Genomic DNA, 242,334 nt, shown 5'->3' with positions numbered 1-242,334 from the left:
AAACAGGAATCTTCTTGCTCGTTTGCTTTTTCGGGGGGAGAGGAAGGGGAAAAGACCAAAATATTAAAAGGACCGGAAGATTTGCTAGAGGAAACGGAGCCACTTTGGGCACAGATTCTTTGCAAAAAAAATAATAATATATAAAATAGTCACTGTGGTTTTTAATTTAAAAAGCAAAAAATCCAGCAAGGTTGACCAGGCGGAGACATGAGGGCGCACGGACGCCGAGGGAAGGGACGGCTCTTTGCAGCCGGCGTCCCTTTTCGGAGTCTCCAAAATGTTCCCCAGGCGGCGCGGTGCGGGGTCCCCTCCCTGTGTCCCTGCCCAGGCACCAGCTCCTCCTCTCCCCCCCCCCCAAACCTCCGCCCTACACCGTGGTCGGCTCCCGGCAGGCGGCCCTCGACTCGTGTAGGTCTGCCGCTTCCGAGCCGAGAGGGAGAGTCCAGGGCGCCCGGCGTACCGCACTGCCAGCGCCGAGCTGCACCACGCCGCACCGGCGTCCGCGCCACCTCGCGCGCCCCCCACCCCCAAATATATATAAAAATAAAAGAGGCGGAGGTGGAAGGAGCAAAGGGATTGGAGATCGGAGCCCGAGGGCTGGGCGGGAAGAGGGCGATCTTCTGGCAAGCGCCCCGCAACTCTCCGGCATTGCTTTATATCAATGGTCTGGGAGGGGGGGGGTCCCTTTTTTGCCGCCGCCGCCGCCTCCAGCGCTGCCTTGTCACCTCGCCCCGGGTTTCTCTGCGGCACTGGGGAGGGAGGAGGGAGGGAAGGAGAGAGGGGGAAGGAGGGATCAACAGCCGACGAGGCTTCTGCGCAGATCCCCCGTTGTAACCTTAAGGAATCCACCTTGTACTTTATTTATAAGGCGAAAGGGAATCGCCATGATTAAGCAAAAGCACGCCCTCTGCCTCCCAGCAGCTGGGTTCAGGGGCGAGGATTGTATGGGAGCATGCATAGAAATAGATACAGAGATCTAGTCTCTCTCTCTCTCTCACACACACACACACACACACACACACATTACATATAATTATGTACTCAAACGTACTTGAATTGCTTTAAGCTGCAAAGGAGAGGAAAGGGTTGCTCTCCTCATTTTAGTCTTGACTGCAAAACAGCCCAGACCTTACACGTGTCTGTGCCAAAGCGGATCCCACTGAGCTCAGTGGGACTTACTGCCTGATAAACAGGGAGGAGGAGTTCAGCCTTTAAAGATCGCATTTCCACGTTGGTCTCACCAAGTCAGAAGTTTACATCATTATCATTATTATTATTATTATGACACATTCATAGTCTGCCTTTCTCCCAAGGCGCTCAATGTGGCAAACATGGCTCTCCCCCCCCCACGCTGTTTTTATCCTCACAACAACCCTGTGAGGTAGGGCAGGCTGAGAGTCTGCGGCTGGCCCAAGTTCACCCAGCGAGCTTGGGTGAGGATTTGAGCTCTGGTGTCCCCAGGCCTAGCTAAAAATCATAGAACTGTATAAAGGGACCCTGAGGGTCATCCAGTCCAACCCTCCTGCGATGCAGGGATCTTTTGCCCAACACGCAGCTTGAACCCACGGCCCTGAGATTAGGAATCTCATGCTTTACCGACAGAGCTATCCAGCTATGCCTCAGATGGGGTGACTTGTTTTGCTTACCTGCAGCGTTCACCAGCTCGGTGGCTTCCAGGTGTTGCTGGACTACAACTCGAAGTGACTTAACAGAAACAATCCTGTCTTCTTAGCGAAATCAAAAAATAAATAAATATAAAGCATTTCTATCTCACCTTTACCTCCAGGAAGTGTGGATAGCTCCTCTTATTTCAGTGACAGTCTTACAAATGGCTCCCATTTTGCTGCCTGAGGGGAAGGAAAAGATGGCGGCTCTCCCCCTTGGGCTGGCAGCTGGAGTTTTTGCCTCAGGGACCAAAAAGTCATCCGATTCACAGAATTGTCCTGGTTGCAATGTACATCCTGTCCATTGAAAGCCCATTCTTCCCACCCCGTTGTCAGAATCCCGGGAACTGTAGTTTGCGAAGGGTGCTGGGAACTTTGGCTCTGTGAGGGATAAACTACAGTTCCCGAGTTATTGGGAGTGGGTGCTTTAATTGTATGGTTGTGTACATAACCACTTTTTTATAAACCCTTCTTGGTATTAAGGACACGGCTTGGGGTTAAGGCCTGTTATGTCCTGCTCTCCAGTGGCAAAGTATGGGCCAAGCCCATTGTTTTGATAATATGATAACACTTGCAACCTACGAGCAGACTGCTTACAAACATAGACTCTGCTCGGATAAATACGACAATATTAGGAACGAATCTATACAAAACGTAGTAGACTATTAATATTCCTATTAGTATTAGCATTCCTATTAGTATTAGGATAATGATATCAAATTTATAAAAGAATGTATGGGTTAGGGTATTTTTTGTATATAGTCATATAATGTTTCCTTCCCCCCTCCCCGGCTTTACACAGTTCTGTGTTTTGTTCTTTCCCCCTTTCTCTTCCTTTTGTGTCACTTTACTGCTTTACATTTGATTTTCCCCCCAATAAAATATCAATTAATAAATGGGAGAGAAAAGTATGGGTCTAGCCATGCATAGACCTGGCTTAGTTATATCTATTGATCTCCTCCTGTAGGGCCTGTAAGAGAGCTACAGTATTCCGCCTGGCCTTCAATCTGAACTAGCCTGATCCTCTATTCCCTTTTCCCCTTTCCTCTTCTATGAAGAAACCCTTCCCCCCCAATGCCCCCTGAATTTTTGAATTTTATTGATATTGATGCTGCATTTTATATTGTATTTTATGCTGCTTATGCTGTTTTTAAGTCGCATTCGAATCAATGTTTTATATTTGCTGTTAGCCGCCCTGAGACCAGGGTTTTTAAACCAGGAAGGGCAGGGTATAAATAATTTTTTATTATTATTATTACTAACTTGGAGATTATATATGTATATATATATATATATTTCTGTATGTGGTTTACATATTTCAACAAAAAAAGATGTAAAAATACAGATTCCATTCCGAGTGCAGCTACTGCTGAGAGCCAGAGTGTCAGATTAGGTAGGACTTGGGAAACCAGGATTCAAATCCTCGCTTGGTCATCATCTTGGCCTAGCCTCCCTGGAGGAAAAAGTGGTATATAAATGCAACAAATAAATAACACAATCATAATTTTAAAAAACCTCATTTTATGTAACATAATTAAACAATCCACCTCTCAAAACAATGTACATAAAATAAAGGAAAAAACTAAAGCAAATCATATTTTAAAAATGCACGAAGATACAACATCAGAATACAACACCATGAAAATTTGTACAGTGGTACCTCCGGTTACATACACTTCAGGTTACATACACTTCAGGTTACACACTCCGCTAACCCAGAAATAGTGCTTCAGGTTAAGAACTTTGCTTCAGGATGAGTACAGAAATCGTGCTCCGGCGGCACAGCAGCAGCGAGAGGCCCCATTAGCTAAAGTGGTGCTTCAGGTTAAGAACAGTTTCAGGTTAAGTACGGACCTCCGGAACGAATTAAGTACTTAACCTGTATCTTTAAAAAGAAGAAAAAGAAGCGCCTCACATGTAATAATGCAAATCAGGAATTCAGGAACCGTGGTGCTCTTATAACCACCTCACTCTCCTTATAGCCTCCTGATCACTCCATCCAGTCCAACCTCACTTCCATAAAACAGTCAAATGGTCCCCAACCAACAGACAGGCCAACAACAGGTGAAAAGCCAAATGAAAGCAGCCATTTCCATCCTATGGATGAGACTTAATGACTACTATTGAATTACTCCTCAGAGTAATTGGTTAGAAAGTTTATAGTCAATGCTTGGATTAAGCAAGCAGATGATTCCCCTCTCCTATTATTATTATTATTATTATTATTATTATTATTATTATTTTATATACTGCTCAGCACCAAAATAGATTCCTGCTTTGCATTTTTAACACAAGTGTTTATGCAAACAGGAGATTGCAAGTGCCATTTTATGGCTGCATTCAGACCTGGAGTTTATTGCGTTAGTTTTCCTGGTTATAATCCTCGCGCTTCTGTCCCAATTTCAAACATTCCCTTTTGCACTGCAGCAGCAGCAGCAACACCTGTTGCATTATGGAACAGTGGCTTTTTAAACAGTGGGAAAGAACTGCGTGCCAGGATACCACCCCAAATTTCTCCCATGAAAACACAGTGCAACATTCCTGCGATTTTCTAAATTAACAAGATTGCAAATAGGTGTTTTTTTTATTTTTAAAAAAGAATCAGATTAAATGACACCTCTTAAAGTTGTGTGAAAGATCCCATTAAAAGGCAGAAATTATCAGGTCAGGAAATATCCAAAGTCCGTTTTGGGGGTGCAATCCGGCCCGCCAGTCAGTTTAATCCGGCCCCTGTGGCAGTTTATTTACAACTTTGGGCTAAAATCATTAAAAAAACAACTTCAACCCACAGCTGTCAACTTTTCCCTGTTCATGCAAGGAATCCTATTCGGAATTTCACTTAACAAAAGGGAAAAGTTGACAGCTATGCTTCAATCCTTTTTTTAAAAAAGTCAACAACTTTGGTCGGCCCCCACAGCCCTTCACTTCATCAAATCTGGCCCTCCTTGAAAAAAGTTTGGACACCACTGGTCTAAAAGAAGTGTTTACCCTTACCATGTGCCCTACTCTATGCATACACACCTGGCAAATTTTGTACAAATCTCTGCTGCGTTTGCCCTCTCTTTTGGGGATGTGTTTTCTCTTTTTCCAGGGTCCCTTCAGCTTCCACCCTGCCTCTCATACACAGGGCAAACGCTTCTTTCAAGTTAGTGCCTGCCTCAAGACCTGTGTGCACCTTCTAGAAACAAAGGAAATGTCGCTTCCCAATTCAGAAGCATTACATTTACACAGCTGAGATAAAGTCAGGTGATTAAATCGTTTGACATTTCTTGACTTAAGTTGCAGCCATGGAAGTAGGGTGGAGTTTCGCGGACACTGAGACTTTGCTAGGCGCTGCTAGAGCTGCCTGGGTTTCCATCTTCCAGGGTATATTTGAGGCAGGGCCAGAAGAAGTTCAAAGTCAACATCACAGCCTTTGAGTTACACATTAAACCCATCTCCTATTGATTCAGCCCCTCCTTGGCCTTCTGGAAGCCAAGAACCCAGTCGGAGTTTACGCAACCGAACTGGTGCAGCTGTCCAATTGACTTCCATGCAACCCTGTTAAAGATTAACGTTTACTCACTTTCTCTAGAAGCAAGAGGTGCTTTCCATGCTCTGCTTCCTTCCAGGGATGAGATATACATTTCCGATTCCTCCGTCTCATGCACAAGCGCTAGCTCACACATCGGCGTTACTGATGAATAACCGCAGGAATAAATACCGTATTTTTCGCCCTATAGGACGCACCGGCCCATAGGACACACCTAATTTTTTTTTTGGGGGGGGGGGAATAAAGAAAAAAATATTATTCCCCCCCCCCCCGCAGCCGCAGGGGAAGCCCGAGCTTTTAAAAACGCACCTACCATAGTTTTTAGAGGAGAAAAGGATATCTGCCCAAAGCGCAGGGCGCTCAGTTTCAGCGCGCTCCGGGCAGCAGGCTGCTATCCGCAGCCTAGGGAGCCCTGAGGGAACTCCTGCAGGGCTCCCTAGGCTGCAGATATCTGCCCGAAGCGCGGGGCGTTCTGCTTCAGAGCGCCCAGTGCTCCGGGCGGCAGGCTGCGGATATCTGCCCGAAGCTTCCTGAAGCCTGGAGAGTGAGAGGGGTCGGTGCGCACCGACCCCTCTCGCTCTTCAAGCTTCAGCGAAAGCCTGCATTCGCCCCATAGGACGCACACAGATTTCCCCTTCATCTTTGGAGGGGGAAAAGTGCGTCCTATAGGGCGAAAAATACGGTATGTTGCGAAATGAAAATTGGTACAGATCAGAAATTGTTCTTATATGCAACAACATTGGCGAGGTTATTATTAGCCCAGGTTTGGAAACAACAGCAATTGCCAACAGTAGAAGAATGGAGACAGAAGGTAATGGAATACGCTGAAATAGCTAAATTAACGGGGGAAATTCGACAAGAGGGCAATGAAACATTTCAAAAAGAATGGGAAAAATTTATGTCGTACATAGGAAAGATAAGGTGAAATAGTGAAACCAGTAGAACTGAAACAAACCTCATAATGTGAAATATAAAGAAATTTATTGGATAATAAAAACAATAAGAAGTAGAAAGGATAATGTGACTAATGTAACTGATAGTAGCTGTAAATGAATATAGACAGACAACAAGAATTGTGTATATATATATATATATATATATATATATATGGATTTATTTGTTTATAGATATTCCATGGACAAATATGGAAGAAGAACAATATACAAAATGGATGGAGACAATGCGGAAAATTTAGATGCAATATAGAAAAGCCAGAAGAAGGAAGAAGGGAAGCCAGCTCTTAGGAGCAAGTATAAATGTAAAATGCAATACAATATGTGTATGTGGAGTATGTAACTGAAAAACCAATAAAGAGTATAAAAAAAAGAAAATTGGTACATGTGTTTTATTGTTAGTAAAGCTATATTACCTGGAGGTTGTTGTTTTTTAAAAAATGGCTGATTAATAAAATCCAATGAGTTTTAATCAGTTTAAATCTGACTAAATGATTTCTTCGCTGAATATAGTGGGTCTTGGGTTGGTATCCAACTAGCATAGTCCATCACAACAAAGATTTCCACTTTCATGGGGGAATTCTCGCTTGTACACACCTTGCACTCTCCCCTATTCTCTGGAGGCTTGGGGAAAATCTTTAGGGGGCACACAGGGGGAGAAGAGAGGGGAGTTCCACTGCACAAGCCGAAATCCTTACAATGATGGAATGAGTTACTTGGATGTCACCCTGTGTTCCAATTAAACATGTATAGGATTGGGCTGTAAATCTGCATAATATATGACGAAGTGTTTTGGAAGGGGGGGGGCTGCTTAAAGAAAAAATGTTCCAAATACATGTTGGAGCAGAAGGCACCATCTTAGAATATTACCTCCTGCGTGGGGGACATGGGAAGCTGCCTTACCCTGCCTGAGTCAAAACACTGGTCCATCTAGCTTCGCAATGTCTAAACCAGGGGTCAGCAAAGGAGTAATTTTACCGCAATAGCCACATTAGAAATTATTACTGTTAGGTTGTGGGTGAACATAGCAGACGACACAGCGATTTCTCCAGAGCAGCTCTTTACTTGCAAGCTGGACAGAACTGAACAGCAAACAGCTCAGCCGGCCTGCTTTTATAGGCAGCCGGCTGTCAACATTGTAGCAACAACAACCCAGAGTTTCCCGCCTAAAATAACTGACGTGGACCTGAGTGAAAACTATCTACAGACCTGAGTGAAAACTATATACAGTATCCCCCTGCTGGCCCAGGGTGAAACTTCACTACATAACAATTACATTTACTCAAGTACTCAAAGTGTTCAGAGTGAGGGCAAGGCAAGGAGGAAGGGCAAAAAATATAATTGCACACTTTTGCACCACAGTGTGAGAAGGATGGGAAGCTTCTCCTGCATTTCATTGTGTGTCTCCATCCCTATCGTTCAGCTTGGACACTAAGATCCAGCTCCGAAGGCCTTCTGGTGGTTCCCTCACTGCGGGACGTGAAGCTTCGGGGAACCAGGCAGAAGGCCTTCTCGGGAGTGGCACTCGCCCTGTGGAATGCCCTCCCATCAGATGTCAAGGAGATAAACAAGTATTTGACTTTCAGAAGACATCTGAAGGCCAGTTTTTAATGTTTGAGGTTTTATTGTGTTTTTATATTTTGCTGGAAGACACCCAGAGCAGTTGGGCGTATTATTATTGTTATTGTTATTACACTTAGTTGCCAGCATAGCATTCTTGGTCTCCTATGGCAACCAGCCCAGCACTGAAAACCTTAAAATACAAGCCTGACCTAACAGATTAATCAGTGCAGATTTGCAACCCTGATCTTTAATGGTATGCTGTTGTCATCTGGTATTTTGCTCTGCTTTTCCATCGAGGCAACACACACATCCCCCACCCCACCTCTGGATTCCCCAAAAGTCCATGCATTTTTCAATATGTGGTATTCGCCTGGATTTCAGATCACGAAATGTCAAATGTGAATGCACAGGCAAAGTCTTTAGGTCCAGAGCAAAGATTGCATAGGGCGATATAAATAGCTTGACGGTAATGTATACGTTTGGCATCTGTCAATCTCGGGTGTCGGGGTGGGGTAAGATCTCTGCACAACATGACCCTGCAGAGCAGCTGAGAAAAGCTGGATTCTGCAGTTGGCATCAATTATGCAACGCAAGCCAGGCAGCCTCTCATACATTTGCTTGATTGAACATCCTTTCTCCTGCTGCATCTGCTAAGTCCATGGACAGCAAGAAAGTCTGAATCAGTGATAATCCTGCTCTCTGCTTCCCACTCCCTTCCTGATCTCCTGAGATTTTTCTATTTATTGTGGGAATGTTCAGGGAGGCAGGAGAGAATATATTGTTTATTAATATCCTTCCTAACTTGCGCTAACAAGTTCCTTTACTTAGCAGAGTTTCACATTCCCCTTTTAAACACACAGCAGGTAGCTTGTGTAAGCCTCTCACTAGTAGGTTCCTAGTAGGTTCCCTTATATCCCTCTTAAAAGAATCAACATGCCACAATCTTGTGTAATGTATATAAAAAGCAGTTTACTCACATTCAGTTCACAGTTGGATCCCTGAAGGCAGACTTAGTTACAAAGTATATACAGTGGTACCTCAGGTTAAGTACTTAATTTGTTCTGGAGGTCCGTTCTTAACCTGAAACTGTTCTTAACCTGAGATACCACTTTAGCTAATGGGGCCTCCTGCTGCCACTACACCGCCGGAGCACGACTTCTGTTCTCATCCTGAAGCAAAGTTCTTAACCCGAGGTAATATTTCTGGGTTAGCGGAGTCTGTAACCTGAAGCGTATGTAACCTGAAGCGTATGTAACCCGAGGTACCACTGTACATGTGGAGCTATCCCATATGCGGATAATCCCAGTGTCTAAAAGCTGCTCCAGCAATGGAGGAAGTCCCTGACCGTAGTCACATGCAAAAGGAATGATGCTCCAGCCCAGGAGGAAAGAGGAAGTGTTCGACTGGCTGGACCAAATATCCCCTTGCATGTCCACTCTAGGAAAACAAAGAATGTTGTATTTGACTGCTCCCAGTGGATTACATCCCACATTTATCACACACGTTTCAGCCTGTTTCTCCACAGGCTTGAGGACTAGAGACTTGTTGGGGAGTGTTTAATGAAAACCGGTTTGCGAGGGGGGGTGGTTTCTAAGGAGCAGCTGCACCAAAATAGTTAAAAGAACTGCGCTGGGAGCATCTCTGGTTAAAAGTACAGTGCTTTACGCATGTTCATTTGGAAGTAATTCCCACTAAGTTCAATGGAAAGTGCACATGAGATGGCATTGTACATCTCACCTCAGAACCGAACTTAGTGTGTGTCCTTAGCTACCTCCTTTCTCAGTCCTCACTGCCCAACTTCAATATACTATAAAGGTGAAGGGACCCCTGACCATTAGGTCCAGTCGTGGCTGACTCTGGGGTTGCAGCGCTCATCTCGCTTTATTGGCCGAGGGAGCCGGCGTACAGCTTCAGGGTCATGCGGCCAGCATGACTAAGCCGCTTCTGGTGAACCAGAGCAGCACATGGAAACGCCGGAATGGTACCTATTTACCGTATCTACTTGCACTCTGACGTGCTTTCGGAGTGCTAGGTTGGCAGGAGCTGGGACTGAGCAACGGGAGCTCACCCTGTTGTGGGGATTTGAACTGCCGACCTTCTGATCGGCAAGTCCTAGGCTCTGTGGTTTAACCTACGTGGAAGTGACTTCGAGCCTTTAAGCACTGCATGAATACATACAGAACGGTAATCCTGGGGAGGCCAAAGAGCATCTCGGGCCAGGCGGACATAAGCCCCGGCACCTCTCTTTTACTGTAGAAATTAAGCACCGCAGCTATGTACCCTCCCCACCCACGCCGCCGTCTCGCTGAGCTCCCAGTGGGTTTTTTAAACAACAGTCCTTTTCTCTTTCTAAACAAAGCATGTTAATAGAAGGAGCAAGGAATTCAGCTGCGGGTCTGACAATCCCAAAGGCATTTAACTGGATTAACTGCAATAACACAACCGGGGAGTGATAACTAGCCTTTGGGCGAGACAATTGACTGTAAAATGCACAACCCAGAGCTTTCATCTACAGCAGCTTTACACCAGTATGTTAGGAAAAGGGGGGGTGGGGGAGTTCTCAAATGGGGCTCGCCAGTTTGAAAGCTTGCAATGCTTAGACATGTTCTCCTTTGCTCTCCCTCCCTCCCCCCTTTAAAAAAAAAGTGTGCTTTTAATGGGCCACTTTGCAAATTCCCACCAAAACACAAGTGGTCTTTTCAAGTGCCCCATGATGTCATCCAGCCTTACAGGGTGGTCTTGGGGAAGAAGCAAGGAGGATGCTGAAGCCTCGGCTCTTAAAAGGACAAGTCGCCAGCCTCCAAGTGTTTCCAAGCGGGGTTTTACGTTTGGGGTGGGAGAAGGCCTTGCAGAGAGCTGTTACCTCTTGCAATTTTGACAGCGAAATCCTTGAGGTTCCGGGCCACGACCTGAAGCTTGATGAAGCTCAGCAGGGCCGCATTCATACAACGCATTCCATACCCTCCGACATTTCTCCGCTGGAAATAGGGGCATCCCATCCCATAACCATAACTTTACTATTTACACCCCCCACACGTCTTACTGGGTCGCCCCAGCCACTCTGGGCAGCTTCCAACATATATAAAAACATAATGAAACATTAAACTTAAAAAAAAAATCCTTCCTTATGCAGTGGTACATATGCTTCAGGTTACATACGCTTCAGGTTACAGACTCTGCTAACACAGAAATATTACCTTGGGTTAAGAACTTTGCTTCAGGATGAGAACAGAAATCACACGCCAGCGGCGCGGCAGGAACGGGAGGCCCCATTAGCTAAAGTGGTGCTTCAGGTTAAGAACAGTTACAGGTTAAGAACGGACCTCCGAAACAAATTAAGTACTTAACCCAAGGTACCACTTTAGTAGAATTGTAAATATATGGTGTGAATGTGGCCAAGGTCCAGGCTGGTCAGTGCCTCAGTGTGTGGCCCTCTGAATATACCACAGCCGCTGGCCTTGAGCTACCTGGCAAAACTGTTATATCATCATCATCATCATCATCATCATCATCATCATCATCATCATCAATTTATTTATTTATTTATCACTTTATTAATTAAATTTCTATGCCCCCCTATACCTGTAGATCACAGAACATAAAATCACAATATAAAAAGTAGTAAATGAGCAGAAAGCATATGGGGAGGGCTGTACCTTGCTGAAAAATAGAATAAGAATGCAGCTTAGCTCAGTTGGTTAGAGCATGGTGTTGATGACCCCAAGGTCACAGGTTCAATCCCCATACGGGACAGCTGCACATTCCTGCATTGCAGGGGGCTGGACTAGATGACCCTCAGGGTCTCTTCCAACTCTACAATTCTGTGACTCTAAGAGCAAAAATATGCGCCCTGCATAAATTGAGGAAATGGGCTTTTTAACTAGTTACGGGGGAGAGAGAGGGGTGGAAAGAGGAGCATCAGGGCACTGAAGCTTTGGCCTCTGGCACTTAATGAGAAGCATTTTTAGTAAATATGGTATTGTGTGTGGGGAAGGGTCCTGGGTCAGTGGCGGAGTATCTGGTTTGTATGCAGAGGGTCCCAATTTCAATCCGTGGCTGGCATCTGACCACTGAAACTGATGAACATGACTAAGTTCAGCCAATTGATTTCAGCAGGTCTACTCTGAGTATAACTTAATTTGACCCAGTACCAAGGCTGCTCCCTGCATTCCCATATGAAGTTTTGCCGTCCGTATCAATTAAGTTTGATAACTCTTGCTGGCGGAAGAGGAACGCTTTGATGGAACATTGCCAGACAGACGGGCAGTTATCACCTTTCTCTCCCACCAAAAGGAAACAGATGACATCACCCAGCCAGCAAAAAATGATTAATGTTTAAGATGTCTGACCAACTGCAATAGTTCTCCAGGGTTAAACGGCCCCGTCCCCCCCCAAAAAAAAATTATGATTAGGGTTGTCATAGCAATAACAACAACAGGCACTCCTTCAAACAAGACCTTGACCATTTTCATAATAGGAATCTCATGGAACAATGATTCTTCCCCCACACTAGTTCATTGGCAGGGGCTTATCTATAAATGAAGTTTGCTGGAAACCAAACAAGAAGGTGGTAGTTGCAGGGGGAAAGTGGTGGTTTCTATTAAAATAACATGTAAAAGAACGAGTGGACGCAGCTGAAACCAACTTTGCTTTTTTAATCCCAGTCTTCAATTTAAAGAAGTATTGGGGGTCGGGGAGGTTTCTAACCCTCATGATTGCGGAGAGAACCTCAAATGTCTGATGAAATAATAATAATAATAATAATAATAATAATAATAATAATATATTATTTATACCCCGCCCATCTGGCTGGGCTTCCCCAGCCACTCTGGGCGGCTTCCAAAAAAAATATAATTAAAATACTGTAATACATCACACATTAAAAGCTTCCCTAAACAGGGCTGCCTTCAGGTGTCTTCTAAAAGTCTGGTAGTTGTTCTTCTCTTTGACATCTGGTGGGAGGGCGTTCCACAAGGCGGGTGCCACTACCAAGAAGGCCCTCTGCCTGGTTCCCTGTAACTTGGCTTCTCGCAGTGAGGGAACTGCCAGAAGGCCCTCGGTGCTGGACCTCAGTGTCCAGGTAGAACGAGGAGCCAGAGTGATGCTCAGTAAAGAATTCCTAATTTCCAGGATGCAAGGTTTTTCATGCACCTTGTCCCTCCCTGTAGCTAGCAGAATAAATTATGAAAAGTTGGCAAGGGTTCGTATTTGTATACCTTAATTCAGAGTGTAGATTTTGGGTTTCCATGGTACAGAATGGATGGGGGCGGCAGTCACAAAGCACACGCAGTTCTGTTGAAGTGTCACCCAGATAACATTTCGCTTTGTGGTGTCATGTTTTATAATGCTTTTCTCTTTCACAACAAAAAAGAAAAAGGGGGAAAGAACTGGCTGTAAAGCACATTTACTTCAAAATTACGGTCTGCAGAGAGTTTTGTTCCTTGAGATGCTAATGCAAAATAATAACAGTAATAGGCTTATTTATTTGTTGCATTTATATTGTTGCATGCCACCCCTAAACTCTGAGAGGTGCGAGATTCCAGGAGTTCCAGGTATTCAGCTAGGGTTCGGTTTTCCTTTTAGGAATGAGGCACAGTGGAGAATGTTGTGTCTTTAGGATATATGGTTTATTTTCACATACAGTGGTACCTCGGTTTATGAACTTAATCTGTTCCGGAAGTCCATTCTTAAACCAAAACCGTTCTTAAACCAAGGTGCGCTTTCCCTAATGAGGCCTCCCGCCGCCGGTGCCCTTCCACTGTTTGGATTCTGATCCTAGACCAAGGTAAAGTTCTCAAACCAAGACACTATTTCCGGTTTTGCAGTTTGTAAAGCAAATCTTTCTTCAACCGGACTGTTCTTAAACTGAGGTACCACTGTATATACCACCTGAGCCTACAATGGAGGAGCTCCCAGCATTAACATCCCAGAAAAGGCTGGGAGGTTATTTCTCCAGGACACTCCTGCTCTCAAACTCTGGCTTTGCCCTTTCCTTTGTTATCTTAATGGCCCATCACCCAGGAAGCTTGCCTTGCTTATTTAGCTTTTAACACTTAAAAGGATTATAGGGGTCTGGTACCCACAAACTCATAACAATATACACTTTCCTCCAAGGACCTCTAGGTGGTTCTTCTCTCCTCCTTTTTATCCTCTCAACAACCTTGTGAGGTAGACCAGTCTGTGAGAGGCAGTGACTGGACCAAGCTCAACCAAGTGAGGTTCATAGTGTTATTGATTATGGTTGTCTCTAGCTCCCATTATACTCAGAGTAGACCCATTGAAATTACTGGACCTAACATGCCGATGGCCATTAATTTCAATAAGCTTACTTTGAGCAGGGATAACATTGACTACAATACAATACAGTAATACTTTCCCTAAGGGGCCACTTTATAATGGCATAAATTCCGGCGTTTGGGGCACCCTGGATTCGGCAGCGCAGGATCTTCCTCTGGTCTCTGCTTCAGACTCTTTTGGTTCCTTTTCTCTTTTGGAGAAAACCCAGCTGCCACCACACTTGCTTTGGCAGCGAAAACGAAGGGTAGAGAAGAAACAGGTGCGGCAGAAATGTCTACAAGGAGCAGCAGGTGGTCTTCCCAGATTGATGCTGTGGATGAGGAAGTTTAGCAGGGCCTGCGGTTGAGCACACCCCAAAGGTGAGAGAATTTGCTCTGCTGTGTAGCTGCCACCACCCTGGCCAGCTTCCACGGGGAATATTTTGTCTGTGCATAATTCGGCCTTTCAGCTGGGTAGAGAAGAACCGGCCCTTCACTCACCTCTAGCCCTGTATTGTCTGTTTGGACTGGGAACAGCTGTCCCAGACACCAGCTGTTTCTAAGCACATGGCTTCCGCGCAAGAATCCTAACAACTGTAGTTTACCGCCCACAGAACTACAATTCCCAACACCCTTAACAAACTACAGTTCCCATTATTCTTTTTTTTGGGGGGGGGGGGAAACCACATGAATTAACTGCGCTTTAAATGGATGATGTGTACTCAGTTCTCAGTTTTCCTTCCAATGCATGTGTTTTCTCTCGGTGGACCTTGGGGTCGTGTTGTGGACATGTTTCAAAAAGCCGCAGTCAGATCAAAGAGAGACTGCGACCATTCCTCATCCTGTCCCTTTAGGGAACCCTCTGGGCAAAGCCACCACAAACATTCGTAAAGTACTGGATGTGCTCTTCTGTTATTTCTTTTCACTTTCTGAAGAAGAAAAAAGAGGAGAAAAGATTTTTCATTCTTTCCAAGTATTGTGAGAACAGGAATTTCCCCGTTTTAGCCAATTCCACATACTTTTTGTCATCAGAGAGGACGCGGACTGAAGGGTTTAGCAGAGGCTAAAGCAGGGGAACCGCAGGGTATATTCTGGTAGCAGATCAAGCAAACACAAAGTAATTGAAAAGGTCAGAAAGAAGGGATAAAAAGTAGTTTAACGCCAGCTCCAGGCAGCGTTGGAGTAAAGGCCATGAAGGGATCTATTATGAGGAATAGCAAGCTGGTAGAGCAGGCGATCCCAAGCTATGCCATGAGAAATAAATTCATTTAAGGGCTCCAGTGAGCCAGAAACACCATCCATGGTGGAGGAGGGTACCCGTTGCTCCTCTGCATGAGCTACTGTTCTAGATTTTGCCTCCCTTCTCATCAGCCTCGGCTGTGGGGTAGGCAATGACCACTCCCCACTTAAAACGGGGGGCGCCCTTTGCGTGGACGCGTGCAGCCCTGGATCTGGAGTGGCCCCATCAGCGTAGGCTTTGCCTTCCCTCAGGTGGGATACCTGGAGGTCCCCGCCTACCCCAGTGAGTTGCCCAATCCCACCTGGGGGAAGCGTTGCCAGGGAAACCAGGCCTGGTAGGGGGAGGGATTACCTGCCCACACAATAGAGGGTGGATCTTAATTGGTAATCCTCACTTGGCTCCAGAGCTTCTCCCACCCTACCCACCCTCAGTTAGTCTTCTTTTGCAGGTTAACTTTTCTTCATAGGTTTTGCAGGTTAACCTGTCTCCACAGGTATGCGGGCGCTGCTACGATAAGGTCGCTGTTAAAGGGCCGGAAAGGAATTTCCCTGCATTGGCAGGTTTCGCCTTTCCTGTAGCAAAACGTCACAACTTTGGCGGTATCAGGCCTTGGGCGGAATCCTTTAGTCCATCTTCCTCTTTGCGGCGGCGATACCAGGGTTCCCCATTAAAGGGGTTTTTGAAGGGAGGCTTTGGCCGTACGCCGAAAGGTCGTCATTGCTCTCCCCTGCAGCGGCGGCGTAACGGGGGCGGCTATCTCTGCTTGAACATATGTTCTCCAGAGCCGGCCCATCCCCCACACACACACTGGATAACCCTGATGCTCCCTAGGTCCCCGGCTGGGGACTGGGGAGGGAGAACGCCCAATGCCTGAGCCAAGGTCTACCCACATTTGAAATTTAATAAAGTTGTGGCCAATTTAATCCCATAGCACGTTGTCTAGAGTCGTTATTCCACATGACGGGGGGGACCGCTCGGGATCTGGGGACTCCGCCTGTCCGCGCAATTCCTCTGCATCAGATCATTCACCATTCTCCTGATGAATAGCAGATTGACTCTCTCTCAGAGGATGCTGCCTGTTGCTTCTCTGCTGATGCTCTGCGTTGTTGCAATTGTGCAAAGTTTCCTAGCAAGCGCTGGCAGCCTGTCTCCTGGCCTCTTCCTTACTATTGGTTGGTTCAACAGCAATCTGCCACCCGTGCAAAAGCCCTAAACGGCCTCGGTCCAGTATACCTGAAGGAGCATCTCCACCCCCATTATTCTGCACGGACACTGAGGTCCAGCGCCGAGGGCCTTCTGGCCATTCCCTCACTGTGAGAAGCCAAGTTACAGGGAACCAGGCAGAGGGCCTTCTCGGTAGTGGCACCCGCCCTGTGGAACACCCTCCCACCAGATGTCAAAGAGAAGAACAACTACCAGACTTTTAGAAGACATCTGAAGGCAGCCCTCTTTAGGAAAGCTTTTAATGTTTAATAGATTATTGTATTTTAATATTCTGTTGGAAGCCGCCCAGAGTGGCTGGAGAAACCCAGCCAGATGAGTGGGGTATAAATAATAAATTATTATTATTATTATTATTATTATTATTATTATTATTATTATTATTATGACCAGCCTGGGCCCACCCATTGGCCAATAGAAGAGCAGCTTCAGGAAGTTCCTCCTCCCTCTGCCCCTGTGTGTCAGAAAGAGCACTCAGCTGCAAATTGCAGAAGCAGGCATGGGGAAAGGACACTCTCTCTGGACCCATCCACCAACCCCCCAAAATAGGAGCAACCCACCACAATTCAAGCAAGGGAAAAGCAACCCAGCGTGCCCTGGGTAGAATTGCCTCCTTACAACTCACCACTTTGAGCTGGGCTTCAAGAACCGATCTGCCTTTTCCCTCCTCTCCCCCAAACACCGTGTGCTTTGTTTTTATAGTTTTTAAGCAGCACCTGCCACACATTTTTAAAATAAAATGTATTGATGTGGGAACGTTCCCTAGGAAGATGGATGGATTGTTAAACCACGCTGGGAATTGTAGCTTTCTGAGGGGAACAGTGGAGGGGTGTGTGTCTCCTAACAACTCTCAGCGCCCTTACCAAACTACAGTTCCCAAGATGCTTTAGGGCAAAACTGCGACTATTTAAAGTGGTATGTTGCTGTTTTAAATGTGTGGTGCAAATGGACCATAATGAGCGTGTATAGACCTATTGCCCAGGAATTTGTTCTAATCCCCTCTTTCAGACTATAAATCCCATCTTGTGGCAGTGGGTTCCGGAAGTTGCATGCTGGGGAGCTGCTTAAATATTTGCAGAACACTAACCACTACACCAAGGGACGTGGGTGGCCCTGTGGGTTAAACCACAGAGCCTAGGACTTGCCGATCAGAAGGTCGGCGGTTTGAATCCCCGCGACGGGGTGAGCTCCCGTTGCTCGGTCCCTGCTCCTGCCAACCTAGCAGTTCGAAAGAACGTCAAAGTGCAAGTAGATAAATAGGTACCGCTCCGGTGGGAAGGTAAACGGTGTTTCCATGTGCTGCTCTGGTTCGCCAAAAGCAGCTTAGTCATGCTGGCCACATGACCCGGAAGCTGTATGCTGGCTCCCTCGGCCAGTAAAGCGAGATGAGCGCCGCAACCCCAGAGTCGGCCACAACTGGACCTAATGGTCAGGGGTCCCTTTTCCTTTTTGAACCAGTACACCACCCTGGTTGAGCTGACGGGTTGTTAAGCAGAGAGGGGGTACGTTTGGGTAAGAGGCTACAGAGGGTAACAGCTCCAGGCTGCCAGCTGCCAACTCTCCTGTCTTAGGTGAACAGATGAATAATTCTCTCTCTCTCCCTCTGAGTCTTTGGGCCTTGAACGATGCCTGGCCTTGCCAGAGAAAAGATCGCTGTAAAGAGTCATCAGGGACAGCGTGAGGAATTTAACGCCACAGGCCCTAAAGATTTATCACCCTCAGTCCCTTTTTACAGCCAACCTGAATCCTCCAATTATCTCTTTATGTCTGCCCATTCCCCCTAATGGGGAGGAAGGTTGCCGGCACTTCTGGGTCAGCGGAAAGCAGAAAGAGCCTCATTGCTCAGCTGCGACAGGCCAGATGGAAGACAAGCAGCTGGGGGAAGGTTGCAACACACATCGTGCGGCTGAAGGCATGGCTGCAAAGGTTGCTTATCAGCTTCACATTTTGCCACCTTTGCCCACCCCCAAAAAAATTGAGGCAATGGCTTTACCCACCGTTTTTATTATTATTATTATTTGGCTCAGTGTACATCATACATTTAAAAGCACATTTCACACCCTCCGAGGAATCCTGGGAACTGTAAAGGAGCTGGGAATTCTTTTTATTTTTCCTTTCTCCTCCTGTGATGAGGCTGCATTTTAATATTTTAATGTTTCAGTATTTTAATTGTTGTATTTTAATCTTGTTTTTAAGTTGTATTCATTCAACTTGTTTTTATTATTGCTTGTTAGCTGCCCTGAGCCTGGCCTTGGCTGGGGAGGGCGGGGTATAAATAAATATTTTTATTTTTATTTTTGAAGATGGCAAGCCTGCAGACAGAGACTGCCTTGTTTTAACTGACTGTATGTAAGCCGCTCTTGTGAGCCTTTCTGGATGAAGATCTGGGTACAATTTCTTGAAATAAATACATAAATATCCTCCCTCCCTTCTTGTTGGAGTGGGGTGGAGGAATGCTCCTTCACCAGCAGTGGAGAAAGATGTTCTCTCAGGTGCACATTGGTGTCCTTGTAGCCCGAGTCCTCTTGGCAGTTGACACCTCCAGAGCTTTCGCTAGAATGGACTTGCTGCTGTTCTTCCTCGTGAGCAGAGTGCTTGGATCAAACAAGGCTTGTGGCGATGTGCCTAAGTCATACCGAAAGTATTCGTTTGATCCCAGCAACTCGGTGTCCGGTGGGAGAGCCAGCAGCAGTCTCTGTAGCAGCAAGCGTGTGGCGACATGTTGCAGGAACACCAAAACCAGGGGATTCTGGGCCATTAGGGCAAATGGGACGCTTGCCCCATCAACCTTGATTTGCCTTCTTCCTTACATACAGTCCAGGGGGATCACTCCTCCTCCAGCTTCCTCAAGCCCCGTCTGCACTATACATTTAAAGCAGTATCGTACCACTTTATAAACAGCCATGTCTTCCCCCTAAGAATCCTGGGAAGCAGAGCTTGTTACAGGCGCTGAAGATTATTTAGCTCTGTTCCCCTCACAGAGCCACGATTCCCAGAGAAGAGGCAGTTATCAGCTCAGTTTGTTAAAGCATGGTGATTATAACAGCAAGGTTGCGGGTTCAATCCCTGTATGGGTCAGTTGCATATTCCTGCATTGCAAGGGGTTGGACTAGATGATCCTCTGGGTCCCTTCCAACGCTACAATTCTATGATTCTGTGATTATGCCACCCTGAGAACTGTAGCTGTGTGAGGCACACCAGCCACCACTGAACAACATCTTTCTTTAACACTTTCATTGAAAGCCAGTGTAGTTTCAATGGTAGTGGTTAAGAGCGGTAGTCTCGTAATCTGGTGAACCGGGTTCGCGTCTCCGCTCCTCCACATGCAGCTGCTGGGTGACCTTGGGCTAGTCACACTTCTTTCAAGTCTCTCAGCCCCACTCACCTCACAGAGTGTTTGTTGTGGGGGAGGAAGGGAAAGGGGAATGTTAGCCGCTTTGAGACTCCTTCGGGTAGTGATAAAGCGGGATATCAAATCCAAACTCTTCTTCATTGCCCCTCTGTCGGGAAAATTCCATTTTAGTTGGTTTAGTATTATGCTCCCAATCTCCCCCGTTTCATCCATGTTCACCTTCATTACGCTGCCTAACATGATGCATTCAGGGACAGCGAATTAACTGTTCACTGTTTCCTTAAGCGTGCCTAGCTACTGGACTTCACCCTTCCCTTGAACTATGAAACCTTCTGCAGGCCTGTATTCAGAGTATAGTTCCCTTGAGCTATGAAAACCTGCTGCAGACCTGCATTAAGAGCTAGAACAGGGTGTTGTAAATAACCCAGTTAATATATCTGTTAAATTACCAACCACCGTGTGAAGCCTGAATTCTGTAGTCAACAGGCTGCATGTTTACTGTGTAATCTTACACAACCCTACTCGGAAGTAAGCTCCTTTGTGTTCGATGGGACTTGCTCCCATTTAAGTGAGTGCAGGTTTGATACGTGGCCATTGATTTCCCTCATGTGATGACACAAAGGAGAATGGAGGTACGCTGGCAAGGCCCACCCTCTCTGGCACATCACATTTTACAGCACACCATGAACTGAGGGGTGCACTTCTGAAGCGGGGGGCCTTTGGGCTCTGAATTGGGGGGGGGGTCCCTGCTTCAGAAGAATGTCCTGCAACTTACTGAGGGCTGTAAAGGTTAAAAGGACCATGCAAGGTTAAAAGCAGTGCTGAAATCACATTTCATCCAACTGTAGAGATGTTGGTGATGGAAAATGCAGTTCCCAGGAATTGCTTTTGACACAAAAGGTTCTGCAACATTCCATTGTGACTCTGGAAATCCTGAACTGAAAATGGTGTTGAAATATTTTGAATGAATAAAATAAACAAAATAAAAAGGATAAGCATTTTCTGCCCTTCTTCTCACTTTTAGTTTCTTGCCCAGGCTTGAGAGTTGTATCAGCTGAGGCATCAATTAGCCAACATTGTCCCCAAACGCCTCCTAACAATTGCTTATTTTCGTGCCGCCCTAGAAATGATGCAGATGGCGTTCCATAAGAAATGCAACCCATCTGTCAGCCGTGGCCTGGCATCTACCGTTTCCACACACATTATGTAAATAATGTGGAAATAAAACATACAAATGAGTCGTACCCCTCCAGCTCACACCCTGGTTTGATCGGGGCCCTTTGCAACCAAGCAAGGAAGCTACAGACTCTGCCACTGAGGAGAATATTTGGGTACATCCCATCATGGCTGACTCAAGACGTTGTGCTGCCTGAGGCAAAGAAGAAGATGGCGCCCTCTCCACTCCACACACAGAAGCCAACCAGACTTGTAGTTGAATCTTACTTGAACACGGGATAGTATCTTCCACTACATCTGAGGGCAGAAGACTAGTTAATGAGGCGCAAGGCAAATTAACCAAGGGGAATGTCTGAGGGAACTGCCATGCTGCCTCCCCAACCAGTGAGCCTTGCATGTGGCGGCCATCTCACTCCTTGTCTATTGATAGAGCCGTAGAAGCTCCTGTTTCTATGGTAGAGATTCACACCATTGCTGGCTAAATTCCTGTCGTTCTGCTGTGGAGCTTCTCTAAGTAAGGTTGCTCCTGTCCTCTTTTGTTGGACTTTTCTTTGCCAACCAAGTTTGAGCAATGGCTGGGACGATGGAATAAAAACTTGCCCGTAATATCTTTGCTTAGCTTTATTTTAAGTAATAATCAAACAGCTGCAAAATACCCCTTCTCATCACTACACACTCCCCCAGTCATTAACTGAATTCTTTAACACTACACCAGTCAATTAGTAAGTCAAACAGAGAGTACAAAATAAGACAGTAAAATAGCAAGATATGATACAGAGCATTTGGTCAACATAAATACAGTATTCAAAATAATCAATTATCCTATCCTAGTTAGGCAAACTGCTAACATACCACAGGTGTGCTGAACTGTCGATAGCTCAAAGGTGTGCGTCCATGCAGGCTAAGATTACAAACACACAAACCTCTCTGAGTTGACCATTGACCACATTAATATTAGGAAAACCTAACATTTTTGTCAACCAAGGAGAAGATACTGAGGACTGGGCTTCTGCTTCCACTGCTGGTCTTCCAAGCTCAGGTTCTGCTTTGCTTTTGAAAAGAATAGGTGACTGGGCAGAAATCCCAGCAGGAAACTGTGGGAAGAGATGCTTACTGCTACCTCTTATCTTTGGAAATGACAAGTTGCAAATGGCCTCACTACAACCCTGCAAGGTCTGTCCCCCTCATTCCCATTTCACAGACCAGAAGCAAGTGGAGGCTGAGGCAGGAGTGCCAACTTGGGCCCGCAACTGTGGGTGCCCGTGGCCGTGGGTGCCGTGCAGCGTGCACGGCCCTGGCATCGAAATTTGTGGGTGCCCGGACCCTTCGTGGGGAATTGTGTGTGTGCTCAGGCACCCAGGGCCCAAGGGAGTTGGCACCTATGGACTGAGAGATAGTGACTTGTCTAACGGCAAAGAGTTTCAGATGGCTGCCTGTAAACAACTGTGGTGTAGTGTCCCTGATCGCATGAGACAGCATCTTCTGATGCTCTTTTGTTTTTAAATTGGTGTCTTGCTTCTGGCAATTTGACGGCTAGCCTCAGTTATTTCTTGCCTGTGAAATAGGAATCGTGGGGGGGACGGGACATACCAAACAGGACTGTAGCTTGTAATAATAATAATAATAATAATAATAATAATAATAATAATAATTTATTATTTGTACCCCGCCCATCTGGCTGGGTTTCCCCAGCCACTCTGGGCGGCTTCCAACGAAGATGAAAAATACACTAAAATGTCACATATTAAAAACTTCCCTGAACAGGGCTGCCTTCAGATGTCTTCTGAATGTGAAGTGCTTTTATAAAGAACTTTTCATTTGCAATGATAAGAAGTAGCATAAGTTGGTTCCTCATTGTCTGAGAAACGGATAAAACCAGGAGAGTCTTCTTTGTGGTGGCTCCCTGCCTTGGTAATGCCTTCCTGGCAGGTGTATAACTGACATTGCTTTTAAAGTCATTTCCATGCCGGATTTATTTGCTGGGCATTTAAAACTGTTTAGGTAAGTTTTTAATGTTTGATGTTTTATCCCTTTATTATTAATAATACTAATATTCTGTTGGGAGCTGCCCAGAGTGGCTGGGGAAACCCAGACAAATGGGCAGGGTATAAATAATAAATTAATATTATTATTATTAGAAACTTGGTTGAACTGCTCTGCTTACATTTCTTATCTGCCTCTAATTCATGTTCTGATGATGATTATTTTATTGCATTGCATTATGCATTATGAGTTTTATTTGCATTTGTTGTAAACTACCTGGTATCATGAGATTGAAGGGGAATCTTAAAACTATTTCTAACAATAGATAGGTAAACAAACAAACTTTTCATATGGTAAAAAACAGTAAATTTGCGGATTGTGCAGGCATCCATAAGCTTTTTTGCACACTTAATATGTAACCCTCTATACATCTACTCAGATGTGATTTCCATTTAAGTTCAATTGGACTTACTCCTAGATAAGTGAGCACAGGATTTGAAGCTTTAAGGAACAATTTGTTCTTTGTATGGATAATGCCTTCCGCAATATAAAATGCCTTCAGGAATCCTTCTGTTCCTAAATCCTGGAGATAAAAACCGTTGGTTTAGATATCAACTTCAATTAATCTCCGTATAATCTATGACAAATATTAATATACACAGAAAGAGCGGCAGGGTTTGTTTACATTTGGAAATAAGTGCCAAAGAGGTTTCCGATGCAGATTATCCGGCTAATCTAAATGTAATCTGTTTGGCAAGCAGAGGGGATGTGAATGACTCTTTACTGAATCATGGCGTCATTTACCTGTGCAAGGTATTGAATGGGCGAGTTCAAAAAGGGAAAGTGTGTGTGTATATTTGACCTGGTGGAACAAAAGAACAACTAAAACTAGATCCAGAAAATTCCAATGATAAACTTACTTCCGCAGCCCAAAGGAATGTTTTCAAATTCCTCCTGAGAGTTAATAATGATGGAGACAGATGCACCTCACTAGAGAGGGCATTCCACAAACAGGGAGCTACCACTGAAAAAGCCCTGTCATGGGTCAGAATGAACTGGGCAGCCCCCAATTGCAGCGCCACCAACAAGGCACCACCTGCAAATTGTGGGCTCCGAGATGGGTGATAATGGGGGAGCACTCTGTCCACTCACTCTGTCCACTCACGGGGGCTCACTTTTTCACCCAAGCGATGCTTCATCTCCCAACCAAGCCAAATGAGATTGCTATGGGAACATAGGAAGGTGCCTTATAGCCCATCTTGCTCAGAACTGTCTCCAGAAGGGGTGGAGAACCTTCGGCCCTCTTGTTTTGTTTTTTTTAAATAGATTTTTATTAAAATTTTAAAGGTTACATGAGTAATAAAAAAATAACAACAGAAAAACACCCAATTAAACCACAAAAGAAAGCAAAACAATACATAAAAACAAGTCCCATCAAAGAAAAAAGATTAAAAAAGGAAAACAGATAAAAAAGAAAAAAAATGCATACAATCAAAAAAAAAAAAGAACAAATCAAACCTTTACATAGCTTTCTTTCTTTAGCTTATTTCCTTGACCTCCTCACACCTCCCCTCTTTGTATTGTGGTTCAGTTAGATATTCCAGCAAATCCTTCATCTTTGTTTTTATCCTAATAATTTATCTTAATATACTGTAATTTAACATTATCTTCTTTCACAATTAATCATCCATTTTTACTTTGTTTAATCTTATTTCTCATTAAAACTAATATATTTGAACTTAATCTCTTAAGACATTTCCCCTAGAGTCATAAAAATTTCATTCCACGATTTTTCCATCTCTCATTAATTTTTTTTTTTAATCTCCATATATACACTTTAAATTCCCAATTTTCTTCCACCGTCTCCCCTCCCCGGTCTCGGCCCCTGACATCAGTTCCATCAACCTCCCAGCGTCCATCAACCTGGAGATCTTATATCCGAGGCTCTTAACTCTTCTTCACTTCCCTTCTGTCGATCTTCTTGATAATCTTTGGTGCTAAAAAGCAGATCTCGGGGGAGCTCCAACCCATCAATGCTTATATTCCTTCTTGACAGGTCTGCCAGATTTCCATAGTTAAAGCTAGGGCCCATAAAGTATTACGAATCACAATTCTTCCAAGTCCAAAGGCCCCAAAAGCTCCAATCTCCTCCTGGCTCAAATTCATATTCCAAAAGTCATTTGATCCCTGCATAAGGGGATCTCTCCACCTTTCCTTTTCCAGGACCTTCGGCCCTCTTGATATTGCTGGACTACAACTGCAAATTATAGCATAGACACTTTGCAGGGTCTGCCGCCCTCTGCTCCCCTCTCCCAATTAACCTCTGTCTCCAGGGCCCACCCCAATGACATCACCTGGGGCTGCCCTTAAGTCTGAGACTTGGGCCCTGAAATGTCATGGTCTGGGGTGCTCCTGACCTGGCCACCCAGCTTTCTGGCCACTGGCATTCTCCCCGGGCCATGCACACCACAGACCCTGCTTGGCACCCACACTATGAACTGGCCACCAAGGGACAACCTCCTCCCAAACCTGTCTGCCCACACCTGAAGATCTGCTGGGAGTCTCTTCTTCGTGGTCCAAAGGTGATCAAGAAACTGCTGGTTGGTATGCAAGAGAGGTTCTTTGGTGGTTACATCTAGGTTGTGGGACTCCCTGCCTCATATCTTCCTTTGGTCCCCTCTTCAGCCATGTGGCCAAAGACATTTATGTTCCAACAAATATTTGACCTACCAGGTTGGAAGGTTTTGCCTGGCTGGACTGTGTCCTTGAACTCTGGTCATGTCTCTCGTGTCAGGAGCTGGAGTCAAGCGTACGTCAGCAATAACAAACACCAGTGAAGTTAACTCTTTATTCAAAGCAAACAAATAATAATAATAATAAGAAGAAGAATTTATTATTTATACCCCACCCATCCGGGTTTCCCCAGCCACTCTGGGTGGCTCCCCACAGATTAAAACAGAATAAAACATCAAACATTAAAAACTTCTCTAAGCAGGGTTTCCTTCAGATGTCTTCTAAAAGTCAGAGAGTCGCTTATTTCCTTGACATCTGACGGGAGGACGTTCCACAGAGCGGGCGCCACTACCAAGAAGGCCCTCTGCCTGGTTCCCTGGAACCTCACTTCTCACAGGGAGGGAACCGCCAGAAGGACCTCAGTGTCCTGGCTGAACGATGGGGGCTGGAGATGCTCCTTCCAGTATACTGGGCTGAGGCCGTTTAGGGCTTTAAAGGTCAGCACCAACACTTTGAACCAAAACAGTATAGGCCAGTAATCCCAGCAACTCTTCCCAGTAGGTCATGCCCCAATGAGCCAGTTGCAAGGTCTGAAGGTCCCCACCTTCCCACAGCTGCCTAAGTCCCCTCCTCAGCCAGGCTTTCCCCAAACAGTTGTAGACTGTGTCTGCACACCACCAATCTCTGCTCTGCTCTTTTTATTTCTCTGCATGTTTTTGGAGACCAGGAGGGAGGGGAGCTGGTTACAGCAGGAGGGGGAGACTCCCTGGATTCTTCAGCTCTGCCTCTTGGCCTCCCTCCTCTCCAGCCTCTGATTCTGGGCTGTTCTCTGCCACAGCCTCTTCCTGCTCACTAAACGCTGTTGCCTCTTCAGCTTCCAACACCTCTTCCCCCCATTCTGCTCCCTCTTCTCCCTCTGACCACTCATCGTCATCCCATCACCACACCCCATCTCTGAGCCTTCTTCCCTTGGGGCTTCCCATGGGGTTCCCCAGCTGGTGCCCCCCACTCCTCTGCATCCAATAGGTCATGGGTAGGCAACCTAAGGCCTGGAGACTGGATCTGGCCCAATTACCTTCTAAATCCGGCCCACAAACAGTCCAGGAATTAGCGTGTTTTTACATGCGTAGAATGTGTCCTTTTATTTAAAATGCATCTCTGGGTTATTTGTGGGGCCTGCCTGGTGTTTTTACATGAGTAGAATGTGTGCTTTTATTTAAAATCCATCTCTGGGTTATCTGCGGGGCATAGGGGAAAAAAAAAAGTATAGTCCGGCCCCCCCACAAGGTCTGAGGGACAGTGGACCAGCCCCCTGCTGAAAAAGTTTGCTGACCCCTGCAATAGTTCCATGACTTCTGCTTGCCTGGATAGAGAGGTACTCAAGTGTGGGGGTAGAAATTAGCCAACAGCACAGAGGTTAAAATTTACATCTGCTGCCCCACCCACTTTTTCCTGGGGTCCTCACCCACTATTGGCATGTGGCCCTCCAAAGGTTGCTCAGAAGGGAACCCTCACCCAGGACATATATAGTTATTTCACACCTTAGAGGCTCGGCAGGTGCTTCCCTTGTGCTTGGTTCATAACGCAGAATGTATCTCCCTTCATCCTATTCCCAAACTGACTTTTTCTCGCCAAAGACATTGGCTCAGCGCCATGAGCTACAGCTGCCACCCTCCCAGTGCCGTCCTTTGAGCCTTGACCAAGAAAGAGAGCCCAGTTGAATGTCCTCTTGGAACACAAACCTCTCCCCTCCCCCTGCAACAAAACCAAAGGGAGCATATTCATGGCTCTTTGGACAGGCCAACTTTCATCCCTTGCCAGATTCCGCTACAATTTGCTCCACACGCACTCCAGTCCCCTCAACAAATTGGCCAGACAGTTCTTATGCTCCTTGCGAACAGGTGAAAACATCAGAGGTCTTTTTTAAAAAAAAACACAAATAATAATAAAGCCTGTCATTTCAAGCCTGTTTGTGGGTCTCGGCAGGTAAAGGTCTGTTCACACCTGAGAACAGGGCGATTGCTGCTTCCGGCCCATCCATTGGTGTGTCTTGGGTATCTCTGCAGAGCACAAACTTATATAAAACTCTAAGGGCATAAGAAAGAATCTTCCGTTGAGTCCAGAATCATCAACGGCCAAGAAGATTCCTATGGGAAACCCACAAACAATATTTGTGCATTTCTCCAGGAACTGGTAGAGTATAATGCTCTGATGGCTACATGACTGACCCATCTCAAAGTGATCTCTGTACCCAGAAATGGTCAGGTGGAGTTGCACAGAGGCTATTTATTTATTTTAAAAATCCTTTACATGATCTCTCTTCTAACATGGAACCCAAGGCACCATACACATGAATCCCAGGCAGTCACCCATCCAAGGCCTGCTTAGCTTCAGCAGATTTGGTGGCCTCATGTGCCTTCAGAATGCAGTCTGGGGCCATTTACACAATTGCATATTGGCCTTTAAGGGAAACAGGAGAAGAACCCTGAAGCTGAGGCTAGGGGAGAATTGAATTCTTCTACCGACTTGGATTTGAAATCCAGTCTGGGGAAGAATGGTAACATCATATTGCCTTGAGACAGGTGCCTATCAGAACTGTAGATTTGGAAGAGACTTTGAGGGTCATCAAGCCCAACCTCCTGCAATGAAAGAATCACAGCTAAAGCAATCATGACAGGTGACCATCCAACCTTTGTTTAAAAACTTCCAGTGAAGATGAATCCACAACCTCCCTAGGGAGCCTGTTCCACTCGTGTGATGATGTTAAGGCACCTACTGAAGGCGTTTCTGCTTAGGAAGATCAATCTGATATCTGATGTTATGTTGTTTTTAGAGTTTGTATGGATGATTTTATTGTTTTAGATTCTGGGGAACAGATTTTCCTGTCATCAGAGCTTGTGTTTCAGTGTTTCATTCTGATTTTACTGTGTACTCTGCTTTGATGGTTTATGACTGGAAGCAGTCTACAGTGGTACCTCTGGTTACGAACGTAATTCATTCTGGAGGTCTGTTCTTAACCTGAGGTACCACTTTAGCTAATGGGGCCTCTTGCTGCCACCGTGCGACCAGCACACGATTTCTGTTCTCATCCTGAGGTAAAATTCTTAACCCGAGGTACTACTTTCGGGTTAACAGAGTCTGTAACCTGAAGTGTTTGTAACCTGAAGTGTTTGTAACTCGAGGTACCACTGTATAAATTTATTTAATAATAGAGACAACAACAACAGTACCCCTGTTTGACCACTGCTTGACACAGGCCAAGTATTGTAGTCTGTTGGATGGGCTGCAGCTGGCTCTGACCCCTGAAAACAAACAATATTTTTGAGCTAGTGCTTAAAAATCGACTCCATGGTGGTGGGGGAGAGCACTGTCTCAAAAGGGCTTCAGTAACAGCCGAGCCTCACATTCCAGATCCAAGAGTAGAATTAGAAGGCAGACATGCATAATATCGGAAAGACTTAATGAAATAATCCATATTGTTCAGCCCGAGCCAAATCCTGAGCCCCAAGCACAGCTGGGCCATGAAGGCAGACCTCCAAACACCGCATCTTATTTGCTTCTCAGCATAGCTGCATTTCTCCGTGTTGGAACAAAACGCTTTAGCCCACTGGGGACGGTGCCGAGGTCGATTTGCCCGAGGCCATGGTTTTGCATGATTTTGAGGTATGTGCTTTCTTGCCTTTGCTCTGCAACTGTGACTTAAAGGAAGGGGGGGTGTAAGAGAAAGGAACCCCACTGTAAATGCAGCTAATCAACAGATTATCTTAAACACATGGTAACGTAATGAAGCCATTCTGCGGCCCATGTAAATTCCACACTTACAAAAGAATGTGAAGCAGCTATTGTGAGCAAACCCTTGTCAGATTCCTTTCTCTGTTTTTTTTTTTTTTAATCACTGTGGGAAATATATATGTCTAGTTGTATGTGCTCTGTTACCAGGATTGTAGGCTTTCAAGTCAACATTGTGGTTTTGTGGGTCCTCTGGGGTTCTGGCCAGAAGATGCTATAGATGAAGGATGTCTCAGAAAGTGTCTCCCTCTTTCTCCTGTGCTCACACAGAGTTCTGAGCAATCATGGGCAGTGGTGGGTGAATGTGATCCTGCAGCGGGGACCCCATAAGGAGTCTCGCCTCGGCATTCTGCACCCTCTCCATAATGAGGCTCTGTGCTCTGGAGGTGGGGCCGAGGAGAAAGCTGGGAGCTTCGCTTCTCCCTCTCTGACATAAAGAATCACAAGGGGATTACCCGCTTCCTCCATCCCTGGGTGCCAGCCTTCCACCCCCTCATCTGCTCCTTCTTCTCCCTCCTCTGCCTGGTCTTTCTGGGACTTCCAGTCCATGCTAGGTCCTGACAGAGCCAAGCGGTCCATGGCACTCAGAGACATTTGGGGGGAGGAGAATGGATGGGCAGGTGACCACAGCCTTGCAAAAGGTAAAAACAATTCTCTACCATTCAGATCACTGGTAGTGATGGAGGAAACTGTCAAATATGGCTCCAACAAACGAGTTATAAAGAATTTAAATTTAAAGTAATTGGAAGATGAAAAGATAAATTGTGGATAAGTAATACTTTATGATCAAGCTTCAATGTGTGTAAGTTAAATCCCAAAATTTGAGATATTAAATATTGAAATTATATTATATGAACTAAATTAAGTTAATAATTTGCTGGTAAAATTTATGAGTTTAGAAAGCAGGAACAAGGGTCGTGAGGAAGTCCAAAGATGAATATGAAATGTGGATATTGGAAAAGACTGTGTTATTATCTATGTATTTTATTGTTAAACTAAAAATTTAATAAATATTATTAAAAAAAAAAGAAACTGTCAATTTTTGTTTCTTTCAAATTTTGTAGTTTTCCACTCCACATTTCCACATCAGCTTATGATTTTTAAAAAGAAGTTCTCATGAAAACTCACTAGCATTTTAGTGTAGGTGCTTCCTAATATTCTACATTTTTGCAAAACAATTTCCCTTATTATAATGCATTTTTATGAGTTTCCCTATATGACTTCTGCTACACATTACTTTGATCAGAAAATTGGATTGCAAAATTCAGGGAAGAGTGACGTTGAAAGGGTGGCTGTGTTTCATTTCCTTTATTGTTGCAGAAAACGTGAATTTGGTAAATTTGCCTTTAAATGGGAAGGGAATTGAATTTCACTCCCAGTCCTAGTCACTTAACAGAATCTTTGGGCCTCAATTTCATTTCAGCTGAACATGCTCCCAGCAAGACAGCAAACTCATCCCTGTGGCTGAGCATTGCAAGGCAAACTGGAATAGTGGTGTGTGAGCTGGTTTTCCAAGAAAGTTTGCTTGCCACACCTGATCTTCTCAGGAAAGAATAATGGAATCATAGAATTGTAGGGCTGGAAGGAATGCCGAACAGCCCTTGATAAAGTTGGAGGAGTCCCCAGGGTTCTCCAGAACACATTATGAAGCACACTGCTGTAAACCTTGCAGAGGCCTTCATAAATTTCAGCCCAGAGAGCCAGCCAAATGGAAACTGGAATTAATGCGGCAAGAGCGCAATGGTGTCGCCACTCCAGATTATGTTAGCAGCTGCGCCGCCTGCCAAGTCATTCAGCATTGCTGGCGGACGCACCAAAATGGCATGTTTGGATGTGTTTGAGCCTGGCACGACTGCCTTCCTCTCTGCTAAGCCGACTTTTTGAGCCTTCCCCAGTCTCAATGCAAGCTTTTGAAAAGAGAGGAGAGAGAGCGAAAGAGACAGAGAGCACTGCAGGTTCCTGTTGCATCCTGAGCGTATTGAAGAGCCCAGAATCTGTGGGGATTTTCCACGCACGTGCAATTTGAGAGAGGCCCCTCCCAATTTCATTTCAAAACATAGATATGGGTGTGCAGAGTGTAGCCCACCACTGCCAAGTAGCTTATCTGTTATCTTGTAGGATGTGTCTACAAAGGACCTTCACATCCCTAGTCTACATTTCCCGTAACAAGATGCTGGGCCTATCACTCAATCTGGATAGCTCAGTTGGCAGAGCATGAGACTCTTAATCTCAGGGGCACGGGTTTGAGCCCCACATTGGGCAAAAGATTCCTGCAGGGGGTTGGACTAGATGAGCCTTATGGTCTCTTCCAACAAATAAGTCTTCGATTCTTCCTGTAGCAGAGCTTTGGGGTACTGTTAAAAGGACAGTTGCCTGCTCTTGAAATAAACAAAATTCTAGTCTTGGTGAAGGGAAAATGGAGCAGTGCCTAGCAATTTGGGGGCAATCCTGGGGGGCTGGTGCCTAACTGGATTTGATGGGTTAGGACAGAGCCTAGCTTTTTGTTTTTGGCAGTGGTGGTCATCGTTTGGGGTAGAGCCTAGCAATATTTATTACAGTGGTACCTCAGGTTACAGAATCTTCTGGTTACAGACGCTTCAGGATACAGACTCCACTAACCCAGAAATAGTACTTCGGGTTAAGAACTTTACCTCAGGATGAGAACAGAAATCGCACAATGACGGTGCAGCGGCAGCGGGAGGCCCCATTAGCTAAAGTGGTACCTCAGGTTAAGAACAGTTTCAGGTTAAGAACGGACCTCCAGAACGAATTAAGTTCTTAACCCGAGGTACCACTGTATAGCCTCAGCCTGAAACGGTCATAGGCACACAAATGGATCATAAGCACTCAAAACAGGCATTTTGCTGGGAGACAATCTAGGAATCACTATCTACACTGGGACCCTGGGCCCCTCCAGTGTGGTGTAGTGGTTAAGAATGGTAGACTTGTAATCTAGTGAACCAGGTTCGCGTCTCCGCTCCTCCACATGCAGCTGCTGGGTGACCTTGGGATAGTCACACTTCTCTGAAGTCTCTCAGCCTCACTCACCGCACAGGGTGTTTGTTGTGGGGGAGGAAGGGAAAGGAGAATGTTAGCTGCTTTGAGACTCTTTCGGGTAGTGATAAAGCGGGATATCAAATCCAAACTCCTCTTCTTCTCCCTTCAGATGTTGTTGGACTCCAATTCCCATCAGCCCCAGCCAGCATGGCCAACGGTCAAGGATGATGGAAGCTGGAGTCCAATTTTTTTTTTTTTGAATGGCTTATTTCCTATCCCTGATTTGCACACTGAACTCTATTCAAGACAGGCAGGATCGAAATGTTAATAACAACAAAAACAACATAAATAGGCCAGGATTTCCAATTTAAAAACACATTGGGGGGGGGGGGAGCAGGGGGTTGCCTTTGCCCATTGCGTTTCTGGCAACCAGCCCCAAAGCCAAAAAAATGTTCCAGGTGGATGTGTTTATGGTCTGCTGGCAACCTAAATTAAAGGGCAGCAGATTCTCAATGACTGCTTTTTATTTTTTTTAATTAATATTATTGCTACTGGGGGAACGAGGGGCACCATTTGGAGGAGGCCATCTCAGGTACTAAAATCTCTCAGGCCATCTGTGCAAAACAGGAGTATGGGCAGCAGTCCCAGTGGAAGGGCAACAGCACCCCACGTGTGTGGAGGTTACTCTGACAGGGCTTTATCTATGTTAAACACGACTGTTCTGTGTCAGATTTTGTGAAGAGAAAACCCAGATTCTGTCTCTGATGCATGGGCTTGCTGATTGCCATAGGTTTCCAGATTTTGCCCAATTCCTGTTGCCCTTCTGCTCACAGAGAGGGCCTGTGTTTCCACAGCAATCTGCTGGCTATATATATATATATATATATATATATATATATATATATAATTCTCATAAAATTCATCAGCATTTTAATGCGGATTTCTTCCAATAGACACATTTTTAATACCAATTTGATGAATGTGCACATTTTTGCAAGTGATTTCCCTGTATCTAATCTGTTGCTGTTTTTTAGATATATTTCTTACATTAATGTATGCGTCTTAATGTACACTTTCCCTAATAAATGCAGTTTATTACATTTTGTATACATTGGAGAACTGCATTAGTCTGTGAACCTCCCTGAGTTATTGTGATGAAGGGTGGTATACTGTATAAATTTAATGAATAAATAAATAAATAAGCCACCCAGAGTGGCTGGTGCAACCTAGCCAGATCGGTAGGGTAGAAATAATAAAATTATTATCATGATCATACAATTGCAGAATTCAGAGAAGTGCAAATTTTGAAGGATAACTGTGATTTGATTCCCGTATTGGTTCAAAAGCGCAGATAGGTAGTTTCTCATTAAAATGCAAACATAATTGAATGTCTTGCACACACCTAACCTCAAGGACTGCTTCCTTCCACATAAACATGCCTAGGTATTATTTTTTGAATTATGTCCATGTAACCCATATATCAGGGATGCAGGTAGCGCTGTGGGTTAAACCACAGAGCCTAGGGCTTGCTGATCAGAAGGTCGGCGGTTCGAATCCCTGTGACGGGGTGAGCTCTGGTTGCTCGGTCCCAGCTCCTGCCTGCCAACCTAGCAGTTCAAAAGCACGTCAAAGTGCAAGTAGATAAATAGGTACCGCTCCGGCAGGAAGGTAAACGGCGTTTCCGTGCGCTGCTCTGGTTCGCCAGAAGCAGCTTAGTCATGCTGGCCACATGACCCGGAAGCTGTACGCTGGCTCCCTTGGCCAATAAAGCGAGATGAGCGCTGCTACCCCAGAGTCGGCCATGACTGGTCCTAATGGTCAGGGGTCCCTTTACCCCATATATAGCAGAACAAAACTTCATGAGGCAAATGTAGGTCCCATTGAGATCCTCAGCAGACGTCCTTCTGGAGGCCCTTTCACCATCTACAATGGTCCATTAGGGACCCACCAACTCACCGCCAGCCCCAGCCAGCATTCTTTCTTACAAGCACTCCAGGAGTATTTCCCTCCCTGTTCCTGATTTCTATTGCATGGGGGCTTTGTTGACATTTTCTTTTTAATATCGCTGTAAGCCGCTTTGAGAGGTGCCTGTCTCTAAAAAGTCCTGCAGAAGTGTTCAAAATGAATGCATCAATTCTGCAAACTTCTCAGGATCCTGCAAATTTCTCAGGACCCTTGCCCAACCAGAAACCTTCCCAACACGCTTTGAAATTTCCTCTTTGGCAAAATCCTTGGCCGCTGCAAGTCTTCCCCTGTGCCTCCCCTCTGCTTCAGAGGTTTTCTTTAAGCCTATGTGCATGCTTTGTGAAGCTAGCTTGCTGAATCCTGTGCCTAATACCAGCGCCGGACAATTGTGTCATTCACACACCCTCTGCAGACTATGATCCTCCATATTACGGTGAGACCAGCCTGATGGAGCGCAAAACGTCCCCCACATTCCAGCCAGCGGACAGATGGTAGCAGATGTTGCCTTTGTGGCTGGCCAGCTCTTTTACCCTGCAAAGGATGTTAGTCAAATAAATCTTTAATTCCCCAACTAGGAGCTGTGGGGGATTTAAAAAAAAAATTGGGTATGGGACACACCATGCCAATAGTTTTGAATTGATTCGTACAGCTGCACTCCCAGGCACAATTGCACACGAGCCTGTCTCACTGGAGCCACATGGCCACCCTATTTCCTACCTCGTGGTAGGTAACAATGGCAATCCCCATTGACCCCCAACTATTGACCACGCTGGCCGGGACTCATTGAACTCCTATAACATACAGCGGGCATCATGTTGAGCAAGGCTGCTTCAGATCAACAGAGAAGGCTAGAGAGGTGAGCAGAGAACAGGCATTGGGGGAAGCAAAGGGCAAGGATTCCACCTTTGAATGGAACCTGCCCATTCATCTATTGGGAAAGGTGAGGAAAGGTGGTAGATGATGTGAAGGAGCCAAGAGCTGTGTGGTGTAGCCGTTTGCAGAAGGCTGGAAGTCAAGGCTGAGGTCAGTGGGAAGGTATAGTGGTGTGAGGCAGCACAGAAAACCCTCTGGACCCAATTCACAGAAGACTCTAAATACTCCTAGTGCAAATTAGGCTGCAAATTACCTACCCACCCCTGCAAAGGAAGCCCAGTGGCTCATACTGAACCCGTTTCTACTTCTTTGGATTTGTGCAGTGGCAGTGACTCCCCTTCTGGGTGTGTGTGTGGGAAGAACAGGAACCTACACTGATATCTAAACATTGTGTACAGGCAACTGAGAGCCAGTGTGGTGTAGTGGTTAAGAGTGGTAGGCTCGTAATCTGGGGAACCAGGTTCGCGTCTCCACTCCTCCACATGCAGCTGCTGGGTGACCTTGGGCCAGTCACACTTCTCTGAAGTCTCTCAGCCTCACTCACCTCACAGAGTGTTTATTGTGGGGGAGGAAGGGAAAGGAGAATGTTAGCCGCTTTGAGACTCCTTAAAGGGAGTGAAAGGCGGGATATCAAATCCAAACTCTTCTTCTCTTCTTCTTAACTGTTCTCGATTTAACTCTTCCTGAACCTCTGGTTGCCTTTGTTCATGTGAGTGAGCATATGTCTTGCTTGGTGCCGTAGGATACCTCCAATTGACGAATGGGCACATGATGTTACAACTGAAGCAAGACCCGTCACAACATGCCGTGTTGTGGAGTCCTCCTGTTCTGGCCACCACCGGCCATGCTTTCTTGAAGAAACACCCCCCCCCCCCGTTCCACTTCTCATTCTCCTCCCCCATTTTCCTGCCCCATCCCTGCCACAGTCAGGCACCATCCCATGGCCATGGAGCATGCTCAGTCTTCATATTCCTTATTTGGGTCCCCTCCTCTAAATATCTGTTGTAGTTCTGCAGAACCAGTGTTCCCACTAAGCCTGCAAATAACCTTGTGGGTTGACATCATCGCTTTGGCTATATAGTCATATCTTGGATCCCGAGTGCCTTGCAAGTCAAACATTTTTGGCTCCCGAACGCCGCAAACCCAGAAGTGAGTGTTCTGGTTTGCAAACGTTCTTTGGAACCCGAACATCCGACGTGACTTCTGTGGCTTCCAATGGCTGCAGGAGCTTCCTGCAGCTAATTGGAAGCTGCGCTTTGGTTTCTGAACATTTTGGAAGTCGAACGGGCTTCTGGAATGGATTCTGTTTGACTTCCAAGGTACCACTGTATAAGCACTGGGATGAGTTCACTTCTGCTGTAGACTATGCAATGATACATTCTATTAGTATAAGCCACATAGGGTCTTTCCCTACTGAAAGAAGCTCACAGACCACTTCTAAGTTCCAAGAATTTTATTCATGACATCATTCCGTCCCGTCTTCCCAATCGGTAATCCTGAAAATGCAACATTGCTCGTTTTGCTTCCACTGAAATGCACTCCAGTGGTCCACGTTTCTGCTTTTCATTGGAACAGTTACAACAATAATTGCAATGCGGTTTTGGCCGAATGACAGGTTTCTTGCAAAGATTGGGTGCAATCCAGAAGAATTAGGGGTGCCCAGGTCCCATTTGAAATTAATAATACTTCATTAACTGCGCGCAAAAGATGCTAGCCCCCACTTTACACTAAAGCAATGGTGAGATCCTTTGTCAATTCTCACGGACAGAAAAACCCTACTCACATCTCTTAATTTTAGACAGCAGCACTGGTCAAAAGCACTTCAAAATGGGTTGACTATTCTCATCGATTTTAGACCATCTCCCACACAGAAGGAAATGCTTCTGCTGACTCATAAACATGGAGGGTAACACTGCTAATAGCTTCTAGCCACCATGTCACTACTGTTGCAGGCAGTATACCGTACTTTCCCGTGTATAAAACTAGGGTTTTTTACTGTAAAATAATGATAAAAAGCAGGGGTTGTCTTATACACGGAAAGTGCATAGGGGGGATGTGTGATTGGTTGCAGCCCCCAAAATAGGGGTCGTCCTATAGATGGGAGCATGTTATACATGGAAAAATATGGTACCTCTGCATATCAGTTTCTGGGAATTACAGGCAAGGAGGATACTGTGTGCTCATGTCTTGCTTGAGGGATGCCTTGGTGGACACTGGGAGAACAAGAATGCTGGGCGAGATGGGCCATTGGCCGGATCCAGCTTCTTAGGTTCCTAATTACATACCTACTAGGAGAAAAAATCCTGCTTCTTGCTTCATAATAGACTGCCTTTACTTACAGGTAAAATCAGTGCATGCACGGATTATGTCTGCATCTCTTGGAGGAGGAATTCCCTCCATACGGGAGAAAAGCATGGGGCTTACCATCAAGAAGTCCTTGCATTAAAAACCATAGTTTTTTTTAAAAGGAAGAATTTTAAAGAATATTCTTTTTGATAAATATTGCTTTTTATTAGCTTTTTGTAAATGCATTTGGATTTCAGTACTCAGTAGGTTAAAATCCTTCAATACAATTGTTTTTTTATTTTAAAAAATAATAGTTTTTAGAAAAAGTTAATCAGCAGGAGCTTTTTTTGTCCATTAAACGTGTGTTTTTTAAAACTCCTTTTAACTACTTTATCAATTATTCACTGCAGCACTACTTATGCAACCTCTAGCTGGGTCCTAGGTTCTATGCGTCTATTTCAATGGGACTTGTGCATCTATTTTTTGTTGAATTGCACCCAGTCTTTTTCTATCTATAAACCTTTCCACTGTGAGTCTGATACTCTCCGCAATGTGACAGCGATCAAATGTTTCCTGCATTACTACACCAGGCACATTTATTTATTTTTACCAATGCAGTCAATGAAATGCAATAAGCAAAACAGAAAGAACGATCAAATATTCACTCTTTTCTCTCTCTCTTTTTTAGAAAAGCGCTTTTTTTCTTTTAAAAAAAAATCCACACAGGACAGAATACCAAAACATTTCACAAGGAGTCTTAGATAAGTATTACATATATTGTATTTTAAAAATCTTTTTTTAGATGGTGCCATTACATTATCTAACATGGCATCTGATTTTCCACATTTCTCAATGCATGCAAAAACAGTAACCAAGGTCATAAATAAGAATAATAAACACAGTTTACAAAGATCAAACAAAGTGTGGAGGGGGAGGGAACCCGTGAGACTGAAACTCTTCTTGCAGAGATAGGATCCCATCCTAACATTCATGGCACAGGACACAGTCCAGCTGGAATCTGCCTCAAACAAGCCTCACAATGAAAGGGCGCCATAGGTCTCATAGGCAGCCCCCATTCATTCCACACAGCCTTGCAGAATCCTGCAGAACTGTGCCTGCAGCCTATGAACAGAGTGAAATATTGTATGGCAACGTGATTAGAGTGTTAAATCTAGTGAGTTCATAAGGGTGGACAACCTAACAAACTACAGTCTAAAATCAGTTCACATTTTACGAATATCACTGAAATGAATTATTGTCAGAACGCAGTGGATTCCCTGCTTCCGTAAATGTCCATCTAGACATTTATGCAAATGGTGACTAAACTCAGATTCAAGGTGCAAGTAAGCAATCCCCACAGCAAAGAGATCTGACCTTTGCCAAGGTCTGCGAATTTAAGAAGAAGAAGAAGAAGAAGAAGAAGAAGAAGAAGAAGAAGAGGAGTTTGGATTTGATATCCCGCTTTATCACTACCCGAAGGAGTCTCAAAGCAGCTAACATTCTCCTTTCCCTTCCTCCCCCACAACAAACACTCTGTGAGGTGAGTGGGGCTGAGAGACTTCAGAGAAGTGTGACTGGCCCAAGGTCACCCAGCAGCTGCATGTGGAGGAGTGGGGAATCGAACCCGGTTCACCAGATTACGAGTCTACCGCTCTTAACCACTACACCACACTGGCTCCCAGTGTGGGAAATATAAACCGATTGCTTCAAAACTTCACGTTCTGAAAAGCTATGGATTTGGATTCTTTTTTTCTTTGGCGTTTTCTTCACCTCTCGAGTCCATGCAGATGGACCACCTGCCAAGTAGTAACTTGTCGCCGTGTGTGGATGTCTTAAGAACTGCTTTGTAAGCCAGTCCTCTGCTTTGCCTTGCCAAGCGGGTGAGATGAATCTTGCCACTCTTTTGGCACCTGATCAGAAGTCCAGGGGAAACAGCAGGGGGAGCGGCAAAATTCTCTTCCACGCTGAGCAGGGCAGACACCTTGCATTATTAATTATTACCATTAGTCCCAGCAAGGCTAATAAATGCTTGGGCAGGGCGGGGGCCAGCGAGAGCTAAATTGAGAAAACATTGCAAGGGAATACAGCTAAACACCACCGCCACAACCACCCGTGTTTCACTTCTCCAATCAAAACCGAAGCTTTACAGTTTGTTTGCTTTTAAGGTGGAAAATCTGATCAGGGATCACAGCTGCTAATCAGGGGTCACACAAACCCAGTATATTTTTGCCCCCTCAAAATCGCTCCATATTCGACTCTATGGGCTGTGTTGGCCATCTCTGCCTTAAAGACTGTCCAAATTCATTCTCCGCCTATTCCACTATCAGTTGCCACTCGCCATGTTCCTTCATGTAAAGAACTTGCCATTGCTTGATGCTTCCTCCACGGTGAAGGAGCAGCAATGACTCAATGCTGGAGAGCATGCATCAAATGCATTAGGCCCTGGGTTCAGTCCCCAGCATCTTCAATTAAGAGGGTCTCGAGCAGCAGGGTTGAGGGAAAGAGATCTGTTGGAGACCTACTGTATTTTTCGCTCTATAAGATGCACCAGACCATAAGACGCACCTAGTTTTTGGAGGAGGAAAACAAGGGAAAAAAAATATTCTGAATCTCAGAAGCCAGAACAGCAAGAGGGATCACTGCGCAGTGAAAGCAACGATCCCTCTTGCTGTTCTGGCTTCTGGGATAGCTGCGCAGCCTGCATTCGCTCCATAAGACGCACGCACATTTCCCCTTACTTTGTAGGAGGGAAAAAGTGAGTCGTATAGAGCAAAAAATACGGTACCTTTCAGTCAGAGGAGGCTTTAAGGTATGTAGCTGGGTAGAACTACAGTCTAACTCAGTGTAAGGCAGCTCCCTCCTCAATAACATGCTAGATTCAGAAGAGGAAGCAGCGTAACAGATATAATTGCCCCCCAAAGGTATTTCAGTTCTGGCAGTGTCAGTGTCCCATTGCCATGCCCAAGTCACCTGCTACGTGACTGTGCCAAAAGCAGCCTCCCTCACCACTGGTGCCAAATTCCTGAGCCGTGTGGAGCTACGGTATCCTTAACGCAGGAAGGAGCTTAGATGTGGAGCAGCAAAGCTGAGGTCCCACCCATTTCTTACACCATGTTGCTATTTTGAGCCACCGATCTCAGGGCAGAGTTTTCCCTTCCAAAAAGGAAGGGAAAACAAACCTTATCGCACTGATGAGCACACTCAGGGTAGGATATTCATAAAAGGGAGATCTGTTTTGGTGTTAGTCTGTTTTGAATATCCTTCAACTCTCTCTGTAGCTTAAGCCTGGTGATTTCAATGAGCTTATGTGCCTGTTGCTCCTTGTTGGACTATGGCTCCATTCGCTAATGAACTCTCACAAATGTTAAAAGGGGATTTTGTAATTTTTTTTTGGGGGGGGGGAAGGTCTTAGGAAACATCTAATCTGCCTTAGAAGACTTCTGAAGATGAATATTCAAGTTAAGTAGTTGTGGGTTTAGGTGTTTTGTTTTACAGTTTGACGAAACATAGATCAGCACACTTAGGTAAAATAAATGCTGAAATGTGTGGTTTTCAGTGTTTAAAATTGCATTCTGAGAGGCGTCATGACCAGGGCAACCAGGAATGTAATTCAGGATGTGAAAAAACAAATTTAAAAAATCCTACAAATAGTCCACGAAAGCGACTTTCCTCAAGCTCTCTACTGCCTTTTTTCTAACATAATAACAAAGATGATGATTGGATATCTAGTGCCCCTGACATGATCGTTTAAAAAATATACATAAAATACACACGTCTCTTGTTTTCTTCAAAAAGCTATGGAACGGCATGGGTCGAAATTTAAGTGCACAAGTTTTTAACATAAAAGGCAGCCAGCAGGAATGACTTAAACAGTGAGGGAAATGAAACTGTTGTATCTCTGGATGTTCCTCTTGAGGATTTCTGAGCAAGGGCCAAGGACTCGTTCGAAGCGAGGGCGATCCAGCTTGACACACTTCAGGGGCCCACGAGCCACCACAGTGGCAGCCCGGGGCCTGTTGAGCAAGAGGGCTATCTCTCCTGGAAGAGAGAGAGGGGGGAAATACCATCATCACATTTCTGAAGATTTTGCATGTTACCTGTTGCTTTGATCACAGCCTCTGTTCTCTTCTCTGTGGGATTGTCTCACATTGTGTGTGTGTGTGTGTGTGTGTTTAAGTCTGCAAATGATACCCAGTTAATTATTTTTCAATCATGTTTCCTTTACATTGTAATGAATGCAATGCAAAGTTAATGTAAGTTATGTACAGCAAACAGCTGGATGAGTTAATGTATTTGGCAGAAACTGGTCTGCAGCAGAATGGAAACAGCGCTGCTTGTGGCTAATACAGGTTGGAATGGAAGCCATATCCCTCTTTACCTCCACTCTCGGAGGCAGTATGCCTGTGAAGACACATCTCTGAGAATGACAAGTGGGCAGAGGGCTGTTGCACACAGTCCCTGCTTGTGGGCCTATGAAAAGCCTCTGGTTGGCCGCTGTGAGAACAGGATGCTGGACTAGATGGGCCACTGGCCTGATCCAGCAGCGATCTTCGTATATATTATTACATTCCAAGCCATTTGGATCGTACTGTAGGCCATCTTGAGTAATTTTCAGATGGCTACTTTAGCCAATTGGCCACTAGAGTCTGTCACGCCGCCTCAGCGACGGCCTCATGTGGAAGCACAAAGGGAGACTCACATCCTGCACAACGGAACAGGGCCACTCCCAGATAGCCACCCCAAGGACATACTAAACCTACACTTGCTTGTCTTCCTGACTGTTTCCCAAACTGAAATAAAATTGGGAATTTACCAAAATAATCTGATGGTCCAAGCCGTCCAACTTCCACATACTCCTCGTTGTCAGACCTGCGCTGGAGAACGGAAGCTGTGCCCTGAAAAACAAAGGCAGAAAGGTTTGCTTTGCTTAAGTGCACAAGTTTGGGAGAGGGACCTCAGCCCATCATGATTTGCGTGTAGAAAGTCCCAGGATTAATCACTTGGCCCCTCCAGTTGAAAGCAGTCCAAACTCCTTTCACCTCGGTCACATGATCTAGCAACCTGGTAGAACTCAGTCGTTCCAAAGGCTGTTATGAGTCAAGTACCCCCGAATTCTTCCTGAGCAGAGTTTGGAACAGGGGTAGCTTAGGCTGCCTTTCTATAGACAGGCTTGCTCCGATAATTACCCCTTCACATTTTACACTTCTCTGAATTTCTCAGTTCAGTTCTTGGTAAAAAAAAAAAAGTATCAAAGTGCATTCTAAGATGAGCATTTAAGGATAAAACACACTTAGAAATGTGTATGTTTCAGTACACCTTGTTCAGCATCGCAAAGAAGTCTGATCACTTGGGCAAAGTTTGGTTTGCAGTCTTGAAATATGTCTGTGAAGAGAGAGGCAGTCATCTCTTTCCCCCGGCACCCCAGTCATCCCCTTAGCTCAAGCTATTACAGCCCAAAGTTATCTGTTTTAGCACGGCGCTTTGTGCTTGCTTTGGGATCAGTCATGCTCTGAGTACCTATGCTGTTCCTTATTACTGCAGTCATACCTTGGGTTACAGATGCTTCATGTTGTATTTTTTTGGGTTACAGACCACCGAAACCTGGAATTACCGGAACAGGATACTTCCGGGTTTCAGCGGTTGCGCATGCACAGAAGCACTAAATCGCACTTTGCACATGCACAGAGGCACTGGATCGCAACCCGCACGTGCGCAGACGCGCCGCTGTGGGTTGCGAACGTGCATCCCACACGGATCACGTTCGCAACCTGAGTGTCCACTGTATTGTGGTTGTTTACTGCTACCAGTGGCGTAGCGTGGGTTGTCAGCACCCGGGCCAAGGCAAGTAATTTGCGCCCCCTAACCCATGGATTTGCGCCCCCTAACCCGTGGATTTGCACCCCCTAACCCTAACCCCCAGATGTTGCGCCCGGTGCGGCCGGCCCCCCTGCACCCCCCACGCTACGCCACTGACTGCTACTGTTTTCCATTTCATGCTCTTTCCTGCATAATAAAAAATTAGTGGGAGGGGGGCAGAGTATTGCATACTTGAGTGTTGTAAAACACACACTTAAATGATTGTGTGTCGCTAAATGCAGATTTGATACAAAAATGGAGACAGAATGGAGGTTTTTCTTTTCTTTTTAAAAAGGTTTGATTGTAAATTTTCACTCTAGCAATTCAACAACCAGTAATTAATACGGTAAATGGAAGAAATACAGTGGTACCTCAGGTTAAGTACTTAATTCGTTCCGGAGGTCCATACTTAGCCTGAAACTGTTCTTAACCTGAAGCACCACTTTAGCTAATGGGACCTCCTGCTGCTGCCGCGCTGCCGGAGCCCGATTTCTGTTCTTATCCTGAAGCAAAGTTCTTAACCTGAAGCACTATTTCTGGGTTAGTGGAGTATGTAACCTGAAGCATATGTAACCTGAGGTACCACTGTATAATAAAAAGGGGGGTGTACCAAGAAAAAACCCACTTATAAAATAAAATATTAAATCGATGTAAGTTATAAGATGGAATGTCATCATTTATCATTCCAGAACTGAATAGATAGTGCCCATCTTTCTGTAAATGTATTGCCTTATACACTGACTGCATTCCTCTTGTATGTCAACTTCAACATTAGCAAAACTTGCCAGGTTTTCCTCAGTGACAGAAAGAAACCGACATGTGGAATCGACACAAAACACATCTATCCCTACACACTAGTCACAAGAAACCTATGGCTGTTTTTTGTTTGCTTAAATTTTCACTTGGCTTAAAAAAAAAAAAAAAAGATAGAGCAGCGAAGGAACCTCTGAAGTCTTTCCTTCGCCCAGAGGAGTCTCGTTGTCTGATGAGTCTCGTGTTTGGAAGATTGTGGCGGCCAAGTGAAAGGGCTAGAGGGCATCATGCAGGTCTGCACATTTTGGAAGACGTGCCAAACTACTGCCCAATTAATACCTGCTGCTCTCAGTGGCCGAGTAGGAATAATCTCCCAGAGATTCTGGCCATTATGCAGGAGAGCCTTAATCACTCAGGTGCTGCCTTGCATTCTGCCAAATATTTTCCTATGTCTGCGTACACACCATACAGGTGAAGCACATTCTCCTCTCCCCACTTCACGAATCCTGGGAATCCTCCTTAACGGAATGACAATTCACAGCACCCTTTAAAAAACACACACTACAGTTCCCAGGATTCCTTGGGTGGGAGGTGCAGCTACAGTGTCCTACACTCACTCATTCAGCCACCACAGTCACTGCTTTGAATGAGCAAGGTCTCGACTGGAAACCCAGAAGGGTTGTTGCCAGTCAGAGTGGACAATACTGGGTTTAGATGGACCGAGTGGCCCGAATTGGCACAAGGCTTCACATGTTGCTATGAAAAAATAAAATTCCCTTATTGTGGCCAAACGCTCATTACTCAGCCAAATAATTTTGTCTGTGCTATCTGGGAATGAAAACTCCTTCATGTCTCAGTTTCTAAGATTTATTGCAGAGGAAAGGAGGGAGGCAGGCAGGCAGGGAGAGATTTGCACTCCTGCATTCTGTAAGGAAAAAGAGAATAAACCACCCTGTCTGGTCTCAAACTTGATGCTTGCAGTGTGTCCCCACAGCCCCTCGCTCTCCCTCCACATATCAGAGCCCAATAGCGGAGAGTTATCTGGAGCAATCTCTTCTGCCACCCAGTTGCTGTCTGCCTTCTGAATCCAAGGAATACTGTGACTCTTAATCTGCTGCAGGGCAGAGATGGCCAGCCTCCACAATATTAAAAAAAGAAGATGTAGAAGGAGCAAAATATCTCAGTTTGGCAGCAGAGAGCAATGCCTATTCCAGACACATTCCACCCCCCCCCCATTCTTGTTTTTTCAACAGTCACATTTTCTGCCTCTGCCCAGCAAGAATGGGCCTATTGCAGACCAAAGAAAGCCTCTGATATACCCAGACAACAGGAAGCAGATGTGAGATCAGATTATATCATTTCACCTCTTGCTGCAAAGCCCTGCGCTCCACAAATGCTTCCTGGAGCACTGCTAGGGGCAACCCTCCTGGAAATTTTCCAGGGCGCAAAGGACAGGATGCTCATAATTAATCACCAACAGCCATGCCATTTTACACTTGGGATAAACCCTGTAGGATCTTCCATCTCAATGAATCCACTTTATTCCGTCCTCTAAGGATGTGAAGACCAGTTGTAGAAACACTGATAACATAACCCACTAACGGTAAGCCGTTGTCACTCGGTGATGCACAAATATTGATGTTTCCAGACCCATGCTGCTTCCCCCAAACTTCTTCTGACTACCCTAAATGGTTCACAACCCTTTGATAAGGACGAATATGGACATAGAAAGGAAAACAGGGTCCTATGAGTTCTACCAGGGTTGTCAGTCCTTCAATGGTTGTTTCTAAATCAATGGGGGCCATTTAGTTCATGAAAGATTCACTCAATGTACATCAGTGCACCTTAACACTGTTCAATCAACTCTAATATATTACATAGATTTCTAATGAAACCATGGAAACAACAGGCTATTCGTTTATAGCGAACAATGGCTCCTGGGGAGATACAAATAAACACTGATTTATTCTTAATGGGTACTACTCAGGCATTTTTCTGCCTATCTAACAAGACCACAGCGGTTATTTCCTTTCTTCCTTTCCTATTTTTATACACTTGAAATTTTACAACCTCACAGATAAATGTGTGCCCATAACTTGCAGCCCCACAGACTTTGAATTTGCCTTCACAGATTGGCCAACTACACTTATCCTAACAAATAAAGCTTCCAGACCAGGGATTCAGTCTGAGACTACTGTTGTTGCTTAATCTGCCTCGGCTGCAACAAAACATGTCTCCCATTTTGGTCTCTACAACCACAGCAGGTGCTATGACTCTCTAATGGTTTGATTTCATCCCCCAAGGTGCACTCCTCTATTTTCTTCCGAGACAGACGGATGTCAACAACACCAATGTTGCTTTCAGTCTACAAACCATACGTACTTGATTTTGCCCCTCCAGCCCAGTGCATTTGTCTTCTGCTTCCCATTGGGGTGGAATAGGATGACAGTGCAATTATGTGATTTACACAATTAATTCATAAATACATATTTTCCCCAGAACAGAGACCAAGATGAATAGCTTAGTTATGGGCAGAAGATGAACTGCAGCAGAATGGAAACAACGCTGCGTGTGATGGATACAGGGCAGAACGGAATTGATAACACTGGTCACGTGCACAAGGGCTCATGGCCTCCCTGCGTGGCTCACTTGAGACTTACTGTGTCAGTCATAAAGTTTTGCAGCTTTATCTTTAGGTCCTATGAGCTCCCAGCACGTCAGGCCTCACCTTCAGGTTTGAGAAGAACGTTTGACCTCGTGAGCAGAGAGGCTGGCCCTCCAGGCTAATAAATGTTTGGGGACTGGAATGATAAATCTTTGGTGATCTCAGGAATTTTGAAAAAGCACTGGAGGGTCTCTCTCTTCCCAGTAACTGATATCATTGAGCCTTTTCTCCTCCCCTCCAAGTAAATATGAGCATCACATTGCAAAAACAACAGGAGTCACTGACCTAAAAACAGGCTGCCTTTGCCACCCATCCAGTATCCTTGCTTCCCCTCCCTCTCTGCCCCATGCACCTGTCTGCCTCCCCCTGCCCCCTGCCAACCACCCCAAACACTCCTTTATGGCAAACCATCTCAGTTTGCAGCAAAGCGCAGTTATTTCCTAATGGCTTTCAGATGCCCCAGTGACTTGCTGCGCAAAAATTTACAGCTTATTTATGGCGTCATAATTTAGGACATTAAAAATGAATTAAAATTAACAGCCCATGAACTTGCATCCCTTCTGAAGTTATGAGGGTTTTTCTCTCTCTCTCCTAAGAAACAAAACCCACCAAATCACTGAATGATGCTTCATTTTGAAATGATGGAACATGCACCAAATGCTGGGAAGACCTGGCTGCAAAGCCTGATTCATAGGAGTTAGAAGCTGAGACTTGACTGCAGATGGAAAGGTGCTGAGAAACCCATTTCTTTTGCTTTTCCTGGTTGCACATTTTGGCCCAAGTCCTGATAAAAAAGGCTTGCCATCTTGTTTCTAGGTGGGGTTTGCAATCCAGTTAAGACACTTCTGGTTTGCAGCTCAGGACACAATTCAGGCTTACAAGGTCCTGCACAGTCACGAAGTCCTGCTTGCCACAAAACCGCCTGATCATGATGATAGTCTTCTGAGGTGCTTCTCTGCTTTCCAGTATGAGGGGGAATGACCCCAGGACTGTCATTGATCCTCCCTCTGTCCCAGACGTGGTTGCCTAACCTCAAAAAGGATATTGCAGAGTTGGAAACGTTTCAGCAAAGGGCAACAAAAGTTAACAAGGGGGCGGAGAGACTCCCTATGAGGAAAGGTTGTAGCAATGGGACTTTTTAGTTTGAGGAAAGAGGTGGCATGATGGAAGTTTGTAAAAGTACGCAAAAGTTTTTCCTCTCTCTCTCCTAACATTATAACAGGCATAGGCAAACTCGGCCCGCCAGATGTTTTGGGACTACAATTCCCATCATCCCTGACCACTGGTCCTGTTAGCTAGGGATGATGGGAGTTGTAGTCCCAAAACATCTGGGGGGCCGAGTTTGCCTATGCCTGCATTAGAATTTATGGACATTCAAAGGAGCTGAACACTGGAAGATTCAGGACAGACAAAACCAGGTACTTTCCCACACAGCACATAGTTAAAACCATGGCGCTCAATCTCACAGGAGGCAGTGATGCCCATCAACTTAGATGGCTTTAGAAGAGGACTGGATTCATGGAGGAGAAGGCTGTCCACTATCTCCACTTTCTGGGGCACCATACTTCTGAATACCAGTTACTGGGGAGAGTGCTGTTGAACTGTGATCCTGCTTGTGGGTTCCCCCCACAGGTGTCTGGCTGGCCACTGTGAAAACAGGATGCTGTTCTCAGTGACCCATGGGCCTGATCCATTAGGCTCAGCTTATGTCCTTCAGAGGTTTTGCTGTATCTGATTGGGTAAAGAGGAACACAAAAAAGGGAGGCGTGAGGAAGTCAAGAAAGTAAGTTTTGTAAGCATAAATTTAAAAGTTGGAATTTTTATTTTTAATTTTTTTCCCTTTTCTTTTTGATGGACGGAATTTCTTTTTTCTTTTGCATTTCTGTATTTTATTTTTCTTATCTGTTTTATGTGACTGTTTTTGTTTTTCTTACTGATGTGGTTGTTATGTTTCCCCTTTTCTGTAAAAGAAAATAAATTTTTTTTAAAAAAAAAACAGAGGTGTGTTCTAGGTCCACCAATGGAACACCTGCTTTCTGGCCTTATTGCCCTTAGAACCCTGCGGGGTGTGTGTGTCAGAAATGGCGGTGCTTTCTTGATGTTGCATTGGGGAGGTCGTTGGCCTTGGGCCTCTCCCTCTGTCCATCCTCTGTCTCCTGTCCTACAGAAGGAGGTCTACAGCATCAAACAACCTCCAGCTGCCCTTCCGGGGTGCACCCATAATTTGCAATTTATTTTCATACCTGTGGTATTTCATTTACATACTTGATTTAGTACCTGTGTGGTTGGGTTTTTTAAAGTTTTAAAAAGTTTAATGGGGGGGGGGAACCCAGTTATTATATAAAGTAAGAGAGAGAAACTGAGACAGCATATGATAGCCAATGATGTGTCCAATTCTGGGCACCACAATTTAAAAAGGATGCTGGCAAGCTGAAACATGTGCAGAGGAAGGAGACCAAGATGAACACTGGAGGATTCAGGACAGAATCTTCCAGGGTCTGGAAACCAAGCCTGATGAGGAAGGGTTGAAGGAGTAGGGGATGTTTAGCCTGGAAAAGAGGAGACCAAGGGGAGATATGCGAATCCATCTTCAAATATCTAAAGGGCTATCACATGGAAGGTGGAGCAAGCTAGTTTTCTCCTGCTCCGGAGGGTAGAACCCAAACCAATGGATTCAGGTTACAAGAAATGAGATTCGGACTAAGCATTAGGAAGAACTTTCTGACAGCAAGAGCTGTTTGACAGTGAGACGGACTCCCTTGGAAGGTGGTGGACTCTCCTTCCTTGAAGGTTTTTAAGCAGAGGTTGGATGGCCATCTGCCATGCATGATCTAGTTGAGGTCCCTGCATTGAGGGGTTGGACTAGATGGCACTCAGGGTCCCTTCCAACTCTACAATGCCAGGATTCTATAAGTTTTAAATTACGGTTTCAATAATAAATCAGAAGCATGAATTATATTGATTGATGAGCGTGCACTGTTTTTCCAATAAATGTTATCTGGTTTTGAGCAAAGCCATTGCATGCTTCTTCTCTTAGGCGGAGACAACTGTTGCACATTCCTACTACTTATTTTCCCATTGAGGCAAACTGGAGTTTTTTCTTTTAAGGAACTGCTCTTTTAATGAAATGCTATAAACTACTGCCACTCTTTTGAGTGCTGCTGGGAAGCTCCCTACAGCTGCCGCTAACATGGCCCACCTGCCCAGTCTGAACGAACCAGGTTATAACAGCTACAGCTACTTTCTCCATTACAGCACCGCTGCTGAATTTTGGCTTAGCAAAGAAACTACTGAACATTTTACTAGTGTAAAATGTGGAATAGTATACCAAAAAGAAAAAGGGAAAACTCACACAAAACAAACTCAGCTACTACTTAGCATGAGCCAAACGAAAACACAATCCAAGTCACGGCGAAGTCAATGGAAACTCTTCTTGGCTCCTGCTGCTGTAGTTGGACAAAACCCCGCGAGTGCAAAATACATTTACGGCACAGAAGTAATTTTTTTTTCATCCTCTTTGGTCATGTGTTTGATAATTTACCAGAAATTGACTGACTGACACTATGGCTCATGGTCATTATTAGTTTGAATTAAGGTGGTTATTGAAGCCGCAACTGCTGGAATTACAAGTTTGGAAACGCAGACAGACTAATAACTCCAGCAGATGGACTGAGATTCAACCCAACCTCAAGGTGATGTTTTTAAAACCCAAAAAAACAGTTTTAAGACAGAGCAGCTGTTTTTAATTTAAACCCTACACCGGCGTAATTTCAAGCAATTTCGGTTCAATTTCACCAGCCTTTCCTTGCATGCCTACTCCGGCTTCTTGCCTGTTATAATGATTACCCCCTTCTGAATCAGGGTTGCCTGGACAGGCCTCACATTTGCATTTCAAAAGCAAACACTCTCTTGGAGTGATGTCCACCAACTGACTCGCTCTTTTCTTGGTCCGTGAAGATTAATTCGACATTAATGTGATGAAACAGGCATTTCTCAATCTGTGGAGACACCAGCTTCCAAGCAACAGGAAGGGCTGGTGACTACTTAACAAAATTGTAAATCATTTCGTGCCAAGCAGCCACATGCTGCTTTGTGAATGATGGGCTACTGGAAGAGGAGTGCCAAGGATCTCCTAAGCCTGTCGGTGCCCCGGGGGAAACTTACAGAAAGGACAGAGAAACATATCTAACAGGACTGAACCCGAAAGACTGAACCCATGTCATAAGCAGCATTGCGGTGGCAAGCGTTAGAATTTTTAGAACACAATTATTTTATAACACCGGTCCTAAAAGATCTACACTAGCTACATTTCCAAGCATAATTCAAAGTGTTGGTGCTGACATTTAAAGCCCTAAACAGCCTTGGCCCTGTATACTTGAAGGAGCGTCTCCACCTCCGTTGCCCAGCCTGGACACTGAGGTCCAGCTCCGAGGGCCTTCTGGAGGTTCCCTCCCTGCGAGAAGTAAGGTTACAGGGAACCAGGCAGAGGGCCTTCTCGGTAGGGGCGCCTGCCCTGTGGAACACCCTCCCTTCAGATGTCAAACAGATAAACAACTATTTGACTTGTTGAAGATACCTGAAAGCAGCCCTGTTCAGGGAAGTTTAAAATGTTTGATCTTTTATTGTGTTTTTAATATTTTGTTGGGAGCCGCCCAGAGTGGTTGGGGCGACCCAGTTGGATGGGCGGCATATAAATTATTATTATTATTATTATTATTATTATTATTATTATTATTAACATTAAAACTTCTATCTAGGGGTCTTCTATCTTGGGGTCATTGCTTGGTCCTTAAAAGATTTGCACATGTCAATGCATATATATGGATGCAAATGTAGGTCTTTGGACAAATTGAGATGGTTGGGTGCATGGAGTTTCCTTGCCGCTCTGCTTTGCGGTATCTGCAGCAACCATGTTTTTTTTTGGGGGGGTTAAGGTGCTTAAAATGGGCTCAGTAGTAAAAACACCTGCTTTGCATGCAGAAGGTCCCAGATTCCACCACCGGCATTTCCAGGGTAAGGGAGGAAGTAGGCAAACACTTCTCCTCCCTTCCCTCTACCTGCAGGAACCTCTTCACATAATGCATGCTAATCACTGAATCCAGCTTTTCTTGGCACAAATGTTTGATTGTAATTAAAACACACACAGATGCTGTGTCCATCACTGGTCAAGGTATACACCCTCTTTTGCAATGACTCAGGCATTCTAAAAAAAGCGCTCCCCAAGTCTAATTTGGAAAGAATAGAGAAAAGATCAAGGAAGAGGAATTTCCTGGTGATTAATGGGCAGGCGGGTGGAGCCATGTCTGGGCTTTAACCCTGCCCTTTCATGGGTCCCTCGGAAATGCCTCCTGGGCTGAGTTGTTTTTACTGCACGCTACTCGTGAGGGATTGTCCTTCTGAGAAGGATTCCTCTGTTTCCCCCTTTCTCCCCTGCCTTGTGGCTATTTCTGTGTGTGCCCAAAAAGATCCTTCTCCTCCTGCTTCTGCTTCTTTCTAGGTGTATATCAGGGCAGGGAGCCCATTTTCACTTGAGGGCCACACTGCTGTGTGGGCAATCTTCCAGGGGCCACGTGCCAGTGATGGGAAGGGCCAGGGAAGAAAGTGGGCATGGCCAGAGGCAAAAGTGGGTGGATTAGCAAATGCAGATTTCACCTTTGTACAGTGGGCTGGCTTGTACCACATTCAGCCCCCCCCCCCCGCCCCCCCACTGGGCACTGTAATACCCAGGAAAGCAAGAGGCATTACAGTGGTACCTTGGGTTAAGAACTTAATTTATTCCGGAGGTCCGTTCTTAACCTGAAACTGTTCTTAACCTGGGGTACCACTTTAGCTAATGGGGCCTTCTGGTGCCGCCGTGCAATTTCTGTTCTCATCCTGAAACAAAGTTCTTAACCCAAGGTACTATTTCTGGGTTAGCAGAGTCTGTAACCTGAAGCATCTGTAACCCGAGGTACCACTGTATCTGAGTTCAAGGACACATTCCAGCCAGGCAAAAGAACTTGGATTGTGAAGCAGGGCAAGTGAGGGGTGTGGTTTTGAGGGCCAGAGAGAGAGAGGCTTGGTGCTTAGACCCAAGGTTCCTCACCCCTACTCTAAACCATAGTGGTTATCATCATCAACAACATCATATTGCTCAGAAATGTACCGGGAGCCAATGTAGATCCTTTGGGACTGGTGTTATATGGTCCCAGTGGCTGCTCCCAGTCACCAATTTGGCAGCCGCTTTCTAGATTAGTTGTAGTTTCTGAGTCACCTTCAAAGGTAGCCCCACATAGAGAGCATTGCAGTAGTCCAAGCAGGAGATAACCAGGGCATGTACTACCCTGGTGAGACAGTGCACAGGTAGGCAGGGTCTCAGCCGGCGTACCAGGTGGAGCTGGTAGACAGCTGCCCTGGACACAGAGCTGACCTGCGCTTCCATGGACCAAATGAGTCCAAATTGACTCCCAGGCTGCGCACCTGGTCCTTCAAGGGCACAGTTACCCTATTCAGGATTATTATTATTTTAAAACCAACACATTATTATCATTGCTCTTGTAAACTACTCACCATCGACATACAGAGCATGTCACCAGTTGCCATAGGGTTGTAGCCAACTAAGTTCTACTCAGAGTAAACCTATTAGAATTAATGGATCTAAGTTAGTTATGCCCATCTATTTCAGGAAACATCTCAGTCCTGAGGGTGAAAAAGTGATCCCAATGAACTTTGTGCTTAATAAAAAATAACAAACACTTGCTATTCGGAGGAAAAATCCAACTTTTAATATTTTCTTTCTCGCTACCACTCACACACACACCCCAGAAAGAAACAAGTGTGTCTTTAATTCTCTCAACCACACTGATTAATCTACAGATCAAATCAATTTACTCTTGCAGCCCTACTTGCAATGCTGCCATGGTGAGAGAATGAGAGAACCCCAAGCGAGAGGGAGATCCACAACTACGAAAGAGGGGATCTGTCACCCTAAGAGACAAACTGGCCTATTTAAGTGCATCAGCTCTGAAAGCAGCATTCAGGTGTCAGCCCAGAAAGAATCACCTGAAGGACACTTTGCCCGTGAAAAAAAAATAACCACCAGCGTCTGTGGGAAAACAGCAGAATTAACATGAACCCTGACACCAGATCTTTCTGTGCCAAGCAGTGTGGCACAGGGCCAAGCAGGCTCTGTTTTCCTCCTTCAGACATGCCAGCGGACAAAGCCATAAAAGTTGCAAAAGGGGGAGAAGAGACTGGGGGGGGGGGGAGAGAAATGTTGCATTTTAAAGATTCCTCCACTCGACAAAGCTCGCCATTCTCTTTTGCTTTCTCTCCAAAGCCAGAAAATGTCCACTGAGTCAACATATAAAGCAGCTCGATAATGGCTTATTCATCAGCTCTTCATATTTGGAATTGACCTTAGCAGCTACCATGTTCAGAGCAGAGACGTTGCAGAATTGCCGCCTCTTACCAAGTCAGCAGGATTGAATGCAAATAAAGGAAAGAAGGAAGAGGAGATAAGATTTTTAAAAGAGAGCGAAAGAGAGACGGGGAGTTGGGTGGGTAGGATTTGAAAGGTGGAGGCAGCGCAGAACAGCCCTAGCTCGAGTAACCCATCCCCATATGCCTTTCTGGAAAAAATTGTTTTAAGCCAATAATATTGTATTATGGTCGGGTTACTCCCACCACCACCTGCTACCCTGTGAAAATATTCGGCAGACAGCAATGCACGCAGACTGAGTGGAGGGGGTGTAGCGGGAACCATAGACAGGCACCATAACTGAAGCCTCTCAAAGGATGTTAAGGTTGGTGGCTGGGGCAGCAGCTACAGTAGGCGAAGGAAGGCCTGAGCAGGAACAAAAAGGAGACATTTCTGAATATCTTGTCCTTCGGGGAAGGGTCATAGCTCAGTGGAAGAGCATCCACCTTGCATGCAGAGGAGAAAACTGATTCCGATCACATTTCAAGGCAAAGTTGGCCCTTTCCGAAACAATACGTAAGCCAAAAGGCAGCCCACCTTTTAAAATACATGCATCTCTGGATTTTCCCGTGCAGTTCTACAGCCAAGGGATGTGTACAAGAATGCATATACAGTGGTACCTCCGGTTGCACACAGAATCTGTTCCAGAGCTCTGGTTGGATCCCAAGGTGTGTGTATCTGGACGTGCCGCTTCTGCACATGCGCGCGGTGTGTAGAGCACTTCTGCACATGTGCGCGTGACGAAACCCGGAAAAATACTTCCGGGTTTGCTGCGCACGTATTCCAAAGGATACGTAACCGGAGGTGAACGTAAGTAGAGGTACCACTGTAACAGGGTAAAGTGTGAACATGGATATAACAGAGATAATAACATACAAAGATGCGAACTATTAGGGTTTTTGTGCTTGTGTGTGTATCTTGGGCCAAATCACACACAAAGCAAGTATATCAGGAGAAATTTACACTAAAATGCTGGTGAAGTCATAGAACAGTAGAGTTGGAAGGGACCCTTAGGAAAATTAATTCCAACTCCCTGCAGTGCAGGAATATGCAGCCGTCCCTCAGGTTTCGAACCTGCAACCTGGGCATTATCAGCACCACCCTCTTACCAACTGAACTATCCGTGCAGGGTTAAACAAGTATGTACCCATCCCTATGGACCAGTGGTCTGACTCAGTAATAAGGTAGATCCCTGTGTTTCTGGTGGGGGTGGAATTAATCATTTGGACACAATCCTTAGAATTCAGCCACATCTGGCTGAATGGGTGTTGCACAGCTGCTAGGGTGGAAAAGAGACTCTGCGTCATTTAAAAGTGGACAGAGATGATTCTGTCCAGCAACAGCAACTACTGTATTTTTCCCTCTATAACACACAGATTTTTTCTCCTAAAAAGGAAGGGGAAATGTCTGTGCGTGTTATAGAGTGAATGTGTGGTCCCTGGAGCCGAAAAATCAGGCAAAAATCAAATCGCGGCACTTCACGGAGAAGGGAAAACTGAAAAGAGGAAGCGGCTGCTTTCCTGCATTCTGCCCCAGGGTCTTACTGCTCACCCTCCTCTGTTTCGTTGCTGTGTTTGCTGAAACGGAACAAAGAGCAGGGAAAGCCCCTCCCCTCCAGGCAAGCAGAGGGGAATTCCTCTCTGTGCTCGGGTGCTGCTGGGGGAGAGGGAGAGAGAGGGGGGAAGTGAGAGAGAGGGGGGAGGGGGAGGGAGAGAGAGGGGGGAAGGAGGGAGGGAGGGAGGGAGGGAGGGAGGGAGGGAGGAGAGAGAGAGAGAGAGAGAGAGAGAGAGAGAGAGAGAGAGAGAGATGGCTGGCTTGGGTGGGGGAAAACTTTTGCCTTTCTTTCCTCCCTCCCGTTAAATCCCTCTCCTGCATTCTTAGCCAGCTGCTTCTCTGCACACCCCTCTCATGTCCCTTATTTGTTTTTCCTTCGCTCCCCACTTAAAATGTGGTTACAAAGCATAGATCCACATGGATCCTCAGGATCTTTGCATTGGGTCACCCCAAATTCACCATCAGATCACATAGCATGACCGTGGCTACAGCCTGCACCAAAAAAATCACGCACCCACTGTTGCCTGGGGCTGCAATGGTGCAAAAATGTGGTTACAAAGCATGGATCCGCAGGGATTCTCAGGATCTTTGCACTGGGTCACCCCAAATTCACCATCAGATCACATAGCATGTCCATGGCTACAGCCTGCACCAAAAAAATCACGCACCCACTGTTGCCTGGGGCTGCAATGGTGCAAAAATGTGGTTACAAAGCATGGATCCACAGGGATTCTCAGGATCTTTGCATTGGGTCACCCCAAATTCACCATCAAATCACATAGCATGTCCATGGCTACAGCCTGCACCAAAAAAATCACGCACCCACTGTTGCCTGGGGCTGCAATGGTGCAAAAACGTGGTTACAAAGCATGGATCCACAGGAATTCTCAGGATTTTTGCATTGGGTCACCCCAAATTCACCATCAGATCACATGTCTGTGGCCACAGCATGAAGCCCAAAAATGATACATCCACTGTTTCATTCAGAATGTTTTTTCCCTTGTTTTCCTCCTCTAAAAACGATGTGCGTGTTATGGTCAGGTGCGTGTTATAGAGCGAAAAATACGGTATGTAGCTCTCAATACTTGCCTTTGGCTTAACAAGTGGGCATTCGGGGGATGAAAATGAACCCAATAAAATAGTTCCACAAAGAGCACAGCTGGACACAATGATATACAGTGGTACCTCGGGTTACATACACTTCAGGTTACATACGCTTCAGGTTACAGACTCCGCTAACCCAGAAATAGTACCTCGGGTTAAAAACTTTGCTTCAGGATGAGAACAGAAATCATGCGCCGGCTGCGTGGCAGCAGCAGGAGGCCCCATTAGCTAAAGTGGTGCTTCAGGTTAAGAACAGTTTCAGGTTAAGAACGGACCTCCGGAACGAATTAAGTACGTAACCAGAGGTACCACTGTATGTAGGTCTGCCATCATAAACTGCCTTGCTGGCAAGTTAAAGCCCTCCATGACATTTATTTTTTTACAGAAGCATTGTTATCCCATCTTTCAGTCCAGATACCCTTGATATGGCCTGCACCAACACCCTTCAGTATTAAAACTAATCAAACAAAGAAAAACACACCGCCAACTTTGCAAACAACAATAGCAGAGCAGAACTAAAACCTGAGAATACAAAATTTGCAGGGCCATAAAGCAGGAAAGGTAGTGGACTTCATTTGCCCCAGGCCAAGTGGTTGGTGAGCAAAGCCACATCTTTGCTGTTCAGTGAGAGGCAAGCCGCTGAGAGGCTGGGCGGGTCTCTCTGGGGAGGGCATTCCATAACCTAGACAGAGTAACTGAGAAAACCCTTTATCTGGTCTCCACCCAGCACCCTTCAGGCAGCAGCAGGGGCATACAGCAAAATTTCCCTTGATGAGCCAAGTGCACCGGCAGATTCACAAGGAAAGAATGAATGAGCAACTGACCACAAGATGGGAAGTGGTCTTAAAACTGAGTCAGGTCATTGGTCCATCTGTTGTCTACACTGACTGGCTTCTCCAGGGTTTCAGGCAGGGAATCTTTCTCAGCTCCTATCTGGAGATGCCAGAGATTGTGCCCAGGACCCCAAAGCATGTGCTCTCAGCTACTAGTTGGTCCTGGGAAAACTGACCTCTGTCCTGCTGCCATTTCTCTGCCCTGCTCCATTCCATTGGCTGCCACTGGCAAGGTCAGGGTTACTGTCCATGGGTAAGGATTACTATACGGAGAGTAGGGAGAATTCAACTAAGGTTTGCTATTGCCTGCAGAAACACCATGTTAATTAATGTCCAGATCTCCATGAAGCTCCTTTTTACTGGAAACATGGCTGAAAAGTCCTCCACAAAGGAAAGCTTGGTTTAATCCATCCCAATAGCCAGGGCGTTACTCCACTTAACATCATTTTCAAGAAGCCGTTTCCGTGATACCTTGCATAGGGATGTTGCAGGATTCCGACAAAAACAGAAATGGGAGCGGAAATGTTCGCTTGTCCATCGCATGCCCTGAACAGAAATCAATCTGGTGAATGCAGTTTGCATTTGCCCTTGTTGTAGCTTTCAGTCCACAAACTGACTACATTTCTTCCCCTCCTGCACCCATTTGCATTGTATTTCCTTTGCAGTGAAATAAATGGGGTGGGGAAATGTAATGAAAATGTGATTTACATACTCCATATCAGTGCTTTTTTTCTGGGGGGTACGCATACCCCTAAACATTTTGTGAATCTTTGTACTTTTGTCCATTGACTGTATTTATTTTCCCTTATTTCAATCATAAAATTGTTATTTTCTTGAGTCAAAATGTGAGTACCCCTAAACATTTTTTTTTTTTTTAGAAAAAAGCACTGTTCTATATAATAACTATGTAAATCATGCAAGTTACATTATTTTGCTGCAGCAGACAATGAGACAGATAAAAGATGTGGGTGGATGATGAAACTGCAGCGGAATGAAAACAGTGAAGTACGCAGGACGGAATGAAAAACAGTGCCTTCTTACATCCTTAACCTTGAAGCATGGATTGGAAGGAGGGGCTCTGCTTCTGACCATTGCCTTTGGGCAGTCTCTAAAAGACAGGATGGATCAATACCATTGGTAACAGCAGGTTTCCCTCCCTCTCCCCCTCTCTCTCTCTCTCTCTCTCTCTGTGTGTGTGTGTGTTTGTCTGTCTGTCTGAAGCTTTGACTACATAGGGATATCTCAAATGCATTTTTGAATATTTAATCGACATGTATACTGGCAATATTCAAGAGAGCATCCCAGCCTCCATTAGCATTCTCAAATCTCAAGAGAGTTGTTTCCCATAGTAAGGAAGTTGCGCTAAGAAGAAAAATGCATTGATCTCACACACACCAAATTAAGGGGCTGTGATTGACAGCAATGGTCAGCTTGATTGACAGCAATGGTCAGCTTTTGTGGGTGCTCCTGCCTGAATGCTTGCAACATCTGTAGATGTTCCTGCTTCATGTGTGAACAGGGAACAGAAGCCCACGTCTGCCACAGCCACGTTTAATTTGCCTTTCAGTGACAACAGCTAACTGGCTTTAGTCCAGAAAGAGGAGCAAGCAGGATGTCCCAGCTGCACCATCCATAAAAGGGGAAGTGCCAAGAAAACTTGACGTTTTCAAAGCTTTCTGAAGTCCAAGTGATCTGTAAGATGTGACACTTGTCGAAAGTGAATGCACACTAGATTTACACACCCGAATACATCACCTTTCCCCTTCTAGCTATCAAAGGAGCCTGTGGTGGGAACTGTTAGCTCCCAGCATAGTTAAGAACATATCGGCATTTCCAGCGTAAACCTCAATTTTAAGGGGTTTATGAATCACATGTTTTAGATTACATCTGGATGAGGCTGAACTGCTTGGAGGAAGCTGTCATCCCAGATGTGAATTTAAAAGCCAGCCTTACTGATTTGTTGTGCTACATGTTGAGCATGCAAAAGAGAAGCTTTGAGTACTTAAAAAGAAGCCTGAGGTTGACATTCTTCAGGGCGTTTGTGGATTCTTTTTATGTTGCAAGGCTGGGAAAGGTAGCCCAAGTAGGGATCAGTCACCCAGGTTTTGCAGACCACCGAACCACATATGATGTGGAGGAGAATGTTTTCATGCATTCATGAACTCATCAAATCCCATCCCTTTGGTTCCATCATCTTTTTGCCCCCTTTACCTATTCTTCTTTCCATGTTCCAGTTACCTCTCACATTGACTTGCACATGGTGGACATGGTTTCTGCCCCCTGCTCCAATTGGGCAGTACAGCCCATGTATGCTTCTGAAATCCTTTTAATCTATATTCACTTTAGTTTCTTTTATTCCAAACCAGGGTTTCCCAAACTTGGGTCTCCAGCTGTTTTTGGACTACAACTCCCATCATTCCTAGCTAGCAGGACCAGTGGTCAGAGATGATGTTTGATGTTTTACTATGTTTTATATATGCTGTAAGCCACCCAGAGTGGTTGGGGAAACCCAGCCAGATGGGTGGGGTGTAACAACAACAACAACAACAACAACAACAACAACAACAACTGACAAACACAATTCCAACCATGAGCTGTATCCAACAAAGTTATACTCAGAGCAGACCCACTGAAATCATTAAGCCTAATTAATAGGCACGAATTAATAGGCATGCCTAATGCCTGCAGACCTTCCAAGTGTCCCTATTTTCCAGGGACAGTCCCGGATTTACAGAAGCCGTCTCGGTTTCTGATTTGATCCCGGAATGTCCCGCTTTTCTTGTGGATGCCCCTATTTCTATTGGAGAAATATTGGAGGGTATGCACTTATTCATTTCTATGGGTCCATACGTGAGTAGGATGTGCTGGACACAAGGGCGGAGCTCCCTTATGGCCTAATGAACTCAAAGAGACCTGCTCCCAGGTGAGTGGAGTTGGCACTGCCGCCTTAGTTTGTTTGTATTGTACAAAAGGATGACAGCACAGATCACTGGGAACTAGGGGAGGGGGAAAAGGAAGCTGAGAGGAGATCGCTGCCACAGCCGACTCAAAACATGGGTGACCGTAGAGGATTTGCAGCCCAGCCTTTGTAGCTCCTTCTGGACAGCCTTCCCAGTCCTTGTTACTAATTAATCAGGCTGTGTTTCTGCAAGAGATTACCAGGCCTGATACCAAAGTGTGCCTAAGGTGGGCCTTTGGCTCCATTCATCCCGACAGAAGACATTTACCCAGAAGTTCTCACGCCTGGCCTGGCTGTGTTTGTGTGTGTTTGAACCAAAGGGATCTCTCTCAGGTTAAGATGGCAAGCAGTTGAGAGCGCACACCATTCCTTCGTTGCTTCCAGCATTGGCCACACAAATCAGCAGTAGTGGATCAGCTTGCATTATCATTCTAAGCAGAGGTTTTTAACTGAGCAGGCTTTAGGGCGACATGAAGCACCCAGGCCAAGAGGCAAGCAAAACCAACATGCAACAGCAACGAACAAACAAAATCTGAGGCATTCTGGAGCTGAACGCCTTCATCTGCCCCAGCTGCAACAAAACATGTCTCTCCCTTGTCAGTCTCTACAGCAGGTGCTGTAACCTTCCAACGGCTTGACTTCATCCCCAAAGGTGCACTCCCTCATTGTCTCTCAGGACAAATGGATGCCATGAACCTCACTCAAGCCTGGATTTGGTAAATCACTAAAATAATATGCATGTTACTGTGATTTATGAAGCAGAGTGTTATTATTTTTTCTTTATGTGGTGAAATGTTTTGGCTTCCACCTCCATCAGCTGCTCTGATAAAAATGATGTTGTTTCCAAGATGGCAGTGAAAGAGTTTTGGGGGTGGGATGCTCAGAAGGTCTTCATCTGATGAAGCTAAGAGATGCTGGTCCTATGTGCCAGGTTGAGATCATGTGGTGTTTGTGTGTCCAGCATGCACAACCAATAATAATAATAATAATAATAATAATAATAATAATAATAATAGGAATTTTAGTTACATTTCTTATTTTTCTGTTGGGTACTTTATTTTTATTAGATTTATTTTCTCTTAAGCCACCTTCAGCCATGGGGCAGAAAGAGGAACAAATAAATCTGCACTTAAAAATCTGACCGGTTCTCATTTAAGGATTAGATATATTAATCACTGCAATCAATTAGAAAGTTCATAGAATCATAGAATCATAGAGTTGGAAGAGACCACAAGGGCCATCGAGTCCAACCCCCTGCCGAGGAGGAAACACCATCAGAGCACTCCTGACATATGGTTGTCAGGTTAAATGGCACAATGGTTGTCAAGTTAAATGGCACAATTACTCAGCACTTCAGAGCTCCCATGGCCTGCAATTTAAGTAGAGGGAAATAGTTGCCAGCATCCACAACTCACCAAAATCAATGTCAGAATTCCATGGCGAGCATGGAAAACCTTCCATGGCGAGCATGGAAAACCTTTGATGGCTTTGCTCAGCCTTCTCCAACTGGGTGCCCTCCAATGATTTTGCACTACAATTCCCATTAGCTGCAGGCAGCAAGGTCAGTGTTCAGGGGCGATGGAAGCTGGACTCCAAAATATATAGGGGGCACCAGGTTGGGATTAGACTGGATTAACTGAATTGGATTAGTTTAATGTCGCAGAGGGGCATAGGAGGCAGAAAGTGCTCAGGCTGCCGTTGGCTGAGATGCTCTAAGGGTCTTTGGCTCCTTTAACTCAGTGGAAAACTGGGTCTCTATAAATTACATGAACTAATCTGGCATCGTCCCCTTGCTTCCTTTTTAATTGCACCCTCCTCCATCTCCCTAACGTTGCTTGAATGGTTTCCCATCAACAAGATGGCACTTAGCCCAACTGCTAATCCAGCATGAAGTTCTCAACATGCAACCGATATCAGGGGGTTGGGGAGGTGAGGGAGGGGCAGCTCTCTCAGCATACCGAGAGGAGTTCCATGACATAACTCCGGACCATATATGGTGCTTGCTGACGAGAACTAGATCCAAAGGATCTGATACGGGGGAAGCGTGGGAGCTGAAGAAGCCAGGATGGGCTGCCACAGCTGTGGACTACGGCATTCTCGGGCAGCTGAATCAGTCCAGCTCCCTCCTTGATGCTCTGCTACCAAAGCTAGCCTTGGGAGAGGCTCTGGTTGGAGTTCTTGAAAACAACTCCCACTCTGAAGAACCGTCTGCAGATAACATCCCACGAGGCCACCTCAACACCTTAGCCTTAAAAAATACAAAAGAACAGGAAGCTGGGAGCACAAGAACCAACTCCTAGGGGCCTTTGTGGGGGCTTCGGCCCCCACAATAAAATATTTGCGGTGGCCAGGCCCCCACAAAATTGATGAGCATTCAAATGGTGTGTGTGTGCTGCGTCATGTGATTGATTATGCGGGGCTGGGCTTACCTGGGCCCACACAATATTTTATTCAAGTTGGCACCTCTGGCTGGGAGACATTGTGACATGCGGCTACTTGCTCAGAGTTCAGTGGGTTTAATTTCTCCAGCACTCCCTTCCTTGTGCTGTCATCCCCTCCTTCCAGTCAATTCTTGATTGACCTAGAACAGGGATGGGGAAGCTTTCACCCTCCAGATGTTGTTCCAGTCAGCATATCCAATTGTCAGGGACAAAGGCAGGTGTATTTCTGCAAAATCTGGTGAGCCACAGGTTCCCGGTTCCTGTCTAAGGCCTCACACCATATATTTAGAGCACCAATACCACTTTAAACAGCCATGGCTTCCCCCAAAGGATTCTGGGAGCTGTTGCTTGTGCTGAGAGTTGTTAGGAAAGCCCCTGTTCCTTTCACAGAGCTACAATTCCAGAGTTCCCTGGGAAGACGGATTGACTGCTAAAGCACTCTGGGAAATGTAGCTCTGAGAGGGGAATAGGGGGCCTCAAACCCCCTGTGGTAATAAACCACAGCTCCCAAAATCCCTTTTTTGGGGGGGGGGGAGCCATGACAGTTTGAAAGCACTGATACCACTGTAAGGTATGGTGTGAATGTGGCCTTAGAATGTCCCACCTGCAATTCCATAAAATATGCTCACAATACAGTGGTACCTCTAGATGCGAACGGGATCCGTGGCACTGTGGGTTAAACCACAGAGCCTAGGACTTGCCGATCAGAAGCCTAGGACTTGTCTCTCAGCCCCACTCACCTCACAGAGTGTCTGTTGTGGGGGAGGAAAGGAAAGGAGAATGTTAGCCCCTTTGAGACTCCTTAAAGGGAGTGAAAGGCGGGATATCAAATCCAAACTCTTCTTCTTCTTCCTGATGGCTCAGGTTGCGACCCATTTGCCCCGCAGAGCTTACTGGAAGCCAGGAAGAAGGGCTCCTATCTGCTTAACTCTGCCACTTCGTCGGCATATTATTCTTCCCCAACCCAAGTGCCTGGCCATTGGCAGCACTGGCTGGGACTGATAATCTGCCAACATCTGGAGAGCACCAGGTTGGACTGCATTTCTGTGATGATGGCACTGGTTCTGATACATGCAGAAGATTCCATTTTTAACCTGTGACATCTGCCAAGGCTGAGGGCAACCCCTTCCCTTTCTCGATGCCATGGGATTCCCCCAGGTGGAGGGAAGAAGACATGAAGATGCTTCACTCTGAGCCAGACTCTTGCGTCCCACCAAATTCACAACTGTCTACTCTGACCGCTTCAGGATCTCAAGCAGAAATATGTCCCAGTTGTGCTTATCAATATCCTTTTCAACAGTTTGTGCTGGGGACTAGAACTGTGACCGTCTGCATGAAAAGCAGGGGACCACTTCTGCTTCCATTTCCTAAGGGCTGGGGAGGAAAATCACCTGTGTGATAGCCGCTACACCAGACCTGCATAACTAAAGCAACATGTGTTGGGTCCATGAACAACAGCTCTTCAGACAGCTGTTTCTCTGCAGGGAGGATGGAGATTGCTTTATGGTAGGGTGGAGACATCGGCTGTTTGAATCTGTCCCACCTCACTGCCCCACCCACTGTTCACTAACATTATATATGGGGTTGCTTTATAGCCGAACTGGAAAACTAGCAAGACCCAGCTAAATATATAGCCTGACTCTTGAAAACAAATACCTTAAAAGCACACATACCAATGAAATCAGAAAGGCAAAAATCTCCTGAGTGTTGTGTACACACAGTGGTGATAGTTTATGATATGGCTGCAAATTTGTTTTTTTGTTTTTTTCGGGACTGTGCATCTGTTACGAGGTTCACTTGCCAAAATATAATTCTTTATGGCAACAAGCGTTGCACGGCGCTTAAGGTTCTGCACCTCAGTGCCAGGAATCTCAAATGGGATAATTCCATGACCTTGAAAATCCAGCAGATGCATTCCACATCTGCCCAGGCTGGGAAAGCCTGATGTTGTTGTGTGAAAAAGCAGGGTGGGAAACAAGATCTCAAAAATGTCTGAAGGAAGACAAGGGAGGGGGAGGGGAGAACTGACAGGAGGTTTTTAAAATACTTTCCCCCCCCCCAGCCTTTGTTCACTAGTTTTCACAGATCAAACTGCACACCTGTTACACACTGGGAACATAAGAAACTTCCGTATACTAAGGTCAGATTATTTGTTTACATATCCCAATATGCAGCAAGTGTCCAACAGAGGTGCACACAACAACCTGTATATTTTGTTCAGTGTCAGTTTTGAATGCATTCAGTCTGAGATCTGTTCCATCCCATTTAAAGCATGCATTTAAATTGGGTGCACATTCCCCTAAAATGCACATTCTGAATGCATTCCCCTAAAAATATGTTTTATTTCTGTGCCTTTTCTCCTAAAATACACGTTTTTGTATGCATTTTCACTTTGAAAACACATGTTTCCGCGCATTGAACCAAACTGCACCTGATCCTTTTAACTGGCGATGCTGAGGACAGGTGCTTCAGGACGAGAGCGGAGAGAGAAAAGGGCAGAAAGGCACTTGTAGGGCACACAGGTGACTTCGATCACACACTGTTGAATAAGTGTGTCTGTGTGTCAGGCCATGGGGAATCCAGAAACCCAGGAGAGCAGGGGAAAATATTTTACCTGTCTTGAATAAGAGTCTCAGACCCAATGAATGAGCCAACCCCCTCACCACAAATCAACCTAAGGCAGAGATGGGGGAAACTCATCCCCTCCCACGTTTTCTGATTTTTTGTCGATTATTTCAAATCTTTGAAAGGAAATATTTTTCTTTGTTGTTTCGTTTTTGTTTATGCTTTATTGACGTGGAATGTTATCAGAAAAGCAAAGAAATAAAATATGCAAAGAAAACAACAACAATCGGGCAGGATACAATCCAGCAAAACCAAATGCAACATTATTAATTTAGCCAAAAGAATATTATCGTATAGATGTGCTCCCTTATTTCGGAATTCTTTCTCAGCCCCCCACTTCACACACACACCCTACACACGGATACAGCTCACACCTGTGTTTCAACCCAGCACACCAGCTTAGAAACGTCAGGGGGGCGGTATAGAGATAAGTGGGAGGCAGGCAACTCCCTGCTGTTTCGGCACAGAGTGCTAAATTCTCCAGGTCTGTTATGGCTGTAAATCCCCATGAAACGAGGTTTTAAATTGTGGCCGCAAACTGTGATGAGAACCAAAAGTTCAGGACTGCAGAGTTGCTGAATAAATCTATGCTACAGACCGTATAGTTAAAGCTATGGTTTTCCCAGTAGTGATGTATGGAAGTGAGAGCTGGACCATAAAGAAGGCTGATCGCCGAAGAATTGATGCTTTTGAATTATGGTGCTGGAGGAGACTCTTGAGAGTCCCATGGACTGCAAGAAGATCAAACCTCTACATTCTGAAGGAAATCAGCCCTGAGTGCTCACTGGAAGGACAGATCCTGAAGCTGAGGCTCCAATACTTTGGCCACCTCATGAGAAGAGAAGACTCCCTGGAAAAGACCCTGATGTTGGGAAAGATGGAGGGCACAAGGAGAAGGGGGCGACAGAGGACGAGATGGTTGGATAGTGTTTTCGAGGTTACCAGCATGAGTCTGACCAAGCTGCGGGGGGCAGTGGAGGACAGGAGGGCCTGGCGTTCTCTGGTCCATGGGGTCACGAAGAGTCGGACATGACTAAACAACTAAACAACAACAACAACAGACCTGAAGCAGTTTAACACTCATATACTTTCTTTCTCTCTCTCTCTCTCTGGGAATTGCAGTTCTGGGAAAGAGTGGCAACTGGGCTGCGAAGTATTTCTCAGTGGCTGCATTCACGTGGCGGGTTATTCCACTTTCACAACACTTCCTTAATGCTAAAGAAATGAATATGTAATAAACTAGAAAGGGAAGTTGGGGGAAGTCGTGTGTGTGTGTGTGTTAATTGAAAATATAAAATGTAATTTGAATTTTTGATCATGCTAAAATTTGTTGTAGAATCTCAATTAAAAATAAGCAACACTTCCCTAACTTTTAATTTCCACATTAAAGCTGAGCTTTCACACGATGTTAGAAGCTGCTTCTGGAACAATAGTGTGATAATAGCACAAGTATAGCACTGATTCCCATATTATTTGCAAATGGATTTTTTTCTGGAAGCAAAAAGCATGGAAATGAGCACTATATTCCATGATTGTTCCAGAAGTGGCTTTTACATTGTGTGAAAGCTCAAACGTAATGCGGAACTTAACAGTTTTCAAACGTAATCTGTTCTGGAAGACCGTTTGACTTCTGAAACGTTCGACAACTAAGGAGCAATGGGTGGTCAGCAAATTCCATTGAGAAAATGGAGAAACACGCCTCGGAAGCTACCGTATTTTTCGCTCTATAACACGCACCAGACCATAACACACACAGTTTTTAGAGGAGGAAAACAAGAAAAAAAATATTCTAAACGAAATAGTGGATATATGATTTTTGTGGTTCATGCTGCGGCCACAGACATGTGATCTGACAGTGAGTTTGGAGTAGCCCAATGCAAAAATCCTGAGGATCCATGTGGATCCATGCTTTGTAACCATGGAGGAGGAAAGGAAGGGGAAACATGGATCCTCTGCTCACGACTGCAGCAGATCCCCCCCCGCCACCCGCAGGCATTCGCTCCATAACACGCACAGACATTTTCCCTTACTTTCTAGGAGAAAAAAGTGAGTGTTATGGTGCAAAAAATACGGTATTTGACTTCTGAGGCGCGTTTGAAAACGGAAGCATTCACTTCCAGGTTTTTGCGTTTGGGTTCTGAATCGTTCCGCTCCAGAGATGCTCAAAAACTGAGATTCCACCGTATTCTAGAAAACAGGTCAACATCTCTATGGGCAGGCTTTTGGAGGAGGGGTAAGGAGAAGAATGCCTGTTTTTTTAAAGTTGGGCTTTTATAGACCTGGCGAATATTTTAATGCTGCATCCCCCCCTTTCTTCCCTGTGTGTTGGAGGTATGGATTTCTTTTCATTTTGGTGCATCCCCCCCCCCATTGTACTGTTTCATGTTTTTATGGATGCAAATTGCTCTGGAGCCTACTGGCAAAGGGCAATATGCAAAACGTTTAGACAAAATGAACTAACTCAAGGCTCCCAAAGGAAGCATACACCCCAAGGAAGTCGAAAGACAGAAAGTCAGGTTTTGCATCCATGACAGTGACCAGAGGAGGAATGACCACTGAAAGGAGCGCACACCATGGTGCATCTGCATCAGCACAACCAGACGCCTTCATTTGCCCCAGCTGCAACAAAACATGTCTCTCCCGTGTTGGTCTCTACAGCCACAGCAGATGCTGCAGACTCCCAACAGTTTGACTTCACCCCCAAAGGCGGGCTCCTCCACTGTCTCCCAAGATTGACGGTTGCCAACACACACAACACCAGTTGAATCTGCACCCAGAATTATTTGCAAAACAGTTGCTTTTGCTTTTATCCACAGCACATCGATCCATGCGCTCAGTTTGCAAAACCGGCTCACATACTCTAATGTTCGCTTGCACAAGGCCTCCTTGCAGTTCTGAGCTTGGAATCTTACCCGCGGTCCCAGTTAACAGATCCGATGCAACACAGTCACTTGATAGTTATAAACACTTTCGGGAATTGTGCCGGGTTAGAAAGCCAGGCTTACCTCTGTGATGATGAAAAAGTCATCTCCTGGCTCTCCCTGAACAACTATCTTTTCTCCGTCTTCAAACTGGACGGGTTCTAGAGCATCTGCCACAGTCAACCGCTCCCATTTGTCGAGAGATTCTGAAACATAGAAGAACACAAGGAGGGATTTTCTCAGTGCACCTGTTTTATTTGTGTTGGTTTGCCTCTAAAAGTTTAACAGACCTTTTCTGCAAGCACCATTCCAGACACAAAAGTTGTTGAGCTTTTTTCTTTCTTTTTTAGTTTTGCCCAAAGTTGAGCTTTTTGAAGTTTTAAAGCTATTTTTAAGGGAATTCGCCAAAATCTAGACTTCAGACATTGGTTGCCATCTGTCCGGATTTTCACTGACATTTCAGTGATTTCCACCTGGGCACTGCTTCCAACTGCAGTATTCCAGCTATGTCAGGGAAATTCCGGACTTATGGCAACCCTAAGCACCAATCAAAACCCATTTCACCCTGCCCACGTCCTTCCGTCAAAATGGTGGATAACTTACACAGGGTTGGGCATCCCTACGTTTAAAAGAAATTTTGCCCTTTGCATTTGCACTTAAAATGATAAATGGATTTAATTTGCCTCTTACAAGTGCAGGTGCTGGGACCTTTCCATTGCTCGCTCTGATTTGCCGTAATTGGCACTCTTAAAATTATCACTGCAGTGCAGGTCCTTTTTGGCAGTCTGGATCGGATGATATCCCAGACCTTTTGCTAAGCATTGCAAGGGTAATTGCAAGTTTTCCTTTTCGTGATGCAATAAGAAGATCAAGTGCATTTCCCCTCCCCAAGCAAAAATGGTAAAGGGCTATTGTCTAATAGGCGTGTTGCAGGGTGCAAACCAGGATAATGTTGGTGGTGTAATAGGATTGGGAGGCTGAGGAGTCAGTGAGGATTGGAAATATAAAGGGCACCTAACAGGGGACAGCAGGCAGTAGGCAGGATTCAGGGGAGATACAGATTCAGGGAAGGTTACAGTAGAGAAGAGGGGCGAACTCAGCAGAGGTACAAAGATGTTTCCCTAGTCTCTGGGAAACAACAGTGGAAGACAGCTATTGCCCTCGTGCTTTGTTTGCTGGCTTTCCAGAGACACCTGACTGGCCACTGTGGGAGCAGGATGTTGGACCAGATTGGCCCCTGGTCTGATCCAGCAGGTCCCTTCTTATACAGTGGTACCCCTGGATGCGAACGGGATCCGTTCCAGAGCCCCGTTCACATCCTGAAGCAAACGCAACTCGCGTCTGCGCAGGTCGCGATTTGCTGCTTCTGTGCATGCGCGTTACGTTATTTTGAGCGTCTGCACATGTGCGAGAGGCAAAACCCAGAAGTAACGTGCTCGATATAAAAGGATGTCACATAGAGGAGGGAGAAAGGTTGTTTTCTGCTGCTCCAGAGAAGCAGACACGGAGCAATGGTTCCAAACTACATGAAAGAAGATTCCACCTAAACATTAGGAAGAACTTCCTGACAGTAAGAGCTGTTTGACAGTGGAATTTGCTGCCAAGGAGTGTGGTGGAGTCTCCTTCTTTGGAGGTCTTTAAGCAGAGGCTTGACGACCATATGTCAGGAGTGCTCTGATGGTGTTTCCTGCTTGGCAGGGGGTTGGACTCGATGGCCCTTGTGGTCTCTTCCAACTCTATGATTCTATGATTCTATGATTCTATGATTATGGGTCGCCGCGGAGCGCAACCCGAAAATGCTCAGCCCGAAGCTACTTCAGCCCGAGGTATGACTGTATCTGTTAAGGTTGAAGGTGAGAAACAACTTTGACCCACCTGCTAGCAGCCTCTTCAAGCCTGCAGCCAGAAATTTTAGCAGTGGGGGGCCTAAACTTACAGAGGGTGAAATACAGGTAATCTGATATGGCGGGAGTTATTTAATGCTATTACATCTGAATAATATTAAATTCAATGTGATGGCATCTAAAAACGAGGCTCTGGTGACTGTGAGTGATTCCAGAATCTTAGGAGGTGGGAGCAGGTTTTATACTGTAAATAATTTGGAAGATGCATGCTTTCGTGCTTTGTTGTTGCTTTAAATAAAAGCTGAAAATCCAGAGTTAGATCTGAGCCAGCCAGGGTCCTATTGCCCCTCCTCCCCATGGTTATGGACCAAATACTTCCTTTTATCGGTAGGGTGCCAATGATGCTGCCTGGGGCAGCTGCCCCACTCTGCCTAATGGTAGGGCAAAAAAAAGAGAGGCCAAAAAGAGGGTGCAGATTTGCATAAAGTTTGCATAGTTTATTTTTTAATGTGTAGGTGCCATTTTTAAAATCATTACTCCAATTTAAATAGAACTCCAATATATTTAGTCATAGTGGGGCTGGCTGTGTCAAGGAGACTTGCATGCCCACTCATCCTGTTCCCTGTTGATGAGCAATGTCAGTAAGTTATCTATCTTTAATCCAGACTTGGACCACAGTCCTCCAATTAAGGGCTGTCCTCTGAGAGCCCTTCAAATGGTGCGCTCAATACATGAACGCATATGAACACCTTGAAGCCGCCTTTTACCAAGCCAGAGGGCTGTCACATGGAAGATGGAGGAAGCTTGTTTTCTCCTGCTCTGGAGGCTAGGACCCGAACCAATGGCTTCAAGTTACAAGAAAGGGAATTCCGACTAAACATACAAGCAGTATTAAGAACTGCTTTCATCTAGTGGGGGGGGGGGAGAAACATTTCTCACCTGTCAACTGGGAAACCTAATAGTTTATGGCACAATCATATCTCTCCACACTCCCTGCATTTTCTGACTGCCCAAATGAGAAATGATTGCAAGGATTATCAGGGAGCGGGGGTGGGGGGGTGGAGAAAATGACTGCTCAACTATTCCAGGAAGGGTTGTACTCGTACAAAACCCTGCTGTGGTAGGCATGGGAGAAGAGGAAAATTATGACCGCCCATGCCAGGAGTCCTGTGTCTTTCTTATCTCTGCCAGGAAGATGCTAAGGCGAAGTCTTGGTATTAAATCAGTGTTGTTGTTGCCAACATTTCATTCAAAGTAACAAATGTGTTTGTGACCGCTGGCGGCTGGGTGGCCATCCTCTCCCACTCCAGTACACCTGTGAACCCGCCCGTGGCAAATTATTTTATCTGCATGCAGAGGGTCCTAGGTCCAGTCCCCCAGGATGGGCGAGCAAAGACTCCTGTCTAATATCCTTGGGATAAGAGTTATGTTGCCACTTCAACTAGATCAGGGGTGAGGAATTTCAGTCCAGAGACTAAGTGAGGCTTTCCAGACCTTTGTGCCTGGCCCTTGGGGACTCACTGCAAGCCACACCCCTTACACACCTTTTTGCCTGGAATGTGTCCTTTGCTAATGCCTCTTGCTTGCCTGGATGGAGCGCGCGCGCGCGCGTGTGTGTGTGTGTGTGTGTAAACCTCTTGCTTATAAATGGCTGGAATGTAGCCTACTGTACAAAGGAAAGAGTTGCATCTGTTGTTTTAGCTGTTGGTTGTAACTCACCTTGCAACAGAAGGGTCTGCACAAAGCTAACGCCGACAAAAGTGAGAGTTCTTCATGTTCCCAAACTATCCCTCTACCTTTAAATCTATGCTGACTTCTCTCTCTATCTCTTGGCTGTTTACACTGATACATCTTAGGTTGCATCCTGTTTACAGCTTCCTCCTCCTCCTCACTGGGTGATCTTGGGCCAGGCACCGTCACTCGGCCTAACCTACCTCACGGGGTTGTTGTGAGGATAAAAATGGAGCAGAGCAGAATTATGAACAGCAGCTTTTGCTCCTCAGAGGAAAGACAGGATATAAAAGTAACAACAACGACAACAACAGAATGGGGAGAGGGACCATACAGTAGCTAGAATAGTGCATTTCAGTTGCTATGAACTGGCAGAAAAGTCAACAGGTGGTCTGCCAAGATCCTAAACAATTTCCCAATGATCTTCAGAATATTGAGTTTGGGAACCATTGGGCTACAGCGAACCCCATGTGAGGGCGACGGCAGAAAGGACTGCACCACTTCAGATTGTGTGGGTGGGAGAAAAAGGCATTTTTGGAGGCTCCTCTACATTAAAAACCCTCCCGCAAAAACAAGACAGAAAATGTCCAGCTCATCAGGGAGAAATGCTCTAACTAAGCCCACTGCCAGCTGTGGTTGTTTTTGAATTGCTGAGAGTAATTTTACATATGGGAGATTTCCTCTTTTCTTTTTAAAGATGCATCTCCCACCTGCAGTCTGAAGTACAGCAGCCTGTTCTTACAGCCTTAATTTGCTGTGTTGTGTAGACCAGGCTTTATACATGTGCACACAGGCTTTCCGCGTATTTCCTTGATGGTTTTTTACCGCTCGACCACCGTATATTTTTCATCGGTGCAACAATATCCAAAAGGAAAGGAAAGGCAACACACCCAAAATGGAGACCTTGCTGAGGAATTCTTCGTACATCTTCCGCTTCCTCAGGGTGCTGCCCTGAAAGAGAATGAGAAAAGGGAGTAAGTGAAGCCAATAAGCATTGCCTTGTAGGAATTGGAGAAAAAAGTCCATGCTGTCTAGCAGTCTGTCTCTCCAGCAGTGGCCAGCCAGAAGTTGTCTCCTGTTGGAAGGGTCATTACTAAGTGCTGTACATCAAAAAGTCCCGGTTAACATCTTATATGTAACTGTGCCTTTTTGTAGCATTTGTTGTTGTTTTAGTTGTCGGCTGTTGTTGCTTTAGTTTTCAGTATATCACATATTTGTGCATGAGCTGTGCCTGAGAAGTATCAAAGTGCCTCTGAACCAATATTTAGTCCACAGGATTCCTGTTACAGCCCAACAGCATGTGAACCACAGGACTCACAAAACTAAATGCAATACTCTATCCGCCACCCCAGAGGCGGGGAAACCTGTGACCCTCTAGAACATGGGTAGGCAAACTATGGTCTGTGGGCAGGATCAGGCCCAATTGCCTGGATCCGGCCCATGGACGGTCTGGGAATCACCGCGTGGATCGCCATCGCATGCGTTCTTTCCCTTTCTCTCCTTCTCCCTCACATGGTGGTGGTGGCGGCACCTACTCCCTCCCTCCTCCTGGCTTCTCCCTGCCCTGCCTAGAGGAGGAAGGGGGCTGGGTTTTGTTGGTGCCAGCAGCAGCAATGCTCGAGTGGCCGCCATTTTAAGCAGCTCCTCTCCGGAGCCCTTTCACACACCTCTCATCGTCCTGCCGCCAGCCCCTGCCGCTTGCAAGACACAGGTAAGCAGCCACCAGGGCTCGTGGTCCTCTTGCATCATTTCCCCCCAAAATATAGTCTGGCCCCCCCACAAGGTCTGAGGGACAGTGGACCAGCCCCCTGCTGAAAAAGGTTGCTGACCCCTGCTGTAGAAATTCCAGCTCCCATAATCTCTGATCATTGGCGTAATGGTGAAAGTGTTGGACTAGGACATGGGAGAGCAGGGTTCAAATCCCCACTCAGCCATGAAGCTCACTGGGCCACTCACTGCCTCTCAGCCTAACCTACCTCACAGGGTTCTTGTGAAGATGGAATGGGGAAGAGGAGAACCATGTATACCACCTTGAGCTCCTTAGAAGAGAAAGGTGGTGTACAAATGCAATAAAGAAATAAAACACTGGCTGGGGTTGACGGGAGTCGGAGTCCAGCAATAACTGGAGGGTCATCGGTTCCCCACCCTTAGGAAGACAGGGCCACTGGGTTCACCTGGCTCAATATGATCTACCAGGGGTCAGCAAACTTCTTCAACAGGGGGCTGGTCCACTGTCCCTCAGACCTTGTGGGGGGCCGGACTATATTCTTTTTTGGGGGGAGGGATGGACGAATTCCTATGCCCCACAAATAACCCAGAGATGCATTCAAATTAAAAGTATACATTCTACTCATGTAAAAACATGATGACTCCCAGACCATCCACGGGCCAGATTTAGAAGGTGATTGGGCTGGATCTGGCCCCCGGGCCTTAGTTTGCCTACCCATGGGCTACACTGACTAGCGGTGGCTCTCCAGAGTTTCAGGCAGGGGACATTCCCAGCCCTACCTGGAGGTGCCAGGGATTGAAGCAGAAACCTTCTGCATGCAAGACAAATGTCCTGTCACTGAGCCACGCCATTCCCCATGCTGCACAACGCAGTTTTGCTGCGATGCTGCCAAGCTGCACAAGTTATTTCCCACAACGTGCACTTGCAGTTTTTGTTTTCTTGTTTTGGACTGCTTCTGCTGCTGTCTCCCTGCTCCTCCGAAACTTCAGCGCTGCCAAAGCAAACAGCCTAAGGAGAAAGTTCTTTTGCGGCTCTACCTGGGATCAGTTAAGCCCCCAAGAAGGAAAAGCAAAAGGGGGGGGTCAAATTAATGCTTGGCGGAGCTCTGCCAGCTTTCTCACCACACAGACCAAATGAAACCAAGCTGGGTGAATCTTCTCAACAAGAAAGGCTAAGCAGAAGCATCTATCTGTTAATCGCTCGATTAAACTGCCTCGTTATCCTCTAAAAGTTAAGCAAGCCTGTAATTAAAACAAGAGGAAGCTATTCAAGTGACAGTGCTATGTCCCCAAAGGCCTGATTGAGAATGGAGCTCGTCGCCTGGTTTCCTATCTTATATATGTCTCTGTCTCCCGGGGGGGCGGGGGGCGGAAGCACAGGATATAAGGGAGCCTATAGTGAAAGAGGGAAATTATGGACACACACAGGAACACATGCAGAGAGCTTCCCTCTCCACTGGAGTGAATGGAGAAACCTGTTCGTACAGGAGTTCTGTATGTGCCCTGGAGTATGTAAAGGGCTGTGAATTAAGATGGATGGATTAAATCTAGAGAAAGGCAGCCGCTCCTAAGGTTGCAATCCTACATGCCAGTTGCTTTTCATTCTGAATTTTTGTAACCTCCCCTCATAATGTGCAACTGGGTATTAAGATCTGATACACAAATAAATAACACTTGGGAGCAGGTGGTCTTGTGCCCTGCTTTGCCTAAGGTAAGATCTCTGTTTAAAGGGTGGCCACAGCACTGCCCTTTGTTTGAAAGGCCTCCCAGCTCAGAGACGAGGAACGCTAAGGAGGGAGAGCAAGAGCGCCCACGAAATTTCCCAGCCGCGGTTGGGCTATTAGCCATGATGGCTATGCTCTGCCTCCACCGCTGGAGGAAGCAATGATTCTGAATTCAGCTGCTGGAAACCTCAGGAGCTGAGAGCGCTCTTGTGTTCAGATCCTGTGTGAAGGTTTCTCAGAGGTATCTAAGTGGATATTGTAAGAACAGGATGCTGGACCAGATGGGCCATTGGCCTGATCCAGCAGGATCTTCTCATGTTATTATGCTGCTCAAGGGGCCTGAGCAGCCACACAGGTCACCTGGACACAGTCATAGAGTTGGAAGGGACCATGAGAGTCATCTAAGTCTTATTATTATTATTATTATTATTATTAATACCCCGCCCATCTGACTGGGCTTCCCCAGCAACTCTGGGCGGCTTCCAACAAAATATTAAAATACAGTGGTGCCCCGCAAGACGAATGCCTCGCAAGACGGAAAACCCGCTAGACGAAAGGGTTTTCCATTTTGGAGGCGCTTCGCAAAACAAATTTCCCTATGGGCTTGCTTCGCAAGACAAAAATGTCTTCCGAGTTCCTGCGGGTTTCCCCCCCCCTTTTTCCCCCTTTTCCTAAGCCGCTAAGCCGCTTATCAGCTGATCCGCTGATAAGCCGCTTAACAGCTGATCGCTAAAAGCCGCTAAACCGCTAATAGCACTAATCCGCTAAACTGTCAATGGGCTTGCTTCGCAAGACGAAAAAACCGCTAAACGAAGATCCTCACGGAATGGATTAATTTCGTCTTGCGAGGCACCACTGTACAGTAATGCATCAAACATTAAAAGCTTCCCTAAACAGGGCTGCCTTCAGACGTCTTCTCAAAGCCTGGTAGTTGTTGTTCTCTTTGACATCTGGTGGGAGGGCGTTCCACAGGGCGGGCGCCACTACCGAGAAGGCCCTCGGCCTGGTTCCAACCCCTGCAACACAGGACCCTTTTGCCCAAAGTGGGGCTTGAACACACAACCCTGAGAGTAAGAGTCTCCCGCTCTACCGACTCAGCTACCCCAGTCCTCCCCACTATGGTGAATTCCTATCTAAAATTATAATAACAATTTCTAAATTTGCACCGACACATATAAATTAGCATATGCAAAGACGCATGCAGGTGTTTTGTTTTTGTTTTATTAGATATAAATGACCACACTCTCTTTAGGAGCAGGTTTAGTGGAACTCGTTGTGGCTAACTTCCCAGCAAAGATGCATAAGACTGGGCTGCATGGGCCATTTCATCCAGGGGGACTTTGTTTTGGAGGGGGACACTCTCCAGGCAGTGGGGGGCTCCACCCTCCTTTCCTTCCAGCTGCTGGGAAGCAGCCTCAGAGCGATCCACGCCCCACTGTGCACAGCTCCCCTGTTTAACTGCAAGGCTTTTCAGATCTGCAATCAACGCTTTAACCGATTTATCACACCAATTAGCCGGTTCAAGCTTGCAGACTTAATGCCGAGCTGTACCAAATCACTTCCTGTCTTCCTCTTCTGTGGCTCCGCACCTGCCAGCCCCACACTTAGAGGAGGCCACAAAAAAAGAACTTAGCAGAGGGGTGACATGTTAATCTATCAAGGACCGGGGAAGCAGAAGCTGGGCTGGGCGGCTAAGCCGTAAACAAACACTGTGATGTTTGCTTATAGCAAAGGGGGAAAGGACACCTGCCTCGTCTTCCGTGCGAGGAAAGGGTCTGATAAACTAAGAGAGGAGACAAGGAAGTGGACAGGGCTACAAGGAGCAAGCAGAGGGCATTCTTCTCTATGCCAACAGTAAGCTCATTCTCCAAGCGATGACCTTTATTCAGCCAGCAGCCTTACCCCTCAGGCAAGGTGAAGCGGTAGCCTCAGAGGCACCCAAATCTGGGTGTCATGAAAGGGCAGCAATTTGTTAGTCATCTAATTTATTATTTGTGCCAGGGAGGTGGGAGAGGCCCCTGGAGGAGTTTCTGCATTCAGGTGCCAAAATAAGTTGGCTGGACTTGGGTATGTACCAAGCACCTTGATTTGTGATGGGGGGGGGGAGGTGTGTATATTGGCTGCTTCGCTTCAGGCAACAAATAATCTGATACCAACCCTGCCAAAAAGGCATCAAATCAGGGATGGAGGTGGGAAAGAAATGTGAATGCTGAAACAATACCTGAACCGAAACATGGCTATACTTTTGACATTCACATTTCTCTGAATTTTGCTGTGTAGTTCTCCAGCCAAGAAATGTGTATAAATATACAGTAGTACCTCGGGTTACAGACGCTTCAGGTTACAGGCGCTTCAGGTTACAGACTCTGCTGACCCAGAAATAGTACCTCGGGTTAAGAACTTTGCTTCAGGATGAGAACAGAAATTGCGCAGCGGCGGCAGAAGGAGGCCCCATTAGCTAAAGTGGTACCTCAGGTTAAGAACAGTTTCAGGTTAAGAACGGACCTCCAGAACGAATTAAGTTCTTAACCCAAGGTACCACTGCACAGCCTTTCTCAATCTTGGCTCCCCAGCTGTTGTTGGATTACAGCTCCCACCATCCCTGACTGCTGGTCTTGATAGTTAGGGATGATGGGAGTTGTAGTCCAACAACATCTGGGGACAGAAGGTCAAGAAAGGCTGTATTACAGTGAAACTCTGCATTAAAATGCATATATCAGTGAGAATAACCCACAAAAAGGCATTATATTGGTGGACATCGCTTTGCAAAAATGTGTTTAAGAAGGATGTTGACAAGTTGGAACATGTGCAGAGAAGGGCGACTGAGATGATAAAAGGTCTGGAAACTGAGCTGTTGAGGGAGCTGAGTGTGTTTAGCCTGGATAAGAGAAGACTGAGAGGAGATAAGATAAAGGTAAAGGTAAAGGTACCCCTGCCCGTACGGGCCAGTCTTGACAGACTCTGGGGTTGTGCGCCCATCTCACTTAAGAGGCCAGGGGCCAGCGCTGTCCGGAGACACTTCCGGGTCACGTGGCCAGCGTGACATCGCTGCTCTGGCCAGAGCCAGAGCCAGAGCCGCACACGGAAACGCCGTTTACCTTCCCGCTGGTAAGCGGTCCCTATTTATCTACTTGCACCCGGAGGTGCTTTCGAACTGCTAGGTTGGCAGGCGCTGGGACCGAGCAGCGGGAGTGCACCCCGCCGCAGGGATTCGAACCGCCGACCTTTCGATCGGCAAGCCCTAGGCGCTGAGGCTTTAACCCACAGTGCCACCTGCGTCCCTGGAGATAAGATAACCACCTTCAAATATCGGAAGGGTTGCCACATGGAAGATGGAGCAAGCTGGTTTTCTGCTGCTCCAAAGGGTAAGATCCGAACCAATGGATTCAAATTATAAGCCAGGAGATTCGGACTCAACATTAGGAAGAACTTTCTGAGGGCAAAAGCTGTTTAACGGTGGAGTGAACCCCCTTGGAAGGTAATGGACACTTTTCCCTGGAGGTTTTTAAGCAGAGCTTGGATGGCCATCTGTTCAGGGATTCTTTAGCAATGATTCCTGCACTACATGAAGTTGGACTAGATGACCCTTGGGATCCCTTCCAACTATAGGATTTTTTAATTCTATGTGTATATTAGGAGAAATTCACACAAAAATGGGGTGAATAAAAAAAAAATCAAACTGATGTGGAAATGTGGAAAACTGGACATACGACCAGGATAGACGATGCTGCCTTTATAGGATGAGTATCACAGGACTTCACCAGCAGCTAAACTGAGGGAGTGGCATCGAGGCCCTTTCCATTGGCCTGCCTCACCCAACTGCCACTTGGTCCTTCTGCCTCAGCAGTGAGGAGGGGGAGCCAACTCTTGCCCTCTTCTGACAGCTGCTCACCTTGGCCTTCCCAGTCTGATCCTCCTTCCCCTTGTGCTTTTATTTTCTTTTGTCCTTAATTGTGTCTTTATCGTTTCAGAGCTTAAGCCTGAGGGCAGAGGTGTCTGTTGCTTCTACGTTTTATACAGCACATAACAAGCGTGGGTGGCTTTATAAAGAAATAACCACCTGCACTGAGAAACCATCTCATTTCTTTACCTTTTTTTAAGTGTTATGGCTTCCTGCAAGGAACTCTGGAAAGCTTCTGCAAGAGGGTTCCTTAGCACGTCGCCATACAACTATTGTTCCCAGATGCCGGGAACAATAATTAAACTTGTTTGACACTCAAGGATTGTCCCACTGAACACATATACTGCACCAAGACTGTTGATTATGGATTTACATTTATAGCACAGCTTTTCCTCAAAGCAGTTCACGGTGGTAAGCATATGTCTCTCTATTATTATTATTTTATCCTTGCAACAATCTTGTGCAGCACATTAGGCTGAGAGCTGACCCAAGGCCACATAGCAAAGTTTCATGGCTGAGTGGAAATTTGAACCTGAGTCTAGCACTCTAACCACTACACCATACCACCTTGAGTATCATTGCTGGAAGGACCTCTATGGAGAGCCCTAGAGAGCTGCTACCACTGATTTAGCTTGATCATCAGTGTCATCACGTCCATAAGGCAGGGTGAGGCAGCAACCTTCCAAGGAGAGGCACCCCCATTCCAACACCCAGCTTTGCCATGGGTCTCCCTGGCCTCTAGGTGCAAGGAGACAGATCTCCCTTCCACTGTGGCTTTTACCATCTTCTCCTAAAAGGCAAAGCTGGTACATAGCTCCACCACTGAGTAGGTGTGTGTGGGAATCTATAAACAATCTGCCCCCCTACCCAGTGGGGGCAACTCCTCAAGGGCTTCTTGAAGAGAAGACCTTATGGAGTTTGCCCCCCTACATTGTGGGAACAGCAGTGGGGCATTCCACCTCAGGTGCCACAACACCTTGGGTGTTGTATAGACCATTATTGTAGACCATTGTAGACCTGTAGACCATTATTGCCTTATTTGAGAAGCTCTCCAGCTCTTCCCTGGAGACAGCAGGGATGGAACATGGTTTGGTACTGAGAGCTGGCTTCGGCCTACTGGCTCACTGAAGGCAGCTTGCTTTGTTAGGTCCAGCGGGCCTCTCTGTTTGGGCCCACAAGGATATGTTGGCCTGGCCAAGTCACACCTACCCATCCTACACCAGAACTGATATCATGCATGGCATCAGGTGTAGGTTACATAACGATGCAGCTGCGTCAAAGCAGAGTTTGCTCCTGAAAGTCAGCACCTGTGAAGTCCCAGGCACGGTGCTTTGCAAGCTGGTAAAAACCGGTCACTTGAGAGTTCTCCACCCTTGGTCTTGGGCCAATACGGGCCTAGGCTCGCCGTGGTTTCAAGCCATGTCAGATTCTGTGGCCCTCTGGCTGTTGCTAAACTACAACTCCCATCATCCCTGACCATCAGGGCTGATGGGAGCTGATACCCAACAACATCTGGACGGCCACCAGTTTCCCATCTCTACTTTAAACAGAAATGCCAGGGATCAGATTCGTGCAAAGCAGATGTTCTTTCGCTGAGTGACAGGCTCAGTAAGATAAGTGCTGAAAAAACACACGGTGTGTGCTCAGGCCTATCTCGCCGGGGTGTTTGCTGCAAACTGCCTTGGCCAGCTCTGACCCTTATCTGACCTCCCCGTCGGATGAACCTGGCTCCTGATCCTGGAGGATGCCTGAGCCCTGGAAATGCTAGACGTTCTAACAACAAGCCCTCGCCAAAGCCTGACAGCTCAGCGTGGGACAGCAAGTGGAAAACTGGACACTGTGCATCCACCCATGACCTCCTGCAGCAGCGTCCAGGGTGGAAACTTCAACTGGCGCATGCACCCAAGTTGGCGGCTGTGGAAAACCAGGCAGGTGCGTGCCTTGTGGCGATAGGCTTGGAGGGAGAAGGAGGTGGGCGGGCTGTGGGGGGGGGGGAGCAAAGGCAGATGGTGCATCTACTGCTCTTTGAAAATGACTGTGGGCGCAGAAGAATTTTAAGAAGCAGTAATCAAGGAGCCAGGCAGGGCTGCACAACCACAGCCTGGAATAGTTTAAAGGAAAAGCAGGCCAGAGATGGGAAAGCAGGAATTCAGCTTGGAAGGAGGGTGAAAGAATAAAACTCTAACAACAACAACAGCAAAACTAACCTACAGCTGCTTCCTGTAGGAAAAGACCTTTGGACACAGAAGGGCACTTCCAGACTGTCACTATTTTCAGAGGGGAGGTTTGAATTCAAGTATGTACCTTCTGCAAATGTGAATGCAACTCAGTTTGCGGAAGAGGAGTTTGCATGGAGATAAGACAAGAGTGAGGAACCTCCAGGTTCTCAGACTATCCCTGTAGCTTTATTTCTACGGTGACTTCTCTTTCTAGCTTTCTGTCGTTTAGACTGATACTTTTCTGAAAGGCACATCTCTGAAATGTACCTGTATGGAGGTTCTGGTCATTTGCAGGGCAAAGTTACAACTTTTGTGTATGGACATTTTTGGCGCAGAAGTGGGAGCCTGAGGGCCCCAGACAAGTTCTCCAAGAGTGTTCCTGAAACCTGTGTCTTCTGCACCATTTTGTTCTGGTTCATTGATCCTCTTAAATTCTTCTTTAAGAGATTTGTCTTCTTGACGGCTACATTATATAGCCAATTGAGGATCATGTGGCTAGGGTGATGATGTCATAACTGTTAGAATTCCTGCTCCATGATTGCAGTTATGGGATTTTTGTTTTTCACATGACAGTATATGTTTTGACTCCACAGAGTGGGAAGTGACGGAGACAGGATGTTTGTGTTACTGTGTTCCGTGAAATGGGACTATTGCCCTTTGTTCTTTTTCTCTTAGCTGTCTGATGCTAGAGAGAGAGGGAGCCATGCTGCAGTGCTCCATGTGTGTGTTTATATGTAAATAAAGTAGATTAGCCAAAATGCTGAGTTGCTGAGGTCTGTTACGCATGATGCGCAAACTCTGCGGATCCCTAAGTGTGCTGGTGTCTGTTGGCATTGGTTGCTATGATGTTCGGGCAGAAGAAAGCTTTTGAAGCTCCCGAACGATTGACCAGGAGGGAGGGAACATGCCAGTCAGGCATGTGTCTATCCCTGGCTCCTACTCAAGTGTAGGCTGAACTCCTGACAATATCAACATGTACCAATCATCTTTGGCTAAGTGATGACACTTCAAAGTAAGCACAATGCTTTCTGGCCTTTCTCTGAAAGCAGAAACAACATCAGGTTGTTTTTCCAGTCCCCTTCCCCCATGTAAAAATTATGGCCAAAATGGAGGAACCCATCTCACAGGGTGAATGTTTGCATGAAACACTCACCATTTTGACACTGTCCTTATAATATGCAGTAATATTACAGTACTGGGGCAGTAGTGGATGAGATTAGAGTGCTGTACTAGCACCTGGGGGACCAGGGTTCAAATCCCCTTCCAGCAATGAAGCCCACTCTGAGTTACTTTGGGCCAGTCACTACCTCTCAGGGTGGTTGTGGAGGACAGGGAGAACCATGTCTGCCACCTTGATTCTTTGGAGAAAAAAGTGGGATATAAATGCTAATAATAATAATAATAATAATAAATTGTGCAAATTTAATGTCTCAATGAATCAATGCACTGCATAAAAGACAGCTGATGAATGAAGAACATTCTTTAGACTGTGATCCTAAAGCACACTTTCCAGGGAACAAGTACCATTTAACTCAGTGGAACTTACGCTTGGGTATACATGAAGAGCAGTATGCTGTTAAACTGACTAGCCCTGAACACAAGTCATTTATTATTATTATTTTAAAGTAATAACCGAATGTGTTAGAGGATCATAAAAAATAAGATACTTCTAAACCATATGCTGCAGGGTTATCAATAAGATGCATTTTGGAAAACTGGAATTTGGTATCCAGGCAATAAAAAAGTATATCCAAGAGTCACAAAGATTCAGTAGAAAAGAAGAATGCCGAAAAGGGATTTACGGGCAGTGAAGTGAGTCCAGGGTTTGCAACACGATATGGCATCAGGAAAATAAAAGCTGATGCCATTTCGATTAGGGGGTTTTTGTGTTTTTTTGCAAACACACCATCACACAACTGGCCAGGGAGATGACAGTCTCAATCTCTGTGGCTCTGATGTTCCTGCACCTGCGGCCCCATGTTCCATCTGGATGTCTCATTGCCAGAAACATCTCAGCAAACAGAAAAGGAGTTCAGAAGTATTGCTAAAAAATCCAGCAGTGATTTATGAGGGGCAGGATAAGCATTTAAAGCTTTGCAGCTTTTCGTTCTCTTAAACCTTGCACGTCCCGTCCCCCTGCCGCCCTTCTCCAAGGCGGACAGCAATCAAGGAAACTTTGGACAAACAAGAGAAGCCAGTGGAAAGTCTTCAGGTATATTTAGAGGGTGAGAATCCCAAAGAGAGGGGGGAACGATGAACACGTTAAAAAAAATTAAATGAAAGCTACACGACTAGACAGACTGAACTGGAAAAGATTGGGAAATCCACCTGACTCGGTGATCTTTTAGTCGGTGCAAAAAAAAAAAGGTTTTCCATGGAAAGTAATGGTCATTTCTTTAAGCACACAGTGGACAGAACTCTGGCAAATGCACTCTGGTGAGGAAAGGATACCGAACCGCCTGCATGTTGTCAAAAGAGGGTGCCAAATAGATTTGACCTCAGAAGATATAGTGAGAGGCAGAAGACCAAGTTCTCCGCTCAGAAATCTGTAAGTGCAGCTCAGCCCATCTTCATATGCTTCCCCCCCTATCTCCTGGGCTTAGGTTGGCCACTAAGGTCCCAGGCCACAGAGAGGTTAGGCTGGCCTCAACTAGAGCCAGGGCTTTTTTGGCTGTGGCTCCAATCTGGTGGAACACTCCGTCACAAGAGACTAGGGCCCTGTGGGACTTGACATCTTTCCGCAGGGCCTGCAAGACAGAGCTGTTCCACCAGGCCTTTCGTCAGGGCACAGCCTGACTCCCTCCTTTGGCAATCTTCACAGAACTTTAGCCTAGTGGTTGCCATCAATTTGAGTTGAATTAATTTTATAATGAAATGATTTTAGAATGTTGTACTATTTTATTGTTGTTAGCCGCCCTGAGCCCGGCTTCGGCTGGGGAGGGCGGGATATAAATAATTTTTATTATTATTATTATTATTATTATTATTATTATTATTATTATTAAGGTATTGCCAAAACAAGAGGACAAAAAAGGGCTCATTGGAATTGCACGTGCATGAATGCAAATGTAGAAATAAACAGTTTAATTCAAATATAGATACATCTCACCATAGTGAGGGAGGCTGTCACCAAGTGAGGTGCTGTGTGCTTGTTCACTCTTCTATGAACCTAAGAATGCAAGGAGAACTTGCTGGATCAGGCCAATGGCCCATCCAAGCAGGATCTAACCACAAGAGCCCTCTCCCCTCCTGTGGTCCCCAGCAACTGATATTCAGAAGCATTGCTTCTGCCAGCTGAGGAGCCAGAGCATAACCATCATGGCAAGTGGCCATTGCTGGCTGTCCAGGCACCAATCAGCGATGGGCAAATTCAAGCCCTCGTCTACTTACCTTCCAACCAGATTAGGACCTGACAAGCCTTCAGAAAGAGGGCTGTGTTTTTGTGTGTGCTTTCGGTGGGACCCTTGAAGCCATTTCTCCCCTAAACTCCTTTCTTTTGTGTCCAGTGGTGCCTCGCAAGACGAAATTAATCCATTCCGCGAGTCTCTTCGTCTTGCGGTTTTTTCGTCTTGCGAAGCACGGCTATTAGCGGCTTAGCGGCTTAGCGGCTATTAGCGGCTTAGCGGCTTAGAAAAAGGGGGGGAAGGGAAAAAACTCGCAAGAACTCGCAAGACGTTTCGTCTTGCGAAGCAAGCCCATAGGGAAATTCGTCCTGCGAAGCACCTCAGAAGACGGAAAACTCTTTCGTCTAGCGAGTTTTTCGTCTTGCGAGGCATTCGTCTTGCGGGGCACCACTGTAATTTTATTTATTTGCTTGTTGGCTCTTGCATCAATGTCACACTTTTTCATCCAAGGAGCTCAAGGTGGCCTATGTGGTTCTCCTGTTCCTCATTTAATCCTCACAGCAACCTTGTGAGGTAGGTTAGGCTGACAGTGAGTGGCTGGCCCAAGGTCACCCTGTGAGCTTCATGGCTGAGGGAGGATTGGAACCCAGAAGAAGAAGAAGAAGAAGAAGAAGAAGAAGAAGAAGAAGAAGAAGAAGAAGAAGAAGAAGAAGGAGTTTGGACTTGATATCCCACCTTTCACTCCCCTTAAGGCAGCAATTCTCAACTTGTGGGTCCCCAGATGTTGTTGGACTACAACTCCCATCATCCCTAGCTAGCAAGGCCAGAGCTCAGGGATGATGGGAGTTGTAGTCCAACAACATCTGGGGACCCACAGGTTGAGAACTGCTGCCTTAAGGAGTCTCAAAGCAGCTAACAATCTCCTTTCCCTTCCTCCCCCACAACAAGCACTCTGTGAGGTGAGTGAGGCTGAGAGACTTCAGAGAAGTGTGACTAGCCCAAGGTCACCCAGCAGCTGCATGTGGAGGAGCGGGGACACGAACCCGGTTCACCAGATTACAAGTCCACCATTCTTAACCACTACACCACGCTGGCTCCCTGGTCTCCCAGATCCTAGTCTGTCACTCTAACCACTGCATGACCACACTGGTAATCCCTCCTCTCCAGCTAGAGTATGAGGGGGCTCTCCTACTTAGAAGGTCCTCATGGCCATTTCACCCTTTTCAGCTCCAGGGTTCTGTGACTTTTAAGAATGAGACAGCAAATGCAGTTGTTTGGGGGCAACACCAACCAGCCCTCCCAGTCTCCCCATTCCTTCTGGTAATCTGGAGCAGGCCCCTGGCCCTCTTGACCAAGTTTTTTTTTTAATCATTTCCAGTAAAAACAAAACAAACAAACAAAACCCCTTACTTTTACCAAGCATCTAAAGCAACAACAACTAGAGAAGTTCTGTCCAAAAGACATAAATCCTTACATCGTAAATTCATTTTTTAAAAAAATAAAAATAAAAACTGCATAAAGCAATCCCAAACAGTGGATCAGCCATTTCCAAAATGCTTGGCAGTGGAAAGAATGGTATAAATAATAACACTGTGTTGCTTATGCAGCCCAAACAGTGCCCCCCATGCAGAGGCTGGAGCCATCAACGAAGTTTGCAAAAGCAGTGGAGGGGGAATTTGGAGAGGAACCCCTGCTTCACCACCACCAATATATACATTGCAGGGGGCTGGACTAGATCGCTCTTGTGGCCCCTTTCAACTCTACAATTCTACAATTCTACAAATTTTGTAAACAATGCTTGGCTGGAGAACTACATTGCAAAATTCAGATAACTGCTAATTTCAATGCAGGGGGCGGGGGCGGGCTATGTTTCCCATATTGTTGCAGAAAGTACGAATTTGAGAGATTTGCCTTTAAGTAAGAACTGCATTGAAGCCCTCCCCTGTCCCTGTCTATCACATAAGAATGTACAAAGAGCCTGCAGGATCAAACCAATGACCTATCTAGTCCAGCATCTTGTTCCTACAGTGGCCAGCCATATGCCCATGGGAAGCCCAAAAGGAGGACTTGTATGAATAGTCCTTCCAGCAGATTCACGGGACAGATATTATGGGCTGTCCCGTGAATCCGCTGGATGAAATAGTGGAAGAAGGTTGCCTCAGGAGAGTGAGGAAAATTCTCAGGGATGATTCACACCCTGGCCAGCACTTTCTGGATCTCCTGCCCTCAGGCAGAAGATATAGAAGCATGATTAGTTGCGCCAACAGGGTAAAGAACAGCTTCTATCCATGGGCTGTTAGGCTGCTGAATGAAAAGATAACAACAGGGCAACTGACTTTCGGGTTTGGTGCGTGTGCGTCAGTAAACGGGAATTAAGACTAAGAGAGCTGAGTGGGGAGTGCTCGTGTAATCTCACTGTATACAAGTTGTACAAGTGACAATAAAGTATTTCAATTTCAATTCAATTTCGATTCCAAAGCACACAACAAACCACCTAGTCCCATCAACTCCACCCTCTGTGGTATCTCCTTTTCTTCTCCTCCAATCCGCTCTCCCCCTGGCTTGGTTCCCTCTCTGCATCTCATTCTCTCACTCTGGGTTTCCTTTCGCCTCCTCTCCCCTGTTCCCTCTCTCCATCCTCAGAACCCCCTACATCTGTGCTAACAGGAGTTGAGGGGCTGCTTCCTAGAAAGCTGCGCCTTGAATTTGGGAGCTCAACCAATTGAAGCCAGGAGAATGGGGAGAGCAGGCCCAGGTTGCAAATAAGAAGGCGGATCCTGGCAAGCGGGGAGCTGGCTTGAGGTCCCAGTGTGAAGCCCTAGTTAATTCTTATGTAAGCCTGATATTGAATTATGCTTAGAATGGAACATTCTTAGCAGAGCACAAAACAGTCTGTGCGCACACAGCCGCTGAAACAAACGCGTTGCTGATCATGAAACCAAAATACTTCAAAAGACCCTGGCACTATCCGTTCCACGGCGCTAAGTAGAGTTGCAGCAATGGGTTTGTTTTACATCTGAGGGCTTGTTATTCACAGAATCGCAGAGTTGAGAGTTTCTGGGGGCAGGAGGAATTTTTAAAATGTTCTCAAATCCCGAAACGTTCTTTGAAGAGCGGCTGGCAAAAACAGGGTTTTGGAACCTCGTTTCTGAAAAGTGTTGAAGGATTGTTATTTTTTTAAGCATATTAATTTTAAAGATTTCTAAACCACTCTTCTTTGCCCTCCTTCAGCTTTGGCAGACTCAGTCGGCTGTATACAATGCACTGAGTAGACCCATTGAATTGAATGGACATGAGTGGTTCATTCATTTCAGTGGGTATGCTCTGCATAGAACTTAGCTGGATATCTCCCAATATTATTTATATGTTTGACAGCTTCAAGCTGAGGAACAGTACTGATAGTTTGTGGAGAGAGACTAGCTGACTAACTTGCATTAGTCATGAAGGATGTCCCAATAAGGAAATGCTCTCAATCATCCTCAGGGCTGCCTTGCAGATGTGGAGTTGTATGTACGCTACTGATTATTACACACACACACTCAAAAAAAGAGCCCTGCAAAGGTATTCAGGCCATGAATAAATGACTCCTGGATAGATGAGTCAGATGCCCAGTGTGGTAAGTAGCAGGGCCCCCTCAGAGAAGTTATGGCTGACAAGAAAAGTGTTGCACAACATGCTCCATTTGATCTCTCTCATTAACAGCAATACGTATTTCCCACCTACTGGGTGAGAAAGTGAGTAAAAAAGGAATTAGTAGGAAAAGGGATAGGGGGAAAGACCTACTGACTGAGCTGTAGTTTGGGGGAGGATGATTAGAAATGATAGTGGGCATACAAATTTTAGGAAGAGGTGATGGAGGAAATTTCTGAAATAATAGGTGCGCTGGTGCCTTGAAACCCAAACTGTCTTTTATCCATTTTTGATGGGTTGACTGCGGACTTAATATGTAAGCCACTTACAATTTGTCTGTTAGTAGCTGCTGGCTTAGCTACATCTCAAGGCTGGCTTGGTTAAGTGGCTGATATAGGACATGGAGCCAGGATGTATACAAGGACCCAGGGAATCATAGAATCATAGAATCATAGAGTTGGAAGAGACCACAAGGGCCATCGAGTCCAACCCCCTGCCAAGCAGGAAACACCATCAGAGCACTCCTGACATATGGTTGTCAAGCCTCTGCTTAAAGACCTCCAAAGAAGGAGACTCCACCACACTCCTTGGCAGCAAATTCCACTGTCGAACAGCTCTTACTGTCAGGAAGTTCTTCCTAATGTTTAGGTGGAATCTTCCTTCTTGTAGTTTGGAACCATTGCTCCGTGTCCGCTTCTCTGGAGCAGCAGAAAACAACCTTTCTCCCTCCTCTATGTGACATCCTTTTATATATTAGAACATGGCTATCATATCACCCCTTAACCTCCTCTTCTCCAGGCTAAACAGGAAGAGGGATGGGGGCTAGCAAAGGCTACACCAGGTCCTGCTATCTACCCGCTCGTTGTGCAAAAATTCACTTATCCACACATAAAGAATTATGCCCAAACGGCACTATAAGTACCGCCGATTCAGATATCCAAACATTGGGAGTTTGCCTACTTCCTTATTTCCTTGCTTGTTTCTGCTTTGCTGGTGGACGGCAGCCATTTTGGGGCAGAAACCATGCAGGAAACGAGCAAGACTGGACAAAACAGAGAACAGAAGAGATCCGACAAATCAGTGTTTTCCTTGGGCTGCAGCAACTTTAGGGAAAAACCATTGGGGAAAAAGGGAACAATGGGACAAATCCCAAATTATAAATATTTCCATAGGAAACAATGGAAGTCGTAGACTTGTTATGTGAACATTTGCCTAATAAACGATTTCCAGGCAAACGTTCACATAACAAGTCTACAATTTCCACAGAACACATATTCTGTGGGACCTGCGTGTATATAAATGCTGGAGAAAACAATAGGCAAAGAGGAAGGGGAGAGGTCTTTAAAAAAGAGGGCTGGAAGAACAAAAATGTGGGGCTGAAGAGGGATAACCCTTTGTGGCCCAAAAAGAAGCATATAAGTAAACCACAACGAAACATAACATTTCACTTGGCTCCATCAGTATACAAATTTAATAAATAAACCCAGCAAATTGGTGAGGCAGCAAAGCCCCCTCCACTGGCCTGGCTGGACCAACCACCTTTGGGCTCCTCCTCTCCCAGGAATGCCCCTATTACCATTTGCAGTACATCCCATGTTCTCTTGCGCAGTTATTATAATGGCAGGCAGGGTGTTCTGTGGGGTGAGAAAGGACTCTCAATGGATGAGGATAAGGCAACATCCGCCCTTCTAACTGTCCGGCAGTATGGAGTCTCTGGATTGGCCAAGTGTAGCCTAAGTACTATGGGCTGGGCTTTCAGCCTCCACTTGTTCAGTAGAGCTATACTTGCTGATCTTCAGGTTCCAGCTTCCCACTACTTCCATCCTTTCTGCAACTTCCAGGCTTAGATTTGGGTTTGGCCGCCCACGATGTGACCCCAGCCAGGCCCTGACCATTTTCCTGCTGGCTACATTTCTGGAGGCAAAAGGGGAAGGCTGGAAGCATCTCACATCTCATAAAGACAATATGGGATGGTGCATTCTGTTTACAGCGCCTTTCTCTCCCATAAATTACCCATGCACTGCTGTTGATTTTCCGAGCAGAGCAGACACCGAGCCCTCAATTTTCAAAGCCTTTAACCTCTGTTGTAAAACACTAAAGCACCATATGGGTTTACGGCATCCGTAAAGGAACCAGTGAAATAGCAGCAATAACTTTGGCAAATAATTAGGTTTTAAACCCACCATTAGAATGCGCCTGTAGCTGTCCCTGTCGATACCCCAAAGCTTGAGGTCTGTCTTGGCTTTAACCGTTGCAGCCCTTGGCGTTCCGTAGATGAGGGCAAGTTCTCCAAAGCTTCCTCCTTCTCCAATGCTGGTGACCCATTCTCCGTTCACATACACCTACCAGTGAGAGAGAAAAGCGATGTGAGCATCAGTGATAGCTCAGTTGGTTAGAACACAGTGCTGATAATGCCAGGGTTGCAGGTTTGATTCCCGTATGGGGCAGCTGCATATTCCTGCATTGCAGGGGGCTGGACTAGATGAGGGGTCAGCAAACCTTTTCGGCAGGGGGCCAGTGCACTGTTCCTCAGACCATGGGGGGGTGAACTATATTTTTTTGGGGAAATGAATGAATTCCTATGCCCCACAAACAACCCAGAGATGCATTTTAAATAAAAGCACACATTCTACTCATGTAAAAACACCAGGCAGGCCCCACAAATAACCCAGACATGCATTTTAAATAAAAGGGCACATTCTACTCATGTAAAAACACACTGATTCCTGGACTGTCCACGGCCCAGATTTAGAAGGTGATTAGGCCAGATCCAGCCCACAGGCCTTAGGTTGCCTACCCACGGACTTGATGATGATGATGATGATGATGAAAACAATTTTATTATTTATAACCTGCCCATCTAGCTGGGTTTCTTTCCAACTCTACAGTTCTATGATTCTACAAAAAGAATAATTCATCAGTGTTAATTTAAACATATGTAGAAGGGGGGGACCCCAGGCCTGGCAATCAAATGTGGCCCTCCGGGCCTTTCTATGTGGCGTCAGAACTCCCATCAGGCCACACTCTTCACTGGCCCTGCTTTGGTACCCAGAATGTTTTGGCCTGCCTGGAATGTGTTCCTGAACTCTGATGATGCTCCTTGCTTTCCCAGATGGAGGCTAGAGAAGGGTGGTGCGCAGAGGTCAATGTACAAAGGAAACATTCACATTCATTTCTCTGCCTAGTTTTGACATGCGGCTGGCAGGGATTGGACTGAAGAGGAATGGTGGAGTTGGCCTCCCCCTTCTCCTGAACCTTCCTGAGAAGAGGAGGGCGGTATATTATGATGGGTCACAGCTCAGAGATAGAAGAGGGGCAAAGCTGGGAAATAATGGGAGAAGCAGAGCAGGAACAGCTGGCTGACGCATTATCGCTAGAGAGCATTCCAGACCCCCCCCCTTCTCCCAGAACACGGGGAGCAATGAAAGTAGGAGAGCAGAGAGCCCAGAGGCAATTGTCCCTAAGCAGACACTGTAAGGGAGGTGGGGCTGTTGATGACGGAGAAGGGAAGGGGGGGGAAGAGATTACTTGAAGCAATGCCATTATCCAACAGACAGCATTTCTACGTCTCTCTCTGTGAATATTGAATAAAAGACCTTGGTAAAAGCTTTTTGTCTTTCCATTACTGGCAGCCAGCCATGAGGGAGGGGGGTCGGATTCCCTAAAGCCTGACAGCGGCCCTCAGAACGCTGCTCAGAAGAGAATGTGGCCCTTGGCCTAATTTCCCCACCCAGTGTATAGTAGCATAGGCTTTCTCATGTGTTATCCAAAGGAGATTGACAATTGCTAGAAATAGATTCGAATGAGAAAGGGAAATAAGAGATCCAGACCATTGCCTAACCAATGTCAAGTGTTTATCCTTCCAACTTCAATATCCATTTTATCTTAATCCCCACACCATAGGAATATAATTTGTGAATGTCTGCAAATATCACATATTTTTCCAAAACAAAACCCCTGGTTACCCTTAACTAAATTGGTTTTATTGAGTTAAGGGCAACCAGGGGCAAAAGATAGTGGACCCATTTGAGGGAAAAAATTGAGGAAAGTCTTTATTGATGACACAAGTGTAAAGGATAATGCCTCCTCCTTCCCCATCCTTGATGTACACTAGACTATAGGACTTCTGAGTTATCTCTTCATCTCACAACCCTGTAAAGAAGAATTTTGTAATGGAAACCCTGTAAAGAAAACCTAAAGGAGGCAGAACGTATTGAAATTATCTTTATGTATAGCTATTGAGCTGTACAAAGCCTGTTATATTAATAACTTACTCTTTGTATCTGTTTTGTTTTGGTTTTTTTTAATTTGAATTTTCAAGCAAGTTTGATACACAGATTTTATTTTTATAAAAAACCAATTTAGTGAAAGGAACTTAGTTGAAGGGGAAATGACTGTTCTCCAAAATACACGTTGCAAAACGCACATTCCAAAAAATAGCTGTCTCTCTCTCACATGCTATGGGTCTCTGGAAGTCAACAGTCCAGAAACAATAGCTGAGCCATTTCCTTACAGAGTCACTAAAAACAACCGCAGCGATTGGTGGAACAACCTGCTTTGCGGACAGAATTTCAAGTCTTCTTGCTTTTAGTACAAGGGCTGCATTTGCTCTTTGAGTTTCCAGCTCCCTGTGGTGTGTTGGCATCTGAGGGTTTCCCCCAACGGTGCACCCTCTTTGTAGAGTCTGGCACGCACAGAACCAAGGGGCAGGGCTGTCACTGTCTTCCTTTTTCTGTTTCGGCAATACTGTCAGGCTTGAAAGGAGAGGAGAAGGTAGCTGCAAGGAAGTTTGCAGGAAAACACCACCATTGTGAAACTCAAAAGAAATCCAGCACGGAACAGGGGAAAGATCTTACATAAAAGGGATGCCTTCCTCTCCCCCACCGCACACCTCTGCTTCATAAACTTCATTAGCAAAGTGGAATTCAAGCAATTGCTGGGGCCGCAGGCACACAGGAAGTTGCTTTATACTGAGTCAAACCTTTGGTCCATCTAGCTCCCTACTGTCCACACTGACGGACAGTAGCTCTCTGAGGTCCAGCACAGGGGCCTTCTGGAAGCTCCCTCATTGCAGGAAGTGAGGTTATAGGGAACCAGGCAGAGGGCCTTCTTAGTAGTGGCGCCCGCCCTGTGGAATGCTCTCCTGTCAGATGTCAAGGAGGTAACCTATTCCACAAGCTTCCATTGACAACCGAGGGCAGCGCTGTATCAGGAAGCTTTTAATGTTTGATGTTTTGTTGTGTTCTTTTATTTTATGTTGGAAGCTGCCCAGAGTGGGCAACAAATTAAAACAAATAATAATAATAATTTATTTATACCCCGCCCATCTGGCAATACAGCATTAAATATTAAAAACTTCCCTAAACAGGGCTGCCTTCAGATGTCTTTTAAAGATAGGATAGCTGCTTATTTCCTTCACATCTGAAGGGAGGGCATTCCACAGGGCGGGCACCACTACCGAGAAGGCCCTCTGCCTGGTTCCCTGTAACCTCACTTCTCGCAATGAGGGAACCGCCAGAAGGCCCTCAGCGCTGGACCTCAGTGTCCGGGCAGAATGATGGGGGTGGAGATGCTCCTTCAGGTATACAGGACTGAGGCCGTTTAGATCTTTAAAGGTCAGCACCAATACTTTGAATTGTGCTCGGAAACGTACTGGGAGCCCATGCACAGAACACAGGAAAACATCAAACATTAAAAACTTCCTGATACAAGGCTGCCTTCAGATGCCTTTTAAAAGTCAAATAGTTGTTTATTTTCAGTGCTACTTTTCTAGAAAAAGCAGTGCCAGAACTCACCATAAACACCTCTTAGAATGGCAATGGTGCCCACCTGAGAGGTGCCAGAACTGAGTTCTGGTGAGTTCTGTCTAAAAAAAACAAAAAATGCCCAGTTTATTTCCTTGACATCTGATGGGAGGGCCTTCCACAGGGCAGGCGCCACTACCGAGAAAGCCCTGTGCCTAGTTTCCTGTAACCTCACTTCTTGCAATGAGGGAACCGCCAGAAGGCCCTCAGTGCTGGACCTCAATGTCTGTACTGACCAATTGGGGTAGCTACGCTTCTTCAGGTATACAGCGCCGAAGCCGTGTAGGGCTTTAAAGGTCAGCACCAACATTTTGAATTGTGCTCGGAAACCACACTTTCTCCCTTCTCTAGTGACCAAGAAGGAGCGCATAATGCAGCTGTCTGGACGTGTTGTAATTCTCCAGCGATGTGAACTTAAGAACCTGCATTCACTTCCCCAATAAAAATGTCATTTTCTAATATCAGCCTCATGAAAGGGGGGGGGTGTTTTGAGGGTTGGAGGAACTAACACAAATGACCGGAGTGTTTGAAACAGGAAGACACTGTACTCAAAGTTTAAAACCTCAGTGCTTGGCCAGACATGACACAGTAAATTTTGTTTTCGCCTATGATGACAAAGTGTATTGATGATGCATGGCCCTGTCATCCTGTCCTCTGGGCTAAAAGTTCACCCACGCTAAGTTTACTTGCAAATCTGCCTCTTTTTTAAAAAAAAAGGAGGAAGAATGAAACATTGTCCACGTGGAAGAAGTCTATTTAAGTTCCCAGCTTATTTTAGCCTTCTGGTTTCCTGAGAAAGAATGAAGAAAGGTGAAAAATATCAGCCAAAAGGAGCACTCCCCCCCCCACACACACACCCAGAGACAGGGTGTGAGGGAAAGTTTTAAGAAATCTGCTTCTTAAGAGATGAAAAGGACACATGCACACCAATTTAAGTAATATAAGAAACCAAATTTGTAATTTGGAGTAGAGCTGTTTTGGGTTCAGTGGTAAAGCACATGATTTGCACGTATTAAGCCTGAGGTTCGGTCCTTGGCTTCTCTATTTAAATGGGTCTTGGGGAAACCTCTGTCTATGATATGAGAGAGCCATTTATTGCCAGTCAAAATGCTGGACTAGACCAATATAAGATAATTAAAATAAATCTGACAATTTTGTTCTTTCAGTTTATCTCCCCTCCACCACCGCAATCTGCAGCAATTTATCATTAGTATCTTCCTTTTAATCCTCATGAAAATTCATCAGCCTTTTTAGTGCGAATTTCACATTTTCGCAAAGCAATTTTACCCAAACATAATGCATTTTTAAAATTATTAATTTTTTTGCAGGTCATTTTCACCAACATGTGCATTTTTATGCACACTTTACTCTAATGTGTGCATTTGGGCACACGTGACCTGGGGTGGGCAATGGCATTGCAAAACTTGGAGAAGTGCAAATTTCAAAGGGTGGCTTGCTTTGGTCTGCATAGTGTCTGGAAAGCATAAAATAGGTAGGTTCACCTTTAAATGCAAACTGAATCAGATTTCTCCCCCTTCCCACCCCTCTGTGACTCCAGCTACAAAGGCTCTTCCTTCAGCTGCCCAGAGGCTCCCAGGGTGGGGTCTTGTTTAGTTGCTGTAGCTGGGGGCAATGTTTAGTTTTGGTTAAGGCGTATTATTTTTGCTGCTATTTTAGTGGGTTTGTTTTGGTTTTTTTACTTCTGTTGTTAGCATTAGTATGAATAATTTGTGCATTGTTCAATCTAAGTGTATATCTATTTAGATGTTTTGATTAGCCTATTAATACTCATGCCCGTGGCTATTTAAACTTTGCTATGCCTTGCAACTTAAATGTTGAGGAATGTTTATATTTTGTTATGTAAACTTTGGTGATGTAGCGAGCTGCTCTCATAGAATCATAGAACTGTAAAGTTGTAAGGGACCTGAAAGGTCATATAGTCCAAATCGCTGCAATGCAGGATGAGCATCCGACCTCTGCTTTAAAAACTCAAATGAAGGAGAGCTCACAGCCTCATGAGGAAGCCTGTTCCAATGTCAAACAGCTCTTGTAACTCCTTTCTTGTCTCCTCTTTTCCCAGCTAAATTACCCAGCTGCTTCGACCGTTCTTCATATGGCATGGTTTGTAGTGTAGTTATGCAAGTAAACAGGTGATAGTGATGATGACAAAGAGGTGAGTAAGAGACTTATGATACAGATTCAAAAATCTAAAGGGCTGCCACATCGAAGATGCAGCAAGCTTGTTTTCTCCTGTGCCAGGGGGTTGGACCTGAACCAATGGCTTCAAGTTACAGTGGTACCTCGGGTTACAAACGTTTTGGGTTACAAACGCTTCAGGTTACAGACTCTGCTAACCCGGAAGTAGTACCTCAGGTTAAGAACTTTACCTCAGGATGAGAACAGAAATCGTGCAGCGGCGGCAGCAGGAGGCCCCATTAGCTAAAGTGGTACCTCAGGTTAAGAACAGTTTCAGGTTAAGGCAGACCTCCAGAACGAATTAAGTTCTTAACCAGAGGTACCACTGTATAAGAAAAGAAATTCCAGCTCAAAATCAGGAAGAACTTTCTGACCGTAAGAGCTGTTCTACAGTGAAACAGCTGAGCGTTATTTTCTTTTTATGCAGGGACGAAAAGGGGGAAAGAGCGAGGCTTGTAAAATGAAAGTAACCAACAGGAAGAAGGTTTATATTTGGAAATATAGATCTGGGACTCCTCCCCCCCATCAAAAACACACACTTTGGAGCAGGTACTTTCAGAGGGTTTTTTTTTTACTGGAAGCCCATCATTTATATTTCACCAGATACATTTAGGCAGGTTGCCAGGCTTCATGAGGAAGCGATGGGACTGTCTTACCACCAAGATGGAAAGAGACTTAAGCTGCTCCTCTATCTAGATTTTCTGGATCCAGAGACTTTTGATTAAACAAGGTGACTTGAAGATCCATTGTCATAGCGAAGCAGCACGCTTCCTAGGGATGGAAATGGGGATGCAACAGGATCTGACACCCTCCCTACACACACACACACACACACACACACACACAGAGAGAGAGAGAGAGAGAGAGAGAGAGTGCAGTCTTTTTCTCCTCTTTCCAGGGCAACCCAGGACTCAAAAGAACATGGTCAATGGATCATTCTGAGTAAAAGCCAAGGGCGGCTCATTTAAACATATGCAAATCAGGCTTGGCGGAAAAAGTTAACCTATGTATGTATGCAGGCAGAATACTGTCAAGAATAACAACATTTTTATTCACAGTATTCTGTGAGTAATAGCATCCAGTTGTGAGAGGGGCCATTGTCAGCAGTTCAAGTGAAGCCAAGCTGTTATGCAGTTTGGTGTAGAGGTTAGACTGTTGGACTAGGACCTGGGAGACCAGGGGAAGAATTCAACATCACACTAAGGCAAATGTGTTTCATCAGAATGCTAGATGGAATGATTCCCCCTCTCCTCTCCAAGCATGGTTATGGGGGTGCCCCCCCCCCCCGCTGATTAGAGGTACATGGGAGGGCAGAAAGGGAGGCAAGCACCATTCTGCAAACATATGAGACTCCTGCAGATGGAGTTCATTAGGGTTCAAACCCCCACTAGGTCATGAAGTTTGCTGGGTACCTAAGACCAGATTGAATTATGGTGCTGGAGGAGACTCTTGAGAGTCCCATGGACTGCAAGAAGATCAAACCTCTCCATTCTTAAGGAAATCAGCCCTGAGTGCTCACTGGAAGGACAGATTGTGAAGCTGAGGCTCCAATACTTTGGCCACCTCATGAGAAGAGAAGACTCCCTGGAAAAGACCCTGATGCTGGGAAAGATGGAGGGCACAAGGAGAAGGGGACGACAGAGGACGAGATGGTTGGATAGTGTTCTCGAAGCTACCAGCATGAGTTTGACCAAGCAGTGGAAGACAGAAGTGCCTGGCGTGCTCTGGTCCATGGGGTCACGAAGAGTCGGACATGACTAAACGACTAAACAACAACAAGACCAGATGCTCTCTTTCAGCCTAACCTACCTCTCAGGGTTGTTGTGAGGTTAAAATGAAGAGAAGGAGGAGCATATACACCTCCTTGAGCTCCTTGGAGGAAAGGGGACAGAGAAATGGATGGATGGATGGATCCTAAGTCAGGCTATTTGTCCATCTAGTCCAGGAGAACGAACACATGGTGCTTGTCTTATACTGAGTCAGACCACTGGTCCACCTAGGTCAGTACTGTCTGCACACACTGGCAGGGGCTGTCTAGAGGGTCTCAGGCAGTGGCTATTCCTAACCCTACCCAGAGATGCTGTTGTTTGAACCTGAGACCTTCTGTAGGCAAAACATGTGGTCTATCACCAAGATATGGCCCACTCTGCACAGTGCTGACTGATGACAGTCACATAGAGTGGCAACAGCTCAGCAGCGTAGTATATGCTCAGGATCCATCCCTGCAATGTGTAGTTTGACCAGTGGTCACATCCACACTGTCCGTTTAAAGCTCAGGGCTGTCCCCCAAGGAATCTTGGAAACTGTAGTTTGTTAAGGGTGCTGGGCATTGTAGTTCTGTGAGGAGAAAACTAGAGCTTCTGGGGTAGTTTTATTTTTATTCGGGTAGCTTTAGTTTTATTATGGGGTGTGCTTAAATATGGATGAGGTGTGCGCAGTGCCAGATTTATGTATAAACTAAACAGGCTATAGCTTAGGGCCCCATTCTCTTGGGGGCCCCCCAAAAAAATTAAAGGGAAAAAACCTGGATGTACATTTCCAAAATAAAGATAAAAAAACAAATAAAATAAAACCTACATACAGCAACAGTGTTTTGGGTTGTGTAGGCTCCTATTTTGTTATGTGCAGATGGCTTTAGATACCTATTAGGTCCATAAATTACCATATTTTTCGCTCTATAAGACGCACCAGACCACAAGACGCATCTAGTTTTTGGAGGAGGAAAACAAGGGGGAAAAAATTCTGAATCTCAGAAGCCAGAACAGCAAGAGGGATCGTTGTGCAGTGAAAGCAGCAATCCCTCTTGCTGTTCTGGCTTCTAGGATAGCTGCGCAGCCTGCATTCGCTCCATAAGACGCACACACATTTCCCCTTACTTTTTAGGAGGGAAAAAGTGAGTCTTATAGAGCAAAAAATACGGTACCATATAGCATATATCCAACACAAAAATCAGTGACAATTTGTTGTTGACAAAGGACAGCTGGACATATAAAGGGCCCCATTACCTTCAGTAGCTTAGGGCCTCATCAAACCTCAATCCAGCCCTGGGTGTGCGCAGCCTTAGGTTCAGCAAGAGATGGAGACTGTGGGGATGAGCTGAAGGCATGTAGAAAACTCACTTTTTTGAGGAGAGTTTTAGAGGAGGCTTGTGGCAGCAGACCTTGTGAGAAGGGGCAAATATGTGCACTGTTTCTTAGCATGCAGAATTTGACTTGCCTTGGCACAGGATCTGGGGGTGCCTAGGTGCCAGATTTTGATGCCTGTCCCCTTATTGCAGGGCAGAATAGATACCCGGCCGTGCTCATGCCTCTGCAAGCCTGTTGGCTGCTAAGGTGCCACTAAGTTTTAAAAATAAAGCCAACGTTACCACACGTCTATAAACACTGCACTTGTGATAATTGTCAAGTTTTGCCTCTCCTCCTTGACCTGCCGATGTGGCATTGCTACCTTCCTTCATAGGAACAATGAGTCACACGGATTTCCTGAGGAGTGACTTTCGGAGTGTGAGGTTTTCGATTCCGAACAATGCCAATTAGACAGTCCCCTGACACAAACAAGCACTTTTTTAAAAAGAAGAAGAAGATGCCTCTCACTAAAATAACTGCAAGGAGCTGCTGGGCAGCTTAAAATACACTGCTTGCTTCTTGAAATAGAAGAGGGATGGGAAGAGACTTTCCGCATCAGATAACCTGATCCCTGCGTCCCTGAGATTAGCCAGTACTGAAATAAGCCACACACACACAAACACAAAAAATCACATTTCCAAGGCTTTCTTTTAAAAACTACGAAGAGGATTTCAGAACAACAACCTCAAGCATCTGATCTTCTAGATGATTGTTAACAGCAGCAACAAACACCCACCAGGATCTGCAACAAAAAATTGCAGAGTGGAATGCTCCCTGGTTGGCATTCCATCTACTCCATTGCGTTCCCTTCCCTTCATTTTTTTTAAACAGCCCATCATCATCCCATGGCCTCTGAGCATGTTCTGTATATAATGGGATTTGGGGGTTCTTGCCCTCCACAAAAAATAAAAAGGACCACTCTCCTGAATCTATTGATGCTTGCTCCAGACTGGAGAGGGTTAAGGGGATCTCTGCTTGTATCCCAACGTCATCCCTTAACAGATGCACAATCCAGCCTGTGTGTGTGTGTGTTTCTAAAGTTCCTAAGCAGGTTTCCCTATCTACAATGCTATCTCCCTGAATGGCATGGGACAGAACTTTCGGGTGCCCAGGCATCCATACAGCCAGGCGAATCTCGCATCTGCTAGATGAAAGGGCTCCCTTTGCAAGCACTTCCAATTCAAGGTTTAGCCCTTCGGGAGCAAGTTCTGAAGAGCACAGTGAGATTCCTGAAGATGAAACCATCAGCCTGAGGCTGCCGCTCTCGTCCTCTATGGGAAGAGGTAAGCTACACGTAAACTAAACTGGGTGATTACCGAAAATAGTCTGCTCTCCTTTCTCGCGGCCCCTCGGGTGCATTCCATCTTGATAGCCTTCCATCTCGATCATCCAGTGGCAAAATGTCTTGCCTACAGGTGTGGTTAATATGGCTTCTAAAGTAATTTGTTTGCATATGATACCCCATTAACCTACTTCACGCGGACAAATAAGCTTGGCTCACGAACTGTGCCGCGTGGGAAAATTGCTTCTTGCAAACCAAGTCATCCCCGAAGAGCTGCTCCCTTTCGGACTAGAACCTATCGTGGAAACAAGGTTTATAAAACTGAGCTGGGTGGACATATGGGAAGAGGAGAAGTATTTTTTAGGGCACGATGACTTGGTTCGAACATAATACGAATGGCTCGTCCACACTGGAGTTAAATGTGCCTTTGAAACTGCTTCTCTCTCTCTCTCTCTGTCTCTCTCTCTCTCTCTCTCTCCTTTGCAGGATCTACACAATGTCCAGCAATGCAAGTGGCAACCCACACTTTGTCCCTGCAGACATGCCAAGGATGATCTGAATGGAGGCACTGCCAGTCAGTGTAGGCAATACTAAGTGGACCAGGAGGTCTGAGTATAAGACAGTTTTTGCTGTTCCCAAGGTAGCATGACTAAGATATGAAGGGAAACCACAAAATTCCACCAGGTAAGAGGTGTATTCGCACTTACATCCACTTCTCCTTGGTCGATTACGTAGAAGTTGTCTCCTTCGTCTCCTGCAAGGAAACAAAAACAAGTTTTGATGGTTTCCACAAACCGTTTCCAAAAAGGAGACAGCAGACTCTCGCGCAGACTCATGGAACCAGGCAAGAGCTCCCATTTCCAACTTGTGTATTTGGTTATTTCAAAATACCACCTTATATATTCATGATCAACAGGATATCGCTGGAAATTAAAGTATTCCTGCATTTTACCGCATAGCCATCTGGCAAGTAAGCGCATGACATGATGAACTGCCAAGTATATTAACTCTCATTAACACATCTTCAATTTCAGCTTTCCTTATTAATTCTGTTTCTAGCAAAGATACTCAGGCAGCTTTTCTCAAGTGAATTAAGGCCAGCACTACAGAAAGTTCGTGTTTAGAGTGCCAGACCTAGGACCTGGGAGGCCAGGGTTGAAATTCTCAAAGAGCCCTGAAGCTCACTGGGTATTCTTGGGCCAGTCCTTGCCTCTCAGCCCAATCTGCCAGGGTTGTTGTGGAGAACAAACGTGAAGCGGGAGAATCGTGAACACTACCTTCAGCTCCTTGGAGAAGGAGGTGGGATGTAAATGCAATAAATAAATAAATAAATAAATAAAATAAAAACATGCTACACTTCTGGCTGTTGCCTTCAAAGCCCATGGCTCACTTCTCCTGGGAAGGCGATTCTTCCACCAAATAAATGGCAGACAGGTGGAAAGGCAACTAAACCTCCTTCTCGTCATCACTTTCTCCATCCAACTGCTCTCCCTACACTTTCCCAACAGTCTAAGTCAGTGGTTCTCAAACTTTCTTCTCTGGACCACACTTTCAGAATGAAAATTTGCTCGCATCATGCCAATTTTTTTAATTGACAAGAAATACATGGGGGGGGGGGATAACTCCTAGCAGTGCTTGATGGTGTTATAGAACGCAACTACTTTAGAGTACGGTCATGGGACATCCAGAAAATATAAAACAATGCAGCTACATAAGAACATGAACCATTCCCAAAATATAATTATAAACTAGCCTCTTAGATATGTACCTTAAGCATGTGTACAAACTCGATGAGAGGTGCGAGCTTGTTTATATTAGGTCTAATTTAAGACCAAAAAAAATGTGCATCTCCTCAACACAAAGAAAGCTTTCTCTTTTCTCATCTTTCATATTTGTCAGAGTTGAAAATCCCTGCTCACAACGACAGGCTGAGCAGAACTGTAGAGCAGTCAGAGGCATGGATACTGTCCCTGGTTGTATATCCCAACAAAATTATTTTTATACTATACTATACTATACTATACTATACTATACTATACTATACTATACTATACTATACTATACTACGTTGAAATGTTCAAATGCCTATTAGATTGTCCTTGAGCCTTCCCGCCATCTTCTCCTGCCAAACCCTTTGAGAACCATTGGCCTAGGTTCTGGACCAAGGCTGGAAGACCTGTAGCATGTTTTTTCTTTCTTTAATTTTACCAACAACCAAAACCCAACAGTGAAACCCCCCAGACAGCTGATACATTGAGCATACATAATCAATAATAACATATTCAAATTGACCATATGCACAATTCTGTATACATTAACACTCCTCGCTCCACAAAGTTTATTTAACTTTTAACATTTTAATTGCCCCAAATTGTTCAACTCTACCCAAATAATTCAGTATCTTCTCAAACCAATCCTCCTCTTTCTCACTGACCTTAAACCCTTTCATTCTGTGTATCTTCACAGTTAGATATTCTAAAATTATAATATTATTCAATTTTTTTCTCCATTGGTTCACCCCTAGCTCTTCTGCATTTTTCCAATTACTCGCTATAACCTGTCCGGCTGCAGTTACCATCAATTTTACCCATTACATTCCCCTTTTGTTTTTAACTCGGTGCTACTCAGGCTAATAAGAACCATTAATTTAGATATTTCCACCTTCCTACCCACAATTTCCAATATTTCTATACCAATCTGTTTCCAAAATTCATTAACTAATGGACAATCCCACCACCTGTAGCATGTTGTTGAGCTTCAACTTGAATCAACTTCATTCCCCGTGGCCAATGGTTAAGGATTATAGGAGTTGCAGTACAGCAACTCTTGGAAGACCCATTCCCCATCCCTGCTCTAGATCCATGTTTGCACTTGAAAACCAGTCAGAAAACCCCGATGGGTGTCAAACGGCTGGGGGAGGAGTTGGAACAAGAGCAGAAGGCATGGGAAGGTCTACGTTCCCGTCACCCACTAGAAATGTCACTCCTTCAGCCCCCCTTTTTGTATAAGAAAGGCAGGGGCTGAGCTCCAAGGTCACAGCATTTATCCCCAAACATGGATGTTCTTGGAACAATGCATTTCACGCTTCCACCAGAGATATGCAGGGTGGGACGCTTACCCTGTTGTATGACAGTCTCTCCAGCAATGTGTGTGACAGGGAACATGGCATCAAATATGTCACTGCAAAAGAGAAAGAGACATCTTTAGACATCTTTGTCCTGCTTGAAAGCCTTCAGTTCCCCATGATGTGTGGATTCTTCACAATCAGCATGTAAAGAAGCTGGCATGTTGTTTAAGGTCGCTTATTTGCGGTAACTTAATGTAGAGCAGTTCATACATATACACACACACACACATATACACGGAAAACTGTCAAAATGAAAAATAGTGATTTAGGACAGCTCCTAAACATTTTAAACAGCAACAGCAAAACAATGAACTAGGCAATTAACATTGGTCCTAGTAACATAAATAATCATTGAAGTTTAACAGTAATAATTTAAGAAGAAGAAGAAGTAATTGTAGTTAATTGGAGGTAGGCATCGATGAACCCTTTTGTTTATGTATTTAAGTCTACAATTTGTGGAGATTCATATTCATATCTTCTCATACAACTGAGAACGGATGGTAACTAATCCTTCTCTTTCTGCTTTTCCGGACTTCTTTGAACATCGCCTGTTCTTGTTCCAATTTCTTTTCTTTTTCCCCTTGTTTAATCCAAGTGATTTTGCTCAGGAGTTGTCAGTTCCCATAATTTAATAAGCTATCCCCTTAGACAGGGACATTCTCTCTCTTCCCCCTGCCTCCCCCGGTATTTTGCATATAAAATCCTTGCCGCTAAAAGCATATGAAATAATAATTTCTCTCTGTGTCTTTGGGAACCATGACTTTGAGACAGCGAATGCCTCTTTACAGCCTTTAATGACATTCTCATACAAGGAGAAATGTGAACATTTTCAAAACTTGAAATCCTGATGAATGTTGGGATTTCCATGAGTCAGCCCACGCAGTTCATAAGAGGGCTGGGCCTACTCAGTGCCAGTGGCAGCTGCCCATTGGGAATGATTGGGCAGAAGGCTGGTAGGCCAACAGTAGGGGGCGCCAGAGCCAATGACAAATGTGCTAATTCTTGTCCCCCATTGTCCTCCCTGCTGAATTCTAATCCCATACAGTCATACCTCACGTTACGTCGACTTCATGTTACGTTCTTTCAGGTTACATCCCACAGTGACCCGGAAGTACCGGAAAGGGTTACTTTCGGGTTTTGCCACTTGCGCATGCGCAGACATGCAAAATGATGTCATGCGCATGTGCAGAAGTGGGAAATCGCAAGCCGCGCGTGCGCAGACGCGCCGCTGCAGGTTGTGCTCTTTTCATGTTGCAAACGGGCCTCCGGAACGGATCCCGTTCGCAACCAGAGGTACCACTGTACTGTTTTACGCCACAGAGGTTCTGGTTTATTTTTCTCTTGCTTTTTTTGTGCTATAGCCCTTCCAGACAGTGATAATTTAGTAGCATTGGGGAAAGATCACAGAACAACAAATAAAGCAGAATAAATCCACCACTAAGGCAGCATTATTGTGTCAATGAAATATTGCAGAACACATGCACAATAAAACACCAGTGGCTAAAGACATACTTAATACTATGCGCTTCAAGAAGAACTGTCCAATTGCTTCCTACTGAAGCAGCACACAGAACAACAAGGTGTTGCAAATTCCTTTATTGCCACAGGGCGCAGAGAGAAGGTACATTGTGGGATGCAGAGGGAGGCTGTGCACAAACGATACATTTAAAGCACATGGTTCCCCCAAATAATACTGGGAGCTGTAGTTTACCTCACAGAGCTACAGTTGCCAGCACTCTTATCAAACGACACTTCCATTATTCTTTGGGAAAGTCGTGTGCTTTAACTGTATGTTTTAAGTTGAATAATGTATAAAAGATGCATAAAAAAGCATTATTATATGAAGTGAGAGAGGGAAGGGGGGTTCAGAGAGATCTGTGATGGATCAGAGAAATGAGACTGCCTGCTCTAGTGTGCTGTGGCAAACAAGAGGTTAACAAAGCATGGGACAATGAGTTAAAAATGATAATAAAAATGCTTTCTGGTGATAAATGCAGTGGTGTAGCCCCCTTGAGTTAATATTGTTTTAATGGCCTTTGGAGTGATTTGAGTTGCGCACCCCTGGTGTACAGCACATTCCTCAGCATGCCACATGAGCAAGGAGAACAAAGGGAATTCTTATAATAATAATAAATAAAAAAAGATTCACCCAAATAGCCGGGAGGTCAGCAACTAACCTGTGGCAAATTTTCGCTCCCATATATGGGGAAACTGAGCATTGCAAAATCCCATTATTAGCTTATTTCCTGTCCAGCAGTTCCAAAATTCACTCACTCAGGCTTGGATCTAGGAAACACCCGGTCATAAAGTTGAACCAAAGCACTATCGTTTGCTCCTGAAGTGTTATATTTTCGCCAGAGAGCCTCCGTTTGATTCAGAGGCAGACAGGGACTCGGCCAGGGGAGTGGCTGGCAGGCTCAAGGCTGCCCCCTGCTGGGGAAGCCCCTGTGGGGATGGGGATGCTTCTGCAGAGGTGGCCAAGGGGCCTCCGGGAATTTGTGGCCTCACTGCATCCAGCTCCCATTCCAGATGTGGCCAATGAAGATGTGAGGGGATGAGATGGAACGTGCTCACAAGGCTTTCTTTGCCGACTGGGGAGTACGCCCCAAATTTCATGGCTATCATTGGCTAATAGTCATGATGGCTATATATTACCTCAGGCGGCACAGGACTCTGAATGCTGGAGAACATGATGGGATAAGGCTACTGCATTCCTGCCCTGCCTGTGAGCAACCCACAGGCATCTGGTTGGCCACTGTGGCTTTATTTTCTTACTATGTGGGGCTGCTGAAAGGAGAAATGTGTTCAAAGTCACCACAATCCTTATTTTGAAGTGCCCCTTTGAACCACTGCTTTTGCCCCCTGTCTCTGGTTGGTAGGCCTCAGGGCTCTTGTTCAAAACAAAGCGAATCCAATGACTCTGAAGGAAGGCCGGCCCTACCATTTGGGAGTTGTGCAGCGGCGACCTCAGGCAGCAAATGTTGGGTGTCTTGGAAAGGCTCCCCTTGGGCCTGTTCCGGAGTCTCCAGCTGCTACAAGATGCTATGGTGAGATTGTCAATGGAGGAAGATTGGCGCCAGCACACAACTCTGGTGATCAAAAGTCTGCACTGGCTGCCCGTACACTGTTGGACCAGGTTAAAAATATCTGAACAGTGGTACCTCGGGTTACATACGCTCCAGGTTACATACGCTTCAGGTTACAGACTCTGCTAACCCAGAAATAGTACCTCGGGTTAAGAACTTTGCTTCAGGATGAGAACAGAAATGGTGCTCCGGCGGCGCGGCAGCAGCAGGAAGCCCCATTAGCTAAAGTGGTGCTTCAGGTTAAGAACAGTTTCAGGTTAAAAACGGACCTCTGGAACGAATTAAGTACTTAACCCGAGGTACCACTGTATTCATTTACAAGGACTCTGCATACTCTCCAGCATCTTGAGTCCAAACCACACGAGATCCCAGAGCCCAAAAGACACACATATTCGGGGTTGTGCTCCCACGGCACCCAAAAACACGCATTTTGGGGTGCCATGCAAGATCGTGGCCCCAAAAAAGCACTCCCCCCCAGGGGAGAAGCGCTTTCTTCTGGGAGAGACCTCAGAACAAAATCCTGCAATATCGCAGCACCCAAAATGGCCGCCGTGCTGTCATGTGAGAAAACGGGATGTCCCGTTTATCCCAGGACACTTGACAACTTGGGTCCAGAATATGTCAAGGATTGCCTGATCTCTTATAGCCCTGCCCGACCACTGAGATCTTGTGAGGAGTGACTGTTAGTGGATCCCCCATGACTCAGATGCACAGCTCGGATCCAACAGTAGCTGCACGCTCAATACTGTGGGCCCAATTTTATGGTCAGGTGTGCCCCACCCCCTTTGAACCTCCAGCACTTCTGGATAATCTTTCATCTTATTTCCAGCAGGTTTTTTAAACTGAATTCTGATTTTAGAGTTTTAACTCATTTTAAGTCGTATCGTATCGGGTCTCCTTTGATCAAGCGATATCAAAATTGTCGAAATAAACAGCAACATAGAAGGCATAAATAAAAGGCATGCAATTGTTAGTCACAGAGAGCATTGTTGTAATTTTACCAGCAGGGAAGGAGAAAACTGCCTCTGAGGTTTTCTGCTGAGGGTTAGTAGCTAAGGATACTATGGGAGTGCGCAGGACGAAGCACTATTTGTTTTACCTCAGGCGAGAAGATGCCTTGGGCTGGCCTTGGCCTGAACTCTGCCCAAACTTGCTCCAGAGTCTTCTGCAGTGCGGAAACACAGGGCTTCCTCAGCTGAGACAACCCTTTGTAAACAAAATTCTCTGAAAGTCTGAAAACCGCTAGGCAAACATTGGCGTAGGAGCTTACGGCTCCACGGCTGAGTTCTCTGTGAAGGAATGGTATATCTTTTCTATTTGTCTGTGAGAGCAATGCCCTTTTTCTGTGTTTCTTTCTTTTCATACATATATTTTTTTGAAAGCTGACGTCTTTAGCTCATGGGGGGGGCGGGGAGTAGGGAAGTGCCTGTCACAAATTCATAATTTAAAAACCATTATAATCCGTAGATTAAGGCTTGACAGACCCGACAGGTGTTCTGCATTTTCCTTGCTCTGCTGAACTTTTATTACCCAAGACAAAGGATGTGGCCTCCAGGCACCCAACACCCTCAACTGAGCCCACAAGGAGAGCACCTCACAGGAGGTGGGGTGGAGCAGGAGCAGTCAAAGCCACATGTTTATTTGTTCTTTTGTTTATTTATTACCTCTGTTTGTTATTATCCCGCCTTCTGAGCCAAAGGATTTTTGGAACAGCATGTGAAGATGATGTTGAGAAGGGCAAACAATGTCAAACACATTTTAAAGGCTGCAGTTCCAACAATCCCGGGATAAAAACCAAAAGAGCCCAGGTTTGAAGGAGACAGAGGGCCCTATTTCAACCTTTGACTCATTTGTGCAAGGGAAATTGGGGGGGGGCTGCTGGTGAACCCCACACCCAAGCATCTTTCCACCCCTCCAAAAGCTGATGGGAAACTGCTATATCAGGCAGCCTCCTGAACCTGTGAAAGCTCCCAGTGCAATTTACAACCCTGCATATGTATTATTATTTAGAAGAATTATATACCGCTTAATGCAAAAGGTGGGGTACAGAGTCAATAAAAATGAAATGAATAAAATTGAGTTGAAAAGTGCTGACGCCTCCTGGTTAGCCAATCTCAGAATAAAATACTGGACCTAATAAGCCGCTGATCAGATCCTGCAAGGCTCACTGTACATTCTTGTGTTCTCTCCCCTCTGTGGACCTCAGGACCAAACAGCCTGGATAGCTCAGTTGGTTAGAGTGTGGTGCTGATAACGCCAAAGTTGCAGGTTCAGTCCCGTAAGGCCGTGTTCCCCAACCTTGGGCCTCCAGCTGTTTTTGGACTACAACTCCCATCATCCCTCGCTAGCAAGACCAGTGGTCAAGGATGATGGGAACTGTAGTCCAAAAACAGCTGGAGGCCCAAGGTTGGGGAACATTGCCGTAAGGGATATGTCATGGGCCAGGGACTGGCTTCACCTGTTGAGCAGCAGCCTGAAGGAGCCTTGCTCCTGATAAGAACCAGCTGGCTCCAGCTTTCTTATGCTGAGTTTCCAGCCTCAGTCAGTTGCTGGAAACAACATTTGTCGTTCCTGGCCAGACCTTGCTGCTTCTTGCGACCTTGGACTCTTAGCTTTCTTGACCCCTGGACTGTCTGATTACGTGAACTGGGATACTCCTGACCTTAGGACTGGACTGAACCTGGCATATGGACTCCGCCCCCAGGCCAGTACCCCCCTGGCCTCGCCTGCCACTGAGCTCTGCTGCGACTGAGGAGCACGGGACTACAACAGGATAGCTGCATATTCCTGCAGTGCAGGGAGCTGGATGAAGTGTTCCTCATGTTCCCTTCCAACTCTGTAATTCCATGATCTAGGAAACTACCATCCTGATGTGCAGAGCTCTGCTGGTCCATTCTGCCTGGCTTCACATTGTAATCAGAAAACCTTCCGAAAGTCCCTGCGAGGAGGGAGAAAGGTTAAGCGCAGGAACTGCTGAGTGCTTCTTTGATACCGTGCTCTACCACGATACAGCAAATTCTAAGCAAAAAAAAGAAAAAGGTACAAACATGTAATGTTAAGGTTCGTGTTAGCTAGATGAGCAAAAAGAAGATGGGAGAATTTGTTCAGACACGAAAGTTTTATCTACTGGATAATGACCAAAAATACCCCACCTGCCTTCTCTAAGAAAATCAAATTTTAGAAGATTTTTCTTTTCTTTTTTTAATGGCTGTGGCTATCAAAGACTTGCTGCAGGTTTTAACACGCAGAGAGCCCTGAAAGCTACTGAAGTTTCTTCTAGAGTTATAAATACCATCTCTGTCTTGTAATGCATATAGTCATTCATACTTATGCAAAGAGGACTGGAAGACTCTGTGTACAGCAAGTGTGTAAATGATGGCACATTAGCTCACCTGGAGAGGTATTTTGGCATCCATTCCAGAAGGCTCACGACACATTTCTCCTGAGTAAGACTTTTAAATCCCAGTATCACTTCTTACTAAGAAATCCCAGCAGTTCCAGGCCTCCCATGTGTTTGCCTACACTCGGTTAAGTAAATATTGCTGATGCTCCGTTTCAAAAGCTTCCTCTGGGTCTTTCATGCTGAACACTACAAAGTAGGAAATGTCCCTCCTCTGTTTGTCTGGAATAAGCTGGCTGCCGATGTCTTCAAATGATAACAACCAGCTCTGAGCAAACATCACAGGCACCCTTCACAGCAAGAAGGACAATGGACATTGCCACCCCACAAACCACTTAATCCTGAACTTTTGTACTCAACGCTGCCTTACTCCTTCAGGCTCAAACCTGAGGGCCGGTTCACACAGGTAGATATGTCACTTTGTTCCTGGATTGTTACACAGTCATACCTCTTGGTATGTCCGCTTCATGTTGCGTTCTTTCAGGATACGTCCCGTGGCGACCCGGAAGTACCGGAAAGGGCTATTTCCGGGTTTCGCCGCTCGCGCATGCGCAGAAGCGCTAAATCACACCTGCGCAGATACAGCGCTTCAGGTTGCACTCTTTTCATGTTGCGAACGGGCCTCCAGAACGGATCCTGCTCGCAACCAGAGGTACCACTGTATTCACTTATGGGTGACATCTGAATGCAAGAATTTTATACACTGAAAAGTGTTGTGTTTGAGGGGGATGGGAAAGCTGTGTGTGTGTGTGTGTGTGTGTGTGGTTTGTTTCATGATGGCCCATTCGCATAGGCTGAGGATTAAGTTCAGCCCTGAATGACTTGGGACCAGGTTACCTGAAAGAGTGCCTCTTCCGCATGACCCAATGCTTAAGAACCTTTTTGGACGCCACGCGCTGGGTGCTCCCTCTGAATGAAGTGAGGTGGGTAAACCCCACAGAGTGGGCCTTTCTACTCTTAGCATCTGCTTATGGAGCAGCCTTCCAAAACAGGCTGGCCTGATGCCATCTTTGTACTCTTTTGGGTACCAGGCCAATATATTTTTGTTTATCCGGGCCTTTTAGAAAAAACTGACTTAATCTGGACCTCTTGGCTGTCTTTAAATTGTTGTTTTAACTGTGGACCAATCAGCGCTACACATTTAAAACAGTATTATACCACTTTAAGCAGTACCCTTAACAAACTACAGCTCCCATAATTCGGGGGGGGGGGGGACATGAGTGTTTAAATTAGTACCATAGCACTTTTTAATATATATTTTTACTAGGGGAAAATACAAAGTTACAAGTGCACAGAGTGAAATAAGGCACAAAAAGAAACAAGAAATGGTACTCATGCAGAAAACAAAACAGAACAAAAAGGATATTGCGTACATTGCAAAAGGGGGGGGATTGTTACTGTAGTGAACCAGACCTTAACCTAATGTGGTATTTATAAAAATGAAATGGAATTCATCATAGTGTTTTAAATGCATGGTGTGAATGGGGCTCTGGTCAATAGAGCAGCACCTTCTGACTGATGCGCTTCTGCTTTCAGCTCTTCCCTCTCCCAGTTTCACCACCGCCCTCTCCTTCTTTCAGTCCAGGATCCACATTCATTTGAGTGCCCTTCCCAAGGACCACATGCCCATGGCGGACTGCGCCAGAGGCAAAATCAGGAAGAGCAATGTACAGAAGTTTTACCTCAGTACAGGCAGTTTCTATGCGCACTCGCACACCCCTCTCATCCGAACCCCTGGGCCATCTGAAGACAATCATGTATAGGTATTTTTTTTTAAAAAAATGTTTTATTCTGTTTATATAGATATACTGGAAGCTGCCCAGAGTGACTGGGGCAACCAAGTAAGATGTGTGGGGTAGAAATAGTAAGAATTATCGTTATGGAATGGGAGGTCCGTATTTTCATCGGAGAAATGTTGGAGGGTATGCTCTCTATCCAGGCAACCAAGAGGCATCATGGGAGTCCAATAATGCATTCCTGTCAAGGGGGAAAACTCAAGGAAGGAGTGAATCGGGGCCAGTAGGCGGTGTGACTGGAAAAGGCGAGTGGCCTGAGGAGAGCCCAGTGGTCTGGGAGGCTGCAAATGGCTCTGGGCCTGAGGTTCCCCAGTACTGCTCCCTGACCCTAGATTTAGATGTGGCTTTCCACCAGGCCCCCGCGCTGCTGTACAGGCTGAATGCCAGCTACGTAATTTACGCTTTGTACTAGGATCAATGAAGGCCTTCCAATGCAGTTTCAAAAACTGCTTGTGATGGGAGTCTTGCTTTCCTTATGAAATGGCGGGCATTAATGAGCCCAGTTTATTCATCAGTCTCAATCAGCTTCAGGGTGTGTGTATCTCCTGCTTATCTGTCTCCAAGAGTTTAGCAGCAGCGGGTTTTGGGCTCTCAAATGTCATGGCTCCCTGTGCAATGCTAAAATTCAGCGCCCCCTGCCTCTCTGTTCTGCAGTGATGTTTCGGCGCCCCCAGCAGCATGGCGTCAGGTGCAGCCGCACCAGTCGCGCCACCCTAAAAACGCCTCTGCACTTAGTTCCACATCTGCATGCGTGAAGGAGCTGGGGAATATATGCAGGCCCTGGTGAGCACATGTTCACCTCATGACAACTTGCAGCACTGTTGCAGCAGCACACGGACCAAAAAGATAGAGCTTGTTTTACTCAACAACATTGTTCTGAAAGCCTATTTTCCCGTTCCCTCCCCGCCCCAGATGGCAAATCCATTGAATGTTTTGTTGTTTTAATTGGTAGCAGTTGTGCAGCACCCAAATTGAATGGAGCACCTCCTTTTTTCAGAGATTGAGCACTTCACACACAGGAGTCGGCTGAGACAGATGCAGGCCTCTGTGCCTGACTGCCAGATTTCACTGTCTGCCCTCCTTTCTTGTTGTTTTCAAATGATAAAGCAGCTGAACGGCTCAGCCAGGACACTTCCACACCTGCCAGGATTTTACTGGCTGGACCAGAATTTCATCCTCATGTATGGCTGCCAGAACAGAAGGATGGAAAGCCAGAAAAGTCTATGCTCAGTGCTTTCATTATAAACTTCTTCTAGAAGCTGCACTTTAATTTTTTTTTTTAAAAAAAATAGCACTCTTGGGTACACTCCGCACATGTTTGGAGACAGCCCTAACAGATTAGTCAGCTGATTAAAGAAATTTAATGAGTTCTATTGAACACATTCGGACTGAGGCTCAAACTACATGCTGCATAGCTTTATGGCAAGGGGCCTGATCCAGATCAGGAGCCAAGCATAAGCAAATAAGAAGAGCCTTGCTGGATCAGGCCAATCCAGGATTCTGTTCTCACAGTGGCCAACCAAATGGCTGTGCCTAAACCAGAAAGCAGAACCTAATACACAGAGACTTTAAGCCTTTACCACCCCCATCCACTGTAGTCCCAGTCCACATAGGGGATCCATGCCTGCAATTTGCAGGGCCAGATAGAGAGACTTGGAAGGGCAGTTTGGGCCCTCAGGCCTGAAGCTGTTCACCCCTGCCCTAGAGCCCACCAGTTACAGAGACCCACCACTGCAACACAAAATGGCTCGATCTCCCTCAGCCATTCTCTCCCAAATGAAAATGCAGGAACCTGGTACATAAGATAGACGAGACAGTTTTATGAGCAGGAATAAGCACCTGCTACTTTAAATTTCAGATAATTAATGTGCCGTGATTTTGTTGGGTTATAAATACCAATCTAGTAAACATGATGCTATTTTAATCAAGCTTGCCTCTCTATTACGCTTAAAAAACAAAAAGACTCAGGTGGTTGGGGTGAGGGATAATGACAACTATTATTGATTCTGGATTTTCATGTCCCATTTTTTTATTTTCAGAGGAAATGTATCTAATGCACATTTGATACTACCTTACCATAAAAGAAGAATACAGTATAATTCTGGCTCATCCCCATGAGTTGGGGGACACTGTTTTTATGGTGGTTTCACTCCTACTTACAAGGTAGCATTGAGTGACACTGACTCAGTCCTCCGAACCTAGGTGGCTGCCTTCAAACTCTCTCTCTGCCCCCGCTTCTTATCCTTTCTCCTTCTCCTCCTCCCCTTCCACCTGGAGCTACCAAAATATGGCAGATCCTGATGGAACTGAAGAGCACATAATGCCGGACCACTACTGGTTGGAGGTGATGGGAGTTGTGAGTCTAAAAACCTCTGAAGGATGCCACATTGGGTATCCCTGCTACAGAGAGAGCCCTGGTTAACATTGTTAAGGTGATGCAACATTTCTCAAGTCCCTAGGCGCACACACACACACCAACCATGTTGCTTCAGAAGGAAGAGAAAGTGGAAATGACCATCATGAACTAAAGTGTTACCCTTCGCTCCATGCTGAACTTCTGGGAAAGGAACCTTCTGCACAATCGTGGATGGAGCTTAGAGAATGAATGGCAGGCAGCAGTGGGGAGTAAGAAGGGAAGGAACTGGCAAATACTGAGTTCTGGTGCCAGCTGCCAAAAGATATCATGATTGAGCTCCCGAGGAAGCACATTTGAAGAAATCGCTCCCTTCCTCTTACATCTCTGCATCCCCTCCACATCAGCAGCTTTACAGCAACTTCTTTTCCTAAGCCTTATTGTGACTACGGATGAATACAGAATTTCTATTCATATATATATATATATATATATATATATACACACACACACAGTATATATATATATATATAGAGGCGGATCTACTTACCGTATTTTTTGCTCTACAAGACTCACTTTTTCCCTCCTAAAAAGTAAGGGGAAATGTATGTGCATCCTATGGAGCGAATGCAGGCCGCGCAGCTATCCCAGAAGCCAGAACAGCAAGAGGGATTGCTGCTTTCACTGCACAACGATTCCTCTTGCTGTTCTGGCTTCTGAGATTCAGAATATTTGTTTTCTTGTTTTCCTCCTCCAAAAACTAGGTGCGTCTTGTGGTCTGGTGCGTCTTATAGAGCAAAAAATACGGTAATTTACACCATCTGAAATAATACCCAAGCTGAAACATAGCCATGTTTTGAAATTTGCACTCCTCTGAATTTTGCAGTGCAGTTCCACAGCTAACTAATTTGTACAAATATGCATTTGCTAGTGCAAAGTGTGCATGAAAATGCATGTATTGGTGAAAACGGCACATGAGAATGCATTGTAGACAGGGAAATTGCACTGCAAAAATGTGTCTGTTAGGCAGAACTGCAGACAAAAATGTGTACGTTATACACAGAAAACTCTGCTGAATTTTCATGAGGACTTGTTTCCTAAGATATCACAAAGTCATGTTGAAATATGCAGAACTGAACTTAAGCATGGGGAAATGGGGTGTTAAAAAGGCACTGATTTCTGCCCTGCCCATCAGTCACATGCTGCGCTGTGTCTGCTTCACTGCAGTTCAGCTTATCGCAAAAACTACATTATTCGCCTCGCTGTCCACTGTAGTGGAATTTTATGTCATCAGTTACATAATTAATGACATCGCCATTACCATATTCCATACCATTCACTTCAGTGCAAGGAAATGCTATGCAAATGGGAGGCAGGGGACAGTCATCAACTGTGTATTGCTTGTGAACTGAAAACAACTGCAAGTACTGATTGCACTCTGTTGAAATCCCCCCTCAGTCATGGGTGATCATGGGCCAATCACTATCCCTCAGCCTGACCTACCTCACAGGGTTATTGTGGGGATTAAATGAGGAGGGAGAGAACCATGTACACCACCTTGAGCTCCTTGGAGAAAAAGCTGGGGTACAAAGGCATAGAATCATCAAATAGTATAGTTGGAAGAGACCCCAAGGGTCATCTAGTCCAACTCCCTGCAATGCAGGAATCTTAACTAAAGCATCTATGACAGCCGGCCATCCAACTTCTGCTTAAAAGCCTCTAGTGAAGATTAGTCCACCACCTTCCGAGGGAGTCCGTTCCACTATCTCTTACCATCTGCTCTTTGGTGGCTATTTGCAGTTTAGTAGCGCTGCAGAGAGCTTGCTGGGGAGACCATGGATTAAAAAGGGACTCAAAAATAAAGAAGGTTTTAATAACAAAAACAAAAATTCCTTATACACTAAATACATCATCAACAAACCAGACCCAACCACCAACCCATCCCCCAGGGTAATGGGAGAGCTAGGTGCTGCTCCTTATATACTATACCCAATTGCTGACACAGCTTGATTAACACAACTCAGCAGCACCTGCTATGTTTCACAGCTGTAAGACTGGGTCTCGTTATTTGCCCTGGCCCTTAAAGACATACACAACTTGTGAAACAATAATGAACCTTCACATTTTAAAGTGACCATTCAACACTCCTACCATCAGAAAGTTCTTCCTAGTATTTAGCCGGAATCTCCTTTAATATCCAACTACCCTTCCAATTCAAAACCTGGCAAATTAGCATGTTGTTGCTTGTTGCCTAAAGACAGACAATGGCAATGGGCTGGCTTCCCTGAGAAGAGCATTCCACAAATGGGGAGCCACCGCTGAAAAGGCTATGAGTATTGAACAGATGAGAGAAACCCTTTGGATCTGTTAGGTTCCCTGGCATCACTTCTGATGAATGGTGAGATAAAAACTGCTTGAATAAATTATCACAATATAATATAGTTGCATTATATCTCCTTCATGTCAAGACCAATCTCCAGAGCTAGAGATCCGTGCTTGAAAGAAAAGGTATAATTCTTTTACTTGCCTTATATTTTTAATTTTCTTGATCTAACAAAGTAATCCACATGAACACCCGAAATATCCAATTAATTCTGTTTTTACCTCAGCTGTTAACTGAGTCCATTTATTTAATTCTTCTTGATAATTAACTCTCTTCTTCAGCATTGCTGACAACTTAATGAAGCTCAGTTGTTTCCAGATTTTTCTGATTACCCTGCTTTGTTGGTTGACATGTTCTCTTCTGTGCTTTGGCAAATAACAGCTTTGAAATGGTCAAAACACGTAGGATCTGGATCTCACAGGAATATAGGGGCTGAATTCTTTTTTTTAACAAAATCTAATAAGTAACTCAGCTTGCGAGCTTTCTCTTAAGGTTTCAACCACACAGTTCCCAAACCTCTTTGCTTTAATGCACCCCCACGACAAATGGAAGAAATCTCCCTTTGTTGGATTTGCAAAATCAACACGTTTCATCTCTAACTTTCTTTATGATCTTTGACTTTTGCTTTTTGTGTGTTTTTGCTGCCACTGCCTGCTTTATACAGTTCTGTTAATCAAACGCTGACAACAATAACCTCCTTTGCAAATAAGACTTCAAGCAGGTATGTGGCTCAGACAAGTGCGATCAGGCCTTCTTCTATAAAACAGCTCAGGAAAAAAATGGCCTCTGGCATTCTAATCTCTCTAAATGTTAACTGCAAAGGAAGGGGGGAAATGCTTTACAATCCTTGCCCCCCCAACGCCGCCGCCCACCCCCTTGAGGGCTTGACATAAGGCTGAGCCAAAATTACCCCAGCCAAAATAAGAAAGAAAGAGGAAAAAATGCATGGCCTTGACATTTTATTTCTGAATGAAACGTTAGGAAAGTCACTGTGCAAATTCCTTTCAGTTAAACCCTGAAGTCCAAGAAGATCAGGGCTAGGAAGCCCCATTAAAAAGGTTATCTGGTCCATTTCTCTGCACTGAAGCAGCACCAAATCCGTCAAAACCATTCTCTGCTCCAAAGTAGACATGAAGATAAATGCATCACAAGGAAAGAGGGAAGCATCCTTTTAAAATTGAGAGTAGGCACAAGTAACACCTGTTTTCACCGGGGCTGGAATTCCTGTGGTGTAGAGGATCAACTGGGATGCGGGTGGTGCTGTGGGTTAAACCACAGAGCCTAGGACTTGCCGATCAGAAGGTCGGCGGTTCGAATCGCCACGACGGGGTGAACTCCCGTTGCTCGGTCCCTGCTCCTGCCAACCTAGCAGTTCGAAAGCACATCAAAGTGCAAGTAGATAAATAGGTACTGCTCGAGCAGGAAGGTAAACGGCGTTTCCGTGCGCTGCTCTGGTTCGCCAGAAGCGGCTTAGTCATGCTGGCCACATGACCACATGACTCCCTCGGCCAATAAAGCGAGATGAGCGTCGGTCACGACTGGACCTAATGGTCAGGGGTCCCTTTACCTTTACCTTTAGAGGATCAACTATCCCTCCCCCCCAGTCATGATGCCAATGAAAATCCCCCCCCCAAAAAAAAAAAAATTGAAAATGCACTGTTACATACCTTCCAACATCCCACTGATCAAAACTGGGACGCTTGTCTTTTGGTCCTGAGCTGTCCCAGGAGACAGGCGACTTGCTCAAGGTTACCAAAAAAAACCTAGCGTCTTTTGATCCAGCGCTCTGGCACCAGCCAGCTATTCACGCAAGAGTGCGAGACCCAAAAAACAGGGCATCCAATCAGAACCTGAGATTGCTTCTGTAATTCTAGGATGTCCCGCTTAAATCGGGACGGTTTAGGGGTATGCTGTTAGACCTAACACAGCCACTGTGTACTTCTGAGTTACGCATTTTGCGCTGCATCTATTCCACGCCTCAAGAAGCAAATCTCTCACTTCCTTTTAACAAAATAAGCACCCTCATAAATTCTCCTATGAGGAAGGGGCATAGCTCCGTAGCAGAGAACATGCTTGGCATACTAAATAAATAAATAGCCCCTGGTTTGATCCCTGATCTTTCCAGGTGAGGCTGGAAAACAATCTTGCCAATCAAAATACTGAACTAGACGGAGCAACAGTCTGACATGGTTCTTTAAAACGCCGAGCTCTGTCTAGAAAGTGAGCCCTAAACTCAGAACAGACCCAATGGACCTAAGTGAGCCCATTCATTTTAACGGGTCTGGTCTGAATAAAAGGTAAAGGGACCCCTGACCATTAGGTCCAGTCGTGGCCGAGTCTGGGGTTGCGATGCTCATCTCGCTTTATTGGCCAAGGAAGCCGGCGTACAGCTTCCGGGTCATGTGGCCAGCATGACTAAGCCGCTTCTGGCGAACCAGAACAGCGCACAGAAACGCCGTTTACCTTCCTGCCGGAGTGGTACCTATTTATCTACTTGCACTATGACATGCTTTCGAACTGCTAGGTTGGCAGGAGCAGGGACCGAGCAACGGGAGCTCACCCCGTCCCGGGGATTCGAACCACCAACCTTCTGATCGGCAAGTCCTAGGCTCTGTGGTTTAACCCACAGCGCCACCCGCGTCCTGGTCTGAATAGAGCTAACATCATATCCAACCCAATGGATCCAGACACCTACCCACCAGGAAGGGAGTTGCACACTAAAGTTTGCTACTGTGATTGGCAAAGCGCTGTGGTTTGGTGGCAGAGCAGCTGCTTTGCATTCAGAAGGTCCCGGGTTCAAACCCCCGTCTTTCCAGGTAATGCTGAGAAAGTGATGCCGGAGTGAAACCCTGGAGAGCTGCTTCCTGCCAGTGTTGGAAATACTGAGCTAGATGGGTTCTGACTCGGTATAAGATTTCCTTCCAGTGAAATCTGCACTCAACTTGGTTCCGCCTCCAATTGTTTCTGTTGGCTGCTTCCAGCAAAGGAAGAATGCAAGGATGTGGCGATGGGGGCAGGGGGTGGAGGAAAGTGATTAAGATGGCAATAAACTAGGGCCTATTGCAAAAAGGAAGGAACTTCTAGGTGAGACTTCAAGAAAGGAAATGATTCAGTGGTCGGGGTGGGAGATATCTACAAGCAGATGGAGTTTCATATACTTAATTAAATCCGACTCCATTGTAAGGAAGGAGGTGCCGGGATCCAAGTTGAAAAAACAATATCGAATTGAGGAGGCTGTTTATGTGGGGGGCTTGGATAGAGAGGATCTGTCACTCTCATTTTGTTTTCTTCTCTCTGGTTCATATTACCCCATTTCCACTTCAGTCTGCAATTTTTTAAAAGTCTGCATGAAAATATATATGCTGGTTTTTGTTTTTTGTTTTGTTTTGTTTTTAAAAAAACAACTGCTGTTGTTTTTTTTAAAACGGGTTGTAATCTATGCTAGTCCTACTTAGAATAGAACCATTAAAATTAAAGTATAGGAGAAAGGTAAGTTTCTTAATACAACCCAATGTTTTTATACACACAGTTATTTTAACTGTTTGTGGGGGAGTATATCGTTTTATATATGCAATTGTATAAGTTTTTATATGTGTGTACCTGTTTTATAAATGCTTTTATTGTGTTGTGAATAGCCTTGGAATGCCTCATGGGAAGTGATTCATAAATGAAATAACAATAATAACGTTTTGTGCACATTTTTCTTAACATGAGGCATTCTCGGATGCTATTTTAATTTCTGTGCACGCTTCCCCCAATATATGCATTTATTTTGGTTGGAGAACTGCTTCAGAAAATTCAGAGAAGTGAATTTCCCAGTAGCTGCTACTCAGAGGTTGCCACCTCTGGCAGTAGAGGTACCACATAGCTTTATCCTTCATGAATTAGTCTCACCCCCTTTTCAAGCCATCCAAGCTAACAACCATAACCACATCCTGTGGCAGTGAGTTCCACAGTTTAGCAAGGTGTTGTGCAAAGAAGGATTTGCGGCTGTCTGCTCTGAATCTTCCAATAAACAGTTTCATTGGCTTGTCCCAGGTTCTACTATTGTAAGCAAGGAAGAAAGTGTCTCTCTTTCGTCTTTCTGCGCACAGTATCAAAGTGTTGTCATCCTCAGGAACTCTCCAGATTCCTCCCTCCTTCTCCAGCTACCCGATTCTCTTACCTGGAGATGCCAGGGGTTGAACATGGGACATTCTGTAACCCAAGCATATGTTCTATACCACTGAGATATGATCCCTCCCTAAAGGCTATTCCTTTCTTCACTTAATTTCATTAACAGTATTTACCGTATTTTTTGCTCCATAGGGTGCACCGGACCATAGGGCACACCTAGTTTTTAGGGGGGGGGGGAAATAAAGAAAAAAAAATTCCCCCCCCCCAGCCCCAAAGAGCAAAGCTTCCCCCAACCCCAGCCCCCAGAACGGGTCTGGGAGCGGGGGCGAGGTTGCGCACAACCTCGCCTTCACTCCTGGAGCTTGCTGCTATCCACAAGCCTTCTGAGCCAGGCGGGAACTCCTGCCGGGCTCCGAAGGCTTGCGGATAGCTGCCTGATGCCCGGGGTGTGCAGCGGGAGTTGGGCTCCCCAGGCTTCAGGCTTCAGGCTGCTATCCACAAGCCTTTGGAGCCCGGCGGGAACTCCCACCGCGCTCCAAAGGCTTGCGGATAGCTGCCTGAAGCCTGGAGAGCGAGAGGGGTCGGTACGCACCGACCCCTCTCACTCTCCAGGCTTCAGCGAAAGCCTGCATTCGCCCCATAGGACGCACACACATTTCCCCTTCATTTTTGGAGGGGGAAAAGTGCGTCCTATAGAGCGAGAAATACGGCATATACCACCCAACAGCTTGAGAATCCATCTCAAGAATAGGAAGAACTTTCTGACGGTAAGAGCTGCTTGATCGCAGAACGGACTACCATGAAAAATGGTGGATTCTCCTTCATTGGAGATTTCAAACACAGTTTGTACAGCCATGTTTCAAGGATTATTTAGCTGTGATTCCTGCATTGCAAGGGGTGGCACTGGATGACCTTGAGGTCCCTTCCAGCTCTACAGATCTGTGATTTTAAGCCTGCCTCTTGTTTTGACATAACATGCTTTCCCTCTGCCCCACTGGGTAGAAGGCAGAACAGCTTCCAAAACAAAGCCTCACAATTTCTGCCAGTACAAACTTCCTCCTCCTCCTCCATCCCTCCAATGGTATGACGTCTTTCCATTTAAGCCCTCAAGTCTGTTTTAGTGATGTTCTCAGCCTCTCAGCAAAGCAGCCTGGGTCAAACACAGAGATAGATAGATATCCCATCTCTGGGGAGGCGTGATAATCCAATCGCCTGGTGCGTGCATAAGAAGGGAGGGGTATCTCATATATACCATGGAGTAAAGAGGCACACTTGGAATTGCAATCATGGGAAAGGCCATATGATGAATGTTAAAACAGGGCAACCTGGAAGAACATAGGAGAAGCAGCTGCAGGAATGCAGAGCAAAAGCACATTTCTCCAGATGTGGCTTCAAGCTGTCTTTCTCATCACCACCTGTTGGACTTTAGCCTCCCAGTTTACAACAACATGGAAGTGGAAGCATCCATCCCTGCGGTTGTGGGGCTGGCACTTCCTGGCCAGAGGTCTAGACTGGCACTGTGGGCAAGGCAAGTAGCCTATGGCTGCATTAATGCCAAGTTGTGTAGCTTCAGTGCTGTTCATACCATACAAAAGGCCCTCTCTGCAGCTAGGTACATACCAAACACTTAAAGCACATGACTTCCCCCAAATAATCCTAAGAATTCTGGTTGGTTAAGGGCATTGGGAATCATAGCTCTGTGGGGGTAAACTACAGTTCCCAGGTGTGCATGCAGTCTAATAGTTATGGGACTGCCAGATGTGTCCATACAAACAGCTATCCATACATCCTGTGCAAATCAGGGAGGGCAGGTCCACCTCCTTCCCTGCTGGAAGTGGCAGGTTGTCCTCTTACTCCAGAGATCAGGTATAGGCAAACTCAGCCCTCCAGATGTTTTGGGACTACAATTCCCATCATCCCTGACCACTGGTCCTGTTAGCTAGGGATGATGGGAGTTGTAGTCCCAAAACATCTGGAGGGCCAAGTTTGCCTGTGCCCGCTAGAGATGCTCTGTTACAACCAAACAGAAGTGTAATGTGAATTAAACGACAATGTAATGTTTCTGTTTCTGACAATTAAAGATTTTGTCTTTTTTGGCTGCCTGATCAGTGTCACACTATGCGGGGCTTTTTTCCCCCAGGGGGAACTCACAGGAATTCAGTTCCGGCATGTCTCTGGTGGGTGCTACTGCCACGCTAAGAGAATGAGGGAGGTGTTCATGGTGAGTTCCAGCACCTCTTTTTTATAGAAAAAGAGCACTGTGTAAATGTATATTCAAATTTCTTGAACACAGTGACACCAGGTGGCAAAGACCAAAATGGCTACCCTCTTATGACCAGACATGAACCACTTGATCTTTCAGCTGAAAAGGCAGGAACAAAATAATTCCCCAGATGAAATCATGGGACTCAAAAGGCAGTATGTGCACCGTGGTGGTTGGCTGTGATTTGAGATCATGGCAAAAAAAGGAATCTGAAAAACACGAGCAGCAGTATGTCTGAGCAGATATCGTGGAGCCTTAATGTGCTACGCTTAATGGCAAGCTGAGAAATGTACAAGGATTAGTTATGTGAAATGCAGCGTAATTGGGTGGGCTGGATGCGCAGACAGGGAACACCCAGATATGGGGTTCCAGATCCCATGCCAAGATTCATCTAGTCCAGCTTCCTGCAATGTAGGAATCATAGCTCAACACTGCTAAAGAGTCCCTGATAGATGGCCATCCAACCTCTTCGTGGAAACCTCCAATGAAAGAGAGTCCATCATCTTCCAAGGGAGTCCATCTCTCTGTCGAATAGGTCTTGGCGTCGGAAGTGCTCTACCACTGAGCTATGGCACACTGTTTCCCTGCAGGGAAAACTGTCCTGAGGGAGGGGGCCTACTGGTTTGGTTACTGTGCAACTGAGGGGTTTTGAGTGCCTAACCAAAGCTTTTTCGGCAGCTAAGTGGTCAAACAATCCCTGGGCCTTGGATCTGAGGAAAGGGCATGGATCTCAGCGCTGTTGCCAGGACAATCCCCACTCACTCAAATATGGAAGCCTACATGTAAATGTTCTCCAGAGAAGAAGAAGAGTTTGGATTTGATATCCCGCTTTATCACTACCCAAAGGAGTCTCAAAGCGGCGAACATTCTCCTTTCCCTTCCTCCCCCACAACAAACACTCTGTGAGGTAAGTGAAGCTGAGAGACTTTAGAGAAGTGTGGCTAGCCCAAGGTCACCCAGCAGCTGCATTTGGAGGAGTGGAGACGTGAACCCGGTTCACCAGATTACGAGTCCACCGCTCTTAACCACCACACCATGCTGGCTCTCAGAGGAGCAAAGCAAAAGCTGTAGGGGGGGAGGCTTATTTCCATCAGGAACATGAGGCAGATGGAAAGAGTAAAACAACAACTTCTACTTTCCTCTTTCAGTGTTGTTGAAATCACACACACACACTCCTGCACATTACACGAAAATATAAACGCTTTCCATCTAGTTTGGCACCAATTTCTTAGAGGAATGCTCCTTCTGTGATGTCACAGCATTGTACCATGCAGATTGGTCATGGGTTAACTACTTACACATCATTAAAAAAACAAAACAAAAATGGGAATGGAAGATTTGTGCAGATTGGCATAAAATGTATGTATGCAAATTTGTATGTATAGGTGCAAATTTTAAAATACTCCCTAAAATATAAATAGGCTTCTTTCCCCTGAAATTGAGAATTGCTTTCAGATGGAGGACTCTCCTCTGTAAAGTAGGACACATCACCATCCTCATAGAGTCGGAAGGGATCCCTAGGGGATCCATCCCCCCGCAGTGCAGGAATCTCAGCTAGAGCATCCACGACAGATGACCATCCAACTTCTGCTCAAAAACTCAAAAAAGTGAAGAAGAGTCATTCATCATCCATCGGTCCAGCTGCAAAAAAATGGGCTTGTCTACTGCCAAAGACAAGACCCGAAGCACCTGAGTGCTGCCTATGACATGGAATGCACAGACATGCAAATTCTTTCCAGGAAGCACTAACATTGTGGCTGCCATCGATCCTTACCACCAGACACTAAAATACTGCATAGCCCCACTTTAAAAAAGAAAAGAAAGAACAAATGACAAAATCATCTGGAGTTACCAAATGCTTGAAGTATTCTGTTACGGGCAGCCTAAATATCCACACGCAGCAGCTGACAGAACAGGGCATACCAGGCTCTTACAGCTGTTGTAGCTGATTCAAAGACCACCTTTGTTTCTGGAAACAAAGGACAAGGATAAGCCCAGCTGCCACCTCACAAGATGCAGCGCCGCTCAGGTCAAGAAACCTAGGCTGTAATCCATAACTTAGTTAGTCCGGAAGCATTCCATTAAAGTCGACTGGGCTGCTCTGCAGCGAATGGGTTGCGGACTGCACCCTCTGCAAAGCTGAGCTGTACCACGTTACTTACAGATGCATATAAACTGAACATTAAAATAGGAGACCCACTGAATCTTTCTTCTGAATCTTTCTTCTGGCTTCCTCCTGCATCCACAACGTAAATGACATAGTAGTGGTTTGAACCCACAACTGGGCTACAGCCATCCTTCCCCTTATGCAGGCTCTCATCTTTTATTATTATTATTATTATTATTATTATTATTATTATTATTATTATTAAGCACTGAGTATACCTTTATTCATTTAAACATTTGCATGTCACCTTATTTTTTTAAAAAAGCACAATCAGTTTTAAAAGAGTTGCAAAGGTTCTCCAGGAGTTAATGACGCTACAGGCCACAGCCAATCAGCGCTGTGCATGCCAGGTTTCTGTGGCAAACTCACTAAACAGGATGGCATTGAATAGTGGCAGACCTTGGCGCCTCAAATTTCAGTGGCACCCTGTGAAATGCCAAAATCTGGTGGCGGTCTCCCACCCCACCCACCACTGCCTCTCACCTTCCGGTGGTTGTTGTAGTTGTGGTTCCTGCTGCAGTGCCCCAGAAGTCCCATGCCTGGTGCAACCACACTGGGCACTCTCTCTTAGATCCACCTTTGCACTGAGCTGAGCTCAGCTCAGAAGACAATTTGAATCAAATGTAGTGCCTGCAGTTCTGAAGAGGCCTCAGTGGTCAAGTAAGGTTATTGTCTGCATGTGACCATCTTACCCTTAAATGTCTACTGCTTGGTGGAAAGGTAGAGCACAAATTTAACAAATGAATAAGCAAAATAAACTGCTACGCAACTGCTCGGCTAAAACCCAGCTTGATTATTTCCATTCCTGTTGCCAATCCTAGATGGGCGCTCAGCTAGCAATGTGTAGCCAAAACGTGGATAAGGTTAGAGGACCATATCCTACCTTCTCTCATTGTCATCCAGGTGAGCAAAGAGCACATTCTTGGAGATGGCCTTTGCCAGAGCAGTCATGGTTTTATAGTCCTTGGGAATAACCTAGGCAAGGAAGAGGAGAGAGAAACAACAATCTAGGTTCAGTCAAACGCCCCACCACGGACAATCTCACAATGAGGGATGCGCCTGAGTTTTAAGTTTCTAATAATAATAACCTTTTCTAAACAAAAATTAAGAAACATTAAAAAATAACACATCTAAGCAGTACAGTACAGTGGTACCTCAGATTACAGACACTTCAGGTTACAGACTCCGCTAACCCAGAAGTAGTACCTCGGGTTAAGAACCTTGCTTCAGGATGAGAACAGAAATTGTACGGTGGCAGCAGGAGGCCCCATTAGCTAAAGTGGTACCTCAGGTTAAGAACAGTTTCAGGTTAAGAATGGACCTCCAGAACGAATTAAGTTCTTAACCCGAGGTACCACTGTATAGCCATATATAACAGTGCATGAGAACATCAAAGCCCAGATAAAGTTCTCATATTTCTGATGCACTTCACATCTCAAATGAGGATCAGATGCAATGATGAAAGCCCGTGTTGTGCAGTGGTTAGAGGAGGGGGGTCTATAGCCCAAAGGTACCTAACCTGTGGCCCTCCAGATGCTGCTGAACTACAACTCCCATCATCCATGCTCTGACTAGGGCTGGTGAAAGTTGGATGGGGACCATATGTTGAGATTCCTGCATTACAGGGTGTTGGACTACATGATCCTCAGGGCCCCTTCCAACTCTACAATTCTATGATCCTGGGATCTTACAAAGGAACCGGTTTGACCCCTTCAGCAGTCCCTTCAAACTCTCATCTTACAGTAAATTCACAGGCTTTTGGCGATCCAAAAGGCATCATCCAAACCATCCCCTTCCCTTTCCTGTAACAATGTACCGAGGACATGTATTTTGCAAAATGAAGTTTGAGCCACATTTTAATCGAGAAGCTGGGAGCCCCTGGGCTAGCCTGTGGCTTTCCTTATGACCTGGACAGTGCCAGTAAAGGAAAAGAGGGCAGGAGAGGGAGAGGCATTATTACCCTGCAAGAAACATCAAATGGGGATATTAAGAACAGCTGACTAGGAAATAATTAAGCAGCTGGCAGTATCTTATAAAATATTACTTTTTGTAAATGCATCTTATGCAGTGAGATACATTAATCATTTAACTCGCTGTCTCAAATACTGGGTGGCTGCCAGCACGGCTTTATTTAAACCTGGGAGAGAAGCCCAGGGAACTATTTTGACATGAAGAAAAACAAGGATGAAGGGATTCAGGGCCCATTCGCACAATCACTTCTGCATAGGATGGCTGCCACTTGGGACATGAGAGGCGGCTGTGTTGGTGATCTGTAGGAACTGGTATATTTTCTGTGCTCTGCCCTGATGAAATTGTTGAGCTGATCAGCAGCAGGCCTGGCTGAAACTACGTGCGTGCCAATATGGGCATGTGAAACCTCAGCATGGGCTCACTTAGCGATGTGAACAGCGTAATCATCTTGGATCGGAGAGGAAAGGGGTAGAAGGCTCCTTTCGTGCTCTCACTATCCATGCCATACTGCTATTCAATGGTGTTCTCTGGGCTTTTAGTTTCCATGCAGAAACAGGGAACCTGCCACCACCAAGTGTTGCTGAAAGCCCACCATACGTTTAAAGCAATGCTCCCAAACAATCCCTCTTCCCAGGGAACTCTGGGAACAGTAGCTCTGAGGGTAAGGTAAAGGACCCCTGGGTGTTTAAGTCCAGTCAAAGGCAACTATGGGGTTGTGGCACTCATCTCACTTTCAGGCCAAGGGAGCCGGCGTTTGTCCACAGACAACTTTCTGGGTCATGTGGCCAGCATGATTAAACTGCCTCTGGCGCAACAGAATACAGTGACGGAAACCAGAGCGCCAGGAAACATCGTTTACCTTCCTGCCGCAGCGGTACCTATTTATCTACTTGCACTGGTGTGCTTTCGAACTGCTAGGTTGGCAGGAGCTGGGATGGAGCAACGGGAGCTCACTCCATCCTGTGGATTTGAACCAGCAACCTTCCGATCGGCAAGCCTAAGAGGCTCAGTGGTTTAGACCACAGCCCCACCTGCATCCCTTCAGCTCTGTGGAGGGGAATAGGGGTCTCCTAACAACTCTCTTAACAAACTACAATTCCCAGTATTCTTTAAGTGGAAGCCATGACTGTTAAAGTGCTATAGGAGTGATTTGAATGGGTGCTGAGAATGGGACCCAGGTTCCCCACAGAGAACTCGGTCATGTGTAGCTATTCCAGTAGGGATGAATGTATTGCCCACCAGCTGAAGGGAGGTGACTGCAGCCCTTTTTCACTATGGCTAGCCCCGTCTATGTTGGTATGTGAGGAGTTTACATAGGCACTGCAGGGGGTTGGACTAGATAACTCTTGGGGTCCCTTCTAACTCTATGGTTCTATGGGCAGAGCAGAAAACACGGCTCTGGAGATCCAGCTAATGGGGAAGTTCTAGTCTATTCCCAACTCAGCATCACTTTTGATTTCTGGCTAGGTACGGTAGCTTATTGACGCAGCTTGGGGGTGGGGGAATGTTGCTGTGTGTGCGTCAATAAGCCATTTATAGCACTGATCTCAAGAACAGGATCCCGCAGATCTTTACCTTCCTGACATAAGAAACCGCATCTTCTTCCGTGTACACCTCTGCACTGACTCCACCCCTTCTGTGCCGCGCCTTGACCACCGGGTTTGGGGGCGGAGGAGAAATTTCGTCATCATGGGAATCCGATTGTGAGTTGGATTTCTGCCAAGCCAGGATCTGTTTGCATTCTTCCTGCAAGGGAGAAAGGAGAGTGAGAACCTGTTCTCCTCCACAACTGCCAGCCCAAACCATTTAATACCAGTTAACCCCACCAGTCATCATCCCACATCGAAAACGGAGGCTACGTACTATAAATATTTGCTAGTGTCTGACCCTTGGTACAAAAATGAGATTTGCAGTTTCAGAAGGGCTTCCACCTTTAGGACTTAATCCCCCAAGCACGGCTGTAAAACAAGCTCTGAATTTTTAGAGAGCTGAGTTTCTATATAGGAGAGGGACACTGAATGGTCTTGTTGGGGGGCTATTTCTTTGAACTGCAAAACTGAAAATCATCGTACATATAACTGTTAAATTTTAACAACAAACATTGTTTGGGGAAAGATTTGGAGCTGAAAAGAGGATTGTTTGTGTGTGAGAGAGAGAGAATTATTCCTACAAACGCCAAAGAATTGCAGAATAGCAGACAGAGGCAATGTTCCATCATCCCAACCTATCCAACTCCCTTTCACAATCACTAGGAAATTTAGAAACCTGGAAAGAAGAGTAAAGGTAAAGGTAAAGGTACCCCTGCCTGTATGGGCCAGTCGTGTCCGACTCTGGGGTTGCGCGCCCATCTCGCTTAAGAGGCCGGGGGCCAGCACTGTCCGAAGACACTTCCGGGTCACGTGGCCAGCATGACAAGCTGCATCTGGCGAGCCAGCGCAGCACACGGAAACACAATTTTCCTTCCCGCTAGTAAGCGGTCCCTATTTATCTACTTGCACCCGGGGGTGCTTTCGAACTGCTAGGTTGGCAGGCGCTGGGACCGAGCAGTGGGAGCGCACCCCGCCGCGAGGATTCGAACCGCCGAACTGACATTCGGCAAGTCCTAGGTGCTGAGGTTTTACCCACAGTGCCACCCGCGTCCCGGAAAGAAGGGTAGGGGTGTATATAAAGGGTAGGTGATAGGGGAAAGTCATCACCCCTAATCCCAGATGATTGTGGGCTACTTATGGCTCCTCCGCACCAAAAGAAAGACAGTCTGCACATGCTTAAATGAATCCCTTGATTATTATGCTTTGCGTCAGGATAACCAATGTAGTGTCCTTCAGATGGTGTTAGACTACAACTCCCATCATCCCCAGGCAATCGTGGCCAAGGATGACAAACGTGTATGTAGCCCAACAACTTTTGAAGAGCACCACATTGGCTTCCCCGATGAAAAGCGCAATAATCACATTTGCTACCTCCCAATTTACATTTTCTAGGATTTCACACATGCACATATCCCAGTCAAAGTCAATTAACGGTGAGATCAAAATCTCCGGCGTACGGAAAGGGAGGTAAAGATTTTACAAAATCATGGGCAGCCTGCCAATTATCAGGTGGAACGTTTCATAGAGTGCAAATCACCACCCCGTAAAGCAGACCCTCCAAGTGTCCCTATTTTCCAGGGACAGGCCTGGATTTACAGAAGCCATCCTGGTTTCTGATTTGATCCCAGAATGTCTTGCTTTTCTATAGGACGTCCCTATTTTCACTGGAGAAATGTTGGAGGGTATGGAGTTATGTGACCCGTGAGCCAAGGAGATAACTAACTATACAACCTTTAGAAGACATTTGAAGGCAGCCCTGTATAGGGAAGTTTTTTAATGTTTAATGTTTTATACAGTGGTACCTCGGGTTACAGACGCTTCAGGTTACAGACTCGCTAACCCAGAAATAGTACCTCAGGTTAAGAAGTTTGCTTCAGGATGAGAACAGAAATCGTGCAGCAGCAGCGGGAGGCCCCGTTAGCTAAAGTGGTACCTCAGGTTAAGAACAGTTTCAGGTTAAGAACGGACCTCCAGAACAAATTAAGTTATTAACCTGAGGTACCACTGTATATGTTGGAAGCTGCCCAGAGTGGCTGGAGCAATGCAATCAGATGAGCGGGGTATAAATAATAAAATGATGATGATGATGATGATGATGATGATGATGATGATGGAACAGGACGCCCATATTTTCACTGGAAAAATATTGGAGGGTATGTGATGGCACAGATGACAAAGCTACCCCCTAATATCTACTTAGCTTAGGACCACAGTGGCAGATTTACGGTCTGCAGGGCCCTGTGTACAGTCCTTTTGGAGGGCCCTATTCTTCCACCTAAGGGACGCGGGTGGCGCTGTGGGTTAAACCACAGAGCCTAGGACTTGCCGATCGGAAGGTTGGCGGTTCGAATCCCTGCGACAGGGTGAGCTCCCGTTGCTCGGTCCCTGCTCCTGCCAACCTAGCAGTTCGAAAGCACGTCAAAGTGCAAGTAGATAAATACAGTGGTGCCTCGCAAGACGAAAAGAATCCATTCCGCCAGTCTCTTCATCTTGCGGTTTTTTCGTCTTGCGAAGCAAGCCCATTGACAGCTTAGCAGATTAGCACTATTAGCGGTTTAGCGGCTTTTAGCGGATCAGCTGATAAGCGGCTTAGGGCTTAGGAAAAGGGGAGGGGAGGGAAAAAAACCCACAGGAACTCGCAATACATTTTCGTCTTGCGAAGCAAGCCCATAGGGAAATTCGTTTTGCGAAGCGCCTCCAAAATGGAAAACCCTTTCGTCTAGCGGGTTTTCCGTCTTGCGAGGCGTTCGTCTTGCGGGGCACCACTGTAGGTACTGCTCCAGCGGGAAGGTAAACGGCGTTTCCATGCGCTGCTCTGGTTCACCAGAAGCAGCTTAATCATGCTGGCCACATGACCCGGAAGCTGTACGCCGGCTCCCTCTGCCAGTAAAGTGAGATGAGCGCCGCAACCCCAGAGTCGGTCACGACTGGACCTAATGGTCAGGGGTCCCTTTATCTTTATTCATCCACCTAAACAAAAGTGATGGGGGAGATGAATTTACTCCAACTGGTTCTCCAGAGTTTCAGGCAGGAATATCTGCCAGCCCTGGCTGGAGATGCCAGGGACTGAAACGGGGAACTTCTGCACACAATGCAGATGCTCTACCACTGAGCTACACTTGAGTCCAAGCCCCACAGTCCAACAACGTCTGGAGGGCTATGGGTTCTCCACCCCTGACTCAAAACGACTTGACTGATAGCTTTCCAGTGAAAAACCTCTCCAGACCCAAGCAGATTGCTCATCACCGTGTTCTGTCGTGCCATACACTGGGCCAGAGTCCCTGCCAAGTCTGATCACCTCTAGTATTGCACTGACAAGACAATTTAGGAAGTGTGTCTACCAAATAGCAGGGTGCGGAGGAGGGAACAGCTCGGATCTCGGTGTCAGACATGTGGCTAATTACCATCTTAATCAGCTGGTTGTATTGACACAGGAAATGAGTTATGGTTAGCTCATCAGCTGTAGCCTGAGAAAAAGAAAGGAGTGCGGTGCTCAAAACTGTCTCCTGATTTAATGGCTTCTTCCCAAAAGGCGTAAGAGCGGCGAGAAAAACAGGTGATTCATGGACCAGTCAGCAGGAATATCTGCAACCACCTCAAAAAGATTATCTTTGAGCTAGGAACAATGCACAAAAAAAGGGCAAGGAGAGGCCAGGTCAGCAGTAAAAGCAGTGGCCTCCATATGTTGTTGAAAAACAGTCAGTGCTGGGTCCAGGGTTGTGGGGTTTCAATCACCCACAACCGTTTCTGCAGCAGGGTCCCTGCGAACGTCTTAGAGCTACCCAATCTGCATGGAAAGGGAGCCCTTTTATCCACTGCCTGCTCCAAAGCCAAGCATTTGGGGAAGCTGAAAGTGCTTCTATCAGCCCAAGGCTTGCTTAAAAAGGATCATTTTACCTGGCGCCTAAAGGTATATAATGAAGGCGCCAGGCGAACCTCCTCAGAGAGAGCATTCCACAAACAGGGAGCCACTCCAGAGAAAGCCCGTTCTTCTCTTGTCACTCTCCACATCTCCCTTGGAAGAGATTCAGGACAGACCACAGTTGTTCACAAAATGAACTTATGGAATTTGATGCCACCAGTTACAGAGTATTAAGAACCCTGGAGCAAACATATAAAATTGATGCAACTGATGATCTTGGCCGATGAATGAGTGATACTTGTAATGCAAATTGTCACTAATTGGTTTTAAAATGTTTTTAACGTTGCAGTTTTAAATAGTATTGTGATAGGTGTGTTAGAAATTCAATAATAAAAGAACAAAAGGTTTGTGTTCCGTTCAGCAGAAGAACAAATTTGCTCCAAACCACAGAAACTTTTCCAGCCTGTTTCTGAGCTCAACTTTGTCAAAAGAGAGCTTTTAAACAGGCAAGTCTTGTTCATTCTCTGCAAACTCGTTGCCCTCCATAAACAGTCCAACAGATTCTTACTATCCTGTCACCAGATGCATCCACACCACTAACTTAACCTGGTATGGTACCTATTTAACTGGCATGGCTTCCCATAAATCCTAGGCATTGTAATTTGGTGAAGGTACCGAGAACAATACTCTGTTTGCAGATGGTAAGCTTCTCTGACAAAAATAATTTCCCAGATTAGAATGGCTATTAATCCAGTTTGAGCCTGTGGCATAGATACATACCTGAAACCACAACACACAAATCTGCCAGTATGGTTTACCGGTTATAGCGCTGGATGAAATCTGGGGGAACCCAGATTGAAATATCTGCTCAGTTACAAAGCTCACTGAGTAACTTGGACCAGTCACTACCTCTCACCTCAATAAACCCTCACAGGGTTGTTGTGAAGATAAAGGGGGGGGGGGAGCCAGGTACACTGTATTTTCTTCCTTCCAGGACAGGCAGCATATAAATACAAACAAACAAAGAACAACACAAAATGGTGCATAGCAACACCAACCTTTTTAAAAGAAAATTGTAGAAGAAAAACTGTACCTCTGTAGCAGCAGTAAATGATCGCCGACTAGCAAGATCAACCATGTTTCAGAAACAGCAGACCACAGCATATTAGAGTTAGTGGAAGGAAACTTTGTTTCTGCTTCAGGCGGGGCCCATATGCATACCTGAGGCATTCCTCCCAAATGCCTAGATGCCACCTCATCCTCAAATGCCCCAAAAATAAAGATTCCACAAGAGCTCACTTTCATAGAGGCTTCCCAATATTTTGCACTCTGCTGGCTCGGAACGGCTTGTCCATCAGCTCCTCAACAGCAGCACTGAGGATTCTGTGCTACCACAAGGCAAAACTTATCTGTTCTGCATTTCAGAATTTGCACTCAGAAAAACACTGAGATAGCTGCTAGCAATAAGCGAAGACGGCTAGCTTTATATCGCTTTGGATTCACCATGCCACAAATATTGCTAACACAAATCATCTCCGTTTCCCATATCTGATTTCACCCCCCAAAAAAATGTTTTGGGGACTGATTTACAAAGCAACTCCCGCTGCAAAACAGGCTTTTTGCAGTCCCAGGTCACTGTCTTGCCCCCTCTTTTCCCAGCACCAAATCGCCCTGACCACAACTTTGCTTTCCTCCCCCCACAACTTCTTTGGTGCATGGTAAACTTAACGGAGGGCCCCTTATCGGACCGCCTGCTGCAATGAACAATGTAAGAATGGTGGAACCAGAAGGTTATTAAATCAAACAGAGAGACAGAAAACCCCACTTTATAAGCCGAGTACCTGAGGGCAGCACCTTGAAATGATAAAGTACAAAACCCAAAGGATGCATCAAGATTAACATTTATATACTTCTTCTAAAGGAGCCCTCCCACTTAGCTTGGGGGGTTTTTTTGTTAGAGAGTAAATATAAAAATGCAAGTTACCATACGGTTCATTTGTTTAAAAAGAGATCTCTTCGCTACCAACTCCCTTTCTACGCAGCGAAGCAGCTAGCTTTTCCCATATGCTTCTCTTTGCTGCCCAGGTTCGAAAATCCATTACAGAACTCAAGCAAGGAAACTCAGGAAGACACGACAGCCAGGGCTAAGCTTTTAAAAAGTCATCGTCCACATATCCTGGGGTAAAACCGCACACTTGCGCACTCTCTCTCTCTCTCTCTTTTTCTCTCTCTCTCTCTCTCACACACACACACATACAGTTGTAGCAAATCTTTTAAAGGAACAATCAACAAACCTTTCAAGAGGGGCCCTTTAAGTATATCCATCTTCCAACGTAGCCTGCCATGAAGCCATCAACAGAAGTCACAAGTAAACACCTCACCCGTCCTTTTATTTATTTATTAAAACCGTCATCATGGCAACAAGCTCTCATGATGTACCAGAATGGCACGCATAATTCACAAGCGCAGAGATATTATGAGTTTGGACACTCTCTCCTTGACTTCATGCTTGGTTTAAACACACACAGAGAGAGACAAACACAAAGCCCCAGGGCTACAGAAAATAGAATGGGCCTTGTTGTACTCTTATTTCAGTGAAGGACTTAAGGAGAAAGAAGGGTTGGTCCAAGGCATATTGCTGCCTGAGGCAGAGCAGCAAATGGTGTCTCACGCTTCTCACCCACCTCCAGCTAAGACGCTTAGAACCAGTGGTGGGTGGTGGCCATAGGGCGGAAGCCAGGGAGGTCAACAGTAGGTGGCGCCAGAGCCAGTGGACAGGCAGAGCCAACAACTTCTGGTTTTGTCGCCATCCTCCTCCTCCTTGTTGGGTTCTACAAGGGCAACACTGAAAAGAAGGAGGATGCAGTTGATAGCCAATGCCACCCCTTGGGCTGGGTGTAGGTAAGAAGGCAGGCAGGTGGGGGCTGCTGATGCCACTGAGGTTGTTGGGGGCTGTGCCCCATTTGCTCTAAAGGAGCAGCTTCCACTCCATAGTACCCAAGGTCAGTACTCAAGGTCAGTCAAGTGGCTTTGTTGTGTCTCCACTATCAGAGGCTTTTGAGTACTAATTGCTAGAAACCACAGGCTGGGAGAGCGCTGCTGTGTACAGATCCTGCTTGCGAGCATCCCAGGGGGCATCTGGTTGGCCACTGTGAGAACGGGACAGTGGACATTGGTCAGTTTGGACTGATGCGGCACTGTCCCACCAATCTCAGTCTGCCCTCAGGTAGCCACCATCTTCCTACCTTCTTAATTCCTGCCATTCCAGAGAGTTGCACTGCCTTTTGTCTTCCTCCTCCTTAATCTCAGTGTTGCTCTTGTAGAACTCAGCAGGGAGAAGGTCAGGAACAAAACTAGATTTAGCTCTGCCTATCATTGGCTCTGGCGCCACCTACTGTTGGACCTCCAGGCCTTCTGCCCCACCAGTCCCAATGGGCACCCAGATGTTGGACTGATTGGGACACTGATTCTTCTTAATTAGGCCAATGGCTGCATAAAATTGGGCCAAAGGCTGTAAGATTGCTTATAGCCTACTCCAGGTTTTTTTTTTTCTTTCCAGTTCTACAAAGCAAATCTCCTGACAGGTCCATGGGACTTGCTTATTTCAGTGATTCTTTATTTCCAAGAAAATAGCATTTTCTTCCTTGTCATTACATCTGTTGACCTCCTCCATCACCATCTAAGAAGTTTCAGCTTGTAAGAGCTAGACTCAAATTGACTATATGGATTTTTCCGGGAAGGGCTTCAAAAGAAAAAGCTAGCTATTAAATACCACCTAAGTGCTCTCCATTTGTTCTCTTCCACCTCTCACAGCATTCTGAAAAATAACAGCATGGAGCATGTTCCAAATAAATTATTCCATCCATTTCTTTTCATCAGGATTGATCCTAAGAAACATCACCCAAGTTGCCCTGAAAACCATTTCATCTACAAAATGAAACAAAACTTCTAAAACTCTTTTCTGGTTGTCCTTGAAATTATCCACAGTGAATCTGCATCGCTATTGTTGCTAATTAATTACAGAGGCTGCAATCCCAGCTTCATGTTTTTATCATTTTAAAAAGAGTATAAACAAGTACAAAAATACAAAATACAGAAAAACAGAGGGCAAATCCAACTCTCTTAAACACTTGTGAGAAATTGGAAACCCTAAAAATTGCTCACCTCTCCCCTAAAGGCAACCCATATATATTATACCAGCACAATTAAGCAGCAGATATGGGGACATCACCTTGCAACAAAGATCCCTATAGTTAAAGCAATGGTTTTCCCAGTAGTGATGTATGGAAGTGAGAGCTGGATCATAAAGAAGGCTGATCGCCGAAGAATTGATGCTTTTGAATTATGGTGCTGGAGGAGACTCTTGAGAATCCCATGGACTGCAAGAAGATCAAACCTATCCATTCTGAAGGAAATCAGCCCTGAGTGCTCACTGGAAGGACAGATCGTGAAGCTGAGGCTCCAATACTTTGGCCACCTCATGAGAAGAGAAGACTCCCTGGAAAAGACTCTGATGTTGGGAAAGATGGAGGGCACAAGGAGAAGGGGACGACAGAGGATGAGATGGTTAGATAGTGTTCTCGAAGCTACCAGCATGAGTTTGACCAAACTACGGGAGGCAGTGGAAAACAGGAGTGCCTGGCTGCTCCGGTCCATGGGGTCACGAAGAGTCGGACACGACTAAACAAAAACAACAACAATATGGGGTAAGCCCCAATGAATTCAATAGGAACATAAGAAACTACGTTTGACTCTAAAGCGTACATAAGTTTGTGAATCAAATCAAATCAAATCAAATTTTATTAAACGGTCACAGACCAGATTAACTCGTACAGCTAGTCATCGAAACCTAACACCGGAGAAAACAAAGGACAATTTCAATACAGATTAGACCATAACAACAATTTAAAATTAGACAGCATGAATAAAATTAAGTATTTGCCTTCGCCTGCATGTTGACATTGGAAAGCTCTTGTTTCCTGCGCCTAATAGCGGCTACACAGAATTTAGCAACATTGATAGTGATTTCAGGAACCTTATCTTCTACCAAGGCTCTCATACATTGGAGTTCTGGTTCATTTTTGTGAATCTGCTTCCCTGCACGCCACTCTTTCATTTCCACCCACACCCAGTTCAGCTCCAATAATGGAAATGAGTCCATTGTAGCAGGGTCTTCAAGCAGCCCAGCAACTCTCCCCCCAATTTACAGCAAAACTGGCAATCATCTGCTCAACCAAAACAATATTTGGTCAAGTTTCCAAATGGGGTTAAAATGGGCCAATCATAAATCCCTCTTTTTTATTGCCCTGGTTTCTCCGTAACACCCACTTTTTGTTTCACAAAAAACATGTTCTCCACTTTCTTTACCATGTGTTCATTGGATTTTCCATGGACCTACACAGAACCCATCCATCCCATCCCTGTACAATCACTTGATGCTCCTTGGACCTGCATAGAACCCATTGCTTCAATTCCTGGTCTCCCTCTCGATGCTCCTCTGACCTGTCTAGAACCCTCCACTGTCTTCCCTCCATGCTTGCTTGGTGCTCCTTCTGCCCACGTGAAACCCTCTTTCGATATCCTTTTTCATACTTGTTCTTGGTTTGCCGAGACTTGACATTTCCAATGCAGAAATAACATTTCAAAAAGAAGATAGAGAAGTCCCAAACAAAGATTTTTCAAATGTATTAATTTTTGCTGCAGCATAGAACCCTTGTTGGCAACTAACTAATTAAACAAGGAACAAATCTTGAACTCAACAATGCAAAGAGGTCAACCGTCACTGGATCTGACACCAAATGCATTCCCAGGCAAGTTGAGACACTGACATCCCATCTCTCAACAACAGTGGCTATGGCACACCCTGCCCTTGAGCAGACACCTTACAGGCTAGTCCAGGGATAGGAAATGGGTGGCCTTCCAGATGTTGATGTCGTGAACCCTGTCTGGACAAAGAGTTGGGAGGCTGCAGGGCCATCACATGAGGGTCTGGGTCTGGGTAAGGGCTCAGAGCTGACTGCGGAAGACAGGAAGACTATTGTGCCTGAGGCAGTTGGACAAGAACTTAGATAGGAATTTCCTAGACCACAAAAGCCAGAGCTTGGACCCTCACAGGCAACCTCCCCTGAGCCTGAAGAACCAATGTCTCCCACCACACATCACTAGTCAGGGACAGCTGTGAGTGAGAAAGGTTATGGAACAAAGGAGGGGTCTTCAGGTCAGAGGGTTGGCCCTTAAGTTACTCAAGGTGTGGGGAGGAAGTCTGGAGTGAGAGGCATAAGAGGCCTCAATCTGCTCCCCACCTTTGTTGGAGAAAGTTGCTTGCTTGGAGCTTTCTGTGGAGAGAGAGGCATAAAAGGAATCTGGAGAAAGAGGTGGGTATAGAAGGCTTTAGTCTGCTCCCAACCATTGATGGAGAAAGATGCTCACTCAGAGCTGTCCATGGTCCAAAAACCTTCAACCAGCTTTGCTTCTTTCTCTGTAGGCTTTGGAACTGGACCAGAACACAACTCCTGTTTTCACTGGCCTCAGCTAGCACGACCAATATTTCGGGACAATGTGATATTTATTCCAGAGACATCTGGAGGACCACTGTCCCCAGCCCAGGTATAATTCCATGCCCATTTCTCCAGAGGTAGTTTGTTTTATTTATTTCCAGATATTTGCAAAATGCCGAGGCTGGCCACTTATCCAACACCCAAAAGTGGATCGCCAAAAAAGCAGACAAAGGAGGATGCCAATTTGCACAGGATTTGTATATGATTACTTGAATGCACCGATGCAAATTTAGATATATTACTGTAAGTTATAAGAAATACAATACATTTTGCCATAGTGGTAAAGACTGACCAGCTGGCCTGTGCTGACTGTAAACAGGGGAAGAAGTGCTCTCCCATCCTAAGAGTTCTTTATCTTAAAATGAGCCTTGGACTGGACATCCCATCAAATGGAGGACCAGTCCTGCCATGCATACTGTCTTGAACTGGCAGGACAATGGAGAGGAGGAAGAGCATCCCAGTGAGGGGTGCAGCCGTGACTGGGACCCACTGGAGCAAGCCAGGGATGGGAAAGGAGAGGTTGGGGTTTCAGAAAGTACACACAGGGTGACAGATGCCGGCTAGGGGATGGGGGTCAGTGTGCAGGAACCAGAAGAGCAGGACCCCTACTCAGAGCCAGAGAGGCCCCCATCTCCATGAACAAGGTGGGCTCTGAGGCAGAGGGAGGCCGAGGCAGGCAAGGGCCAACAGCCCAGGTGGAGCAGGCTCAGAACAGGTGAGGATCACAAGCCTTGTCAAGCCCAGATGGTGCAATCAACATGCAAGGTATAAACGGGAAGCAGAGCTGAGGTGCTGGTTCTGCTTAAATGTTGATGGACCTCAGCTTAGATGCTCTGGCACCTCTATGGGACTGTGCTTCGGTATTGGCTTTGGACTGTGTTTTCTGACTGATGTACTTTGGGCTTGGCTTACTTGGATTGACTCTGGACTACGTTCCCTGACTTTGGATTTGACATACTGTATACACCAGCAGGAGGGACACGGGTGGTGCTGTGGGTTAAACCACAGAGCCTAGGACTTGCCGATCAGAATGTCGGCAGTTCGAATCCCCGCGACGGGGTGAGCTTCCGTTGCTTGGTCCCTGCTCCTGCCAACCTAGCAGTTCGAAAGCACGTCAAAGTGCAAGTAGATAAATAGGTACCACTCTGGCGGGAAGGTAAACAGCGTTTCTGTGCACTGCTCTGGTTCGCCAGAAGCGGCTTAGTCATGCTGGCCACATGACCCGGAAGCTCCCTTGGCCAATAAAACCAGATGAGCACTGCAACCCCAAAGTCAGTCACAACTGAACCTAATGGTCAGGGGTCCCTTTACCTTTACTTTTACCTTTATACATCAGCAGGACTTGCCGCTAGGTAGACCAGGGGGTTCAGGACACACTCAGAACTTGTTGTTGTTGTTGTTTTCATTTTGTATTTTTTGATGTAAACCACTCCATATCTTTGGATGAAGGGTGTATATAAATAATGATGATGATGATGATGATGATGATGATGATGATGTAACATCAGCATCCTTTACAGCAGGGATGGGTAGTCTATGGTCCTTCAGATGTTGTTCAACTCCAACTCCCACCAGCCCAGCCAACTGTCAGGGATGAAGGGAGCTGTAGTCCAGGAAGGTCTGGAGGAACACAGGTCTCTTGTTTCTGCTTCACATGATAATAACAACCTCATATCTCTCTTATGTTCCTCCAGCTCTACTTCTCCTCCCACAAAATTCTTTCCCTTATAAGAACATGAGCTATTATCAAATCCTGTAAACTTTTCAAGAGAATTACCATTGCCCTTGGCAATCCAACCCTAAATTAACATAAAGACTCAAATGCTTGGGAAAGAGCTATATGTGAATTACGTTCTCTTTCAGGCAGTTGTTCTTGGCTTGTGAGGTCATGGAACTCCTCACAAAGCTAAGGCACCCTTCTGCGCATGCTCCTGGTTGGCCACATTGGCCAGGAACAGGATTGGTTGTCTTCATACATTAACTTTCAGTTCATCATCAACAAACTGTCTTTGTAACAAGCCTGTTGCTTCCAGAAGAATTACTCTGCTGTGGTTTGTGCAAGATATCTGGGATATATAACCAGGGCTGGCTTTTGTTTTTTAATTTCCCTTGACTATAGCCACATTGCTCTGGTTCAAATGTCTTGTGCTGCACACTTCCAAATATCACAATGCCTGTGCAAGTATATAATAATAATAATAATAATAATAATAATAATAATAATAAATTTATTATTTCTACCCCGCCCATCTGGCTGGGTTTCCCCAGCCACTCTGGGCAGTTCCCAGCAGAGGACTAAAAACAGAACAAAACTTCAAACATTAAAAACTTCTCTAAACAGGGCTGCCTTCAGATGTCTTCTAAAAGTCAGATAGCTGTTTATTTCCTTGACATCTGGTGGGAGGGCGTTCCACAGGGCGGGCGCCACTACCAAGAAGGCCCTCTGCCTGGTTCCCTGTAACTTCGCTTCTTGCAGTGAGGGAACCACGAGCTCCCACTCGCCCCAGACTGGTGTTTTATTGTGGGTGTATCCTGCATGTTATTGGCACAATAATAGCGCATTCTTGATGGATTTCCTCTGCTTTAGTTTGCTCTGTGATGCTTTCCCAGTGCTGCCACATTGGCCCCATCTGTGATGGGTTGTTGTTTTTTTGGCCCCTGCTTAAAACATTTGTGTTTGGGCAATACCAGGCATAGGCAAACTCGGCCCTCCCGATGTTTTGAGACTACAGTTCCCATCATCCCTGACCACTGGTCCTGTTAGCTAGGGATGATGGGAGTTGTAGTCCCAAAACATCTGGAGGGCCGAGTTTGCCTATGCCTGGGCAATACTATCCAGACACGTAGATGTTTACATGTTTAAAACTCTCTTTAGTTGGTTGCTAGTTTTATTATTGTTTTTAGACAGAGATAATAATATTTTTTAGAAAAATGCTTTTAACAACTTATTTTTAGCTGCCTTTGCTGGTAATTTTAATATTTCTTGTAAATCACTTAAGGTTTTGTTACAATCAAGCAGTATATAAAAATTGTGTTGAACAAACGAATAAAACCAGGCCATGCTTGCCTCTGAAACAATCTGTTGCCACATCTTATCAAGGATTCTAGTAAAATCTACTTAGCGAATATTCTTGCTCCATTCCTGCTTCCATCCTCACTTTCCTTCACAAGAAGTGACCTTCTCAAAGACTCCATCCCTGTTTTCTCTCGACTGCTTTACTGTCGAGCACAAAGGAGGCACATTCCCCATCCTTCAAAGCTCATTTAGCCGAACAGAGCTGCCGTCATCCTGAAACGCAAGCTTTTCATGCAAAATTCATACCCACATCTCTGCAGACATGGCTTTTATGATGCATTAAGCTGTAACGTCAAGCTAAGCTGCAAACACGGCTACGCTTGCTCTGCAAAACGTCAAGATACTAATAAGGGAAGGTGGCAACTATTAGGGTGGGGGGGTCAAATCTACTCTGGTTGTGCTGAAGATTAAAGCAGGATTGTACAACAACACAGCACCCGTCCCCTCTTGAGTTTAGAGGTTGATGGGTCTGAGTTCAGCTGATGCCAACAACTCCAACGCGGAAAAAGTTAGCAAGGAAATGTCTTGGTGGTTGGTGCCTATTAGAAATGGTAAGGCAGAAGGCAAATGACCAACAGGAGGTGGAGCCAGAACCAATGATAGGCGGAGCTGACCGATTGCAAGTAAGAAAACAGACAGGTAGGTACTGGCTAGCTGAGGGCAGACGGAAGCCGGTGGAGTAGTGCCCCCTTTGCCCTAATGGAGCAGCTGCCTGTGACTACATGGCGGAAACCATGAGCTTCAGAGTCAGAATCTTACGCTGGTTCACTGTGCCACCGGCATCTGCTGGATGGGAAAGGGAACTGCTGGGATATCAAACTAGGAGACTTGGCACCAAAGTACGGAATCCTCCTGGCTCACCCAGGGGCCAATCCGGCTGCATGTCCTGACGACTAAGGGGGCCACTTATCCATTTCCCAAAACAGAGAGAACAAAACAGGACACCAATTTGCCTATCAGTTGCATGTACTAGTTTACATGTAAAGATGAAGATAATTGGAAATAATTACTACAATTTAAATAGGCATTCAATACACCCCATCCTAGTAGGGAACCAAGCAGAGGATCTTCTTGGTAGTGGCGCCTGCCCTGTGGAACACCGTCCCATCAGATGTCAAGGAAATAAATAACTATCTGGCTTTTAGAAGACATCTGGAGGCAGCCCTGTTTAGGGAAGTTTTTAATGTTTGATGTTTTACCGTGTTTTTAATATTCTGTTGGGAGCCGACCAGAGTGGTTGGGGAAACCCAGCCAGATGAGTGGGGTATAAATAGTAAAATAATAATAGTAATAGTAGTATTAGTAGTAGTAGTAGTAATATCACTGTGACCAGGTAACCTGTGTGCCTGTTCAGTCTGTTATCCAGGTGCTGCTAACTTCAAGGTCCTGCACCTGTTCTCCCTTCTTAGGGGTGTTTGACTTTAAGCTGACCTCAGAGTAGACACCATTCAAATAGAAGGCAGTTCTCCAACATTTTTCAAACAGAAGATAGGACACCCTAGTCATAGCTCTGGCAATTTCCAGGACTAAAGCAGTTCCATCATCCCTGACCATTGGCTAAGTTGGCTGGGGATGATGGGAGTTGTAGTCCATCAATGCCTGGGTATCCAAGGTGAAAGAAAACTGGACTAGAAGCTGAGGGTCAGTGGTCCACCACTGAACCAGAGCTCCTGAAGGCCAAGATGCCACAGATCTCTGGGCCAGAGACTCCAATTCCAGGTCCAGCAAGCGCTGGCGAGTGGGTGTTGTGTTGAAATTGGGCCGAGCAGCCCCAATGGAGCACCAGGTGGCCTAGTGAGATACCTCAGGAGCACAGAACCTTTTTCAGCCTGAGTGTCACATTCCCTTCGGAGGCCACATGGCAGTCATCACTGGGGACAGAGGCAAAGTGGGAAAAGCAACTAACGTAAATTTCATCTCTGTATGGTAGATTGTTTTCTACATACATTCACACACTCTTCTCTGTCGCCCATCCGGGCAGGCAAGAGGAATGATCAAAGTTCAAAGATATTTGCCAATCAGGGAATAACACCAAGGATGAGATGAAACAACAACACGTGCAACCAATGCTTTTTTGGGAGGTACAAAATGAGGTGCCAGTGCTTGTATCTTGATTAACGTGCAAAATGGCTGCCATGGGCAGTAAAATAGAGAGAGAGAGGTGTCAGTACTTCATTAAAAAACCAGATAAAAGCAAGAACATAGAAATAAAACACAGTAAAATCCCAGTACTCAATCAAAGCGTGACTGTTAGGCACGGAAGTCTATACCAATGGTGGCCAGCTGAATTGGGTCTCAGAAGCCCTTCCCTTCCTTCCCTGAGCACTTATAGAACTGAGCAGGCAGGACAATGGGGACCTAGCTAGAATTAGTTGGCTTTTCTGTCATTGGCTATAGCTCCCCCTACTGTTGGCCTCCTGCCCTACCAGTATCAATGGGCACCAGCCACTCCTGACTCGAAGTTCTTATGGGGAAGTCCACCTGTTTCTTCCTCTGCTCATTCAGATTTCTGGCTTTGGGCTGGCCTGTCTCTGTGCATGCTTTAACTCAGCTGACAGCCCACAGTTATCTGAGAGGCCTGCCTGCCTACCCTCAACTTCAGAGTCTGACAAGGCAAGCTCAAGACCTAGTTCCCCCATCACATTGTGGCCACATCCATACCATAATCCTGAAGCACTCATGCCATTTTAAGGACCATGGCTTCCCCCAAAGAATTCTGGGAACTGTAGTTTGTTAAAGGTGCTGAGAATTGTTATCAGCACTTCCCATAAGCCATGGCTCTTAAAGTTGTAGAAGAGTGTTTTCAATGCATGGTCTGAATTTGTGTAAAACCTACTCATTGGGCCCACAATGGGCCTCTTTTTATAAGCTGAATTTTGAAAGAGAACTACGGTGGGCTCTCTACTGACCTCCACCATACTGCCACACTTTTAGAAGATATTAATAACTGAGGAGAAAAGGAAAGAACATCTTTTAAATGTACGTATCCATAATTTAGCCAAGCTTGCATTGTTCCTTGTTGACAAGAAGCCAAGCCTTAAGACACAAAGCTTCTTTCTCATGTACTGAAGGTGAAACTTTGCCTTTGGCACATTTCAAAATGTGTTTTGGAAACACGACGGAACAGTAGATTATTATTATGATGCGTTATATACAAAACACTCGCCCACTGGCATCGCGTATGAGAGGGGAAGGTGAGCTACACAACCAAGAGGCAGACCAAATGACGAGGTTTCAGAACCTGCATTCAAAACCCTGCACACTTTTAGAGTCTTTGCTCAACCATCTTGAGTGTCTCTGCACAACCACACTTCCTGGTTGGAGACAAAGTACCTTAGCATCTTTACCTGTCAGCCAGGCTCCTTCTGCTCTCCCCACACCCCAGCAAAGAGCCTGGACTGAATCATCAACGGCCAGGAGCCAGAGGAGAATGCCACACACAGAGGGATGGGGGAAGAACAGTGGCTCAGTGCACATTTAAAGGCAAAACGACTTAATTTGCACTTTCTGAAACAATACAAGTAGTGAAAAACAGCCATCCTTCAAAATTCAGCTTTTGCAAATGTTGTGGTACAGTGTTCCAAACAAACAATGTTTGTTTGTTTGTTTGTTTTTTTAAAAAAATACATATATTGGGGAAAATGTGCATAAAATTGTTATAGAACATGTACCTCTCCGACAAGACACAGGATCACAGAATTGTAATGTTGGAAGGGACCCTAAGGGTCATCTGGCCCAACACCCTGCAATGTGGGATATTTTTGCCCAACATAGGGCTCAAACCCACGACATGCTCTACTGAGTTCTCTCTCACACAATGAAACTATTGTTGAAAAATAACATACAGAAATGCATTATGTTATGGCAAGTTGCCTGCCAGAATATGTACATTAGTTGAAACCGCATACAAAAATACGTTTATTAAGAATAATTTTGCACTCAAATGTTAACAGATTTTAATTAGGATTTTAAAAAGAAAAATGCAGATTGCTGCAGAAATGTGGAGAACTAAATTTCAGACTTGAAACTAAGAACTGAAACTGATATGGCTGATCATTTCTACATACACACATACCAATTTTAATTGTAATTCCTCTTGGAAATCAACCTCAGGTTTTTTTTTTATTGTATTTTTATTAAAGATCTTATTGGTTTGGAAATCAACCTCAGTTGAAAAGCACAGCATAAATTGAATAAAACAGCAAACAATGATCTTGTCTAGGTCAGTAATATAAGCCAAACTGCACATCTCGGGATCTGTCCTATGTTCTTTGGCATATATGACAATGCAACAGGTGCAGGAGCTCAGTGTTACAGCACCATTGATAGCCTTGCCCTCTGTGAATTTGTCTAATCCTCTTCCAAAGGCCTTGCAATTAAAGCGTCACAGAGGTATCCAAGCAAGATTCAGATTCAGGTGTCAAAAGGGCCTGCACAAAATCTCACCTCTCCTTCTGCATCTTTGCTTATTTGAAGGACTTCATCATTGAAAGACTGGATAGACCAAGCATCCCCAACCTGCGACCCTCCAGATGTTTTGGCCTACGACTCCCATTATCCCTAGCTAACAGGACAAGTGGTCAGGGATGATGGGAAATTGTAGTCCAAAATATCTAGAGGGCCAAAGGTTGGGGATGCCTGGGATGCACACATCTCAAGCAACTGCTCCCCCGCTCCCAAAACATGATAGTTCATTCTTTAGTTAACTCTGCTCAACAGGAACACAAGAGATGATCCTTCTGATTTTCTCTTCTTTCATTCCCTTAAAGCAATGATCACCTCTGAGCCAAGCAAGCATCTCAGAAGGTTTCCTGTGCACTTGGTCTGCCTCAGGCTGCCCCACAGTCCTCTCTCTATGAGTTAGGCTTCTCTTACCGACCCCTCTGCACCCAAGCGTACGTGAGGTGATTTTAACTCGTTTTCGTCTTCACCAGAACAACTTAGGCCCCAAATATCTGAAAGACCACCTTCATCCCCACAGGCCCTCTTGCGTGTTAAGATCAGCAAAGGAGACTCATTTGGTATGATTCTCATTATTATGAATAATAACAATATCCCACCTTTTCCTCCAAGGAGATCAAGGTGGCATAAATGGTCCCCCCCCTTAATCACTAGAGCAACCCTGTGAGGTAGGTTAGGCTGAGAGGAAGTGACTGTCCTGAGGTCACCTGGTGAGCTGCATGGCTGAGTGGGGATTTGAACCCTCTTGTCCCATGTCCTAGTCCTACACTCTATCCACTAAACCACCACAGTGGCTCTCTGAAATTGTTGTTGTTGTTGTTCCTTACCCATCCTTCACCATAAGGTCCCAAGGCAGGTTACAGCAATTTAAAATCCAATAATTAAAAAACAGTTAAAACAAATTCCAGTCACAGAAATGGGGTAGGTGCTGAAAAGACATATCTCAAGGGTCAAAGGCCAGGGTCAAAATATGTATCTTCAGCATGTGGTGGGAAACTATACAAGAAAGGTGCCAGACACACCTCTCTGGGGAGAGAGTTCTGCTAGCTAAGAGTTGCCACAAAGAATGCCCTTTCCTGAGCCACCCCACCCCTGAACTTCTGAGGGTGGTGGAACTCCCAAGAGGGCCTCCTCTGCTGGTCTTCAGGCATGAAGAAGGTCTGCAGGATACTTCCACCAGCCTCAGAAGCATGGGCATAGCCAGGGTGTGCAGCTGCCCTCCCAATCAAATAAAGAAAAATGCTTAACTAGCTGACCAATTGCATCACAGATAACTCTGTTCTGCCCCCCAAAAAACACAAAGCTTGCCCCCACTCAAATAAATCCTGGTACGCCCATGCTCAGAAGTGTGGGGAAAGCTGGTCTGGGAGTGGGCATTACCTGTGGCAGACCCTAAATTGTGGCACTCCTTCCTCACAAAGGCTCATTTACACCTCCCTTTTGCTGTCTACCACAAAGATGCCTCTTTACCTTGGTCTCTGGTGAGTATTTTGTTTTGTGGGACCCTCCTCATTTGCTGGATGTATACTGTTCAGTTTTTGAATGCTTTTTCTTGGCTTTTTTTAAATACCTGTAACTGTTTTATCTGTGTTTATAACTGTATTTTATACTGTAGCAACCCACCCTGGGACCTTAACGGTGAAGGGCAGGCAAGAAATCTTACATATAAACAATGAATAAAAATCTTGACCATTCCTGCTTATGCCAGTCTTGCAAGTTGAACGCTGTTGTTTGCTGAAAGTGTTAGGCTAGCTAGATCTAAGTTTACGTTTTATTTTATCTTGTACTCTGCTTATCTCTGTCCCCCTTCTTTAATCACTGTTCTTTACCAAAATAAACTCTCTATCATTTCGAATGCTGGAGGTTGGCTGGTTGCTTTCAGATTGCTACAGTTTTATCTCCCCCACACCAGGCTCCTCAGCAGCATGTCCCAAGGTCGGGACAAACAGAGAGTCCAGAGAGGAAGGTCCCATTCTTGCATCCAGCAGAGAGTCTGCTGACATTTCCCAGTTTCCAGGACAAGAGCCCGAAAGCTGTGGGCAGTGGCGTAGCGTGGGTTGTCAGCACCCGGGGCAAGGCAAGTAATTTGCGCCCCCTAACCCCTGGATTTTAGCAATCAAGTGCGAGCGCGCGCCCCCAGATGTTGCGGCCGCCCCCCCTGCACCCCCACGCTACGCCACTGGGGCTGGGGGCGAGCGAAGGAGCCAAGGACCCCCCCCCCCTTAAGGCTCAGCAGGAATTTATTAAATTTATTATTTGCGGAGCCCCCGCGGGCCGAGGCAGCCGAAGCCCCCTCCCCTCGGGCGCCTCCCCGCCCCCTCCTCTCCTTGGGCTGTAGGTGGAGCCCGCGCTCTGAGGCGCTCCAGATCCGGGCTTGGCGAGCGCCTCTCCTCCCCCCGGCCTGGTCCGGGGGCTTCCAGCCGCGCTCCGTCCTTGCCCGACCCCCCCCCCCCGCGGCTGAGACTTGCGCTGAGAGCCGGAGCCAGCGGCGCCCCCTTCCGCCGGGAGACCCTCGCCCGCCTGCCGGCTTCCTCTCGGAGGGTTTTGGGGAGAGCAGGGCGCGGCGAGGCCCCTTGGAGCTCTCCTCCCTCCCCGTCGGCAGAAGCAGCCGCTGCCTGTGGCTGGGCCGAGGGGATGGCGTCGGCGTCGGGGTGCGGAGGCTGCCCATGCCCGGCCAGGCGTTGGTGGCAGCGTCGGCACTGCTGCAGCGGCTGCTCCTCCTGCGAGCAGTGAGTGGAGCGCAGCCGCAGCAGCAGCGGCGGCGGGGGGCGCGCGCACGCTAGGGCGCAAGGCTGGCGGTGGCGGCGGGAAGCCCGGCGGAGGAAGGAACTTGTCTCTTCCCTCTGGACTCGCGCCCCCCTAGATGTTGCACCCGGTGCGGCCGGAACCCCTGGCACCCCCCACGCTACACCACTAGCTGTGGGTATCCCTGATCCCCACTAACTTAGAGGCTTATACAGTGGTACCTCGGATTACATACACCTCAGGTTACATACGCTTCAGGTTACAGACTCCGCTAACCCAGGAATAGTACCTTGGGTTCAGAACTTTGCTTCAGGATGAGAACAGAAATCGTGCAGCGGCAGAGGTTAAGAACAGTTTTAGGTTAAGAACGGACCTCCGGAACGAATTAAGTACTTTACCCAAGGTACCACTGTGATACCTCAGGATGCGAACGGGATCTGTTCTGGAGCCCCGTTCACATCCCGAAGTGAACATAACCCGTGTCCGTGCGTCTGTGCACCCGCGGGTCATGTTTCTGCGCTTCCGCGCATGCACGTGGCGTCATTTTGAGCGTCTGCACATGCGCGCGCAGCAAAACCCGGAAGTAACGCACTCTGTTACTTCCGGGTTGCCGCAGAGCGCAACCCAAAAATATTCATCCTGAAGCGTATTTATCCCGAGGTATGACTGCATCATCATGTTGTGACTGTGCTACCTAAAGCTTAGAACCATCTATGAATGGTGTTTTACACCGTTGCACAGTAGATGTACGCACAAGGCTCAGTGATTGCCCCACTTGTGGGTGCCCTTGGCATCGGGCACAGCAAAGGACATAACTCGGCATGAAATTTGCATATTCTGATTTATATGTAAAGATTCCTCTGGGAAATCAGGGTGGTGGGTGGCTGAGGTTTCAGCACTACACACTATAAAGCGGCCAACCGGCCTGTAAGCAAAGATTTCCCTTTGTTTATAAAAAGCAGGAAGGGGCAGGAATTAGGGATAGGCGAATCTGTCCATTTCAGTTTCTCATTTCCCCATGCTTCAGTTCTCCAGATCTCCACATCCGTTTGTGAATTCCTTTTTCTCTCTCGTGGAAATTCGTCAGTGCTGTTGTGAAATTTCTCCTAATACACACCTTTTGGTGCGCAACCAAATATGTTTTTGCAAGCAATTTCAACAAATGTAATGCATTCTGCATGTTACTTTCATGAATATATGCCTTTCTATGCACACTTTACTCCCACCATTTGCATTCTTGTGCACATTACTTGGCCACATTACTTGCACTGAAAAATTTGGAGAAATACAAATTTCAAAGGATGGCTTTGTTCTGGTTCATATACTGACTCAGAAAGTGTAGAATAGGTAGTTTCACCTTAAAATGAATAGAATTTCTCCCCCAACCCCAAACAGGATGTATAGAGGTTGCTAGGAAAGACCTGTAGTTCAGGCCCACAACACCACCACCTCACACCTTCCCATGATGTAAACATCACAGAGCTAGACAGACCAAGTGTCTCAGTCAATAACAAGCAGCTTCCTAAATACTGGAAGTATTTTTGATTTTGCCCTGCTGTTACATTTGTGCCCTTTGCCCCTGTGCATATTTGACAATCACTGACCTTCTCCAGTTTCTCAAAATGTTCTCGCAAGAACTTCATCGGCCGGTCAGGTTTTGCTATGCAGAGGTTGACAATGCACTCTTTCAGAATCTGCTGGATGTTATGCTTCTGAACGTAGCGTTCACATCCCTTCAGGCTCTCGTCGTCTTCCACATTGCAAGAAGACGAAGCAGCCATCTTTGTGACTGTAAACAGACAACAAACCTGGGTGAGAAAACGGCATGGTGTTTAAAGAAGCATAAGCCATTCTCCAAAGTCTTCAGGTGTACAAAACTGGACAGATATCAAGTTTTCAAATACTGGGCAAAAAGTAACTTTCAGTATCTCAGTCCTATCAAATCATCTGCCAGCAACATAGAATATACACTGCATGTTCTGACCCAAAAGACTTGAATAGCAAACCTACAATGTAGCAGTCCTTAAATGTTCAGTGTGTTATAAGTCGTAGGCTCTTCATTAGAAGTTTACCCCCCCCCCCAAAAAAAAAGTGAAAATGATCTTTCTACATAATCTTCTGCCCCTTCTGCATCATGGAGCAAAAAATATCCTAGCTCTGCCTGCACTAGACTGGTTTGCTCTTAAATTTTTTTTCATAATAATTGTTAGACACTGGTTTTGGGGAAACTGATCTTTATCTAATGGACCTGGTGAGTTGGTGGCTTAGCCTTTTGGCATACAGAACACCCCAATGCTATTTCCTTTCCTCTCTCTGCAAATTCCAAAGAAACCATTGCATACTATTCCTTGTCAAATTCTGAACTGTTCAGTTCATTCCCCAGCAAATGTGGTACAGAGAATAGCACCTCCACACCTTTTTATGTGTGTATTTATGGTTCTAGATATTAGTGCAGAACAATATATCAAGGAAACAATATTTGTTAGTGAAAGACAATAAGCCAGCACTCCTCTTTCATAAAAGCAAACAAGAGGGTGAATGACCCATTCCTCCAGTCAATGCATTTCAGACGCCAAGCTCATCCAAAATAAAAGGACACGTGTTCGAACTGCAACTGAGATTGATCGGGATGTGCAAACAAGAGAGCGGACTGTGCGGTGTCAATCACTAATTGCATTTCCCCCTCTTTAGGTAAGCGTAGGTCCAAGATTTGGATGTCTTTTGCACGCACGGATCCCCCATTGGCGGAGGACCTGACATCACATATTTTTGGAAGGTGATCCCCACAAGACTTCTAAGAGAGGAGGAACGGCAGGTCCAATCTCTTGTCAAACTGAATCTCAAATCACTGGAAGAAGATTAAAATTTGGGAGAAAACCGAAAAACGGAACAACAAATAAATAAAATTGCACAGCCTTAAGAGCTGCGCAGCGAGGGGACCCTCCTCCCCTTCCTTGTGCATCCTACCCAAAAGAGCAACATCTCTTAACACTGTGAGTGATTCAGACTGAGGGTTGCAGTCAGCCAACATCCTCATCCCTTGCTGGGGTTTGATTTATACATGGGGAAAGGCTGTCTCCCCAAGCATTCCCAATGCCTCCTTATATCCCCCAACAAAGGACCATCGCAGTCTCTCTCTCTCCCTCTTTCTCGCTCTCGATGGAGAAGGAGGGGTATCCTTCATCCTTCATCCTCTTCTCCCCTCCCTCTTCCACCGTCTCCATCAGCAACAGCCCTTTGTGCTGAATTAATTCTCTCAGCCATTGTTGCTGGGGGAACAGCTGCCAAAAGCAAGCAAGGGAGGAAGGAGGGATGGAGAGAGAGGAGGGTGAGTGGGGGGAAGAGATCAGAGATCCCCTCTCCATAGCGCTAGGGGGACAAGAGCAGGCTGCGCGTGCAATGCCAGAGGGGACCTTAGCTAAATACCTGAGTTGCTGGATCAGCGACAAGCAGCAGCGGCAGCTACAAACCTCTTCCTCTTTTAGCTCCCGTTATTCCGCAGTGCAGCCTCCTCCTCTTCCTCCTCCAGCGGCTGGATGGCTGCTCGTGAATCCCCCTTTCCCCTCCTCCGTGTGCTTTCAGAAAAGCCCCGGCAAAAGAGATCCCCGCTACTTATCCCCCCCCAGATTTGTCTGCCTGTCTGTGTTTTGATTCCCCCCCTTTTCTTACTCCCCTTGCACACAAAGCGTTAAGGCTCTGTTGCGCTAGCAGCAGCAAACCCACACACACAGGAAGTCCCAGCTGGCTGTCAGTCATAGGCAAGTTCAGCCTCCCTCCTGCATGGAGAAAAACACACACACACACACAGACACACACACAGACAGACAGGCTAGGAAGGAACATGCTCCAGGCCCTGTGCGATGCTTGTGGTTATGTTAGTCCAGTCACTTGCTTGGGGGATGATGATGTTGCTGCTGTTATTTTAAACTCACCCAAAATGGAACAGGTAGGGGAGAACTGGGGCACGATGGAGAGGCAAGCATCTGGGGGGATGGCTTAAAGAAGCAAGGATTTAGTGCCTGTTGAGACTAGTAGGGCAGAAGGCAATGAGCCCAGCAGCGGCTGGAGACAGAGCTGATGGCTGATGTAGCGAGAGCCAATGGCAGGCAAAACACACTAAATCTAGTTTTGCTCCCCACCCTCTTCCTACCTCCCAGGTTCTGCAAGGGGAAACCCTGAGCCTAAAGAAGAGGAAACCGATAGACAGCATGACCCCCTGGACTTTGACTTTTGTTGGCCTCTGTCTGTCTTTACAGACCTGGTATCCACCTGTAGCTGAAGCATACATTTAGGGGCTATTTTTTTTTTTATTTCACTGTACAATTGTATGGTGGCAGTGCTGCTGCTGTGACTCATCCTAGGTCAGGCTGTGACCTATAATATGTCCTGAAGACTAATGTATTGTACATATGCTCATCTGGGTCGCTTGTGAACAGATTGTGCACTATAATACACTTCCCATGCATGAAGGACCATAGCTCAGTGGTAGAATATAGGCTTTTCATGCAGAAGGTCCCAGGTTCAGTTCTTGGCGTCATGAGTTAAAAGGGTTCAGGCGACAGCTTACACCAGGGTATAGCTGTCAACTTTTCCCTTTTCTTGCGAGGAATCCTATTCGGAATAAGGGAATTTGCCTTAAAAACAGGGAAACGTTGACAGCTATGCACCAGGGACGTGATTTGTAGCAGATGACCAGGGATTTCTAACTCCCTGTTGTTTAATGGTAGCGACAGTTCTCCTTCTCCCAAAACCAAGCTGCCTAAATGAAGAAAAGAGGGGTGACAGGGATGCATTTTTATTACTTAAATTTGCCATTGATCCAGCAAAAAACTGATGTTTAATGTATACTGGCCTGCACAATATTTTTACTGGAAGGCACTGTGTAATACAGAAAGATACTGGAGGTGTAATGCTAGAAATATCCCACTGAAGCATATAATGAGAGCATGCTCAGTGACATTTTCTTTTTAGTCTGAAGTTATCCAGGTTGGTTTTTTTATTGGCAAAATCCTTGAAATTTGCAAATGTTTTAAATTACATTCCAGTAGTATGGGGATTAATGGCAAAACAACCAAGTAGATTTTGTGAGCCTTTATGGTTGCTGAGACTTCTACTTTGAGCTGGAAGGATAAACATCCACCACCTGTTTTGCAATGGTCTGAGGATCTCACTGCCCTTGCCACATTTGAACACATTTCTTATGTCTGAAATCTGTTTCATTACGTTTTTTATATTTCATTGTTATTTCACTTTTTATTTGTCATTCCACTGCTTGGGTATTTTGATGTTTCGCGGTCTACATGTTCTGCAAAATACATAAAGGTAAAGGTAAAGGTACCCCTGCCCGTACGGGCCAGTCTTGACAGACTCTGGGGTTGTGCGCCCATCTCACTTAAGAGGCCAGGGGCCAGCGCTGTCCGGAGACACTTTCCGGGTCACGTGGCCAGCGTGACATCGCTGCTCTGGCGAGCCAGAGCCGCACACGGAAACGCCGTTTACCTTCCCGCTGGTAAGCGGTCCCTATTTATCTACTTGCACCCAGAGGTGCTTTCGAACTGCTAGGTTGGCAGGCGCTGGGACCGAGCAGCGGGAGCGCACCCCGCCGCAGGGATTCGAACCGCCGACCTTTCGATCGGCAAGCCCTAGGCGCTGAGGCTTTAACCCACAGCGCCACATAGACATATATAAACAAATTGTACCACTCTGTCTTAGCTGGCAATCTTGCATCTGTGTTCTGAATAAAATGAAATTTGTGGGCCCTCTTCAGAAGTAGACCCATCCATATTCAATGTATTGCAGTAATCCAAACAGGAGGCTATCATGGCATGGATAACAGAAGCCAAGCTAGGGTTAAAAGGTGGTTCTTACCACAATGACAACCTTCTTCTTCACTGACAAAGATGGTCAAAGCATACATCAAAACAACATATCTGATATTTTAAGTCAGAGAGGGGGAGCCTGTGACCCTCCCAGCTGTTGCTGCACTACAGCTCCCATCATCACTAGCTATGCTGGCAGAGGCAAATAGCAGCTGGTTCTGAACATCATGAGTAACCCATCTTTTTTGGCCCTTTCTGTGTTCTGATATGTCCACCCCTAATGTTGTGGCAATTACCATAAACATGAAAGCAACAGCATGGGAGTGGTGTTCCCAGCTATCTCACTCCTTGCCTTTATGAGGCCTTGCAAATTGCTGCAGGGGAGGGTCTGTTTTTAGGACCAAGGGGTATTTTTAGGACCAAGGGGAAATCGTCCAGCTCCCTTGTTATTTTTGCTATTTACAGGTAGAGTAATGTTGTTAATGTAATCTTGTTATATTTATAGAACTTAAATCGCGTGTGTGTTTTGGTATGTTGTTACATTTGCTTTTGTTTCATTGTGAACTTGCTTTTGTACTGCTTTTCCCTGCTTTCTCTGTCATAAGCAGCTTTGAGTATGATTTTTTCAGTGTGTGTGGGAAAACGGCAAATAAAATCATGAACGAATGAGTGAAAAAGTAAAGGGAAAGTGCTTTCTTATCTGTCATTTGGATATAAAGCTATTCTCCTTTTATTTGCTAGTAGAATCTCTGCTTTGCTAGTAAGAATGCTGAGGGTCCACTTGCTGCTCACGTTAACCACACTCCCACTTGGGCACACAAAATGCTGTGCGAAGGCACACACTTGCCTTGCTGTCCCAAGACCTTGCATGGAGCCTTGTACGCCTCCTTCCAGCAACTCCTACAGCCAAATGTCTTGCTCTGCTTTCCTTTGGACCACATCAGTGAGACTGAGGGTCTTGTGGTCTGGCAGCCCAGGACCTCCAGACACACTTCCAAGGCTTGCGTCCCAAGAAGGTCACTTTGCTGCCGTTAACACAGAGGTTTGGCTTCACCCCAGCGGCACACTCCATTGTCTCTCAAGACAACAAGAATTCAGTAACCATTGACATTGGGTGAACTCCCCTGGGCTCTTCTTGGATGGAACCAGAAATGAATTAGTGCTTGTCAGAAGTGCTTGGGGTGAGTTTGCCTTCACCCTCAAGAGGTGCACTGTCGCTTGAGACAGACTAATACCAACATTAGGAACTGCAGTGCATTTTATTTTTTGACTCGTCGCTTTTGTGTTGCTTTAGGGCAGTGTTTCCCAACCTTGTGCCTCCAGCTGTTTTTGGACTACAATTCCCATCATCCCTTGCCACTGGTCTTGCTAGTCAGGGATATGGGAGTTGTAGTTCAAAAACAGCTGGAGGGACAAGGTTGGGAAACACTGCTTTAGGGTTCTCTCGTAAGCTGCTTCGCGGCAACTTAGTAGCAGAAAAGCATAAGAGCTCAGGCAGCGATCCTTGCTTATTGCGTTTAGTTAGCGCCGCTTTAGCAAGCCCGCGCACCTCCCCCCTCCTCCTCCTCTTGACGCCAAGCCGCGTCCTCGCTTTCCGGCCCCTGCCGTAAAGCACGTCCCCGGGCGCCGTAAAGAAACCCCGCCGGCGGCCGCGAAGCCGCGTCGGGGCCCTTAGCAACGGGCCTAGCCGCCGCCTTCCCTTAGCAACGGGCCCGCGGCAGCATGGCCGACGAGCCTGGGGCCATCGGAGACCACCACCCTCGGGTGGCCGAGGTCAGCCAAGCGGTGTCCCGGCACCTCGACCGCCTGCAGGACGGGTCCCGGCAGTCCCGCTTGCAGGCGCTGGCCGGCCTCCGCGCGGCGGTCCTGGAGCGGCCGCTGCCGCCGCCGGTGCTCCAGGAGGTGTTCTCCAAGGAGATGCTCCGGCCGCTGGCGCGCTGCCTGGTGGCCGACCCGGCCGAGCGCTGCCGGGAGCTGGCGCTGGAGCTGACCCGCCACGGCGTGAGCCAGGGCAGCCGGCCGGAGCAGGCGCTGCCCTTCCTGGTGCCGGCGCTGGCGCAGCGCCTGGGCCTCCCGCCGGGCGAGGGCGAGCCGTGCGAGGAGCTGCGCCTGGGCCTCCTGCAGCTGCTCAGCCTCCTGCTGCAGGCGTGCCGGGGAGACGCCCTGGCGCCTTACCTGCCCGAGCTGGTGCGCGCCCTGCGCAGCGCCCTCCTCGACCCGTATCCGCAGGCCAAGCGAGAGGGCTGCGCGGGAGCCGCCGCCTGCGCCAAGGCCATGCCAGGTGCGCGCAGGGGGGCTGGGGAAGGGGCTGCCTGGTGGACTGGAGGGTGGGGAGGGTGCAGAGAAGAAACCTGGCTTGGGACGGGGGGAGAAGGAAAGGGGGCCAGGGCACTTTGAAGAGCAGTGGAGAAAAGGTATTTCCCCCCCCCAGCTGGAGTTGGGTTGCTATTGGGTAAAGAAAAAAGGTAAAGGACCCCTGGACCGTTAAGTCCAGTCAAAGGCGACTGTGGGGTTGCGGCGCTCATCTCGCTTTCAGGCCAAGGGAGCTGGCGTTTCTCCACAGACAACTTTCCGGGTCATGTGCCCAGCATGACTAAACCGCTTCTGGTGCAGCGGGACACCGTGATGGAAACCAAAGCGCACGGAAACGCTGTTTACCTTCCCGCCGCAGCAGTACCTATTTACCTACTTGCACTGGCATGCTTTCAAACTGCTAGGTTGGCAGGAGCTGGGGCAGAGCAATGGGAGCGCAACTTGTCACATGGATTTGAACCACCGACCTTCTGGTTGGCAAGCCCAAGAGACTCCGTGGTTTAGGCCACAGCTCAAATTCATTCACAGAATCACAGATTTGTAGAGTTGGGAGGGGCCACGGGGTGGGGGGTTGTACATCCAACCCCTACCATGCAGGAATCTTTCATCCAACATGGGACTCCAAACTCAAGACCCTGATATGAAAAGTCTCGTGGTCTACTGACTGAGCTATCCTGTTTCATTTCAAATAAATCTCAAAGCGGTTCACCAAAAGGTAAAACCGTAAAATCAAGAAATAAAAAACCTCAGCCCTTCCTTAAAACATTCAAAAGTTAACTGGCTAAAATAGATTGGAATTACCTCAACTTTCTGACTATCCAGGTACACTTGGCTGCAACAGGAATGTTTATAGCAGGTGCCGAAAAAGGGTGTAGTAAGGGCAAGTCCTGCTTGATCTCCATAGGCAAGGTGTTCCCAAGTGCAGGCGCTGCCACACAAAGTGATTGAATTTGTGGTGCAGGTATTCTATGGCACCTGTGAAAGTGCCAGTTGTGCCGATCGAAGCAGTCAAGTGGGCGCATGCGGGGTAAGGCGATTTTGTAGGTAAACTGGTCGGAAGTCGATAGGGGCTCATATACTGATAGTAACGCCCAGCAGCAAATTGGCAACCAGTGCAGATTTCTTAGCGTAGGTGTTATATGCTGACAAGCCGTTACTCCTTACTCCTGCTGCAGCATTCTAGACTAATTGCAGCTTCCAGATCAAGCGTGAGGGAAGCCCTACACATCATTGTTCCTTCTCTTAGGACAAATGAAGTTGCATAAGAAGATGACTCTCCTGCATTAGGCCCAGGGGCCCATTTGATCCAGCATCCTCTTCTCACAGTGGAAATAGTACTCTGCTCACCAGTGTTCCCAGCGAATGGTGTTTATAATGCCACTGACAGTGGAGATGGAACAGGAGCTCTGTTTTGGGCCACATCCATGCCATATGTTTCAAGCACATGACTTCTCACCCGAAAAGAATCCTGGGAACTCTGGTTTGTTCAGGGTGCTGGCAATTGTAGTTCTATTTCAGGGAAGCCATGTGCTTTAAATTAATATGGTGTGGATGTGATCCCCCTACCCACATTTGCACTTGGGGAAAGGGCCGCAGCTCCTTGTTAGAGCATCTGCTTTGCATGTAGAAGGTCCCAGGTTCAGCCCCTGGTATGTCCTGGTAGGGCTGGAAAAGAACCCAGTCTAGAACCCTGGAGCATTGCTGCCAGTGAGTGTAGGCCAGGGGTTCCCAACTATGGGGGACACATTTGGAAGCGAGAAACTCCTGTGGGCTCCACAGTACACACCTACAACTAAAATCTGCTATCAAACCTAATTTTGTATATGTGCCCCGGGGTGGGGAAGACCCTGTGAGTGCCAGAGAAGGCTTCTGTGGGCATATGTTAGTGACCCCTGGTGTGGCAAATAATACTGAGCTGGAAGACTGCTTCTGTATATAAGGCAGCTACATCTTACTAAAAGACCACAGGAGAAGTGAAAACTTAACAGCCTGGGTTGCTTTGGTCTTTAAGAGCAGCAGACTGAAGAAGCCAAGTCATAGGTGGTGTCAGAAGAGGATGGGCAGTCACCCCCAAGAGACATAATCTGCCCTCCCCCCCATGGCTAGACCAGTATGCTAGACCCTATCTGAAGGCAATTTGCACATATAAACTGGGAATTAAAATAATGCACTCATCTATGCTTAAAAGGTAAAGGGACCCCGATCATTAGGTCCAGTCGTGGCCGACTCCGGGGTTGCGGCGCTCATCTCGCTTTATTGGCCGAGGGAGCCGGCGTACAGCTTCCGGGTCATGTGGCCAGCATGACTAAGCAGCTTCTGGCAAACCAGAGCAGCGCACGGAAATGCCGTTTACCTTCCCGCTGGAGCAGTACCTATTTATCTACTTGCACTTTGACGTGCTTTCGAACTGCTAGGTTGGCAGGAGCAGGGACCGAGCAACAGGAGCTCACCCTGTCGCGGGGATTCGAACCGCCGGCCTTCTGATCGGCAAGTCCTAGGCTCTGTGGTTTAACCCACAGCGCTACTTGAAGGTTAAAACACGATTTAAATCAATAACATTTATTCATAAGAAACAGATTTAAGACAAGAATGTTGATGTGAAATAGTTCTCTATCAATAATGTATGATAAAGCTCACCTTGTCCCCACTTTGACCTTTCTGTGACCTCCCATTTCCACCGCCCCCTGCAGAAAATACAGAAAAAGGCAGCTGAAATGAAATCTTTCAGTAAGATTAAGATTGCTGTTCTACCATTCCACAGCACCATTACAGATTCATTGGAGGCTGTATATTGGTATTGTCCAAGTCTTTGCTCAGCATTCTGTGTGCTATTATAAAACAGTGCACACACCTAACTACACTACTTCACCAGGAGTAACATAAATTTTCTTTATTTTCCTCTGCCAGATACCTTTCACATGCAGTCAGAAAGTTTGATCAATCCCTTAATGCAAGCAATTTCCCATCAACACTATAGAGTCCGTGTTGCTGTCATTCAGGCTACAGGAGCAGTGATTCAGTTTGGCAATGTGAAGTCTCTGGACGATGTGCTTTCTCACTTAGCCCAGCGGTGTTTTGATGAGATCCCACAGGTAACTTGGTTCTGGCTAAATTGTAACCAGGCAGTTCTTTCTTGAAGATTCATGTGAGAGACCATATTTAATTTTAGCACTTCAATCTTGAACAGTTTTTCTCTTTAGGTTAATTTACTGTCAGATTTCCAAGACTGTTTTAAGATTTTCCGGTTTGAAATGAGGCTTTTTAAATTTATGGAGCACCAGTTTGCGTGTTATGATGAAGGGTAAAGTAAAAGCCTGCCTGGGTTATATTTCTTTTTATTGCTTATTTATTTATTTATTTATTTAATTTATATACCACCCTTCATTCAAAGATCACAGGGTGGTTTACAGTATAAAACCACAAAACACATAACATAATAACAAACAAACCCTTCCCCCCCCCCCCATCTCAAAGAACTTGCAGGGATGTATGAAGAAAGCTGAATCTTTATTTTTAAAAGAAGTTTAACCAAAACCTCAGGCTGCAAGAGTTAAGGTTTTTATTTTAAAAAATTGTAGTACAATGGTCTGTTTTTATATTTGATGGATGTAAATGTGTCATACATTGCTTTTAAACATTTCTAGGTTAGAGAGGCTGTTACCAGTGTCACTGGAGAGTGGCTACTCCACCTGCGGGATCGATATTCTTATTTTCACAAGTTAATTCCTCTGTTACTCAGTGGCCTTACTGACGAAATACATGAAAACAAGTAAGTAGAACTCAGAATCCAGTTTATATAATTTATGCTCTATTTGGATGTTGCAGCTCATGTATTAAAGTAGAGAGTGGACCCATGCTGTCTAGCTCTACAACTGAAATGGTGTGTTCGTCCATCGCTAATGTATGTGCATTGAAATGAATGAAGGTGGAAGCTGTATGCACAAAGGCTTCCAGTCAGAAAGTAACATTTACTGCTGTACGCAAAAGAGATCTGCTGACCGAAGGCTCAGAATACTTGCTTTCCTTCTGTGTCCCAAGCACCGGCCAAATGAAGACACATCCAAGTACCTAAGGATCTCTCATTACTTGATGACTCTCAGCTGAATTCTTTTTTTTTTTACCTCTGCACTGAAAAGTATGTCCTTTGAGTTGAAATAGGCAATATCAGAGGTCAGTCTATTCTGATGAATCTGTGATGGCTCATTTGCACATGCAGATTCTACTTTGATGCTACATTCAGTGACTGGCACATGTACCACATTCCAGGGACCTTAGATATGCAGCTGTGGAGATTGCCTCAGAGTGTGATTTAAAAAAACAAACAAACCAGCACTTTCAGATTTGCTGAAAAAGGGATGTTGTTGTTTTTAAGTGACACATTTGTTAAACTTCTTTGTGTGTGTTATATATAATGTGTGTTTTTGATGCCTTTGTTTTACACTTAGGGAACTGGCTCTAACTTATTGGAAGAAAGTAGGCTCGCAATGGGAAAAAGAAAACGAGAACGATATTAAAGATAAACTTGACTTCTATGTTGTGCCACCTTATTATCCTCCAGGATGTGAGTATAATGAAAAAATGTTCAGGGTGCAAATTTCTTGTCCCGTTATTATCTCCACAAGCCTGTAATGAGCAGCTGTTTGATATGGCAGGTACAAAGCATCTCTTAATGAGAAAGTAAAATGCAAACGTTTTGAAATATTTGGAAATTTAACGTGTTCTTTTAAAATTTGAAATATTATAAAAAACAAAATGTTTGTCTATTAGATAATCTCTTTGTAGTTGGGGGTCATGTGATGATAGAGTACTTAGTAGCTTTGGTAAGACTACTGTAATAATTTGAGGCATAACAGCCAAGCGGGTGCTAGAGGATAAATTGTTATGCAGCAGAGATAGCTGGTGAGTAATAACAAGCATTAAGGGATCTGTGTGAGACAATGTTCTTTGCAAAACAAGTGTAGATCACAAGGTTGGGCAACCCCCCAACTGCCTAGCTGAGCTGAGATTTTTCATGCATCGTGCCTTCTAACATCTTGTAATTGCATCTCCTGTGGAAAGATTTATGGACCTTTTTAGACAACTGACCTGATAATTTTTTACTATATCTTTTAAGAAGTTCAAAACAGGTTTGTGGAATGGTTCTTGTTCTCTCTCCCTTTACTAAAGAATTGTACGAGATAAGCTCTTACCTGGCTGTGCACAGCTTTAACAGTGGCCAGTCTTTTTGGCAAGCCTTTTGTGATGTAAGATGAGGCCAAGGTATGAGAGATTGCTGCTTTCATGCAGTACATTAGAGGTTTCTGTGCTCTGGTGTAATTTTAGTTTATTGAGCTGGGGGCTAGCATACCTGGGACACCAAGGCAGGAGTATAGGAATAGCCAGGGCTACAGGTCCTTCTACCTTTGCCCCAAATGACTGCAGCTTGTGCAACGTGTGGTGCCTGTGCTACAAGGTGACTGCTAATGATTTAACATGTTCAACAGACGTCTTCAATGGTAGTAGCGAATGCTTTCTCATTTTACATTTGGGGCATTTTCAGAACTCCTGGACCTGGTGAAATTCACTAAAGTTTATTTTGGTGTTTTCTGTAAACAACCTGTTGGGGAAATATTTGGCACAGTTTATGGCACCTTTTCCCTTTTTTATTCAAGTTGTAAAGCACAATTGATTCGAAAATTCCAAATAAATAAATAAATACAAGAACAAATCCCTTTACCAAGTTACATACAGGCAACCCCATTTATGTAGGGGTTACAAGATAGGGGTTTATGTACACATCACAGTGTTAGTTAGATCAAGGCAAGACGTACAGTCTAATCATGCCATTGCCAACACATTATAAACACATTATGTTCCAAGGCATCAAGTTTAATCTCCAACATCCATGTAACAGGTATATTTCAGTATCTGCTTCTTTCTCTAACAGAAGCTAAATGGTTTCTGAAGAACTTCACCTCCAAAATGCAGACCACCCGTTTCCTTCCTCCCTCTGCCGCTGAATTTTTCTCTCTAACCCCAGTTTTTCTAGCTGCAAGCTAATGAACCTGACACCTCTGCCCCAGTGTGCTTTGATCTCCCGTTGACAGAGATTGCAGGTCAGGGTGAAAAGCAAAGAAGGAACTGAAAGCCATCTTGACAATAGGGCGACTTTCCACTGAGAAGAAGAAGAAAGCATTGCCTTAGGATAGGGGTGCAGACAGGTTAGGAAAAGGTAGGGGGCAGCGGAGAAGCCTTTGACAGGAGTGAGATATGCGGATGAAATAGCTGCATTTGTGCATCAGAAATGAAGGGAACTGTTGAAAAGGACCAGTCAAAAATCGTTGGGGAGTGAGGGGGGGGGGGAGATGCCTCTGGTCAAATGGGATGCCACTCTCTATCTTTGTCTTCTCAGGCAGGATTTCTGAATTTGACCTCTTTGTTTTTCTGCTGTCAATTTCCATAATCCAAATGCTCTCTTCCATGACAAAAAGAAGCCTTAGTTCAGAGTGCCTTTGAAGATCCTTCCCTTTAAGTAGGTGCTTCACAAACACTTCTGTGTTCTGCATCCTGTTTAAGTTTTACATCAGGTTTTTTTTATTCTTTGTACAGCCACACAAGTAGAGGGCCTCATGCAAAACTGCAGTATGCTTGAGGGCTTTCTTTTGTGAGAGTCCGCTCCTTCAGTCAATTCCATTTTACCAACAACCCTCCTCCTATTAGCATTGTCTTCATTTATCTTTATTTCAGAACTGCATGTCCTGCCTCTTATGTTTTCTTTTTTTTAAAAAAATAAAATGTTCAAAGTGGTGCACAATACATATTAATAAAAAACAAGAAGACCTTTTGAAATACAGTTCATTTAAAAACTCAAAGCTGCAAAACTGAAAAAAATAGAAGCAAGCATCAAGCAATAAAAATAAATAAATGAGAAAATACCCTGAAATAAATAAAATGGCCTACGTAAGAGATCTCTGCAGATCAGATAACAAAGTGTTGTTTCTTAAAAGCTTGGGCAGATTAAAAAGGACACGGTATCTAAAAATTTAAAAGGGAAGTGCTGGACGGATCATTCAGTCGGGAGGGGAAACTGCATAAGCATTGGTGCCACCACCAAATAAGCCCTGTCTCTGGTTGCCATCCACCTCTCCTCTGAAGGTGGGATACTCAACCTCTTAATGTTTGAACAGAATGCTAGGCTGTAGCAGTTTACTTTATAAGAAATAAAGTATCCCATTGCCCATTTCTTAGGGCCATGCTTGTGTCTTTTACATCTGGATAGTAAATGACACCTCATTAGTCTTGAATTGCCTATAGCTGCTGTTCACAGTTCATGCCAGACTGCCAAAAGAATGTTATGTCCACCCATCAAGGGTGTCCAGCCAAATCGCAGGCTGTTTCGATAGAGCTGACTTGTTAGCTCTGTCAGCAAAGGTAATTCAAACACTACATCCTACAAAACAGACGGATATCAGGAAAAGGTTTAAAAAATCGTACTGGCAATGTTGGAAAAGAGCAACAACAGCAACATCCTGAGAAAGAATAAAGCCATATTCTGAGGTTTCTGAATCAAACACCAGAGCAGTTTTGTGGGATGGGGGAGGGGATAGGACATTGGAGAGATCCTTTTCAGGGTTTTGCAATGGAAAAAGCCAGAAAAGTGAGCGATAAGGTGCATCTGGAGCATTAAAAAAATCACATTATGGGATATTTGTAGACCTATTTACATATATAAGGGTGCTGGCTAAGGTTCATATTTTTCCATATGTATGCAGAAGGCTGCATATAAACTGGAGGTTCATGTGTACTTTTTTAGGTGCCCTTTCTGTGATACCCTTTATCATGACTGGTCATCTCTTTTCTCTGTACCACCACTTTCCAATACTACTTTGTCCATGCAAATAGTTGGGTGTGCAGGTAGAAGGTTTGGTAACAGCAACACCTATGTGAGCTGACCCTTTCTTTTTGTGAGATTATTTCATTTCCTTTTGATGCATTCGCAAACAAAATGTGCATAGTGCTTTGGGTATAGCTTGCGTACTCTGGTTTCATTGTAGGTACAGTGGTGCCCCGCAAGACGAATGCCTTGCAAGACGAAAAGCCCGCTAGACGAAAGGGTTTTCCGTTTTTCGAGGCGCTTCGCAAGACGAATTTCCCTATGGGCTTGCTTCGCAAGACGAAAACGTCTTGCGAGTCTTGCGAGTTTTTTCCCTTTCCCCCCTTTTTCTAAGCCGCTAATAGCCGCTAATAGCCGCCAAGCCACTAATAGCGCTAATCCGCTAAGCCGCTAATAGGGATGCTTCGCAAGACGAAAAAACCGCTAGACGAAGAGACTCGCGGAACGGATTATTTTCGTCTTGTGAGGCACCACTGTATACCTGTTGTGACTCAAGAACTTAAAAGCATACAGCTGTTTCACAGGCCTTTCCCTAACCCTGAATTCCCACTCTCTCTTTTTTCTTTAATTTTTTATTTCACTGTAGTGACTCGTCCAGATCTGGGATGTCGGGAGCTGGTGATCAGAAACATCTTCAAAATACTTCCTGGTCTCTGCCATGATATAACTGACTGGGTTGAGGGCACCAGAATAAAGGCGTCACAGCTTCTGGTTATATTATTGCAACATGTAGAGGACCATATCACACAGCACATGGAACTCCTCCTTAGAACTCTATACCGGGTGTGCTCAGATGAGGAAAGTAATGTGACTAGGAATGTAAGTCTGCAAATTTCAAATTCACCCCCTTTGTGAAACATGGTTTCCAGAAAGATTTCTGTGCCTCTGGGCTGATAGAGACCTCGTTTAGCATGTTAACGGACTTGTCTTTGGTAAAACTAAAAAGTTGGCTTAATGTTACACGCTTCATAAATATTCTAAAAGTTTTCCTAATAGCTAAATAGCTGTGTGTGGTTTAAATGTTAGGTTCAAACAAATTCAAAGCTTTACTTGGAACATTTATTGGAACATTTGTTTCTTGGAACATTTGTAAATATTTTAAGAGATAACTCAGTAGCACAGATTTCCCTTGCATTGTTTAGATTATAAGAGGGGAGGACAGGACTGTTTATACTAATTTTAGCATTCCTGAAATGCTGCAGTGCATAAATATATTTGTTTCCTAGGAAAAGAAGTTAATTATAATTTTTATTTTAGATTTGACTAATACTGTATCCATTCAAATTTGATTTGATTGTGTCCATTCATTTAGTTATTGATTTGTTTTTATGATATGAATCATAAAAGTGAAAAAATTCCATGGAGAAATCCGGCTGGAAATTTTCTGGAAACATTCCCGCCCCCCCCCCCCCCCATTTTAGTAAATTCTCTGCAGAGACCTTTTCACCACACATAACTGTGCTCCATGGTTGTTAACCATAGTAAACCTAGCACAACCAAGTCCTAGATGTTTTTCTTCCTGCATGCTATGCAATTTTTTTGAATGTGTGGGAGACAGTCCAGGAAGGCAATCCACCTTGTGGATCATCCTTGCTAGATCAGGGCAGATAGGAAACTTATACAGGCACTCTTAAACTAAATGTATATCTCTTCGGTTATACAGATCAATGGTGAGATTGTTCCAAGTATCACCTGTGGTGCTGGCCAAGTGAAGCATTAACAGCCTCTTAAAAATCATAAGCAGGAGATTAAAGTGTAAATGCTTGGGGGGATAAATTCCATTTTAAAACTATGTGCAGTTCATGCCCTTTCTAGTTAATTTCACGTTATCTTTTTCTCCCTCTTTCTGCTGCATAATCCTCCCACTATATTAAAGTATGTGTGTTCCATGTGATACCTTTAATCGGTGTTCAGACATGGCAAGTTTAGGCTTCCTTCCTGCTGTTTTCCTTTGTCTTTGTGGAAGCAATAATTAATCCACTTTATTATTTGCAATAGGTGCCATTTAAAACCCAACCTTAAGAAAGCTTGCATGCTTATTTAGCAGTACAGCATGTGAACAGTAAAAAAGACACTCCTATGGGTAAAAATAATGCTTAAGTATCTTCTTTCCCATTTCATAATGTTAGTAAAACTTGCAAGCAAAACTATAAATGATGATAATGTTGTTGAAGAGAATATTGCATTTTTGTCCATTTCTGAAAAATTAATAATCGAATTGGATTTGAATGCTACTCATTTGTAGTGTTCCAAAGCTTGCGTGTGCAGGAATGGCATGGAGAAAAAGTCTATCAATGGCTGCTAGTCACGATGGCTATATTGAACCTCTGGGATTCAAAGGCAGTATGTCTGTCAGTATCAGTTGCTGGGAGAAGCAACAGGAGAAGGCAACTCTTTTTGTGTCCTGCCCAAGGGCTTCCCCAAGGCATCACTTTGGCCTCTGTGGGGAGACAAGATTCCAGCTGGTTGGGATTCTGGTCTGATCTAGTAGGCTTCTTCTTTTGTTCTTAGGATTTGCCATTCTTCCTCGCTAAAAAGTAAAAAGTTGGGCTCAGTTTGAGGCAACACTCCAAACCATGGTTAAGGAAGCTTACTATGGTGTGGCATGGTATCTGAATTGACAGATCGTGGTTTGTTACTAGCCAGTAAACCAGAATGTGAAAGCATGGCTTAAAGTAGATTTGTAAGCCATCAATATGCTATTTGGCATGATGCCTGTTTGAGAGGTTGGTGCTGAAAGAAGGCATCTGAGCACTCGTTCTGAGCTTCTTTGATACATGTCAAGAAAACTTTGTCATCCATAAAATTATGAGTGAAAGAGTGGAAAGGCCTACAAGGCAATTTCTGAAGCATTTTTTTTAAAATGAGCAAAGGCAAGCAAGCTGGTGCCCTTGGTTTTTGTTTTTAAAATGGCCACGTTGAATTTGTTTGGTCCTTTGCCTCTCATAATCTGGGCAACGTGTTTGTGCTCCCTTTCATAGTGTGTGAATGCAGCAGAGCTGATTGGCGCCTTTGTCAGCCCAGCGGTATCTCTGAAGTTAATCACGTCTGACCTCAAAAAAGTGCCTATGCCATCCTACCTCATGGTTCTAGCGGCAGTTATAAGGGGTTCGCCAAGGAAAGTCTTGCAGCCTCATTTGGTGTACCTTGCCAGCACACTGGACTGCACTGAAATAAGACAGCGGTCTGAAGAGGTAAGGAGAATGCAAAATAAGCTGCAATTATAGACAGCATCCAGATCCTGTAAGTCTTTGTAAGTCTTGTCTCAGATAGTTCCTTAGGCTTGATGCATTGCATTACGTTGCATTACGTTGCATTACGTTGCATTACATTACATTACATTACATTACATTACATTACATACCGCCCTTCATCCACAACCATTTTTAGGGCAGCTTTGGTAACAGTAATCAGAATCATCAAGTTGGAAGGGACCCCTAGGGTCATCTAGTCCAACCCCAGTCCAATCTCAGCTAAAGCATCCATGACAGATGGCCATCCAACCTCTGCTTAAAAACCTCCAATGATGGAGAGTCCACAACATCCCAAGGGAGTTTGTTGCACTGTCAGAAAGCTCTTACTTTTCTGAAAGTTATTCCTGATGTTTCAGAGGAACTTGTAACTTGAATCCATTGGTTCAGGTCCTAGCCTCTGGAGCAGGAGAAAGCAAACTGGTTCCCTCTTTCGTGTGACAGCCCTTTAGATATCTGAAGATGGCTATCATATCTCCTCTCAGCCCCCTCTTTCCCAGGCTAAACATACCCAGCTCCTTCAACCGTTCCTCATAAGGCTTGGTTTCCAGACCCTTGATCATCTTGGTTGCCCTCCCTTGCACACGTTCAGCTTATCAATATCTTTCTTAAATTGTGGCATCCAGAACTGCAGACAGTACTCCAGGTGTGGTCTGACCAAGGCAGAACAGAGCATGACTATTACTTCCCATGATTGGGAAACTATACTTCTGTTGATGCAGCCTAGAATAGCATTAGCTTTTTTTGCTGCTGCATGACACTCATTATTCGTGTTAAGCTTGGGGTCCACTATGACCCCTAGGTCCTTTTCATATAATGATTGTTTCCTGTTGTGTTTACATGGCCATTGGCCACAGAGCATAGTTGTAACTACAGGAGAAAACAGGCTTTCATGACCACCATGAAATAGCATGGATATGGCCATGTGACTTACAGCGGAGCAATGCGAGAACGTCAACAATTGCCTTGTGGAAGCATTTCCTTTCTGTTTGTATTTGGTAGGTCTTTTACATGGAGCAGCTGCTTTGCTGTGTGGAAGCACTCATTGATGTATGCCAAGAGGACTGTAAAGAAGTAAGCCTTCAGCTAACGAAGGTTTTGGTAACGATAACGGCAATACCAACTTCTGGACCCTTGCATGTGAAGGTAACCTTGACAGAACCACTGCTGTATGGTCCTGTGTTTTGATTTTGTTTGGTTCCTAAAGTCAGATGCCGTTGAACTTACTGGTTCTTTCCAGGTGTGGCATCTTCAGACTCTCGCAACTGAGCAGCAAAGACTAAAAACAAAGCAGTCTGAAAAATAGAAAAATAAAAATTACTGCCTGAAAATGTACTAAGCATGGGGTCAGCATGGTTAAGCCTGTTCACCATATTTGGCCTGACAAAGCTGGCCCTTTATCCTCAGGACGCTGAACCGGTCGTCATCCAGGTGTTGTTGGATTCTACCTACCATCAGCAAATGGTCATGAATGACAGGAGTTGCACACCAGACCATTTGGAAGGGTCTACAGACTTCCCTGCTTTAGCCCACAAAGCTTTGTAGTGTCCCCAAGTGATGATACAACAGAAAAAGCAGAGCTGCCTTACACCAAATTCTATCGGTGGTACAATTTGGTTTTGTCTAACTAATGGCAGCTCTCCAAGATCCTCAGCAGGGCCTTTCCCAAAGTGGCTACCTAAAATCCTTGTAGTGGAGGTTTCAGGGATTGAATTGGGGAACGTTCTGCATGCGAATCGTGTGCTCTATCACCAAGCTGTGTCCGCTCCTATAAGCCGCCAGACAAAAAGCTGAAAACCAAGACCTTTTTAATTACCCTCACTAATTACGCAGTGTACCATGTTTCACGGCAGGATTTCAGAGTACTATCTGAGCTTCATTATAAAACCTTTATTTGGAACTTCCCCGAAGGGAAAAGATTATCCATAAAGAAGTGGTCTCAAAGAGTGGATTTGTTTTAATCTCTTGGAGCTAGCATTGTGGAAAAAAGACCCAAGCGTGTGGTTTTTTTGCAAATGCTGCAGAAGGGGTGATCTTAGCTAAAAAATAAGAAGGGGGGAGCAACCACAAACCTGCAAGTCAGAGCAAACCCAAAATATACTTTGTACAGGGAATACATTGGGTATTCTTCAGCCTAAGGTTATGCATTCTCTCAAAACCGTAAAGAAATCAGCTGCTAATGATACTAGTCTTTTTTGTGCCAATTGCGATAACTCAGAATATGTTTTTCTTTTAAAGTTTTCTTTCTGTACTTAGTCAAAGGATACAGCAATGTCTTTTCAGTAGCTGCCCTTTTCACCTCCACACCCATCCTAAGTTTAAAAATGTTTCAGTCATTATTTAAAATCGGAGGCAACAGCCAAAGATGCCTTTGATAAAGGCTGGCCTTTTTTCCTCCTGATGGCTATCTCTGAACCATAAATCACTTTCTTCCCAAGTCGGATGCCAAATAAATCAGGCGGCCATCTTTTCATAGTAGCTCTTTGGTGGCCCAAGCAAGCTTTGTTGCCAAACTTGCTTCTTCATTTACTTCTTCACTTACTTCTTCATAATGACTGTTTTACTTCCTGTACTGTTGCTGTAGGCATGATAATCTCAGCTGGTATTTATGGCCCTTGTCACTGACAAGCAACTTCCAAAAAAGTCATAATTTTGAAAGTTGGTTTCAAAACTGTAAATGTAATACACCTTAATTCTGCATTAAATTTATACACAAAAGCTAGAAAGAATACTTAGAGGTATGAAGTCACGACGCTTGTACAGAGTCACAGGAATCTCATTTTTCAGTGTGGGGGGCCTGTTTGGTGTATTTTAAAAGAATAAATTCCTGAACAACATGATTTTGAAGAAAAATGGGTTGTCTAGACAAGTTGGAAGAAAATGTTCAGTGCTGATAGCATCCAAATAGATGTCCTTTGAGAAAATTGAGCCTTTTCCTGGTGAACAGTACATTCATTGAACCTTAAGAACCTTACCTTTCTGCTTAACATCTTTTTTTTTTTTGAGAAAATCCTGAAAATGGATGATGCATACTTTATTATCCAAGCAGTGCTCCCCAGGTATAGTTGCTTTTGCAGCCTGAAGCCAAGGCTCCCAGAGACAGGCAGATGTGCTCCGTTTGCTTAATGTTCCCAGTGCAAGACTAGTGCAGGGAAGAGAGGTCCTGATTGTTGCAGGGGAACTGACTATCTAAAGAAGGAAGAAAGAAGTCAAAGTGGCAGCCGAATGGAGGAGGACAGGAATCTTAAGAAGTGATCAAAGCTGGAGCAGCAATCTAAGAAGAATTGACAGAGTGATTAAGCAGGCAGTTGGATTTGGGATTTTCTTTTGTTGTTACTATTATATTTCTTAACTGCCCTTCGTCAGCAGGTCCCAAGGCAGGTTACAGCAATTTAGGCACACCAGAGTCGAGATGAGATATCAGAGCATATAAATGGGCTGCAGGTTAGATTAAAAAAATAAAACAGTTGTGTCTTGAAGGCAGACAAACTGATCACTAGAAAAGGTGGCTGTTTAAAGGACCATTTCATGTGTGGCGTGATCTGAAAATCATAGCTAAATGCTCTTTTTAGTCAGCTGGTTAAAAATAAATAAATCATGTTTTCAAGGCTTCATTGTTTTTAACAGCCCATTGTGTGAGGATTCACACAGTGAGCTGGTTAAAACCAACACTTTCTAAACTTTTTTTGTCTCTCCCCCCCCCCCCCCCCCAGTTAGAAGAGGCAATGGATGCATTGGCTCAGGTGCAGCATTTGGAGGGTGCTGTTGGCCTTTATCAACAACATATATCTCAACTTATGGAATGGGTATCCTCAACTCACGATCGTTGGACCTGCTTCTCTCCAGAATTACTACAGTTTGATGTGATTGCCACTCATTCAGGTAATGTGGACTTAGCAGCGTTGGTATGAATGTGAACGATCATGGGAGAACACAATAATTCCAAAAGGAATGAAGCCTCTAAAGTGATAGGGATAACATAGGCTTAATGCAAATACAGATTCCCCCACCTTTTAATCATGATTAAGCGATCACCAGCAGCTGTTAGCTTCCTTCTCCCTTCGATTGTGCATATTTCCCTCTATCTTTTCTTTTGAAATTTTTCCATGGGGCAGTATTGCATCAGGACCAATGTTCATGCTAACCTTGGTTTGCTTCAAACTGGTGTTTGCAACCTCAGCTTGAAGTGGGTTCAAATATTCTGGCACATTGGAGTTTATGTATGTTTCCCAGGCCTTGTCTTTCCAAAATCCCAAAGAAATTTTGTTTTGCTCTTTTTGGCTTTCTTCCATTTCAAGAGGGAAGAGTTTAATTTATTTTACAGCTTTTGTTTGTCTTCAGCGCTAAGCCTTTTGATGCAAGGTATACTATACTACTAATTCCTGCTAGTACAAAACACAGTGTTTCCACTTTTATTTTTTAGGCCCTATGATTGGCAAAGCTCTTCAGGATTTTATTCTCATTCTTAAAACATGTCTTCAGACATCTAGAGATCCCAGGATGCGTCTGAAACTATTCAGTACTTTATCCCAGTTGCTTCAGAAACCAAATGAGACTGTCAATTCTCAAGGGTAAGCACCATTCAGTGGCACATAATGGCGTAACGCATTATGTTCACAATAAGCTATTAGCTGATTTCACTCACTTTGTTTAATCTCCTAGCATGGGCAACAAACCATGATCCTTGGCTTAGTGTTATGTCCAAAACGGGATTGTGGCTTGCTTAACTTAAACCACGATTGGTAGGCCAAAAACAAAGTTAGCTTCAATTCATGATTTGTTCGGAGAGAGACAAACCAAAAGTCCAAAGTTTGTTGCTCTGGTTTGCATTGGGTGCAAATTCCTTCAGAGTGAAATGGGTGCCATTTGTGCATTCACAACAAACTTTTAACTGTGGTTGACCATGACATGAGAACTCTAGCATTGCCTGTTGTGATTTGCAGTTGCTGTTTAAAGAGAAGCTGTGGTTTGGCGCTCTGTTTGATGTGGTTAGTGCATGATGCTGATAATGCCAGAGTTGCAGGTTCGATCCCCATATGGGACAGCTGCACGTTCCTGCATTGCAGGGGGGTTGACTAGATGATCCTTAGGGTCTCTTCCAACTCTGCAATTCTTTGGTTCCTTCACAATAACACCTGTTCTCAGATGTTTCTATTCTCAATCTGTCTCATATATAGTCCCAGTCAAAGGAAGTTGTTATAGCGCACTGGCACAAATTGTATAAAAGCAATAAAAGATGTACCAATAGGCCGTCCAGAAATGGAAAAACCCAGAGACACAATTCAAAGCTTACTGTAAACACATCTTCAGTTATGCCCATAGTAACTCCAGCTTTCATTATGATTTTATAACTGTACTCATGATCATGCATGCCTAGAAGCTTGTTGTGTAGAAAAGGGACTTCCTAAGTTTACAGGTCCTTGGATGGGAATTTTCCAGTAAGAGACCTTCCTTGTGTCTCTAGGCACTTGCTTAAATCGTAGAAAGCATATATACTGTAGAGTGGATTTGACTGAAGAATGCTGTCCCTCCCCTCATCTATGAATTGCCACAATGTATGGCAATAACATGTTGAAATATTATTGCATAGTGAGATTTGATTTATTTCTGGCAGCAAATGTAGACATGTGCTGAATGTATGATGGGGAAATGAGGGGGAACCCCTGAGGTAGATAAGGATTAATGGGGTGGGGTTGGTTTTGGGGAAAAGGCAGGAGGCATTTTCAGAAGCTGCTTCTGCTACTCCCCACCTTATGCCACGCATTGGACATCCTCTGAATCTTCAAGTGCTTGGACTGGAGCCAGCCTGCAAGTCCCAACACCTGCCTAATCTCCTGGCAAGCAGCCATTTTTTGCATTGTAACCCTTGACATTCTGCAGCCTCAGGTGGAGTTTTTTTGGGGGGGTGGGCGGGAGAAGGGAAGGATGAATTCTGAGACACTCCAGAATAAAATGATGTCAGCGATTGTACATCAATCTTAGTAACCAAGCTGGCCCAAAGACAAAAATAGTTTAAATTGGACTTCTTCAGGCACACATAGAAAAATCCCTAGGGCTGTTGTTAATCTGGTAAAGTGGAGGCTAGGAAATCTTAAACAGAAGCTGTATTAACTGGATTACAAATGGTCATGGTCTCCCTACCCCTCTCTGAAGTAGAACCTGTTCTTTCGGAACATTTAGAAACAAAAACAAAACTGCTTACTTTAAGAAGATCCCATAAGCCATATATAGCAGCATTTTTATGTAGGATTGACAGTGGTTCTGTCCTTTCAACACCTGTGGGACAGGCAAAAATAAATAGGCATAGCTCCACTCACTACTATCTCCATACTGGAAAAAGCTGCACCTGTTGATTTTCCATGTTGACGTTATTGTAACTGCAGTGCCTCTATGCAAGAAAGCTATCTTTGCAACCTTGTTTTTATGAAACATTTTCTTAAAGTCATTCAGAGGATCTGCATGAAAGGAATAGCTATAGGAGCCAATCTATCGATTTTAGGAGGGCTTAATTTAAAAATGAAGTATTATTTGAAGGCTGCATTTCAACTTCTTTCTCAGGGGTGGGGGTGAAGTTAAAGAGGCTTCATGTCTCTTATTCTAGTATACTGCTTAAATCCCCCAAGATTTGCTGTTTTCAAGCACTGTCTTGAGGCCTGTCTTCCCCTTTGCTCTTCTGGGGGTTCTCTTCATCCATTAACAAAGACAAATTGAAATCATGTGTTTTTGCATTATGGGTAAACCATTCTCGGGGGAAGGGACATGATTTCTTCATGTTTTCAATATTACAATCACAGTAATGGTGCTTTATTGATAATTACTAATATTGAGAGCAATTCAGGTCCCCAATAGGAAGAGAAGGGTGCAAAAGCCAGACACATTCCCATGTTGGAACAGCTACCACACCTTTATAAGCAAGTGTGCACTTTCTTTTAACCATGCAATAGACTTTATTTTCTGGCAACTGTGTGTGTGAATGGTTCAAATTGACAGGTTGCAATGTACCTCGTTAAAGCTCTTGAGCAGATATCTCATTTTTCCGAACAATTTGGCAGTGCTATTCCTCTTTTGCCTCAAAGATATTAAATATAACACATTTCTAAATGCATTCGTCTTCGCAGAGAGCATTCCTTTGCCAGTGAGTAAGTGGCTCTGCTAAAACCCATCTTTTGTGTTTTTGACACATTTTATTTAAGGGATTAAAAGAAGCCATTACCAAAAACGTGAAGGTTCTCAGGGGTCATTTAGCATAGACCACCTCGGAGCCAAACACTGGTTTGAAATGACTTGATGGAGGAAACGGCTATATAGCTTTTAATAATACAATATAATACAATCAGTAATACATTTTTTAAAATAGAGGTGCATTCAGGCATGGTCACACGACCACGTTTGTTGGAGTTTATAGAAATTGTAGGGCATTGTGGCTCTTTGCCAATGGCAAGCTGGCTAGATGTTACACAGCTGTGTCATGTGTATGTATTTTTTTAAAAAAATGTGGCCCATTGAAAAATATAATTAAGGTCTTTTTATGTGGCCCTTTGTCACAACAGTTACAGGGCCATTGTACCTCAAAATAAAACACAACTAACACAGTACAATCAATTCATTGTGGAGTCTTGGTAACATGCAAAAAACAATCCTGAATATTGCCATGAGGCACACATTTGGCCATTTCCCTCCAGGCAGCTGATGTGCACATTAACTTTAAGCAATTTCTGCATGCCCATTTGGACCTTTAGTTGATTTTGATTGGAAGCTGTAAATGCCCCAATCCTGCTTGGGAGACCTGTGCAGATATCATTTGCTGGTGGAAATCCAGTATGCGTTAGATTGTGTATCCACATGTCAATTGCAATTCATCTGCATTGAATTGTTTTCAGTAGCATGCACATTTGAATGTGAATCCTCATTCTGGCTCAACTAGGCACATCTAAATGCCATTTAAAAAGAGCTGATGTTAGAATGGGATGAAAGCATGTTGAGCTGTTGGTTTTTATTTGAGCTTAGAGCTGTTTGCTGTCTTCACTACTAATTCTTAAATGCCACCTGCTGGAGGAAAAACAATACATAAGAATGGGAAGTCTGTCTTGTGAGGGCCAACTAATAACTGTTGGTAGCCAGTAGCTGCTTGAAAATGCAACACATGTAGGCTCCCAACCCTTGGGTAATGTAGCCGGTACCATGTGCATAATCAGTCATTTTACACATCACTGCAAAAATGCTTTTCCAGTATTTGCCAAGGAACATGCAACATTTGATCATGCATAGGGCATCACTTGAGCATGACCACTGAGTGAGAGGCAAGAAGTCAACACGTAGGCGTATGGTTGCATAAATGAGCATTTAATATTAAAAGCTTTTGCCGTTTTCATACTTTCAAAGTTCCCCAAGTGCTACACCAAAGGTATTGACCAGTATAGGTTGGCTCTTATCTGCTGCCATAGAAACATGGCAGGTCCCCATTCTGCTGCCATAGAAACATATCTGAATATCTGAAAAGTTAGTCCTGATTCTGGCCTGTATCACAGAGGAATGTTGATGCTTGAGATTAAGTTCTGAGACAGGTAAATGCTCCATGATTAGTTCATTGTTTGAGATCGACAAGATGAATTTGTAACCATGGTAACTTCTTGTATACTGGGGCTGTGGTCTTGCTTGCTGCACTCACCAACCCCCCTGCCATTGCCTCTCAGAGTGTCTCCATCCTTGCTTTCCTTAAACTTCTGTCATCTTTGTAAAAAAAAACCTACTTTCCCCTCTCAGTCCCACTCCCAAGCCATAGCCACTGCTGTAGTGCAAGCGATCTTCACTTTTGCTCCCCTTCCCTGCCCTGACTTCATGGAAATCCAGGACTGTGATGCAGCACTGCAAATCCTCCAGTGTAGGCTACACAACAACATTCTTACATTTTTATTATATAGAGAAACATTAAAGCCTCTTCAAGTCAACTTGGAGTGGTTTGTTTCTGAGACACTAGAGTAAGGGGCCTGTTGGGATGACAAGGAACATACCTTGCAGAGCCTGAAGCTGAGAAAGATTTCTGCCTCTCCTCCTCCTCCTGAAATGTTTATACAAAGTCCACTTACTTTCCCTCAAAAGAAATCTGAGTAATGAAGTATTGTTAACATACACTGTCATCATACTAGATTCATTCTTTTTCTTTTTCATGCTTCGTTCTTCCTGTTCTGGCTATCTTGTTTTCAAGACTGAAAATGTGCTTTTTCACCCTCCCAGTCATTCCATCACGTTCACACAAAGCTTCTTATTTTGCTGCTCTTTGTTCTTGGCTTCAGGCAGTTTTGTAACTACCTTGAGATCCTGATAAAAGACATCCTGGCTCCTAATCTGCAGTGGCAAGCTGGAAGAACAGCAGCTGCCATCCGCACGACTGCTGTATCATGCCTCTGGGCTCTTATTTACAGTGAACTGCTTTCACCAGAAGAGGTAAACGTCCCCCTCCTCCCCTGACAGCCATGCTGAATATTGTCATCCAAGAAATGCAAATCATCTCTGTCTTTCTATAAATCAAAGCCCTTGCCAAAATACAGCATAGGAAGACAAGTTTAGAATATGGGTTTAGCCTGAAAATTGATACTTGGGTAGCAAGCATTTTCTCATTGGGTCACTCCTAACATACATATTTTTGATGGCGGGGGAGGGATCTGCAATAAAAAAGGCAGAAATTCTGAAACTTTTCACTTGCAAACAGGGCAGCGGCTATTTGCAGGGGTGGGGAAGTATTATTAGAGAGCTGACCCCTTCTTTGAATGTTGAAGGCTTTATTTTAAAATATGTAAATTTCTAGCCTGGAAGTCACATGCAGGCAATATTCTGTCCAATTGCTCAGTAAGAAGTAAATCTGCTTGCACCTTCCAGCATCCTGTCAAATGAGAGAGCAAAGGCACTGGGCTAAGTGGCAAGTGATTGGCCCTTATATTTAATTTTATTCAGATGCTTTAGCGAGTGACTTAAATGCATTGCTACCTGTATTTAGGTCCTTGCTGTGTCCCACTGACTTCCAAAGTCCCCCTCCAGGGTCATTCCTTTCCCCCTCTCCCACCCTCACAGGTCTGTCTGCTTCACAAATAGTATTGATGAAATAATTTTAAAAAGTGGCCTTAGGTTTTATAATATTGGAGCTTTGCATTTGTATATTAAGCAACGCTATCTAAATCATAAAAATAAAGGGTTGGAGCTGGAATAAGTTAGTCACCCATTGAAATGAATGGAAGAGTAATAATTAACAAATGACACTGATTTTAATGGGAACTTGGTGCCACTAACATAGTCTGGATCCAGCCCATAGTTTTTAAAGAAAAAAAATGCCCAACGCTTGGATCAGTTTCTTTTAAAGTGGGCTTTAAAAGAGGATTAGACAAATTCAAGGGGTAAATTCAGCAGCTATTGCCCAAATAGCTCAATAAAACTACTTGAGAAGCTATGCTGCTGAATATCAGTTGCTGTCAGACAACATCAGAAGTCTGTTGCCTTATGGCCCTTCTTGTGGGCTCCCAGGAGACTTCTGCTTGACCACCCAAGAAAGCAGTGTGTTAGACTAGATAGAGAATTTTTATCAGCTTTCCTTATATTCTTTTGCCATTTGCGTGATCTGGCACTGACTTGATCCTTGTCCTAAATGGTTTCTGCAAGCTGGTACATATCTGCAACAGAATAAAATTGAAACATGATATAGGAGCACAAAAGGGTATGGAGGAGACCCCTGAACTGAACAAAGTGCAAGGAGAGTTATTAATTGGGAACCACACATGGTAACAGAGGTTTGTGTGGAAGATCTGGAGAATGAGAAGCTGCTACGCAACAAAAAAGGAGGCAGATGAAATAGTAGGCAATGGCTGTTCAAAGGTTTCCTACAACTTGGGAAAGGAGTAGCACTAAGTATTCTCTGCCCCTATCTCTGATGTAGAGTTTGTGCACGAACCCTAACAATCCATATTTTTCTTTCTTTTGAGATTTGGGTGGTCTGTTACAAATGTAGTTTGACTTTTACTGTTTGTCTATATTTGGATATTGTGGCTGCTTATGGCCAAGACAATAAAACTCACTTGACTGAGAGACTAAACAGTTTGGAAGATAGCTCAGAAGATCCCTCTAGGGTGAATGCAAGACATGCACATCCTTGCATTTATTAGAATGCAAATGTTCTTCTGCATACTTTACCCCAAAGCAGGCTGTGTAGTGTAGAGCATGGTTTGCACCCTAGTAGAATATGTGTCACACCAGTACTATAGCCATGGTCCTCTTTCTGCTTTTGCCTTAAGATTTTTTATAAATTGAAAAGCTTACGGGTAGAGGGTATATTGGTTGCAAGATGGGGCTAAGGTGCGTCTTGGGTTGTAGACTCTTGGTTTAAGAGCTTAAATTTGAACATGAGCACCATCTTCTGGAATACTAAAGAAATGCTAACTTTAAATCATTCATCTCTCTCTAAAAGTGTGCTGGTGGTGGCAGCCATGTCATATGTTCGTTGGAATTGCTTCCCTAGCCTTCAAAACATGTGCCTAATCCCCCAAAATATTTGCATTGTGGTTTTAGAGAACTCTCCTGTACCCCACGGAGCTGAAACGGCAGATACGCTGAAAATGAAAAGGTCATGAGGACATGGCTGGGATCCAGAGGGTTAGGCACAGCAAGCGGGTGTGCATGTGCCCAGGGGGATTTCCCCCACTATCTTTCTCTGATGCCAATGCCACATCACAAACTGCTTTTGACAGTTTCAAAAGCAGTTTGCCACATCATAGCTTGATGAGTTCCCTGTGTGTGTCTTGTTTCTGTATAGGAAACCCAAACTCATCATAACCTCCTCTTAGGGCCAGGCAGTTCATATTTTCACCTGGCCATTTTTATTATATCTGCCATTAATTTAATTGAACAAGCCAAAAAGCCAAAGAGATCAAGAACAAGCTATGTGAATGCATGTTTTCTTTCAGGAGCAAATCCCCACACATCGAGCTGTTCACTGTGGTTAAAGGAAAATCTGTTCAGTGAATGAGCTAAGAAGACAATGCTTCTCTTAAGAGATTTACTTTATTAGCATCTGTCCCTGTCCTTAGCATTTGCCTGTGTCCTGCAGACGTCAGTGAATATAATAGCAGACAATAACAGAAATTGAACTGGTTGTAACTGCAGTCCCCTTTTCTTAAGCTGGCGGTTCCATTCCTTGGTTTCAGATGCTGAAAGCTGAAGATGTGCTGATGCCCAAAATAGTTGCCACACTGGAAGAAGATTCCAAAATGACACGCTTAATGTCTTGTCGAATAATCAGCATTTTTCTAGACGGCTGCATAAAACAATTTGAACTCAGCAAAATTTATCCAGGTATGATAGCCATTGGTGGTGGTGGCCAATCTTTCTGACTTCTCGTTTGAGAATGTGCCCCTCAAGCTCACAGGTACAGGTGCATCCTCCTGCGCCGTGCTATGTTTTACCTTCTAGCCTTCTAAACTGTGGAGCAGGAGAGTGCAGGACAGTCTGAGTGGAGAGTGGACCTGTTTGGTTACCATAACCAGACACATGGGCATGTACAGGTGTGAAGAGTCCCTCTTAGCCTCTTCTACTTGTGCCACCCATGTCACAGTTTGCCCATCTAGTTTACATGGTGTGTTTCTTTCTTTTAAATGAAGTAAATATCCAGTGTTAAAACTAATTTCAAATTTACATAACAGCTCACACAAGAACACTGATTTCTTACAGCTCATCTTACTTTTGGGGAAGCTGAAAGTAGCACAGGTGGGGTTCCTGTATAGTTTCTCCCATAGGCACTGACCAGGCCTGGGCTGATTAGCTCCAGCAAGGTTTTTGCATCGTGTGGCTATGCCCTGAGCCACTTGCAGTTTGATGAGAGTCGGAGCAAGTGCTTCTGCATCTGCAAAAGCAGCTGCTGACCATTGCAGATTGAAATGTTGTAAAACGTGATCTCTGCGCAAACTTGTATGGAGAACAGAAACAAGTGGTTCACACATGTGAAGGTGCCCTTTTAAAGCAATGACTCTGTTGGGCTATATTTTTGAACATAACTGAGCCAAGAAAGGGGAGGGGGAGCAATGTATTCTGCTAACCACAGGCAACAATTGTGGTTTTGCTGGGAAGGACAGATCAGTATGAAGAGGAGCAATTGGGAAACCTGTGCCCCCTCAAATATTGTTAAGCTCCATTTCTCATCAGCCACAGGCAGCATGGCCAGCAGTTGAGGATGTGAGTCTAACAGAACCTGGAGGTGCACAACAGGTTCCCATACCTGGCACAGAATCTCCTTACCTTTTTGTTTTTATTCAGGAAGTCAATTGAAGAAAATAAAGACATTTTCACGTTGCTTTATTGTGTTAATTTTATTGTATGGAATGTTTTTAATTGGTGTGTGTGTGAGAGAGAGACACTACTAGATCCTAGTCAGCAGTGTAAATTTTAGGAACAAAATAAGTTCCCCATCTCTTTGCAACATTTGTTACTGAATATGGCATAGTGTGCCTATAGTAAACTTTTGGTGCTGTTGTATCATTTTTCAGAACTCCTAAAGCGTTTGGATGATTCATCGCATGAGGTCCGACTAGCAGCTGCCAGTGCCTTGCTCAGCTGGTTCAAATGTATAAACAATGACGAAAAGAAAGCCCTATTAAAAACCAACATTGAGTTCCTGTATCAAGAACTGTTGGTTCACCTGGATGACCCTGACCAGAATATCCAGTCTGCTGTCTTAGGTAAGCCTTGAATGAGTTGTCGCTTTGATGTTTTTTAAGAAGTTGGATTAAGCACCTATTTTCTGGGGCATTTTCTAGTAGCTGTTACTCCAAATGGGGGTCAGGAAAGAGAGAGAGTTGCTTGATCTTTCTGGGTGGAGGAGAGTGCTCTGGCAATGTGAAGTATTTTAAGTGCTTGTGGGAAATCATGTTCTGTGTGAAAGGTGGTCGGCTTTGAGAAGGTAAGGTGTATGCTAGGGCAACAAGTATCAAAGGAAGGGACTTGGAAGGAACTGGAGAGGAAGGGATGAAGGAGGTTGTCTTTCCAAAGGCACAGATATATGAGTCCTGCTTATACTAAATCCCATGAGAAGTAATTTCTGAATAAATGTACACATGGGTGCCTTAGTTTGGCTAATGAGGTAGGTGGGAAGAACTCTATAAAATACGAGTTTACACTTTCCTTGTAGATCTGGACTAAACTCTCAAATGTCCCTTTTTATTTGTTTGACTTGTCTGTGTTAGGAGTAGCTTCACCAATTGTTGTGGAAGGTTTTATTACTGTTGTTGAGAAAATAATTTTTCCAAGCTTGCAATCTTTGTCTTTCATAATCTACCCACCACATGATTGGTTTATCTTATTAAGACCTGTGCAAAATGTCATTTTAACTTGCTTGACACTGACTACAGGTTTTACCAAGCACTGTGTCTGTGACTGAAGCATGCAACTTTAGGCTCAAATTACACTGAGCTCTTCTTGCAGGTGCGCCAATGCATTAATACAGCAAGACTTTCCTCCATTTCAGTGAAGGAAGCCGCTCCTTTGCACAAAATATTCAAATTTGCATTGGTGTGTTGTCAGGGACTCAGCGGGAGCGCAGGGAGGAGAGGAGATGGAAAGCGAGGGGGAGCAATCCGAGGGCAGCGTAGGAGAATATGACAGCAGCCCGATAGATTCCATGAGCCTCTCCAGCGAATCGGAAGATTCACAGAAGGGGGCGCCGATGGGCAGGGCAAGGGGCGACCCAAGGGGGACACCCCAGAAGCAAGGGGCCAGCGGGGACTCCCAGAGCAGCAGTTGGAAGTCAGGACCAGCTTCCCCACCAGAGCGTAGTGGGGGGGAGGAGTCCCAGGTGTCAGAGCCCACATATGCACCACCAGCGAGAGAAGATGAGTCAGGGTTGACCACACCTCCATCGGAGAGCGAGTTAACGGTTAAGAGGAAAGTTGCAGGCTGGGCGCGCGCGCCAAGTTCAAAGATACAGGCGAGCGGCACAGAAGGTAGCCCGGATAGGGAACCAGGTCCTAAAGCCCGCCGGAAGGAGGGGCAAGAATCGTCAGGGTCAGCGTCAGAGGAGTCCAGGAAGGATGAGACCCTAGCGGGCAGGAGGGCCCAGAGGAGAAAGGAACTTAGGAAGAGGTGGAGCAAAGCGAGAGTCTTAAACTGGTGTGGAGGGGGAGGAGACTCAGACAGGACTTCGCCGGTCTAAGGTCGGGACGTAGAGCTGCACGCTGCGGCTTTAAAATGGAGACTGAATCTCAGTAAAGACTTTTGTACATAACTACAGCCTAGCGTTGGTCCTCTGTGAGCTGGGACCTGGAGGCAGCTCTGACATGTGTATATGGGGCTCTTAATTGTGTCGGCTGCATAAAAATAAACAGGAATCCATGGAGGCATCATTTTTTTCCTGAAAAAACTCCAGGAGGATTTTGAATTATTTTTGCAACACAGGGAGAAACAATGAAAATACTTAAAGTTCATGTGCTTTTAAATGTTTTGTATTTTTATTTGGTATGATCAGCTTCATATTGTTTCTGAAAAAAAATGCATGCTTTCTAAGCTAAGAAGGCTCCTGTGTTTTTGGCAAACAGTAGGAAGTGAAGGACAAGCTGTTTTTGTTAACTGTATATAAACTTGTGTTTTGCAGATATTTTGAAAGAAGGAGGTGTTCTCTATCCAGATAGCTTGGCAAAAGAAATTGAAGCAGTTGTGCGCAAACATCGCTCTCCAGCCTACTGTGATCAGTTGCTGCTGCACATTGAATCAACGGGCTGGAGATATTCAGAATCATAAATGCCTTTGTGGGCTGTGACTTCTCATTTGTACCATACAATGTTGACACTTCAATAAATGGAGAAGTTTCAGCTGCCACATACTGACATTCATGCAGATATAAATAAAAACTCTTACAGGCAAAATATTTTTAACTTTTTTAACAGAAAAAAAACCTTGAAAAGACAAATGTGTGAATAAGAGTTACATTGTTTTTCATATTGTTGCAAATCCCACATCTAACATCTCTGCAGTGAACTTTAGACCACTGAATGATGTTACAATGTGTTACTCAGCTGTGTATTATACAAGCTACCATGCATATTGTAAGATCTGTATGACACAAAATCTCTATGACACAGAATGAAGATCTGGAGACATTTAAAGGTTTACCAAGCAGCAGAATTCAAATCTATTTTTGACCTTAGTAGTTTTAATAAAGTATTGCTATTGGACCTCTCAAGTGTGAAGCATTTAGACCTCGACCTAGACACTCATCACTGCAAGGAGGAGTGGCTGTCTTCATTTGAATTAAGACTGGATGTGTCTGGCCATGACAACATGCATACATTGCAGGAAGAGCAAGAAAGTGCAAACTGCTTTCACTTAAATTTATGTTACCACATTTCTGGTAATGTAAATACCCAATATCCTGGGCATGTATCATTATACTGCTTTGGATTACTATGTGATGAGTGTGTTATTTGAGGAGTCTTAACTATAGATGGGGTTTGGTAAGGAATGAATGAATTATAGATAATAATTAAATTATTTGCATTTCTCTCTGGATATTCATTGTAGTTTGGTTTGTTGCAATTTTTCTTTTGTTCCATGTCTAAGTGCCTTTATTAAATGAACCACTGTTTTTTCTTTATTGGTTGGGCTGCACGTAACTGAACTCCCATTGCAGATAACTGATCTCTCATGTTAGCTTACAGTGCCCAGTTTTGATGACATGTTTAATGTATGTTATTTGGTTTTTTGATACTTTATTATAAAATGCATCACATGTGTCCTTATTTGTGTGTGTGTGTGTGTGTGTGTGTATAAGTCAAGTGACTGGCAAAACAGAAAAGAGGCTTAACATTCTACAGTTAAATATATTAGCTTCTGCCTTTGTCAATGACACAGCTGGATTTCAAACCAGACACTAGGAGCCAAAGTCTAAAAACAGTGGAGAAAAGAAGGTGGCATCTACTACATAAGAACAAAATAAGTTTTAAACAATTCAAGGCATCGATTAATGATTGTGCATTATCCTCTAAGATAAGATAATGGGGTGTTAGGGTGTTGAGTCTGTGTATCCAGAAGCTCTCTCTTTTGGTGTCCAAGGATGGGGTAGGTTTTTTGTTGGATACATTTCTCTCTCTTTGTGTAAGTAATTGACTACAGTCTAAAAAAAATGTTCAGCAAAGTCCTTCACTAAAGGCTCCTGAGCAAACAGCATTCATGAGGCAAGGGCATGTGGCCTGTTGTGGATATGAAACTGGTTAAAGAGAGGGAAGACATAATGTTCACAGTTGATGGAAATATGTAACCCAGAAGCTGTATTTAACTTCTAAATTATCTGAAGCAAGGGATGAGTGATGAGGTAACTAAATACCATATTCACTATCAGAAGGCATGGGCAGGGGAGATGTATTTGCATGGCACCAAAGAGAAGTCCAATGGGGCTAGGCAGACCTCACCATATCATTGTGTGTGGGCATATATTTATTGTTGAGCCCTACTAGCAAAAATATTTTCAAAGGGCACAATAGCCATTTAATACCGAATTTCTCGCCCTATAGGACACACTTTTTCCCCTCCAAAAATGAAGGGGAAATCTGGGTGCATCCTATGGGGCGAATGCAGGCTTTCGCTGAAGCTTGGAGAGCGAGAGGGGTCGGTGCTTCAGGAAGACATCCGCAGCCTGTTTCCCGGAGCGCTGGGCGCGCTGAAAGCAGAGCGCCCGGCGCTTCGGGAACACATCCGCAGCCCAGGCAACCCTGCGGGAGGTCCCTGAAGCAGAGCGCCCCTCGCGCCGGGCAGACATCCGCAGCATGGGGAGCCCTGCAGGAGTTCCCAGCAGGGCTCCCCACGCTGCGGATAGCAGCCTGCCGCCCGGCACGCGAGGCACCCTGAAGCAGAGCGCCCCGCGCGCCGGGCAGATACCAGCCAGCCCCACAAGCTTGGGGGACAGCAGGGAGGCGCAGCGCCGCCATCCTGCTGTTCCTCGACCTGGTTCAATTTCCCCGACCTGGTTTTGGGGGGGGGGGGAAATAAAGGAAAAAAATTTTCCTTTATTTCCCCCCCCAAAAAAAAAAAACTAGGTGCGTCCTATGGGACGGAGCGTCCTATGGGACGAAAAATACGGTAATTAAATTGGGTTTAATTTATAAACTCCTTTGTGCCTCACCTGGGCATAGTCCTCACAAGATACATATAGAAACAAACGCAGAAGAACAAAAACAAGATTCAAAACAACTATAAAGGAGCAGCTTAAATAAAGATGCAAGAAGCATTCCATAAAAATCGGAGGGTACTCCCTGCCTGGGCATATTAGCCAAGTTTACAGTGAATAGTATATACTCTGCCTAAAGGATGCTAAGGAGTCCTGTACCCTAGGGAGATATGGCACTTGACTCAACTGAAACAAGAAACGTCTCGCTCTCCCCAGCCTTCAACTACAGTAGTCCATTTTAGCAGGTTGTTGCAGGAACTGTTGCCAACTCAGATCTAGTGCATCCAAGTTTGCCGCCTTCCCGTCCTCCCTCCCAGTCCCTCTTTCATTTTGTGTCTTTGTCTTTTTAGAATTGTAAACCGAAGGTAAGGGACTATCTTTGTAAACTTCAAATCTATTTTATTTTTTTCCAGCTGAAGAACAGGCTTAAAAACAAAACAAAAACCACCCCTTGGAACAAATGCAATCTAAAGGCTCCCAGATGCTGTTGGACTCCAGCTCCCATCACCACCAGCCAGCATGACTTGCTGCCGTCCACAAACTGTGGGTCCCCAGATGTTGTTGGACTACAACTCCCATCATCCCTGAGCCCTGGCCTTGCTAGCTAGGGGTGATGGGAGTTGTAGTTCAACAACATCTGGGGACCCACTGTTTGAGAAAGGCTGGGTCTTAAGGGATTATTTAGGTCACTGTAGTGCAAGGATACCCAGAGGTTCCCCACCCTCATGGGCTTCGCTTTATCATCAACAGGTATTTTTCAGATTAATTCTTTTGCTGTTTTCACTTTCCATATTTTATTTGGTACTTGGTGTTTTTCCCCCCTTGTGTATTGTATGGCACCGCCGGGCAGGGCAGGGTGTGTGTGACAAATTATCAAGGAACAATTACTGCCCTACTAGGGCGGTTCATAAAAAACTTTTTTTAAAAAATGCCTGCTTCAAAGGTCTTATTTTACTACACTAGGGATTATATAGCTATATATGAAATTTCATGCATATCAGTTAATATCTTGACCCTCCTCCACGAAAATAGCTGTTTATTTGACTGTTTTCCTATGTCGTGAGGGCTGAAATTTCAGATCAGTGGAGCACTTATTGTTCCCAACCCTAACCTTGCGGAAAGCCATCTAATTAGACTTTAATTTGATTTTGACATGTTTTTAGGAGGTAATTTAATTATTGTGTGAGTTTGTATCAGTGTTATGTATCTGATGATAGCTGCCCTGAGCACGACTTCAGCCGGGGAGGGTGGGTTATAAATGTTTATTATTATTATTATTCATTTGTAAGAAAACATGAAATAACATAAAACCATTTTTTTCAGACAAAAAATAATGTGTGGGGGGTGACAAGAAATTTTCCGCACCTGGTACCACCTGTCCTTCCTACGCCTCTCCTGCGGGGCAATCCCTGCTTCAGAGCTGGAGGTGCGGTTTAGGCACACCTAGAAACGAAGGAAGCTGAGGAGAAATATCCGTTTTCCCACTGAGCATGTGCAGAGAGCGCTTCTCCTACCCTGACCAACCGCCTCCGTGTGGAAGAGGGGCGGTGGGCGTGGCTTCCCGCAGCCCAGCCCATTCCTGCGGTTGCCGCCATTTTCGAAAATGAACCGTTGCCCGCGGCCGAAGGGGGCGGGGCGGGGCATGAGGAGCAGAGAGAGGGAGAGAAATCCTGGAGGCCTCTCAGGGAAGCGGCGAGTCCGCCGACGCCTCCCGCCCAGCTCCCCTCAGTCAAGCAAGGCTGGGGGCGGGCGGGCGGGCAACGGACGCGTAGCGGCGCTGCTCCCGTAAAGCAGCGCGAGATCCTCGTCACCTTCCTCAGGTGCGCCGACGACGGCCGGCAGCCAGGGCGCGTGCGCGTGCCTCTCGTCAGGTAACTAACGGCCGCGCTGACAGACAGAGCGCGCGCTGCGGCCGAGGCGCCTGGTGGACTCCGTTTCCGTCGCTCTTGCTTCTTGCTTCTCTTTTCCTTTCCTTCTCTTCCTTCTCTAGCCCGGGAATACATGAAAGGGAAAGAGCAGGCGGCGGTATTATGTTAACGCGGCCCTCTCTCGGTTTCTCAGCGAGATTCATTGCTTGCCGCAGCAGCCGCCGCCTTCATTCGCTTTGGAGTTTCTCGGTTTCTTCACCACAACCGCCACCGCAGCCTCCGTTTTTATACTGTGGAGGTTGAGGAGGGGAAATTCCCCCCCCCCTCAGTTTAGCGCGAGGATTGTTCGGAGGCCCCCACCCAACACCCTCGCTTCTCCCCCCCCCCTCAATAATATGGGGTGGGGGCTCTTCTCTTTAACACCCCCCCCCAAGGTTACACAAGCAAATCGAGAGAAAAGGCGGGGAGGGAGAAATATCTGGTGGCTTCATTCTCCCTCCCCTCCTTCCTTTCCGCTCCCCTTTTATATGAACAAATAGTTGCATGCTGCTGTTCTAAAACAAAACCCCAAACGAATTATTGCATTGCAGAGCGTTGGACTAGATGACCCTTGGAACCCCTTCTACTCAATGATTCATTTTTTTTGGGGGGGGGAATCAGGTTTACAACAATTTACACACCATACAATTTACTGGTTGCTTTTTTAAAAAACCAAAGTAGCTTACAACAAACACGTCCATTGAAACAGGCATAAAATAAAGGGAACAAACAAGGATAAATCCGTTTTCAAAAGGCAGATTTAAATCATTCCACCCACTGGAGGCTGCAGATAATTAAGAGCCAAAGGCCTTGTGAAACATATACATGCACATACAATAAAAGATGAGTTTAAAATTTGAAAGGAACAATTCCAAAAAGGTATTTTCTTAACTGCTTGCCCAAGCCATTGTGGTGGTGTAGTTAAGAGTGGCCGGCAGACCAGAGTTCAAATCTCCACTCAGCCATGAAGCTCATTGGGTGACCTTGGGCAAATCACCGTCTCTTAGCCTGGCTTACCTCACAGGGCTGTTGTGAGAATAAAATGGAGGGCGGAAACTATGTATGCCACCTTGAGCTCCTTTGGATGAAAGATGGAACATTAAATCAAATACATAAAAATGCATTAGCTTCCAGCTAGGGCAGGGGTGGGTAGCCTGTGATCCTCCACATCTTGCTAAAATACCTCTATCCCTAAGGTAGTTTAGCAAGTTAGGGTTTATTAGGGCTGATGGGAGTTGGTATCCAACACCAGTCTGAAGGACCACAGGTTCCCCCTCTAGGATTAAAATAAAAAGAGAAAGTAGCCTCTGCTGCTCCATAAGAAAGCTCCAAAAGCTGCAGCCAGGTAATACTTTTAATGGGGCAAACCAAGTTGTCGACAAAATGTCGCAATACCTACCTTGATGGTTTTGTTGTTGTTATCTTCTTATTACATTTATAGTACCATACCAAGACCTGGTGTTCAAGTCCCCACCCAGCTGTGAACTTCAATGTGTGTCCTTGAGCCAGTTCCTCCCTCTCAGCCTAACCTATCTTAAAGGGTGGCTGTGCAGATAAAATGGGAGGAGAGGACCATGTAAGCAGCCTTCACTGCTTGGAGGACAGAGTATGAATGTAACCATTTTTTGAAGTGAATTTCCCCCCTCCTTCCTTGCCCCTCCACTCCGCCTACTTTTACTTTCACATCCAGTCTGAAGAAAACTTATGGAGCATTTGAAAGTTTGTTCCTTGTCTTGGGAGGTTCTGATAAAGGTATGGCCTGCCTGAATTTAGGATTAAAACTTCTTAAATGTTTGTTTTCAGTCTGTCTAGTGGTCACCAATACTTTCAGACTTTGGCATTATATTATCTTTTAAAATTATACATAGCTGAATTCTATTTCCTGTGCCGTATTCTATTTCTTCCTGTTTTTAGATGGGTGTTGGAAATATCTTTATTCTGTCAGACATTTTATGGTTGGTTTCTACATTTTCATGCTACCTCTTTGAGTTTCATTGTGATTTTTTCCCCTTTTATGTTGCTTCTGATATCTGATTGGAACCCTCTGGGCTGGGACTTGTACTCATGTGCCATGTGACTATCAATCAGTGAATAACTAATAGTTTTCCTACTCACACTTACATACTGTGAGCTGCTGGGTATGGTGGAATATGAGCTCACATAAGCTAGTACTCAGTTTAAGGTGCCCTGCATGTCTAATAGAAAGGCTGCACAGCTCAGTGGTAGAGCACATGTTTTGCATGCAAAAAGTTACAGGGAGGACTGTAGTTCAGTGGAATAATACCAGCTTTGCATGCAGAAGGTCCCAAGTTCAATCACAGGCATCTCCATGTAGGACTGGAAAAAGACTCCTATCTAAAATCCTGGGGAATGGGTGCTAACTAGTCTGAATGCTTAGCTAGATGAACCAATGATCCAACGTGGTGTAAGGCAGCTTCCTATGACTGCCACTACAACTTTTAAGACCACCAGGAAATGCTCTCAAGTGCACTATATAGACACCAAATCAAAATCTGTAAGGATACACATTAAGGGTTTTCTTGGCTACCCCTCAATGTCTAAGGACCCAACTTTCTTAAAGAATGCCTCCTCCCATTCAAACCTGCATGAGTTTTAAGACCCATAGGGAAAGCTCTGCTGGTGGCTCCCAGGCCTAATGAGATTTATGGAGTAGGGGGTAGGGACCCATGAGTGGGCTTTCTTTTCAGTGGCCTCTTGCCTTTGAAATGACTTCCCTTCTGAGGTATGTCTCACTACAACACCGATGTCATTTCATCAGCAGCTGATGACACCTCTTTGTCTAGCCTTTTGGGATTCAGGTGTATTAGCCATTTGAGTTTCTGTTGCTGCTGGTGGTTTTATTTGTAACTGAATTCTGTGTTTTGTTTTACATTGTTTTTGTTTTTGTTTTATTTTAATTTTTGTTTTTAACAGCATATATTTCTGACATGGGATGTTTGGTAAATGTTGGGTTATAAATATTTTTATACAGTAATTATAAATAAATAACCTTCAGTGAGTTTCTATGGAAAATAATGCTTTAGTGTATTTATTCTGAAAAGTGTATTTATTCTGAAAAACCGTATGAGGATTTAATTTGGTTTTTAGTAGCCAGTGATGGATTCAAGCATATTATTTACCCGCCTCAAGACTTTGGAATAGGAAGAACTGTGTCCAATAAATACATATGAAAGTTGCTTAAAATGGTGGGCGTTTGACCCAGTTCTGTTAAGTAGCACCCTGATTTTAGTAACGTGGTAAAATTGTTTCCTTGTGATTGTTGCTGAGGACAATGTAAGTAAGAAGAAATTAAAGCGAGTGATATAAAAATTCAGAGTGAGAGAGGTGGTTTTGAACAGGCATGAAGTTTTGGTAGTCATATTTTGTAGTAAAAATAGTTGGATAGCACTTTGCAGGCAGGTAGTTATGTTTTATTTCTCCAGGAAATTATTAAGTATATTATATTCAGATACACCCCCTCATATGGGAATGTGGCACAGTTAGTCCTATAAGGATAATCCAGGCTCACAAAGCTTTAATAGAGTTCTGATTAGAACAGTAGCAGCTGTGCCTTCTGTCTCTTTGGCAGATAAATGACCTGTCCACAAAAGAGCAACAAACGGCTCTCTGTGCTTTCACTATTTGTGGTACTTTGCTCCAGAGTGGTCTGGGGGTTTGTAACAGACAGCTGGGAAACAAAAAACAGCATGCTTTATTCAAATGAAAAGATATCCTTCTGCTAGCATTGCAGAAGGGTTGGCATCTTGCTGGGCGTTGGTGGTATATTTTTGTCAATAAAGAATTTGATGACAGGTTGCATAAATGCCAGGAAACATATGGTGATGTCTCCAGTACTATTAGTTATTATCGCCATTGCTGCTGTTAACAGTAGTAGATTAATTCTGCAAGGAAGACTTGAATACAACATATTTTGGGGCTTTGCCCCATTGAATGAATGAATGAAACTTTATTTGCGTCAGCCGTCGGCCATAGCAACAAAAAAACATTGTGATATACACAGAACAAAATAAAAAGTTGATTATAGTAGACCATTGGTATTGGTCTACTATGATTTTTTGTAATGCCCATCTTTTGCATTGTCTCTCTGGTTTTAGCATGCTTATGTGGCTCTGAAGTAGAGTTATAGATTTAGTGATATTGTGATCCAGGCTAAAATGGTAAAGCTCTTGGCAGTACAGCATGGAACAGGATGGTGCCAGCATGGCATTAAGAAATGGAAAATGAAGTGTGCGCATCAGGTTTTGAATGTTGAAACAAGGAAAATTTACCTAGGCAGGCAGGTTTTGAGTGCGCAATTATGGTGCTAAAGACTAAATATTCCATTACTAAGTGAGGCTAGACTCATTTATTTACTGCAAACTTTCTCATATTTATATGTGTTTCTTAGTTATCTCTGAAGAAGATGAACATCAGCTCTCTCTGGTGTACATATAGAAAAATGTGTGTTTATTTAAAAGTGTGACTGTTTATATTGTGGTAACATGCTAATTCCCATCAGAACAAATGTATGTGTTTCACTCTGAGAAACTGTGATTGGTCATGGATTCTAGGGCTTGTACGCAGCATGTTCATCCAGCAAAATGTATTTGTGTGCAATTATATGGTATGTAGATTGTATATTAAGGCATTTGGAAACAAGTGCTTTGCACTTAAGAATTACATACTGTTGGAAGTATCCTTGCTATAAAAATGGAATCCTAGCACGTTCCACCTATGAATAATTCTGCATGGGTTTTTTTTGGAGGGGGCAATACATGTGAGAGAGCTGCTAATTCTTATTACAGTGTAAGCTAATTTGAAAATTGAAGGCGCAAGATGTATTTTTCAACTCCAGTTTCAATAGTCCATATACAGTGGTACCTCGGGTTACATACGCTTCAGATTACAGACGCTTCAGTTTACAGACTCCGCTAACCCAGAAATAATACCTCGGGTTAAGAACTTTGCTTCAGAACAGAAATTTTGCGGCAGCGGGAGGCCCCACTAGCCAAAGTGGTACCTCGGGTTAAGAACAGTTTCAGGTTAGGCATGATTGTGTACTCTAACCAGTGCTCAACTGCCTTTGTAACAAAGACCTGGGTTCTAGTTGTTGTCTAGCCTGTTTTATCATCCATAATTATTTGAAGTACCAAGTTGCTGAACAGACTACATAGCACTGGAGAGAAAACTAGATTGCTAAGCTTTCAATTGCCCATCTTATCTTGCCATTCTATAGCAAGACTAGGACCTTTCACATGAATGCCTGCCCCATCCACTGGGAAATTCCCAAGAACATTAAGCAGTTCATCATATTCCATTGGTCTCTGGGCTGGGATTAGGGAGCAGACCATCTAAATGGGTCCTCCACCCCTGTTGGGGGATGTAGGCACTAGAATTCCAAACTATACCTGGAAATGTTCTAATTATGGCAATGATGTTATAGAATCGTAGAAATGTAGAGTTGAAAGGGACCCTAAGGGTCATCTAATCTAACCCACTGCTATGCACGAATCTCAACTGAAGCATCTATGACCAAAATTGAAGGTGGAAGGGGGAGAGAAAGAAAATGGTGGTTTTTACACTGTATAGCATGATTTTATTAAATTTACAAATGAAACATCATCTGGATGAGAAATACAACACATATTGCTATATGATATAGATATGCAGGCACTACTCATAAACTCATTCCTATTATTCTGTTTTCCAAGTTGATTTATTGAAGAATTAATTGAACTGGTTTACTATATCACCTCATTATCATGTACTACAAAATAATAGATTTAGTAGTTTACATGAAATATATTTTGCTTGGTGCTGCCAATCTTTCCCAGAAATCTGCAGCTGTGGGGGAGTATTAGATGTCTACTTCCAATACATATGTGTTAATGGTGATTTGGTGAGGTGAGCCCAACAAACTTGGGTGGCACCCTCTCTGAAATGACTGTGTGGCTAGAGCACACTACAAAGTACTTGGGTCTTTTGGTGGGCTACTTGATGCTAAACAGATTCCTTGAAGCTAGAAAGCTTTAAAACAACTGCTCCTGGCATTTTTTATATGTGTAATGCTGAGGAGGCATGTGCTATAATCAGGGGAGGGCCAAGCCTCTCTCTCTTTTTTTTTTTAAAAAAAATTTTTATTAACAGGCCAATCACATCACATTATCCAAATCACATTAGTTCCAAATTATACAGCCAAATTTTAAATTTTGTTGGGGGTACCCATACATCAAGCTCCGCACGAGTCCAAAACTCCGAATGAGTCCAAACATCACTTATATTATTGTTTTAATTAGACACTTCTATCCAGTTCAATCCAGATAGTCCTTTATTACTTTCTTTCTCTTCTTGTTGTTATCGTATATTCCTTTCTTTGCGATCTCTGATAATTTTCACAAGCAGATTGAAAACAGGCATCCTCTGTGTGGGTTTTGTACTCTGGGCCAAGCCTCTCTTTGGCCCCTCCTCGGGTGTGTATTGGCTTCACCATCCTGCCAGTTTAATGCACCAAACCTTGTGCCCTATTTGAGTATTGAATAGTCCTTGGGGGTTCACTAGAGTGCATCCTGCATATTCAAAGAATGTCATGGTCTCATGCAGCCCCAGACAACTGCTTCTGTATGTCAGGGTTAAGAATGAGCATGAATGAGCCATTGGATGAGCTGCCAGTTTTGTTTTATCTGTTGAAGTGAGGGAGGGAGGCTTACAGAGAGGCTTCCTTTGACAAGGTTATGGGAACCTTGAGGGAGAGAAGGAAGAGCAAGGGATCACTGTAGCAATAGTGGGGGGGAGTACTGCCACCCTTTTGATTAGGTATGGCATGCATGTGGGTGAGCAACAGGTGGCAGCAATGAGAGGCAGAGAGGGGAGTGGGGAGCTGCATACCTAAGCACTGTGAAAGCTGATGATCTCTAAGATGGAGATGGAGGCTCTGGACAGTGCTAGGTGGGATGAATAAACTTGCGTTGCCAGATTTCAAAAGCTCTAGCTTTGCACAATGTGGGACATTTTAATATTTCCTCTAAGGCCAGCTCTTGTTGAGGTAGGAAAAGGTTTTTAAGTTAAGTTGTTCCAAAGAATAAGGAAAATGCTCCTGACATTCAAATTTTGCTTTGCATATGATGAAAGTGCTAGAGCTGTGCAGATAATTTACATAGGTAAAGGTCCCGTCCCCCCCCCACACACATAAGAACGTTGTTTAGCATTTGAATAACTGTGCTTGCCTCCATGCAATTATTTTTTATTAAAGTATCAATTTTGCTAGCACAGGTTTAATGGAGTTCTTGCTCATAGGTCTCCAGAGCTTATTTTTAAAAAGCAGGGAAGAGCCTGATCCCGCCCCCTCCCTGCCTTCCTTTTGCTAAATAGAAGCATGTTGTGGAAACAGAACATTGCAGGTTGCCTAGGGAAACAACAAAAGCATGTTGGGGGGATCTTCTGTGCAGTATTGTAGCTTCTCCTTGCTAAAGAGCTAATTAAAGGTGAGAATGAAAGTGCCATGGAAACCTGTAACTATAAATAAAACACAGGGAAAAGGTTTTCAGTATGTACATCCTTGAAGGAAATTAAGTGGTTAAATATTGTGGGCTGGCTGAAGTAGCTTTGTCCAATAAATTCAAAGTCTGCCTCTGAGTGACAATGGAAGCTTTAAGAGGCTGGATTAGATTCGTCTGATCCTTCAGGCTTTGTTGACGCTGGGAAGCCATTTTGGGATTCTGCAGTGTGGAACAGAAAGAATGTGCTGTCAACTCTCAAACTTCTTTTGAGTTATTGGGCAGGAGATGGCCCGTCCTGGAACACAATGCTGAATTAAAGTATTCTTCCTTCCTTCTCTGTGGGATGAATGATGCTGCATTTTGAAAAGATCCAGGTTTGAAGGTGTACCTCTGCTGCTGTTTTCTGATCAGTTGTGTAGGTCTGATAGATCTGGAGCGTAACTTGGCAACTTGAGTTTGTTTTTAGCTGTGCCAAAGCATCGAGTTGCTTGCTTGTTCTGCTTTAGTGAGCCTTGTTTTGCAATTTGTTTCTTAGTAATTTGGGATCTGACTGAGTTATTGTACAGAACAAGTTGAGTTGGATTTTTCAATCATTCCTGGTTTTCAGGGTTACTAGCTTGTAAAGTGAAAACACTCAACTCATGTTGTCTGAAGCATGTAGAAAATGCTCAGTATTTTTATAAATTCCATGTCCTGTTAACTGCAATTTAGCTATGTATGTTCCTCTTAAGTTCAGAATAATTCTTTTAAAAAATATTTACAGTGTTGTAATATGTGCTCTCCTTTGACAGCCACAGTCTAAGTAATAATACAGTCAAAGCTTGCACCAAGTGCCAATATATTATAGATGATCAGATTTGTATGTCAGAATACCTGGGGGTTTTTAAACATGTGATTGATACATATTTCTGAAACACTGTCTTTTGTCCTAAATCGTGTACTGTGTTTACTTTTGCTTGAAGCTCTTTGCTTTTCAGCCTGTTCTTTTTAAATTTTAATGTGGGGAGGTAGGTAAAAGAGGCTGCAAAATGTTAGATATTCCCTGTAAGATAATTCAGATTTTTGGGAATGAGTTTTCAGTGACTAAAATGAAATACTATAGTTAGATTAGCTTGTAAACTGCTGAAGCAGCAGCAGCAAAGTTCTTAAAATGTGAAGGTGCAAGCTATTTGTTATTGGCTGCATTAACCATAATTTAATATACTGCACTGAAAAGAGAGTTCATAGCTCAGTTTGTTTTGAGGAGGCATTTGGAATATACATAGTTAGCATATTATAGCTCATAAGTAACCATATTGTTTTTAAAATGCTTAAGAATAGCAGGTCTTGATTTTTAAACCAGCACTATGGATGTTTTGTTTATTGTTTGATCAGTAATACTATCCTTTTAATTCTAAAATGAAGGCCCATTTTATACACAGTTATTGCCTGATGCATTATTGCTGCTAGTGTATTCTTATAAGAGATATGTTCCAGTAGTTCTGAAAGATGCCTGTTTTCTGTGAACATCTAATACCCTACTCCTTCAATCCCTTTTCCTTATCAAAAGTGAAACTAGAGTGGAATGTATTCATATTCTTTATCACAACCTGTGAATTGAGCAGCAAAAGGAAACTGATGTCCATGGTTCTGAATTTGTTAAAAAGAATAATAGCAGCTTTGAAATGTAGCACGTGAGTTGCATCAACAACTTACTTAAACAGAATATCAGGTACCACTTTTTGTACTTCTGATTACTACCATCCCACCATCCAGACCTGTTAAGAAAAATAAGTGGAGATCCCCACCCCCCAAAAAAAGTCTTATTTTTGAACCTTATTCAAAAACAAAAGTGAAAGTTTGAAGCCTTTTGCAATTTGCATAGTTTTCTCCTGAGCCATGGACTTCTGTCAATAAGATTGCTGAGTACAGAGAGACACATTGGAATCATTGTGAGGAGCAGAAAATCCCCCTCTCTTTTAAAATGTGGCTATTTTTACTTGAGTGATGAAGCTGTTGCACTATAGCCATGTTCTCACCCATTTCATCCTCACAACAACCCTGTGAGGTAGGTTAAGCTAAGAGATAGTGACTAGCCCAAGGTGCTTCATGGCTGAGTGGGGATTCGAACCATGGTCTCCCAGGTCAGAAGCCAGCACTCTAACCATTATGCCACACTGGCTTTCATTGTTTTGTCTCCTCTCTATACATTGAGTAAATTTGGTACTGGAGGTACAAACAGGGCTCTGTCTTCTATGCAATAATGTAGGAGTTGGCCACAATTTTTTGAGATGTTTCTTGGATCATTTGAATTTATAATATTTTTCTCTGTGCACTCTGTGGCCAGATAATTCTTGGTCACAGGACAGCAGAGCAGGCTGGGCTGGCTTAAGCCCTTCTCTGGTCCAAGGCAGGGACAGCAATTTTGATATCCCTTCTGTGCAGGAGGTTCCTGTACTTACTCAGTTTTTCTACAGAGATGTGGGTTTGGAGGCCACCTTGCTCATTTATTCAGGCATTTCAGCCTATCTTCCCTCTGACAGAAAGAGAGGGAAGAGTGCACCACCTCACACATCACTCTTAAGGCTTCTATAACTTCATAGCCTCGTAACCCACACAGGTTTGATCACAGGCTCAGGAAAGGGAGGACAAGATGCTGCAGCTTCCAAACCTATCACAAAACGTTTTATCCTCTTCCATAGAAGTGATGGATAGGTGCACTGTCCTCTCAGTGGATGGCTTCGTGGCTGCATTAATACCCATGCCAGCGATTCCCCCAAAAAAGCAGAATTCAAGATGAATCCTTGATAGGAAGAATTGTGCTGGCCTATGATAGATTTGATCCGGATGCTTCTTTCGTAGAATTGTAGAGTTGGAAGGGATCCCAAGGGTCATCTAGTCCAACCCCTGCAATACAAGAATCTCTACTAAAGCAACCAGGACAGATGGCCATCCAACCTCTGCTTTAAAACCTCAAAGGAAGGAGAGTCCACAACCTCCTGAGGGAGACCATTCCACTTCCATCAAAGCCACCACTGCCAATTATTTTGGTGTGAGCTCCCATTCTTGTACCCAGGCTCTACACTTAGAAGTTATTTTGAGTGGATCAGCTATTTTGGGCTGGGCAGCTGAAATTTATGGTGGACTCATCTATGAATTTCTTTTGGTTTCAGCAAGGACAGTATCATCTAGAACTCATTAAATAACTTTTAATCTGGGCTTCTTAACTGTCAATATATTCTTCGTGTCCAAAGGAACCCCAAAATGGCACACTGCTTCTCCAAATTCCAATAATGGGGATATTAAGTGGTAGATTCACTTTTTCTACAGTGGCTACTAGGCCTCCTATATACCTTTCTGTCTCTCTACTTTTAGGGAAAGTCCTATGCAAGACACAGTCATTCCACATGGAAATCTGAAATATTCTACATGGCTGACCAAGATTCCCAGACTTAATGGAATGTGAGATTCTGGGCCCTTGACCCTTCCTCATCTCACTGTCTTCTCTCTCAGAGCCCAATCTACCATCCCTTTGATATCAGTCATACTTTTATGCTTCAAAACTGAACAGCAATGCTGTCAAGACTGGGATTGTGAGGAAAACAATTAACACCATTCTGACCTCCTGCAGATTCTCTGCTTCTCAGACTTATGAAATAACATGGAAAGCCATCCACAGATCCCAAGAGAGAAACACTTCATTCCATTTTTGCCTCTGGTCAGGACTTCTTAGCCTTCTCCAACAGGCTGACCAAGAGCTCAGCAATCATTACTCTTAAGAGACAGATGGCAATGCTTGATAACATTCTTGGGTAGCTTCTTAACAAAATGTATATACTATTAAAATTTAAAATTTAAATAATAAAAACAGTTTAAAAATAATTACAGTTAACAGTTTAAGAGATTAAAGCAGTCAACATCTACATTTCATTCTTATCCCATTATCTCACATAAAAAAAATAAAATTAAGGAGTAAGTTCATTATCTACTCTCGCTCTGTTCACAGGTGCCACACTTGCAACCATTCCTTAGTCCTGAAAGCTCTTACTGGCCCTCCTTCTGAACCTATTTGAGTGCTTACCTGGAAAATTGGGTTTTGAATTATGTTTATTTCCCCCATGAATTGGGGGCCACAAGAGCATTGTTGGTCATAGAAAATGAGTGTATTTATTTTCAAGAAGACAGGGTTGTGCTCCACACCAACTCATCCTTCATAGCTAACATTTATTTGACTTTCCATATGAATTTGTTGGGCTTTCCATGTAAAAAACAAACAAACAAACAGTTGTCCCACTAAATTTTGCCCCAATCTACTTCTCCCAAAGAGAAAGTTTAGCAATAACCAAGTTCTTTGTGTTTACATATTTGTAGATTTTCAAACGTCCTTTCTCTTGTTTATGAGTCTGAGGGTCATTGTGCTCCTCCAAGGATCAGTGCCTGCTTTTTCTAGAAACCTGACCTTTCCACAGAAATATTAATGCTACACTAGATTGTATTTTCAGGGTATGCACTTGCGTTTTTTGCAACAGAAGGCTGAAGACAATACTAGCTATAAGTGGGAGTTTCCAATAACCTTGTCGTTAGTTCTCGCTGTGATTGTAGCTATACAGAATAGTCTGAAGAAGGAGCAAAATATATTTAGTTTTAGTTCTTGGAAAGTTGCCAGATGCCTTGTGTGGGAAAGGAATCTTAATGATTAAACAGCTCATCTCCAACTTGAGTAAAGGGGGGTGTATGCAAATAATAGCTATGTGTCCAGTTCCTGTAGAACACAAGTCACAGCTCACTACGTAGCTTGTGTTTGTGCCTGTTAAAGATCATTCCCTGGCAATCTAAGGTTTCATATGTGGGGTTTCAGGAGGGTGACGACAGCTGTTGAGCAGCCAGGTCAAAATTAGATTTGTTGATGCAATGCTGCTTGGTAAGTAACAGTGTCTCTTAGTCTGTGTTTGGGCCCAGAGGGAACTGTAGACAGCCAGGTTTCTCAGTTGTTTCCAGTATCTCTAGCTGTTGGGTACACTGCTTTGCAGTTTTATACGAGTAATTACACTGGTCCAGTTCAGACAGTGCATTGCCCAGTTGCCAAGCCAGTCAGGCAATTGGGAGCATCCCATTCTCTTACACACCCCTCCCTTATTATTCCCTCTTCTTTTCCCTGAAACTGTTGTTTCACATTGCATCTGAACCAGCATTGCAATAGCTACCTCTAACCTTAGACTCCCCTCAAACCTATGGCTGAAACCAGAATTATAACCTGATTTCAACTTCTGGTTATCTTGCAAATTAAACTTGATAGTAACTGTGCCAATTTGGTGATTATTAGACATTATTTATTTATTTATTTATTTATTTATTTATTTATGAATAGTTTCCTATGAGCCATCTCAAAACGATTTCACATTACAGAAAAAACATTTATAAAACAATTGGATGTATATATAGAGCACACATAGTTTTAGAAATTGCATGTATAAATGCAGTACACTTATGGACTGGGATAAAACTCTTTTCTGAGACTGTGTACACATTCCCATTTACTCCAGTGCCCTCCCGTTGTTGATATTTGAAACTGTGTACATACGATGTTAGCTGCAATTCGTATGCATCTTGTAGTTTCCTGGGAGATACTGCTGTTTGATGCATTATCTCTCAAACCAGCTTCCATCTGATTTGTAAATGTAAGTTGCAGTTAAGCAGAGATGTGTAGATCTGAGATCTCTGTTGTGCATATGCAGATGACAACTTCATTGAATAGGAGTTTTGCTGGGCTGTGGGTGCCAGTAAATAAACCAGGTAATGCGCATAGGGTGAAGACAAATTGCCAAATTGCACAAATGTTGTTAAAATTAGCTGCAAGGTCATTAACTTTCTGTACTTTGTCATAGACCTTTTATAAACAAGTTCCCCAACCTACGTACTCTGTGTTCTCTGTTGGTCAGGTGTTTGGGGTGTTTCTGAGCATCAACATCCTCTTCTGGGTTTTGAAGCAAATTAAAGCTAATTAATTTTTGTCGTCAAGGCATTGCAATCCAGACACATACGTGCGCTGCCTGTGTTCTGAATGTGCTTGTCTGGTAGAACCGCCTTACCATTCCAGCTCCACACTACTGAGCTGTGGTTGTGTGAATGCTAATTCTGGACTGAGGCCTTTTACCTTACTGTATGTGTTTGGCCATAGCCTGTTCTGTCACCGTCAAAACAGCAAGCACAGAGCACTTTATTTCATCTATGAGGTGCTCATTTCACAAATGGAGTGAACATTTCCTAATAAACCTCTTTGTCTTCAAGGCCAAATTATAGCTATTATTATTATTATTATTATTAATACCCCACCCATCTGGCTGGATTTCCCCAGCCACTCTATGTGAAATAATATTCTTTTTAAAAAATATTGGCAACTCCCTCTTTGCACGGGGGTTGTGTTTTGGGTCATTGCACTTGTGTGAAATCAGAAAGCCCATTGAAAAAGCCTGCAAACACCCCGCCCCACCCCCCAATTTAGTGATGTTTCAGTGACATCCTTATGTCGTTTTCACATTGCTTCCAGATTTGGCACTGTGCACGTATGTGTGACCATGCACATAACGGTAGTTGCCTGTTTTAGCACATTGGTACAGGACAGATCAAAACTGTTCTGAGAACCTGGCCCTGCATGAGTAACTTGCCTTACTATTATATTAAAAGCAAGCACTGGATTTCATCCAGTTTTAATAACCAGAATCTTGTGTCATCTAGTATCCTCCTTTTGTCCAAAGCAGCATTTTGTCAGTCCTAGTCACTATGAGTTTTAGCTGAATACTTCATACTCAATGTTGACCTTTTTAAATGAATGGGACTATATTAGTCATGCTCATGCATTTCTGAGGGTTTGTTCTTGGTAGGACTAGCATTGGATACAACCCTTTGAGGGCAGCACATCACTTCTTCTTAAGGCTCACCATGGGAGAGGTGGGTTGGCTTTGGTTCTTGCATGTTCGTCCTCTCCCTCCTCCTTGTCCTGTACTGATGATGATTGCTGACACTTAGCATGATGTAAGCAGTCAGAATAGAATCCCTGGTTTGTGTCTAGCATGCACATAAGAGCACAGATGAACAGTGTTTGTGCGCCTGATGTGATCTTAAAACAGGGTGAATTAGTTTATATCAGCCTTGAAGGCACCCTTTTGCCCAGTAAGTCTAAAAATACCAGCCTTTACAGCTAATATTGCTCAATGTTTTGTGTTGTGTTCTTATGAAAGAACATTTCTTCATGCTTTTGTTACTTGAACTGCTCCGTAAATCTAGGCATTTTGCAACCTTAAATTGTGGTTTTGTTTAAAATTTTAGTGTTTCCCTCACTTTCAGTCTAGTAGCCCTTCAGCTAATATCCATTCAGTTTTTATACTCATCGTAAAAGACTGAAAACTCAAAAATCCTGCTTTCAGGCTGCAGCAGAATTAGAGAAGGGAAGCAGGGCTGTTCCATCAGCTCTGCAGGGAGACTGGTTGCTTTTGGCTCTTCATCACCATCACCTGTCACTCAGCAAGGGTTATTATAATAATTTTAATAATGATTTATTATTTATATCCTGCCCATCTTGCTGGGTTTCCCCATTTCATCATTCCATCATTCCTCATTCCATTATTCCATTAGGCCACCTGAACTGTTTCCACCCCAGCTGGTCTCTATAAGAATTGTAACTTTAAGAAATTGTCCCTGAGTTAGCTTCCCCCCTCCTCCCTACCCATTTCTTTTTCCTTTAGTCTTTTACACTATAAGCCTGAAGGCAAGGCTGGAGTTTTTCTTTCTTTTTTTAGTTGATCTGGAAACTACTCTGAAACATTTTCTGCTGAAGCGTGGGATAAGAATGCTTTGAATAAGACTGGAATCCAAAGAGCTACTGCAGGCCCATCCAAGACCTTCAGTGTGCTGTGTGGGATTTTTTTCTGCACTCCAAACCATACAAAAATACTTTACAAATGCTTAGTTTTAAAAGTAGCTTGCATTCAGGACTGCTTCTTGAAAAAAACATACCCAAAGGCCCTTTGGATGAGCAAAACTAGCTGTGTGGCTCTTTAGATCAGTCTAAACATTTCAAAGTGACTCCCTTAAAATGCCTGAGCTAAAACAAGTTCCAGGAATACAGATCTAGCACTAGATTTGTGATTGCATTTTGGATCAGCCTATAGGGTGTGTACATAAGCGCCTTTGCTCTCTTCGAGGTGATTAGTTGAATCAATCCCAGCTAAACAGGGCTGTCTCTTTCAAAGCACAAGCCGAGCCAGACTCCCTCTTTCCATTCCATTGGCACAAATGAAATGTTAAAAGAAAAATGTGGTGTTATATGAAACACATCACTTTTTGTTTACTTAACTGTTTTGATTGGTGCAGTTCTCAATACCTAGAAAACTTTTAGTTTAGTATCAGTGGAAAAAAATACTATTGTGGGTGTTGTAAACTCTTGGTTTTTTTCAGCAAAGTGCAGTTTAATAGTATCTGTCAAGTATACTATAAGCAGCACTGTAGGTATGGACAGGGTTTAGCTTTTTGTTAACACCATTTAAGAGAACTTTGTAAACAGAACAGAGCATGCCTAAGACTTTTGAAGAAGCTGTCCAGAAGAGGAAGTGCTTAGGGTTCATGTGACTTTTGATAAGGGATATCTAACATTAGCAGCCACATTAAAAATGCACACTACTTCTGATACCAGTGGCTTTTTTCCTCCTCTGCCAAAGAATTATTTGCAGTATTCTAAAGTACCGGCTGAACCAAGCAAGAGCTCTTTTTTCTGTCTTTTAAACTGTTATATAGCACTGTGTTTTCAACTTTTTGCAGTATGATTTGAAACAGTGACCATGGATTTTTCACGTCTCCACACGTATACCCCTCCCCAATGCGTGCCAGAGAACACTGGCTATACTTATGCACTCAGGTGAGAATCTTTTTCCTTATGGAGAAGCTGCCTTCTATAGAACCTGGTTTCTTTGTATGTTGTGGTTTCGTGGCAAGATTTAAATCAATGAAAGAAACCTGGCATTTGATCATAACTCTCACTGACTTTCCTGTTTATAGATACATGTAGCAGTTTGGTTTTAGGTTTTTACAGTAGATTCTAATCCAGCACCACTGGTGACTAAGACAGTGACTCAGGATTTGGAAGTAGCTGTAAATAAAGTGTTTGGGAACCACACCCAAATACCATTGTTTTAGCTTGCAAATGCAGGGCGGGGGGGGGGGGTATTACATGGCAGGGTGTGTGTGTAGATAACTTAATATAGTTCCCTCCTGCAATGAGGAATCCTTGTCAGTTTTGCAGAGTAAGTACAAAGGTATAAATTTACTATTACTCGTAATTGTGCTTTTATTGCTAAGTTTTGCAATAAACTTTTAATGTTACATGTTACTGATCCTGCAGTATTAATATGGGCGGGAGTAACTGTTAGGAAGATAGTATTGTCAGAGATTTCTCAGGTTGCCTAGACCTAGATGAAAAAGGAAAATAGTAGATCAAGCTTTACTGAATAATGGTTATGCCCCAAGTAAGTCACCATGAAAAATATGTGGAGCTTATAAACTGGTGTATTCTGTAGCTCTTTTTCTCATACTAGCCTTGTAAATAGCTACTTGTTTGGTTGCTGGTGGTCAGTTACCTCCAGGCTACTAAGTAAGAAGTTTGCTTTACCTGGAAAGGGGTTGTATCCTTCCCCTTTTCCAACCTCCACTGTGCCACCAACATAGCATGTGTGAGAAGTAGATGGGGCTGGCTACTTTTGTGGATTTATTTCCATCTCTGAAATTTACAAGTGACAATTGTTTTTCTTGCACTGTTAATGTTTGAGCAATTTTCTTGTTTGTAGGACACCATTTATGCTGTTACTAGCTAGAGTAATAAGACCTGAAAAACAATCTGCATTTGTGAGCAGCCCTCACAAATATGCTATTAAACAAATAGGTGTATTTGCCAAGTGAAAACAAATTGGGGCTAGTGGCAGCTGTCTGTAGCGCCTGGTACTTCATTTGAATAGTGTGCCTGTAGTCCATCACTTGCAGAAGTAGAATAAAAACAGCCGTATATTAACAAGTGCCAATAGTAGCTTGTGGGGAGTGTTTAAATAGACTATTGCCATCACTCCCTTAAAAAGCAAAATTGTGAGCTGCCAGGTACTAAATGAAGTTACAACAGGAACAAGCACTCTTTTTCAGCCCAAGAGCCACATTCCATTTTGGGCAACCTTCTGAGGGCCACATGCCTGTGAGGCCAGAGGCAAAAGCGGGAGGAAGAATGAATATAAATGTTATTGGCTCAAGAAAAATAGATATAAAAGGAAGAGAATTCTGGAATGCCAAGATTCAAATTTGGGGCAAGTACTCTTTGGTGAGAGAAAACCAGCGGATATAAATTCATAAAATATGAGGCAAATAAAGTGTGAAAATGTAGGATGTAAAACCTTAAAAATATGTTATTCTGGGTGAGTTCCAAAACTGTCCCATTTAAAAGTTCCTTCTGAAGTTTCCCAGCATAGAACACACATTTGGTAACTTAAATTGGTTTACTTACAAACTCACCAAAGGTCTCAGGAACCTGCCCTGAGATTTATGGGTAATAATAAATAATGTGTTCTTCCATATGTCAGTTAGAAAAGTTGCAGAGGCAGTAAAAAGTAGCTTAGTTACAAAGTGGTAAAACTACTAAACTATAAGTATAGGAACACAAGAGGTTGGTGAGAGTAGTGCAGCCGAGCTGGAGGAACCAGCCTTCAGACCTCCTCACATGCTGAGTCCTCAAGTAGACTGGGAAGCAGGGAACAAAGGCTTGTTTACCTATTTCCACCCAAGGTAAGGGGAAGTGGCATAGCTAAGCTTGGCAGGACAGCTTACTCTATGGTATTAAACCCTTCATGCATTAATTACACTAAAGCATGCTGGTTATATGAGGCTGGTTATCCTGAAAATTTTACATGCATCCATCTCTGTCCTTTATTCAGACAAGCAAGAGGTATGATTAGAGTTCAAGGATGCATTCAAAGAACACTCAGGCTTGGAAGTAGGGCCTGTGCAGGGTGCAACCTGGGGAGAGTTTCAAGGGCTGCTTTCAGCCCCTGGGCTTGAACTTCCCCATCTGTCAGTTATCGTAGAACATGCTTTTAATGCATCTTAAGCAACCCTGGTCCAGCTTATCTGAGGCCCAATACGATTTGGGCTGCTGTGCATGGCCTAGTTCTCTCTCAGACAGCAAACCTGTGTCTGGGCTGTCCCACTTCAGACAGTGGGTGGGGGTAGGGATTCGACACACATGATTGAATGTGGCACTCCACACTCAATCCCTGCAGACCCCTGATTATTTGTAGACAAGCTGGAGATAATTCTCCTTTGTGGTGGTTAATCTTAAAATGATTAGCAAATAATTTAGACTCTGCCCATGTGCTGGAATGTTCCCTTCCATGCCAGTGGAAGGGAAGACTATATGCAGTTTTTTCCTATGTGTGAAACTGCAGAATTAATAGAGAAATATGTTTATATATGCAATTAAAAGTCTAGAGTATAAATCTTGTATCCTGGGAAGCTGCTTTAAACCAAGCTAGGTGAACCAATGGTCTGACTCAGTAATACACATTGATTGGCAGCAGCTCTCTAGGCTTTCAGACAAGGGTCTTTCTCAGCCCTACCTGGACATACTTATTAGGATTGAAACATTTTGTTTGCAAAGCACATGTTTTGCCGCTGAGCTACCCCATTCTTCCCCATAAATGATTGAACCCAATCTTCTGTGTTATGATTGCAGTCTCCTGGCATTCCTGCTTTTAAAACTGAAGCTGTGCACGTTTTTGTCTCTGAGTTTTATTGGTGTAACTCAGAAGATAAGCCATTTTTGGCTTGCAACAGTTTCAGTTTAATAACTTTTAGCAGTGAGATTCTCAAGCCAGAATTCTGTTTTTTTCCTCCCTCTAATACTAACCACACAACGCTCAAGGCTGCTTTCTCTTCAGCATTAGTTCCACTTCACTGACATTTGGTTTAATGTGGCATTACATTTTTTTCTCCATGAAAAGGGAGTCTCTTCAGACCATTGTTTTGCTTTTAAAAATGTAATCCTAAATTAGGTAAGGTAAAGGTACCCCTGCCTGTACGGGCCAGTCTTGACAGACTCTAGGGTTGTGCGCTCATCTCACTCTATAGGCCGGGAGCCAGCGCTGTCCGCAGACAGTTCCGGGTCATGTGGCCAGCGTGACAAGCTGCATCTGGCAAGCCAGCGCAGCACACGGAAACGCCGTTTACCTTCCTGCTGTAAGCGGTCCCTAATCCTAAATTAGTTTCCCCTAAAATAACTTATATTTTCATGGGTGCATTTAACAACTTTGTTTTTGCTACAACAGACTAACATGGCTCCCTGGATATAAGGACAGACCACTTGTTACTGCAGGCACTGTGCTGGCCCTTGAAAAATGTATCACCATTTTAAAATTATTATTATTATTAGTTCACCACATTGCTTGATTGTAATAATAAAACCTCTAAGTTGTTTACAAAAAAAGCATTAGAATTAACAAATGAAAACAGGTATTTAAAAACAATCATAATATAATAAACAAAAAGCGGGTGCTGAGTACCGCAAAGATGCCTTTCTGATATCAATAGATGGTGCTGCCACACTAAAAGATCATATTCTTAACAAGTGTGGAACAAGTATTGTATGGCACCTGTAACAGTGCCAGTTCTGTAGATTGGAGTGAATGGATACTTATGGGATAAGGCAATCCACAATTAAACTGGTCCCATGCTGTTACGGACTTGATATACAAACAGTAATACCTTGAACTCGGTCATTTGACAAATTGGGTTCCCATGCGGATATCTCAGCAGATGCGTTATATGCTGACGAGGTCTCACTCCTGTCAGCAACTGTGCTGCAGCATTCTGCACTAATTGCAGTTTCCAGAGCAAGTACAGTAGAGTGCATTTCAGTCATGGGGAGAGTCACCATGTCAGTCACCCCCACTCTTTCATAATGATGACTTCAGTGTATCCTGCCACTTGATAGTAGTAGTAGTAGTGCTGGGCAGGGAAACACATGGGATGATGTTTTACGTGCAAAAGTGAAGCTGTGGGTTGCAGGAAGAAAGTAGCATAGGGAGGACCAATAGGTGATCCTTTGTGGAGAGCACCTGCCTCGTCTACTCCAAAGTTTGTGTCACAGTCCTGCTTGTAAACTTAGTTTCTGGCCGTGTTTGCCAAGCTACTACGCCTTTTAGACTTCAAGATAGGACATATTTGAAAGCAAGTGAAACTACCCAAACTGAGCCCTCAGACAAATTCAAACTTTAACAGTGATGATAAAAACACAAAACCTTTTTGGAACCAGAGGGCAACATTTTCTTCTCGGCAGCATTCCAGGGAGTGCATACCAGTGGTGGGCAGCGCCAGAAACAAAAGTGGCAGAACAGGAGATGTAACCCTTTCCTTTGTGTAAGAGGTCACAGTCCACCCATGCAAAAACTAGAGGTTTATATAAACATACATATCTCTGTTCTCCCAGGCAAGCAAGAAGCATCATCACAGTTTCAAGGACACATTCCAGCAAAGCAAAAGCACTTAATGAAGTTATGGTCTGTGGGAGAAGTTACAACCCTGGGGAGAGTGACGAGGACCAAATAGAGAGGCCTGAGATTCCCTACCTTTACTCTAGGCTTCAAAACTAACTTTCCTGAAGCACTGGAATATTTATTCATTCATTTAAAATATTTTAAACCTTTTGAGGCTACTCTGAGAAATTAGTTAAAGTGATAAAAAGATACATGCCCACTCCATAGCAGTAAGTAAATAATTGGACATTATTTTGTTTAATGTCCAATCCTGTAGAACAGCAGATGATTAAAATGGATTATTTTATTGCAACAGCTCACATCCTGAATGTCTTCATAAGCAAGTGGGCCTCACATTTCCCCCTTGAGATTAAGAAAGAGGTAGATTTCAAAGCCTTGAAAAGGATGGTGTTCCTTTCCAATGTTCTGATCTCTCTGCATGATGGGAAGTAGCGTTGAACCCAGTGATCTTCAATAAAATGGTGGGTTTGCACAAGGAGAAACGGGGACTCTCTCAGATGAGCAAGACCCAAAGAGATTCAAAGATTTAAGTGCCTTGATTTTTACTTGGAAGCATTAACAGCAATCAGTATGGATTGCTCAACAGCAGTTAATTATACTCCTGTCTCCTCATCTCTGTTGAGAAGCTGCCTGCTGCCTTCAACATATATGCCAAAATCTTTTTCTGTCTTTCCTTTATAGTTCAAGCTACTCATCAACTGCTCTAGATTTTGAGACGGAACACAAACTGGACCCTGTGTTTGACTCCCCAAGAATGTCAAGGCGCAGCTTACGTTTGTCTGCTGTAACATATAACACACCTGAGGATACACACAATGAAGGCATCTTTGGTGGTGGCACCGGCTCCTATGGCGGGAAAAAGGCATTTGCAGACCAGTCAACTAAGTAAGCATTTCTTTTAATAGGTACTTCATGTAAGTTACCTTCTTACTGCTTCCATTCTATTAAATTTTAAGGGGTTCAACTGCATGCTGTGATTTTTGTTTTGTATTTCTATATTGCATTGGGAATCATGATAGTTACTAGTTTTTCTTTAAAAGGTGTGCATGAAACTTTGACTCTCCCTTGGGTTTTCAGTGGGCAAAAAGAGGAGTACTGCTCCTCCCAAAGTTAGGCATCTTCTCCTGGAGAACTGAAGGTGATGCTTCAGTTTTGCAAGTACCTCTGTTTTACTGTAGAATTTCTTTAAAAGAATATTTGTTTAAAAATGGTACTAGTTACTATTGTAGTCTCCAGTTGAGTTAGGTTTTCTTCCCTAACCCTTTAGCACATGCTTTTGTGACTTTTGAGTCCAAGAAAAGTAGCAGCAGCAAATGGAGAGTGTGGTTTGTACGAGAAACTCAAAGTACTGGTTAGTTGAGGATGGAGCTTCTATACTTTTAATAGTTGCATAATCTTAAGAGTGGGGCAGCTTTTCTCACATCTTTAACAAGCTGCTCTTGCCAAACTTCCCCCCTCTGTGCAAGATCCTCCTTTGTACCTGGTCATTCTGTGAAGCATTAATGTAAGCTCAGTGTTCTGCGTCCCCAGCTAAAATAAAAGAGGCAAGTAGATCTTCAAGACAGCTATATATGTAGTCCACATGGCTGCATTATTTTCAGACCTGTCAACCACAGGAGATGCTTCTCTGGTGATCAGTGGCTGGTTACATTTCTGGACTGTTCAAATGGATTGATTAACTCTGTAACTGGAAATTCTAGTAATCATTTTGTCTTGTGTTGCATTGTACACTCAGTGTGGTTAACACTGCATTTTTTGGGGGTGGGGGGAGTTTACTAGATACTAGATGGAAGGAGGTAATATTCACAAGAAAAACATTTTAGGATTATGGATTATCTTGGCTTCTTGTGAGAACTCAAAAGCTGCCAAATGGCATGTAATACAGTTCCTTCTGACCTCAATGGGACTTAAGTAAGAACCATTTCACAAGTACACATTGCCTGCACACCCACCCTGTCCCCTGTAGAAAATGTATGAACTGTTCATTGGGTTAATCCCAAAGAAATGGTTTGTGAGTGGCACTCTTTAAACCCTGTTACTGAATCTTTATTTTAAAGTAGTCCCTTCTGAGTCGCTTCCAAGTAGGACAACATAAGTCACATGTTACTCAGTGGGGCTTCCTACAAGAAACCCCACTATTAATCTGCATTCCAAAGGATGCTTATTTAATCACCAAAGTTCATGGACTTTGTTTCTTGGAAATACCATTACAGTAAGAGAGGATTCAGAATGTATATGTGCATATTGTTTTGTTTACGATGTGACCATTTCTAGTGCTAAAAATAAAATAAAATTGGCATAGTCAAAAAATTAAAGTACAATTGATTTAAAATGGGAGAAATGCAGACTTTTACTTACTTCATGCATTAAAAATGGGACTTTAAAGGGTTAACTTTGCCTAGATTATACTCCTTTATTTAGGAAGCTACAGCTATTTAATTTTAATTGGACTTGTTTCCAAGTTTAGGATCAGTGGTTTAAAAAAGGACTTCTGCATATTTTTTGGCGTAGTCTATAGAACAGGACTGGCTTAAATAGAGATCCACAAATTTGGAACAGCTTTGGTATGCAACCATTATGTATAGTTGTGACCCTTCTCTCTTCCCATGAGTCCTTTGGAAAAAAGAATGTGATGTTACACCAGGTACCAGAGTTGTCCAGAAGCAGAAGCAGTGTTTGTCACTGCTTGTGATTATTGTGCAAAGTCACAGACTGGCCTCCTCTCATGAGTCATCTAGAACTCTGGGAGGGGCTGGCTTGATATTTTCACAATGCATATGCTATCAAAGATGCTTGGAAGCGGAATGAAAGCGTTTTTCTGTATATGCTACAAAATTTGTGACAGGAGGGATCTTCTTTCCTCATGGGCACCTATAGGTTAGCAGATCTCAGGAAGAGATTTATTGTTATCATAAACTACCTTGGAAGTTCAGTTTTCACACATTGACACAGTTCAGACACCTTGTGAAGCCATGACTGTGGTGTCCTAATTTCTCTGTCATTTCGACTAAGCTAGGAATTCTTAACAGAAAGAAAACAAAGAACCAGCATGCAACTCTGAAATAAACTGTACTTTGCCTCATTGTGTAGATTACAATCTGTGTTTCCACATTGTATAGACCCTGTGGTTAGCATAGACCATAGACTGGTGTATTTGAATTGCACCACTATCTGCTCTATGACGGTTTTAACATTGGAGTAATGTTTCCCAACAACAAAATTATTATTTATACCCCACCCATCTGGCTGGGTTGCCCCAGCCATTCTGGGTAGCTTCTAACGCATATAAAAACATAATAAAACATCAAACATTAAAAACTTCCTGATACAGAGCTGCCTTCAGATGTCTTCCTAGCTTAAGAGGAAAGGAAAACTGCTTCCTTTTTTTGTTGCTATAGCTAGAGTAACACTGACATGGCTTCAGAAGACCTGCTGGATTATTATACCCCTTTTCTTTTGCCTTGTGTTACAGATTCTTAATATGCCTGAACTGTTGGTGAATGTTGCACATTTATGCTTTGACATTTCTTTTTCTTTAAGGTTTGCAAAGCAGCGTAAAAGTGTGGCGAAACAGTCTGGCTCTGTAAGACATACCCCAAGAAAAAGTGTGCCCAGCTCTTCCAGTTTTAGCCACAGTAGTTTCAGTAGCCACACAAGTGATGGATCTTTAATGTCAACTATATTGGATGAGTCTTCAATACAGGAGCAGACAGCTGTTGACCATTTCTGGGGTAGGTAATAATGTTCTACAATACACATACTGTATATTTAGCATGTATACTGTTATCTGTGGTGTCAGTTCTAGTTCAAAGGGCAAGCTGCATTATACGCAATAAGGCAGAGTAAGAAAGAAATGGTTACACATTTAGGCTACGTTCTGTTTGGTGGCACAACTAGGATCCTTGATGCCCAAGGAGGATTTGGATTTTGTCTTTTAAATAGCAGCAACTACTACATTTCAAAATTTTATATATATATATATAAATATATATATGTGAAGAATTCCAGAAGCAGTTTTGTGATTAAAACAGAGGGAGAAGCCATAGCTCAACAACACACATGCTTTGTTGTTTGCAAAAAGTTGAGGTTCAGTCCCTGGCGCCTCCAGGCAAGGCTGCAAAAGATTGGTCAAAAATCCTGGAGGCCTACTATAAATCAGTGTAGAGACAATACTGAGCTAGATGGACCACTATTTCAACTTAATATGGCAGATTCCTATGTGGATCTATGGCTCTAAATTCTGCTGACCAAATGCAAGTGAATTTGTACTTAAAGGATCTCTCTGGGTCCAACTTAGTATTTTGAGAATGAGCTTTCACAGAGTGTGGAGCATGAAGGCTTACTATCACCTTTAGAGTTGTGAATATGTCTACAACAAAACCCACACTTTGATTCTTTCAGCAGAAATACATGATGGCTGAAGATTCTGAGAGTTATTAAAAAAGGAATTGTGGATTCTGTATTGAAAAGTAAACTTGGTCCTGTAAAGTGTGTGTATTTCAAATATAAACCCTGTCATTGACTTCCCCTGTGAAAAGTTGCAATCAGGTGGCACTCCTTTTGATGGGAGGGTGGAGGAGGCAATGCCTGTTAATCTATACTTATTCCTGCAGTCCCCCAGTGCCAATGCCCCATGTTACGATTTGAATTTTAGACATATATGAAACTAGTTTAGTTACTGATATGATTTCATTCAAGATGACTTCGTCTTTCTTACAGTGTTGGATTTGCATCCATCTGTAAATTGTTCAGGGATTTTGTAAATTAAAAAACACCATTTGAGATGGAAGTATTTTTATAGCAGTACATTTCAAAATACATAGAATATGTGTGGCAGTCTGGCTGCTTTCTACTTGAAATAGCAAGGTAAACAGAGGTTCTGAATGTAAAACACTAGGAGAATTGTGGAAGATTCACTAATGTCTTTTTTAATGACCAGGTGCCTGAGAAACTAGAGAAAGGGGAAACAGAGGGACAGATGACTCTTTTAAAGCAGCTTATATCCTGTTTCCTCTCAAGGAGGCATGCTGTATGGGGATTGCTAGAATTGTAGAGCAAGTGCATTAATTTCCAAGTGGAGTAAGGTGCTGCTATGTCACTGTAAATTAACTTCAAGGACAGATTTGAGACAAAGCCTTAATCCACCTTGATAAATTATCTTTTATTTGGAAAGTCTGTGTAAAAGAGCATCTGTGGGGCTACTGTACCTGGGGAGACAGATGAGGAACATAATGTGTATAAAGCTTTCCGCCCTCCTTCCTTATAATCCTTTCTGACTTGAGGTCTGACCTTGTTCAGGCCAATTTCCCACTTACTCTGGTGTAAGGTGTGCAGGACTGGGCGCCAAATGAGCAGCGCTACTGTCAGAAGATCTTGATCCTGTGTGAGCAGAGAAAGGTGCTGTCGTAGTTGTAGGCCATATGCTACTTAACTAGCCTAGTTGTAGGCCTCCGCTTACCTCAGGTTGAAGAAACCTGTGTTAACTACTAGTAGCGCATTTTTAAGTGTAAATTTTGGCATTAACCACCTTGTTTTACTACTATGTAGTGAGCTACAGCTAGAGCAAGTGGTAACCAAGCAACAGAAACATTGTGTGCTTCCAATTATCTAGCTTCCCCAGTAGCAACACGGGTAATAAAAGACAGTTTTTTGTTGCTTTACATTTCCGCCTGGAAATGTAACCCTGTTTGGTAGATAACATAAATGGTTGTTCTTAATAAAAAAAAGATATTCCCTTGTACATAGTAAAGTTTCCACTATGCTTTTTGTTTATTGTTCTAGAATTAGCAGGAGAATTTCTTTTGGTATAGCAGTTAACGTTGACTTAGAAATAGTGCACCTCCTTGAATTTAAACAAAGCATCCCTTTAATTTCAGGTCTTGATGATGATGGTGATCTCAAAGGTAACCAGGCAGTCTTTTTCATTATAATTTCTTCTCTCCCAAATTCACTGGATTTGGAGTGTTAGATCATTTATTGCCATTCAACAGGTGGAGACACTACAGTGATTCAGGGCAATGGTGACTTAGCAACAGCTGAGAATCAGACAACACTGAGCAATGGGTATACCTGCAGTGACTGCAGCATGCTTTCTGAGCGGAAGGAGGTCCTCACAGCATACTCGGCTGCTCGCATGCCATCCTCAAGAATTTACTCCAGGGATCGAAGCCAAAAACACAAGTCTAGTAAGTAATGTTGGTGTTCATTCTGTTGGTTTACCACTGTTGAGAAATGGTGCATGAATGAAATCTTACTGTGTGAAAAATGTGTTGAGTTACATGGGTTTAGGATTCTAGTCCTAAAGGTTGGGGAATTTTTTATTTAATAGAACGTTCCCATGGCGATTTGTCTGCGACTGCTTCTGGTACAAAGGAAGTTCTTGTGTGCTGCTGATCCTTTTTTGAAGATCATGACATTCTTTCTAATCAAAAACAGAGAAACCCAAGCAGTTTCTAGCATAGAAACACAAGCTTGGTAGGAATTGGTTGCTTCATCTGAACTTGGTAGGCTCTTTTGATGAACAGGTTTATCCAACCCTCATGCATATGGTAATCTCACATTGCATATCTTCATTGCGAGGAAAGCATCTGATCACATTTTTGTTCAGAAAAACTCCATAGAACTGGTGTTCTTTCCTTTCCATAAGCTGTGCCAATAGGCATCTGAAGTAAGAGGCAGAGTTACTAGAGCGCGGTTACATTCTTAAATGAGGAAGAATTAAAAGGAGGAAACTTTGTGCACTTGAAAGTGAGAAACCAATCTCCAGAACTACTTTCCCAGAGCAACTGTATCTAACACATCATTCTTTACCTCTGTCTTATTTTCCAGAATGATCCATCATCTCATTCGGGTTTCTTTACTTAGTAGCAGCCTCTATGAAACTGTAGGATTACAATCTCTCAGTAGTATTGATTGTCTTTGCTTCTGAGGAGTTCTACATTCTGCTTGTCTGACTGTATCCCATGGAAATTAGTGTTGAGAGCGGCTCATTCTTTCCATGCCATTATTTGAATGCTGAAGAAGAACGCATTTTGCGCTAACCAGTTTTGCTCATCTGCCAACTTAAGCGTTTTGGCTAGTAAATTTGCAAAGCAAGGAATGCTACATATTTTTCTGAAGTTGTTAGTTACATGGACTGGTACTTAACAGTGTTTTTCGGTAACTTGGTTGTTGTCTTTTAACCCCACTTATTCTCCATGTGCTTCAATGAATGAAAGATAAAAATGACTGTTGCCATGGGGTGACTTCTCATATTTTGGAAAGTAAAAAATAACCATACTGCACCTACTAGGTTAGCTTTGTATTTTCACTGTGTCAGTCAGTAGAGAAGTGGAAGCAACTAACATGCTACTGATGCTCTTTTAATAGGGGGCCTCCCTTTCTACACAAATCAGATTCTGCGAGCAGCCAAGTATACCACAACATCTTTTTCATCACTCATAGTGCAGTTATTTCAAATGATCTTGCTGAAGCTGGGCTATGACTGTAAAGGTATTTTGTTTTTTAGCTTATCTTTTTCTTTGTCCATCCATGCCACACACTTAAAAAACAAATTCTGAACCCCTCTGCTACCTTAGTGTGTGTATGCTTCTTCATGTCTTTCACTCTGCAGCTTTATTATGTCCTCTTTGGTGACCTGGCTTCTTTCTTGCTTTCAGTTGCCTGCCATATATATATATATATATATATATATATATATATATATATATATATATTCTCTTAGAAGCATCGGTATGCAGGCACAAGGCACTGGTGCAGGTTCTCCTTTTTTCTTCCTTTCTTGAAAAGGCATGAATAGTGGGTTTTGAATGAAAGCTTAACCTTGATTATGAAAGTAGATTATTTAAATTGCATTACATTATAGATAAAAATCACACTGTCCCAGTCTTTAAGTGCTGGGGTTTTTCTTCTTTCTTTAGTGTTTATATACAGTGTATTTAACAACAAACGTGCTTGCTTTGGTCAGGTGTATTTTATATTCCACCATAGAAGTGTAATTCCTGGCTGTCATTGGCCAACTATTGCTTCTCATTTGCGTTTTTAAGATAGTCCCATTAAACATTTTTACATGAATGCCCAGAAATGTAATGTGTGGATGTGACAAGTGTGTTTTCATCTGCATGTATCATATCAGTCTGTGCCTAAGGGAGCTGGGATGGTCTGCAGCTTCTGTAGCAAACCCACACTTCCATTGCATAATACTGTGCTTGCAATATTGGCCCTGGATACAAAGAACTATGCATCTAATGCCCAAGAGCGCTTTGGAATTATGTTTCTCAAGCACCATGGAACCATGTTTTTGGTACTGTGTAACATGACTTTTTGATCTGCAAATTCCGCCATATGGGGTTGAGCCCTTGGTGACCTCTTTGGATCCTGGTGTCGTCTTGTAATGGCCTTTCTCATCAAGATGTACTTGGTTTCTCTTTCACGATTTGTTTCCTGCAGGAAATCAAAGCATATTAAAGTATTTTAAAATATTTTTCTGGTGTCCTTTGGTCTCCAGAAGTGAAAAGAGAATGTGTTTAAAATGTCAGAAACAGCAGGCCTGGTCTTCTTTAGAAGGCTTCTAAGCAGGACAAATATTAGCAAGCAACAATCACCCAGGAATATAAATAGCCTTAGAAATGCAGACCAGCAGAATTCATGAGCAACCTGCCGCCACCACCACCCCTGCAAAAAAACTAAGATGGAGCATAGCTCATCCTAGTTAGTTCAACTTAAACATCATTTTCTAGGTTGAGTTTCTTAGGACCTCAACTAGCTTTTAACAAAAGAGAATCATTTATTTGCTGTCAGCTATGTGCAAACTGGGGTACTGTATATATGGGTACAATCCAAAGAACAGCTGGCCTTAAAATAGGCACACCCTGAGGGTCTTTATGTTTGTATTTCTTCACCACACTACTCCAAAGATACCTGTGCTGTCCCCTTTTTCTCCTTTCTGGGTGTGGGATGGTGAGCTGCTTTTGTAAATAAGGTGACTTTCCATGTCATGTTGCAGTTTATCTGTGAAAGATGCTGTGCAAAGAAATCAAAAGATTGCAGTGGACACATCGTGCCTGCTGTTGGACCTTTCTGGGTTGTATTTTCTGTTTTTGTAGCCTGTGAAAATCTTTGTTCTTAATTATTTGTTTTTCTTGTGCTGCAGCTCACTCTAGCTACTGTGGAAGCATGAATGTAAAAGAATTTCTCAGGGAAGATGGCCACCTGGGTATGAATGGAGAATCAATGTGTAAGTTTGACAGATTTTGAAAAAGTGTTATTTTATTTATTGTTGAATTTAAATCCCACGTTTCCTCTAAGGAGATGAAGGTGGCATACATGGTGGCATTCCCATTTTGTCATAACAACCCTGTTAATAATTCTGACTTTTGCAGGGATATTCCGTAATTTTGTGGAAGCTGGAAAAGCAATGTATCTTGGCCATGATTCATCCTGCACTTGCAGGAAGTTCCAGTTGTTTGCTTCATTACCTCTCTAAATGCTTTATTATCAATTGCATTTTAACAGTTGTCTTTATAGATGCAACTGTCTATGGGATTTAATTTCATTTGTCACTAAAGGTTGGGTGGCAAATCTGCAGCATGAATGTGTCAAGTGATACAGACCACAGAGGTTTGTGGCATGCCTGCCTCTCCCCTACTGCATTGCTGCCTGCTCCCATTTCTATAGACAAGAGGCAGAAACACACCAAGATTCTGGGGGAGGAATCTGGGGAAAATAAATTTCTGTGACATATCTGGCACACCACTGTCTTCTTGAATGTGTTATATTAATTGATTGTTACCACAACCAACAGGTGATGACTGTAAGGGGAAGAAACACCTTGAAACACACACAACAGCCCACATGCAATCCTCAAGGTCTAAAAGAGTAGCAAGGACCATTTGGCACATCTTTTCTTACACAGGTTGACTTGCACCATTTTGTTTTCGTATTTTGATTTCTTTTGCTCTCATCATCACAATCTCTTCATTGTTAATTGCTCTCTCTGTTGTTGTTTTTAGAGCTTTCTTGCAAAGTAGATTAGAGTGACTTGCTTGTGTCAGCCAGCACCTCTTATTAGCTCTTGCTATGAGTTTAGGTTGACCCTTGTCATGAAGGAAGGTTGGAGCAGATAATCCTCATTCTACATATGTTGCAGAACTGTTAGGAAGGCAGAATACAATAGCTTGTGCTATTGTGCTAAAATGGAATGTTACAGATGAGGAACAATAATCTTAAAGAAGAGAGTTTTTGGTCGTCGTCCCCCCAAAATCTTCTAGCTAAAATAGATCTGCACCTAATAAATACAGTCTTTTTTTTTTTAATAACAAATGCTTAGCAGTATGACTCTCTCAAAACCATTCTTGTTTATTAAAAATAACATGGTAGTAAACCCATGGAAAACAGAGCCTGTTGAATTATCAAATCCAATGTTTCTTTATAATGTTAGTTCCAGTTTTTCTCTGCTGTAATGCTAATAAAATATTTTGTATGTGGATGAAAAACAAAACAATCCCAGAGTGTTTTAAAATGGTAGCGTTTTTAATTGAAGATGCTCCCCATTTTCTGTGTTCATATTCATCTGTGTTATATTAGGTTACTTCTTGCTACATATGTTACAAAGAATGGGAACAGCAGGATGGTTTGTGTCCAGGAAGATTATGTCACTCCTTTGGCTAGCTGTTGTGTCTCCAGGTTACTATTGATTTTGTGTGTGCATGTTTATGCTTTTGCATGAGTATTCTGCCTTTTAATGCATACTGGCATCTTATAGTAGATCAGCTGATTTAACCTGGATTTGTGATCCTTATGGCAGCTTCAAATGCTACACAGAAACATTTCCTACACAAAAAGCACTTCCTGTAAGTGCCATGGGGCTTGTTTGCACCATCAGTGTACCTGATGAGGCATGGGCTTTGGAAAGAAGGCTTTCAAATCAATAGGCAGAAATCTCTGTATAGAACTACCTACCTAACCATCCGGAGATCAGGAGGAACCAACCACTTTCTATTTCCTGCAGGCACTAGCCCTGCTATGAACAAAAGGTCACAAGTGTTCTCCATCGTCCTATACAGCTTCGCCTTCTTAGTTCCTGAATGTCCAGCATTTTTATTTGGAAAAAAGGATGAAACCTGTGTGTAGACTCAGTGGCATAGCTAGCCACTTGAGTGCTGGGGGCGGCCCACACGTCCTGCAGTCTGGGGCAGGGCGAGCCGCCTATAGGAGCTGGGCGTGCTGCATGGAGCCTCTCTGCTGCCTTCCCCTCAGCTGTAGGGCGGCTGAGGGAGAGGCAGTGGGCACACGCAAGCCCCATGCTGTCGTTTCAGGCAACGCGGAACCTGCAGGCACCCAAGCCACCACCTCACTCCCAGGAGAGACATGTGGCTGGCACACGCTGCAGGCCCCTCAGTAACTGCTAGCCCTCATATTTTTGTCTGTCACACACCTCAGTGATGACACCCGGGCGGCCCACACACCCCTTCCTCTGCCACGGTGTAGACTGGCTTAGTTTTCACATTGTTGCCTATGTTGAAGCGCTTTTCATGTAGGAAATGAACTTGTTTCAAGCATCCTTTTGGTTTTTCCATCGTTGTTTGCTTAATGCTAACATCTGTAGCGTGGTTGTGTTCACAGCTTATTAATAACCCAGCATACCTTATACAGTGTGCCTGCTTCCAGTATTGCGAGGCAGAATTAGCTAGTTGTGAAAAAAGAGGGCTGCTCTCAGAAATAGACTCCTTGCAATTCCATGTATCCTTGGGCATCTTACTTCATCTCATTCCCCAAGGGGTTTCATTGGGGTTTCATTGACACACTAAGTACATATTAAGAATGCAGCTTCAGCATGCATTTTTCTTTTGTAAATTGTCAGACCTAAGTTGCTACTGCATTACTCTCTGCTGCATGACTTTATGCATGCGTGTGTGACATTTTAGGTTATGAATATAGATTGTAATATGATGTGTTATGGACTGATTTTAATGTTGCATGTGTGTGGTCATTTGCCAATACTCATTTACACCCAAAATCTGCATGTTCTATAATATTCTTCTACAGCACTCCCTTGTTGCTTCCACTTGGTCTCCTCCTAAGCCAGTGGTTTTCAAACTGTGTTCCAGGGAAGCTGAGATCTCCTCAATGAAAAGATGTGTAATGATGGACAAACTTTCCCAAGAGGCTACTCGCCCAACATTACAGAACATCCCCTGCAGTGTGAAGCTACAGGGCCATCTTGGCTGTCTCCTTGGGTGCATCTTGGTTCGTGGATGATAGTGGCCAAGCTCTGCAGGCCTAGCCAGTGTCTGTGTGAACAGAGGATGTGACTTAGAATATGTCCCAGGATCCTCATCCACTTACAGGGATTCCCAGCAGACATGTTGATTTGGAAAAGTTTCCCTGAAGACCCAAATGTTTGAAAACTATTGTCTTTGGTGGTTATCTTACATTCCCTATTCAGCCAGCATTGTCTGTTCTCATCTAGGGAAGGCAGCGGCAGGAGTGTTCTGGTGGCTTGGGACTGGATGGTATCAACTTGTTACTCTGATTTCTTTGCTGAATGTGTTCCTTCTTACAAGGTTTGTAAGCATTTCTTAACAGAATTTGATCACCATGTGTTTAGGAAACTGATTGTAGATCAGTTTTCTTCATCACAGTTTTATCACTGGAAACAATTGGATTAAAGATGATACAGTCTCATTTTTCAGTTGGTTCATACATTATGACAAACCACTGGATTATTACAAAGCGCAGGGAGTCTTGGACACAAATGTTCTCCCCCAACTCCATGATGTGGTTGCAAGCAGATTGGAAACTTTCATTTTCGTTTTAAAACAACCACTGTTTGTCAAGGACAAACAGTGATTAATTTTAATATTTAATCCTATTGCTGTTGGTTGAAATAAGCCAGCTTCAAACCATTGATTATAAAAATGACATGTTTCAACAAGCCATAGTTAAAATTAACCACCAATTAGGTTACAGATGTATTGCTATACTGATGTTTGCTGAAAATGGAAATGAAAGTGTCCAGTCTTCACAGCTGTGCTGTGGGTGCCAGGCTGCACACAGGCTGAAGCTTGCTGCTACTTGTTCTTGTTATGATGAACCATGTGCATTGGAAAGCACTCAGTTTACTGAGCTTGTTTGGTGGTTATTAAATTCTGCAAGCTAGGCTAAGAAGTTGCCTCCTGGTTTCAATATTGGGGTTCTCAAGACAAAGTGGTAGATTTTCTCTGAAAGAATAACGCTACCCTGAGCAGATTGGGATCCAATTTTGGATAGAGAGAGAGATAGATTTATTATTTTATTTTAGTAACCAAAACTAAAAAAAGTATGCCATGTTAATTTCCCTTGCTGTATAAATATCTCAGAAGTCCCCCCCCCAAAAAAAAGTATTTGAATTAAAATATCTTCCTTTTAAATGAATAAAATAAAATAAAGCATAGTTAATGTACATAAAAACAAATTCAAATCAAACAAATACTTTGTTTGGAAACTTCAGTTTGTTGGAATACTTGTAAGTACAGTGGTACCTCGGGTTACATACGCTTCAGGTTACATACGCTTCAGGTTACAGACTCTGCTAACCCAGAAATAGTAGCTCGGGTTAAGAACTTTGCTTCAGGATGAGAACTGAAATCGTGCTCCGGTGGCTTGGCGGCAGCGGGAGGCCCCATTAGCTAAAGTGGTGCTTCAGGTTATGAACAGTTTCAGGTTAAGAACAGACCTCCTGAATGAATTAAGTACTTAACCCGAGGTCCCACTGTATTTTAAGCATGGCAAATATTTTTAAAGAAAGAAAATTTTAGCACTGAAATTGGTTAAATTAACTTGGCCATTCTCTAAGAACTTCCTGTCCCCATTCCAGTTGCTCAGTTTGACTTGTATTAATTCATTATATTATTTTTTTAAAATGTATGTAGTAATGTATTCCACAAATGGAAACTTTTCAATGGATGAATATAGCAGTGGAAAAAATGTCCCTCCCACATCACTCCTCTAAATTTATTTTTAAAATTGACTTTATAACACAGAGGAGAGATAATGGCCACAATCCTAAAATCCATGCAATTTATTTTCTGCAACCATCAGCACTGGAACACAAGCTTCTGTTGAGAACACCAGTGCATTCCAGAGGCAGTTTGTAGTACAGTGGTGCCCCGCAAGACGAACACCTCGCAAGACGGAAAACCTGCTAGATGAAAGGGTTTTCCGTTTTGGAGGCACTTCGCAAAACGAATTTCCCTATGGGCTTGCTTCGCAAGACGAAAATGTCTTGCGAGTTCCTGCCCCCTCCTCCCCCTTTTCCTAAGCCCTAAGCCGCTTATCAGCTGATCCGCTAAAAGCCGCTAAACTGCTAATAGCGCTAATCCGCTAAGCTGTCAATGGGCTTGCTTCGCAAGACGAAAAAACCGCTATACGAAGAGCCTCACGGAACGGATTAATTTCGTCTTGCGAGGCACCACTGTACATCACACCAAGTCACTGTTCAAGAGAGAAAAGTCCTCCTAGGCACCTTTTAAGCCTATGGGCAAGTCTAAACTGTTCTAGATTGTGGTCTGTAGTCTTATATGTGCTGCTGTTTTCTCTCTGAATGGGTTACAAAACTATCTTCATAATGTTGTTGGCATTGTTACAGATCACGGTCATAAAGAGCTTAAGTAATGGAATTGAAATTTTCATTTATATGTTACATGTTCAGGCAACCAATGGCAGTGAGCTAATTACAGTGAAATTCCTTTATCTATTTTCCAGATGTCTTCCAAAGATATTCAGACTGCTGTTGTTTCTCCTTCCGCTATTGCTGTTGCTAGGTAGGCGGAAATGTATCAGTAGAATGAGTCTGAAATCTTACTAATCTAGGTTACCTATTTATAGGGTTGTGTGTATTCAGCCTACATGTGTGGCCCACTCAGACTGAATGCAGCCAACCAGCCACATAACAGTGGTTCATCTAGAACAGGGATGTCCAACTTGCAAGAGACTGCGATCTACTCCCACTATAAAAACACTGGCAGTGATCTACCCATTGGATTGACCAAAGTTGTTGAGCTTTTTGGGGGGAGCCTTCACCAAAGTTGTTGAGGGTTTTTTTTTTGGGGGGGGGGGTGTCACTCAGTCAGAATCATGCGATTGACCAGGAATGCCCCACGATCAACCGGTCGATCGCGATCAACTGGTTGGACATCCCAGATCTAGAATAATTTCCCAAACTTGGATCTCAAGCTGTTTTTGGACTACAACCATCATCCCTAGCTAGTAGGACCAGTGGTCAGAGGTGATGGGAATTGAAGTCCAAAAACAACTGGAGGCCCAAGTTTGGGAAACACTTATCTAGAAGCTTGAGCAGTCTTTTTCTCTGCTTGTCTAGGTCTGGAAGTGTGTGTGTGTGTGTGTGTGTGTGTGTACACATGCCTGGTACCTGGTGAGCCACAATTATGATGAATAATTCATTGCAGAGCCCAACATCCAATCCATGTAGGTGTGGTCCGCTCCCACCACAACTGGAAGGTTAAGAGTGTGCCCAGCTACACAGATGTAGGATGTAGACCATGGGTATGCAAACTAAGGCCCAGGGGCCGGATTGGCCCAGTCGCCTTCTAAATCCAGCCTGCAGACAGTCCGGGAATCAGCGTGTTTTTACATGAGTAGAATGTGTCCTTTTATTTAAAATACATCTCTGGGTTAAATGTGGGGCATAGGAATTCGGTGATCCCCCCCCCAAAAAAAAATAGTCTGGCCCCCCACAAGGTCTGAGGGACAGTGGACCAGCCCCCTGCTGAAAATGTTTGCTGACTCCTGATATAGACTGTGGTCAAAGTTATTAATTTAATGATTAATGCCGAATTAAAGTTGGTTTATTTTGTCGAATTTACTTTAGAAAAAAAATCTGAGGATTTCCTGTTAGCAAGATATTTATCTTTACCCCTTTTGCCTTCTTTCTTTTAGGATTATGGCACTGGGGTACCGAAGGTTTCCTTTCGTTATTGCCAGCTTTGAATTGGACGGGCATACACAGAATACACAGCTGGGAAGATTCTGCAAATATCATTGAGCCTCAGCCTGATGACTCTTATGCTCTTCCATACCCTGATGTAAGTGCTCTTTAAAAAGATGTGTCTTAAGGCTTTTTGTTTCGCATGTGAAGGCTAAGGGGCTCTGGATGTTACTCACTTTCCTATTAGATGATGGCCTTTGGTCTATCCATCTGCAAATGAATACCTACCAATATTGTGAAGGGTTGGGAGTGATACAACCAAGAGCTGGCCAAATTATTTTGTTCCTGTTGTGCAGGCCTTAGTCCGCTATGCCAAACATGACATATGCCACCCATGTACAGCAGCCTACCAGCAACTATTGTTGCTGCCTGTCTTGACTTTCCAGGTGTCTGACAGGCTCTCTCTTTTTGACACTCCAGAGCATGAGGAAGGCTTGATGCTTCACAAGTTGTGTTGACTTGATAGATAGCTCATCAATATGCATAATGCAAAGTTTTGTGTGTTTTTTTAAAAAACCCCTTCCCCAATGGATGGCCTTTGGACTCCTCCCCATCTTCTTTCCATGTGCAGTGTATCCTTTAAATCCATCTCTTAAATTTTATTTTATCATTCTGTGCTTTGGGGATAATGAGAATTAATCCCAAAATCTGAAATAAACTCCCAAGAGAGTGGTGTAGTGGTTAGGAGCGGTAGTCTCGTAATCTAGGGAACCAGGTTCGCGTCTCCGCTCCTCCACATGCAGCTGCTGGGTGACCTTGGGCCAGTCACACTTCTTTGAAGTCTCTCAGCCCCACTCACCTCAGAGTGTTTGTTGTGGGGGAGGAAGGGAAAGGAGAATGTTAGCCGCTTTGAGACTCCTGAAGGGGAGTGAAAGGCGGAATATCAAATCCAAACTCTTATCACTGCCTGCTTTTAGGCAAAACAGTGGAGACAATTTTATTTCATTGGACCTTTTCTGAATGGTGTTATTATTCAGGATTAACTGCAGCTGCTACTTTAGTCTGCTTCTCTAACTTGTTTTAAGGGTTTTTGTTTTGTTTTACAGCTGTAATTTGTTGCAGTTGTGAGCTATTTTGTTATTGTAAACCACTATGAATGTTTTAGAACAGAGCTGGGGTATAAATGAATAAATACCCTTAAAAATTATAGGAAACTATGAAGGTATTTGATGCAGATCGTGTGATAGAGCTGGAAAAGAAAATGGCCTTTATGTCTAAGAGATGGCATCATCGGGATGAAGAATATAGTAAAGTGCTACTTCTTCTGCAAAGCCTTCAAGATCAAGTTACCCAGATGAATGACAAAAGTGAAATGCTGACACTCATTAAAAACGTGGTGGGCCAGCATATTAAAGAAATGAAACCTGATGAAACGCTACACCCAGCGGTAATTTGTTTGGAACTGTTTCTTAAAACTTGGGAGTTTTAATGTTCTTCATTACAGACTTGTCATTCAAATACTCAATACTACTTCTGTTGTAGGAGGCTGTTTAGAACTGACATGGGAAATGAGAGCTTGTGTGGGTGGGATACAAGTGTTTTCAGCTTGCACATGATAATAGTTTAGCAAATTGCATTATAGTCATTCTCACTGGAAGCATTTCATTATAATTCCATTCAGCCAAATTCATATGCTTAACCTGAAGATGGTAACATTAAAAATTCATTATTTGATATAAAACCCAACATGCAGTACATTTAACACATGTTCCTATGATTAGCTTAAGAGTTGAATAACTGTGTCTTAAAGGAAGAAAATATGCTTTTCATGAATGGATTTTAAAATGATACCATTTTACTTCTTTACCTTTTCAAACTGCATTAAATAGCTCTCATGCGGTCATTGTACTTAAATATGGCTTCAGGATAAACAGATATTATTTTGGGTTGTGTGTTTAAAATCCATACAATATTTAAATATGGGAGGGATCTTGTGAGCAATAAGCTTCAAAAGTTACTATTCTCTTTTATCTTTAAAGCGTGACTTTCTGACCTTGCACCAAGAACATGAATGGCGCATTGTAGCTTTAGAAGATCTCCTTGCAAAACTCTCAGAAAAATCGGAGGTAATAAAAAGAATGATAGACTTGCTTTAAAAGTTTCTTTCAGTAGCAAAGGCTGTAATTTTAAGAATACTTGATTGGAAGTAAGTCCCAGTGAAATCCACAGGTTGCTTCCAAGCAAATATGCTTAGGGAAAGGGAAGAAGAAAAAGAGAAATCTGTCACCTCATGAGTGTGGAACTTCAGGTCAGGGAGCCAAATGTGAGTGTCCACGCCTCTCTAGAACTAGAACTAATGCTGTTGCAAACCCTCCTCCAATTGGTCATCTGGCCAGAATGTCTCCTTGAAATTTGGTAATGCCTCTTGCTTGCCCAGATGGGAAGAGATGTATTTGGGCACAAAGTGATAGTTTAATGGCTATTATGCTGGGCTTGGATGTGGGACGTTTAGGTTCCAATTGTCTAAAAATCTCACTGGGGGTACCCCTTGGCACTTTATAATCTGTCAATCAAACTAGCTTCTCAGGATGGTTGTGAGATTAAATACCACAAGTTGCTCATAAGGCCAAAAGTGTGCCAAATGTATAATTTGTTGTGAGAACCAGAATTTTCAAAGTTGGAAGACAGATCTGTTTTTCCAGCATTAAGAAACATTTTTTTAAAAAATTGCAGTTAGCACTCTAACCATTTCTGAAAAGCATTAAAAAATAAGATATGTGCTGGGATAATGGAAGACAGTTGGTTTGACCAAACAAGATTTATTCTGGATAAACATCAGACAGAAAGAGGAAAGGATTTTTCACTTGCAAAGAGGCCCTAGTGAAAATACGATTAGTAACCTCAAGTTGCAGTCTTGGGATCCAGAGTGTTATGTGGATCTCCATATGTCAGGTAATGTTTCTGCTTCTTCTCTGGAAGAAGGATTGTGTCTTCCTTTCTTGTGATGCACTCCCTTCCCCCATAGCCATATGCTGAGTTAATGGATAAGAGCTGGATTACAATAACTACCACCACCGAGTAGTTTAAGAGCAATTTTCTTCCCCAAGTCACATGCAGTCCCAATTGGAGTCCAGTGCCTCTGCCACTTTCTCTCACCCGCCCCCATTCCACCATGGCATGAATATGTCAAAATTGCTATCAGAAATTTTGAATGAAATTTAGAAAGTATGCAAATTGGTTCCTCATCCTCTACTTTTCCCAAGTTTCTGTTGTCTGGGAATCTTTTCTTCACAGCATCTCTTCTGTAGTTCAGAATAAGGAGGTTCCATGTGAATTTAATCATTTTGTTATTTTTCAGGGACTTCAAAAGGAACTTGAGCTAACCAAAGCACAAAAAATGAGGTATGGTATGCTTCTATAAGGGGGGGCCGGGGGTTAGCTACTGAATGTTTGGCCTTTGTTGTCACTATACTGCATCTTTAAATTACATTCTAAAACTTGCTATAAGTCTGGAATATCATTCCGTCATTCCACCAACTCAGACTTTATTTTCTTTCTTGTGACTTATTTTAACTCTATGCTTGTTTAAACCATATGCTCAGAAAATTGATTTTAAAGTTTCAAAATTCAGTTTGTTTGCTGATTAGCTAACTGCTGCTTTGTGCTGAAACTATGCAGTAAGGGAATTCAGCATTTTCACCCCACCATGCTACTTTAAAACAACAACTGGAATTTAATGTCTGTTTCATGTCTACGTATAGTAGCAAATTCAACAAAATGCTGTGAATTGTATAGAAATTTCCAAAGAATCGTATGAACTTTGGGTGGCTTTGAACATTTCCCCAGGTGAATAATAAGCAAAGTGTGAATGGTTCATACCTTCATCTCCATTGCTGCTTTTTTATCTTGTTCTAGTGGATAGAGGGAACATGTTTATCACATCAAATATGTTCTTGGATGCATGGAGAACACATCTCTCTGCCAAAAACTTGCTCATTTTGTTTTACTTCAGTGTAATGTTTTGTTGACTGTTACTAGATCTGTTACTAATAGTTCTGATATTTGAGCTTTGTCTTTTATTATCTTTCTGTGCTGTCAGTGACACTGATGAACAAAACAGGCATCTGTTATCCAAGATTAAACACCTAGAACTTGAGTTAGGTCACATGAAATCAGAACTGCTAAGTTCACAGGATTTGAAAACTTGCTGTGACAGAATGGATACCCTTCATGAAAAGGTAAGTTCAAAAGGAGACTTCCCTGAATGAAGTTTAATATGTTGTATTTGTGCACCCAGTTCTGACAAAGCATTTTGTGTCCAAGGCAAGATTCCTGGAGGGATTGATTTGCTGAGAAGCATATGGTTGTGTCTGTTTAGCTTACTCAAAATACAATACCATAAGATGCAATTGGTTTCAGGACTTTACAGGACTGTCTACAAGCAGGAGGCTGGCCTACTCAATTTCTGTGGGGAGGCACTAGCTTATAGTTCTTTAGAATTTTCTTTTGGCTATCCCTGTCATTCCATTTGAAGATCATGGTAAATGGATTAAAGGCTGTAGAGCTGGGATCCAAAGAGCAGATTAGGCCCACAGAAGGGGTTTACAGAAACCCAGTGGAATTTCTGACTTGTTTCCTTTGAATAGTTAACATAAATGACTATGACAGAGGGAATATGGTTTGTTGCCTAACTTAGTGTATTAAAACATAATGTTGAAGAACCTCAACTTTTATGTTACAGCAGTCTGATTGTTGGGAATAGCAGGAAACTAAAATAAGTATCTGTGTTAAGAGAACCACTATTCTATTTGGAAAGTGATCCAAAGCCAGTGATATAACTTGCCATATGATATGTTTCTAGGTAGATGCCCAAGTTAAAGAATCAGTCAAGATCATGCTTTTTGGCAACCAACAAGGAGACTTGCCAGAATCACTGCTTCAGTGGCTAACGTCCAAATTTGTGAGCAAGAGTGACTTGCAAAATTTGTTACAAGTTCTGGAGTTGCAGATCCTCAAGAACATAACTCTCCACATGTCTGTCGCAAATACAAAGTCAACTTCAGAGGTGGTAACGAGTGTTGTGAATGAGGCTGGGATTTCAGGCATCACAGAAGCAGTAAGTAAGATGAAAAATATTGTACATTTCCACTAAAACTCTAGATTGCACTTTTGTGAAACAGCGTCATTAAACTTATGCTTAAGTTTCTGTGCATTTCATTTTTAAGACAGTAAGTGCAATTCGTCTTTAACTACAAATGTTTTTCAGGAGAAAGATGTGAGCAAATATTTTAGATAAATGATAAAAAGATGGAGATGGAAACAGTCCATGTTTTTGTCTATTAACATACATTTAATTTAGTGTGGTATGATTTTGTAATGTTAGCTTTTTTACTTTGGCCTCTAAGGACTCTTATTTTGAATGTCAGCTTTTTAAATAATGCAGCGTCCCATACCTTGGCATACGAATAATCCAGATTAACTCCTGCTAAGTCTGTTCACAATTGCAAAATTCTGAATCATGCTGCAATAAGAAAGTGTCCAGCTAATTGCTCGCTGTACATTGTAGTGTCTTTAAGGAGTGCCAGGTGTGGAGGTGTATCCTGGCATTTTATGGTAGTTCCAGTTTCATGGAGTACTGCATCCCCAAAGCATTTAACCTTTGGGCAATCCCACCATAAATGAAAGCACATCTCAAGGGTTTGGCATCCCCTCCAACATTTTGGCGAGGAACCAGTGCTCGTGTAAAATAGTTATGTGGTGTGAAGTACAGTTTGTGAATTGACTTTAATGTGAGTTCTTTGTTCCTCACTGAGTCAGAATGAAATGTTAGCCTTGCTCCAGTATTTGAAATTATAATTTGATCAGTGTCATTAGATGATGATACCTTGGATCCAGAATTACTCTTCCATGAATGGAAAGGTGTATGAACTTGTGGAAGCTCACATTGGCAGAAGTGAAGGAGGCAATTTTTCAGTGATTCCTCTTTCTCTCTGTGCTGCACCTCACTCTGTTCTGAAGGATGCTGCAACATTCATGAGCAGATCTTCAGGGCACTGCAGGAGAAAGGAAGTTTCAACAAAATCGCCTCTCTCTCCCTATGCCATTGCTCCCAACTTTCATCCACTAGAAGCACCCCATGAGCAAAGATCCACTTCCGATAACATGGGATCCAAGCCACTGACTGTGATTTCGTGCTGGGAATAACTTTGCAGCTGGCAAACAAATGCTTTGCTACCAATACTAGTCCTAATTTTGTAGACCTCTGCCCATGTTAATCATGTCTGGCCTTTGCAGAAGTTGGTCTTTCTCTTCTTCTTTAAAGCTTTCCTTATCTAGTCATTTGCAGATACACAAATTCCTAGGCTAGTGTCTATGTGCAATTCTGAGAAGGTGATGTCTTGAGGGCTTGCTGTGTTATAAAGCTGGAAATAATAATAGGCATATAAAATAATTGGACTGCTTAAAAATTAAAAATGCAGCCAGAGAAACATCAATAAAATTCCAGCCATGAAAAGGAAAACCAGCCCCATTCATTCTGAACAGTGTTTCATAAAGAGGACAGCACATCCATATTGACTGTATTGGTTACTGCTCAGGAGTACAATTTGTACTATTGAACACTAACTCAATTCATAGTTCTGGCATTGACCTTTAAAACTGTTAATCGCCTGAGGCTTTGTCACATCAAAGACCAGATTTGCCCATATGTTGCTTCAAAGACTAGTTTGCCCAAGCCTTAAAGTTTAGATTGGCCTTGAAGGCCCTCTTTGTCCCACATCCACTGGGAATATAGTTGGTAGGCATTAGGAACAGGTAGTTTCACTGCTTTAGAATACCAACAGGCATCCTCTGTTTACATTCTTCTACTGGTTGCATGAACTTTTTCTTAATTTAGAGAGACATTTTTTGGGATATTATATATATATATATATATATATATATATATATGAGAGAGAATGCTGTATAAAACAATTCTATGACAAAAGCACAACTTGACATCAGGGTGTCAGAATGCTGAAATACAGTGCTTACTCTCATATTTCTCTTACGTATATTTTCAGCAAGCACGCATTATTGTCAATAATGCACTGAAGCTCTTTTCACAAGACAAGACTGGCATGGTTGACTTTGCCTTGGAATCTGGAGGTAAGTTCTGAGGGGATATTGCCTGTCTTATACTAGAGGTGTTGAGCAACCATTTAAATAGTTTAAACATTTTGAGCTGATCTTCATTACAGATAGTAAGTTCTGCAGAAGTTTTGGTGGATCTAGGAGCCTTTCCTGTTGTGGCCCCCAAACCCTTTAACTTTTTCCCTGGGTGTATTTGACTACCACCTAAAATAGCAGGGAGGAACCTTAGGCCTGGGGGGGGGGGGGGCAAATGCAGTATTCCAGGCTTCTCTTTCTGGCCCTTGGGACTCTCACCAGGGCACAACCCCTCCTTACCCTCTACCATCTCTCCCCCAGGCCACATTTCTCACTCAGCTTCATACCCTCCTTGAGAGCTACAGCATTATACTAATTATAACTTGCTACTTCTTTTGTTTCATTTTGTAGTTTTCAGTGCCAGTTTTGCTTGATTTTAAATGGATCTGTTTTGTAAGCTGCCTTCAGGGCACTTGTCAAAAGGCTGGGGTATAAATCCCCTAAATAAATAAATAAATAAATATAGAATACTTCATCCCATAACAGGCTTTAGCTCAGAGACTAATAGAGTTTGTGTGTAAGAGGCTCAGACATAAGAGAAGTGGGTGGAGACAGCTTGGGAAATATGGCCTGGGCACCCCGGGAGATTAACGGCTAGTTGCATTGAGGAAAGAACAATTTACTCTTGACTCTGCAGTTATGGAAATCTAAAAATGTGCTTTAAATCAATCACTAGGAAAGCTAAAATTCTCCAACCTGAAAACCTCTTTCTACCTGGTTTGGAAAGGAACTCTAGTCAGCAGGAGTCATGGTTGAGATTAGCACTGCTCTTGTTAAAGTTGAACTTACTTCCTATAAAAATCCATCTTGTGTAGATACCTGTGTGGACATCTGGGTGGCTTATATCAATATATATGGTTAATTTAAGAAGGATATACAGATGATTATTGTATCCTAAATGTGAGCCAACAGTGGGTTTTGTTTTTCCTTCACTTTTTTCCTTCATTTTCCTTTTTATTTGTTAAATTTGCTTTTAAGAATTATTTTTTTAAAATAAGATTGGCATAGATATTTTTGCCCTAGTGTTCAGGTGGTGGGAATGTAAATAATTCACTGCCAAGCAGGGAAGAGGTGGAAGAAGAGGGAGTACATGTTTGAAAAGCTAGCTCCTAATTGCTCAACCACAGCTAAGAGCAGAAGGGCCAGCTCCATCTGCACCACCAGCCCTTGGACTCTAGATTATTAGAGCAAGGAAGGTGAGGCTGTGCTTCTTTATAAAGGAGAAAACAGACTGCTGTCCAGCAGCTAGAGTTTGTGCTGGCTGCCCTGTCTGTAGTCCCCCAAAGCATAGTTGGCTGCCAAGGGTTGAAAACGGCTGCATTAAGTAGCACAAGGTTGTAGTATTTAAAAAGAATGAAGAGGCACACGCAAAGTAAGTCTGCACTGTCTTATTAACAAACCTGAATAGTTTCCTTGTTTCTTCAAGGTGGCAGTATTTTGAGTACTCGCTGTTCAGAGACGTACGAAACCAAAACAGCTCTAATTAGTCTCTTTGGAATTCCTTTGTGGTACTTCTCTCAATCTCCTCGCGTAGTGATCCAGGTAATTAAAAGGCTAGTGATTTTTAAAACACTTGGGAAACCCATTTTCCCTGTTAAAGGCACAAGTTGCTCAGGGCTTTTGTCCAGAAGGGTTTCTGTGTCAACAGGTAAGGTCATTTCTGCTTAGTACAGCAGTATCTTGGCTTCCTCGCATCTTGTTGGCATCCTGGCATCAGCTTCTTTCTGTGCTCATGGAATAGGAATGAATTTTGTGCCAATATTGGATGAGCTAACCTTGGTGTCACTTAGTTTCCATCTCCCCTTAGCTTTTCTTCCAGAATCTCTGGCAAGAATTCCATGAAGGTGCATTTATTTGTTGACTGTTGCTCAGTTCCTTACCACTGAGATGCTTTGCAGCTAAATTTGTGCACTCTTCAGAACCCAAGCCATTTAAATGTTGACCGGTTTTCTGAAACGATGTTACAGTCATGAGTTCTGATGTCTAGTATGCCCCATGTGTGCACATTCTTGAAGTATAGGGATGTTCCATAGGGGTGTATTCCCTTATACAGCCGGGACAGTTGTCATTGACCCAACACTGAGCTTCTTTTATTAGCTATTTCATAATTTTTTATGCACTAGATTGTAAAAAAACACCAATAGTTTTCAAATTGTGCACACAGGAAGCCTGTGGCTTCTCAGGGTGTTCAGTGAGAAGATCAGTAATAAACTTCCTTGAAAAACTGCTTGCCCACCAATAAGCACCTTCTGCAGTGTTCATGCAACAGGTCTGGATAAAAGGCAGAACATGGCTTGTTGGTTCCTGAGGTGTTCCCCCCCCTTCAAGAATGCTGGACTAGAAAGCCTGATCCAGTCCTTAAAAAAGAGAGCACCTTTAGGGTGACAGTGCAGATCAGTCATACCTCTTGCTTTATAACTATAAAATATACAAGTAGACTGTGGGGATTCTAGCTTAAAAACAAAACAAAGAGGCAGATCATACCAAACTAAGGTCAGCTCATAATTATTTTAGGAGGCACAGTAAGTTTAGAGAAGGTGATGGTGAAACCAAACAGGCCTCAAACATGTCACTCAAATCCCCTACAATAGGTAGATTTCCCAAAACAGATAAAACAGTGCAGAAAGTTTTAAAACCACTGGATTATGCAACAAAAGTTGCTTAAAGGTTTCTTAAAGGAAGCTATTTCAGATTATAATTGCTTCATATTTTTTATGATGATGCCGCACGGCGTTATTATGTTGCTGTACTTTAGTTATTATAATTTTGAGCTGCTGAGCTACATGACTTAAAAGATATGCACCATCTAAGGAAATTATGCGATTTCTCAGTATATGCTTTGTCCACATTATAATGTCAGATCTCTTGTTATTTTAAATCTTATTAATGGAACTGCAACTTTTTTTTTTATTTCTTCCCTTAAGCCTGACATGTATCCTGGAAACTGCTGGGCTTTCAAAGGATCACAGGGATATCTGGTTGTCAGGCTTTCCATGATGATCTACCCTACAGCCTTCACCCTGGAACACATACCAAAAACACTTTCACCAACAGGCAATATTACCAGTGCTCCAAAGGATTTTTCAGTATATGTAAGCTTTATCTTTGACAAAATAGATTAGGGTGATTTTCCTCAAATTTATTTATTTTGCAATTGTTATAAAAGGGGGATCAAAGGAAAAGGACTTTGAATACCTCAGTATATTGATTTATCACCTAACCTGCTCCGGATGTGCCTGCTTCAAAACTTCCCTTGGGAACTGTATTTGACATCTGTACAAGCAGCTGTAAGAACAGACCATTCTAATTAGCTTTTCAGTGTACCCAGATAGATAACATAAAAGAATTTTCAGTAAAACAAAGAAATGAAAAGAACAGGAGATCACACTTTCAACTTAATATATTTTGTGTTAAAATTAAAGTAGAAAGTCAAAATGTGACGGTTTATAAAAGTTACTCTTGCATACAGACCACATTTCAGCCATTTCTAGTATTTTACATTGCAATTACCTGAGACTTTTTGGTGGTCTTTGTAGAAATCCAAGTAGTAAATTCATATTTTTCATATCCTAAAAAATTCAGGGGGTGTGTGGGATATGTTGTGTGTCCTACCTGCTTTTATTGCAATCTTGTATTTTAATAGGGACTGAGAGAGGTTGAAATTAAAACTGAATCTTATAGTTACCTTCTCTGGTGAGAACTCAGAATAATATTAAACATTTGTGTTGGCAGGGTCTTGAAAGTGAGTATGAACAAGAGGGCGTACTTCTTGGGCAATATATTTATGATCAAGATGGAGAGCCATTACAGATGTTTCAAGTAATGGTATGTCAACATTAGTACAAAGCCTATCTGCCTTTAGGCTTCTTCTTTTTTACACTCTTGGAGGCATTGACATGAATGCAAATAATATTAGGTTTGGATTTGCTCCTGTAAAGCAAAGAAGCTAGATCATGCATGTGACAAATAAAATATGAAAGTTTGGTTTGCTCCAGTCTTGCATATAAGCCCACAGAGAGTTTTACTAGCATAATTACTGCTCATTCACAGAAATCTTAAAGTAGCACAAGGCTTTCCAAACTGGAGGAAATTTGCATTTCAAATTCCCTTAACTGCAAATTCTCCCCTCCTCTAATATCACATAAATTGATCCGTGAACTGTTGGCCCTGCCTTTTTGCATGGGCTTGATGGATTTTTTACCTATTTTGACTGCAATAGTGCACGTAAAGTTGAATGCAAAGGAAGCTGTAGCAACAGTTATAGATACAACATTGTAATCCTGCTTCTTTTAAGGACAAAATACCGAAAGGCTAATGGTTGTGTCCAATACTGGTCCTGCTCAAAGTAAACCCATTGAAGTTAATGAACATGACTAAGGGTTGCTAGGTCCTGCTAAGAAGAGACCCACTGAAATTAATAAACCTAAGTTATTCACATCCACTAACTTCAGTAGGTCTACTCTGTGTAGGACTAGCACTGCATACCACCCTAACTTCTGTCCATTAATTTCATTGAGTCTGCTATGAGTAGGTTTTGGGTACAACCATAAGCACCCAATTTATTGCAATAAGAAATAACTGGTGTGAGTTATGTGGTTAACAAGGGTTGGACTGAATTCATAGCATTTAACATTTATAACAATATAATTTATTCTACAGACAAATTACTTTTAAAATAAGTTATCTGCTAAGTTCTAACTTCTTCCTCGTCCTTTATTTTTTTAGGAGACAACTGAAAAACCATTCCAGATAGTGGAGCTAAGAATTTTTTCTAACTGGGGCCATACAGAGTACACTTGCCTCTATCGGTTTAGAGTGCATGGGAGACCTGCTGAATGAATCCTATGTACCCTTTCCTACTTCTTGATGTATATTTTTTCTGTTTATATGTATATAAAGGGAAAGCCTGGAACACTGGAATTCTTAAAAGATACGTGATGGGCTGCAGGTTCCAAGTTCTTGGCTAAGTATAGAAGACTGCCAACAGAATTGTATATCAAACCAAATGGTTATTTGCTCGGATGCTCAGCTTGTACCTTCCAGACAGCTTTATATTTTTAACGTGTTCATTCTAAGAAAAATATTGCATGCCAACCGCTCTCATTTGCAAAACTCAGTTAACAAGCTAGTAAATATCTATTTTATTACTTTGCAATATAAGCTTTTTAAAACTTCTTTTTTTGGCAGCTAGGAATCTGTTTTCATTGTGGGGGCTCACCTTCCCCATGTATATGATTTTTTTAAAAAACGACCGTGGATGCAGTCTACCATGTTCTGCAGTTAAATAGTTTCCAGTCACTTTGACAGGGTTTGCATGTGGTTCCAGCACTCTTTAAGGGATGGAGACTGTGTGGCACCAGTAGTTGCTGCATTGCCTTTTGGCCACAACCTCCCAGACCTGGTGCCACTTCACATACTTTAAATTCCCAGCAGGATTTGACACCAGTGTTGTGTTTTTGAGGGAAAGGTTCTGATTTCATCTGGAATTGTCTAAGAACATCTTGCTAAAAGACACATTTGGTAAGAATATATTATGTTTTAATGTTACAGATAGGAAAGGGATAGAGCCAGAAGTCTATTCAGACTGGTAACCAAACTGGAAAAACAAAAGAAAAAAGCATCATTAACAGGTGTTTTAAACATAAATGGGTTTAAATTTTGATTTTTTAATAACTTTCCTTTTAAGCAAGTTGATGGTTACAGTAGCTAATAGCAGTTGAATGAATTAGAAGGTTTCCATGAGTGCTAAGTACAAATTTGGCCAAGCTTTTCAGCGTAATATCAACAGAAGTATATGCTGAATAAAGGAGGAAGAGGTCTCATCAGTAAGAAATGGCCTGAACAGGATTGAATTAGAATGGCTTACAAGAGTAGATGCTGAAAGATGGGAAATTATAAGGAAGTGGAAGTGGAACCAGAATTAAAAGGATGATGCCAGAAATGCTAAACCTCGGATGAGGTAACCTGCAACCATGTTTCATCCCTGGGGCTTATTCACACATTCTCTTTTGTGCAGTTAAATATCCCAAGCCTCACTGGGTATTCTGGGGTTGCTGCTAATCTCTGGAAAGCCAGAGGAAACTTCACAAGACTGAATGTTGTTGAAACCTCAGGGGCAAAGTTTTGACACCACTTCTCCCAAAACAACTGTTTGTTTAAAAAAACAACCCACACAATAACATGGTTATGAACTTCAGGACAGAAATTGAAGTTTTCCTGGAGCTCTTGTTACACATGGAACTTGTTGCATGCCCCGACAACTTGACATCTTTTAAATTGGAATTATTATTAGAAACCTTCCTTAGGAAAAAGATTCCTGAAAGTGGTGGTGTGTGAAAATCTTACCTTACGTTTTGCTTTTTTGGAGAGTTTATAATAATTGTTCTTTTGGGAACGACAAAATGGAGAGTTAATGTATGTTGCACAAAGAGTCCTCAAATATTTATAGAGAGTTTTATTTCCAGAAGACCATTTGCTCGCCTAAGTTCAGCTAGAAATAGAACCAATGGCCTATTGAGAAGAGCTTGTTAAAACCTGTACAGCTGTTACATAAACTGTAGGTTAAATATATAAATCAGAATTATCCTGTATAAATCCAAATGGGGGAAGTTGACGGGGTGGGGAATATTTTGCATAACACTAACTTATTTTTTAAAGACGTGAGATAGGACTTTGTGCAATGTATTTTTGTAAATGCTTTTTTCAAAATATTTGTCTCTGGTATCCTTTGCTGCCTCCAAACTGACAAGAAGCTATTGAAAATGTTTTAAGAGTTTAACTTTTGGAAAGTGCATGTAATATTTGGAACTAAGTAATAAAAGTTTTCTTTTTTCCCCTTTTGGTATTTATGCTGAATGCTTGTAATAACTTGACAATTTTTAACGCCGCTGAAAGGCAGCTGGCAGTCATCTTATTTAAGTTCAAAGTGACTTGTTTCAGGACAATCTGGTTTATGACTGCTGCCCAGCACACAGCACAGTTATGTATGTTAATAGAAAAGCAATGTGCCACACCACTTAAGCTACTACATAAATAGTCTTGGAAAGGATTCAGCAAACTTGGAGGGATGGATCTTTCAATGGTTATTAGCCCTGATAGTTAAAGGTAACCCCCATCTGCAAAGGCCTGTCCCTCTGATGACCAGACTTTCAGGTACAAATAGGACAGCAGTCACTCATTCCCCACCTCTGACCTTTCCAGACAATCTGGTTGACAACAGCTACCAGACTCAGAACGCTAAACTAGAGGGACTTGGGTCCAATTCAGTCTGGCATTTTCTTCTTCTAGTTCTCTTTGCCTATCTCTGCACCAAATGTTCTGCCTTCCTCCCCAAAATTATGCAGAAAGTATATTATGGAGGTACTTTTGTTCACGTTTTATAGATCCAAGGGCATGTAGAATTTGCTGTGTGTGTCTTGTGTGAAGGAAACACAACCATGCAAGAATTAAATTTTATATAAAAGTTCAAGCTTTTACTTCTTAAATTACTACTGGTTTGCTACTAAATACCTGCAATATATCCTGGTTTTGCTCCAAGGAGCTCAAGCACAGCTATCCCCCTTCCTCCATTTTATCCTCATGACAACCCTGCAGTGTTTTTGCACAGTGCTTAAGTCTGTACCCAGTATCATATTACATACTTTGTGAGGATTCATTGGAGTCACACAAGGCGAGATCAGTGATTGGGTATCTGTATGCTTTCCCTAGCCTAGCAGCTTTGGGGAAGGAGCTATCTAGACTGAAGAAATATTGCAGTGGAAAGATTAAAAGACAACTGGTGATTGCTCTACAAGCTGGGACCCTGCCCAGCTGCATTATAAGAACTGGAGAGAAGGGAACATCAGGAAATCCAGTCATGGATCTCCTGCAGCTCTTCTAGCTTTGTCCTCTTGTCTCCTCTTTCTGGAAATGAGTAGCATTAATGCAAAATGAAACATCTGTTTTAATTAATCTGTTCAAGTCAGGTCCTGAACATATGTAAACAAAAAATGTATTCAGGGGAACATTTTCAGAATGCTTTAGTATGGAAGTTTTTTGTCACAGTTTAAAGCTGTTGTGTGCTAATGAAGCATATCTATCAACTTGACATTGTTGCTTTCCAGTGAGGGAGCAAATATGCAATTTGGTTGCTAACTGCAGGAGAACAAAAAAACTGATTGAAAGAGATTTGCAATTTCTTGCCCTTATAAAAACCTGGCTCTGTTGGAAACAAATAGTATGCTTGAAACATGTTCAGAATATAACAAACAGGACAGGTGTGGTTTCTGCCACATTTTTTTAAGAGTAATTTAGCCACATGTCTGTTTACAGAGATACACCCAGTACCAATGTTGTTCGTTTCAATTGTGTTGGTAGTTTAACAGGTTAGTTTCCATTTCTTGTCATTACTGATGAAGGTAGATGTTTCCTGGGTACTTCCCAAATAAGAAGCAATGTCTTGTAAGCCGGAAGCAGTTCTGGATGAATTGTGTGCAGCTCCATCTATTTTTTTTATATAAAAAAACCCAAAAAACTGGCTCTTGATTGACATTGTCAATATAGAA

General features: G+C 44.1%; 3 protein-coding genes and 1 long non-coding RNA gene across 21 annotated transcripts; 2 read left to right on the top strand and 2 right to left on the bottom strand.

Moving 5' to 3' along the window:
* Positions 1–36,751: 36,751 nt before the first annotated feature.
* Positions 36,752–153,994, bottom strand: PRKAR1B (protein kinase cAMP-dependent type I regulatory subunit beta). 5 transcript variants are annotated; one of them, XM_079953940.1, is made up of 11 exons: positions 153,679–153,994; positions 151,857–152,060; positions 129,538–129,708; positions 126,875–126,966; positions 104,419–104,480; positions 102,008–102,054; positions 91,077–91,235; positions 73,238–73,298; positions 68,857–68,978; positions 42,416–42,497; positions 36,752–41,640 (listed from the first exon to the last, which is right to left on the bottom strand). In XM_079953940.1, the coding sequence occupies exons 2-11, from the start codon at positions 152,031–152,033 to the stop codon at positions 41,468–41,470; spliced, it is 1,146 nt and encodes a 381-aa protein (XP_079810066.1). In that variant the 5' UTR covers positions 152,034–152,060; positions 153,679–153,994; the 3' UTR covers positions 36,752–41,467. The 5 variants fall into 5 exon arrangements, with proteins under 5 accessions (XP_079810066.1, XP_079810067.1, XP_079810065.1 ...); XM_079953941.1 differs by having other exon boundaries at positions 151,857–152,041; positions 153,723–153,994; XM_079953939.1 differs by having other exon boundaries at positions 151,857–152,041; positions 153,679–153,991.
* Positions 153,995–157,778: 3,784 nt separating this feature from the next.
* Positions 157,779–186,274, top strand: DNAAF5 (dynein axonemal assembly factor 5). Its single transcript, XM_079953763.1, has 13 exons — positions 157,779–158,352; positions 161,292–161,476; positions 162,029–162,153; positions 162,830–162,945; positions 166,844–167,076; positions 169,239–169,451; positions 170,511–170,654; positions 173,222–173,390; positions 173,932–174,079; positions 178,802–178,952; positions 181,697–181,844; positions 183,032–183,223; positions 185,131–186,274. The coding sequence occupies exons 1-13, from the start codon at positions 157,794–157,796 to the stop codon at positions 185,274–185,276; spliced, it is 2,529 nt and encodes an 842-aa protein (XP_079809889.1). The 5' UTR covers positions 157,779–157,793; the 3' UTR covers positions 185,277–186,274.
* On the bottom strand, positions 185,402–189,324 carry LOC307203355. Its single transcript, XR_013833182.1, has 2 exons — positions 189,064–189,324; positions 185,402–186,741 (listed from the first exon to the last, which is right to left on the bottom strand). It is a non-coding gene; the product is annotated as an uncharacterized lncRNA (long non-coding RNA).
* A 66-nt stretch (positions 189,325–189,390) lies between these two features.
* On the top strand, positions 189,391–239,944 carry SUN1 (Sad1 and UNC84 domain containing 1). Of its 14 annotated transcripts, none has more exons than XM_079953747.1 (23): positions 197,295–197,475; positions 205,895–205,991; positions 211,342–211,545; positions 214,201–214,391; positions 216,537–216,563; positions 216,651–216,845; positions 218,029–218,151; positions 219,812–219,895; positions 220,463–220,573; positions 221,245–221,343; positions 223,130–223,223; positions 225,403–225,461; positions 226,597–226,742; positions 227,796–228,032; positions 228,625–228,711; positions 229,944–229,987; positions 230,685–230,823; positions 231,447–231,701; positions 233,647–233,731; positions 235,218–235,333; positions 236,716–236,883; positions 237,524–237,616; positions 238,517–239,944. In XM_079953747.1, the coding sequence occupies exons 2-23, from the start codon at positions 205,915–205,917 to the stop codon at positions 238,628–238,630; spliced, it is 2,748 nt and encodes a 915-aa protein (XP_079809873.1). In that variant the 5' UTR covers positions 197,295–197,475; positions 205,895–205,914; the 3' UTR covers positions 238,631–239,944. The 14 variants fall into 14 exon arrangements, with proteins under 14 accessions (XP_079809880.1, XP_079809871.1, XP_079809879.1 ...); XM_079953741.1 differs by having other exon boundaries at positions 197,295–197,483; XM_079953748.1 differs by having other exon boundaries at positions 197,295–197,516.
* Positions 239,945–242,334: the final 2,390 nt, after the last annotated feature.

This window comes from Podarcis cretensis (genome assembly GCF_951804945.1).
Source record: "Podarcis cretensis genome assembly, chromosome: 14".
Lineage (NCBI taxonomy): Eukaryota > Metazoa > Chordata > Lepidosauria > Squamata > Lacertidae > Podarcis > Podarcis cretensis.
The sequence above is the reverse complement of the archived record's forward strand: the minus strand, read 5'-3'. Positions and strand labels throughout refer to the sequence as shown.

What these genes read in the sequence shown, in the direction of transcription:
- PRKAR1B (XM_079953940.1), bottom strand. Translation starts at nt 152,033, where the DNA reads ATGGCTGCTTCGTCTTCTTGCAATGTGGAAGACGACGAGAGCCTGAAG. An exon ending in ATTTTGAGAAACTGGAGAAG is followed by an intron (nt 129,709 to 151,856) that starts GTCAGTGATTGT and finishes TCTCCCTTGCAG; the next exon opens with GAAGAATGCAAACAGATCCT. An exon ending in AGAGACTGTCATACAACAGG is followed by an intron (nt 102,055 to 104,418) that starts GTAAGCGTCCCA and finishes GTTTCCTTGCAG; the next exon opens with GAGACGAAGGAGACAACTTC.
- SUN1 (XM_079953747.1), top strand. Translation starts at nt 205,915, where the DNA reads ATGGATTTTTCACGTCTCCACACGTATACCCCTCCCCAATGCGTGCCA. An exon ending in ATGCTCTTCCATACCCTGAT is followed by an intron (nt 226,743 to 227,795) that starts GTAAGTGCTCTT and finishes TAAAAATTATAG; the next exon opens with GAAACTATGAAGGTATTTGA. An exon ending in CTTTGCCTTGGAATCTGGAG is followed by an intron (nt 233,732 to 235,217) that starts GTAAGTTCTGAG and finishes TGTTTCTTCAAG; the next exon opens with GTGGCAGTATTTTGAGTACT.
- DNAAF5 (XM_079953763.1), top strand. Translation starts at nt 157,794, where the DNA reads ATGGCCGACGAGCCTGGGGCCATCGGAGACCACCACCCTCGGGTGGCC. An exon ending in CTGCGCCAAGGCCATGCCAG is followed by an intron (nt 158,353 to 161,291) that starts GTGCGCGCAGGG and finishes TTCCTCTGCCAG; the next exon opens with ATACCTTTCACATGCAGTCA. An exon ending in GACGAAATACATGAAAACAA is followed by an intron (nt 162,154 to 162,829) that starts GTAAGTAGAACT and finishes TTTTACACTTAG; the next exon opens with GGAACTGGCTCTAACTTATT.